The sequence below is a fragment of the Ranitomeya variabilis genome, chromosome 4 (genome assembly GCF_051348905.1).
Source record: "Ranitomeya variabilis isolate aRanVar5 chromosome 4, aRanVar5.hap1, whole genome shotgun sequence".
Taxonomy (NCBI): Eukaryota; Metazoa; Chordata; class Amphibia; order Anura; family Dendrobatidae; genus Ranitomeya; species Ranitomeya variabilis.
The window spans coordinates 409,583,330-409,871,687 of NC_135235.1; the positions used below are offsets into that span (position 1 = coordinate 409,583,330).

At 44.5% G+C, this 288,358-nt stretch overlaps 3 protein-coding genes across 5 annotated transcripts; 2 read left to right on the forward strand and 1 right to left on the reverse strand.

Moving 5' to 3' along the window:
- Window positions 1–15,389: 15,389 nt before the first annotated feature.
- Window positions 15,390–160,753, reverse strand: LOC143764990 (calcium-binding protein 2-like). 3 transcript variants are annotated; one of them, XM_077251167.1, is made up of 7 exons: window positions 97,428–97,635; window positions 88,653–88,811; window positions 23,227–23,257; window positions 22,226–22,360; window positions 20,981–21,090; window positions 18,203–18,350; window positions 15,390–15,511 (listed from the first exon to the last, which is right to left on the reverse strand). In XM_077251167.1, exons 1-7 carry the CDS (start codon window positions 97,467–97,469, stop codon window positions 15,486–15,488), a joined length of 651 nt encoding a protein of 216 aa, XP_077107282.1. In that variant the 5' UTR covers window positions 97,470–97,635; the 3' UTR covers window positions 15,390–15,485. The 3 variants fall into 3 exon arrangements, with proteins under 3 accessions (XP_077107282.1, XP_077107283.1, XP_077107281.1); XM_077251168.1 differs by lacking the exon at window positions 97,428–97,635 and adding an exon at window positions 89,510–89,702; XM_077251166.1 differs by lacking the exons at window positions 88,653–88,811; window positions 97,428–97,635 and adding an exon at window positions 160,323–160,753.
- LOC143767005 (uncharacterized) lies at window positions 67,597–71,325 on the forward strand. The gene is made up of 5 exons (XM_077255023.1): window positions 67,597–67,641; window positions 67,723–67,797; window positions 68,850–69,039; window positions 69,193–69,355; window positions 70,090–71,325. Exons 1-5 carry the CDS (start codon window positions 67,597–67,599, stop codon window positions 71,153–71,155), a joined length of 1,539 nt encoding a protein of 512 aa, XP_077111138.1. The 3' UTR covers window positions 71,156–71,325.
- Window positions 160,754–241,933: 81,180 nt separating the features above from the next.
- On the forward strand, window positions 241,934–251,704 carry LOC143764991 (glutathione S-transferase P 1-like). Its single transcript, XM_077251169.1, has 7 exons — window positions 241,934–242,044; window positions 243,009–243,044; window positions 248,041–248,153; window positions 248,801–248,888; window positions 249,001–249,104; window positions 249,545–249,652; window positions 251,412–251,704. Coding segments are annotated over exons 1-7 (636 nt in total). The 5' UTR covers window positions 241,934–242,043; the 3' UTR covers window positions 251,598–251,704.
- Window positions 251,705–288,358: the final 36,654 nt, after the last annotated feature.

Sequence of the window (288,358 nt, forward strand, 5' to 3'; positions counted from 1 at the left end):
TTGACCTTATGTGTCTTTTTTCAAGGAATGTTTTCACAATTTTTGCTCTGTGGCAGGATGCATTATCATCTTGAAAAATGATTTAATCATCCCCAAACATCCTTTCAATTGATGGGATAAGAAAAGTGTCCAAAATATCAATATAAACTTGTGCATTTATTGAAGACTAGCTGTTTCCAGCCAGCTAACGCTCGGCATGCTCATTGCTATTTAATTAACGCTGCTAGTGATTAAACTAAAGTAAATAATGACAACATTCAATAGCGCTTATGCAGGTGGTAAATTAACTTAAAATGAAGTTAATAACAATAATAATAATTAAAAATCAGAATAATACTAATACATTTTATTTATTTTATTCACAGTATAAAATCAAAAGCAAACTGGATTCGTGTAGTAATGTGTGGGGACAGAGCCTCGTGTGGTAATATGGGGACAGAGCCTCGTGTGGTAATGTGTGGGGATGGAGCCTCATGTGGTAATGTGTGAGGATGGAGCCTCATATGGTAATGTGTGGGTACAGAGCCTTGTGTGGTAATGTGGGGGGATGGAGCCTCGTGTGGTAATGTGTGGGGACGGAGCCTTGTGTGGTAATGTGGAGGGCAGGATTATGTGTGGTAATATGGTGGGGTGCGGGATTATGTGTGGTAATGTGGTGGGGGGAGGGATTGTGTGCGGTAATGTGGTGAGGGCGGGATTATGTGTGGTAATGTGGTGGGGGGGCAGGATTATTATAATAATTATGGGGGATAACTCGGGAGACTTTGCATGGAACAAGACAACTACAGGACACAGTTTTATAAGTGGTAAAGTCTATATTATCACACGGTGATTCAAACAGGTGCAGAGAGAAACTCAAGTCCACAACACTTGGTGTAAATATTATACGCAGCTTAACAGTCTATAGGAAACTTCAGAGGAAAATGTAATCACGCAGAAAGTCTATGAAGCACAATTATTCTTGAGGATACTTGACACGAATAAGTCCATGGTAGTCCAAACACAGATAGATATGCTTATAAGGCAGTTCAAATAATATCTTAGCACACCCAGGGAGGCCTGGGTAAAAGTCTCAGGCTTAAGCAGAGCAGCAACAGCTTACATGTCCAGCAAATGCAGATGGAAACAAACACAAGCAGCCAGATGGTGGATTACTGGAAACCGATGTATGCAGCAGAAACTCAGAGCTGAGTAGCAGGATCTCCACACAGGTTCACAGGAGCAGGTGCAGGTGCAAAGCCAGGGAGTCCTCAGGAGCTGGATGCAAGGCAGAATACTCTAGCACAGACTGAAGGCTGGGGTGGAGTTTTATAGCAGGAAGACACAGTGCACGAGACCAAAGACGCCATTTTGGAAAAGGGCAGTAATGCACAAAAGCGAAACAAAATGTTCAGAGTCCTGACATTACTCCCTCCTTAGAAGCAGCCTCAGGACGATCCTGGACCTGGTTTCTCAGGGAATCTTTGATGAAAATGAGAGATCTTCTGTTGGGCATTGATGTTTTCCACAGGTTCCCAAGAGTCTTCCTCAGGGTAAAATCCCTGCCATCTTATAAGATATTGGAGCCGATTCCTGCGAATCCTGGAATCAATAATTTCCTTCACCAAAAATTGTTCTTGCCCATCAATCACCACAGGCTGCGGAGGTTGCACAACACGTCCCTGGAAGGTATTAGGAGATACAGGCTTTAGTAAAGATACATGAAAGACTGGGTGTACCTTCATAGTCCTAGGCAGCTTCAGACGGCAGGCCACAGAGCTCACAATACCGTTGATCTTGAAAGGGCCAATGAATTTCTGTCCAAGTTTTTGTGAAGGAACGTTTAACTTCAGATTCTTGGTTGATAACCACACGGAATCTCCTACCTTGAACATGGGTGCAGTTTACGGAATCTATCAGCCGATCTCTTATAAAGTTCTTGAGCCGTGGTCAGGGATTCCTTCAGAACCTCCAGATTTTGCCTCATCTCAGTCAGCCTTTCCTCAACTGCTGGAACCGGAGAATTAATTGGAGACCTAGCTAAGATACATGGATGATAACCCAGATTGGCAAAGAAAGGAGTGAACTTAGTGGAGGCGCTCTGAGAATTATTGTATGAAAATTCGGCTAAAGGCAGTAATTCCAACCAATCATCTTGGAGATGGCTAACATAGCATCTTAGATATTGTTCCAACGTCTGGTTGGTACGCTCAGTCTGACCATTTCTCTGGGGATGGTAAGCGGAAGAGAGACAGACATTAATATTGAGTGCAGAGCAAAACCCCTTCCAGAATCTTGAAGTGAACTGTACGCCACGGTCAGAGATGATCTCATCCGGGACCCCATGCAGCCGGAAGACATTCTGAATAACCAAGTTCACTGTATCCTTAGCTGAGAGGAGGCCGGTGCATGGAACAAAATGAGCGGCTTTAGTCAGGCGATCGACTACTACCATGATTGTATTCATGCCCCCCGATGTAGGCAGCTCCACAATAAAGTCCATTGATATAGACCCCCAAGGTCGGGACGGAACAGGTAATGGTTGCAGGAGCCCCGCAGGTGCCACACGAGGAGTCTTGTAACGAGCACATACCTCGCAAGAGAGAACATAGTCCTTAGTATCCTTCAGTCAAGTTGGCCACCAGAAGAATCGGCTCAGGAACTCTTGTGTCTTCTGTACCTCCCTGTGACCAGCCAACATGGAGTCATGTACCAACTTGAGGATCTGCAGACGGACGGCCTCAGGGATGTACAGTAGATACGTCAATCTCTGAACCACATGCCACCCTTAAAGACAAGATTAATATCAACAGGTGGGTTGGCCAGAAATACATCACTGTCGTAAGCCTCCCTGCACTCCTTCCACAAGTCCTGATCGTGGATAACTCCGATGAAATTGGCATCAGATAGAATGGTCTTGGACGGGGCTCCAGGTACGGAATCCGCAGCATGGATTCGGGATAAAGCATCAGCCTTCCCATTACGAGAACCTGGACGGTACGAGATAACAAAATTAAATTGATTTAAAAATAAATTCCAACGAGCCTGACGAGGAGAAAGACATCTAGCGGATCTGAGGAACTCTAAATTGCGATGGTCAGTAAGCACTACGATCTGTTGTGCAGCTCCTTGCAGATGATGCCTCCATTCCTTGAAAGCCGCAATAATAGCCAGCAATTCCTTGTCTCCCACATCGTAATTCTTCTCTGCTGAGGTTAGTCTATGGGAAAAGAAAGCACAAGGATGTAGCAGACCCTTCTCTCCAGTTCTTTGAGAGAGAATAGCCCCAAGGCATTATCAGAAGCGTCCACCTCCACAATGAAAGAAAGTGTTGGATCTGGGTGTATCAACAGCGGTGCTAAGGTGAAACAGATCTTAAGCCGATCAAAAGCTTCTTGAGCCTGTGATGACCACTTAAAGGGCTTTTCCTTCTTTGTCAAAAAAGTAATGGGACAAACAATATCAGAAAAATTTCAAATAAAACGTCTGTAGAAATTTGTAAAACCAATAAAACGTTGCACCTCCTTAACGTTCTTGGGTACCGGCCAGTCAAGGATAGCCCGAATCTTACCAGATTCCATGTTCAGCCCCTAGGGAGAGATGATATAACCTAAGAACTGTATCTCAGAACGATGGAACTCGCATTTCTCTGGCTTGATATACAGATGGTTCTCTTTCAGACGTCTTAAAACAGCTTTGACATGTTCTTCATGTTCCTGTAGAGAGTCAGAAAAGATTAGAATATCGTCCAAATAGATCACCACAAACTGGTCCAACAAATCTCTGAAAATGTCATTAGCAAGGTGTTGAAACGTTGCAGGGGCATTACAAAGCCTGAAGGGCATCACGAGATATTCAAAGTGTCCATACCGGCATCGGAATGCTGTCTTCCACTCATCCCCTGGACGAATACGCACCAAATTATAAGCCCCACGAAGATCCAGTTTAGAGAACACCTTAGCATGGCGGACTCTTTCCAGTAATTCGGGAATCAGAGGCAAAGGGTAACGATTCCGTACGGTTACCTTATTGAGCTCTCGATAGTCCACACAGGGTCTCAGGGACCCATCCTTCTTTACAAAAAATATAGGTGCCCCTGCTGGTGAAGAAGAAGGACGTATGAAGCCTTTGGCCAGATTTTCATCAATATACTCCTTTAAGGCTTGAAGCTCAGGTGCCGCCAAAGGATATACGTTACCAAAAGGAATAGCTGCCCCAGGAAGCAGCTCAATGGGACAGTCATAATGCCTGTGTGGAGGAAGCTGAACTGCATTCTTCTTGTCACAGATGTCAGAGAACTCTTTATATGCTGAAGGTAAAGTAAATACCTGTACCGGTGGTTCCATAGCTGTGGACTCAGGAACAGCTTAAGTTAATGCTGAGTTGCTCCTTGTTGGAAAGATAATCTCCTTGGTCTCCCAGTTGATAGTTGGATTCTGAGAACGCAGCCAAGGGATGCCTAAAATCACTGGAAAATGAGGAGAAGATATTAACAAGAAAGAGAGTTGCTCTTGATGATTAGGCTCCAACAAAATCTCAAGGGGTGCAGTCTCCTGATCCACAGGCCCGGAGAGTAATGGTGACCCATCCACTGTTTCCATGGTAATTGGAGAGGCTCTTTGCTGAATTTCAATGCCATGTTCCTTGGCAAATGTGATATCCATAAAATTGCCACCTGCACCAGAGTCAATCATAGCTGCACTGGAAATCCACTGTCCTGTACACAGGATCCTAATTGGGAGAGAACAGTGAGAGTTCTTTTCATTTAGCTCCTTGGTTGGTGAAGTCATAGAAAGTGAATGGAATACAGCGTTTAAAGGCAGGCTACATTCAGAGATGTCAGATTCATCATCATAGTTGTCATACTCCCCTACTGCTGCTAGCACCTTGTTAGGCTGCTTGGGACGCTTGGGACAGTTGATTAGAAAGTGGTCAGACTGGCCGCAGTAAAAACATAGACTTTCTCGAAGGCGATGCTCCCAGCGCTCATTACTCTCGCGCCTCTGAACAGACTCAATTTGCATGGGCACCTCCTCTACCTCTCGAGATGTTTTACCTGCAGGCTCTTTGGAAGGAAGGGAAAAGTTAGAAATACGGTTATATGCAGCAAACTTCTGCCTACGCTCAGTAAGGCGAATGTCAATGCGCACACAATGCTGTATAAATGTCTCTAGCTCTTGTGGTGACTCAGAGCGAGCTAGTTCATCTTTTACAATGCTAGACAGACCCCTTTTAAAAATAGGTAATTGTGCATAACTGTCCCAATTAGTATCTACCGCTAATCTCCTGAATTCAGTAGCATACTCAATAACAGAACGTTTAGCCTGGCGTAAAGACAATAAAGCAGATTCAGCGGTTGCACGGCGATTAGGGTCATCAAACATTAATGCCATAGCGGCTAAAAAATTGTCCAAATTATTTAACCGTGGGTCACGAGACTCAATCATCGGATTCGCCCAGGCGAGCGCTCGTGCGGTCAGCAGCATTATTACACACAATACTTTGGCTCTATCATTAGGAAAACGGTCAACATGCACATCAAAATATAGCATACATTGATTCACAAAGCCACAAAATTTGTCGCGATCACCATTAAATCTGAATGGGGGCAACTTAGGTGGGCTAGCTGGTGGCGGTTGCCCAGATGGTACAGTTGCTTGTGCAGCCATTTGCGTGCTTATGTCCTGAAAAGCCCGTCCATACTGGGACTCTATGCCAGCAAGTTTGTTTTCCTGGGCTGCCATGCGGGTGCTTAAGTCCTGCAAAGTTTGTCCAAACACTTGTTGATTGTGTTCAAAGCTTCTAAACTTCTTTTGCAGACCTTCCACATCTTTCTGCAGTGATCTAATTATGGAAAACACCTGCTCTAATCTGCTCTCTGCAGTCATTGTTCCAGCAGTCTCCTCTTTTGAGGCTAGAGTATCCTGTAATAATTATAGGGGATAACTCAGGAGACTCTTTGCATGGAACAAGACAACTACAGGACACAGTTTTATAAGTGGTAAAGTCTATATTATCACACGGTGATTCAAACAGGTGCAGAGAGAAACTCAAGTCCCCCAACACTTGGTGTAAATATTATACGCAGCTTAACAGTCTGTAGGAAACTTCAGAGGAAAATGCAATCACGCAGAAAGTCTATGAAGCACAATTATTCTTGAGGATACTTGACACGAATAAGTCCATGGTAGTCCAAACACAGATAGATATGCTTATAAGGCAGTTCAAATAATATCTTAGCACAACCAGGGAGGCCTGGGTAAAAGTCTCAGGTTTAAGCAGAGCAGCAACAGCTTACATGTCCAGCAAATGCAGATGGAAACAAACACAAGCAGCCAGATGGAGGATTACTGGAAACCGATGTATGCAGCAGAAACTCAGAGCTGAGTAGCAGGATCTCCACACAGGTGCAGGTGCAAAGTCAGGGAGTCCTCAGGAGCTGGATGCAAGGCAGAATACTCTAGCACAGACTGAAGGCTGGGGTGGAGTTTTATAGCAGGAAGACACAGTGCACATGAGACCAAATACGCCATCTTGGAAAAGGGCAGTAATGCACAAAAGGTAAACAAAATGTTCAGAGTCCTGACAATTATGTGTGGTAATGTGGTGGGGGCGGGATTATGTGTGGTAATATGGTGGGGGGGCAGAATTATGTGTGGTAATGTGGTGGAGGGCGGGATTGTGTGTGGTAATGTGGTGGGGGGCGGGATTATGTGTGGTAATGTGGTGGGGGGCGGGATTATGTATGGTAATGTGGTGGGGGGCAGGATTATGTGTTGTAATGTGGTGTGGGGTGGGATTATGTGTGGTGGGGGGCGGGATTATGTGTGGTGATGTGGTGGGGGGGCGGGATTATGTGTGGTAATGTAGTGGGGGGCGGGATTGTGTGTGGTAATGTGGTGGGGGGGCGGGATTGTGTGTGGTAATGTGTTGGGGGGGCGGCATTATGTGTGGTAATGTGGGGGGGCAGGATTATGTGTGGTAATGTGGTGGGGGGCGGGATTATGTGTGGTAATGTGGTGGGGGCGGGATTGTGTGTGGTAATGTGGTGGGGGGCGGGATTGTGTGTGGTAATGTGGTGGGGGCGGGATTGTGTGTGGTAATGTGAGGGGCGGGATTGTGTGTGGTAATGTGGTGGGGGCGGGATTGTCTGTGGTAATGTGGTGGGGGGCGGGATTGTGTGTGGTAATGTGGTGGGGGCGGGATTGTGTGTGGTAATGTGGGGGCGGGATTGTGTGTGGTAATGTGGTGGGGGGCGGGATTGTGTGTGGTAATGTGGTGGTGGCGGGATTGTGTGTGGTAATGTGGGGGCGGGATTGTGTGTGGTAATGTGGGGGGGCGGGATTGTGTGTGGTAATGTGGTGGGGGGGCAGGATTGTGTGTGGTGATGTGTGGGTGCGGAGCTACTGTGCATGGGGCGGGATTAGCGAGTAATCACGATGCCTCATATATATAGATGTAATGACAGCCATCTCCCTAGTGCCTTTACCTGACATGCAGCCCCATATCATTAATGACTGTGGAAATTTGCATGTTCTCTCCAGGCAGTCATCTTTATAAATCTCATTGGAACGGCACCAAGCAAAAGTTCCAGCATCATCACCTTGCCCAATGTAGATTCGTGATTCATCACTGAATATGACTTTCATCCAGTCATCCACAGTCCATGACTGCTTTTCCTTAGCCCATTGTAACCTTGTTTATTTCTGTTTAGGTGTTAATGATGGCTTTCGTTTAGCTTTTCTGTATGTAAATCCCATTTCCTTTAGGTGGTTTCTTACAGTTCGGTCACAGACATTGACTCCAGTTTCTATCCATTCGTTCCTCATTTGTTTTGTTGTGCATTTCCTGTTTTGGAGACATATTGTTTGAAGTTTCCAGTCTTGACGCTTTGATGTCTTCCTTGGTCTACCAGTATGTTTGCCTTTAACAGATTTCCCATGTTGTTTGTATTTGGTCCAGATTTTAGACACAGCTGACAATGAACAACTAACATCTTTTGCAACATTGTGTGATGATTTACCCTCTTTTAAGAGTTTGATAATCCTCTCCTGTGTTACAATTGACATATCTTGTGTTGGAGCCAAGATTCATGTCAGTCCACTTGATGCAACAGCTCTCCAAGGTGTGATCACTCCTTTTTAGATGCAGACTAATGAGCAGATCTAATTTGATGCAGGTGTTATTTTTGGGTATGAAAATTTACAGGGTGATTCCATAATTTTTTCCTCAGAATTGAATGATTCCATAATTTTTCCCTATGCTTGGTTAAAAAAAAAGTAACCATTACTGACTACCACATTTTTTATTCTTGATTTCTTTTAGTGTTTCTTTAAAGCCAGAAAGTTGCCATTTGAAATTACTTTAGTTTTGTGCCATGTCTGTGATCTGCTTTTTTTCTACAAAATTAAACAGTTGAATAAACATCCTCCTAGGCCGCTGATTCCATAAATTTTGCCGTGGGGTTGTATAACAGGAGACAGAAAGGTTCAAGCTGTTACCAGAACAACATATACCTTCCAATCACCTAAGTGTCTCATAGAGTCTTTCAGTGAATAGCCATGTTTGTGAAGCACAAGTGTGGACACAACACAATGTTAGGATTGGGATACAGCCAAGATCTGTACGCTTTGCACATAATGCTAAACTTTGCCTGATTTAAGAAGCTCTCCCATCAAAGTTTCCATGAAATGAAGTATTTCTCCCATAAAATGTTTGCAATTACACATGTTTTGTTACACACTTTTATTTCCTTTGTGTGTATTGGATCAACACAAAAATATAGAAAAAAGTCAAATTGGACACAATTTCACATAAAACCCCCAAAATGGGCAGGGCAAAACTGTTGGCATTCTCAACTTAGTCCTTTCACCCCCCAAGCCTGTTTTTACCTTCATGACCAGGCCACTTTTTACAATTCTGACCACTGTCACTTTATGAGGTTATAGCTCTGGAACGCTTCAATAATTCTGAGATTATTTTTTCGTTACATATTGTGCTGATAGTGGTAACATTTGTTCAATACGGCTTGCGTTTATTTGTGAAAAATTAGAAATTTGGCAAAAAGTTGAAAATGTCACAATTTTCAAACTTTTAATTTTTGACCCGTAAATCAGAGTCATGTCACACAAATAAGTAAATAAATAACATTTCCCACATGTCTACTTTACATCAGCACAATTTAGGAAACATCATTTTTTTGTTAGGAAATTATAAGGGTTAAAAGTTGACCTACGATTTCTCATTTTTCCAACAAAATTTACAAAACCATATTTTAGCAACCACATTGCATTTGAAGTCACTTTGAGGGGTCTATATGATGGAAGATACCCCAAAGTGACACTATTCTAAAAACTGCACATCTCAAGCTACTCAAAACCACATTCAAGAAGTTTATAAACCCTTCACTTGCTTCGCAGGAATTTTTGGAATGTGGAAGGAAAAAATGAACATTTAAACCGAACCTGTCACCAGGTTTGACTGATATGAGATATGGCCACCACCTAATATACAGCTTTTTATTATGACCTGCAAGACAAGAAAAATACCTTTTATTATACTCCCCTGTAGGATGGTCTAGTCCGAGGGGTGTCACTAGTCCTGGTCCGATGCCTTCCTTCTTGTGATGTGGAGATACAGTTATGTCCATATATATTTGGACAGAGACAACATTTTTCTAATTTTGGTTATAGACACTACCACAATGAATTTTAAACAAAACAATTCAGATGCAGTTGAAGTTACATTGCAATAAAATGCAATAAAAGGAGATCAAAACATCGCATCTACACCAAAATTGTATCAATAAACATATCAGCTAGGCGCGCAAAAAATAAGCCCTCATCCGACCCCAGATCACCAAAAATGGCGCTTTTTTTCCCCAACCACCTAAATAAAAAAAAAAGAACCTAGACATGTTTGGTGTCTGAACTCGTAAAAACCTGGAGAATCATAATGGCAGGTCAGTTTTAGCATTTAGTAAACAAGTTTTTGTTTTATTTATTTTTTTTTTAGAAGAAAAAAAAAAAGCCCTCATATGGCCATATTGCCCGAAACCAGGGGTTAATACTTCAGCATAAAACCTGTGCACTGGGAGTTTTATAGCATGGGTTTCCTTCAACAAATAGCTGCATGCAAGCCTTACATCACCAAGCACAATGCCAGTTGTCAGATGGAGTAGTGGTGAAGTCGCCACCACTAAACTCTGGAACGATGGAAAAGTCTGCTGTGGAGTGAAGAACCATGCTTCTCTGTTACCTGCCTGACTGCATTGTGCTAATTGAAAAGTTTTGTGGCACATGGATAATGCTACGGGCATGTTTTACTGGCGTTAACCTAGGGCCTTAAGTGCCAGTAAAAGGAAATAGTAAGAGGGTTTTCCTGCTACTGGCCACACAAATATTAATGGCCTCAGGGTGTAGCATATGTTTGAAATCCAAACCTTCACTCTCCTCATGGGCAGGTGCAGCTAATCAGGGTTCACTTTCTAATTGGCTGCAATGGTCATATGACATTGCTTAGGAAACCAATGGGGCACAAAGGGCTGGAAGCGGTGAAGCAGCGCTTGTCCTGGAAACCCCTTTAATTGTTCAGCGTATCAAGACATTTTGAGCAATTCTTTGTTTTTAAAAGGGAATCTGTCACCACATTTGACCTATCTAAACTAATAACATGGGCATACAGACTACAGACAGCTGAGGAGATTCCTACCTGTATGTCTCATATCAGATGTGTTGTTGCTGAGAAATCATCTTTTATCACTTTCTATAGGTGACCTCTTCCAGGCTCCGAGGGCAGATGGTGCCTGGAGATACAGTTAGGTCCAAATATATTTGGACAGAGACAACATTTGTCTAATTTTGGTTATAGACATTACCACAATGAATTTTAAACAAAACAATTCAGATGCAGTTGAAGTTCAGACTTTCAGCTTTCATTTGAGGGTATCCACATTAAAATTGGATGAAGGGTTTAGGAGTTTCAGCTCCTTAACATGTGCCACCCTGTTTTTAAAGGGACCAAAAGTAATTGGACAATTGACTCTAAGGCTATTTCATGGACAGGTGTGGGCAATACCTTCGTTATGTCATTCTCAATTAAGCAGATAAAAGGCCTGGAGTTGATTTGAGATGTGGTGCTTGCATTTGGAAGGTTTTGCTGTGAAGTAAACATGCGGTGAAAGGAGCTCTCCATGCAGGTGAAACAAGCCATCCTTAAGCTGCGAAAACAGAAAAAACCCATCCGAGAAATTGCTACAATATTAGGAGTGGCAAAATCTACAGTTTGGTACATCCTGAGAAAGAAAGAAAGCACCGGTGAACTCATCAATGCAAAAAGACCTGGGCGCCCACGGAAGACAACAATGGTGGATGATCGCAGAATAATCTCCATGGTGAAGAGAAACCCCTTCACAACAGCCAACCAAGTGACCAACACTCTCCAGGAGGTAGGCGTATCAATATCCAAATCTACCATAAAGAGAAGACTGCATGAAAGTAAATACAGAGGGTTTACTGCTCGGTGCAAGCCACTGCATAAGCATCAAGAATAAAAAGGCTAGACTGGACTTTGCTAAAAAAACATCTAAAAAAGCCAGCACAGTTCTGGAAGAACATTCTTTGGACAGATGAAACCAAGATCAACCTCTACCAGAATGATGGAAAGAGAAAAGTATGGCGAAGGCTTGGTACAGCTCATGATCCAAAGCATACCACATCATCTGTAAAACACAGCGAAGGCAGTGTGATGGCTTGGGCATGCATGGCTGCCAGTGGCACTGGGTCACTAGTGTTTATTGATGATGTGACACAGGACAGAAGCAGCCGAATGAATTCTGAGTTCTTCAGAGCCATACTATGTGCTCAGAGCCAGCCAAATGCAGCCAAACTGATTGGTCTTCGTTTCATACTACAGATGGACAATGACCCAAAACATCAAGCCAAAGCAACCCAGGAGTTTATTAAAGCAAAGAAGTGGAATATTCTTGAATGGCCTAGTCAGTCACCTGATCGCAACCCAATTGAGCATGCATGTCACTTGTTAAAGACTAAACTTCAGAAAGAAAGGCCCACAAACAAACAGCAACTGAAAACCACCACAGTGAAGGCCTGGCGGAGCATCAAAAAGGAGGAAACACAGCGTCTGGTGATGTCCATGAGTTCAAGACTTCAGGCAGTCATTGCCAACAAAGGGTTTTCAACCAAGTACTAAAAATGAACATTTTATTTAAAATTATTTAATCTGTCAAATTTCTTTTGGTCCCTTTAAAAACAAGGTGGCACATGTTAAAAAGCTGAAACTCCTAAACCCTTCATCCAATTTTAATGTGGATACCCTCAAATGAAAGCTGAAAGTCTGAACTTCAACTGCATCTGAATTGTTTTGTTTAAAGTTCATTGTGGTAAAGTCTATAACCAAAATTAGAAAAATGTTGTCTCTGTCCAAATATATATAGACCAAACTGTAAACCTGGTTACAGGATCGCTTTAACATTTTTTCACAATTTTACTTTAGTCCCAAATTTTTTCTAGATGTGTGCTGAGCACTTTGAAACCCCAGGTGCTTCACATAAGTTTATAACATAGAGGTGTGAAAATTAAAAAAAATCACATTTTTCCCACAAAAATGTTCTTTTAGCCCCCAATGTTTTTATTTTCACAAGGGTAACAGGAGAAACTGGACCCCTAAACATGTTGTGCAAACTACTGTTTGGGCATCCAACTCGGAAGGGAAGGAGCGCCATTGGACTGCAAAATTGGCTGCATACCATGTTGCATTTGGAGAGCTCCTGATATGCCTAAACAGTGGAAGCCCCCTACAAGTGACCTCATTTAGGAAACTAGACCCCTTAAGGAATTTATATGACCTATAATTTTCCATGGAAGTAAACACCAAAAAGGTATGAAAAATCCATATAAATTTTATTTCAACCACAAATTACGTAACACATAAAATCAATGTACATAAAAGGAGTAAAGACACAAAAAATGCAAACACAATGCATGTTTCAAATGAAAACAATGGGCCAAAGAGGCGAAGGTAAAGTTACCAGTATGGGTACCTATACTCATAGGCGTCAATAGTTTAAACAATTTATAGTAATTACATCAAATTGCTAATTTAACATTCCAATAAATTTATGAGTATCTATAAATAAACAACCTTATATTAATTACTATGCCTCCTATATAAATTTCTCACTCAATATGTAGTATGATATACAGTATATCCGATTAGAATACATTTCAGCAGAAATATAATAAATTTATACACAATGTGCCAGCCTATGAGTATAGGTGCCCATACTGGTAACTTTACCTTCGCCTCTTTGGCCCATTGTTTTCATTTGATACATGCATTGTGTTTGCATTTTTTGTGTCTGTACTCCTTTTATATACATTGATTTTATGTGTTACGTAATTTGTGGTTGAAATAAAATTTATATAGATTTTTCATACCTTTTTGGCATTTACTTCCACGGAAAATTATAGGTCATATTGATATTTGGAAGTGCCAGTTATCTAGGCCTAGTAAATTTTTTGACCCTCAAGGAATTAATCTAGATGTGTGGTGAACACATTAAACCCACAGGTGATTAAAAGAATTTTGCAACGTTGATCTGTGAAACTGAAAAAAATATATTTTTCCCACAAAAATGCTTTAGCCTCAATTTTTTTTTATTTTCACAAGGGTAACGGGAAATCGCACAACAAATTTTGGGGTCCATTTTCTCCTTAGTACACCAATACTCCATATGTGATCGAAAACTATGGTGCTTTTGAGGCACAGTGCAAAGCTCAGTATGGGAAGATATTGGAGTTCAGATTTTACTGTTATGGTTTGCGGATGCCATGACCCACAGGGAGAACCCCTGGGGTGCCAGAACAGCAGAACCCCTCATAAGTGACCACATTTTACAAACTACACCTCTCAATGAATTCATCTAAGGGTGCAGTGATTATATTGACACCACAGGTGTCTCACAGAATTTTATACGATTGGGAGGTGAAGAAAAAATAACTACATTTTTACCATCCAAAATTTGTTTTAGCCCCAGATTTTACATTTTTACACAGGAAAAATGGCACCAAAATTTGTTCCACAAATTCTGCTGAATGTAGAAATACCCCATTTGTGGCTGTACACTGTGCAGATTGTCTGTAAATAGGTTGTGGACTCCATCTGTAGAATTTATCTACAGGTGTAGTGACGATTTTGACTCCATGGGTGTTTTCCAGAAGCAAGCAGCAGTGGAGGTTGCTGATTGAAAATTGCAAACTGCCGTTGTAGTACCCAATACGTTGTAGTCACCAGTACATTATGCCCAGCCTGTGCTTCTGGAGACACACACCTGTAAATTAGGCGGGCTCTCATCACTGCAGAAATGCAAAACATGTGGGCCCTAAATGTGGTTTAGGCACATTGGGGCTCAGAAGGGAGGGGGCATTTGGATTTGAGAGCGCTGAATTTCTTTTGGTGAGTGAGGAGCCATTTCACATTTCTAGAGCCTATGTACTACCAGTAATGTGGAAGCCCCCTATATTTCCGTTAACAAATGACAGACCTGAGTGGAGACTTGCTTTTTTGTGGATTGATTTGAACTTTTATTGGAAAGATTTTACATAACGTTTGGGGTCACATTTATCCTGTACTCTATGCTGGGCTCTTAGTTTTGGTTTCCATCTTTATCGCCGAATGACGCAATTCAGATGAAACCTCTGAGGGATCCATTCACTATAATGAGGCAGCAGAATTACTCTGGACTCCATCTGGCCTCTGTTCTGTGGTGTTCTTCTTTTCAGAAGTGCACAAGCTTTTCCAGAGCCTTTGTGCCACCAGTAATATGGAAGCTCCCTATATTTCTGTTAACAGATGGGAACATTTTACATAACATTTGAGATCACATTTATCCAGCGCTTTAAACTCAGCACTTACTTTGGGGTTTCCATCTAAATCTCTGATTGACTTGACAGATGGAACCCCCAAGGCATCCATTCACTATAATGAGGCGGCAGAGTTACTCTGAACTCTGGCCTCTGTTCAGCGTTGTCCTTCTTTTCAGAAGTGCACAAAACTGTGGCAGACTGTGTTTCTATGCAATCCTAAATAGACAGACACTGCCGGATCACATGTCAGACAGTCTACACAGTTCCTCTACCTGCCTCGTTATCGTGAATCTTCCGCCAGGGTTTGGTCTGAATCACATATTTCAGAGATTTATACAGAAACCCCAGTATAAGTGCAGAGCGTAGGATAAATGTGCGCCAAACCTTACAGAAGCATTGTTATCCAGAGGTATCTGGGAGGTTTGGGTGGCGCCTCATAGGTTTGCCAACTATTCCTTGAAGTCCCATTTTTCCAGGAGCATCCCAGCAATAGCGGGAATGTTGGTAAGAAAAGTAAGAAGGCATATACAGTTTATTACAATAATATACATTTATTTGGTATATTGAAGTTCAAACACACAATGGCTTCTACAGGACTACTCCAGATTTCACTTCAGGTCATCAGCGAGACATCATATGTACAAACTCTGTAAGAGAATCAAAAGAAGAAGATCGGATGAAAGACCTGGAAAATAATATTGGATTTAAAGCTAAAGACGAAGCATCACACTGGCAACATGATAGCTTTATTAAATAGGTTCTTAAAGGCACCCTGTCAGTAAATAATGATATTTACCTGCAGCCATTTTGGAAATCTGCTAGAGAACACCGATCTGAACATTAGAGGTGCTCTTCCCACAGCATCTCATTTGGAGTCATTGGGGCCGTGAACAGTCATCACTCAGTATACCGTGAGTGTGCGGTAATTACTTCCCCGTGCACTTTGAATGACAGGCTGCCACATATACCCGCTACAGAGTAGAATGTCAGTCAATGGGCAGGAGTAGTGACTATAGCCCACTCACTATACACTGAGCGCTGACTGTTCCTTGCCCCGACGACTAGGAGTGAGTGGCTGTTGGGAGAATATGATTTCATTTTCTCCCTGTAGCCTCACTTCCAAATAGGCTGCTACACATGTTTAAAATTGTATTTCCATGCAGATTACTATTATGGTGAATACTATTTTTGGGGGCTGGCAGTTTCCTTTTAAAGAAGCTTCAAAGATCTCCTTGACTTATATTCAGACTGCTCTCATTCTTGCCATGAAAAATATCAGATACCACTGAACATGTATTAGATCTTTATCCAGCTTTGTCTGTCCCCATGCCAAGAAAATTTTGGGAACCTGAAATCAATTTCCCATTCCCATGTATCATAGAAGCCAGCTACTGCATGACAACTTAAGAGAAGCAGCCACTCGGAGCTGTATGGGGCCGACGTATCAGTATTTATCCCAGTTGTCTGCGAGTTGAAGCAGTGTTGAGACTAAGCATTTACTTATGAAACAGTACCACTTTTTGTGACATAGAAATCAGGAAAAAAAAGAGGCAATTATTTAATTAAAAAAATCCAATTTCTAATTACAAAACAAAACTGTAAATAGACTGTAAATTATTAAAAGCTGTTGATGCAAAAAATGGATTGCAGAGCGATGACAAGTAAGAAACAAATCGTCTACGTTTTCTGGATGAAACATGTGAACCTGGCCGCAGGGTGATAATGGAGAGCAGATTTTTAGACATGCCCCCCAGAAAAAGGTCCACACCCATGGAGCCGTATGACAAAACTAGAAATAAATAGTGGAGCAGAAAATGGGCACTTTCGACCTGGTGACTGATCCGTTTAAAATAAAGAGATTACAAATTGTAGGGGAGTGTTGTCCTGTAGTGTTGCCTAGTCTTAAAAATAGTACGTATTTTCCGGCGTATAAGACGACTGGGCGTATAAGACGACCCCCCAACTTTACCAGTTAAAAAATAAAATCTTCTTAAAAGTTGGGGGTCTTCTTATACACCGTATGTCGTCTTATAGGGCCGGTGAATATGTGCCTTTTGGGGGGGGGGGAGTGATCCTGATGAGGACGAGGGGGCGTCTCACAGGAAAGTGAGTATCCCCCATTACCTTATCATAGCGCTGCAGCGTGGGGTCTCTGTGCTGGGAGCGGCGGCTGCTGTGCTGTGGCGGCTCCTCTTCTGCAGTGTGGGGCCTCTGGTGCTGTGGGGCAGTGGCGGCGGCGTATCTTCATGCAGTCGGGGCTCCTCCGGCATCTCAGCCTGGAAGCCCCGCCGGCAACTCCATCGGTACAATGCGGTCAGGTGGCCTCCGGGAAAATGGCCGCTGCTCAGATTCAGATCTCGTCCCGAGATCTCGGGAGACGAGATCTGAATCTGAGCAGCGGCCATTTTCCCGGAGGCAGCTCAATAGGTGCGATGCGGTGGCCCGGCCGCTGGGGGCTGTGCATGCTCAGATTCAGATCTCGTCCCGAAATCTCGGGACACGAGATCTGAATCTAAGCAGCGGCCATTTTCCCGGAGGCCAGCGCATTACACCGATGGAGTTGCCGGCGGGGCTTCTAGGCTTTGAGATGCCGGAGGAGCCCCGACTGCATGAAGATACGCCACCGCCGCCACCGCCCCACAGCACCAGAGGCCCCACACTGCAGAAGAGGAGCCGCCACAGCACAGCACAGCAGCCGCCGCTCCCAGCACAGAGACCCCACGCTGCAGCGCTATGATAAGGTAATGGGGGATACTCACTTTCCTGTGAGACGCCCCCTCGTCGTCATCAGGATCACTCCCCCCCCCACCCACCATATACACCCGGCGTACAAGGCGATTCCCGGCGTACAAGACGACCCCCGACTTTTAAGAAGATTTTCAGGGGTTAAAAAGTCGTCTTGTACGCCGGAAAATACGGTATATGTTATACGTAAATGTTATATGCCTCATTAGGAAAGTGGAAGGGGGGCAGGGTTCTTTTTAAGCATCCTAATATCTTAGCCTTAGTTGAGATATAGTGAATCTGATAGCACACACCTACAATACTAGTTATTATGGATGGTGTTGGATCACTTGACTTTGGCAGTTCTGGTCCCCCACTTGTGTTATGTGGATTGGGTGTATTCTCTGCTCAACAGCAATATGGAGACTATGAGAGGGCCTGGTGATGCCAGGTTGACTTTAAAACTTATTACAATTATCACTTCCTGTTAATATAATGACTACTCAAATTTGATGATCTTGAAATTCCAAAGATTGTACTACAAGTGTCAAAAATGACCGGAATATTAGAAACTATCTTCAGATTAAGTAGATAGATACCGTAGATTATCCTACCTTCAAAGTCTACAAGTCCATCCCCATTCACATCCACATCTCTCAGGATTTCATCAACTTCACGGGGGCCCAGTTGTTGACCGAGGAGTTTCTTCATAGCCTCGCGTAGTTCCCGAGTGCTGATTCTGCCATCACCATTTGAGTCAAACTAGTTTTAATAAAAATGTGCTATTAGCTGTGTCTTAAATGAAAATAGTACAAAAAAACATAATAATATGCCTGCCAAAGGATTGAAGAATCAAACAGAATACATACAGTTGTGTGAAGTGTTTGCCCCTTCCTGGTTTTCTGTTCTTTTGCATGTTTATCACACTTAAATGTTTCAGATCACCAAAAAATGTAAATATTAGACAAAGATAAAACAGGTAAACACAAAAGGCAGTTTTTAAATGAAGGTCTTTATTATTATTAAGGGAAAAAGAAATCCAAACCTACAAGGCCCTGTGTGAAAAAGTGTTTGCCCCTAAACCTAATAATTGGTTGGGCAATCCTTAGCAGCAACAACTGCAATCAAAAGTTTGCGATAACTGGCAGTGAGTCTTTTACAAAGGTCTGGAGGAATTTTGGCACAGTTATCTTTGCAGAATTGTTGTAATTCAGCTATATTGGAGGGTTTCTGAGCATGAACCACCTTTTCAAGATCATGCCACAGCATCTCAATTGGATTAAGGTGAGGACTTTAACTAGTCCACTCCAAGGTCTTAATTTTGTTTTTCTTAAAAAAAATTCAGTGGTGGACTTGCTTGTGTGTTTTGAATCACTGTCTTGCTGCATAACCCAAGTGTGCTTCAGCTTGAGGTCATGAACAAATGGCTGGACATTCTCCTTCAGGATTTTTGGGAAGACAGCAGAACTCATGGTTCCATTTACCACAGCAAGTCTTCCAGGTCCTGAAGCAGCAAAACAGCCCCAGACCATTACACTACCACCACTATATTTTACTATTGGTATGATGTTCCTTTTCAGAAATACTGTGTTACTTCTTTGCCAGATTTAATGGGACACATAATTTCCAAAAAGTTCAACTTTTGTCTCTTCAGTCCACAGAGTATTTTCCTAAAAGTCTTGGGGATCATGAAGGCATTTTCTGGCAAAGCTGAGATGAGACTATATGTTCTTATTGCTCAGCAATGGTTTTCATCTTGGAACTCTGCAATGCAGGCCATTTTTGACCAGCCTCTTTCTTATGGTGGAGTCATGAACACTGACTTTAACTGAGGCAAGTGAGGCCTGCACTGTTTTGGATGTTGTGGGGTCTTTTGTGACCTCTTGGATGAGTTGTCACTGCTCTCTTGATGTAATTTTGGTCAGCCGGCCACTCCTGGGAAGGTTCACCACTGTTCCATGTTTTTGCCATTTGTGTATAATGGCTCTCACTGTGGTTTGCTGGAGTCCCAAAGCTTGATAAATGGCTTTATAATCTATTCCAGACTGATAGATCTCAATTAATTTGTTTTTCATTTGTTCCAGAATTTCTTTGGATGGCGGCATGATGTCTAGCTTTTGAGGAGCTTTTCGTCTACTTCACTTTGTCAGGCAGGTCCTATTTAGTGATTTCTTGATTGAGAACAGGTGTGGCAGTAATCAGGCCTGTGTGTGGCTAGGGAATTTGAGATCAGCTTCCTAAACATGTGATAAACCACAGTTAATTTATGTTTTTATTACGCACCGAGAATTTGGTATTGGTACTATTATGAGCTAAATATGACTTTTTGACAAAATTTTATTTTCCTTTCGCAGGAGGCAAAATAACAGAAAACAAAAATTATTGTTTATTTCTTTGTTTTTCTTTTTAAATTTATTGTGTTGAAATAGCAGACATTTACAGACGCAACAATACCAAATATGTTTATTTTCTAATTTAATTTCTTAATTTATAGATTGGGAAAGGGTGGGTTTTTTGATTTTTTTTTTAAATATTTTTAAGAACTCTAGGAGACTTGAATCTGAAATAGTTTCATCACTTGTACAATATATTGCAATACTTTAGTACACTGCCATAGTAGCCCATTGACATCTCATGATTTAATCGCAGGTAGCGATGGGAAAGAAAATGCAGGTCTGCCGGGGTGCTTTTATGTCTACAACACATGACTACTGCACCCAATTAGTGGCCTCTGTTTCCAAGGTAGACATCATGAGACTAATGAGGCTGGCATGTAAAGGTTAATGCTTTTTTGTTACTTTTGAGCAATTCCTACCATTGCACCATTTTTTAATGGACAAAACCTTTAAGGAGATAGTGTATGACTACCTTACCTTTACCTATCCATCTTATCCTATGTAATGTGAATAATTTGATATAGTGCTTCTCATATAATACCTCTTTAGCAGGTACGGACTGGGACTGAAATTCAGCCCTGGCATTTGAAATCACACCGGCCCATGGTGTCCCCGCCCCCGAGCACCAGATGGAATATATTACTAATATTACCTTGGATGGTGGAAAGCAAGATTTACTACAACACCAATATTTCTAATGATACCAGAGGCCTGCTGGGTTAACGGACGGAGTCGGCAACTTTGTGCTCCATCACAACTCTTAACAGTGTGGTTATCTTGAGAACACAGATTCTGCTAACAACATAGCAGACAAGGCAGCCCACAACCAGACAGGCCCTTCTGGCATTTGCCAGATGGCAAGTCCGGCCCTGCTCTTTAGTGATTCTCATGACCAGTCTGGGAGCGCATATAGAAGGTGACACACTTTGTACACACCCACAAACTTTACCAAAACTATAGTCTTCATAGTGTGCAATAAAGTACATTATATCATACCTCTTTAAAAGCATCTCTCAGCTCCTTCACTCCAATCATGTCAGCTGTCTCTGCAAGAAGTTTAGGTCCCATCAGCTCTACAAAGTCTTCAAAGTCAACTTTACCTCCAGCTAAGGGCAAAAGAACAATTTAGTTTAAATAGAATTGTATGCTGACAGAGTAGTAGGTAATCTCATCTAAACTGCAACACTGATCTTACACGGAGCTACAAAATCCCTATTGCCATATATACAGAAGTGTAGCCCTAAAGACAGGACATTTAAACATAGAATAGTAAAAATGTAAAAGATCATAATGTTTCAATATATACAATAGTATGCAAAAGTTAGAAAGCTTTCATATAATAAAAGGGTTAATAGTTTATTTTGATCAATTAATAATTTGCAAAGTGAATGAACAAAAGATAAACCTGAATAAACTAAATGTTTGGAGTGACCATTCTTAGCCTTCAAAACAGCACCAATTCTTCTAGATACACTTGTACATAGTTTGTGGAGGAACTCAGCTGGGAGGTTGTTCCAACATCTTGGAAAACTAACTACACATCTTCTGTGTGTGTAGCGGCAAAACTCGCTGGTGGTTGACCCGGGTGAATGTGAACACAGCGCGTTTTTTTTTTATTTTTAGAGATTCACCTATTCAATCACATCAAGTGTCATCAAACCTCATGTAGATGGGGCAGAGCAGGAGGACAAAATATCAAGCCCAAAAAGAAGGAGAGCCTCGCACCTGTTTGTACACCCCTCAGTTAACAATGTTTTAATCAAAACAGTGTCAACTAAGTACCTGTTGTTTTTTTACATTTACTATTACTTTTTAGTTATTTACTTACTGCAGGGTATTTGCTCATTTAGTTTTTATCTTCGGTTTCGCCTCTAAGGTGATTATAGACTGGAGATGGCCGTTGACTCAGCCATCATTTAACTATGAGCTATTTCATCTGATTCCCATTTACATGAACACTCAATGGAGAGAAGCAGAGACTGGCAGCGTCTTTTCGCCAGAGAGAAGGAAAAGGTCCAAATATTTGAATTCACACAGCCCGATCCTGATTCACTTGTCGTGGGGAGAGAAAAGTCGGCCCTGCCTTTATGAATTTCCACCTTTATGCAGAGACTTCAGCTACATTTCTCTCCTCCCCTGGATTTAGCATTGCAATTTTTTTTTAAGAGTTAGGAGGTTTCTGGACTTTTATAGACGGTTGGCAGTCAGAGAAAGCGTAAAATAAAAAAAGGTACCACTAACTGATTTTCTGGGAGAGTTCAATGAGCTCCATTTCCGTAGGCATATATCCCATGGTTCTCATGCACTCGCCCAACTCCTTGTATCCAATGAAACCATCTTTATCACGATCAAATTCCTTAAATGCTTCTCTCAGCTCTGAGGAGAAAATATAAATTATAAAATTATAAAATGTAAGCATAAAAGGGAAGTACTGTACATTTTCTCAGAACTTCAATAATGGAATTGTACCTAAAGGAGATGTGTAAAGAAGACCATCCTGGAGTGCACCTACTGGAAATAATATGTAGTTGTGTGAAAGTATCTAATGTTTTCAATTCTGAACAGTCACTTTACCACGAATGAACGCTCTGAAAATACAGGTCCCAATATGTCACAGGTCTCTGCTGATTGAGCACGTCACACATCTAAAGAGTGTAAAGCTGTCCAGGCACATTAGATGGCTGTCATCCGAATGATAGTTCAGCTGACAGCCATCTTAGCGACTCTCCCATACACAGGAGCACTAATTCTTCGAAGCACTCATGTGTTCTCTATGAGAAGGCCAATGGATTACACCAGTGGCTTATCTCCAGAAGAACAATGCAATTGGCAGTCCAAAATCAGACATGAGAAATTGACATCTCTCCTCTCCGGCGCCCCTATAAACATTAGACCACAACATTTGCGGGTTCAGCCGATATTAGTCTAATATCTATGGGGGCCTTTAGGGAGTGTATGTATAAATTAGATTCCAGCAGTAGTGTCTAGAATCATCAGTATACCTATGTTAGCCTGTCTGGTAAATGCACAAGAAGAAGGACCTTAGCCCATAATTTTTATGTTCTTCAGAAGTTATATGTTTATAGTTGAAGATATTCATTGCAAAATTATGTATTACAATGTGAATGTAGATTGTAAGAATGGAGAGCAAGTCTTCCCAAAGAATTTATAATGTTAGTCTGGACACAAAGTATATATGGTAGTTAATACAGATATTTACAAAAAAGTATTAGACCTCCTACCTTCGATCTCCTCTGGTCTCAGCTCTCGGTCCTGAAATAAAAGGAAAGGTATACATCTGAAATACTGAAATGTTGTTGTTGTACAATTTATTTACTTTACAGTGAGCCACTGCCTGTGATCTGAGAGTGTAGACAGTCTGTAGATGCCAGGAGACACTTGTGGATCTCCTTGCCAACAAAATCAGTATTTTCAGGTTACTGCAGATCCAGAGGCTTAGCTATGGTCTTGGCTCGGGGAGGGGGGGGGGGGGGGTGGTAGGGGTGGTGAAGCTTCTGGGTGGGCCCCTAACCAGGCAACCTTGATTACACCTCGGTGATGTGCCCTAATAGTGGAGGAGGACCTCAGCAGATGACAGCGATGTTACTGAAGATGATCTCTATATAACGACCAACATGAATATTACCGCCATATGGTCAGTGGTAGATACCAGTCCTACAGAACATAGATCACAGCACAGTTACAGATAATGACTTACCGCTGATGTTCTTTATGATGGAATTGTTCACTTTTCCCGTCTTTTCCATGTGGCCCAGACCGACATGACAACTTCTTCCAGCAATGACTCGGCTGCAGAGAATACAACAAAGACACATTTCACTTCTCATATTCCAGCCCCATCACCATCTATTCCCAACCTGCACAAACCCCTTATCCTGCTGATACCCCAATACTGAGCCGCTGCTGCCATATGTCCTTATTACTGCACCTGATACCTCAATACTGAGCCGCTGCTGCCATATGTGTCCTTATTACTGCCCCTGCTGTGTGGTTCTCTGTGCCCTCTAAATTCTAAGGCACCCCTCTATAACATAGCAATGCCAGGTGCAAGTGCCCTAGAAAACAGTGCCCATATTTTGCCCCCTAGAAAGTAATATTGTCCTGTGTGCCCCTTTGATAGTCACAGTAACCAGAGTTCCCCTATAACAATAAGTGCCCACTTTACATTTAATACTGTCTCGAGTCTGCCTCCTGTACAGCTCCCCTATACACAGTATGATGCTCTCTTATACACAGTATACTGACCCCTTAGTAGCCTCCAAACTGTTTGATGGCTCCAACACTGTAATCCCCACACTGTATGATGCCCCTCTAGATACCCTCCATATAGTATAATGCAATAGATCGTCCTCAATATAGTATAATGCACCAGATAGTCCTCAATATAGTATAATGTACCAGATAGTACCAGATAGGCCTACTCTATATTGTATAATGTACCCCCCATAGGCAGACTCTGTAGTATAAGGCAGCACCCCATAGGCAGACCCTGTAGTATAAGTCAGCACCCCTATAGGCAGACCCTGTAGTGTAAGGTAGCACCCCCATAGGCAGACCCTGTACTATAAGGCAGCACCCTTATAGTCAGACCCTGTAGTATAAGACACCACACCCATAGGCAGACCCTGTACTATAAGGCAGCACCCCTATAGGCAGACCCTGTAGTATAAGGCAGCGCCTCCATAGGCAGACCCTGTAGTATAAGGCAGCACCCCCATAGGCAGACCCTGTACTATAAGGCAACACCCCCATAGGCAAACCCTGTACTATAAGGCAGCACCCCTATAGGCAGACCCTGTAGTATTAGGCAGACCCCCTATAGGCAGACCCTGTAGTATTAGGCAGACCCCCATAGGTAGACCCTCTAGTATAAGGCAGACCCCCCACAGGCAGACCCTGTAGTATTAGGCAGATCCCCCATAGGCAAACCCTGTAGTATTAGGCAGACCCCCCATAGGCAGACCCTGTAGTATTAGGCAGACCCCTCATAGGCAGACCCTGTAGTATTAGGCAGACCCTGTAGTATTAGGCAGACACCCATAGGCAGACCCTGTAGTATTAGGCAGACCCCCATAGGCAGACCCTGTAGTATTAGGCAGATCCCCAATAGGCAGACCCTGTAGTATAAGGCAGAACCCCCCAATAGGCAGACTCTGTAGTATAAGGCAGACAGACCCTGTAGTATTAGGCAGCCCCCCCATAGGCAAACCCTGTAGAATTAGGCAGACCTCCCCCATAAGCAGACCCTGTAGTATTAGGCAGACCCCCCATAGACAGACCCTGTAGTATTAGGCTGACCCCCCATAGGCAGACCCTGTAGTATTAGGCAGACCCTCTCATAGGCAGACCCTGTAGAATTAGGCAGACCCCTCATAGGCAGACCCTGTATTATTAGGCAGACCCTGTAGTATTAGCCAGACCCCCCTTAGGCAGACCCTGTAGTATTAGGCAGACCCCCATAGGCAGACCCTGTAGTATTAGGCAGACCTCCATAGGCAGACCCTGTAGTATTAGGCAGACCCCCCAATAGGCAGACCCTGTACTATTAGCCAGACCCCCATAGGCAGACCCTGTAGTATTAGGCAGACCCCCCATAGGCAGACCCTGTAGTATTAGCCAGACCCCCATAGGCAGACCCTGTAGTATTAGGCAGACCCCACATAGGCAGACCCTGTAGTATTAGGCAGACCCTGTAGTATTAGGCAGACCCCCCAATAGGCAGACCCTGTAGTATAAGACAGAACCCCCCAATAGGCAGACTCTGTAGTATAAGGCAGACCCTGTAGTATTAGGCAGACCCCCCATAGGCAAACCCTGTAGTATTAGGCAGACCTCCCCCATAAGCAGACCCTGTAGTATTAGGCAGACCCCCCATAGACAGACCCTGTAGTATTAGGCTGACCCCCCATAGGCAGACCCTGTAGAATTAGGCAGACCCTCTCATAGGCAGACCCTGTAGTATTAGGCAGACCCCTCATAGGCAGACCCTGTATTATTAGGCAGACCCTGTAGTATTAGCCAGACCCCCCTTAGGCAGACCCTGTAGTATTAGGCAGACCCCCATAGGCAGACCCTGTAGTATTAGGCAGACCCCCATAGGCAGACCCTGTAGTATTAGGCAGACCCGCCAATAGGCAGACCCTGTAGTATAAGACAGAACCCCCCAATAGGCAGACTCTGTAGTATAAGGCAGACCCTGTAGTATTAGGCAGACCCCCCATAGGCAAACCCTGTAGTATTAGGCAGACCTCCCCCATAAGCAGACCCTGTAGTATTAGGCAGACCCCCCATAGTCAGACCCTGTAGTGTTAGCCAGAACCCCATAGGCAGACCCTGTAGTATTAGGCAGACCCCCTCATAGGCAGACCCTGTACTATTAGCCAGACCCCCATAGGCAGACCCTGTAGTGTTAGGCAGACTGTTATGGTCTGGTGATGTAGGAGCGACATGCGACTAGCTCTGAGCAGGTGGTAACTATACAGAACGCAGTTACTGATCTTAACACAGACACTAGCAGTAGCCATGGGATGTTCCTGTCACTCCCTGGACACCTCGTCACAGCCGGAGAACTAGCTACCACTAAAGGTAGAAACAGGAAAGCTATCTTGCCTCCGAGAAAATCCCCAAAGGATAGGACAGCCCCCCACAAATAATGACTGTGAGAGGAGAAGGAAATGACATACGTAGTATGAAACAAGATTTAGCAAAGGAGGCCACTTCTAGCTAGATAGAATTAGTACAGGAAAGAACACTGTGCAGTCAGTAATAAAAACTAGAAAAAGTCCACCGCAGAGAAATGCAAAAATCTCCACACCTGACTAAAGGTGTGGAGGGCAAACTCTGCTGCTCAGAGCTTCCAGCTTAGCTGAATAGGTTCATACTGATAAGCTGGACAAATGAGCAAAACATAGAAAGTGCTGAACAACAAAGTCCACAACAAGTGAACTGCAAAAGGACAAGCAAGGACTTAGCTTTGCTGAACTGGTCAGAGTGTCAGGGAAATCCAAAGAGCCGTGACTCCAGGCTGGAACAATTGACAACTGGCATTGATTGAGGGCCAGGGCCAGACTAAAATAGCCGAGCCAGAAAGACGATCAGTGAAAACAGCTGCTGATGCAAAATCCCAGAAGCAGCCATACCACTCAAAACCACAGACCCTGTAGTATTAGGCAGACCCCCTAGGCAGACCCTGTAGTATTAGCCAGACCCCCATAGGCAGACCCTGTAGTATTAGGCAGACCCCCCATAGGCAGACCCTGTAGTATTAGGCAGACCCCCCAATAGGCAGACCCTGTAGTATTAGGCAGACCCCCCAATAGGCAGACCCTGTAGTATAAGACAGAACCCCCCAATAGGCAGACTCTGTAGTATAAGGCAGACCCTGTAGTATTAGGCAGACCCCCAATAGGCAAACCCTGTAGTATTAGGCAGACCCCCCATAGGCAGACCCTGTAGTATTAGGCAGACCCGCCAATAGGCAGACCCTGTAGTATAAGACAGAACCCCCCAATAGGCAGACTCTGTAGTATAAGGCAGACCCTGTAGTATTAGGCAGACCCCCCAAAGGCAAACCCTGTAGTATTAGGAAGACCTCCCCCATAAGCAGACCCTGTAGTATTAGGCAGACCCCCCATAGACAGACCCTGTAGTATTAGGCAGACCCTCTCATAGGCAGACCCTGTAGTATTAGGCAGACCCCTGATAGGCAGACCCTGTAGTATTAGGCAGACCCTGTAGTATTAGCCAGACCCCCCTTAGGCAGACCCAGTAGTATTAGGCAGACCCCCATAGGCAGACCCTGTAGTATTAGGCAGACCCCCATAGGCAGACCCTGTAGTATTAGGCAGACCCCCAATAGGCAGACCCTGTAGTATAAGGCAGAACCCCCAAATAGGCAGACTCTGTAGTATAAGGCAGATCCTGCAGTATTAGGCAGACCCCCCATAGGCAAACCCTGTAGTATTAGGCAGACCCCCATAGGCAGACCCTGTAGTATTAGGCAGACCCCCCAATAGGCAGACCCTGTAGTATAAGGCAGAACCCCCAAATAGGCAGACTCTGTAGTATATGGCAGACCATGTAGTATTAGCAGACCCCCCATAGGCAAACCCTGTAGTATTAGGCAGACCTCCCTCATAAGCAGACCCTGTAGTATTAGGCAGACCCCCCATAGGCAGACCCTGTAGTGTTAGCCAGACCCCCCATAGGCAGACCCTGTAGTATTAGGCAGACCCCCTAATAAGCAGACCCTGTACTATTAGCCAGACCCTCATAGGCAGACCCTGTAGTATTAGGCAGACCCCCTAGGCAGACCCTGTAGTATTAGCCAGACCCCCATAGGCAGACCCTGTAGTATTAGGCAGACCCCCCATAGGCAGACCCTGTAGTATTAGGCAGACCCCCCAATAGGCAGACCCTGTAGTATTAGGCAGACCCCCCAATAGGCAGACCCTGTAGTATAAGACAGAACCCCCAATAGGCAGACTCTGTAGTATAAGGCAGACCCTGTAGTATTAGGCAGACCCCCCATAGGCAAACCCTGTAGTATTAGGCAGACCTCCCCCATAAGCAGACCCTGTAGTATTAGGCAGACCCCCCCATAGACAGACCCTGTAGTATTAGGCAGACCCTCTCATAGGCAGACCCTGTAGTATTAGGCAGACCCCTCATAGGCAGACCCTGTAGTATTAGGCAGACCCCCCAATAGGCAAACCCTGTAGTATTAGGCAGACCCCCAATAGGCAAACCCTGTAGTATAAGACAGAACCCCCCAATAGGCAGACTCTGTAGCATAAGGCAGACCCTGTAGTATTAGGCAGACCCCCCATAGGCAAACCCTGTAGTATTAGGCAGACCCCCCATAGGCAGACCCTCTAGTATTAGGCAGACCCCCAATAGGCAGACCCTGTAGTATTAGGCATACCCCCCAATAGGCAGACCCTGTAGTATAAGACAGAACCCCAATAGGCAGACTCTGTAGTATAAGGCAGACCCTGTAGTATTAAGCAGACCCCCATAGGCAAACCCTGTAGTATTAGGCAGACCTCCCCCATAAGCAGACCCTGTAGTATTAGGCAGACCCCCCATAAACAGACCCTGTAGTATTAGGCAGACCTTCTCATAGGCAGACCCTGTAGTATTAGGCAGACCCCTCATAGGCAGACCCTGTAGTATTAGGCAGACCCTGTAGTATTAGCCAGACCCCCCTTAGGCAGACCCTGTAGTATTAGGCAGACCCCCATAGGCAGACCCTGTTGTATTAGGCAGACCCCCATAGGCAGACCCTGTAGTATTAGGCAGACCCCCAATAGGCAGACCCTGTAGTATAAGGCAGAACCCCCCAATAGGCAGACTCTGTAGTATAAGGCAGACCATGTAGTATTAGGCAAACCCTGTAGTATTAAGCAGACCTCCCCCATAAGCAGACCCTTTAGTATTACAGACGCCCCCATAGGCAGACCCTGTAGTGTTAGCCAGACCCCCTATAGGCAGACCCTGTAGTATTAGGCAGACCCCCTCATAAGCAGACCCTGTACTATTAGCCAGACCCCCATAGGCAGACCCTGTAGTATTAGGCAGACCCCCCATAGGCAGACCCTGTAGTATTAGCCAGACCCCCATAGGCAGACCCTGTAGTATTAGGCAGACCCCCATAGGCAGACCCTGTAGTATTAGGCAGACCCCCCAATAGGCAGACCCTGTAGTATTAGGCAGACCCCCCAACAGGCAGACCCTGTAGTATAAGACAGAACCCCCCAATAGGCAGACTCTGTAGTATAAAGCAGACTCTGTAGTATTGGGCAGACCCCCAATAGGCAAACCCTGTAGTATTAGGCAGACCTCCCCATAAGCAGACCCTGTAGTATTAGGCAGACCCCCATAGACAAACCCTGTAGTATTAGGCTGACCCCCCATAGGCAGATGCTGTAGTATTAGGCAGACCCCCTCATAGGCAGACCCTGTAGTATTAGGCAGACCCCCATAGGCAGACCCTGTAGTATAAGACAGAAACCCCCCCACAGGCAGACCCTGTAGTATTAGGCAGACCCCCATAGGCAGACCCTGTAGTATTAGGCAGACCCCCCCATAGGCAGACCCTGTAGTATTAGGCAGACCACCCCATAGGCAGACCCTGTAGTATTAGGTAGACCCCCCATAGGCAGACCCTGTAGTATTAGGCAGATCCCCCCATAGGCAGACCCTGTAGTATTAGGCAGACCCCACCATAGGCAGACCCTGTAGTAATAGGCAGACCCCCCCATAGGCAGACCCTGTAGTATTAGACAGACCCCCCCATAGGCAGACCCTGTAGTATAAGACAGAACCCCCAATAGGCAGACTCTGTAGTATAAGGCAGACCCTGTAGTATTAGGCAGACCCCCCATAGGCAAACCCTGTAGTATTAGGCAGACCTCCCCCATAAGCAGACCCTGTAGTATTAGGCAGACCCCCCCATAGACAGACCCTGTAGTATTAGGCAGACCCTCTCATAGGCAGACCCTGTAGTATTAGGCAGACCCCTCATAGGCAGACCCTGCAGTATTAGGCAGACCCCCCAATAGGCAAACCCTGTAGTATTAGGCAGACCCCCCAATAGGCAGACCCTGTAGTATAAGACAGAACCCCCAATAGGCAGACTCTGTAGTATAAGGCAGACCCTGTAGTATTAGGCAGACCCCCCATAGGCAAACCCTGTAGTATTAGGCAGACCCCCCATAGGCAGACCCTCTAGTATTAGGCAGACCCCCAATAGGCAGACCCTGTAGTATTAGGCATACCCCCCAATAGGCAGACCCTGTAGTATAAGACAGAACCCCCAATAGGCAGACTCTGTAGTATAAGGCAGACCCTGTAGTATTAGGCAGACCCCCCATAGGCAAACCCTGTAGTATTAGGCAGACCTCCCCCATAAGCAGACCCTGTAGTATTAGGCAGACCCCCCATAGACAGACCCTGTAGTATTAGGCAGACCTTCTCATAGGCAGACCCTGTAGTATTAGGCAGACCCCGCATAGGCAGACCCTGTAGTATTAGGCAGACCCTGTAGTATTAGCCAGACCCCCCTTAGGCAGACCCTGTAGTATTAGGCAGACCCCCATAGGCAGACCCTGTTGTATTAGGAAGACCCCCATAGGCAGACCCTGTAGTATTAGGCAGACCCCCCAATAGGCAGACCCTGTAGTATAAGGCAGAACCCCCCAATAGGCAGACTCTGTAGTATTAGGCAGACCCCCCATAGGCAAACCCTGTAGTATTAAGCAGACCTCCCCCATAAGCAGACCCTTTAGTATTACAGACGCCCCCATAGGCAGACCCTGTAGTGTTAGCCAGACCCCCTATAGGCAGACCCTGTAGCATTAGGCAGACCCCCTCATAAGCAGACCCTGTACTATTAGCCAGACCCCCATAGGCAGACCCTGTAGTATTAGGCAGACCCCCCATAGGCAGACCCTGTAGTATTAGCCAGACCCCCATAGGCAGACCCTGTAGTATTAGGCAGACCCCCATAGGCAGACCCTGTAATATTAGGCAGACCCCCCCAATAGGCAGACCCTGTAGTATTAGGCAAACCCCCCAACAGGCAGACCCTGTAGTATAAGACAGAACCCCCCAATAGGCAGACTCTGTAGTATAAGGCAGATTCTGTAGTATTGGGCAGACCCCCCATAGGCAAACCCTGTAGTATTAGGCAGACCTCCCCATAAGCAGACCCTGTAGTATTAGGCAGACCCCCATAGACAAACCCTGTAGTATTAGGCTGACCCCCCATAGGCAGATGCTGTAGTACTAGGCAGACCCCCTCATAGGCAGACCCTGTAGTATTAGGCAGACCCCCCATAGGCAGACCCTGTAGTATAAGACAGAAACCCCCCAATAGGCAGACCCTGTAGTATAAGGCAGACCCCCACAGGCAGACCCTGTAGTATTAGGCAGACCCCCATAGGCAGACCCTGTAGTATTAGGCAGACCCCCCCATAGGCAGACCCTGTAGTATTAGGCAGACCACCCCATAGGCAGACCCTGTAGTATTAGGTAGACCCCCCATAGGCAGACCCTGTAGTATTAGGCAGATCCCCCCATAGGCAGACCCTGTAGTATTAGGCAGACCCCACCATAGGCAGACCCTGTAGTAATAGGCAGACCCCCCCATAGGCAGACCCTGTAGTATTAGGCAGACCCCCCCATAGGCAGACCCTGTAGTATAAGACAGAACCCCCCATAGGCAGATTATGTACTTTAAGGCAGCATCCCTTAAAAAATAAATAAATACTCACCTCTTCTTCCTGGTTCCTGCGCAGCTCTGACCTCCCGCTCGTCTCCTGACAGCAGGCGCCGGGCAGTGACTCATCGCGCCCGCTGTCAGCGTCGCCGACGTCAGACGCTGACGGGGATGATGGGGGAAGGAGCGCAGCGCTCCTTCCCTCATCATTGCTGTCAGCTGTATCGGCTAAATGCCGGTACAGCTGACCCTACGATGACAGGCGGGGGGCCCACTGTTGGCACCAGGGCCCCCCCCGCCTGCTCATGGGCCCCATAGCGGCAGAGCAGGGAGATCGATTCTCCCTGCTCTGCCACAGAAGGTAACTGTATCCAGTTACAGTAGCGTAGCTCCGGGTGGGCCCCCTCTGAGCACTGGGGAGCCCGCACCCTCTGCCCCCCCGATAGCTACGCTACTGTGCAGATCCATTCTTATTTAAATGAATAGCAGGCGAATGAGCAGTACCTAGCCGTGGCCATTATACATTTAACAGAGCTGTGTAGTTCTGCTCTGCATCTGATCACATCTAGCTGCCACCGGAACCAAGAACAGCTGATTGTCGAGGGGTGCTGCGTGTTGTACCCCCAGCAATCTGATATTGAAGACCTATCCTTAGGATAGGCCATCAATATAAAATACCCGTAACCCTTTTAATATTTGTGAGATGAAACCTAGTTAGACCTTCATGATCTGCACTCTTAGCCTGAGTGCCAGTGACTCATATGGTGAGTGACCTTAAAGAAGCACTCCTCCCATCAGTTTTTATTCTCTTAATATATTGCCATCATCATATTACACAGCACATATACTTACATTTAGTCATTTGACCTTTCTACGTAGTATAGTTTTCTCTTTTCTCATCTCTATGTAGAAGCAGGAAGTCTTTTCATTGCTAAAATAATTCCAACCCTCCAACTCCTGACCCAAGCTGCTCCTCTCCCCTGCCAGTAAATTTTGCAGTGACTGATGAGTCATGCAGGGAAAACTGACCTCCTGTTTCTACATAGAGTTTAGAAGGATTCAGCTGGTCAGTTTTTAGGGTATGTGCACACGCTGCATATTTGCCTGTGGAATTTTCTGCGCAGATTCTGCATCTCTTGGCAGAAAACGCAGGTAAAAATCAGCCCGGATTTGATGTGTCTTTGATGCATTTTTGAATGTGTTTTTTTCATGCGGAATTGTATGCGTTTTTTTAAGCTAAATAAAGATTTATTATTTAACAAAAAAAAAAAGAATTGTGATGTAATTTCTTGTCCAACCTCTTCATTTACATACTCCATTGAAGAATACTGTTTAGATAGATAGATAGATAGATAGATAGATAGATAGATAGATAGATAGATAGATAGATTGATCTATAGATAAATCTATTAGTGATGAGCGAGTGTACTCGTTGCTCGGGTGGTCTCCGAGTATTTGTGACTGCTTGAAGATTTAGTTTTCCTTGCCGCAGCTGCATGATTTGTGGCTACTAGACAGCTTGATTACATGTGGGGATTCCCTAGCAACCAGGTAATCCCCACATGTACTCAGGCTGGCTAGTAGCTGTAAATCATGCAGCTGTGTCAACAAAAACTAAATCTCCGAGCAGTTACAAATACTCGGAGACCGAAACGTTGCTGAGATGGGCTAATAAAAGTAGCTCCTGCTTTTTCCACTACTAATGGTGTGCTGCCTCTGTTTTTTGGATTCCTATCGATATATATCTATAGATAGCTGAATAGATAGATAATACCAAGCCCGATGTTTAGTAATAAACATAACAAAATGGCACATAAAGAGTTAAATAAAGACACACACATACACACACACAAAATCTGCGTTAGGCCGGGGTCATACTTGCGAGAAACTCGCACGAGTCTCTCGCATCAATACCTGGCACTGCCGCCGGCACTTGGGACTGGAGCATTCAGCTACATAGAAATACATGCAGCTGCACACTCTGGTCCGAGTGCAGGTGGCAGTGCCGCAATATCTGTTTAATTTTTTTAAAAAATGGTGTGGGCTCCCGCGCAATTTTCTGCACCAGAGAGGGAAAGCCAGCGACTGGGGGCCGATGTTTATATCCTGGGAAGGGGTTAATACCCATGGATCTTCCCAGTCTATGAATATCAGCCCGCAGCTGTATATTTAGCCTTTACTGGCTATTAAAATAGGGGGACAAAAAAATCCGACCTAGGGTCCCCCTATAATTAATAGCCAAAAACGCCTATGCTGACAGCTGCGGGCTGATATTCATAGCCTAGCAAGGGACCATGGATATTGCCCCCCCCCCCCGGCTACAAACACCAGCACACAGCCGCCCCAGAAATGGCTCATCTGTAATCTGTAATTCCGGTACTTAGCCTCTCTCTTCCCACTATTCTGTAGTGGTGGCATGTGGGGTAATAGTTGGGTGTTGATGCCACCTTTGAATTGTAAGGTGACATCAAGTCGGCTTAGTAATGGAGAGGCGTCAATAAGACACCTATCCATTACTAATCCTGTAGTTGGGAAAGGGTTACATAAAGACACAGCCAGAATAAAGTATGTTAATGGAATAAAACACAACACAGTTTTGCCATCTTTATTGTTCTGCCAATCCATGCGACGCCCTCGATCTCCTGCAAAAAAATAAAAAATAAGAAAACAAGCACAAATACTCCCTGATCCGATGCAGTCCATTTAATAACGAGTGTCCCACGAGGATCTCCCGTGTAGAGCAGTCACATCAGTGACACACTGACAGGAGATAATGGCTGCTGCAGTGTTATCGCTGAGGGTTCAATGGCCTCTCACTTTAAGGCACTGCTGCGTGAGAATTTTCCAACACAGCGGTGCAGCAGGTGACAGTATGAACTCTGCACTCACAGTGGCGGAAGGATGCAGTGCGGAGGATTACCTCCTGTCACGGTATCACCGGAGCCCCTGGAGAGCGGTTGCATCTGCTGATGTGACAGCTTTCCACAGGAGATAGTCGTGGGACATTCGCTATTAAATGGATTACATCGGATCAGGGAGTATACTGTTAGTATTTTATTTTATTACAGGTGATCGAGGGCTTCAGGGACTAGGTGATTGGTGAGTATGTACTGTATGTTGTATGTACTGTATGTCTATATGTGTGTATGTTTTTTTCTGTTTTTTTACACTTGAACACAGTAGCCGGATGATGAGACTACTACTGTCCCATCACCCGGCTAGCTGTCACTGTAGCAGGCATAACCGGATGGGACTAGTAGTCCATCGGACAATGCCTGTCTACATACAGCCACGCACACACACAGCCCCGCACACACACACACTCCCGCAGACACACACAAACACCCACACACAGACACGCACATCTTCTCCGCACACACAGTCTCCGCCCACACACATAGTCTCCATCCACACTCCGCCCACACACTCTTGCCCCTCTCGATCTGCAGCATTTCTCGCAGGCACATCCACAGCAAATCCGCAGATCTTTTTTAAACCTGCAGTTTTGCTGCGGATTGGCCTGACACAATGGAAGTCAATGGGTACAGAAACGCGGCAGATCCGCAAAAAAATTGACATGCTGCAGAAAATAAAATGCTGCAAATCCGCACGTTTTTTTCCGCAGCATGTGCACAACAATTCTCAATTTCACATTGACTAACATTGCTTGTGCACTACACTGCGGATTTGATGCATTTCCGTGCGTCCAAAAATGCTGCGGATCCGCATCAAAATCTGCAACGTGTGCACATAGCCTTAATCATGTGATGCCATAGACCTAATGAAAAAGATAAGAACTAACTGGGTAGAAAGGTAAAATGAGCACTTGTAAGTACATGTGCTATATAATATGATGACTGCAATATATTAAGAAGATACAAATTTTGATGGGAGTTCTTCTTTAAATTGATTCAGACTTATGCTCCAAACAGCTTCTTTTGATACCAAAGTTACCTCACAGCTATTCCTCACTGTTATGCCAAGGAGAAAGTGTAGTTCAAATACTAGAGTCATCACAATAGTTTTATTGCATAAATTCTCACACAAATGTGCACTATACATGCCTCCCAACCGTCCCGGATCCCGCGGGACTGTCCTGATTTTGACAGTCAGCCCCGCGATCCCGGGCGGGACATTAGTTGTCCCGCACTACGTGCCTAGGGCGGGGACAATGCTGGGGGCGGCACCTGAGCAAGGTTTGTGGCTGTTTTTTGTTTTTTTTTATAAAATCAAACAGAATTGATCACAGACTACATTTCAAACAGTGCCCAAACAAAGTATGACAGTGTACCTATGATCCAAAACACTCAATTCCTACACCTCTCTCAAACGAACTACCAGGAATTTATTCTACATGCAATCAGTCACTTGTGTAGTTATATCTACCAGTGCCTATCTATTTTGATAGAAAAATATTAAAATTTGAGAGTCTTCAGTGGGTTATACCTTTTAATGACTAACTGAAAAGATGGTAACAAATAGCAAGCTTTCGAGACTACGCAGGTCTCATCAGGCATAGCCCTGAACAGTCTTGAAAGCTTTCTATTTGTTCCCATCTTTTCAGTTAGTCATTAAAAGTCAATAAACCACTGAAAACTCTCACATTTTAATATTTTTCTATCTACTGGCTAACACAGTACAAATATATATTTTTCCTGCATCCACATAGATAGAAGTGCTAAGGTGGGTATATGTATTGCATTCAGGAACAGTCCCAGCAATCCAAGATGTCTCACTAATCCTTGGCATTTATTTTTCAGAGTTGGGTAGTAAAGCTTTACCAAGGATAGAAACCGGTGTCTGGTAATATCAAGGGGTATCAGATGTGCTACAGTAATTAACTGTAAAGAACTTGGGACCAAATGACTTTGTGAAGTCAGTAGCTTGATATGCATTGTCAGGGAAGATGGTCCTGTGGTGAAGGTAACCACACCATACCTCAGTATGTCTATGTCAGGGGTGGGCAATTAAATTTCCAGAGGAACCACATGAGAGACCATGACTGTTATTGAGGGCTGACCCAATAGGCTGAAATTAATTCTGCTCAATATTCATACTAACATATTAATTATAATTATTTATATTAAGATTAATTGTATCACTTAATATTGAGCAGAATTAAGTATTTCAACATCCCCCTATAAACCCTATAGGTCCACACACAGCCCCCTATATACAGTATGACCCCTCACATAGCCTCCTATATACTATATGAGCCCTAACATAACCCCCTCTAACATAGCCCCCAAATACAGTATGAGACTCTATATAGATTACTATATACTATATGTATTAGGGGTTGAGTTCCCGCCTCTGCACAGGGGGAGTCTCGAACCATCTCCGCTGCGGTTTCCCATTCTTCTCCAGCCGCAGTGGAGCCTGCTCAGACGTCGGTCTCAGCGACTCAGCGGATGGTTACTGCTGCCTTTCCAGGCTCAGCTATTGTAGCCAGTACTGGTCAGAGGCGAGCAGACGTCTCTGGGACTAAGTCCTGCTTTTCCCATTCTGAGCATGCCCAAGGGACGACCTCTCATTGGAGGTCAGGGGTCACATGCTCAGGTACTGTAGCAGCTCCCATTGGTCCTCTAGGAAGGTCCTGAAGTTGCTGCAGCTATAAAAGGTTTGCATGGCTGCACGGCCATGCGCTAGGATCAGCTTATGTCATGAGCTTTTGCTATTCAGTGGTCTTGTCTGCTTGTGGTCAGGGTCTGGCTGAAATAAGCCACTAGAATACCGGCACCTCCGGTGAGGAGTTTTGTATGGTGAATTCAGGGCTGGCGTAAAGCCATTAGAATTCCGGCTCCACCGGAGAGGAGGTGTTTGTGTGCTTGCTACTCCCTGACCACTGATTGCTTTTGCTCTGTTAGGCAGCTGTGTTCCCCTGTGACGCTAACAGGGCACAGCATTTTCCCTTCTGTGCGACTCTGTGAAGTAACAGAGTTCGCTTATACCGTCATATTGTGCCGCCATTTGCTAGCAGCAGGTTCGTCTCCTGCACGGTGGACCCCGGGCTGCGAACGCACCAATAATTATATCTAAATATACTCGGTGCGTTCCACCAGCCCTAACAATATGAGCCCCCACATAGCCTCCTACATTCAAAAAAATTTGTAGAAAAAAATCATGCTCACCGTAATGGCCGTGCACGGGAAGAAGTTCGTGTTATCAGCAAACGAGCAGTATCAAAGAAGGAAAGGTATCCAGCAACAGGTTCATTGGTGAAAAAATATTTAAAAACAAAAATCTTTAATGCATAACATGGTGAAAATGATGGTATAAAACCATTGATTTAGAAAAAAGGCAAGTAACCCGGGAAACTCATGGCCTTACGCGTTTCAAACTGACTGGTTCTTAAACATAGTTCAGAGTGTTCCCATACTCAAATAGCCCTAAAATAAATAAGGGAGTTCAGCTCATTCAGTATGAGAGCCCATATAGCATCCTACAGTGGTGGCCGAAAGTATTGACACCTTTGAAATTGTTCTAGAAAACAAAGTATTTCACCCAGAAAATTATTACAATTACACGTTTATTTACTTTGTGTGTATTGGAACAACACAAAAAAACAGCGAAAAAGGAAATTGAACATAATTTCATACAAAACCTCCAAAATGGGCTGGACAAAATTGATGAGACCCTCAACTTAATATTTGGTTGCACGCCCTTTGCAATAAATGACTGCAATCAATCGCTTCCTATAACCATCAACAAGATTCTTTCTTACATCTCTCAACTGGTATTTTGAACCACTCTTCTTTTGCATACTGCCCCAGGTCTCTCTTGATTGAAGGGTGCCTTCTCCCAACAGCAATTTTAAGATCTCTCCACAAGGGTTCAATGGGATTTAGATCTGGACTCATTGCTGGCCGCTTCAGAACTATTTCAGCTCTTTATTTTCATCAATTTCTGGGTATGTCTTGAAGTATGTTTTGGGTCATTGTCCTGTGACCAAGAACGCAAACTCAGCTTTCTGATACTGGGCACTACATTGCAGCCCAAAATCCTTTGATAATCCTCAGATTTCTTGATGCCTTGCACACAGTCAAGGCACCCAGTGTCAGAGGCAGCAAAACAACCCCAAAACATATTTGAATCCCCACCATATTGGACTGTAGGTACTGTGTTCCTTTCTCATTCCATTTTCAGTAAACAATAGAATGATATGCTTTAACAAAAAGATCTATCTTGGTCTCATCTGTCCACAACATGCTTTCCGAGAAGGATTTTGGCTTATTTGCGTTCATTTTGGCAAATTGTAGTCTAGCTTTTTTATGTCTTTGTGTCATCAGTGGGGTCCTCCTGGGTCTCCTGTCATAACGTTTCATTTTATTCAAATGTCGATGGATAGTTTGTGCTGACACTGATGCACCCTGAGCTTCCAGGCCTGCTTGAATTTCTTTGGAACCTGATTGGGGTTGCTTATCCACCATCCGGACTATCCTGCACTTTCCACCTTTCATCAATTTTCATTTGTCGTCCACGTCCAGGGAGATTAGCTGCAGTGCCATGAGTTGTAAACTTCTTGATTATGTTGCGCATCATGGATAAAGGAACATCAAGATCTCTGGAGATAGACTTGTAACCTTGGGATTGTTGCTATTGTTCAGCAATTTTGTTTCTCAAGTCCTCACACAGTTCTCACCTCCTCTTTCTTTTCTTCATGTTTAGTGTGGCCCACAGAAACACATAATGCAAAGATTGAGTCAACTTCTTCCCTTTTTATCTGGTTTCAGGTGTGATTTTCATATTGTAAACACCTGTTACTTGCCACAGGTGAGTTTAACTAGCGTTATATGCCATATGCTTGAAATAAAGTTGTTCAGCCACAATTTTGGAAAGGTGCCGACCAGTTTGTCTTTCCCAGTTTGGGGGTTATTTGAAATGATGTTCAATTTGCCTTTATTTCTCATTTTTTATGTTGTTCCAATCAGGGCCGGTTTTAGACAAAATGGGGCCCTGGGAAAAATTCAAAGTGGGGCCCCCAATCCTGAAATATTCCACCAACAACACTGTTAGGCTCCCTTCACATGTCCCTATAAAACACGTACTTGTCACACCGATATCGGTGTCACCAGTATTTTCAATCAGTGTGTGGTCCATGTGCCATCCGTGTTTTTCCAGTATGGATACTGGAAATGAAATTACAAAGCTTCTCACATACTTTTCATGTTAAACACAGACGGCACACGTGCAGCACACGTACGGCACATGGATGGCATGCTTACATGGACCCATAGACTTGTATTGGCCCTTGTGCTGCTGGGAAAACACAGACATGAGTGTAGCACCATAGGTTAAATAGGGTACACGTGGCATCCATGTGTGAGAGAGTGCCAGGGCCATAGTCGTGGCTGAGAGTAGGTGCTTTATCACGCCCTGGTCTCCCATCGCATGAATATAATGTCCCCTCTGCGGCATACCTTTTGCACTATCAGGGTCCCATTGGGCCTGCTGAAGTTCGGCTGCTGGTGTTGTTGCACATAAAGAGACAGAGTCCATTTCAAACTTATAATGTAAAACTTTACTTTCCTCTATTCGCAGCACATCCTGTTCAGATACAGCATCAGCATAGATTTCGATACAGTCCACATTCTTGACTGCACTTCTTTCTACGTCCTTCAGTGCGTACCCGGGTCTTACCGCCTCTTGTGGTAACGCAGCATCCTCCCTGTCCAGGCTCACTATGCTTGGGGGTTCCCTGTACCATTTTGAAGCAGATCTGAGGGCATAAGCCCATGTGATGATCTGCCACATAATGAGCGACCTCCGTCCCTGTACTGCTTAGGACCTTTTCTCCAGTTTCTGCTCCACACTCCTGTCACAAGCTATACTTCTGACCACCCTGGGCTCTGGATGGCTGGGCTACTTGCTTACAACATTACGGAGCTACTGGGTAGCTCGGGCTCTATGGCCCATACAAGCTGTTCGGGCTCCCAAGCCCATCTGACTCTAACCAGGAGACTGTTCCTGCCTTATCCCAGTAAACTCCTATCATCCACTATTTATTATGTACCCATCTTGTGGTCCAACTAAGGTACTACACTGTCCCTATATAATTATGGAAAAACACTATACACAGTAGTACAACATGTTCATATAACAGCAAACATTTAGAATACACCACATTCATAACTAAATGAATTTATCCTTACACAGTGCAGCAACCGGGATGTACTTAAAGGGGTAAGGGCATATAACAGTCTTTGTGACCCCCTTACATTCCCCCTTCCTTTAACAATGGTCATCCCTGACCATTCACATATAACACTTTGTTATAAGCAACATATGCTCCACGCAGGGAGACAATGGAGATAAATAAACACTGCTCAACGCTAGCAAAGTCTTTTAAGGAGTCCCCTTTTTTTAAGAGGCATCTGGCACACAATACTCCAGGTAGCACCTACAGTTTTTTTTTAACTCCGGTCCTGTCCACCGGATTCAAACGTATATACAATAATGTGACCCATCCGTTGGGTCCACAGTCCTTGGGGGAGGCTTCCCCCTTCGTTTGAGCAGAGCACCCCCTTCTGCCAGCATGGGCGCTGCCTGTCCCGTAAACAGTCTGTTGCCGCAGCCACACACTTAGTCCGTGACATAGTTCAAGGGTCCATGTCTCTGCAAGGGCATAGTCCTTCCATCCAGCAGGAAGGGTGGAACAAAACAAAAACAACTCAACAGTCTCTTCTTGCCATAGCGGCCACATTCCTCCTGACTCTGGGAGTATATCAGGGCTCCTCTGTCCCCAGGTACACGAAACAGTCCCGCACATCTATTTATTTTACTCCAACACTTTATGGTGCAACGAGCACTAACATTCTGTTTATCAAAAAGTTTTCTATATTTAAACGGCACGCATCCCATGTCACTTCATCATAATGGTTCCATGCCCGCATTTGGACTGAAGAGTATTCTGCAGCTGCAGAGTTAAGAGGCTGCCAGGACGCAGTAGAGGCAGCGTGGGGCTGGGAGGTAGATGAGGCATGGGGAACAAACTGCACCTGGTTCGGGCCTGCATATTGTTCTGGGCCATCATCCTCGGAACACAGGGCCACTGCCACTGCAAAATAGCCCCTGGGGCAGTCCTATTTGAAGTACAAGACCCAGTCCCCTTCCACTAGGGGTCTCCTTGTCATTTGTGCCTTGCTCACTGATAAAGCCGTACCCATGTTCAATTTTGTTATGGACTAACTGCCCGCAAGTGCGACACCTGGCCATAGCGCCCTCTCCATGCCAGCGTACTTCTGCCCATATCTCATTTTCTCACTGCTTCTTTCCCTCTATGATGCCTGCAATCCAAACTGACTGTCGATTGGTTGGAAACGGGCCCTCCACCGCCTGATGAAAATATGAAGTGCCCAGCGCCGAGCCTGCACCAGACGTGAGCCTGGCTTCCCGATCCTGACAAACATGGGACAGATCAAGAGGCACAAGATCACTATTCAGAGGCCAGCTTCCCAAGCTAGGAAGTCGAGGAACAGTCCAGCCTGGCGGAGTAGAAGGCTGTGGCGGGGACCAGCCTTCAGGGGTCAAAGGCCAAGGTGCAATCACCGCCATTGGTTTCAGTGGTCCGGCCGAGCCCGTCCAGTGACCATTGGATCCTTCCGTGGACGCCGCTGCACACTCTGGCCCCTGTTGACTAAGACCCGTCTCGGCCTTCTTTTCAGGTTCAGGCTCCTCCAGGGCTGTCGCTAGTTCCGGCCCCCGTCGATGCTGTAGAACTGGCTCCGGATGAAGAGGTTCCGGTTCCCGCAAATGGCGTTCCGGCTTGGCCTTTTCTCCAGGCATGAGGTCATTCAGGGCGGTTGCTGTTTCCTGCTCCCATTGACGAGGCTCCATCTCCCTCTTGTGACACGGTTCCTGGCGTCCGCATTCCTGCTCTGGATAACGTCATAGCTCTGGCTTCGGCAGCCGGCAGTGACTTCTCTGCAAGTAACGGGGGGTTCATTTCAGCAAAATCGTCCTTCTGTCGTTCAGACTGAGTCCTCTCCTTCTCCTGCCGCCACTTCCACTCCACGCGGCCTATGCCTCCACAATGGCGGGTACAGGAGTGGTGCATCGCTGCCGTGTCTCGTAATGGCCCCACGCAGCTGCACATGGGATTTTCTTCTGGGCCCCACCCGTTCCAGGGTGGGGTCACTTCCGCTCGTTCCACCCATTCCTTGGCAGTCTGTTGTAGGGGGCGAGACCTTCGTCTCCTCCAGCACCCCCACTAGGGGTGGGCACCATGATAAGGCCACCGACTCTGCCAGACAGCTCCTCATGCTATTTCCCCATCAGGACTCTCACGAAGGATGGGATCAGAGCTGTCGTCCTCCATTTGCACACCATTTTCCACCATCTTTAAAGTCGCCATCTTTGCCATCACAGTGTCAGTCACATTAAAGGTTTTAGTCAAGTCCAGTATATCAGTCACATTCACATTTTCTTCATCCTTTCTTTTCACATAAACAATATCTTCCACGGCATTTCCACACTGCACGGTTGCGGGATTCTGCCGACTACGCCAAGTGTGAGAGAGCTCCAGGGCCGTAGTCGTGGCTGAGAGTATGTGCTTTAACACGACCTGGTCTCCCATCACATGAATATAATGTCCCCTCTGCGGCATACCTTCTGCACCATCAGGATCCCATCAGGCCACCTGAAGTTCGGCTGCTGGCATTGTTGCATATAAAGAGACAGAGTCCATTTGAAACTTATAACGTAATAATATTAATCTTTATTTTTATATAGCACTAACATATTCCGCAGCGCTTTACAATTTGCACACACTATCATCATTGACCCCGATGGGGCTCACAATCTAAATTTCCTATCAGTATGTTTTTGGAATGTGGGATGAAACCGGAGTACCCAAAGGAAATCCACGCAAACACGGGGAGAACATACAAACTCCTTGCAGATGTTGTCCTTGGTGGGATTTGAACCCAGGACTCCAGCGCTGCAAGGCTAAAAACTGAGCTACCGTGCCGCTCGTAAAACTTTACTTTCCTCTGTTCGCAGCACATCCTGTTCAGATACAGCATAAGCATAGATTTCCATAAAGTCCACATTCTCGACTGTCCCTGCACTTCTTTCTACATTCTTCAGTACGTGCCTGGGTCTTACCACCTCTTGCCGTAACGCAGCATCCATCCTGTCCAGACTCACTACGCTTGGGGGTTCCCTTGTCCATTTCACTCCGGATCTTAGGGCATCAGCCCATGCAATGATCTGCCACATGATGAGCGACCTGCATCCCTGTACTGCTTAGGACCTCCTGTCCAGCTTCTGCTCCACACTGCTGTCACACGCTGTACTTATGACCCCCCTGGGCCCTGGATGGCTGGGCTACTCGCTAACAACATTATGGAGCTACTGGGTAGCTCAGGCTCTAAAGCCCACCCAAGCTGTTCGGGCTCCCAAGCCCCTCTGACTCTAACTGTTCCTGCCTTATCCCAGTAACCTCCGCCTTTCATCCACTATTTATTATGTACCCATCTTGTGGCCCAACTAAGGTACTACACTGTCCCTATATAATTATAGAAAAACACTATGCACAGTAGTACAACACATTCATCTAATAGCAAATATTTAGAAGATACCACATACATAACTAAAAAAACTTATCCTTACACAGTGCAGCAACCGGGACGTACTTAAAGGTGTAAGGGCATATACCAGTCTTTGTGACCCCCTTAAACGTGAAAAGCATGATATACGGTTGTGTGAAGGGGCTGTACAGTCAAATAATAGAAAACATTAGCAGAATTTCCATCTTTTTCTACATACTACCTCACAAGCAGCAGAATAAAAAGCAATAAAAACATGTCACCCCAAACTACTCTGCTAAGTCCCCTCTGGCTCCAAGGCCAATGGTTTGGGGTCCCTGATGGTTATTATTCACTTTGCCGCTATAATATAAGGTGCAGCCACAAGACCACTGCAGCCCAGTGCTGAGACTGGCAGAGACTTCCGGAGCATCGATGCTGGAGACGCAGGGGATTTATCATTTCATGCTAATTATTTTTACATTCTCAGAAAACCCCTGTAGACACTGTTCACACTCACCATTTTTGCTGTGAATTGATCTACAGAGTTGGCAGGAAATATTCTGCTTTTTCGCAGCCTTTTCACTTGCATTTTTGTTTCCCATTCATTTGAATAGGGAAATAACTCTGCACAAATGCTGAAAGATGACGTGCAACAGATTTATTTAAAAAAAAGTATAGTAGACTGCACTATTCCATCCAATAGTATATTAAGCCCTGTTCACACTGTGCTTCTGCAGTGCGTCGGGGGGGCTCTGCCTGAATCCCCCTAAAATAGGATTCACATAAATCCCCGATGGGGCCACAGACTGCACTGACACAAGCAGAGGTCAAACTAAATTTTTTTTTTTAATTGATTTATTTTTTTCAGTTATTTGTACTCAGTCAGGAATTGGCAGTGCTTTGGATGCAGCACATGTCCGCTGCCGGCTATTGAATGCAGGTGACTCCTCTGTGATCACTGAACCGTGTGGATTCACTGTGTCCAATACAGTGTACGGGTGACCTCTATCGCGTCTCCGCAAGATAAATACATATGCTGCGATCTGGAAAGACTCTCCGCATGTCCGTCTCTGCAGGTGATCCGCAGGCGTATGTGGACTCATAGTGGGCATGGGGTTTCATGAAATCCCATCCACTATTCTGTTTCATCTGGACGATGCACAAGTACGCAGCTTCCAACCCGCAGCGATTACTGACCATGTGCACATACCCTCAGAGTCTGTGTTTTTTTTTTCTAAAAGTGTCCACTTTTCTGTGGCTGTTGGAACACACAGACACGTTCAGAAAAAAAACATCACCTGTCATTGCAATCTATGGTTCTATAGGGAATTCAGGCAGAACCCACTGGTCTCAGTAAAGACAGTCTGAACAGGCCCTAATGTAAAGCACAGGCATTAGACATAAACTGATGATCCCTATTATGGCGACACTAGAGTTACAGAACTATATATGCAGCACATATACACTATACATGTACACACATTATATATACTGTACTCTATACATATAGAAACATACACTGCATATTATATATACAGAATACAGACACATACAGTGTGTAAAAGGACAAATATAAGGTATATACACCCAGAAACATTCAGTTTATATACAGTATATACAGTATGCTCACCTACAGTACAGACCAAAAGTTTGGACACACCTTCTCATTTAAAGATTTTTCTGTATTTTCATGACTATGAAAATTGTACATTCACACTGAAGGCATCAAAACTATGAATTAACACGTGGAATTATATACTTAACAAAAAAGTGTGAAACAACTGAAATTATGTCTTATATTCTAGGTATTCAAAGTAGCCACCTTTTGCTTTGATGACTGCTTTGCACACTCTTGGCATTCTCTTGATGAGCTTCTAGAGGTAGTCACCGGGAATGATTTTTCACTTCACAGGTGTGCCCTGTCAGGTTTAGTAAGTGGGATTTCTTGCCTTATAAAGGGTGTTGGGACCATCAGTTGTGTTGTGCAGAAGTCTGGTGGATACACAGCTGATAGTCCTACTGACTAGACTGTTAGGGTATGTGTCCACGTTCAGGAAACGCTGCGTTTTTGACACAGCGCTGAGCCGCAGCGTCAAAAACGCAGCGTCCAGATGTTACAGCATAGTGGAGGGGATTTAATGAAATCCCGTCTCCACTGTGCATTAAAAAACGCATGCGTTTATCCCGCAAAAACGCACATGCGTTGCATTTTTTCAGAATGCAGCATGTTGCTACAATGAGCAAAACACCCAGGAACACCGCAGGTGACCTGCCAGTGACCTCAGGTGCATTTTTGGTCAGGATTTTACCTGCATAAAATCCTGACCAAAGCCTGAAGCAAACCTGAACGTGGACACACACCCTAAGGGTGGAGTCACACTCAGCGTATGTAAATACGGTCCGTATTTTACAGCCGTAATATGGAGAAATGTTCCCAAAATAGTGATCCGTAGTCAGGGTGTGTCAGCGTATTTTGCGCATGGCATCCTCCGTATGTAATCCGCATGGCATCCGTACTGCGATATTTTCTCGCAGGCTTGCAAAACCGACATCTAATGGATTTATGTGCTCAAATGTTCGTTAAAAAATATATACAGTATATATATATATATATATATATATATATATATATATATATATATATATATATATATATGTCATTGAGACACATATATATATATTCTGTATTTATATTTAATTCAGCGCGATATATGTGATAAGCCGGTAATTCAATTGCCGGCTTCTCATTTCTCCTTCCCAAACCCGACAGGATATGAGACATGGTTTACATACAGTAAACCATCTCATATCCCCCTTTTTTTTTGCATATTCCACACTACTAATGTTAGTAGTGTGTATGTGCAAAATTTGGGCGCTGTAGCTGCTAAAATAAAGGGTTAAATGGCGGAAAAAATTGGCGTGGGCTCCCGCGCAATTTTCTCCGCCAGAGTGGTAAAGCCAGTGAGTGACTGAGGGCAGATATTAATAGCCTAGAGAGGGTCCATGGTTATTGGCCCCCACTGGCTACAAACATCTGCCCCCAGCCACCCCAGAAAAGGCACATCTGGAAGATGCGCCTATTCTGGCACTTAGCCTCTCTTCCCACTCCCGTGTAGCGGTGCAATATGGGGTAATGAAGGGTTAATGCCACCTTGCTATTGTAAGGTGACATTATGCCAGATTAATATTGGAGAGGCGTCAATTATGACACCTATCCATTATTGATCCAATTGTTTGAAAGGGTTAAAAAACACACACACATGATTAAAAAGTATTTTAATTAAATAAACACACCGGTTGTTTTAATATTTTATTGCTCTCTCAATCCATCCGGAAGACCCTCGCTTGGCAAAATAATAAACCCACAATATACTTACCATCCGAGGCTCTGTCAGGTCCCACGATGTAAATCCTTCTGAAGGGGTTAAAATATTTTACAGGCAGGAGCCCTGCTAATGCAGCTGTGCTCGTGCCTGTAAGCCCCGGCGAATGAAGGAAATGTAGGTCAATGACCTGGTGGATGTCCTCATGAACTGCAGCCTGGGAATTTTTTCCCACGCTCCAGGTCATGTGAGGACATCCAGCAGGGCGCGCATCACCGCGACTGAAGGTAACTATAGGTCATTGACCTACATTTCCTTCATTCGCCGGGGCTTAGCTGCTTTTTTCTTGCCATAATACAAATTCTAAGGGTATGTGTCCACGTTCAGGATTGCATCAGGATTTGGTCAGTATTTTACATCAGTATTTGTAAGCCAAAACCAGGAGTGGAACAAATAGAGGAAAAGTATAACAGAAATATATACACCACTTCTGCATTTATCACCCACTCCTGGTTTTGGCTTACAAATACTGATGTAAAATACTGACCAAATACTGCTAGTGTGACGGCATCCTTAAGAGGAGACTTTGTGCAGCAGGCCTTCATGGTAAAATAGCTGCTAGGAAACCATTGCTAAGGACAGGCAACAAGCAGAAAAGACTTGTTTGGGCTAAAGAACACAAGGAATGGACATTAGACCAGTGGAAATCTGTGCTTTGGTCTGATGAGTCCAAATTTGAGATCTTTGGTTCCAACCATCGTGTCTTTGTGCGACGCAGAAAAGGTGAACGGATGGACTCTACATGCCTGGTTCCCACCGTGAAGCATGGAGGAGGAGGTGTGGGGGTGTGGCAGTGCTTTGCTGGTGACACTGTTTGGGATTTATAAAAAAATTGAAGGCATACTGAACCAGCATGTCTACCACAGCATCTTGCAGCGGCATGCTATTCCATCCGGTTTGCGTTTAGTTGGACCATCACTTATTTTTCAACAGGACAATTGACCCCAAACACACCTCCAGGCTGTGTAAGGGCTATTTGACCAAGAAGGAGAGTGATGGGGTGCTACGCCAGATGACCAGGCCTCCACAGTCACCAGACCTGAACCCAATCGAGATGGTTTGGGGTGAGCTGGACCGCAGAGTGAAGGCAAAAGGGCCAACAAGTGCTAAGCATCTCTGGGAACTCCTTCAAGATTGTTGGAAGACCATTCCCGGTGACTACCTCTTGAAGCTTATCAAGAGAATGCCAGGAGTGTGCAAAGCAGTCATCAAAGCAAAAGGTGCCAACTTTGAAGAACCTAGAATATAAGACATAATTTCAGTGGTTTCACACTTTTTTGTTAAGTATATACAGTAATTCCACATGTGTTAATTCATAGTTTTGCTACCTTCAGTGTGAATGTACAATTTTCATAGTCATGAAAATACGAAAAATCTTTAAATGAGGTGTGTCTAAACTTTTGGTCTGTACTGTACATATACACGTTATCCATATATTTCACAATATACTGCACACATGCAGTATACATATATAATAGACACACATACTATGTACATGCATGCATATATATATATATATATATATATATATATATATATATATATATATACGCACACAAATGGACCACAGATATACACAATCATGTATACTGTATATATGCACACAAATACTATATACACATATACAGACACATACTGTATACTAACCATGTACACACACAGATACACATATATTTGTACTTACCAGGTCCTGATGTCACTTGTGCAGATCTCAGGACAGTGATGTAAGTGCAGCCATGATGAGGATGAGGTGACACACACACAGGGCTGCAGACATCTTCCTGCCCCAGGTCTGACCTCTGCTGTGCCCCTCCCCCTCACTCTCAACTTCTAACCTGACACTGCAGGGGAGAGAGAGGGGGGATTGGAGGTGGTTTGGGAGAGACAATGAAGGACTACAGTGGATGCACAGCATTATTCACTGTAAGTCAGACTGTACACCCTCTGTGCACTTTATAATGGGGCTGCAGACACAAGGGGCCCCCTTTTTGTGTGGGGGCCCCAGGCAGCTGATTTTGTAAGTCTGCCCACTGACAAAGACATGAACAGTCTATAATTTTATGGGTAGGTTAATTTTAACATTGAGAGATAGAATATCAAAAATCCAGGAAATCACATTGAATAAATTATATAAATTTATTTGCATTTTGCAGTGAGAAATAAGTATTTGATCCCTCTGGCAAACAAGACTTAATGGTGGCAAAACCCTTGTTGGCAAGCACAGCAGTCGGTCATTTTGTATAAATGGTACAAACTGTCAGTTCTGCACTGACAGAGAAACATGTTGATCATGGACTGCGCATGATGAGCAAGTTTCCTAGCTCTGGTGTCTCGGATGTCGTCATGACGACATCAGGTCACTATTGCAACGACTGGGACCCCGCGTCATGCCGTGGGGTTTCCGATCCAAAGGCAGTGGGGCTGTCAGCCCTTTTCTGATTCCCAGAATGCTGCCTTCAATCGCAGCATTTCGGCGGTTAAAGTGCCAGGAGTGGTGCGACCGCTCCTGGCACTTAGTGCCGGGAGTATGTCAGAAAGGGGTTAATTATGTAAAAATCATGCTATGTGGTTTTTCTGGTTTTTATTTTTAGATTCTGTCTCTCACAGTTGAAGGGTACCTACAATAAAAATTACAGACGTCTCCATTCTTTGTAGGTGGGAAAACTTGTAAAATCAGTAGTGTATCAAATACTTATTTTCCTCACTGTATTCAAGATGCCAAGGGCCAAGCCCCAACATGTATTTTGCGTATTGTATTTAGTACTCAGGCAGTGTCTGTATTCAGTACGGAGGCAGTTTTTATGACAGGCCTTTGCACAGTCATGATAAAAACTAAGATTAGCACCCTCTTCAAATTCTATGATTTTTACGTCTCAGAATAAGAAAAAAATCCTACGTTCCTTAGAAGGTTTAGCATTTAGGTAAGTGTAGCCTTTGATGGCCAACAGCACATGACTAATTGCACCTTGTCCTTTATTTATTGAACAGAATTTAGGCCTAAATGCAGTGGTATGTAAAAAATAAGTACAATCAATGAATTGTAGAACTATCTTTATCAGCAAAAACTTGGAGTAATCATTTTCTGTATGACTTCATTTCTCACACTGTCCGGGAAAAATTTTTGCCCACTTATTTTATAATGTGTATGTTTATTGAGATTTGTGGACAATTTTTTATGCACAGCGCCATTACAGTTTCATCACAGCACTTAAGTTGAGTCTGGACTATGACTGGGTTTCAACACCCTTATTATCTTCTTTTTCAGCCATTCTGATGTACAGTAGATTTGCAGGTGCGCTTGGGATCAATGTCCTGTTGCATGACCTTGTTTCAGCCAAGCTTTAACTCTTGGATAGGTGACCTCACATATGACTCTAGAATATTTTGGCATACAGAGAAGTTCAAGATTAACTCAATGACTGCAAAGTGCTCAGGTCCTGTTTCTGCAAAACAAGCTAAAATCATCATCCCTCTACCACCGTGCTTGACAGTTGGTATGAGGTGTTGATGCTGATTATGCTGTGTATAGTTTTTGACAAAAGTGGTCAAACATCTATACTTTGGTCTAGTCTGTCCAATGGACAGTGTTTCAAAAGTCTTCTGGTTTGTTCAGATGCAGCTTTTCAATCTTTAGCTTTGCTGCCATGTTCTTTTTGTAAGGAAGATGGCTTCAACTAGCAAGCCATCCAAGCAAGCCATACTTGTTCAGTCTTTTTCTAATTGTACTTGTCGTGAATGTGAACATTTAACACGTTAGCTGATGACTGTAGAGTCTTAACTGTAGTTCTTAGACATGGGGCTGGGGCATAGATATCACAGGAGACATAGAGATGAGGCATAGATGTCATGGGAGACATGGGGCTGCTGCTGCTGTTTTCTTCTGTCGGACGAATCGCACGATAATTCCACCCACAGACAACATTCAGACTGGACATAATCTTTCAGTGGACGCGCACTCAGCATTCAGTAGTGAATTAAAGGGCCAGCAGCCATCAAGCACTGGGTTGTAAACTTCTTGATTATGCTGCGCACTGTGGACAAAGGAACATCAAGATCTCTGGAGATGGACTTGTAACCTTGAGATTGTTGATACTTTTCAGCAATTTTGGTTCTCAAGTCCTCAGACAGTTCTCTTCTCCTCTTTTTGTTCTCCATGCTAAGTATGGCCCACGCACACAATGCAAAGATTGAGCCAACTTCTCCCATTTTATATGGTTCCAGGTGTGATTTCATATTAGCCACACCTGTTATTTGCTACGTGCTTGAAACAAAGTGGTTTACCCACAATTTTAGAAAGGTGCCAACAATTTTGTCCAGACCATTTTTGTGGTTTTATGTGAAATTATGTCCAATACACACAAGGAAAATAATCATGTGTATAACAAAACATGTGTAATTGCAATAATTTTCTGGGAGAAATACTTCATTTTCTGGAACAATTTCAAGGGTGCCAACACTTTCAGCCATGGCTGTATATTATAGTTGACATCCTTCAGAGATGTCCTTGATCGGTACTAGAACTCATCGCAGCAGTTTAACCCTTCTGATGCTGCTGTCAATAGTGACAGTGACATCGATCGGCATAGCAGAGGGATGGAGATCCATCTCTGCTCCGATCGGCACAACACGATTGCAATCTTGTTGTGCCGATGGTCTCTATGATGACCTCGGGCCGAAGGATTGCCACAGGGTCACCCAGGTATGTAAGTTGCTGCTGAGAGCATGAGCTCATACGACTCTTGTCTGTATGCCAGAGGCTGATCTAATGCCCTGCATTGCAGAGTATTAGATTAGTGATCAATGCAGGAAAGTTGATGTCCAATCCTGGTACAAGGTTAACAAGTAAAACAAATTAATGTAAAACCAAGAATAAACAAACAAAGTATATATTTAATATTGCTGCTTTCGGAATGACCTGTTTCACGGATCCCACTCCATGGTGTCACTAATTTGTCACGTACCCGCTCTCAGCACGTGACTTGGGGGTTGTGCGTGCAAGGGTAAATCTGTCTCCCCTCTCTTCAATCCAGCATTCAACCTCTGTCCTATGCTGTAATGGGAGCATAAATCACACACCGACCCAGACCACACACACCCGTTCATACACGCTGCCACCACTCACCGAATACATGGGCGATGAGTCCCGGAAATTACTAATACTGTCTACCACTCATAAGGCTCACACAGTTTAAGGCTATGGATTCTTTAGAACATTCAAGGTTCAACTTGTTAAAGTTTTATGCTTTAATACAAAAAGGTTCAGTGCTTACAATAAGAAAAAGGTCTAAAAATATGATAATAAAAAGACATACAGGTATGCAAAACAGTAAAAAAAAACAGGAGAAAACTTACAGAAACGTCTAACTTTGTAGTCTGTATTCTGCTCCCTGAGGGGGGGTGAATATGGAGTTGGTGAAACATATCAGCTTCCCAGGCTGCCCTCACATGTGAACACAATTCTATGTATACAGGCCTAATTTATAGCTTTACTCTGGAGGTCATATTTCTAGACCAGCCCCTCAGGTTAATATCATAACTGCTTTTGTTTTTGATTGGACCGCGGCCGCTCCCCCAATGAATATATTATTTGCTCTGAGATTCCCTGTGTAAAAGTTCTCACAGATAGATGGTGTCAGGCTGTAATTGACATCTCTCGTCAAAGAGGTAGGAGGTGTCAAATGTTTCCCTTTTTCTTGGTTCCCAGCACGACCCCCTGGCGAGAGTGGAGATAGTAGTCTGCCTTCTCAAGATATGTATGCTGTGACCTTTGTGAGGCCTGCAGTTTCAGGACAGATGTTCAGCTACTGCTAGTTACACATATAACCCTAGACATATGTCACTACACACATATAGATATATACATATTTCACCACAACCTGAATTAAATAAAATTGTCACGCTAGTTAATCCCTTCAGTGATCAATGTTAAAAAAAAATTTTAAAAGTCCCAAAAAATGATGCTTTTTCATCATACTGCTGAACAAAAAGTGGAATAAAACTCAATCAAAAAGATGAATGTAAATAAAAATGGTATCTCTGAAAACGTCATTTTGGCCCGCAAGCTGGAACAAGCTGCCATACAGTTCCAACGGCTGAGAAATGAAAAAAAGCTGTAGATCTCAGAATTATTTCTTCTAAAAAATTGTTTTTATTGTGTAAAAGCAGTAACACATAACAAAGTACACATGTAGTATATCACAGAAGTGAGTACACCCCTCACATTTTTGGAAATATTTTATTATATATAATAATAATAATAATTTTTATTTATATAGCGCCAACATATTCCGCAGCGCTTTACAACTTATAGAGGGGACTTGTACAGACAATAGACATTACAGCATAACAGAAATCACAGTTCAAAACAGATACCAGGAGGAATGAGGGCCCTGCTCGCAAGCTTACAATCTATGAGGAAAAGGGGAGACACAAGAGGTGGATGGTAACAATTGCTTTAGTTATTTGGACCAGCCATATTGTAAGGCTCGGGTGTTCATGTAAAGCTGCATGAACCAGTTAACTGCCTAAGTATGTAGCAGTACAGACACAGAGGGCTATTAACTGCATAAAGTGTATGAGAACATGATGCGAGGAACCTGATTATGGTTTTTTTTTTAAAAAAACCCAGAAGAAATGACACTATGATACAATGTAAAGTAGTCAGTTTACAGCTTGCATAACAGTGTAAATTTGGTGTGCCCTCTAAAAAAACTTAACACACAGCCATTAGTGTCTAAACCGCTGGCAACAAAAGTGAGTACACCCCTAAGAGAAAATGGCCAAATTGTGCTCAATTAGCCATTTTCCCTCCCTGGTGTCGTGAAACATTAGTGTTACATGGTCTCAGGTGTGTATGTGAAGCAGGTGGATTACATTTGGTGCTTTCGCTTTCACCCTCTCTCATACTCAGGGCCGCCATCAGGGCATTACTGCCCTGACTGGCATATGGGACCTGATGACCAGAGGGGGCCCACATTGGGCACCGTCTCTACTGGTCACCGGGTCCCAGTAGCAGGATTCTGCCGATGCAGAAACTGAACCTGCATCCGAGACAAAGGTTCAGTTAAACTCTATTGCCATGCGGTCCCGGGCCCGCACGGCAATAGTTAAAAGCCGCCAGCCAATCGGAGGCTGGCAGCTGACATTAGCGCACACGTCGCTGGCGTATGGCATTGTCATTCGCTGGCGAGTGCGCGCTTGAACTGCGTGGAGGGAACTTCGCCGCAGGGGCACGGCAAGCTAAGAAGAAAGTTTTTATTTATTTTTATTGAAAGCAGCAGTGAGGCAGGATGGGAGACATGGGGACAGGATGAGAGACAGAGGGGGAAGAATGGAGACACAGAGGGAAGAATGGAGACACAGGGGGTAAGAATGGAGACACGGGGCAGGATGGGAGACACGGGGGCAGGATGGGAGACACAGGGGGCAAGAATGGAGACACGGACAAGAATGGAGACACGGGGCAAGAATGGAGATACAGGGGGAAGAATGGAGACACGGGGAAGAATGGAGACAGAGGGAAGAATGGAGACACAGGGGGCAAGAATGGAGACACAGGGGCAAGAATAGAGAGGCATAGCTAGGGTTTCGGTTCAGCAGGGGTGAAACTTCTCAGTGGGCCCCTAATCAGGTAACCTTGATTACAATCGGTGACGCACCCTAATAGTGGATGAGGACCTCAGCAGATGACTGCGCTGTTACTGAAAATAATCTCTATATAAAGACCAACATGGATATTACCATCATATGGTCAGTGGTAGATACCAGTCCTACAGAACATATAAGAGATCACAGCACAGTTACAGATATTGTCTTACCGCTGATGTTCTTTCTGATGGAATCGTTCCCTTTTCCCGTCTTTTCCATCTGGCCCAGATCGACATGACAACTTCTTCCAGCCATGACTTGGCTGCAGAGAATACAACAAAGACACGTTTCATTTCTCATATGCCAGCCCCATCACCATCTATTCCCAACCTGCACAAATTCCTCATCCTGCTGATATCCCAATACTGAGCCGCTGCTGCCGTATGTGTCCCTGTTACTGCACCTATGTGGTTCACTGTGCCTTCTAAATTCTAAAGCAACCCTCTAGAATATAGTAATACCAGTTGCAAGTGCCCTAGAAAACAGTGCCCATATTTTGCCCCCTAGAAAGGAATATTGTCCTCTGTGTGCCCCTTTGATAGTCACAGTAACCTGAGTTCCCCTATAATATTATAAGTGCCCACTTTACATTTAATAATGTCCCGAGTCTCCCCCTGTACTGCTCCCCTATACACAGTATGATGCTCTCTTATACACAGTATAATGCCCCATCACTGTATAGTACCACCCACACAGTATACTGACCCCTTAATAGCCCCCAAACTGTTTGATCGCTTCAACACTGTATGATGAGCCCCTCACTGTAATCTCCACACTGTATAATGGCCCCCTAGATAGCCTCCATATAGTATAATGCACCAGATAGTCCTCAATATATTATAATTCACTCCCCATAGGTCTCCATATAGTAAAATGCACTCCCGCCATAGGCCTACTCTATACTGTATAATGCACCCCCATAGGCAGACTCTATAGCATAAGGCAGCCCCCATAGGCAGACTCTATAGCATAAGTCAGCCCCCATAGGCAGACTCTATAGCATAAGGCAGCCCCCATAGGCAGACTCTATAGCATAAGGCAGCCCCCATAGGCAGACTCTACAGCATAAGGCAGCCCCCATAGGCAGACTCTGTAGCATAAGGCAGCCCCCAAAGGCAGACTCTGCAGTATAAGGCAGCCCCCATAGGCAGACTCTGTAGTATAAGGCAGCCCCCGCATAGGCAGACTCTGTAGTATAAGGAGTCCCCCATAGGCAGACTCTGTAGTATAAGGAAGCCCCCATAGGCAAATACTGTAGTATAAGGAAGCCCTCCATAGGCAGACTCTGTAGTATAAGGAATCCCCCCATAGGCAGACTCTGTAGTATCAGGCAGCCCTCATAAAAAATAAGTAGATACCTCTCTTCTTCCTGGTTCCTATGCTGCTCTGAGCGCCCGCACACCTCTGGACCGCAGGCGCTGGGTAGTGGCGTCATCACAACCCCTGTCAGTGACGTCTGTGACGTCAGACGCTGAGAGGGGGATGATGGGAGAGGGAGCGTAACACTCCCTCTCATCAATGCGGTCAGCGGTATCGGCATCTAGCCGATACAGCTGAACCTGCAATGATGGGCAGGGGGCCCGCTGCTGGCACCGGGTCCCCCCCGCCTGCTCAGGGGCCCCATAGTGGCCGGGCGGCATTGCAGGGAGATCGATTCTTCCTGCTCTGCTGCAGAATGTAACTGTATCGGCATGCTGCACACGCCGATACAGTTACAGTAGCGTAGCTCCGGGTGGGCCCCCTCAGAGCACGAGGCCTGAGGCGATGGCCCCCTTTGCCCTCCCAGTAGCTATGCTACTGATGGAGACACAGGGGGCAGGAATGGAGACACAGGGGGCAAGAATGGAGACACACGGGGAAGAATGGAAACACAGTGGGCAGGAATGGAGACACGGGAAAGAACGGACACAGGGGGCAGGAATGGAGACACATGGGGCAAGAATGGAGACACAGGGGGCAAGAATGGAGACACAGGGGGCAAGAATGGAGACACAGGGGGCAGGATGGAGACAGGGGGCAGGATGGAGACACAGGGGGTAGGATCATGGGGCAGGATGGAGACAGATGGGGCAGAATCATGGGGCAGGATGGAGACACAGGGGGCAGGATCATGGGGCAGGATGGAGACAGATAGGGCAGGATCATGGGGCAGGATGGAGACAGATAGAGCAAGATCATGGGGCAGTATGGAGACACATGGTGCAGGATCATGGGGCAGGATGGAGACCTGGGGCGGAATGGAGACACATGGTGCAGGATGGATACAATGGAAACAGATAGAGCAGGATCATGGGACAGATGGAGCAGATGTTTCTATAGTTACTGAAGTACATTTGTAAGAATTTCATATGTTTTTACACTTCTATATTGACATATACATCAAGCTTATACAAAGACTCAATATTAACAGCGCTGTCCCTGATTTTTAAAGACTTCTGCAATTTGGCCTGGCATTCTGGATATCATCTTTTGGGCCAAATCTTGAAGACAAGCAATTAGTGTTGAGCATTCCGATACTGCAAGTATCGGGTATCGGCCGATACTTGCTGTATCGGAATTCCGATACCGAGATCCGATATTTTTGTGATATCGGGTATCGGTATCGAAACAACATTAATGTAAAAATGTGTAAAAGAGAGAATTAAAATAAAAAATATTGCTATACTCACCTCTCCGACGCAGCCTGCACCTTACCGAGGGAAGCGGCAGCGTTCTTTGTTTAAAATTCGCGCTTTTCTTTCCTTTACGTGAGTCCCGGCTTGTGATTGGTTGCGTGCCGCCCATGTGACCGGGACGCAACCAATCACAGCAAGCCGTGACGTAATTTCAGGTCCTTCAGGATTTTAAAATTACGTTCCGGCGTTGTGATTGGTTGCGTCGCAGTCACATGGGAGACGCAACCAATCACAGCAAGCCGTGACGTAATTTCAGGTCCTTAAGGATTTTAAAATTACGTCCCGGCTTTGTGATTGGTCCGCGTCCCGGCAACATGGCCGCCATTAACCAATCACAAGCCGTGACGTCACGGGAGGCTGGACACGCGCGCTTTTTAAAATGGGCGCGTGTCCAGCCTCCCGTGACGTCCCGGCTTGTGATTGGTAGCGCCGCGGTCAACCAATCACAAGCCGCGAGGCTGGACACGCGCCCATTTTAAAATTTTAAAATGGGTGCGTGTCCAGCCTCCCGTGACGTCCCGGCTTGTGATTGGTAGCGCCGCGGTCAACCAATCACAAGCCGGGAGGCTGGACACGCGCCCATTTTAAAATTTTAAAATGCGCGCGTGTCCAGCCTCCCGTGACGTCCCGGCTTGTGATTGGTTGCGCCGCGGTCAACCAATCACAAGCCGGGAGGCTGGACACGCGCCCATTTTAAAATTTTAAAATGCGCGCGTGTCCAGCCTCCCGGCTTGTGATTGGTTGACCGCGGCGCAACCAATCACAAGCCGGGACGTCACGGGAGGCTGGACACGCGCCCATTTTAAAAAGCGCGCGTGTCCAGCCTCCCGTGACGTCACGGCTTGTGATTGGTTAATGGCGGCCATGTTGCCGGGACGCGGACCAATCACAGCAAGCCGTGACGTAATTTCGTCACGGCTTGCTGTGATTGGTCCGCGTCCCGGCAACATGGCGCCGTGACCAATCATAAGCCGGGACGTCACTGGAGGCTGGACACGCGCGCTTTTTAAAATGGGCGCGTGTCCAGCCTCCCGTGATGTCCCGGCTTGTGATTGGTTAATGGCGGCCATGTTGCCGGGACGCGGACCAATCACAGCAAGCCGTGACGTAATTTCGTCACGGCTTGCTGTGATTGGTCCGCGTCCCGGCAACATGGCCGCCCTGACCAATCACAAGCCGGGACTTCACGTAACCAAGTAAAAGCGCGAATTTTAAACAAACAACGCTGCCGGTTCCCTCGCTGAGGTCCAGGCTGCGTCGGTGGGTGAGTATAGCGATATTTTTTATTTTAATTCTTTCTTTTACACATTTATATGGATCCCAGGGCCTGAAGGAGAGTTTCCTCTCCTTCAGACCCTGGGAACCATCAGGAATACCGTCCGATACTTGAGTCCCATTGACTTGTATTGGTATCGGGTATCGGTATCGGATTGGATCCGATACTTTGCCGGTATCGGCCGATACTTTCCGATACCGATACTTTCAAGTATCGGACGGTATCGCTCAACACTACAAGCAATTGATCAGTCCTGTCGAACTAATCTTATATGCTTCTATGAGTAAATATTATTATTGCAGTCATGTATTTATTTTATTTTTTGAGAATACTGTTTTAAATGGGGGGCGGTCCTGTTACTGTGCCCTTTTTTTCTTCATCTGGTGTAGTGTAGAAGTTAGGAAAAAATTAAGTAATGTGTTCTGCAAAAGGAGCTCTAGATAACTGTGTAATTTCCTGCAGAGTAGAGTCCTGGCTAGAAGAAGTGATAGCGGTCTGTGCTTGATGAAGAAAAAAAGCAAAGATGAAGGACTTCACTTAGAGATGTCAATAGTGAGTCAGTGTGTTAGGCTACTTTCACACTAGCGTCGTGCACTGCACGTCGCTATGCGTCGTTTTGTTGAAAAAACATCCTGCAAAAGTGCTTGCAGGATGCGTTTTTTCTCCATTGACTTGCATTAGCGATGCAGTGCGACGCATTGCCACACGTCGCAACCGTCGTGCGACGGTTGCGTCGTGTTGCGTCGGACCGTCGCCACCAAAAAACGTTGCTTGTAACGTTTTTTGGTGCGTCGTTCCCGTCGTTTCCGACCGCGCATGCGCGGCCGGAACTCCCCCCCGCCTCCCCGCACCTCACAGTGGGGCATTAGATGTGTTGAAAAACAGCATCCGCTGCCCCCGTTGTGCGGTGCATTCACTGCTTACGTCGGTACGTCGCAACGACGCAATTCGTCGTGCATCGTCCGACGCTAGTGTGAAAGTAGCCTTACCTGTACACTGACACTATACACTGTATACTATATACAGCGGTCCTGTGTACAATGTCACCAGTGATCGCTGTATTACCTTTAAGCTGACACTATATACAGAGCTCCTGTGTATAATGTCATTGATCACTGTATAACCTGTACAATATATACAGAGCTCGTGGGTATAATGTCATTGGTGATCACTGTATTACCTGTACACTGTACACTATATACAGAGCTACTGTGTATATTGGCATCGGTGATCACTGTATTACCTGTACACAGACACTGCATACTAAGTACAGATCTCCTGTGTATAATGTCACTTATGGTGATATTAGTATTGTTTTTTTTTTTATTAATGATCAGTATTGTAGTATTCAGTCACTATGTGGTGGTAATATGTTGTCCGGCCATGGTGTGGTGGTATTTATTCCTTGTATGTGCGGTTATTTGGTCACTATGTGGTGGTAATGTGTGGTCTGGTCATGGTGTGGTGGTATTTGTTCCTTGTATGTGCTATTATTTTGTCACAATATGGTGGTAATATGGTGTCTGGTCATGGTGCGGTGATATTTGTCCCTTGTATGTGATATTACTGGTCATTTTAAAAATTGAAAAATAAATAAAAATATACCAAAATTGTATTGGATACTTTAACAAATGATTAATAGGATGGAGTAGAGTAATGCTCGGCCAAAAGAGCTTGTCGTGGTGGTGGCGGCTTAAAAAATCCATTGGCCAAAGCAAAAGCTGCAGGCTATATGTGTGATCTGGTGATAAGAACTGTTAATGTGTGAATGGTGAGAAGTGGAGTTTTTCTAAAAGAGAGCGGTGGGGCTGTGGACAGTTCGAGGGGTGGAGCCTGTGTGGAATCTCAAGGGGGCCCGAAAATTTTGCCAGTATGGGGCCCCGAAATTCCTAGTGGCAGCCCTGCTCATACTGGTCACTGGAAGTTCAACATGGCTCCTCATGGCCAATAATTCTCTGAGGATGTGAAAAAAATAATTGTTTCTCTAGATAAAGATGGCCTATTCTATAAGACGATTGCCAACACCCTAAAACTGAGCTGCAGCATAGTGGCGAAGACCCAAAACACACCTCCAAGGTGACTTCCTTGCCAAAAAAACAGAGGTTGAAGGTGCTGGACTGATCAAGCATGACTCCAGACCTAAATCCCATTGGGCATCTGTGTGGCATACTCAAATGGAAGATGGAAGAGCGCGAGGTCTTTAGAGACCACCAGCTCCATTATGTCTTCATGGAGGAGTGGAAGAGGATTCCATGTCCAAGAGAGTTAAGGCAGTGCTTGAAAATAATGGTGACCACACAAAATATTAATACTTTGGGCACAATTTAGCAATCTTCACTTAGGGGTGTAATCACTTTTATTGCCATCGGTTCAGACAATATTGACTGTGTGTTGAGTTATTTAGAGGGCACACCAAATTTACAGTGTTATAAAAGCTGTACACTGACGTCTTTACATTGTATCAAAGTGTCAGATCTTCATTTTTGTCCCATGAAAAAATGTTATAAAATATTTACAAAAATGTGAGGGGTGCACTCACTTTTGTGATATACTGTATTTGGCATCGCCGCATCCAGAACGCCATGATCTATAAAACTGTCACAATAGTTAACTCCTTCAGTGAACCCCATAAAAATAAAAACAATGCTTTTTCATCGAATTGCTGAACAAAAAGTGGAATAAAACGCAATAAAAAAAATGAAATGTAAATAAAAATGGTACAGCTGAAAATATTATCTTGTCCCGCAAAAAATAAACAGCTGCCAAAGAGCTCCATCATCAGATAAATAACAAAGCTATAGCTTTAGGAATATAGCTATGCAAAAACAATTATTTCTGATAAAATAGTTTTTATTGTGTAAAAGCAGAAAAAATTTAAAGCATGACAAAAATATGGTATTGCTGTAATCGCACCAACCCGAAGAAAAAAGTTGTCTAATCACTTATACCGCACGAGGAACGACTTAAAACGTAAATAAAACTGATTCTTGACCTCCTGTTGATTTGTTCATTCTGCCTCCCAAAGATCGCAGTAAGGCTCAGCTCACATATATCCTGCTCTCTATGCTGAGCACTTACACTGGGGTATCTGTGTAAATCTCTGCCATACTTGTTTCAGATGGAACCGCCAGCGGAAGATTCCCAGTAATGAGGCAGATGGTGGAAATGTGAACACTCTCAGTCACAGTTTTTTGCACCTCTGAAAAGAAGGACACCGCTTAACTGAGGCCAGATGAAGTCCAGACTAACGCTGCTGCCTCATTATAGTGATTGGATCCGTCGGGGCTTTCATCTGAATCACGTTATTCAGAAATTTAGATGGAAACCCTGAAGTAAGTGCTCAGTGCAGCACACAGGATAAATGTGATCCAAAATGTTAAGTACAATGTTCAAAATAAAAACTTCAACTCAAATCACAAAAAAAGCAAGTCCCCTCTCAGGTTCTTCATCTGTCAACCTAAATATAGGGGGCTTCCACGTTACTGATAGCACAAAGACTCTGGAAAAGTGAAATGGATCCTGTTATGACCCCAATGGCAGAGGGTCTCAGAAATAAATACCAAGTCTGCAAACACAAAAAACCAGCTCATAGGGCAGTGGTAACTGGGCTGACCGTATATCTAATCCTAGCACCACAAATAGCAGCAGCCGGGGAACGTGCCTACGTTGGTTCTAGACGTCTCGCGCCAGCCGGAGAACTAACTAACCCTAGAAGGGAAAAGATAGACCTTTCTTGCCTCCAGAGAAAAGACCCCAAAAGTTGGATACAAGCCCCCAACAAATAATAACGGTGAGGTAAGAAGAAAAGACAAACGTAAGAATGAACTGGGTATTTAGCAAAGAGAGGCCCACTGACTAATAGCAGAATATAGTAAGAGGACTTATACGGTCAGCAAAAACCCTATCAAAATTTCCACGCTGGATATTCAAGAACCCCCAAACCGTCTAACGGCCCGGGGGGAGAATACCAGCCCCCTAGAGCTTCCAGCAAAATCAGGAATCACATTTAGTACAAGCTGGACAAAAAATAAGAGCAATACAAATAACCAAAAAACAAGGAAGCAGGACTTAGCTTAATTTTGCAAGAACCAGGACCAGCAGACAGGAGCAAACAGAAAGGACTGATTACAACGATGCCAGGCACCAGACTGAGAATTCAGGAAGTTCATATAGCAACACCCCTGGACTAACGACCCAGGTGGGTGCCAAACTGAGGAAAGACAATCCCAGAGTCATATCACTAGTGACCACAAGAGGGAGCCAAAAAAGTATAATTCACAACAGTACCCCCCCTTTAAGGAGGGGTCACCGAACCCTCACCAAGACCACCAGGGCGATCAGGATGAGCAGCGTGAAAGGCACAAACTAAATCGGCCGCATGCACATCAGAGGCAACCACCCAGGAATTATCCTCCTGACCATAGCCCTTCCACTTGACCAGATACTGAAGCCTCCGCCTGGAGAGACGAGAATCCAAGATCTTCTCCACCACGTACTACAACTCGCCCTCAACCAACACCGGAGCAGGAGGCTCAACAGAAGGAACCACAGGTACAACGTACCGCCGCAACAAAGACCTATGGAACACGTTGTGAATGGCAAACGACACCGGAAGATCCAAGCGAAAGGACACAGGATTAAGGATTTCCAATATCTTGTAAGGACCGATGAAGCGAGGCTTAAATTTAGGAGAGGAGACCTTCATAGGAACAAATCGAGAAGACAGCCATACCAAATCCCCAACACGAAGTCGGGGACCCACACCGCGGCGGCGGTTGGCAAAACGCTGAGCCTTCTCCTGTGACAACTTTAAGTTGTCCACCACATGATTCCAAATCTGCTGCAACCTATCCACCACAGAATCTACCCCAGGATAGTCAGAAGGCTCCACATGTCCCGAGGAAAAACGAGGATGGAAACCAGAGTTGCAGAAAAATGGCGAAACCAAAGTAGCGGAACTAGCCCGATTATTAAGGGCAAACTCAGCCAACGGCAAGAAGGTCACCCAATCATCCTGATCTGCAGAAACAAAACACCTCAAATAAGCCTCCAGAGTCTGATTAGTTCGCTCCGTTTGTCCATTAGTCTGAGGATGAAAGGCAGACGAAAACGACAAATCAATGCCCATCTTAGCACAAAAGGATCGCCAGAACCTGGAAACAAACTGGGATCCTCTGTCAGACACGATATTCTCAGGAATGCCATGTAAACGAACCACATTCTGAAAGAACAAAGGAACCAGATCGGAAGAGGAAGGCAGCTTAGGCAAAGATACCAAATGAACCATCTTGGAAAAGCGATCACATACCACCCAGATGACAGACATGCCCTGAGACACCGGAAGATCTGAAATGAAATCCATGGAAATGTGTGTCCAAGGCCTCTTCGGGACAGGCAAGGGCAAGAGCAACCTGCTGGCACGAGAACAGCAAGGCTTAGCTCGAGCACAAGTCCCACAGGACTGCACAAATGACCGCACATCCCGTGACAAGGAAGGCCACCAAAAGGACCTAGCCACCAAATCTCTGGTGCCAAAAATTCCCGGATGCCCTGCCAACACCGAGGAATGAACCTCGGAAATGACTCTGCTGGTCCACTTATGAGGAACAAACAGTCTGTCAGGTGGACAAGAGTCAGGTCTACCAGCCTGAAATCTCTGCAACACACGTCGCAAATCCGGAGAAATGGCTGACAAGATTACTCCCTCTTTAAGAATACCAACTGGTTCTGCGACTCCAGGAGAGTCAGGCACAAAGCTCCTTGAAAGAGCATCAGCCTTCACATTCTTTGAACCTGGTAAATACGAGACCACAAAGTCAAAACGGGAGAAAAACAATGACCAACGGGCCTGTCTAGGATTCAGGCGTTTAGCAGACTCGAGATACATCAGATTTTTGTGATCAGTCAAGACCATCACACGATGCTTAGCACCCTCGAGCCAATGACGCCTCTCCTCAAATGCCCACTTCATGGCCAGCAACTCCCGATTGCCAACATCATAATTCCGCTCAGCAGGCGAAAACTTCCTAGAGAAAAAAGCACATGGTCTCATTACAGAGCAACCAGGGCCTCTCTGCGACAAAACGGCCCCTGCCCCAATCTCAGAAGCATCCACTTCAACCTGAAAGGGAAGTGAGACATCAGGCTGGCACAAAACAGGCGCTGAAGTAAACCGGCGCTTCAACTCTTGGAAAGTTTCCACGGCTGCAGGAGCCCAGTTAGCAACATCAGAACCTTTCTTGGTCATATCCGTCAAAGGTTTAAGGCTACGTTCACATTTGCGTTGTGCGCCGCAGCGGCGTCGCCGCAACAAAACGCATGCGTCGTGCGGCCCTATCTTTAACATTGGCGCCGCATGACGCCGCATGTACATGCGTTGTCATGCGTTTTGGTGCGTTGTACGCCGCATGCGGCGTTAGGGCGCACCTGCCAGGGCGCGGCAAACGCAACATGTTGCATTTTTTGGGCGGCGCAGACTTTTTAAAAAACGCATGCGTCGTGTTTGCGTCGTGTTTGCGTCGTCGATGCGTCTTTTTTCCCATTAACTTGTATTGACAACGCAGACGACGCAAGTACTTGCGTCGTGATGCGTTGTACGACGCATGCGTTTTCCAATAAGAAATGCAAAACATTGTCTAGACTTTGTCTAGACACTTAAAAAAAAGCACTATATAAAGAAAAAAAAAGGGGGGGGGTTTTGCCATTGTCTTTCACAAGGCTATTTTGAGCAGACAGAGAGAGGAGCAACCTGCTTTCCAAACCTGTAAGTATATATTTCTCTTTGCATAATTTTTTTTCTGTGTTTTATTTCTTGATTTTGATGTAATTTGTGCAATGTTTGGTCTGTGATATTGTACGGTTATGGCACTGTGGGTTGTTATTGAATAATATTTTTTTTTTCTGGTTCTGATGTACTTTTGGCGTTATATGCTGGCGTTTCTTGTGTGCGGCCTTGCTGGTTTTGGATTGGTTTTGGATTGATTTTTGGTTGTTCTGGTGTCATGCGGTTGTTCAATGCCTTTTTTTTGCAAGATTTTTTATTGTAAAATTTCTGGTGCATGTCTTTTTCTGGTTTCTATTGTTGGGGGTGACCGTATGGCGTTTTCTTGGCTCATGTCTTGCTGTGTTTTATTATGCTGTTGGCATTTTTTTTTCTTTCCATGAGTGTCTTTTCTTGCTGGTAGGGGGGCTACATTTATGATGTTTCATTTGTATTGTATTGTTCCGTGCGGCTATATGCCATTCTATGTTCAATTGTATTTTGGTTACGTCGATTTCCGTATGGCTTCCATATATATCTCCTGTCTTGAATGTTTCCATAGCCAAGTCTGTAGTATAATGTTTTTTTTTATTTAATTTTTTGGTGGGGCCCTTTTTTAAAAATTTCTTGTGTTCTCTTTTCTATTTGACTATGGTTTCTCTTTTGGGTTGCTGTATTTTGAACAGCGGTTGTCCCGTAATGTTTATTGCTTATTATCTAGAATGTTATTTTTCGCCTTTTTATGATGTATTTCTGTGGATGTCACCAGATGGTGTTGTTTAGGATCATCATGTCTTGTTGTAATTGTAAAGTATGGCGTTCATTAGTTTGCTATTTCATTGTGCCTTTTTTTTTTCCTACTTATTTTTTAAGTTTTTATTTTTTAAAATTTGGACATAGGTGTATATTTTTGCTTACTTTTTTTTTGGGTCTATTCTTGTATTGTTACTTCTATTGCCTTCTCTTGCAATGTATGGCGTTTGCATTGTCCTATCAGTCAACAGTCAATTGTGGTTGTTTTAATGTTTCATTGTATGTGGCATTTTAGCTTTGGATGTGATGTTTTGCTCATTTTTTCATTGCAGAGCAAACTTCCAATAATGCCAAGTTCATCAGCATCTGGCCAATCGGCGAGGGGGAGTGCGGTGAGTAATTATGTCCAGTTGCTTACTATTCGCTGCCATTTGTAGCATTGACAATAATTTTTTTATACATTTTTTTTACAGGCTTCTTCAAGTGAGGGGGAAGGCACACAGCGGGAGCAGGGAGATCGGTGCCAAGATGTGTTGTCAGGCCGGCAAGTGAGTTTTTTTTTTTTTTAATCTTTTTTTTTTGAGTAGCATCCTGCTGGAAGGAACATTAGGGTACCGTCACACATTGAAATTTCCATCGCTACGACGTTACGATTCGTGACGTTCTAGCGATATCGTTACGATATCGCTGTGTCTGACACGCTACTGCGATCAGACACCCTGCTGAGAATCGTACGTCGTAGCAGATCGTTTGGAACTTTCTTTCGTCGCTTGATCACCCGCTGACATCGCTGGATCGTTGTGTGTGACAGCGATCCAGCGATGTCTTCGCTTGTAACCAGGGTAAACATCGGGTAACTAAGCGCAGGGCCGCGCTTAGTAACCCGATGTTTACCCTGGTTACAAGCGTAAACGTAAAAAAACAAACCGTACATACTCACCCGTCGGTGTCCTTCAGGTCCCTTGCCGTCTGCTTCCTGCTCTGAGTGCCGGCCGGAAAGTGAGAGCAGAGCGCAGCGGTGCTGCGCTCTGCTCTCACTGTACGGCTGCACTCAGAGCAGGAAGCAGACGGCAAGGGACATGAAGGACACTGACGGGTGAGTATGTACGGTTTGTTTTTTTACGTTTACGCTTGTAACCAGGGTAAACATCGGGTTACTAAGCGCGGCCCTGCGCTTAGTTACCCGATGTTTACCCTGGTTACCCGGGGACTTCGGCATCGCTCCAGCGCCGTGATTGCAACGTGTGACCGCAGTCTACGACGCTGGAGCGATGATAATGCGACGCTGCGACGTCACGAATCGTGCCGTCGCAGCGATGAAAATTTCAATGTGTGACGGTACCCTTAGGAGCATCCTGGTTTCACTAGGGATGTTTACTAAGCTTAATTACATTATAGCTTTTCAGGGCAGCAAGTATTTGGGGGAAGGTAACATACAGTTGAACTCCCTGCACAAAAACATTAAAAAATACAGGTGTAGAAACCATCAATATACATACATCAAATGTAAAAGGATAGGGCAAAGGTACAAATCATGACAGGTGCTGGTGGTTGTTTATATTTGCCTATTTGTAACCTTTTTGTTTTCTAATTTTTCAAGGTTTCACAACGGAACCAAGGAATAGATGTGGACCTCATGATATCCTGCATCCAGGAGCGTGGCCCGTTGTGGGACAGCCGTGACCCTCGGCACATGGACCAGGTGGTGTCGAGGCGTTTGTGGTTAGAGGTGGCAAAGTCGCTGTGGGATGGCTTTGACAGTGCCTCAGCGAAGGACAAAGGCACCTTTGGTTAGTATTGCTGATACGCTGCTATGACCCATCTTGCCAGGATAAACACAACCGTGTGTGATGCGATCAATGCCTAAACTTTGCATCGCACACGGTTGTTTTATCCTTTTTAAATGCTAAATATGTAACCTTTTTTTTTCTTTGCATTCACAGTTAAAAAGTTGAGGACCAGATGGCGATCCATTAAGGACCGTTTCAATAAGGGGCTCCGTCTAGAGGAGGAGCAATCGCGGAGTGGTGCTGCGGCGAGCAAGTCGGTGCCCTATAAATACCGTGGGGCACTACAGTTCCTAAGACCAATCCTTGGCCGCCGACAGTAAGTATTTTGTCCACATACCATATTGCACAGCCACATAGTACATTGCCCAGCCACGTACATTGTGCATCCACACACATAGTATATTTGCAGGCCACTATATCGCAGCCACATAGTACACGTTGTAGCCACGTATCCACATAGTACATTTCCCAGGCACATAGTGTATTGGCCATCCACGTAACTTTTTCCCTACTGGAATGGTATATAGGCCATAATTTTTTTGGTTAAGCAAGAGTCCTTGTAGTCCATGACAGGTTACGTTCTGAGTCAGTGTAGTTCTGATCGCAGGAATAATGATGACGTCTGAATCACATGATCCTAACGTCATGGCCATTCCTGCGATCAGATCAGCCAAATCAGGGGTTTTTTTTGTTTGTTTTTTTTTTTTAAATTTTTTTCTAGACCTTAAATTTTATATTTTTTTTGCAACATAGACGGCATCTTGAAATTATTTTTTGACCCAAAAATTTTTAAAAATATGAGAGGGGTATGCATTGCCTTTGGAAGCGGGAAGGAACAGTCATTTTCTGCCGTCGGTATGTCCATGATTGTTATCGTGAGCCCTAATGGTCAGCTGGCGATAACAATCAGCAATTTATTATAGGCCACACAGACTGAGAGACAGGGGATTGTAATGTTTTGATGTGTCATGTAATGTAAATTTTTTTACAGGAGTTGGCGTATGTGATAGGTTACAATTGAAGACTAATTTTTTCCTTTTCTTTTCACAGGACACACAGCAGCACCCTCCAGCGAGCTCCCCCCTGTGAAGCGGAACTTCATGAATCGCCATCTGGACCGTCACAGCCCTCCCACAGCGACAGCAGGCTTGCACCACCATCATCTGGAGAACCGGCAGCCGGGACATCAGGTTTTCCCCTGCCCGAGGCCTCTGGCGCACCTTCGTTCGGGAATTCCCGACAGCGCCAGCGGGCCTCGGACAGGCCAGCCATGCCCGAATTTTTGCACTTGAGCACGGTGTTTCAAAATGGTTTCAAGGCGATGACCGATAAAATGTCCAGTATGGAACGTCGCCTTGATACCATTGAAGCCGAGCTCTCAAATCCGGCAAAACATTTTTTAAGCACAATTGCTAAAGGCATGGTGGAAAACCTTACGCCGGAACTCCAGATTTCGGTGATGCAGGACTGCCACAATTCTTACGTGAGGGCTCTGCAGCAGTCTCGGGTCGCGCAGTCAGCGACACTGCCCGTAGTGCCGTCGCTGGCTAGCGTGACTCCGACTACTGCTGCAGAGCCACTCCAGCCACGCCACACAGGTCCATGTGCCGAGGGACGCCACCACAGGACCCGACACCACAGGCACCATACCACTGTGCCGCCCACTCCTGCTCCTGCCAGGCCCTCATCCTCCCGTAGGGGTGATTCTGGGGGAGATGACGCAGGGGGAGGGAAAAAAAAAAAAAAAAAGAGGCGAGACACAGAGTCACCAAGTGAGGTTCTGGCTGCTCCAGTACGGACATCATCTCGTCGTGGCTCTAGCCACAGCAGGAGCAGCCAGGGCCAAGCAAGCAAAAAATCTCGAAGGCTTGTGTTGCCTCCTCCCTCCCCTACAGAGGATCCGGGCTCCCCAGTATACCCTGAGGGGGGTTTGGACCTGCCTTCAAGCCTCCTAGAATATGGCGGCTCATCCTCCTCCTCCTCCTCCTCCTCTTTCTTTCGCCCTCCTCCCCGTTCCAAAACCCCAACATACCGCTCACCAATAGTAGCGGATGTTGATCCCCCCCTAATTTTCTTTTCACTATTTTTTTTCCTGTTACCCCCCAATAAAAATTAATTTGTATGAGTAAAATATGTGTTCTTATTTTCAAGTATACTTCTCGGCAATTCACTCCGTGCGCCGTTTGTTTGTGCTTCAAACACCTCATATATGCAATGTCAGACAGTATTTTTTGATTTTTTAATTTTAGCTTTTCTTTGGGTGTCTCTCATTGCTGTATGAGGTGTTTCAAAACACTAAAGCTGTTTTCAAACACAAAGGGTATGTGTCCACGCTCAGGATTGCATCCGGATTTTGTCAGTATTTAAAATAAATATTTGTATCCAAAACCAGAAGTGGGTGATAAATGCAGAAGTGGAGCATATGTTTCTATTCTAATTTTCCTCTATTTGTTCCTTTCCTGGTTTTTGCTTAAAAATACTGATGAAATAACCTGAGCAAATATTGGATGCAATCCTGAACGTGGACACATACCGTATAGTTACCTTCACACGAACAATGCTGCAGCAAAACAGACAACGATGTACTTCACTGCAGCGTCGCTATTTGGTTGATGGAGAGCTGTCTGTGTGACCGCTCTCCAGCGACCAACGATGCCGAGGTCCCCGGGTAACCATGGTAAACATCGGGTTGCGAAGCGCAGGGCGCACTTCCGATGTTTACCCTGGTTACCAGTATTAAAGTAAAAAAAAAAAAAAAATACTCACAATTGCATCGCCCGGCGTCCGCTTCCCTGCACTGACTGAGTGACGTCCCTCACAGCAAAGCGGTCACATCAACGCTGTGCTGTTCATTCACTTTACGGCCGTCGCTCAGTCAGTGAAGGAAGCGGACGCCGGGGGACGTGAAGATGAGTATTTTTAATTTTACATTTAACACTGGTAACCACGGTAAACATCGGGTTACTAAGCGGAGCTGAGTATCCTGCCTGCTAATGGCTCCTTCCACCCGACGCAGAAGATACCGGAAGCTCTCCTGAGACATCCTGGTGTACTCGAAGTATTTCTCCAGGTTCTCATTCAGTTCGCCAAACAAGCTATGGTATGCTCCACGGCTCTCCCGGACTTCCAAGATAGGGTGTATCCAAAATCGGCGACGAATCCATCTCCGTTTTTCTCTTTCTCTTTGATGAGCACAGGCGACAGCATAGGCATGAGCCAAGGCAAATTCCATCTCCATATCCATGACGATACTGTCCATGGGACGCTCCATCATGAATACCAGCAAAATGGGAGGAATTCATGTCTGCCATGGTATATATACACAATTACATAAACACCAACCCTCTTCTAGCCATTGGTGGTCCTTATCTATTGTGTAGACACTTTTTTTGGTGGGTGGGATGAAGAATGACTCACTGCCCAAAAAACGCATGCGGCGCAAAACGCTGCGTATTTTGTTGAAAACGCAACTGCGTTTGCAAAAAAACGCAGCGTTTTGCGCCGCATGCGTTGAACGCATGCGGTGCAAAACGCAGCGTTGTGCATGCGTTTTGCTGCGTTTTTGTTTGCGTTGTGCGTTGCGGCGCCGACGCTGCGGCGCACAACGCAAATGTGAACGTAGCCTAACAACGCTAGAAAAATTAGCGATAAAACGACGGTAGAAGTTAGCAAAACCCAAGAACTTCTGAAGACTCTTAACTGACGTGGGTTGAGTCCAATCATGAATAGCTCGGACCTTGACTGGGTCCATCTCCACCGCAGAAGGGGAAAAAATAAAACCCAAAAAGGGAACCTTCTGTACTCCAAAGAGACATTTTGAGCCCTTAACAAACAAAGCATTCTCACGCAAGACCTGAAACACCATCCTGACCTGCTCTACATGCGAGTCCCAATCATCAGAAAAAAACAGAATATCATCCAGATAAACAATCATAAATTTATCCAGATACTTCCGAAAAATATCATGCATAAAGGAATGAAACACTGAAGGAGCATTAGAGAGCCCAAAAGGCATCACCAAGTACTCAAAATGACCTTCGGGCGTATTAAATGCAGTTTTCCATTCATCTCCTTGCTTAATGCGCACAAGGTTGTACGCACCACGAAGATCTATCTTGGTGAACCACTTGGCACCTTTAATCCGGGCAAACAAGTCCGACAACAGAGGCAAAGGATACTGAAATTTAACAGTGATTTTATTCAGAAGCCGATAGTCAATACAAGGTCTCAAAGACCCGTCCTTCTTGGCCACAAAAAAGAATCCCGCACCAAGAGGGGAAGAGGATGGACGGATATGCCCCTTCTCCAGAGATTCCTTGATATACGAACGCATTGCGGTATGCTCAGGTACAGACAGATTAAATAATCTTCCCTTAGGAAATTTACTACCTGGAATCAAATCTATAGCGCAGTCACAGTCCCTATGAGGAGGCAGAGCACTGGACCTGGACTCGCTGAATACATCCTGAAAATCAGACAAATACTCAGGAACTTCCGAAGGAGTAGAGGAAGCAATAGACACCGGCGGGGAATCACCATGAATTCCCTGACAGCCCCAACTTGACACAGACATTGCCTTCCAATCCAAGACTGGATTATGGGTCTGTAACCATGGCAGACCCAAAACGACCAAATCATGCATTTTATGCAGAACAAGAAAACGAATCACCTCCCGATGTTCAGGAGTCATGCACATGGTTACCTGTGTCCAAAACTGCGGTTTATTTTCCGCCAATGGCGTAGCATCAATACCTCTAAGAGGGATAGGATTTACCAACGGCTCAAGAACAAAACCACAGCGCTTGGCAAATGACAGATCCATAAGACTCAGGGCAGCACCTGAATCCACAAACGCCATAACAGGGTAGGAAGACAATGAGCAAATTAAAGTCACAGACAAAATAAATTTAGGTTGCAAATTACCAATGGCGACAGGACTAACAACCCTTGTTAGGCGTTTAGAGCATGCTGATATAACATGTGTAGAATCACCACAGTAAAAACACAACCCATTCTGACGTCTATGATTTTTCCGTTCATTTCTAGTCTGAATTCTACAACATTGCATTAAATCAGGTGTTTGTTCAGACAACACCACAAGAGGATTAGCGGCTTTGCGCTCCCGCAAACGCCGGTCAATTTGAATAGCCAGCGCCATGGAATCATTCAGACTTGTAGGAATGGAGAAACCCACCATCACATTCTTAATGGCTTCAGAAAGGCCATTTCTGAAATTTGCGGCCAGAGCACACTCATTCCACTGAGTAAGCACGGACCATTTCCGAAATTTTTGGCAATACACTTCAGCTTCATCCTGGCCCTGAGAAATAGCCAGCAAGGCTTTTTCTGCCTGAATTTCAAGATTGGGTTCCTCGTAAAGCAATCCGAGCGCCAGAAAAAACGCATCAATATTTGCCAATGCCGGATCTCCTGGCGCTAGCGAGAAGGCCCAATCCTGAGGGTCGCCCCGTAAGAAAGAGATAACAATTTTTACTTGCTGAGCTGAGTCTCCAGATGAACGGGGTCTCAGAGATAGAAACAATTTACAATTATTCCTGAAATTCCTAAACTTAAATCGGTCTCCAGAGAACAGTTCAGGAATAGGTATTTTAGGTTCAGACATAGGACTACTGGTAACAAAATCTTGTATGCCCTGCACACGAGCAGCAAGCTGGTCCACACTTGTAATCAAGGTCTGGACATTCATGTCTGCAGCAAACTCAAGCCACTCAGAGGTAAAGGGGAGGAAGAAAGAGAGGAAAAAAAAAAAAAACCCTCAGAATTTCCTTTCTTATTATCCCACTTCTGCAATGCATTAAACATTCAACTTTGGCCTGGCATACTGTTATGACCCCAATGGCAGAGGGTCTCAGAAATAAATACCAAGTCTGCAAACACAAAAAACCAGCTCATAGGGCAGTGGTAACTGGGCTGACCGTATATCTAATCCTCGCACCACAAATAGCAGCAGCCGGGGAACGTGCCTACGTTGGTTCTAGACGTCTCGCGCCAGCCGGAGAACTAACTAACCCTAGAAGGGAAAAGATAGACCTTTCTTGCCTCCAGAGAAATGACCCCAAAAGTTGGATACAAGCCCCCAACAAATAATAACGGTGAGGTAAGAAGAAAAGACAAACGTAAGAATGAACTAGGTATTTAGCAAAGAGAGGCCCACTGACTAATAGCAGAATATAGAAAGAGGACTTATACGGTCAGCAAAAACCCTATCAAAATTTCCATGCTGGATATTCAAGAACCCCCGAACCGTCTAACGGCCCGGGGGGAGAATACCAGCCCCCTAGAGCTTCCAGCAAAATCAGGAATCACATTTAGTACAAGCTGGACAAAAAATAAGAGCAATACAAATAACCAAAAAACAAGGAAGCAGGACTTAGCTTAATTTTGCAAGAACCAGGACCAGCAGACAGGAGCAAACAGAAAGGACTGATTACAACGATGCCAGGCACCAGACTGAGAATTCAGGAAGTTCATATAGCAACACCCCTGGACTAACGACTCAGGTGGGTGCCAAACTGAGGAAAGACAATCCCAGAGTCATATCACTAGTGACCACAAGAGGGAGCCAAAAAAGTCTAATTCACAACAGGATCCTCCCCCTCCCAAAAGAAATGCAGTAAATTCTGTACTCCTAAATCCAAATGTCCCCTCCCCTCTGACTCCTCAGTGTGCCTAGGCAACATTTAGTATCAATGTTTGTCAGTACTGCAGTGATGAGAGCCTGCCTAATTCACGGGGTGCACATCTCCAGAAGCAAGAGTTTGGCACAATCAGGGGCGGATTATAATAGGGTCAATCTGGGCGGTAGCCCAGGGCCCAGTGGTGTGGGGGGGCCCTCGGCTACCGCTCAGATTGCCCACCGCCAGTCAGGGCATTACTGCCCTGACTGGCGTATGGGCCCGGTGGGCAGAGAGGGGGCCCGCATGGGGCCCCGTCTCATCTGCTCACCGGGCCCCTACCGGCGCTGCAGCAGTTTCACCTATTGACATGCGGGCGCGCGCCCACACGTCAATAGTTAACAACAGCCGCCAGCCAATTAGAGGCTGGCAGCTGAAGTCGGCAGCAGGCGCAGCGCACACGTCGCCGGCATCTGACGTCATTGTCAGTCGCCTGTGAGTGCACGCTGCTGGAGGGAGCTCGCCGATGGAGCACACAGGTCAGGTGAGGAGAACTCGTTTTTTTTTTTTTTTTTGCTAACGGCAATCTGGGGGGCCCGGATGGGCCAGAATTCTGGACACACTGGGGGCAATGCTGGAGACACTGGGGCAGATTGCTGGAGACACTGGGACAGATTGCTGGAGTCGGACACACTGGGGGTAATGCAGGATACACTGGGGCAGATTGCTGGACACACTGGGGGCAATGCTGGACACACTGGGGCAGATTGCTGGACACACTGGGGGCAATGCTGGACACACTGGGGCAGATTGCTGGACACACTGTCTGGGGCAATGCTGGACACACTGGGGCAGATTGCTGGACACACTGTCTGGGGGCAATGCTGGACACACTGGGGCAGATTGCTGGACACACTGGGGGCAATGCTGGACACACTGGGGCAGATTGCTGGACACACTGTCTGGGGCAATGCTGGACACACTCGGGCAGATTGCTGGACACACTGGGGCAATATGCTGGACATGCTGGGGCAGATTGCTGGACACACTGGGGGTAATATGCTGGACACACTGGGGCAGATTGCTGGACACTCTGTCTGGGGGCAATGCTGGACACACTGGGGCAGATTGCTGGACACACTGGGGCAATATGCTGGACATACTTGGGCAGATTGCTGGACACACTGTCTGGGGGCAGGATGCTGGACACACTGGGGCAGATTGCTGGACACACTGGGGCAATATGCTGGACATACTGGGGCAGATTGCTGGACACACTGTCTGGGGGCAGGATGCTGGACACACTGGGGCAGATTGCTGGACACACTGGGGGCAATATGCTGGAGTCAGACACTGGGGCAGATTGCAGGACACACTGGGGCAATATGCTGGACATACTGGGGCAGATTGCTGGACACACTGGGGGTAATATGCTGGACACAATGGGGCAGATTGCTGGACACACTGGGGCAATATGCTGGACATACTGGGGCAGATTGCTGGACACACTGGGGGTAATATGCTGGACACACTGGGGCAGATTGCTGGACACACTGGGGGTAATATGCTGGACACACTGGGGCAGATTGCTGGACACACTGGGGGTAATATGCTGGACACACTAGGGCAGATTGCTGGACACACTGGGGGTAATATGCTGGACACACTGGGGGCAGATTGCTGGACACACTGGGGCAATATGCTGGACATACTGGGGCAGATTGCTGGACACACTGGGGGTAATATGCTGGACACACTGAGGCAGATTGCTGGGCACAGTGGGGGCAGGACTGGAGGCATGGGCAGAATGTAGATACGGGGCATGGTTGGAGACACGGGGCAGAATGAAAGACATGGGGGCAAGATTGGATCATCGGGCAGGATGGATACGATGGAGACAGATGGGGCAGGATGGAGAGATCATATGGGGTAGAATGGATACTCATGAGGGCAGGATGCGAGAACATATGGCTGGAGCCAGGAATGAGATGAATGGGGCCAGGATGGGGAATATTATTACCATAGGGGCTTATTAAGGGATATTATTACTGCAGTGATGTATTTATTTTATTTCTTGAGTATACTGTTTTAAATGGGGGGGGGGTCCTGTTACTGTGCAGAGTGGCACTATATCGCCTTTTTTTCTTCATGTGGTGTAATGTAGAAGTTGTGAAAAATTAAGTAATGTGTTCTGCAAGCTCGAGATAACTGTGTTATTTCCTGCAGAAACGAGTCCTGGCTGGAAGAAATGATGGCGGTCTGTGCTGGATGAAAGATGAAGGACTTCACCTAGAGACGTCACTGGTGAGTCAGTGTTACCTATACACTGACACTATACACTGTATACTATATACAGAGGTCCTGTGTATAATGTCACCAGTGATCGCTGTATAACCTCTACACAGACACTGCATACTAAGTACAGATCTCCTGTGAATACTGGCACTTATGGTGATAGTATTGTGGGTTTTTTTTTATTACTGATCAGTATTGTAGTATTCAGTCACTATGTGGTGGTAATATGTGGTCTGGAAATGGTGTTACGGTATTTGTCCCTTGTATGTGCTATTTGGTCACCAAGTGGTGGTAATATGTGGTCTTGACATGGTGTAGCGGTATTTGTTCCTTGTATGTGATATTATTCGATCACTGTGAATGTAATATCTGGTCTGGTCATGGTGCGGTGGTATTTGTTCCTTGTATGTGATATTGGTCATTTTAAAAATTGAAAAATAAATCATAATATACCTGCAGCGCCCCAGAGTCCTGGTCGTTGCAGTACTGAAGCTCTGCCGCTAAGGGGAGCTATGGTACGTCTGATGGCACTGAAGGAGTTCATCTGACCAGGTATCACATACACCAATACATTTCACAGTCGGGCCTCCAGGGGGAGCTAAGGGTGCTATTTATTAGGCCACTCCTCACCGTGTGGGTAAACTGGGGGTCAGGCAGGAAGTTAGTTCAGAAAGCTGACTGGGTTGGAACCAGGCAACACCTTGTGGCAGAGGGTGCTGTGGGGGAAGATTCGGTAGGGTCCCTGTCAGGTTTGGGACCCTGACAGAGGCCTGGCAATGAGAGAGAACGTCACGGGACCGTGCCTGCTCAGCATTGCGGCGGTGCCCTAAGAGAGGATCAGAAGCGAGATATATTGTGCTGAGTGAGAAACGGGATCAAAGCAAGAAGGAGAATACCAGTAGGAGTCGTGCTGTAAGACCGAGGCAACATCCTACTGAGGCGCACAGCCGGAACGCCGAGGAAGTATTTATATATATCTAGCTCCAAGCAATACTTCAAACCAACGGCAGGACAGTCAGTCACAGGCGGGCTGTCTCACCTAAATCACCTAAGAAGACATAGGGGGCAACCTGTGGAGAGGGGCGACTCTAGGGTCCCGGAAGAGCTCCGAGCCTACCCGTCATACGGGTGCGTCCCAACCATAACACCGGGAGGGACGGATTAGCAGAACATCATCTAATCGAGTTGTGAGGGAACACGAGAAACAGACACAGCAGTTGTGGGGACTTTCCGTAAGCACAGCAGGGGAGGACCACAACACATAGCGCTAGCAGCAAGGCACAGATTTCCACCTGCAAAGAGAACTCTGGAGGTGCCATTGGACCGGCCGGACTTGCGCAGCCTGGTTAACTGTATTGCGGACTGAGGACCCAGAGATCTTCAGTAAAGAGGTAAAGAGACTGCAACCTGGTGTCCTCGTTATTTACTGCACCGCACCACAACAACACCGTCACCATCCACACATATTATTGGGCGCCCCTCAGCAGGGTCACGGACCGGGCCTAGCCACCGTGACAACCCCAGAGCAGAGACTCAGAGGCCCGGTACCGGGTACCCCTCGGCCCTGCGGCGGTGGGGGCGCTGCATACCTAAATTGTATTGCATATTTTAACAAATATTTAATAGGTAACAGTAGAGTAGGGCCCGGCCAAAAGTGTCTACCGTGTTATGGTGGCGGCTTACAAAATCTTTGTAACATGACCCCGTCGCATGACCCTGTCGCATGACCGGGGGGGCCCTCAGTGTCTGAACAGCTCGGGGCCCTGGCTACCCTAAGGGTACCGTTACACTAAACGACTTACCAACGATCACGACCAGCGATACGACCTGGCCGTGATCGTTGGTAAGTCGTTGTGTGGTCGCTGGGGAGCTGTCACACAGACAGCTCTCTCCAGCGACCAACGATCAGGGGAACGACTTCGGCATCGTTGAAACTGTCTTCAACGATGCCGAAGTCCCCCTGCAGCACCCGGGTAACCAGGGTAAACATCGGGTTACTAAGTGCAGGGCCGCGCTTAGTAACCCGATATTTACCCTGCTTACAAGTGAACACATCGCTGGATCGGCGTCACACACGCCGATCCAGCGATGACAGCGGGTGATCAGCGACCAAATAAAGGTCCTGATCATTACCTACGACCAACGATCTCCCAGCAGGGGCCTGATCGTTGGTCGCTGTCACACTATAACGAGATCGTTAGCGGGATCGTTGCTACGTCACAAAAAGCGTGATGTTGCAACGATATCGTTAATGATATCGTTATGTGTGAAGGTACCTTTAATCCACCCCTGGGCCCAATGTACGTGCACTACAATGGCAAATTTGCAATTTTCACTCAGCAACATTGCTGAAAAACAGCCATGGAGTTAAATTATCACTACACCTGTAGTTAGATTCCCAGAAGTGTGTAATTTCCAAAATGAGGGGCCTTTAGAGGTGATTCTACTGTTCTGGCTCTTAGGGACTCTTAATATGGAATCCACAAACTATTCTAGGAAAATCTGCGCTCCAGATGGAAAATAGCGCTCTGTTCCTCCCGAGTCTTGCAGTATGGCTAAGCAGTACTGTACAGCCATATATGGGGTATTTCAGCAGAAATTGCGTGTCAAATTTTGGTATAATTTTTACCGATTTCCTAGTGTAAAAATGTAAAATTTGAAGCTAAAGCAAAATTTATGTGGAGATAATAGAATTATTTTTTCTTCAGCACCCTACGGTATAAGGTTCTGTGACACACCTGTGGTGTCAATATCATCACTGCACGCTAGGATAAATTCATTTATGAGTGTAGTTTTCAAAATGAGGTCACTTTTGGGAGGGTTCTGCTGTTCTGGCACCACAGGGGCTCTGCCAATGTGACATGGCACCCACACACCATAACAGCAAAATCTGCAGTATAATATGGTGCTCCTTCCCTTCTGAGCCTTGTACTGTGCTTCAAAAGTAGTTTTTGACCTCATATGGGGTATCGGCGTACACAGAAGAAATTGTGCGACAAAGTGTACCATTCATTTTCTCATATTTCCCTTTGTAAAAATGAAAAATTTGGAGCTAAAGCAACATTTTGTGGAAAAAATGTCTATTTTTATTTACACAGCTCAACATTATAACATTTTGTGATGCACCTGTGGGTTTAAGGTGCTCCCCAAACCTCTCAATAAATTCCTTGAGGGGTGTAGTTTCTCAAAATGGGGTCACTTGTTGGAGGTTTCCACTATTTAAGCTTCCAAGCCCTTTTGTGCGCCCAAACAGTAGTTTTCCACTACATATGGGGTATCGGTGTACTTAGGAGAAATTGTTCAACAAATTGTACTGTCCATTGTCTGTTATCCTTGTGAAAATGAAAAATGTGGGGCTAAAGCAACATTTTTTCATGGCTAAATGTTATCATATTCTGTGAAGCACCTGTGGGAACAAGATGCTAACCACACCTCTAGACAAATTCCTTGATGCGTTTAGTTTCCACAATGGGGTCATTTGTTTGTTGGGGTTTTAACTGTTTAGACACATCAGGGGGCTCTGCAAACGTTACATGTCTGTCTGTTCCAGCCAATTATACTCTTCAAAAGTCAATTGGTGCTCTTTCCCTTATGAGCCCTGCTGTGTGCCCAAACAGTAGTTTTTCACCTTAACTGGGGTATCAATGTACTCAGGAGAAATTCCATAACACATTTTGGTGTCCATTTTATCCTCCTTCCCTTGTGAAAATAAAAAATATAAAGCAACATTTTTGTGGCAAAATGTAATATTTTCATTTTTCCTTCCACATTGCTTTAATTACTGTGAAGCACCAATAGGGTTAATAAACTTGAATGTATTTTTGAGCACTTTCAGAGGTGCAGTTTTTTAAATGGTGTCATTTATGGGTATTAACTGTCAGATAGGCAACTCAAAGTTTCTTCAAAATGGATGTGGTCCCTAAAAAAATGGTGTTGGAAAAATTTGAAATGCCTGATAAACTTTTAACCTTTCTAACTTTCTAACTAAAAAAAATATGTTAAAGAAATGATAATGATGTAAAATAGACATTCGGAAAATGTTTTTTATTAACTATTTTGTGCAATATAACTCTTATGCTTAAGGGCATAAAAATGAAAAGTTTGAAAATTGCACAATTTTCAAAATTGTTGCCAAATTTGTAATATTTTCTCAAATAAATGCAAAAAAATATTGACCTAAATTTACCACTACTATAAAGTACAATGTGCCAAGAAAAAACTTTCTCAGAATCACTGGGACACATTGAAGCATTCCAGCGTTCATACCTCATAACGTTATACTGGTCAGAAATAGAACATTTGGCCTGGTCAAGAAGGAGAAGTCAAATGTTTCTATAGTTACTGAAGTACATTTGTAAGAATTTCATATGTTTTTACACTTCTATTGACATATACATCAAGCTTATACAAAGACTCAATATTAACCCCTTTCTGACCTCGGACGGGATAGTACGTCCGAGGCCAGATACCGCGCTTTGATGCAGGGCTCCGGCAGTGAGCCCGCATCAAAGCTGGGACATGTCAGCTGTTTTGAACAGCTGACATGTGCCCGCAATAGCGGCGGGTGAAATCGCGATTCACCCGCCGCTATTAACTAGTTAAATGCCGCTGTCAAACGCAGCGGCATTTAACCGGCGCTTCCGGCCGGGCGGCCGGAAATGAGCGCATCGCTGACCCCCGTCACATGGTCTGGGGTCAACGATGCTTCTGCATTGTAACCATAGAGGTCCTTGAGACCTCTATGGTTACTGATCTCCGGTAGCTGTGAGCGCCACCCTGTGGTCGGTGCTCATAGCACACCTGCATTTCTGCTGCATAGCAGCAATCTAATGATCGCTGCTATGTAGCAGATCCGATCGCATTGTGACAGCTTCTAGCCTCCCATGGAGGCTACTGAAGCATGGCAAAAGTAAAAAAAAAGTTAAAAAATGTGAAAAAAATAAAAAAAATATAAAAGTTTAACCCCTTTCTGTTATTGGATGTACTATTCCGTCCATGTGGGGTGGGCCCTACTTCCCAAGGACGGAATAGTACGTCCAGCGCGATCGGCCGTGCTCACGGGGGGAGCGCGGCCGATCGCGGCTGGGTGTCAGCTGCTTATCGCAGCTGACATCCGGCGCTGTGTGCCAGGAGCGGTCACGGACCGCCCCCGGCCCATTAACCCCCGGCGGTATAGGGAAGCATCGCGCAGGGAGGGGGCTCCCTGCGGGCTTCCCTGAGACCCCCGCAGCAACGCGATGTGATCGCGTTGCTCCGAGGGTCTCCTACCTCCTTCCTCGCTGCAGGTCCCGGATCCAAGATGGCCACGGCATCCGGGTCCTGCAGGGAGGGAGGTGGCTTACCGAGTGCCTGCTCAGAGCAGTCACTTGGTAAGCCTGCAGTGCTGTGAGATCGGTGATCTGAGAGAGTGCTGTGCAAACTGTCAGATCACCGATCTGTGATGTCCCCCCCTGGGACAAAGTAAAAAAGTAAAAAAAAAAATGTCCACATGTGTAAAAAATTTTTAAAAAAAATAAATTCCTAAATAAAGAAAAAAAACAAATATTATTCCCATAAATACATTTCTTTATCTAAATAAAAGAAAACAAATAATAAAAGTACACATATTTAGTATCGCCGCGTCCGTAACGACCCAACCTATAAAACTGTCCCACAAGTTAACCCCTTCAGTAAACACCGTAAGGGAAAAAAAAAAAACGAGGCAAAAAACAACGCTTTATTATCATACCGCCGAATAAAAAGTGGAATAAAATGCAATCAAAAAGATGGATATAAATAACCATGGTACCGCTGAAAGCGTCATTTTGTCCAGCAAAAAAAGAGCCACCATACAGCATCATCAACAAAAAAATAAAAAAGTTATAGTCCTCAGAATAAAGCGATGCCAAAATAATTATAATAGTTTTTATCGTATAAAATATGCGGAACGGTATACACGCCTCCCCCAAAAGAAATTCATGAATAGCTGGTTTTTGGTCATTCTGCCTCACAAAAATCAGAATAAAAAGCGATCAAAAACTGTCACGTGCCCGAAAATGATACCAATAAAAACATCAACTCGTCCCGCAAAAAACAAGACCTCACATGACTCTGTGGACCAAAATATGGAAAAATTATAGCTCTCAAAATGTGGTAACGCAAAAAATATTTTTTGCAATAAAAAGCGTCTTTCAGTGTGTGACGGCTGCCAATCATAAAAATCCACTAAAAAACCCACTATAAAAGTAAATTAAACCCCCCCTTCATCACCCCCTTCGTTAGGGAAAAATTAAAAAATTAAAAAAACGTATTTATTTCCATTTTCCCATTAGGGCTAGGGTTAGGGTTAGGGCTAGGGTTAGGGTTAGGGCTAGGGTTAAGAATACAGTTAGGGTTGTTGCTAAAGTTAGGGTTGGGGCTTAAGTTAGGGTTAGGGTTTGGATTACATTTACGGTTGGGAATAGGGTTGGGATTAGGGTTAGGGGTGTGTCTGGGTTAGAGGTGTGGTTAGGGTTACCGTTGGGATTAGGGTTAGGGGTGTGTTTGCATTAAGGTTTCAGTTATAATTGGGGGGTTTCCACTGTTTAGGCACATCAGGGGCTCTCCAAACGCGACATGGCGTCCGATCTCAATTCCAGCCAATTCTGCGTTGAAAAAGTACAGTGCTCCTTCCCTTCCGAGCTCTCCCGTGTGCACACACAGGGGTTTACCCCAACATATGGGGTATCAGCGTACTCAGGACAAATTGGACAACAACTTTTGGGGTCCAAGTTCTCCTGTTACCTTTGGAAAAATACAAAACTGGGGGCTAAAAAATAATTTTTGTGAGAAAAAAAAGGATTTTTTATTTTCATGGCTCTGCGTTATAAACTGTAGTGAAATACTTGGGGGTTCAAAGTTCTCACAACACATCTAGATAAGTTCCTTGGGGGGTCTAGTTTCCAATATGGGGTCACTTGTGGGGGGTTTCTACTGTTTAGGTACATTAGGGGCTCTGCAAACGCAATGTGACGCCTGCAGACCAATCCATCTAAGTCTGCATTCCAAATGATGCTCCTTCCCTTCCGAGCTCTGCCATGCGCTCAAACGGTGGTTCCCCCCCACATATCAGGTATCAGCATACTCAGGAAAAATTGGATAACAAAATTTCGGGTCCAATTTCTCCTGTTACCCTTGGAAAAATACAAAACTGGGGGCTAAAAAATAATTTTTGTGGAAATTTTTTTTTTTTATTTGCACGGCTCTGCGTTATAAACTGTAGTGAAACACTTGGGGGTTCAAAGCTCTCACAACACATCTAGATGAGTTCCTTAGGGGGTCTACTTTCCAAAATGGTGTCACTTGAGGGGGGTTTCTACTGTTTAGGTACATTAGGGGCTCTGCAAACGCAATGTGACGCCTGCAGACCATTCCATCTAAGTCTGCATTCCAAATGGCGCTCCTTCACTTCCGAGCCCTCCCATGCGCCCAAACGGTGGTTCCCCACCACATATGGGGTATCAGCGCACTCAGGACAAATTGGACAACAACTTTGTGGGACCAATTTATCCTGTTACCCTCGGAAAAATACAAAACTGGGGGCTAAAAAATAATTTTTGTGGGAAAAAATTTTTGTTTTATTTTTACGGCTCTGCATTATAAACTTCTGTGAAGCCCTTGGTGGGTCAAAGTGCTCACCACACATCTAGATAAGTTCCTTAGGGGGTCTACTTTCCAAAATGGTGTCACTTGTGGGGGGTTTCAATGTTTAGGCACATCAGTGGCTCTCCAAACGCAACATGGCGTCCCATCTCAATTCCTGTCAATTTTGCATTGAAAAGTCAAACGGCGCTCCTTCCCTTCCGAGCTCTCCCATGCGCCCAAACAGTGGTTTACCCCCACATTTTGGGTATCGGCGTACTCAGGACAAATTGTACAACAACTTTTGGGGTCCAATTTCTTCTCTTACCCTTGGGAAAATAAAAAATTGGGGGCGAAAAGATAATTTTTGTGAAAAAAAATGATTTTTTATTTTTACGGTTCTGCATTATAAACTTCTGTGAAGCACTTGGTGGGTCAAAGTGCTCACCACACCTCTAGATAAGTTCCTTAGGGGGTCTACTTTCCAAAATGGTGTCATTTGTGGGGGGTTTCAATGTTTAGGCACATCAGTGGCTCTCCAAACGCAACATGGCGTCCCATCTCAATTCCTGTCAATTTTGCATTGAAAAGTCAAACGGCGCTCCTTCCCTTCCGAGCTCTGCCATGCGCCCAAACAGTGGTTTACCCCCACATATTGGGTATCGGCGTACTCAGGACAAATTGTTCAACAACGTTTGGGGTCCATTTTCTCCAGTTACCCTTGGTAAAATAAAACAAATTGGAGCTGAAGTAAATTTTTTGTGAAAAAAAGTTAAATGTTCATTTTTATTTAAACATTCCAAAAATTCCTGTGAAACACCTGAAGGGTTAATAAACTTCTTGAATGTGGTTTTGAGCACTTTGAGGAGTGCAGTTTTTAGAATGGTGTCACACTTGGGTATTTTCTATCATATAGACCCCTCAAAATGACTTCAAATGAGATGTGGTCCCTAAAAAAAAATGGTGTTGTAAAAATGAGAAATTGCTGGTCAACTTTTAACCCTTATAACTCCCTGACAAAAAAAATTTTTGGTTCCTAAATTGTGCTGATGTAAAGTAGACATGTGGGAAATGTTACTTATTAAGTATTTTGTGCGACATATCTCTGTGATTTAATTGCATAAAAATTAAAAGTTGGAAAATTGCGAAATTTTCAAAATTTTCGCCAAATTTCCGTTTTTTTCACAAATAAACGCAGGTAATATCAAAGAAATTGTACCACTAACATGAAGTACAATATGTCACGAGAAAACAGTGTCGGAATCACTGGGATCCGTTGAAGCGTTCCAGAGTTATAACCTCATAAAGGGATAGTGGTCAGAATTGTAAAAATTGGCCCGGTCCATAACGTGCAAACCACCCTTGGGGGTAAAGGGGTTAAATCACCCCCCTTTCTCCCCATTCAAAATAAATCAATAAAAAAAAAAATCAAACCTACACATATTTGGTATCGCCGCATTCAGAATCGCCCGATCTATCAATAATAAAAAGCATTAAGCTGATCGCTAAACAGCGTAGCGAGAAAAAAATTCGAAACGCCAGAATTACTTTTTTTGGTCGCTGCGACACTGCATTAAAATGCAATAACGAGCGATCAAAAGAACGTATCTGCACCGAAATGGTATCATTAAAAATGCCAGTTCAGCACGCAATAAATAAGCCCTCACCCGACCCCAGATCATGAAAAATGGAGACGCTATGGGTATCGGAAAATGGCGCAATTTGTTTTTTTATTTTTTTTTAGCAAAGTTTGGAATTTTTTTTCACCACTTAGATAAAAAAATAACCTAGTCATGTTAGGTGTCTATGAACTCGCAATGACCTGGAGAATCATAATGGCAGGTCACTTTTAGCATTTAGTGATCCTTGCAAAAAAGCCAAACAAAAAACAAGTGTGGGACTGCACTTTTTTTGCAATTTCACCGCACTTGGAATTTTTTTCCCGTTTTCTAGTACACGACATGCTAAAACCAATGATGTCGTTCAAAAGTACAACTTGTTTCGCAAAAAAAACATGGCCATATTGACGGAAAAATAAAAAAGTTATGGCTTTGGGAAGGAGGGGAGCGAAAAACGAACACAGAAAAACGGATAATCCCAAGGTCATGAAGGGGTTAACAGTGCTGTCCCTGATTTTTCAAGACTTCTGCAATTTGGCCTGGCATTCCGGATATCATCTTTTGGGCCAAATCCTGACTGAAGACAAACAATTGATCGGTCCTGTCGAACTAATCTGATATGCTTCTATGAATAAATATCTTCTAGCCTGAACCATGGAAAGTCAATGTATGTTATAAATCCTGATTTTACTAAATCATTTGATACTGTCGCACTTAGGAAGTTGGTTCATAAAATAATGGTTAAATCGGGGAAAACTGTATGGAATTGGGTATGTGTTATAGAAAACAGGGTGGGTAGATTTGGAACATATTCAGATTTGGTCACCGGTACTCATTGGGGAACCCCATGTACCAGAACCCCTTCTTTGTATTATATTTCTTCATGACTTTGCACACGTCTTATGGAGACAAATGTGAAGATACTGATTCCTTATTTGCTAAATTTAAAGATTTACCAATGTTTTAGTCCATGAAGACAATTTAGGCCTTTATTTTGTAAAGTGTTGAGTAGCGCACCTACCATACAGGCAGAGTAGGTGATCGGTGGGGGTTCCTTGTGTCGGCTCCCCACAATCTGATAGTTAATAGGATAGGTCATCTACAGTTGTGCTAAGAAATTCTGCCAGGGTATGTAAACCTTTGAGCACAACTGTATATAACAGTCAAACACCCCTTCACACCTGTTTATGCCTGACTGCTACCTAAACCTTATCCAACGATTGTGCTTTATGGAGTGCCCTTTATTTTTCCATCTTCTGTAGACACTTCTCTCATTACGCAGTTACAGTGGTGGTCACTGCATACATATTATTACAGCTTGAGTCCAATACTAGCTGCATAAATACACATTCACTGAGGCCCCCTAGGAAGACATCATTGTATCATTAAACCCTATGTCGGAAGGATGGGAATTTCTATCCCGATTTGCAAAAGAAACACAACTCTACCCCTTATTCATACATACGATCTGGGTGATGGCGATGCTGTGCCGCAGAAAGATGCAGGCTGTTCCAGCGAGGCTCTGCAGTGCCGCAAAGCTCTGCAGGGGCCGTTGCCAGCTGTCGACAATCCCTGAACCCATCTCACAGGGAGAAGGAAGCTGCAAGTGGGAATGTTTCCCATCCTGATGGGAGAGAAAGCAAATGACATTCACTAAATCACCTACTTGAAGCACCTTAAAGAGAACCTGCCAGCTGACACATGCTGCCCAATCCTCCCCGCCCGCTGCCCATGGCTGACAAGTCTCGACTGTTAATCCAGGGCAGTGGGCGGGGAGAAGCCATTGGTGACCCTCTTGTCCAAATAATTTACAGCGCAGCTATTAATGCCGCAGCGTTTCAGAGTTAAACATACCTGGCTGATATCATACAGCAGGTGCCTCATACATACTGCCCACGGATCGGGCAGCATGTATCAGCTGTCAGATTCCCTTTAATCTATTCTATACAACTCTAAAGCTATAAACACAATGTATGGTTTTACATTAATTATTGGTACTGGGTATTTCCAAAATGTGAAAATCTGACCTCGAGGGTTCACACCACGTAATTGCTTCAGGACATGACAGATATGATTAATTAGTTGCAAATTAATTTTAATAAATCGGGACAGACCCTACTGACTTAGGGTCTGTTTACATATAGTGAATTTTCTGCAGTAAAATGTTACAAATGCAAATTTGATGATTGTTCCTATGTCTATATTCTGGCTCCTCCCCTTAACTTTTCTCGTTCCATGTTTTGTGTACAAATCCCTTTTATATAGTGAGTGGGTTGCCATCGGTTATAACACAATACATATATATTTTGCCTGCACTAGGACCTGGATGGGTTGGTCCGGACACCTCGGTGGTCATGCCTCTTCTGTGATCACATGATCGCAGCTCTGGTAACACCCTACGATGTGTTCTGGCTGTGCCATCGGGAGTGGAGTCACGTGACTTAGTCATGGGACGGCACTCGTGTGGCGCTGAGTGACTGTGGGTGTGTGCTGGGTGGACGCGTGGGCCTGAGGAGACGGGATTTAGCGATGAGAGGGTTAGTGTTTCCCTGACAACGTGATGCCTGTACACTATTGGCTGATTGGATACATGCCTGGTGGAAGTTTTGGTTCCCTTTTGATGGCAAACTACTATTGGCTCCCCCATGCTGCCTGACAAATATTCATGATCCACCTACAGGGGATTGGATCTGGGTAACGATGACTACCGGTTGCTGATTATGGATTGGCGGATTTACTTAATACTCCTTTGTAAACACTGGATAAAACACTGGATATGGGGATTATTTTCCATGTATAATGTTGATGTGTATTGCTGTGAGGGGCTATATGCCCTGCATTGATGTTTTTTGTATATATTTTATTTTAAATGAGTGGGTTTGGTTTTAGTGGTGATTGGTGCATGTGTGCCAGCCACACTATGTAAGCCTGCTCCGCATGTTTCTGTGTATCCTTGATAAAGACCTATAACAGGTTGAAACATTGTTACATTATGGCGGAATAAACTTCAACACTTGAAATATATCACCCTGCACCCTGTTGCACTTTGAACTCAGCTGGCTCTCACAAATGCAACATAACATTATTAGTGCCCGTCCATGTTCTTACATTTGGCTTAGTTTGTAGGATGGACCTGGTATGGAGTCGAAATGCTTGTCAATAAGTAAGATATGGGTTACTATAGCAGGAGTGTTAGCAGTGTTTTGGGGTAACAAACCACAAATTTGAAGGCTTATGTAAAAGCTACAGCTGGCATTGACTAAAACACCAGCCAAACAGCAAATGTTGCATCTGTGCAGTGAGACAGAAAAGGGGGGAGAAAGTATTAGAAATCGATCGATGTGGAGTAGGGTTGAGTTGCTTCAAAGAAGGCATTGATTGTGTTCATCTTTAAAATCGAAAAGGCATCAGTCTCGTCAGGGACTACATAATGCTTTGCCCAATTCCACTGACTCTCGGTGAGAGTTAGTAAGGAGGCTGGATTGAGAAACAACCTTCTGGATAGTCAAAAGATTCATTATGTTATGGATGTAGGGTCTTGTGTATGATGGTTTGATGCCATCATAAAATCTGCAAAGGTAGCTAAGTCAGGAAACTGGGAAGAGTTTTGAGGGACAAACCAACCTTTTAGACTGTAGGACACCTCATCAGCACATGTGATGGAGCGGTGCCGGTGGTGTTTTCCTAGCCTTGAGACGTGGAGGCTGCAGCAAAATCAGCCATGTCTTCACTAGCAGGATTAAGGATGCTAATGGTGTAGAAGAAAGAAGCAAAAATGTAACCTTGAAGTGATCGAAAAAACTTAGTACTCTGCTAACTCTATTAGTGGAGGGATGATTATATATCTAGCATCCAACAGCAACTCCAAGGAATGACCATATGCTACAAACCTATCATCAGCATAATTTGAAGATGCGGCTTTCTAGCTCTTCAAGGAATGCACACCCCATGTTCCAAATGTTACCACAGAAAAACATTTGTGCATAGTGTGATGCTGGCAGTACTTTTCTTTAAGAAATTGTAATGTGATTCTGCTGCTGTTGATTGTTTTATGTTTTTAATCATTTTTATTATAATGGTGATCTAGTTTCAGTGTTGGCATGCCTAGGATGGCATTCAAAAACCTCGAGAAAAGTTGCAAGGAGTGGAAGACTTTTGAGCATGCATTTGTAATTGGGCCACCTAAATTGTTCTGGTGACCACTAAACAGGGTGTCCCTAAAGTCTGGACACATAAGCAAAAATAGTAATTTTCAAGAAATGAAATTTATTAACAAATTTGTATTCAATTGGAATATTAAATACATTTTTCAATATTATTTCCATAATTTGTGATGCAAAAGTTGATGCTCTTTGCAAAATTCTATTATAGTTAATTACCGTATATACTCGAGTATAAGCCGAACCGAGTATAAGCCGAGACCCCAAATTTGCAACAAAAAATGGGAAAACTTATTGACTCGCGTATAAGCCTAGGGTGGAAAATGCAGCAGCTACCGGTAAATGTCAAAAATAAAAATAGATACCAATAAAAGTAATATTAATTGAGACATCAGTAGGTTAAGTGTTTTTGAATATCCATATTGAATCAGGAGCCCCATATAATGCTCCATACAGTTCATGATGGGCCCCATAAGATGCATCATATTAAAATATGCCCCATATAATGCTGCATAACAGGTTAATGATGGCCCCATAAGATGCCCCATAGAATATTATGCCCCATATAATGCTGCACAAAGGTTCATGGCCCCATAAGATGCTCCATAGAATAATATGCCCCATATGCTGCTGCTGCGATTAAAAAAAAAAAAAAAGACATACTCACCTCTCGTCGCTGGGGGTCTGGTGCTGGTGTCCTGAGCAGGCGGGGACACCGGCGCGCTATGGGGGCCAGGTGCAGGAGTCGCCGCTGGCTCAGGACACCGGCATTTGCGATATTCACCTGTCCCCGTTCCACTGCCATGCGCCGTTGTGTCTTCCTGGTCTCTGCAGTGACTGTTCAGGCAGGGGGCGCACACTAAACACGTCATCGCGCCCTCTGATCTGAACGTCACAGCCAGAGGACACAGAAGACAGAGCCCGGCAGTGGAACGGAGACAGATGAATATCGCATGGCTCACCCTCCCCTGTCACACTCACCCCCTCTTGGCATGGTCACTGCTTCTCCGATGGTCTCTGGCGCCGGCAGCTTTTTCCTGTGTTCAGTGGTCACATGGTACAGCTCATTAAAGTAATGAATATGCTCTCCATGCCTATGGGAGTGGAGTCGCCCTCCTTATTCATTACTTTAATGAACGGTACCACGTGACCGCTGAACACAGGAAGAGCTGTGGGCACCGGAGACCATCTGAGAAGCAGGGAAGTGCAGAGACCGCTCTGGGAGCAGGTGAGTATGATGTGACAGCCGCCACTCCTGCCGCTCCCCCTCCCCCACAGACCCCCCCTGAGACAATGACTGGAGTATAAGCTGAGAGGGGCACTTTTAGCCTAAAAAAATGGGCTGAAAATCTCGGCTTATACTCGAGTATATACGGTAAATTAAATTAATTAAAAATTATAGTAACTGAGAATTCCTATGTGTCCAGACTTTAAGGACTCCCTGTATTATGAATAGAAATGTTTTACAAGTTTCCATAGTAAATACAATTATGTTACATATATATTGTTATAAAACATGTATTATGCTGAATTTAGCCACATGACCCCAATATTAAAGGTCACCTTTTAATATACACTGCTCAAAAAAATAAAGGGAACACTTAAACAACAGAATATAACTCCAAGTAAATCAAACTTCCGTGAAATCAAGCTGCCCACTTAGGAAGCAACACTGTTTGACAATCAATTTCACGTGCAGTTGTGCAAATGAAATAGACAGCAGATGGAAATTATTGGCAATCATCAAGACACACTCAATAAAGGAGTGATTCTGCAGGTGGGGACCACAGACCACATCTCAGTACCAGTGCTTTCTGGCTGATGTTTTGGTCACTTTTGAATGTTGGTTGTGCTTTCACACTCGTGGTAGCATGAGACGGACTCTACAAGCCACACAAGTGGCTCAGGTAGTGCAGCTCATCCTGTATGGCACATCAATGTGAGCTGTGGCAAGAAGGTTTGCTGTGTCTGTCAGCGTAGTGTCCAGAGGCTGGAGGCGCTACTAGGAGACAGGCCAGTACACCAGGAGACATGGAGGGGGCTGTAGGAAGGCAACAACCCAGCAGCAGGAAAGCTACATCAGCCTTTGTGCAAGGAGGAACAGGAGGAGCACTGCCAGAATCCTGCAAAATGACCTCCAGCAGGCAACAAATGTGCATGTGTCTGCACAAACGGTTAGAAACCAACTCCATGAGGATGTCTTTGTGCCCGACGTCCACAGAGGGGGGTTGTGTGCACAGCCCAACACCGTGCAGGACGCTTGGCATTTGCCACAGAACACCAGGATTGGCAGATTCGCCTCTGGCGCCCTGTGCTCTTCACAGATGAAAGCAGGCTCACACTGAGCACATGTGACAGACGTGACAGAGTCTGAAGACACAGTGGAGAGCAACTCTCTTGCCTGCAACATCCTTCAGCATGACTGGTTTGGCAGTGGGCCAGTAATGGTGTGGGGTGGCATTTCTTTGGAGGGCCACACAGCCCTCCATGTGCTCCCAGAGGTAGCCTGACTGCCATTAGGTACCGAGATGAGATCCTCAGACCCCTTGTGAGACCATATGCTGGTGCGGTTGGCCCTGGGTTCCTCCTAATGCAGGACAATGCCAGACCTCATGTGGCTGGAGTGTGTCAGCAGTTCCTGCAAGATGAAGGCATTGAAGCTATGGACTGGCCCGCCTGTTCCCCAGACCTGAATCCGATTGAACACATCTGGGACATCATGTCTCGCACCACCCACATACGTCATGTTGCACCACAGACTATCCAGGAGTTGGTGGATGCTTTAGTCCAGGTCTGGGAGGAGATCCCTCAGGAGACTATCCTGAGCATGCCCAGGCATTGTATGGAGATCATACAGGCACGTGGAGGCCACACACACTACTGAGCATAATTTCCTTGTTTTGAGGCATTTCCGCTGAAGTTGGATCAGCCTGTAATTTGATTTTCCACTTTGATTTTGAGTATCGTTCCAAATCTAGGCCTCCATTGGTTAATAAATTTGATTTCCATTGATGATTTTTGTGTAATTTTGTTGTCAGAACATTCAACTTTGTACAGAACAAGGTATTCAATGAGAATATTTCATTCATTCAGATCTAAGATGTGTTATTTGAGTGTTCCTTTTTTTTTTTTGAGCAGTGTATATTTGGAGAAATGGCCGGATAGCACAAGGATAGTTTCTACTGTACCATGATGGGGAGGAATGTCTGCATATCATGTGTCCCCTTATATTCCTGTGAAGCATGTACTACAGTGGCTTATGAAAGTATTCACCCCCTTGGCTTTTTATCTATTTTGTTACATTACAACCTGTGTTTAAATATTTTTGAAATCCAATTTATGTTTGATGCATCAGCACTAAATAGTCTAAGTTAATGAAGTTAGAAAAATATAGGCATAAGTTAAATGTATGGGATCAAATAACTAAAAATTGGCATGTGCATATGTATTCACCCCATTTGCGATGAAGCCCTAAAAATTTCTGGGGCAAGCAATTACCTTCATAAGTCACATGGTTAGTGAAAGGATGTCCACTGCGTGCAATCTAAGTGTCACATGGTCTGTTAGCATATATTGTACACATCTTTTCTGAAAGGCCACAGAGGCTGCAACACCATTAAGCATGAGACACCACTAACCGAACAACACCATGAAGTCCAAGGAGGTCTCTAAACAAGTCAGGGACAAAGTTGTTGAGAAGTACAAGTCAGGGTTGTGTTATAAAATTAATCCCAATCTCTGATGATCCCCCGGAGCACCATCAAATCCATTATCATCAACTGCAAAGAACATGGTACTGCAACAAACCTGCCAAGAGAGGGCCGCCCACCATAACTCTCAGACAGGGCAAGTAGGGCATTAATCAGAGAGGCAGCATAGAGACCGAAGGTAACCCTGAAGGAGCTGCAGAGTTTGCAAGCAGAAACTGGAGTATACACTCTATAGACGTGACCATTTTGGAAGAGAGTAGAAAAAAAGCCTTTACTTACACACAAAAATTGTAAAGCTCGTTTTGAGTTTGCCAAAAGACATGTTGGAGACTCCCCAAATGTATGGAGGAAGGTGCTGTGGTCAGATGAGATCAAAATTGAGCTTTTTAACCACCAATGTAAACGCTATGTCTGGCGCCTAACCAATCCAGCTCATCACCTCAAGAACACCATCCCTACTGTGAAAAATGGTGATGGCAGTATCATGCTGTGGGGATATTTTTGGCAGCAGGGACAGGGAAAAAGGTCAGAGTCGAGGGAAAACGGATGGTGCGAAATACAGGAATATTCTTGAGCAAAACCTGTTTCAGTCTGTCAGTGATTTGAGACTGGGACGGAGGTTCACCTTCCAACAAAACAATGACCCAAAGCATTCTGCTAAAGCAACAATCGAAGGGTTTAAGGGGAAGCGAGTAAATGTTTTGGAGTGTCCTAGTCAAAGTCTAGACTTTAATACAATCGAGAATCAGCAGTCAGACTTGAAGATGGCTGTTGACAAGAGGAAACCATCTAACTTAATGGAGCTGGAGCAGTTTTGCTTTGAGGAATAGGCAAAAATACTATTGGCAAGATGTGGAAAGCTCATAGAGACTTATCCAAAGCGACTTGCAGCTTGCCGCAAAAGGAAGCTCTTCAACATACTGACTTTAGGGGATGTGAATAGTTTTCCACACTGAAGTTTTGAGTTATTTTGTCCTATTTGCGGTTTGCTTCACAAAAAAAGAAAACCAAATGTTCACAGTTGTAGGCATGTTCTTTACTTGAACTGATGCAAACCCTAGAAAACAACAGTGAAATTCCATGTTGTAAGGTAGCAAAACCTCAAAAATGACAAGGGGGTGAATAATTTTGCAAACTACTGTATAAAAGTGTGTTACAGGACACAAGTGTAGAGGAGAATATGGGAGAAGCCAGAGTCAGATGTGCGTGATGTCTCTCACCCACATGTGAGGAGAGTGATTCTCCCTTTTTATTTTGTGATTGGTATTGGTTGGTGGAAATCGCCTGTTCCCAGGAGAAGATTTTTCCATATGACCTCCAAATAATGACTTCTGCACAGATTTTCTGTCATCTAGCCACTGCTTTATTCCTAATTAACAAACCGTTACAGAAGCCACTGGCTCTGTAAAGAGACTTCCGATTCACCATGACTCTGGCCTGCCCCATTGTTTCGAAATCAGCTGCGCCTAGAAGGTCCAAGTCCCACCATATTGATGGTCCATGTTCTGACATAAAATCCCCACTTTATCTTGGCCTCTAGCAATGATATCTTGCTGCAGCCTGTAATTAGCTGCAGATGACATACAACATCACCGCTAGAAACCAGGTGTACAGAGACCAGCGAAAGATCACACTAGTGTTATCATGGGAGTGCCAGGGGAGGGAAGTATACAGATTCTCTTTTAGTTTTATCTACGTTTTATTTCTTTTGGACTTGTGTATTTTGCTGGAGATCTGCAGATAATCTGCCACAAAAACTGCAATTTACATCTGCAGAATTTCCAGTTGTCCTCATGTTGACCCCAAACATGGTGTGAACTGAGCCTCAGCAGTACCAAACAGAATTATTCACAAATCTTACATTCTAAAAGGAGTTTCTTTGTTGTATTCTTACTATATCATGTAAATTACTAAAGCAGCAACAACCTAGTTTTAGTTTTAAAGGTATTATTCCAGCACTAACATGTACGCCTTTCTCACGGGCTTTGTCGTAAATATCCGATAAATGGGGCCCTTCTCTGATACCCAACCTCTTGGCAGAGGTGAGGTTACTTGGCTATTACCAGGTGAGGTAGCCACCACTTCCAGATGGAGATTGAATGATGAGGTAGCCTTGTATCTACATGACATCCTTTATTAATATCCATGGTGAAAACCTTTCAGGAGTGAGATTTCACTATTGCTTCTCTGTCACCTTACAATGGTGCAGACAATTCTATCTGTAGTACCTGTGCATAACACATGCGCTATCCAAATATACAGTCCTACATTTACAGTAAAGTCCCTCACCAACTACATTAACCTCATGGTCTACACTTGGTCTCCCTCAAATCCCTTTCTCCATTCTTCTCCTCGCCCGTCCTCTCATACCTTGCTTGTTTTCTTCCGCTGACTTTTAGTGCAGTTTCCCATCTCTCGTCCGTGATTTCGTTGGTTTCATTCTCCGCTTTTGTTGTTTTCACTGTGCCTCAAGCCATGGATACATATATGTAATCAATAGCAAAGTGAAAACGTCCCAGAGAATAATAATATATGTATGTGGATATATCAGGCTGTGTTTCTGTCTCTGATGAGTTATGAGGAGGATAAACCTGCTGCCAGGGGATTAAAGATTTCAATGAGAGAGAAATCCATGTGAGAGGAGGGTAGGATAGAAAAGGAGAGAGCAAAATATTTAGGCGGAATTTGAGAAATGGCAAAAAAAAAAGTTTGAGCCGAACAGTAGAAGAATTATGGTAGGACTAAAGGCTCTTTTGGTCAGTCAGAAGTAATGGCTCTGAGTTCCTACTATCCATCTATACAGAATATATCACAGATAGTTGCAAATGGAATTGTCTTCTACAGGATTGTTGGGGCTCTGTTGAATTAGGGGCCATTATTATGTTAATGTCTAGGCCCACCTGTTGACCATCAGCCATTCTGGCAAGGCCAATCAAATCCTTAAAGGAATATCTGCTTGAAAAAGAACAGGTTATATAGAAATGCACTGGAAAAGATGGCAAAAGTGGTAAACTAGATGACCATGTCTAAGAGAATGACTACGATAGAGAACAGCTGGCATATTTCAGTGCAGATATTGATAGTTTTATCTCAAACTGTCAATAAAATATTAATTGTCACTGGTGCACCCAATGTTACTTTATAAGTCCAAACATGTACAAAGAAGACCCAAATATTCATGGGCAAATCCACATTCAATTTAATATGATGGTTCCATTGTTTCTTCCAGCATGTTTCTCCAGTAGAAAAGCATCTGCAAATGTTAAAGGAGATAGCTATCTGATGTGTATGGCCAGTTTGACAGAAAATAAAAGATTAAAAAGACAAAGAAGAAGCAACATGTTGGTTTTAATACATTCTAGTCAGGCAAAAGGGCGAAATATATACAGTAAAAAGAGAAAAGTAAAAAACTGGTTAGATAGTAAAAGATATATGAAAACAGATAGAAAATAGATATGAAATAAATAGGACAGATAATATATCCAAAAAGGAAGGCAGCAGTGATGCTAGCCACTACTCACGGACAGACCGTAAGGTAGAGAAGTCAGATGTTTCCGGGTTCAGTACTAAGAGAGCACATAGAAAACCAAGGTGAAAGACAAAGGCATAAGTCAGGTCATATTCTGGGGTCAAAATACCAGGAGATAGTGGATGAAAGCAAACGAACAAGATGAAGGGATAGTCAGAATACGGTCCAAAGGGTCAGGCAGCAAACGATCAGAACTCAGCACAACAGAATCAAGCAAACACTCACCAGGAAGTTCTAACTACGTCTGGCATGGACCAAAGGAAGATAGCTCAGTTAAGTAGCTGGACAATTCCCAGAACAAGAACACCTGGAGAAAACCCAGCACCTCCCAGTCACAGATTGAACAGCCGATCTGTCAAAGCACCGACAGCTCAACATGCCCATCACAAGATTGGATGGCCAAGCTGTCAATCAAAATACTGACAACTCAACCTGACCCAGATTCCATAGGGCAGCAAAGCAGTCACTTAGTGAGCAAAGCAATCGTGACAGTAACCCTTCTTCTAGGGGGACCACCTGACCCCCAGGTTTCCCTGAAAACCTGAGATGGGAGGCCCTGACTAGACGACCGTGTTTATGGATCAAGCAGGGACCCAGGATCTCTCCTCCTGAACCTCCCTCTAGATATCCCAAAGTTTCTGTATGGTGACCTCTTCTCCAGGACAACCAGAAATCATCCTATAGAATTCACCAAAATGAGGATGAAAACCATAATTACAAAAAAGTGACAAAAAAAAAGGCGAGGCTCCAGTAGACTGGTTAACCCAACTGTTAAAGGCGAACTCAGCAAGAGGTAAGAATGAGGACCAGTGCTCTTGTGAAGTCACAACAAAACACCTTAAAATTTGTTCCAACAACTGATTTGTTCACTCGGTCTGGCCGTTGGTTTCAGGGTGATAAGCAGAGGAAAATGACAAGTCAATCCCCGATTTCCCACAAAATGCTCTCCAAAATTTGGAAACCAACTGTACCCCCTCACATACAATGCTCAAAGGGCTGTGCAGTCTCATCACATGATTAATAAATAACACGGAAAGCGTCTCCACATTAGGTAACCCCAATAATGGAACAAATTGAAATTGTTTACTTAAAAAGTTTTCCCACTAGACAAAGGCAAATCTGTAATGAAATCCGTGGCAAATGAGTGAACGGACTTTCTGTAATAGGCAATGGAGCCAATTGCCCGGCTTGCTAGTTATGACAAACTTTAGTGTGTGCGCAAACTTCACAATCGGATACAAACCCTGAGTATCATTAAGCATTCTAGATATAGCTTTTTGCATAGCAGTGACCCCAGCAAGACGGAGTCATGAAATTCTTGCAATAGATGTAATCTTAGACACACGGGCACAAATAATTTAGACCCACAAGTAGCAGAAGGAGCTCACAACTGGACTTCAAGAGTCTCAGCCTCCACTTCCGAGGATACCATAGAAATTACTAGACCCTGAGGAAGAATGGAAGATGGATGTTCTGGAGGAGAAATTGAATTAAGGCTGCATGACGGTTGGTCAGCCCTAGCATTATTAAACCTGGCCTGAACGCGATATAAAAATTAAATCTAGAAAAAAGTAAGGACCACCTGGCTTGTCTCAGGGTTTAACGTTTTGCAAATTCAATATGAGCTACATTTTTATGATCCGTCACAACAGTAACCTGATGAATAGCTCCCTCCAAAAAATGCCTCCATTCTTCTAAAGCTAACTTGACAGCTCGCAGCTCACGATTTGCAACATCATATTTTCTCTCAGCTGATTAAAAATTTCCTAGAAAAAAATGCACATGGTTGTAAATTAGCCAGAAGTTTATGACCTTGAGACAAAACAGCCCCCACCCCAACCTGTGAGGCATCCACCTCCACAATGAACTGTTTCTGAAGATCGGGTTGAATCAAAACTGGAGCAGACATGAAGGACTCTTTAAAAACACTGTCTTCCACTCATCACTTGTCTGGATGTGTATCAGATTATAAGTCCCTCTAAAATCGGGAATAAGTAGAAGTCGGTAAGTATTCATAACCATAATTTTGTTTATTTCAGGGAAATTGAGGCAAGGGCAGAGACCCCCAGTCTTTCTTTTTCACAAAGAAGAAAAGAGCAGATACAGGCGAGGAGAATGGACGGATATAACCTTTGCATAAACTTTTGTGTACTTATTCTATCCTAGTGGTCTGTTCATGTCCTGACAAATTGTGCAGTTGAGCTTTAAGCAATTTGGCGTTAGAAACAAAATCAATAGCATAATCATAAGGACTATGGGGAGGTATGCCTCTTTTTCCAAGAATAAGTACTTCATTTACGCCAGCAAACCCTCCAGACTAGCAGAACTAGCAGGGCAAATTTGTACAGAATGAAAACATTTCTTATGGTAGTTGGGGCTCCACTTTATATACTTCTGACACCAATCAATAATAATCAGACGTAACATCACTCCCCCTGGTGGCAGAGTGACATTACTGCAATGACCAGGACTCTGGGGCGCTGCACTCCCCCCGGTTAAATCCAGTACTCCCGAACTGGGAAAACAAGAACAACAATACATGTTAACAGAAAACACACAAAATTTTGAAATGTCATAAACAATTAAACATAAGAGTGCTTCCCTTTATGGTAGGTAAGGACTCTTGAACGTTGCGAAAGTTAGGTCATGCACAGTTTATGACTCTCAGTTCAGTGGTTGAAACAGCGGGGACCCCGGGTAAACAAAGGGGTCCCCTTCTAGAAGTTTTTGGAGCAATCACTGTCCATTACTCCGTTGTCCATTTTAAAACCTGTAACAAAAGATAGGCACACAAACATTTTCAATTAAATAACAGCCCTCATTAATACCTCCAAGTTTTGTAGCGGAGGGGAGTTTGATTCTGAGTGCTGCGTATGGACCTTCGCAGCGCAGGGGTCGCTATAGACCTAACAGAGCCCGCTATGCTTGCTACTGCTTCTAGCTACGCTTCTAGTGAGTCTGGATAGCACTGGCAGGCTGGAGCTCTCAGCTGCTGTTACCAACAGTGGGTACGGCAGGTTCACCAATAGCAGAGAGAGGACTTCCCGGTTCAACGATTGGCATGGCTTCTTCGGGCGGGATCTGCTGAAGTTGCGGGTCCGGACGATCTGGCACCACCGTTAGTTCTAGTGGATCCGGTTGATGGAACGTTAGGACAGGTACCACGATGGCCTGATTTATCTGAGTCCAGGACTGAGGAAAATCGCCAAGAACAGTGTGTATCATCTTCTCTTCTACAGGTGGGGAGGTTCTTGGATCTGTTTCCCTCTCCCTCAAATGATCAGGGCATACTTTAAGGTGGTCTCTGGATATGACCATTGAGGTTTCTCCCCCATCTTTGCTGATGAGACAGACCTTAGTATTGTCAAAATCGGACGGCAGGATGGTATACAGTTCCGCTTTCCATTGGTCGTCAAGCTTGTGTAGCCTTCTCTTCCGCTTGAGTACTTGCTCACCAGGTGGCAAGGGAATCGCAGGAGCATGCTGGTTGTAGTCCCTTTCCTGTTTTTGCCTGGCCTGAGCGAGGCTTCTTTCCACGCACTCCTGTACCTTGCGGTACCTTTGCTGCCTCTCTGTATCCCAATCAGCATCCGGCGAGGTATCTTCGGGGGTTAGGACCCCCATGTCCAGATCAACGGGTAACTTGCTAGACCTTCCTCACATCAGGTACGCTGGAGTGCAGTTGGTGGAATTTACTGGGATGTGATTGTATATGTCCACCAAGTCAGGCAACTTTGTTGGCCACAGGTTCCGTTCCTCTACAGGCAAGGTCTTTAGTAAGTCGATCACCACTTGGTTCATCTTTTCGCACATCCCATTGGTTTGAGGATGGTACGGTGTGGTTCTGATCTTCTTACACCCGTACAGTTGGCAGAACTCTTGGAACACTTCTGCTTCGAATGCTGGTCCCTGATCGGTCAGTACCTTTTCCGGGTAGCCATGGGGCCTACAAAAGTACTGCTGGAAGGCCTTGGCGGCCGTCCTGGCCATTAAATCCTTGACAGGTACAACCACCAAAAATCTGGAGTAGTGATCTACGATGGTAAGAGCGTAGATATAGCCTGACCGGCTAGGTGTCAGCTTCACATGATCCAGCGCGACCAGTTCGAGCGGCCGTTTGGTGATGATAGGCCGCAGGGGAGCCCGTTGGCTGCCACGGTCCTTCCTGCGTAGGCTACATGGACCGCACTCCCGACACCACTTCTCAATGGCTCTCTTCATGCCAATCCAATAGAACCTCCCTCGGAGTAGCCTCTCTAGCTTCCTCCATCCAAAGTGTCCGGCTCCATCGTGGTAGGCTCCCAGAACCATGGGCGCATCTCCCCTTGGCACCACTATCTGCCATACCAATTCATGAGTACGTGGGTCGATGCTCCTCCGGCACAGCTTGCCATCATGGATAAACAGTTTGCTTCTCCCCTTCCACAGCTGTCGTGTCTCCTGCGGGTCATCGGAGCCGGGATGCAACCCTGCCTGCCTCAGGAGCTCTTTCACCCGTCGGACCGCGGGGTCACCATCCTGGGTCTCCGCCCATCCGTGATGGGGCAGGGGATTCAGCGTGGCATCCTGTTGGTTCTTGTGCCTATTCTTCACATGATGGGAGTGCTGAGCGGCTTTGGGGCGATGGAATGCAGGCAGCTCTACCTCTTCAAGTGCCTCCGGGTCCTCCCCCATTTCTGGCAAATTGGGCATTCGAGACAAGGCATTGGCATTCGCATTCTTGCGTCCTGCCCGGTACTTGATGGTGAAGTCGTAGTTGGACAGCCGGGCCATCCACCGCTGTTCCAAGGCCCCGAGTTTGGCGGTATCCAAGTGCGTCAGCGGATTGTTATCCGTGAAGACGGTGAATTTCGCCGAGGCCAGGTAGTGTTTGAACCTCTCTGTCACTGCCCAGACGATGGCAAGGAATTCCAGCTTAAAGGAACTGTAGTTGTCAGGGTTCCTTTCCGTGGGACGAAGCTTCCTGCTGGCGTAAGCGATTACCCTCTCCTTGGCATCCGTATACAGCACAAACGGTTGGTCGTATTCAGGGTAGGCAAGTACCTCTTCTCCCGTCAGTGCCGACTTCAAGCAAGTGAAGGATCATTCCAGCCCCTCGTTCCAATCAAATGGGGTGTTTTTCCCCTTGGTCTTTTTTGATTGGCCCACCAACAGGTCTTGCAAGGGCGCGGCCTTCTTGGTGAAGTCCTTAATGAACCTCCGGTAATAGCCTACCAGCCCGAGGAACTGCCGGACTTCGTGGAGGTTGCTGGGCTTCGGCCAGTCCTGGATCACCGTGACCTTGTCGGGGTCCGGGGCCACTCCTTCAGTGCTCACCACATGGCCCAGGTACTGCACTTTGGGTTTCAGCAGATGACATTTGGACGGTTTCACCTTTAAGCCAAAGTTGGACAGGGCTTCAAACACCTCAGCCAGGTGTTTCAGATGGTCTTTGTAGGTCTTAGAGAAGACAATGACATCATCCAAATACAGCAGTACGGTTTCAAAGTTCTTGTGCCCCAGACAGCACTCCATCATCCTCTGGAACGTCCCCGGGGCATTGCACAATCCGAAGGGCATGTAGTTGAATTCGCAGAGACCCATCGGTGTCATGAAGGCCGTCTTCTCTTTGTCCGCCTCCGCCACGGGAACCTGCCAGTACCCACTGGTGAGATCTAAGGTAGAGAAGTAGTTAGCAGATTTTAAGGCAGCCAGAGACTCCTCTATCCTGGGCAGTGGGTATGCATCCTTATGTGTAATGCGATTCAACTGCCTGTAATCAACGCACATCCTCATTGTGCCATCTTTCTTTTTAACAAGGACTAATGGAGCTGCCCAGGGGCTACAACTGTCTCTCACCATCCCAGCCTCCTTCATTTCTTGCAACATGTCCTTGGCACACTGGTAATGAGCTGGGGGTACAGGGCGGTATCTCTCTTTTATGGGCCGGTGATCTCCCGTGGGGATATGATGTTGGATCCCCTTTACCTGCCCAAAATCTAAGGGGTGTTTGCTAAATACCCGCTCGTACTCGTGAACCACCCTGTAGGCCCCCTGTTTCTGATGGGATGGGGTGGAGTCAGTGCCCACATGCAATTCCCGACACCAATCTTTCGAGTGCCCCGCAGAACCGTTGTCCTCCGCCAGGTTAGACGGGGCCAAGGGTCCAGGTGTCTGTATCACACTATTATTGAGAGCGAACAGTTTGGCAAGCGTGGCATACTTGGTGAGGTGGACCTCTTCCTCCCCACAATTAAGGACACGTACGGGCACCCTCCCCTGGCGGACGTCGACCACCCCCCGGGCTGTCAGGAGAGTAGGCCTATTGTCTGAATACACGGGTTCTACCAGGGCCTGGTAGTCCTTTCCCCGGAGGCCTATGGCTGCCCGACACCATATTAACATCTCACTCCTGGGGGGTATCGCAATAGGGTTTGAATCACTCACAGTGACACGACCAATTTCACCACCAGTCAGCTCTACCTGCTGTCTCTGCATCAGAGCTCTGATTTCTTTTTGCAGGGTGCGTTGTTCACTGTAGCCAGCGGTTTCTGCTACCTGTTGTAACAAGACAATAACTTCTGCAAGACAATTTTCTATAACATTGGTACCGATGGTCATCATGGGATTACATTCACGGCGGTCAATATCAACAATTACAATCCCTTGGGCCTTCAATTCCACCCGCCCCACCTTGATGGTGACCTCTTTATATCTCACTTGTGGCAACGGCTGACCATTACTGGCTATGATGGTGAAATCGTCATCAGGGCCACGAGTAATATCGGTGTCCTCCCAATACCGTTTATAAAGCACGTAAGGCATAGTCGTCACCTGAGAACCGGTGTCCAGCAGAGCGTCATGGGGATACCGTCGATCACAACAGGAAGAACTGGTCGCCCTCCAACGTATTTGGCTCTCCAATGCTGCGGGCCTGATCGTCCTACTCCTGGGGGTTGGCCCTTTGCCCCAGGGGTTGCTCGTTTAAAGGACAGTACCTTGCAAGGTGGCCCACCTGGTGACAGCGGCGGCAGATGGGTCGTCCTTCCTGATGGAAGCGATCATCGTCCCGGCCTCTGGTCGGCGGAGTCCTCCTCTGTCGCATCCTGGGGACATATTCTGGTCTGGAGGCCAGCTGGATCTTCTCCTTGGGGGCCTCCTGTAGCGACTGCACTGTCCGGGCTAGGGCAGCAACGCTCTTGGTCAGCTCCTGCATCTGGAGGCGGAGTCCTGCAGGGGAGTCATCCTCTAGGCTCTGGGCGTCGGCCTCGGCGGCGACTGGGGCATCCGACGCCACCTCCTGGTGGTATGTGAGAGCGGGACGCCTGGGTGGTATTGCGCGGCTGGGTTGTCGCTCCTGCAGTGCCTGGATAGCTTTATCCTTGAATTGCGCAAAAGTCAAGTCTGGATTCTGCATTGCCAGGAAGTATAATTGGTCCCTTTGGTGACTGCACAGGAGCCCCTCAATGAACCGCTCTTTCAGGAGTTTATCCTCATCTTGCATTCTGCCGGGGTCACTCTGCTTAATGGCCCGCAGCGCCTCCTGGAGATTAGGGGCATAGTCCCGTAAGCTATCCTGCGGTCTCTGTTTGCATCCATAGAAAGTCAATTTAATTTCTGTAGCAGTGCGGGTATCGAAGGTGGCTTTAAGCTTTGCAAAAACCTGCTGTGCCGTTCCCTTATCCGCGGCGGGCCAGGACTTCACTTCTCTCAGAGCCGCCCCAAAGAGTTGGCCGATTATCATATGAACCTTCTGAGGCTCTGTCAGGGGATAGCACTTGAGCAGGCTGCAGATCCCTTCTTTAAAGTCAGTGAATGTATGCGACTCCCCGGAGTATCGTGGGAGCCAGGCCGCTCCGGGCAGGTACGGCATAGAGAAGGGCATTATGGCCTTTGTGGTAGCGGCAGCGTCCGACTGGTTGAGGGGGGCAGCGGGTTCTGCGGCAAACGGTGGTGGTATTAGGGCCGCGGCTACGTCCGCTGCGGGGACCAGAGCTGCCCCTGCGTCCACGGCTGTGACCGCCGCCTCCGCTCCTCCCGACTCAGACATGGCTGTCCCTTCCTCCCACTAACCTGCTGGAGGTTGGAGTTCCTCTTCCGGAGTTGGCACTTTACCGCGCTTTCTTGTCCCGCGCTTCTTTTGACCGATTCCGCCCACGAAGCTAAGGCTCCTCCCTCCGTGCGCGGCAATGGCGAATTGTGGCGGGAGCTCTTGGCGGCAATCAGCAATTCACAGTCTTTGCAATAAGTCACAGTCCAAGTACAATAAATCACAGTTCCAAGGCACACATGACCTGATTCTTCAGGCTTAAGTAGATCCTGTTCGTGACGCCAAGTTGGAGCGCCCCCACTGCCGCAGGGCCGAGGGGTACCCGGTACCGGGCCTCTCTGTCTCAGTTCTGGGGTTGTCACGGTGGCTAGACCCGGCCTGTGACCCTGCTAAGGGGCGTCCAATGAAGATGGAGAGTGATGCTGTTGTGGTGTGGTGCTGGTCGCAGTAAATAACAAGGACACCAGGTTGCAGTCTCTTTACCTTTTTACTGAAGGTTTGGAGGTACTCAATCCGGAGCACTGTTAACAGGGCTGTCTGAGACCGGCCGGTCCAACGGCACATCCGGAGTTCCCTTTGCAGGTGGGAATCAGTGTCTACCTTCTAGCGCCTGTGTGTTGTAGTCCTTCCCTGCTGAGCACCCCTGGATAGTCCTCACAACTGTTGTGTCTGTCTCTGAAGTTCGTTCTCTCTGTCCCCCAGATGATATGGTTAGGACGCACCCGTATGACGGGGTAGCCCTGGAGTTCTTCCGGGACTCTAGAGTCGCCCCTCTTCCACAGCTGCCTACGTTGTCTGCTTAAGTGTTAAAGTGAGACAGCCAACCTATAATTGGCTGTCCTGCCGTGGTTTGAAGTAATGCTTAAAGTCTCTTACTTTCTCGGCGTTCCGGCCACCGACTGTTTGTGCCTCAGAAGGATGTTGCCTAGATCTTACAGCACGACTCCTTCTGGTCCTATCGCCTCTTTGCTGTATTCCCGTTTTCTCACTTTTTGTCCTTTCTTAGGAATCTGTCAGGATCCCATCCCTGACAGGTCCTCTCTCTAGCTCTTCCCATTTACTTCTCTCTGTCTTCCTGTCCAACCCCCAGTTTTACCAGAGTGTGAGGAGTGGCCAACTAGATAGAACCACTCCCCCTGGTGGCCGGAGTGTGAAGTGTAGTGTGAGTGTTACCTGGTCAGGTGAACTCCTTTAGTGCAATCAGACATAACATCACTCCCCCTGGTGGAAGAGCGACATTACTGCAACGACCAGGACTCTGGGGCGCTGCATTACCACAGGTACTGAAAACCTCCTCGATAATCACCCAGACTTAGGGATTTCCCGGCAGCTTGTTTGCTTGAGGGCGTATTGAGGAGTCCTTGAGATAATGCCCAGTGTGACAGTAGAGGCATAGTCCAAGATTGCACCAACGATTCCTCTCCATGGTCCAAGAGCTGGCTGCTCCAACCTCCATTAGTTCTGTCTCAGGTAAGAAACAGACTTAGGAAAAATGACTGAAACCACCTGTCACCCATCAAATCTTTCCCAAACTCTACGATCCATACGAATGGGCTGAGTCATGGCCTCCCCCCCAAAACAGGGTAGAGTATGAAAAGACAGAGCGTCCTTAAGCGTATCCATAAGGCCATGGCGAAACTGACACCTGAGATCAGCATCATTCCACAGAACCTCAGAAGACAATTGCCGTAACTCTGAACTATATTTCTCAGCAGTGTGGCCCTCCTGTGTCAGGTTCATGATCTTAGCCTCCATGACCTGGAGCATGTCAGGTTCATCATAAATCATACATAAGGCATAAAAAAAAGTGTCAATAGAAGATCGTTCTGGGGCTAGTGGGGACGAAGAGAATGCCCAAGTCTCAGGACTCCCACACAATAGGGACATGATTATTCCCACCTGCTGGGACCCATCCCCAGAGGATTGGGGTCGTAAAGTAAAAAATAGTTTTCATCTCTCCCTGGATACTCTAAACTAATCCCTCTCCGCTGAAAATCTCTCAGGATGTGCCACAACTGGCTCGGGGGTGTTCACCTGCATGTCAGAGGGTCTAGAAGTCATAATTACTGTTGATAGCAGAGAGCTTTGGGAAGTAGCCAGAGTACTAAACTGACCCTGCAGCTGGGACTGTGATGATTCTAGCCTCTGGTGATCCCTGGCTAGATCCTTAACCATCTGGGCAGATTTGTCACTTGATCACAAAGTGTACAAACTGGAAAACTGGATCCATTGGTGAGAAAAAAGTATAGGGCTAGACGTAATTTGATGCTAGTCAGTACTTACGGATGAGACTAAGAAGTCAGTTGTTTCCAGGGTCAGTACCAAGAAAACTAAGAGGCACGACAAAGGTGTAAGTCAGGTCATGGTCTGGGGTCAAAATACGTGGAGATAGTGGATCAAAGCAAAAGGATAAGATGAAGAGATAGTCAGAACATGGTCCAAAGGGTCAGGCAGCAGAAGATCATAACTCAGCACAACAGATTCAGGCAAACACTCACCAGGAAGCACAAACTACATCTGGCAGAGATCAGTGGCAGACAGCTCAGTTAAGTAGCTGGGCAATATCCAGGACAGAGAATACCTGGAAAAACCCAGCACCTCCCAGTCACAGATTGGATGGCCAAGCTGTCAATCAAAGTACAGACAGCTCAACACGCCCATCACAAGACTGGAAGGAAAGTTGTCAATCAAAACACCAACAACTCAGCCTGACCCAGATTCCATAGGGCAGCAAAACAGGCACTCCCTGAGCAGAGGAATCGTGACAGAAGCACTCAAAAATTGTGCGAAGCAAAAAAACAGACTATTTATTTTGCTATTTGCAGTGATGTTTCAATACATACTGAACATTCACATGCTTCAGAAAGGCTCTTTGTGTGTAGTTGAAACGTTACTACACATAGCCCGCTTTTTGCTTCTCATAACATTGGAGTGCTGTCTTCTTTTGTGTAATATATGTATGCACATATTAGATAGCTATGAGACTGTAGGAGAGCCATGAAATCAGTTGGTAGATATAAAACAGATGTGGAAAAGATGGAATAGGTATTTACTAGATAGATGTAAAATAGATCACGACGAGATAGATAGATAGATAGATAGATAGATAGATAGATAGATAGATAGATAGATAGATAGATAGATAGACAATGGATAGACAGACACTATACATACAGGTGTTCTCACAAAATTAGAATATCATCATTTATTTCAGTTCTTCAATATAAATAGTGAAAGTTTATTTCTGTTAATGTTGATGATTATGGCTTACAGCCAATGAGTCGTTATCTCAGTAAATTATAATACTTTATAGCATCAGCTTGAAAATTGATCTTAAAATCCAAAATGTTGGCCTACTAAAATGTATGTTCTGTAAATGCACTCAATACTTGGTTGGGGCTCCTTTTGCATCAATTACTGCATCAATGCGGTGTGGCATGGAGGCGATCAGCCTGTGGCACTGCTGTGATGTTATGGAAGCCCAGGTTGCTTTGATAGCAGCCTTCAGCTTGTCTGCATTGTTGGGTCTGGTGTCTCTCATCTTCCTCTTGACAATACTGTCTATGAGGTTAAGGTCAGGCGAGTTTGCTGGCCAATCAAGCACATTGATACTGTTGTTTTTAACCCCTTCATGACCCAGCCTATTTTGGCCTTAATGACCTTGCCATTTTTTGCAATTCTGACCAGTGTCCCTTTATGAGGTAATAACTCAGGAACGCTTCAACGGATCCTTGCGGTTCTGAGATTGTTTTTTTCGTGACATATCGGGCTTCATGTTAGTGGTAAACTTAGGTCAATAATTTCTGAGTTTATTTGTGAAAAAACAGAAATTTGGCGAAAAACTTGAAAATTTTGCAATTTTCACATTTTGAATTTTTATTCTGTTAAACCAGAGAGTTATGTGACACAAAATAGTTAATAAATAACATTTCCCACATGTCTACTTTACATCAGCACAATTTTGGAAACAAATTTTTTTTTTGCTAGGAAGTTATAAGGGTTAAAATTTGACCAGTGATTTCTCATTTTTACAACAAAATTTACAAAACCATTTTTTTTAGGGACCACCTCACATTTGAAGTCAGTTTGAGGGTTCTATATGGCTGAAAATACCCAAAAGTGACACCATTCTAAAAACTGCACCACTGTGCTCAAAACCACATTCAAGAAGTTTATTAACCCTTCAGGTGTTTCACAGCAGCAGAAGCAACATGGAGGGGAAAAATTAACATTTAACTTTTTAGTCACAAAAATGATCTTTTCGCAACTATTTTTTTATTTTCCCAAGGGTAAAAGGAGAAACTGGACCACGAATGTTGTTGTCCAATTTGTCCTGAGTACGCTGATACCTCATATGTGGGGGTAAACCACTGTTTGGGCACACGGCAGGGCTCGGAAGGGAAGGAGCGCCATTTGACTTTTTGAATGAAAAATTGGCTCCAATCTTTAGCGGACACCATGTCGCGTTTGGAAAGCCCCCGTGTGCCTAAACATTGGAGCTCCCCCACAAGTGACCCCATTTTGGAAACTAGACCCCCCAAGGAACTTATCTAGAAGCATAGTGAGCACTTTAAACCCCCAGATGCTTCACAAATTAATCCGTAAAAAAGAAAAAGTACTTTTTTTTCACACAAAATTTTTTTTAGCCTCAATTTTTTCATTTTCACATGGGCAACAGGATAAAATGGATCCTAAAATTTGTTGGGCAATTTCTCCTGAGTACGCCAATACCTCATATGTGGGGGTAAACTACTGTTTGGGCACATGGTAAGGCTCGGAAGGGAAGGAGCGCCATTTGTCGCGTTTGGAGAGCCCCTGCGTGCCTAAACATTGGAGCTCCCGCACAAGTGACCCCATTTTGGAAACTAGACCTCCCAAGGAACTAATCTAGATGTGTGGTGAGCACTTTGAACCCCCAAGTGCTTCACAGAAGTTTATAACGCAGAGCCATGAAAATAAAAAATTATTTTTCTTTCCTCAAAAATGATTTTTTAACACACAATTTTTTACCAAGGGTAACAGGAGAAATTGGACCCCAAAAGTTGTTGTGCAGTTTCTCCTGAGTACGCTGATACCCCATATGTGGGGGTAAACCACTGTTTTGGCACACGTTGGGGATCGGAAGGGAAGTAGTGACGTTTTGAAATGCAGACTTTAATGGAATGCTCTGCGGGCGTCACGTTGCGTTTGCAGAGCCCCTGATGTGCCTAAACAGTAGGAACTCCCCACAAGTGACCCCACTTTGGAAACTAGACCCCCAAGGGAACTTATCTAGATGTGGGGTGAGCACTTTGAACCCCCAAGTGCTTCACAGAAGTTTATAACGCAGAGCCGTGAAAATAATAAATGTGTTTTCTTTCCTCAAAAATATTTTTTTAGCCCAGAATTTTTTAATTTTCCCAAGGGTAACAGGAAAAATTTGACCCCAAAAGTTGTTGACCAGTTTCTCCTGAGTACGCTGATACCCCATTTGTGGGGGTAAACCACTGTTTGGGCACATGCCGGGGCTCGGAAGGGAAGTAGTGACGATTTGGAATGCAGACTTTGATGGAATGGTCTGCGGGAATCATGTTACGTTTGCAGAGCCCCTGATGTGCCTAAACAGTAGAAACCCCCCACAAGTGACCCCATTTTGGAAACTAGACCCCCCAAGGAACTTATCTAGATGTGTGGTGAGCATGTTCAACCCCCAAGTGCTTCACAGAAGTTTACAACGCAGAGCCATGAAAATAAAAAATCATTTTTCTTTCCTCAAAAAAGATGTTTTAGCAAGCAATTGTTTATTTTCACAAGGGTAACAGGAGAAATTGGACCCCAATATTTGTTGCCCAGTTTGTTGTGAGTACGCTGATACCTCATATGTGGGGGTAAACCACTGTTTGGGCGCACGTCAGGGCTCGGAAGGGAAGTAGTGACATTTGAAATGCAGACTTTGATGGAATGGTCTTCGGGCGTCACATTGCATTTGCAGAGCCCCTGATGTACCTAAACAGTAGAAACACCCCATAAGTGACCCCATTTTGGAAACTAGACCCCCAAAGAACTTATCTAGATGTGTGGTGAGCACGTTCAACCCCCAAGTGCTTCACAGAAGTTTACAACGCAGAGCCGTGAAAATTAAAAATCATTTTTCTGTCCTCAAAAAAGATGTTTTAGCAAGCAATTTTTTTTCACAAGGGTAGCAGGAGAAATTGGACCCCAATATTTGTTGCCCAGTTTGTTGTGAGTATGCTGGTACCCCATATGTGGGGGTAAACCACTGTTTGGGCGCACGTCAGGGCTTGGAAGGGAAGTAGTGACATTTGAAATGCAGACTTTGATGGAATGGTCTGCGGGCATCACGTTGCATTTGCAGAGCCCCTGATGTGCCTAAACAGTGGAAACACCCCACAAGTGACCCCATTTTGGAAACTAGACCCCAAAAGGATCTTATCTAGATGTGTGGTGAGCACTTTCAACCCCCATGTGCTTCACATAAGTTTATAACGTAGAGCCGTGAAAATAAAAAATAATTGTTCTTTCCTCAAAAATTATGTTTTAGCAAGTAATTTTTTATTTTTGCAAGGGTAACAGGAGAAATTGGACCCCAATAGTTGTTGCCCAGTTTGTCCTGAGTACGCTGGTATCCCATATGTGGGGGTAAACCACTGTTTGGGCGCACGTCGGGGCTTGGAAGGGAGGGCCCACCATTTGACTTTTTGAACGCAAGATTGGCTGGAATCAATGGTGGCGCCATGTTGCGTTTGGAGACCCCTGATGTGCCTAAACAGTGGAAACCCCTCAATTCTAACTTCAACACTAACCCCAACACACCCCTAACCCTAATCCCAACTGTAACCATAACCCTAATCACAACCCTAACCCCAACACACCCCTAACCACAACCCTAATCCCAACACACCCGTAACCCTAAATCCAACCCTAACCCTAATCCTAACCCTAATCCCAACCCTACCCACAACTGTAACCCCAACACAACCCTAACCCTATCCTTAACCCTAACCACAAGCCTAATCTTAACCCTATTTCCAACCCTAGCCCTAATTCCAACCCTAAGGGTACCGTCTCACATAACGAGTTACCAACGATCACGACCAGCGATACGACCTGGCCGTGATCGTTGGAAAGTCGTTGTGTGGTCGCTGGGGAGCTGTCACACAGACCGCTCTCCAGCGACCAACGATGCCAAGGTCCCGGGTAACCAGGGTAAACATCGGGTTACTAAGCGCAGGGCCGCGCTTAGTAACCCGATGTTTACCGTGGTTACCAGCGTAAAAGTAAAAAAAAACAAAAACGTACATACTCACATTTCGGTGTCCTTCAGGTCCCTTGCCGTCTGCTTCCCGCTCTGAGTGAGTGCCGCCGTACAGTGAGAGCAGAGCGCAGCGGTGACGTCACTGCTGTGCTGTGCTCTCACTTTCCGGCCGGCAGACAGTCAGAGCGGGAAGCAGACGGCAAGGGACCTGAAGGACACCGAAATGTGAGTATGTACGTTTTTTTTTTTTTTTTACTTTTACGCTGGTAACCACGGTAAACATCGGGTTATTAAGCGCGGCCCTGCGCTTAGTAACCCGATGTTTACCCTGGTTACAAGCGAACGCATCGCTGGATCGCTGTCACAACGATCCAGCGATGACAGCGGGAGATCCAGCGACGAAAGAAAGTTCCAAACGATCTGCTACGACGTACGATTCTCAGCAGGGTCCCTGATCGCTGCTGCGTGTCAGACACAGCGATATCGTATGGATATCGCTGGAACGTCACGGATCGTACCGTCGTAGTGATCAAAGTGCCACTGTGAGACGGTACCCTAACTCTAATTCCAACCCTAACCCTAAGGCTATGTGCCCACTTTGCGGATTCGTGTGAGATTTTTCCGCACCATTTTTGAAAAATCCGCAGGTAAAAGGCACTGCGTTTTACCTACAGATTTACAGCGGATTTCCAGTGTTTTTTTGTGCAGATTTCACCTGCGGATTCCTATTGAGGAACAGGTGTAAAACGCTGCGGAATCTGCACAAAATTGACATGCTGCGGAAAATACAACACAGCGTTTCCGCACTGTATTTTCCGCACCATGGGCACAGCGGATTTGGTTTTCCATAGGTGTACATGGTACTGTAAACCTGATGGAAAACTGCTACGAATTCGCAGCGGCCAATCCGCTGCGGATCCGCGGCCAATCCGCTGCGGATCCGCGGCCAATCCGCTGCGGATCCGCGGCAATCCGCTGCGGATTCGCAGCCAAATCCGCACTGTGTGCACATGCCCTAACCCTACCCCTAACCCTACCCCTAATTCTAACCCTAATTCTAACCCTAGTTCTAACCCTAGTTCTAACCCTAACCCTAGTAGAAAAAAAATATATATATATTTTATTTATTTTTATTATTGTCCCTATGGGGGTGATAAAGGGGGGTCATTTACAATTTTTTTTATTTTGATCACTGTGATAGGTTATATCGCAGTGATCAAAATACATCTGAAACGAATCTGCCAGCCGGCAGATTCGGCGGGCCCAGTGCGCATGCGCCCGCCATTTTGTAAGATGGCGGCGCCCATGGAGAAGCCGGACGGACACCGGGAGGCCCGGTAAGTATGAAAGGGGGTGATCGGATCACGGGGGGGGGGGACCGGAGCACAGGGAGGGGGGACCGGAGCACGGGGGGAGCGGACAGGAGGACGGAGGAGCGGACAGGACGACTTAGGGGGGCGGACCACGTAACGGAGCACTGGGGAGGAGATCGGTGGGTGTGGGGGGGGACAGATTAGGTTTTCCAGCCATGGCCGATGATATTGCAGCATCGGCCATGGCTGGATTGTAATATTTCACCGTTTTTTTGGGTGAAATATTACAATTCGCTCTGATTGGCAGTTTCACTTTCAACAGCCAATCAGAGCGATCGTAGCCACGAGGGGGTGAAGCCACCCCCCCTGGGCTGAAGCACCACTCCCCCTGTTCCTGGAGATCGGGTGAAATTGGAGTTAACCCTTTCACCCGATCTGCAGGAGCGCGATCCCTCCATGACGCATACGCTGCGTCACATGTCATGGTTCCCAATGGCAAGGGAACGTCAGAGAACATAAATAACAGAACAGCTCTTGGGTGATGGAATCTCGAGCTGACCGTGAGCTAAACCTACCACACAACTAACAGTGGCCGGGTGGCGTACCTACGTTTTATCCCTAGACGCCTAGCGCCAGCCGGAGGACTAACTAACCCTAATAGAGGAAAAGACAGACCTGGCTTACCTCTAGGGAAATTCCCCCAAAAAGGAGACAGAAGCCCCCCACATATATTGACGGTGAGTTCAGAGGAAAAGACATACGCAGTATGAAGGTAGGTTCAGCAAAGCGAGGTCCGCTTACTAGATAGCAAGAAGATACAATAGGGAACTTCACGGTCAGCTGAAAACCCTATTAAAGTACCATCCCGAAATTACTTTAAGACTCATGTGTCAACTCATGACACCGGAGTGGCAATTTCGGCCCACAAGAGCTTCCAGCTACAGAAAAATAACATAACTGTGAACTGGAACAAAAATGCAAAACAAACTTAGGACTAAGAGTCCAACTTAGCTGATAGTAGTCTAGAAGCAGGAACATGCAACAGAAAGGCTCTGGTTACATTGATGGCCGGCACTAGAATAACTGAGCAGCAAGGCTAAATAGGATACACCCATATCCTGATGGAAACAGGTGAACAGAGAAAGTGAAGCACACAAGTCCAGTACCACCAGTGACCACCAGGGGAGCCCAAAAACCAAACTCACAACAGTCACAGGTCGGATTGGCACCGACTTTCATGACGCAGCGTATGCGTCAAAGGTCGGGAAGGGGTTAAACCAGGTATTGGTACATTTGGCAGTGTGGACAGGTGCTAAGTCCTGCTGGAGAATTAAATTTCCATCTCCAAAAAGCTTGTTGGCAGAAGGAAGCATGAAGTGCTCTAAAATCTCCTGGTAGACAGCTGTGCTGACTTTGGTCTTGATAAAACACAGTGGACCTACACCAGCAGATGACATGGTTCCCCAAACCATCACTGATTATAGAATCCTCAAACTAGACATCAAGCAACTTGGATTGTGTGCCTCTCCACTCTTCTTCCAGACTCTGAGACCTTGATTTCCAAATGAAATGCAAAATTTACTTTCCTCATGGAGTGTGTCAATGACTGCCTTCTGGACATCTGTCAAGTCAGCAGTCTTCCCCATGATTGTAGAGCCTACTTTTTAAACACTAACGAAGCCTTTGCAGGTGTTTTTTGTTAATTAATCTAATTTCCTGAGATAATGACTTTTGGGTTTTCATTGGCTGTAAGCCATAATCATCAACATTAACAGAAATAAACACTTGAAATAGATCACTCTGTTTGTAATGGCTCTATATATGAGTTTCATTTTTTGTATTGAAGAACTGAAATAAATTTACTTTTTGATGATATTCTAATTTTCTGAGAAGCTCTTGTACATAGATACACAGACAATGGATAGATAGATAGATAGATAGATAGATAGATAGATAGATAGATAGATAGATAGATAGATAGATAGATAGATAGATAGATAGACAGGATAGATAAATAGATAGATAAATGGATATGTAGATAGATAGATAGATAGATATTTGATAAAACAGACATGACAGATACTTATGCTCAATATGCTGTAGATACTGTAGATATGAGCTGAGCTGGGGTGCTATTGACGTTTGTTACCTAGAGTGCCAACCTCGGTGGTCAGGCAGCAACTGAGATAAGGGACATGCAAGATGTATATCTAACAATTCTGAAACTCAATTTCTAAGGGTATGTGCACACGTCCGGATTTCTTGCAGAAATTTCCTGAAGAAAACCGGAAATTTTCTGCAAGAAATCCGCATTTTTTTCTTTGCGTTTTTTTTCCGTTTTTTTCGCGTTTTTTTTTAGCATTCTGCAAGCGTAAGTAGCTTGCAGAATGCTAAAGTTTTCCAAGCGATCTGTAGCATCGCTTGGAAAACTGACTGACAGGTTGGTCACACTTGTCAAACATACTGTTTGACAAGTGTGACCAACTTTTTACTATAGATGCAGCCTATGCAGCATCAATAGTAAAAGATAGAATGTTTAAAAATAATAAAAAAAATTAAAAAAATGGTTATACTCACCCTCTGCAGCCTCCGTTCCTATAGATGCCGGTGTGGTTCAGGACCTTCAGTGACGTCACGGCTTGTGATTGGTCGCGAGCGGTCACATGAGCGGTCACGCGACCAATCACAAGACAGTGACGTCATCGCAGGTCCTGAACCACACCATCTATAGAAACAGAAGCGGCAGCATGCAGCGGTGAGAGGCGGGAACACTCCGGGGACATCGAAGGTGAGTATATGACTATTTTTTATTTTAATTCTTTTTTTTTTGACCAATTATATGGTGCCCAGTCCGTGGAGGAGAGTCTCCTCTCCTCCACCCTGGGTACCAACCGCACATAATCTGCTTACTTCCCGCATGGTGTGCACAGCCCCGTGCGGAAAGTATACAGATCAATGCATTCCTAGGTGTGCGGAATCCCCGCAATTCCGCATTTTTAATGAACATGTTGCTTTTTTTTCCGCGATGCGATTTTTTCGCGGAAAAAATCGCAACATTTGCACAAAAAATGCGGAATACACTGTAAATAATAGGAGGCATAGGTTAGCGTTTTTTTCACGTTTTTTTCACGTTTTTATAGCGAAAAAACGCAAAAAAAAACGCGAAAAATCCTGAACGTGTGCACATGGCCTAAATGAGGTTGCACACCGGCTGTTTGGGAATGGGCCTTTTTGTACATTGCACATAGTTAATAATTTGTTGGGTCGGGCTTATGTTCTATTTTCGTTAGTTGATTTAGATAGAAAGACAGATAGATAGAAGTGTAAATCACTGTAATGCATGAGAAGATGGTATCCCAAGAATGACAACATGCAGTTGGAAAGACAGCAAAAAAACAGTGATTTCTGAGGGAATTAAAGAAATATTTCTATTTTCTAATCTACTAATCCTTTGCAATCTAATCCGATCTAAAGCACTGTGTGTGAGGGGACAGGGGAGGGGAGAGCGCGGCAGAGATCACTGACTGGGGGAGAGTACAGTATGTGGAAATAGTCTGTTTTCTGGCTCCAACCTTAACAGATTTTCGTTCCAGCAAATATTTATTTTTTAGTGGAAAAGGGCAATTCTCAGATGAGCCATGTAATATATTCAATGGTCCACACCACTGCTATAAGACGGGAATACAATTAATAGGTTTTATCCTGGAGATGACATTGGGTAGAAAGTGCTAATGTGCTCAGTCAGTGGTCTCTTCAGCATTTTAGGCCAGTGAACCCCCACCAACTAGAGACCCTTCTGCAGAACCAGGGCTGGACTGGGACGAAAAAGCAGCCCTGCCCCCAACCAGCCCACATACTGTAACACTCCCCACCCCGATCAGTGGATTTTGCTATACTTTGTCGTGCCCCTCAACACTCCTCTTAAAGGCGTTATTTGAAAAGCCATGTGTGAATGCCGCCGCAGTGCACATGATCGATCACAGGTCCATTTACATGGTCTTTTATAAAGGTGACTATGTAAGACAGCTGTCTTTAATGCAGGTAATGAGTGGATTAGGAGCTGTAGGAGCCAGAACTCTTAATGGCTAGCAGGGGATCAAATACTTATTTCTCACTGCAAAATGAAATAAATTTATATAATTTATACAATGTGATTTTCTGGATTTTATTTCTGATATTCTATCTCTCAATGCTAAAATTAACCTACCTTTAAAATGATAGACTGTTCATGTCTTTGTCATTGGGCAAACTTACAAAATCAGCAAGGGATCAAATATTTATTTCCTTCACTGTGTGTGTGTGTGTGTATACTGTATATATATATACAGTACAGACCAAAAGTTTGGACACACCTCATTTAAAGATTTTTCTGTATTTTCATGACTATGAAAATTGTACATTCACACTGAAGGCATCAAACTATGAATTAACACACGTGGAATTATATACTTAACAAAAAAGTGTGCAACAACTGAAATTTTGTCTTATATTCTAGCTTCTTCAAAGTAGCCACCTTTTGCTTTGATGACTGCTTTGCACACTCTTGGCATTCTCTTGATGAGCTTCAAGAGGTAGTCACCGGAAATGGTCTTCCAACAATCTTGAAGGAGTTCCCAGAGATGCTTAGCACTTGTTGGCCCTTTTGCCTTCACTCTGCGGTCCAGCTCACCCCAAACCATCTCGATTGGGTTCAGGTCCGGTGACTGTGGAGGCCAGGTCATCTGTCGTAGCACCCCATCACTCTCCTTCTTGGTCAAATAACCCTTACACAGCCTGGAGGTGTGTTTGGGGTCATTGTCCTGTTGAAAAATAAATGATGGTCCTACTAAACGCAAAGCGGATGAATAGCATGCCGCTGCAAGATGCTGTGGTAGCCATGCTGGTCCAGTATGCCTTCAATTTTGAATAAATCCCCAACAGTGTCACCAGCAAAGCACCCCCACACCATCACACCTCCTCCTCCATGCTTCACGGTGGGAACCAGGCATGTAGAGTCCATCCGTTCACCTTTTCTGCGTCACAGGAAGACACGGTGGTTGGAACCAAAGATCTCAAATTTGGACTCATCAGACCAAAGCACAGATTTCCAGTGGTCTAATGTCCATTCCTTGTGTTCTTTAGCCCAAACAAGTCTCTTCTGCTTGTTGCCTGTCCTTAGCGGTGGTTTCTTAGCAGCTATTTTACCTTGAAGGCCTACTGCACAAAGTCTCCTCTTAACAGTTGTTGTAGAGATGTGTCTGCTGCTAGAACTCTGTGTGGCATTGACCTGGTCTCTAATCTGAGCTGCTGTTAACCTGCGATTTCTGAGGCTGGTGACTCGGATAAACTTATCCTCAGAAGCAGAGGTGACTCTTGGTCTTCATTTCCTGGGGCGGTCCTCATGTGAGCCCGTAGTTTCTTTGTAGCGCTTGATGGTTTTTGCAACTGCACTTGGGGACACTTTCAAAGTTTTCCCAATTTTTCGGACTGACTGACTTTCATTTCTTAAAGTAATGATGGCCACTTGTTTTTCTTTACTTAGCTGCTTTTTTCTTGCCATAATACAAATTCTAACAGTCTATTCAGTAGGACTATCAGCTGTGTATCCACCAGACTTCTGCTCAACACAACTGATGGTCCCAACCCCATTTATAAGGCAAGAAATCCCACTTATTAAACCTGACAGGGCACACCTGTGAAGTGAAAACCATTCCCGGTGACTACCTCTTGAAGCTCATCAAGAGAATGCCAAGAGTGTGCAAAGCAGTCATCAAAGCAAAAGGTGGTTACTTTGAAGAACCTAGAATATAAGACATATTTTCAGTTGTTTCACACTTTTTTGTTAAGTATATAATTCCACATGTGTTAATTCATAGTTTTGATGCCTTCAGTGTGAATTTACAATTTTCATAGTCATGAAAATACAGAAAAATCTTTAAATGAGAAGGTGTGTCCAAACTTTTGGTCTGTACTGTACAGTGGGGCAAAAAAGTATTTAGTCAGTCAGCAATAGTGCAAGTTCCACCACTTAAAAAGATGAGAGGCGTCTGTAATTTACATCATAGGTAGACCTCAACTATGGGAGACAAACTGAGAAAAAAAAATCCAGAAAATCACATTGTCTGTTTTTTTAACATTTTATTTGCATATTATGGTGGAAAATAAGTATTTGGTCAGAAACAAACAATCAAGATTTCTGGCTCTCACAGACCTGTAACTTCTTCTTTAAGAGTCTCCTCTTTCCTCCACTCATTACCTGTAGTAATGGCACCTGTTTAAACTTGTTATCAGTATAAAAAGACACCTGTGCACACCCTCAAACAGTCTGACTCCAAACTCCACTATGATGAAGACCAAAGAGCTGTCAAAGGACACCAGAAACAAAATTGTAGCCCTGCACCAGGCTGGGAAGACTGAATCTGCAATAGCCAACCAGCTTGGAGTGAAGAAATCAACAGTGGGAGCAATAATTAGAAAATGGAAGACATTCAAGACCACTGATAATCTCCCTCGATCTGGGGCTCCACGCAAAATCCCACCCCGTGGGGTCAGAATGATCACAAGAACGGTGAGCAAAAATCCCAGAACCACGCGGGGGGACCTAGTGAATGAACTGCAGAGAGCTGGGACCAATGTAACAAGGCCTACCATAAGTAACACACTACGCCACCATGGACTCAGATCCTGCAGTGCCAGACGTGTCCCACTGCTTAAGCCAGTACATGTCCGGGCCCGTCTGAAGTTTGCTAGAGAGCATTTGGATGATCCAGAGGAGTTTTGGGAGAATGTCCTATGGTCTGATGAAACCAAACTGGAACTGTTTGGTAGAAACACAACTTGTCGTGTTTGGAGGAAAAAGAATACTGAGTTGCATCCATCAAACACCATACCTACTGTAAAGCATGGTGGTGGAAACATCATGCTTTGGGGCTGTTTCTCTGCAAAGGGGCCAGGATGACTGATCCGGGTACATGAAAGAATGAATGGGGCCATGTATCGTGAGATTTTGAGTGCAAACCTCCTTCCATCAGCAAGGGCATTGAAGATGAAACGTGGCTGGGTCTTTCAACATGACAATGATCCAAAGCACACCGCCAGGGCAACGAAGGAGTGGCTTCGTAAGAAGCATTTCAAGGTCCTGGAGTGGCCTAGCCAGTCTCCAGATCTCAACCCTATAGAAAACCTTTGGAGGGAGTTGAAAGTCCGTGTTGCCAAGCGAAAAGCCAAAAACATCACTGCTCTAGAGGAGATCTGCATGGAGGAATGGGCCAACATACCAACAACAGTGTGTGGCAACCTTGTGAAGACTTACAGAAAACGTTTGACCTCTGTCATTGCCAACAAAGGATATATTACAAAGTATTGAGATGAAATTTTGTTTCTGACCAAATACTTATTTTCCACCATAATATGCAAATAAAATGTTAAAAAAACAGACAATGTGATTTTCTGGATTTTTTTTTCTCAGTTTGTCTCCCATAGTTGAGGTCTACCTATGATGTAAATTACAGACGCCTCTCATCTTTTTAAGTGGTGGAACTTGCACTATTGCTGACTGACTAAATACTTTTTTGCCCCACTGTATATATATTTATATATACACTCTGCGGCTAGGCTGTACACAGTGTTCGCAGTATATATACAGACAGTGGTATAACCTATATAACAAACATACCGCAGTCACAGTTTTACCTATATAATGTATATAGACTGCTGTGCATACATTAAATAGGTGATACTGCTACTGCTGTATATAATCGCAGTATCACTCATATATTGTATATACAGCAGTCAATATACATTAGACAGGTCAAACTGCAAATGTTGTATATACAATATATATGTGATACTGTGATTGCAGTGTATAGTCGCAGTATATACAGGTCCTTCTCAAAAAATTAGCATATAGTGTTAAATTTCATTATTTACCATAATGTAATGATTACAATTAAACTTTCATATATTATAGATTCATTATCCACCAACTGAAATTTGTCAGGTCTTTTATTGTTTTAATACTGATGATTTTGGCCTACAACTCCTGATAACCCAAAAAACCTGTCTCAATAAATTAGCATATCAAGAAAAGGTTCTCTAAACGACCTATTACCTTAATCTTCTGAATCAACTAATTAACTCTAAACACATGCAAAAGATACCTGAGGCTTTTAAAAACTCCCTGCCTGGTTCATTACTCAAAACCCCCATCATGGGTAAGACTAGCGACCTGACAGATGTCAAGAAGGCCATCATTGACACCCTCAAGCAAGAGGGTAAGACCCAGAAAGAAATTTCTCAACAAATAGGCTGTTCCCAGAGTGCTGTATCAAGGCACCTCAATGGTAAGTCTGTTGGAAGGAAACAATGTGGCAGAAAACGCTGTACAACGAGAAGAGGTGACCGGACCCTGAGGAAGATTGTGGAGAAGGACCGATTCCAGACCTTGGGGAACCTGAGGAAGCAGTGGACTGAGTCTGGTGTGGAAACATCCAGAGCCACCGTGCACAGGCGTGTGCAGGAAATGGGCTACAGGTGCCGCATTCCCCAGGTAAAGCCACTTTTGAACCATAAACAGCGGCAGAAGCGCCTGACCTGGGCTACAGAGAAGCAGCACTGGACTGTTGCTAAGTGGTCCCAAGTACTTTTTTCTGATGAAAGCAAATTTTGCATGTCATTCGGAAATCAAGGTGCCAGAGTCTGGAGGAAGACTGGGGAGAAGGAAATGCCAAAATGCCTGAAGTCCAGTGTCAAGTACCCACAGTCAGTGGTGTGGGGTGCCATGTCAGCTGCTGGTGTTGGTCCACTGTGTTTCATCAAGGGCAGGGTCAATGCAGCTAGCTATCAGGAGATTTTGGAGCACTTCATGCTTCCTGGCACCTGCTCACAGTGCCAAAACCACTGGTAAATGGTTTACTGACCATGGTATTACTGTGCTCAATTGGCCTGCCAACTCTCCTGACCTGAACCCCATAGAGAATCTGTGGGCTATTGTGAAGAGAAAGTTGAGAGACGCAAGACCCAACACTCTGGATGAGCTTAAGGCCGTTACTGAAGCATCCTGGGCCTCCATAACATCTCAGCAGTGTCACAGGCTGATTGCCTCCATGCCACGCCGCATTGAAGCAGTCATTTCTGCCAAAGGATTCCCGACCAAGTATTGAGTGCATAACTGAACATTATTATTTGATGGTTTTTTTGTTTGTTATTAAAAAACACTTTTATTTGATTGGACGGGTGAAATATGCTAATTTATTGAGACAGGTTTTTTGGGTTATCAGGAGTTGTATGCCAAAATCATCAGTATTAAAACAATAAAAGACCTGACAAATTTCAGTTGGTGGATAATGAATCTATAATATATGAAAGTTTAATTGTAATCATTACATTATGGTAAATAATGAAATTTAACACTATATGCTAATTTTTTGAGAAGGACCTGTATATACAGCAGTATCACCTGTATAACGTATATACACAGTAGTCGCAGTATCGCCTATATAATGTATATAGACTGCTGTACATACATTATATAGGTGATACTGCAATTATATACAGCAGTAGCGGTATCAATTATATATTGTATATACAGCAGTCTATATACATTATACAGGTGATACTGTGATTGCAGTGTATAGGCGCAGAATATATACAGCAGTATCACCTATATAGCATATATACACCGAAATTGCAGTATCACCTATATAATATATATAGACTGCTGTACATATATTATATAGGTGATACAGTGATTATATACAGCCGTATCACTTATGCATTGTATATACAGCAGTCTATACACATTATATAGGTCAAACTGCAAATGCTGTATATACCGTACATACAAATGCTTCCATCTTGGTACTCACCTGAGATGGGGGGAGGATGAGGTGGGTCCACTGTCCAGCTAGCGTCGGTAGTGCTGAGGACTCGGAGTGAATGTCGCCCGGGGATTGGTGAGGAAAGCACTGTTCTCTGATGCTGGTACTGGCCAGCGTCAGACAGAGAGAGGCTCAGGCAGGCTTTTTCAAACTTCTGCATAGGCCCACACGAATGAGAGCCATGCTCATGCGGGCTGCCATGGCCCTTGTTAGCACATGCACCGAAAGAGCACATGCACCAGGGCCTGTGCAGAATTTTTAAAGGGCCGGCGGACCATTTTGTAGCTCAGAGCCGCCGGCCCAGCGGGCATCTGCCCGCCTTGGCAGATTGCCAATCCAGGCCTGTGCAGAACCCTAAGGGTACCGTTACACTAAAAGACTTACCAACGATCACGACCAGCAATACGACCTAGCCGTGATCGTTGGTAAGTCGTTGTGTGGTCGCTGGGGAGCTGTCACACAGAGAGCTCTCTCCAGTGACCAACGATCAGGGGAACAACTTCGGCATCGTTGAAACTGTCTTCAACGATGCCGAAGTCCCCCTGCAGCACCCGGGTAACCAGGGTAAACATCGGGTTACTAAGTGCAGGGCCGCGCTTAGTAACCCGATATTTACCCTGGTTACCATTATAAAAGTAAAAAAAAAAAACACTACATACTCACCTTCTGATGTCTGTCACGTCCCCCGGCGTCCACAGGGTTACGCGCTGCTGCCGAGAGCTTCCTGCACTGAATGTGTCAGCGCCGGCAATAAAGCAGAGCACAGGGGTGACGTCACCGCTGTGCTCTGCTTTATGGCCGGTGCTGACACAGTCAGTGCAGGAAGTTCTCGGCAGCAGCGCGTAACCCTGTGGACGCCGGGGGACGTGACAGACATCAGAAGGTGAGTATGTAGTGGTTTTTTTTTTAACTTTTACAATGGTAACCAGGGTAAATATCGGGTTACTAAGCACGGCCCTGCGCTTAGTAACCCGATATTTACCCTGGTTACAAGTGAACACATCGCTGGATCGGCGTCACACACGACGATCCAGCGATGACAGCGGGTGATCTGACGACGAAAGAAAGTTTCAAATGATCTGCTACGACGTACGATTCTCAGCGGGGTCCCTGATCGCAGTAGCGTGTCAGACACAGCGAGATCGTAAGTATATCGCTGGAACGTCACGGATCATGCCGTCGTAGCGACCAAAGTGCCACTGTGAGACGGTACCCTTAGCCGTTCTCCATATCTCTCTCAGCAGGTCATCAGACTGTGACATTCAGCTATTGAGACGTCACTTCTACTGGTCACAATGTTGTCAGCTCAGATGTATTAAGAGTGAGACAAATACTTTTTACTGACATCTACACAGGGCCAATTTTAGACAAAGTGGAGCCCTGGGCAAAAGCTTAAAATGGGGCCCAAAATGCTATCATATTGCACCATCACACAGAAACATTTTGGTTGTATTTGATTTCAGGCCACTAAACGAGTGTGATCGACAATATTGAAGTTGTTTGACGCTTGTTTCCCGGCCTCTTCACACCAGCTGAGGAACAATGATTGGGACAAAACGATCACTAGTAGATGAATCTGTCCCCATACAGTATCATGTCCCCATCACTTTATCAGCAGCACATCTGCAGTTTTCACCTGGCGATGTGCTGCTGAGAAAATTGATTTTTGTTCTGGCATAACCAATCCAGTCACTCAATGAATTGGCAGCATTTTGCTTGTTTGCTATATACCCCATAGTCCTCCACATAGTATAATGCACCCCATAGTCCTCCACATAGTTTTTCATATAGTAAAATGCATTCCCCATAGTCATCAATACAGTATAATGCAGATCCCATACTGTAGTATAGTATAATGCAGATCCCATATAGTATAGTATAGTATAATGCACAGCCCGTAGTCTGATAGAGTAGAATTCAGCCCTTCATATAGTATAATGCACCCCATAGTCCTCCATATAGTTTTTCATATAGTAAAATGCATTCCCCATAGTCATCGATACAGTATAATGCAGATCCCATACTGTAGTATAGTATAATGCAGATCCCATATAGTATAGTATAGTATAGTATAATGCTCTGCCCGTAGTCCGATAGAGTAGAATTCAGCCCTTCATATAGTATAATGCACCCCATAGTCCTAGATAGAGTGTAACATAGTCCCCCTCAGAGTATAATGCAGCCCTCTTATAGAATATAATGCTGCCACTCCACAGAATATAATGCAACCCCCTCATAGAATATAATGTAGCCCCCTCATAGAATATAATGCTGCATCCAATAGAATATAATGTAGCCCCCATGAAATATAAAGCAGCCTCCATATAGTATACTGCAGCCCCCCATAGAATATAATACAGCTCCTCTCATAGAATATAATGTAGCCTCCCCCTATGGAATATAATGTACCTCGCCATAGAAAATAATGCAGCCCTGCAGTATTATGGCCACCATGTAGTCACTCACTCACTGAGCGTCTCAACAGCTTGTCTGCCCGGTATACAGCATGGTACACGATGAAGTGATGGCATGAGGCAGGGGGGAAAGATGGAGGAGGGAGGGTCATCTGATGCTCTCTCTTCCATTATTGCTTTCAAACATTTGAATGCGGTGCGCAGAGGAGGCGACGCTGACTTTGGGCCCCCCTGGCCCCATAGTGACCGTGTGGTGTGCCGCTATTAGCAGCACACCACTGGCTGGGAGCCCCTAGGGGAGCATGGGCCCTAGGAAGCTGCCTAGTCTGCCTGCCCCTAAAGCCGGCCCTGCATGTACACCTCCCCATTGTGTAGTTTACTGACCAAAACACCCACTAACCTGATGCCCTACACCTTCATAAGCCCTTCACACTCCAAAATTAATTTAGACCCCAATAATTTAGGAAGAGAGAACAGTCTCTACCCTCTAAACAACATTTACCTCATTGTGCTAATATTTCAATGTGCCTGGAGTATTGCATGGACTTTACCCATTTAGTAAAAAGAGAATAAACTTGATATCAACATAATCGGGTTAAACTGCAGAATAAACTTGACATGTTAAGTATTCTGCCCAATGAATGCAAAATTGCTGTTTTTTCCCACGCCCACCCTCTACTTCCAAAATGATGGACGCCCAATGGATCCCATTATAGTCAATGGAGTCTGCTGGGCTCTGTTGGTTTCTGTCTTGTTCTCATAATGGAGCAGAAACAAGGAAATAACTTGCACAGATGTGAACGAAGCCTAATACCAAGCGTTCATCACATTTCATCACCTTTTATTACCCATTCACCATATCACAACAGAGCCTGCAAAAAACTGATCATCATCAGTCTGATGACGTCAAAAGCATATTGAGGAAATGTACAATCGGTCACATATAAAATCATCGGATCTATTGCCAAAGTTGTCATTACACATTATTTTTTTTTTAAAGCTGTCATGAATTGGTGTATATGCCAATGTAAAGAGATGTAAGGCTGGAAGGTAAGACATGGATCGACCACTAGAGGTCACCGGATCCTGACAAACTAATATCTGCGGACATGATAGCTACAGTGCGCGGAGCAGAATCTGCATATTCATTACAATTCACTTTTACAGCTAAATGGGACAAGCCAAAAACGTCATGGTTTGCCTGGAGTTTCCCTTTAAGTTCACACTTTCATTTAAATATAATTTTATTCTTGGATAAAAAAGTGTACGAATGTGGTCAGATTCATCTGTCTTATTAATCTGAACAGGGTAGTAGGAAACCATGTGCTTGCAACTAAACAACTCCATTAAAAGGGTTTTCTGGGCTAAGCATTCATTTTGTGCAGCGTCTCTATCTCACAGCAATATGCACACTGTCATGACGTAAGGGGTACACGTGACTCATGACCGCCTTTACTGACTTAAATGCCTAACCTTAATTACTTACTGCATCGGATCTCTCGTAAACTGCCTTATCTTAACCCCTTTCTGACATTGGACGTACTATCCCGTCGAGGTGGGGTGGGGTGGGCCCGTATGACCACCGACGGGATAGTACGTCCAGCGCGATCGGCGGCGCTCACGGGGGGAGCGCGGCCGATCGCTGCCGGGTGTCAGCTGACTATCGCAGCTGACATCCGGCACTATGTGCCAGGAGCGGTCACGGACCGCCCCCGGCACATTAACCCCCGGCACACCGCGATCAAACAGGATCGCGTTGTGCCGGCGGTACAGGGAAGCATTGTGCATGGAGGGGGCTCCTTGCGTGCTTCCCTGAGACCCCCGGAGCAACGCGATGTGATCGCGTTGCTGCGAGGGTCTCTTACCTCCTCCTCGCTGCAGGTGCCCGGATCCAAGATGGCCGCGGCATCCGGGTCCTGCAGGGAGGGAGGTGGCTTACCAAGTGCCTGCTCAGAGCAGGCGCTTGGTAAGCCTGCAGCGCTGTCAGTCAGATCACTGATCTGACAGAGTGCTGTGCAAACTATCAGATTAGCGATCTGTGATGTCCCCCCCTGGGACAAAGTAAAAAAGTAAAAAAAAATTTTTCCACATGTGTAAAAAAAATAAAAATAAATAAATATATTCCTAAATAAAGAAAAAATATATATATTATTCCCATAAATACATTTCTTTATCTAAATAAAAAAAAAAACAATAAAAGTACACATATTTAGTATCGCCGCGTCCGTAACGACCCCACCTATAAAACTATATCACTAGTTAACCCCTTCAGTGAACACCGTAGGAAAAAAAAAAAAAATGAGGCAAAAAACAACGCTTTATTATCATACCGCCGAACAAAAAGTGGAATAACACGCGATCAAAAAGACGGATATAAATAACCATGGTACCGTTGAAAACGTCATCTTGTCCATCAAAAAAGGAGCTGCCATACAGTGTCATCAAAGAAAAAATAAAAAAGTTATAGTCCTCAGAATAAAGCGATGCCAAAATAATTATTTATTCTATAAAATAGTTTTTATCATATAAAAGCGCCAAAGCATAAAAAATGATATAAATGAGGCATCGCTGTAATCGTACTGACCCAAAGAATAAAACTGCTCTATAAATTTTACCAAACGTGGAATGGTATAAACGCCTCCCCCAAAAGAAATTCATGAATAGCTGTTTTTTTGTCATTCTGCCTCACAAAAATCGGAATAAAAAGCGTGCAAAAACTGTCACGTGTCTGAAAATGTTACCAATAAAAACGTCAACTCGTCCCACAAAAAAAAAGACCTCACATGACTCTGTGTGTGGACCAAAATATGGAAAAATTATAGGTCTCAAAATGTGGAGACACAAAAACTTTTTTGCTATAAAAAGCGTCTTTTAGTGTGTGACGGCTGTCAATCATAAAAATCCGCTATAAAAAATGCTATAAAAGTAAATCAAACCCCCCTTCATCACCCCCTTAGTTAGGGAAAAATAATAAAATTAAAAAAAGTATTTATTTCCATTTTCCCATTAGGGTTAGGGTTAGGGCTTGGGTTAGGGTTAGGGTTAGGGCTAGGGTTAGGGTTGGGGCTAGGGTTGGAGCTAGGGCTAGGGTTAGGGTTAGGGCTAGGGTTAGGGTTGGGGCTAGGGTTGGAGCTAAAGTTAGGGTTAGGGTTGGGGCTAAAGTTAGCGTTAGGGCTAAAGTTAGGGTTAGGGTTTGGATTACATTTATGGTTGGGATTAGGGTTGGGATTAGAGTTAGGGGTGTGTCAGGGTTAGGGGTGTGGTTAGGGTTACCGTTGGGATTAGGGTTAGGGGTGTGTTTGGATGAGGGTTTCAGTTAGAATTGGGGAGTTTCCACTGTTTAGGCACATCAGGGGCTCTCCAAACGCGACATGGCGTCCGATCTCAATTCCAGCCAATTCTGCATTGAAAAAGTAAAACAGTGCTCCTTCCCTTCCGAGCTTTCCCGTGCGCCCAAACAGGGGTTTACCCCAACATATGGGGCATCAGCGTACTCGGGACAAATTGGACAACAAATTTTGGGGTCCAAGTTCTCTTGTTACCCTTGGGAAAATATAAATTTGGGGGGCTAAAAATCATTTTTGTGGGAAAAAAAGGATTTTTTATTTTCACGGCTCTGCGTTGTAAACTGTAGTGAAACACTTGGGGGTTCAAAGTTCTCACAACACATCTAGATAAGTTCCTTGGGAGGTCTAGTTTCCAAAATGGGGTCACTTGTGGGGGGTTTCTACTGTTTGGGTACATCAGGGGCTCTGCAAATGCAACGTGACGCCTGCAAACCAATCCATCTAAGTCTGCATTCCAAATGGCGCTCCTTCCCTTCCGAGCTCTGCCATGCGCCCAAACAGTGGTTTCCCCCCACATGTGGGGTATCGGCATACTCAGGACAAATTGGACAACAACTTTTGGGGTCCAATTTCTCCTGTTACCCTTGGGAAAATACAAAACTGGGGGCTAAAAAATAATTTTTGTGGAAAAAAAAAAGAATTTTTATTTTCACGGCTCTGCGTTATAAACTGTAGTGAAACACTTGGGGGATCAAAGCTCTCAAAACACATCTAAATAAGTTCCTTAATGGGTCTACTTTCCAAAATGGTGTCACTTGTGGGGGTGTGTGTGGGGGGGTTTAATGTTTAGGCACATCAGGGGCTCTCCAAACGCGACATGGCGTCCCATCTTAATTCCAGTCAATTTTGCATTGAAAAGTCAAATGGCGCTCCTTCCCTTCTGAGCTCTGCCATGCGTCCAAACAGTCATTTACCCCCACATATGGGGTATCGGCGTACTCAGGACAAATTGCACAACAACTTTTGTGGTATAATTTCTTCTCTTACCCTTGGGAAAATAAAAAATTGGGGGCAAAAAGATAATTTTTGTGAAAAAATATGATTTTTTATTTTTACGGCTCTGCATTATAAACTTCTGTGAAGCACTTGTTGGGTCAAAGTGCTCACCACACATCTAGATAAGTTCCTTATGGGGTCTACTTTCCAAAATGGTGTCACTTGTGGGGGGTTTCAATGTTTAGGCACATCAGGGGCTCTCCAAACGCAACATGGCATCCCATCTTAATTCCAGTCAATTTTGCATTGAAAAGTCAAATGGCGCTCCTTTCCTTCCGAGCTCTGCTATGCGCCCAAACAGTGGTTTACCCCCACATATGGGGTATCGGCGTACTCAGGACAAATTGCACAACAACTTTTGGAGTCCAATTTCTTCTCTTACCCTTGGGAAAATAAAAAATTGGAGCGAAAAGATAATTTTTGTGAAAAAATATGATTTTTTATTTTTACGGCTCTGCATTATAAACTTCTGTGAAGCACTTGGTGGGTCAAAGTGCTCACCACACATCTAGATAAGGTTCTTAGGGGGTCTACTTTCCAAAATGGTGTTACTTGTGGGGGGTTTCAATGTTTAGGCACATCAGGGGCTCTCCAAACGCAATATGGCGTTCCATCTCAATTCCAGTCAATTTTGCATTGAAAAGTCAAATGGGACTCCTTCCCTTATGAGCTCTGCGGTGCGCCCAAACAGTGGTTTACCCCCACATATGGGGTATCAGCGTACTCAGCACAAATTGTACAACAACTTTTGGGGTCCATTTTCTCCTGTTACCCTTGGTAAAATAAAACAAATTGGAGCTGAAATAAATTTTGTGTAAAAAAAATGTAAATGTTAATTTTTATTTAAACATTCCAAAAATTCCTGTGAAACACCTGAAGGGTTAATAAATTTCTTGAATGTGGTTTTGAGCACCTTGAGGGGTGCAGTTTTTAGAATGGTGTCACACTTGGGTATTTTCTATCATATAGACCCCTCAAAATGACTTCAAATGAGATGTGGTCCCTAAAAAAAATGGTGTTGTAAAAATGAGAAATTGCTGGTCAACTTTTAACCCTTATAAGTCCTGTCATGATCTCAATGGCAAGAGATCATAGCATAAGCATATATAGGAACTAGCTCTTGGAAGATGGGAACTGAGCTGACCATGAACTAAACCTAACGCACAACTAGCAGTGGCCGGGTAGCATGCCTACGTTGATTCTAGATGCCCAGCACCAGCCGGAGGACTAAATAAAGCTAGCAGAGGAAAATATCAGTCCTAGCTCACCTCTAGAGAAATACCCCGAAAGGAGACAGAGGCCCCCCACATGTATTGGCGGTGAATTAAGATGAAATAACAAACGTAGTATGAAAATAGGTTTAGCAAATTTGAGGTCCACTTACTACATAGCAGAAGACAGAAAGGACACTTTCATGGTCAGCTGAAAACCCTATCAAAACACCATCCAGAAATTACTTTAAAACTCTGGCATTAACTCATAACACCAGAGTGGCAATTCCTGTTCACAAGAGCTTTCCAGACACAGTAACGAAACTACAGCTGTGAACTGGAACAAAAATGCAAAAACAAACATGGACAAGAGTCCAACTTATCTAGTAGTTGTCTAGGAGCAGGAACAAGCACAGAGAGGCTTCTGATAACATTGTTGACCGGCAAGCAACTAACAGAGCAGCAAGGTTATATAGCGACTCCCACATCTTGATGGGAACAGGTGAACAGAGAAGATGAAAACACCAGTTCAATTCCACCAGTGGCCACCGGGGGAGCCCAGAATCCAAATTCACAACAGTACCCCCCCCTCAAGGAGGGGGCACCGAACCCTCACCAGAACCACCAGGGCGATCAGGATGGGCCCTATGAAAGGCACGAACCAGATCAGAGGCATGAACATCAGATGCATTCACCCAAGAATTATCCTCCTGGCCGTATCCCTTCCACTTGACCAGATACTGGAGTCTCCGTCTGGAAACACGAGAGTCTAAGATTTTCTCCACAACGTACTCCAACTCACCCTCAACCAACACCGGAGCAGGAGGCTCAACGGAAGGCACAACCGGTACCTCATACCTGCGCAATAATGACCGATGAAAAACGTTATGAATAGAAAAGGATGCAGGGAGGTCCAAACGGAAGGAAACAGGGTTAAGAATCTCCAATATCTTATACGGGCCGATGAACCGAGGCTTAAACTTAGGAGAAGAGACCCTCATAGGGACAAAACGAGAAGACAACCACACCAAATCCCCAACACAAAGCCGAGGACCAACACGACGGTGGCGGTTGGCAAAAAGCTGAGTCTTCTCCTGGGACAACCTCAAATTGTCCACCACCTGCCCCCAGATCTGATGCAATCTCTCCACCACAGCATCCACTCCAGGACAATCCGAAGATTCCACCTGACCAGAGGAAAATCGAGGATGAAACCCCGAATTACAGAAAAACGGGGACACCAAAGTGGCAGAGCTGGCCCGATTATTGAGAGCGAACTCTGCCAATGGCAAAAAAGCAACCCAATCATCCTGGTCAGCAGACACAAAACACCTCAGATATGTCTCCAGGGTCTGATTAGTCCGCTCGGTCTGGCCATTCGTCTGAGGATGTAAAGCGGACGAAAAAGATAAATCTATGCCCATCCTAGCACAGAATGCCCGCCAAAATCTAGACACGAATTGGGTCCCTCTGTCAGAAATGATATTCTCAGGAATACCATGCAAACGAACAACATTTTGAAAAAACAGAGGAACCAACTCGGAAGAAGAAGGCAACTTGGGCAGAGGAACCAAATGGACCATCTTAGAGAAACGGTCACACACCACCCAGATGACAGACATCTTCTGAGAAACAGGCAGATCTGAAATAAAATCCATCGAGATGTGCGTCCAAGGCCTCTTAGGAATAGGCAAGGGCAACAATAATCCACTAGCCCGAGAGCAACAAGGCTTGGCCCGAGCACAAACGTCACAAGACTGCACAAAGCCTCGCACATCTCGTGACAGGGAAGGCCACCAGAAGGACCTTGCCACCAAATCCCTGGTACCAAAAATGCCAGGATGACCTGCCAACGCAGAAGAATGAACCTCAGAGATGACTCTACTGGTCCAATCATCAGGAACAAACAGTTTATCAGGTGGGCAACGATCAGGTCTATCTGCCTGAAACTCCTGCAAGGCCCGCCGCAGGTCTGGAGAAACGGCTGACAAAACCACTCCATCCTTAAGGATACCTGTGGGCTCAGAGTTACCAGGCGAGTCAGGCTCAAAACTCCTAGAAAGGGCATCCGCCTTAACATTCTTAGAACCCGGTAGGTATGACACCACAAAATTAAACCGAGAGAAAAATAATGACCAGCGCGCCTGTCTAGGATTCAGGCGCCTGGCGGTCTCAAGATAAATCAAGTTTTTGTGGTCAGTCAATACCACCACCTGATGTCTGGCCCCCTCAAGCCAATGGCGCCACTCCTCAAAAGCCCACTTCATGGCCAAAAGCTCCCGATTCCCAACATCATAATTCCGCTCAGCGGGCGAAAATTTACGGGAAAAGAAGGCACAAGGCCTCATCACGGAGCAGTCAGAACTTTTCTGCGACAACACTGCCCCAGCTCCGATCTCAGAAGCGTCGACCTCAACCTGAAAAGGTAGAGCAACATCAGGCTGACACAACACAGGGGCAGAGGAAAAACGGCGCTTAAGCTCCCGAAAGGCCTCCACAGCGTCAGGGGACCAATCAGCAACATCAGCACCCTTCTTAGTCAAATCGGTCAATGGCTTAGCAATATCCGAAAAACCAGCAATAAATCGCCGATAAAAGTTAGCAAAGCCCAAAAATTTCTGAAGACTCTTAAGAGAAGAGGGCTGCGTCCAATCACAAATAGCTTGAACCTTGACAGGATCCATTTCAATGGAAGAGGGAGAAAAAATATATCCCAAAAAGGAAATCCTCTGTACCCCAAAAACACACTTAGAACCCTTCACACACAAAGAATTAGACCGCAAAACCTGGAAAACCCTCCTGACTTGCTGGACATGAGAGTCCCAGTCATCCGAAAAAATCAGAATATCATCCAGATACACAATCATAAATTTATCCAAATAATCGCGAAAAATATCATGCATAAAGGACTGGAAAACTGACGGAGCATTTGAAAGACCAAAAGGCATCACTAAATACTCAAAGTGGCCCTCGGGCGTATTAAATGCGGTTTTCCACTCATCCCCCTGCCTGATTCGCACCAAATTATACGCCCCACGAAGGTCAATCTTAGAGAACCACTTGGCCCCCTTTATGCGAGCAAACAAATCAGTCAGCAACGGCAATGGGTATTGATATTTTACAGTGATTTTATTCAAAAGCCGATAATCGATACATGGTCTCAAAGAGCCGTCTTTTTTTGACACAAAGAAAAATCCGGCTCCTAAGGGAGATGACGATGGACGAATATGTCCCTTTTCCAAGGACTCCTTTATATATTCTCGCATAGCAGCATGTTCAGGCACAGACAGATTAAATAAACGACCCTTTGGGTATTTACTACCCGGGATTAAATCTATGGCACAATCGCACTCTCGGTGCGGAGGTAATGAACCAAGCTTGGATTCTTCAAAGAGGTCACGATAGTCAGACAGGAACTCAGGAATTTCAGAGGGAATAGATGATGAAATGGAAACCACAGGTACATCCCCATGAGCCCCCTTACATCCCCAGCTCAACACAGACATAGCTCTCCAGTCGAGGACTGGGTTGTGAGATTGCAGCCAAGGCAATCCTAGCACCAAATCATCATGTAGATTATACAGCACCAGAAAGCGAATAATCTCCTGGTGATCCGGATTAATACGCATAGTTACTTGTGTCCAGTATTGTGGTTTATTATTAGCCAATGGGGTGGAGTCAATCCCCTTCAGAGGAATAAGAGTCTCCAAAGGCTCTAAATCATACCCACAGCGTTTGGCAAAGGACCAATCCATAAGACTCAAAGCGGCGCCAGAGTCGACATAGGCGTCCGTGGTAATAGATGACAAAGAGGAAATCAGGGTCACAGATAGAATAAACTTAGATGGTAAGGTGCAAATGGAAACAGATTTATCAAGCTTTTTAGTGCGCTTAGAGCATGCTGATATAACATGAGTAGAATCACCACAATAGAAACACAACCCATTTTTCCGTCTAAAATTCTGCCGCTCGCTTCGGGACAGAATTCTATCACACTGCATACTCTCTGGCGACTTCTCCGTGGACACCGCCAGATGGTGCACTGGTTTGCGCTCCCGCAAACGCCTATCGATCTGAATAGCCATTGTCATGGACTCATTCAGACCCGCAGGCACAGGGAACCCCAACATAACATCCTTAATGGCATCAGAGAGACCCTCTCTGAAAGTCGCCGCCAGGGCGCACTCATTCCACTGAGTAAGCACAGACCATTTACGGAATCTTTGGCAGTAAATTTCCGCTTCATCTTGCCCCTGAGATAGGGACATCAAAGTTTTTTCTGCCTGAAGCTCCAAATGAGGTTCGTCATAAAGCAACCCCAAGGCCAGAAAAAACGCATCCACATTGAGCAACGCAGGATCCCCTGGTGTCAATGAAAAAGCCCAGTCTTGAGGGTCGCCCCGAAGCAAGGAAATCACAATCCTGACCCGCTGTGCAGGGTCTCCGGCAGAGCGAGATTTCAGGGACAAAAATAATTTGCAATTATTTCGAAAATTCTGAAACCCAGATCTATTCCCCGAGAAAAATTCCGGCAAAGGAATTCTCGGCTCAGATACAGGTGCATGACAAACAAAATCTTGCAAATTTTGTACCTTCGTGGCGAGATTATTTAAACCTGCAGTTACACTCTGAAGATCCATTACAACAGGTGGACACAGAGCCATTCAAAGATTAGAAGGAGAGAAAAAAAAAAAAAAAAAAAAAAAAAATTTCAGCAGACTACTTATTTCTCTCCTTTCTCAGCCAAGGATTTTAACCCTTTAGTGGGCCGGTCAAACTGTCATGATCTCAATGGCAAGAGATCATAGCATAAGCATATATAGGAACTAGCTCTTGGAAGATGGGAACTGAGCTGACCATGAACTAAACCTAACGCACAACTAGCAGTGGCCGGGTAGCATGCCTACGTTGATTCTAGATGCCCAGCACCAGCCGGAGGACTAAATAAAGCTAGCAGAGGAAAATATCAGTCCTAGCTCACCTCTAGAGAAATACCCCGAAAGGAGACAGAGGCCCCCCACATGTATTGGCGGTGAATTAAGATGAAATAACAAACGTAGTATGAAAATAGGTTTAGCAAATTTGAGGTCCACTTACTACATAGCAGAAGACAGAAAGGACACTTTCATGGTCAGCTGAAAACCCTATCAAAACACCATCCAGAAATTACTTTAAAACTCTGGCATTAACTCATAACACCAGAGTGGCAATTCCTGTTCACAAGAGCTTTCCAGACACAGTAACGAAACTACAGCTGTGAACTGGAACAAAAATGCAAAAACAAACATGGACAAGAGTCCAACTTATCTAGTAGTTGTCTAGGAGCAGGAACAAGCACAGAGAGGCTTCTGATAACATTGTTGACCGGCAAGCAACTAACAGAGCAGCAAGGTTATATAGCGACTCCCACATCTTGATGGGAACAGGTGAACAGAGAAGATGAAAACACCAGTTCAATTCCACCAGTGGCCACCGGGGGAGCCCAGAATCCAAATTCACAACAAAGTCCCTAACAAAAAAAATTTTGGTTCCTAAATTGTGCTGATGTAAAGTAGACATGTGGGAAATGCTACCTATTAAGTATTTTGTGTGACATATCTCTGTGATTTAAGGGCATAAAAATTCAAAGTTGGAAAATTGCGAAATTTTCAAAATTTTTGCCAAATTTCCGTTTTTTTCACAAATAAACGCAAGTTATATCGAAGAAATTTTACCACTATCATGAAGTACAATATGTCACGAGAAAACAGTGTCAGAATCGCCAAGATCCGTTGAAGCGTTCCAGAGTTATAACCTCATAAAGGGACAGTGGTCAGAATTGTAAAAATTGGCCCGGTCATTAACGTGCAAACCACCCTTGGGGGTAAAGGGGATAAGGTCCCCTCCTGAATAATGACATTACACCAGATTTGGATTAAATGGCCACAGCAGCCTTTTATTAAACATACAATACAACATGTAAACCAGGGGTGTCAAACTGCATTCCTCGAGGGCCTCAAACCATGCGTGTTTTCAAGATTTCCTTCTCATTGCACAAGGTGCTGGAATCATTCTGTGCAGGTGATTAAATGATCACCTGTGCAATACAAGGAAATCCTGAAAACATGACCTGTTTGCAGCCCTTGAGGAATGCAGTTTGACACCCCTGATGTAAACAATATCCCCCCAGGGAGTGGTGGTCCTCGAAGCCTCAAAAATAACCTTGCATAAATTCAAATTGTGTACCTTGGCCTCCAGGCTTAGTCTTGCCTCCAGCCGCTAAGCACCAGCTCGGAGGCAGATAATGACCAACCCGGCCAAACCAACCGATTACCAAATCCTTTAATCAGCCCCTCCACGGGCTGATCTACCACATCCACTCGCAATCCACTCCGGGGGAGTCCAGGACCACTAGAGGTCCCCCCCCCCTACAATCCGCCATTCCCCTCTTTCCACCAACTTCGAGGACCTCCCTCCCCCGCCTAACTGCTATGACAAAAATTACTCCTTCCTCTTAAACAAAAGCATAACCTTAAAAATAAACGCGATTAAACAAAATCGAAAAAGAGAAGAGAGGGTGGGTGGGGATTTCAGCAACCGCCGGACCAGTAGGTGAGCGTGGCAGTTGCTGAGGTGAAATTGGCAGTTTTTTCTCCAGATCACCCCCTCAGAAAGCTCCCCTTGCTTGCTCCTCCCTGCCTCACCCAAACCCCGCCCCCCCCGTGTCCAATTGAAAAATACACAGTCCAAGGAAACTATTTAACCCCCTTACTTGCCCTTGCCTACCCTAAGGCTCTGCCATTCCCCGTGACCCTGTCATGCTGGTCTCCCTTGAGGGCCAGGGGCCCAGTACGGCTTTTCCTGGACTCCACACTGTTGCTCGTGTGAATTTTTATACTTGCAGTCATGTACTGACTCCTTTAAAGGAGTGTTCTCTTCTTTCTTCAGTAGGGCACCATTCACTATGCCCCCCCAGCTTTCCAGGGTCAGTGCAGTCCTGAAGATTGATCGTTTGGACCAACGACATGTTCCCGCCACTAGTCCGAACTGTGTGTTCTCCCATGCTTCTAGTAGAGGCAGTCTTGACTCTGCAGTATGGAAGGAACGTAGGGACAACAAAGCTTTATCTGATAGATGGAAAAGTGGCCGGTAACCTAAGCAAAGAGCAGTGAATTATACAATTAAAAATCCCTCTGTTCTTCCGAATGGGGAGGATTTCTGATAAGATGTATAGTGATGAGTGAACGTGCATGCATAATATCTTATCTGAGCACGCTTGGGTGTTATCTGAGTATCTTGGCCGTGCTTGTATATTATGTTCGAGTCCCTGCGGCTGCATCATTTTCAGCTGTTAGACAGCTTTAACATGTTGGGGATTGTCTGTTTGTTAGGGATTCCCCACATGTGTTGAGGCTGTCTAACAGCCACAAATCATGCAGCTGCGGGGACTCGAACATAATATACATGCACATCCAGATGTTCTGATAACACCCGAGCATGCTCAGATAAGACGTTATCCAAGCACGTTCGCTCATCACTAAAGATGGAAACTGCAAAGTTATTTGTAATTTAAAATTAGACAACTCTAAGATGAATGGAACTGATTGTAGCTACCCATAAAAGGGTTGTCCTCTACTTAGACAATCCCTTTTTAATCCCTATGTTTCTTCCTCGTAAAATAACAACACCTATACTCACCTCCGGTGCTGGCACCGTTCCAGTGGTGTCCACATTGTCTCTCAATGGCCAATTAGTGCTGACTTCACTTTCTCCACCTTCAGACAATTCACTCACTGCTGCTCCCTGACTTCCTCCAGATGCATGTGATTCTTTGACGATGGGGAGAGTCAATCCAGTGCTGATTGGCCGCAGGGATCACGTGACAGAACAATGGGTTCCAGTGTATAGGTGTTATTTTACAAGGTGGAAACATATAATTCTCACAGCCGCCACCTAGTAGGCTTCTGCTACCTCACTAGGCTCAAGTGGTGTGTAACTCCAGAAAGCTTCATTTATAATAGAGGAAATCTATGCCTATGATTTTGCTGTATTGAAATATTTAATATCATAAATATGATGTATGATCCTTTATTATGTAACTTGTTAAACTAATAAAAACAATGTGAAAAGAAAATGGGAAATCTGTTTGTCAAGGGTGGCACAAACCCTAGGTGAATTCCATGTCCTGCAGACTGTGAGGCCTCGCGGGCAGGGTCCTCCCTCCTTATGTACCTGTGTGCCTTGTTTTTTGCTCATGTTTAGTTTTATTTGTCTATATTTGCCCCCTTTTCACATGTAAAGAGCCATGGAATAAATGGCGCTATAAAAATGTACAATAATAATGTAGGTGAAGAAGGTGGCTGCCGCGACCAATCAGCGACGCGCACAGTCCGGAAGAAAATGGCCGCTCCTTACTCCCCGCACTCACTGCCCGGCGCCCGCATACACCCGTCCGCTCACCGCTCACACAGGGTTAATGCCGGCGGTAACGGACCGCGTTATGCCGCGGGTAACGCACTCCGTTACCGCTGCTTTTAACCCTGTGTGACCAAGTTTTTTACTATTGACGCAGCCTATGCAGCGCCAATAGTAAAAACATCTAATGTTAAAAATAATTAAAAAAAATAAAAAATGATTATATACTCACCTACGACGCCTTTCCCGCTCCTCGCGATGCAACCGGCACGTTCCGTTGGCACGGATGGACTGGCAGAAGGACCGCGACGTTATCACAAGTCCTGCGCGCCTGCGCGGAAAGGACCTGCCGTGATGTCACGGTCATGTGACCGCTACACGGTCACGTGACCGCGACGTCATCACACCCTGGGACCGGAAGCTGCCGCCTGCACCGCACACAGGCGACACAGCTACAACGGAAGGTGAGTATATGTTTATTTTTTATTTTTTTTACCTTTGTCATACGTGGCTGGCCAATATACTACATAGCTGGGTAATATACTACATAGCTGGGCAATATACTACGTGGCTCTGTGCTGTATACTACGTCACTGGGCAATATACTACGTCACTGGGCAATATACTATGTGGCTCTGTGCTGTACACTACGTCACTGGGCAATATACTACGTGGCTGGGCAATATACTACGTGGCTGGGCAATATACTACGTGGCTGGGCAATATACAACGTGGCTGGGCAATATACTACGTGGCTGGGCAATATACTACGTGGCTGGGCATACTACTACTACGTGGACATACATATTCTAGAATACCCGATGCGTTAGAATCGGGCAACCATCTAGTCACATATAAAAAGCCAAATGCCTGCTGAAGAGACGGTGAGATCTGCTCTTTGCAGTGAGTCATCGCTAGGCTTAGCTTAGGGCTCAATCACATGTCAGGTTTTCAGGTACGAGTGCCATGTGTTTGTGTCACAGATAGCCCTCGTACTTATGACAGTTTATGGTGCTGTTCACATGTCTGCGAGTGGTCCTTTCAAATTTGTGGAGACTTGTCCGACACTGATCCAAATGTCAGATCAAACTAGGCAATGAAAGTCTATGGGTCCGTGATAAAATTGGACAGCACTCTGATGCCATCTGTGTGCTATCCGTTTTTCAATGACTTAAAGATAGAAGGTGGAGAAACTTTTTTTTTCTTATCAGTGAAAAAACTAACAAAACTCTGACCATACTCTGACAAAAATCCCTGAAACTCTGACCATACTCCGACACTATGAAGAAAATCATTGATGAAACTTGGTCCCCTTTTTGTAAAAAAACAAGATTCAGCTTGTTGATTTATCTGCATATCTCTATGTATTTATCTTTGTATCTATCTATCTACTGTATGAATTTATCTTTGTATCTATCTATACAAAAAACCTGACCAGCACCTCCCAAGTGTGAATAGGTGCAAGCTATAGTGACTGCATAATATGTATAAAAAAGCACAGCAGCACTCTGTGAATGCCAAGACATATATTGTCAATGGAAATATTAACTTCTAACTGCATTGTCCCTCCACAAGATGTACTTGCTGAGGGACAATGCAAAGGTTCTTAGTGAATGAATTGGCCAATTCATGTGTGCCCATCAACCACGGCAAGGTGACGCTTGTCTGATGGGTCCTGTCATAACCCTACCCTACTGTGCCCAGGAGAGACATGTTTGTCCATTATTGTAGGCATTTAGCCCAAAAGTGGCATGTATAGTAGGATAGGGAAGGGTTATGATTGGACTCTTCAGAGAAGCATCACCTTGCCGTGGTTGATAGGCACACATGAAATGGCAAATTTATGCGCTAAGAACTTTGCTTTTTTTGTAAGTACATCTTGCTGAGGGACGATGCAGTTGGAAGATGATATTTCCATTGACACTATATGTCTTGGCATTCACAGAGTGCTGCTGTGCATTTTTATGCATATCTATGTTGTCATTTTATATTATGGATGTGAATAAATGCTTGTTTGATGTTTTGCACAAGAGCTGAATTTATTACATTTTCGTGCAAATCTGATATACTGGCCTCCAGCAAGTGTATGTGACTAAGGGCTCATTCAGATGTCAGTGATTTTTCTAGTACACAAAAAATTGTCTGAGTTTTCAGTGTTTTTGATCAGACTGTCATCAAAGTTCGGTGAGTGTCAGTTTTTACCAGTGTAGTTGGAATTTCATCAGTTTTTATCGGATGATAAAAAAAAACAACTGATGGAGGTTTCTCAAGCGTCTCCTATAAAACAGTCCATGAAATACAGACAGCATAAGGATGGCATCTGAATGCGATTTGTGTTTTTTTACAGATCCATAGACTTGCACTTACGACTTTAATCAAGATCAGACTTCTCCCATATTGTGTGTGGACCTTGGGCTGCAAAAATACACCGACATGAGCAACCTCATAGACTAAAATAGGTATGAGTTCTATGTGTGAAAAACACAGATAAAAATCATCCAAGAAAAACTGCTGCCTGAATGACCCCTAGGAGTGCCTTAATGGAAAATAGAATTCAGCAGGTTAAGGTCTGAGAATGGACACACAGTGCGACTAGGATAAGTTGAAGGCCCTAGAGAACCTTGAATACCATGAGTCAAGTGACCCCGGGTGAGAGCTGAAATGCAGGAGGAAGACCCAGGCCTTGGTGTGGCTACCATGTGACAAACAATACTGCAGAAAAAGCAGAGAGGAACATCAGGAACCCTTTCAACCATCCTGAAGAAGTACTGGCTAGAGCAGAGCTGCTGACTGGAGCTATGGTCTAGTTTCACAGTGTTACTTATATGTCCCAGCTTGGGCTCCAGCCTCTGCTTCCTTCTCCTATGGCAGTCTTCCCTTCCTGAGGTCCACTCTGGGGTTTACAGGCTGCATGTCAAGCTCTAGTGACTAGTGATATCATCACTCAAGGCCCTTTAAGGCTGACATTTTTACTCGTGTGTCGAAGAATTGAGTAAGTTAGTATTCGATTACGGTGTGCTTCTGAAGTTACCTCATCAGTCAGCACTCAGTTCTCCCAGCTGGTTTGTGTGTTCAGACTAAGCTGCAGCTTAGTGAATCCACCTCACTAGGTGTGCCCTGACCAGAGACGAACTGACCATCTGGCAATTCTGGCAAATGCCAGAAGGGCCTGTCTAGTCGTGGGCTGCCTTGTCTGCTAAGTTGTTAGCAGAATACGTGTTCTCAAGATACCCACACTGTTAAGAGTTGTGACGGAGCACAGAAAGTCGCTGACTCCGTCACTTACCCCAGCAGGCCACGGGTATCATTAGAAATATTGGTGTTGTAGTAAGTCTTGGTTTCCACCATCCAGGGTAATATTAGTAATATATGCACATCTAGTGCTCGGGGGCGGGGACACCATGGGCCTGTGTGACTTCAAATGCCAGGACTGAATTTCAGTCCCAGTCCGTACCTGGCCCTAACGCACAGTACCCAAAGCTGCAGGTTGGCACAGGTTGAAAAAAACAGGAGACGGGTGTTCAGATGTGCATCACATAAAAGTGGCAGCCTTCCCTGCCTCAAAGTCCACCAAAAAAGAAAGAATTGAGAGTGGTAGCAGTTTCTAGACCTTAAGAAGTGGCACTGGCATATGGAGGACTACACAGTCCTCCATATGTATGAGCTCTGACTAACCTGTCTCTGCACCACTGATTGACATCTTCCTGCCTAAACTGTGAATAGACAGAAAACAGCCAGTCAATTCATCATGGGCGCTGGTTAGCCAGAGCGCATGATTATCAACAACTACATAGCAGTAGTGTATCACTAAAAGGACTGACAAAGTTACAGCAATTAAAAAACAAACAAAAAAGCCCTTTATTTGCTGCAGCTCTTCTAGTCCTCTCATGCATAAACTCCTGCAATGTAGTCATCGATAATTACAATGGCAGATTTCTGTCTATACGGGAAGATGTCAATCAATGGTGCAGTAGGGCTAGGCAGAGCTCATATATCTGGATGACTATATACCAGAATATACAAATAATATAGCAAGTACCCCAGTAAGTGACCCAGCAATGCAATCAGGGTCTCTGCCCCTAGATGATGCTGCTCTCAGATGAAGACTTTGTGAAGATTCTCTTTAATGCTGCATGTCCCCTGCAAAGTGTATCTGTGTATAAGAAATACCATTGCTCGCAGTCGCAAACCCATTATTTCGGCGTACTCAGTGTAATGCATATTTTTAGCTTGAAAGAGTGAACGGATTAACTTTTAAAAGTAGCAGCTGGCAGCTAGGATTATGGTACCCATCAGTGAATTCACCATTTGAATGCTGAAAGTGACTACAGTTCCCTCGTTCAGAGGTCTCTATTGCTTTTTAGTTACATTTACAAATTAATACAAATAAAATAACCAAACACAAAATGTCCGTGTAAAAATGAGTAGCGGAGCTGTGCTTGTCTAACGTCCAGTCCAGTAATACATGCTATACTGCTCTGTTACCCTAACCATAGAGCCTAATACATGCTATACTGCCCCGTGACCCTAACCATAGAGCCTAATACATGCTATACTGCCCCGTGATCCTAACCATAGAGCCTGATACATGCTGTACTGCCCCGTGACCCTAACCATAGAGCCTAATACATGCTGTACTGCCCTGTGACCCTAACCATAGAGCTTGATACATGCTGTACTGCCCCGTGACCCTAACCATAGAGCCTGATACATGCTGTACTGCCCCGGGACCTTAACCATAAAGACTAATACATGCTATACTGCCCCATGACCCTAACCATAGAGCCTAATACATGCTGTACTGCCCTGTGACCCTAACCATAGAGCCTGATACATGCTGTACTGCCCTGTGACCCTAACCATAGAGCCTGATACATGCTGTACTTCCCCGTGACCCTAACCATAGAGCCTAATACATGCTATACTGCCCCGTGACCCTAACCATAGGGCCTAGTACATGCTATACTGCCCTGTGACCCTAACCATAGAGCCTGATACATGCTGTACTGCCCAGTGACCCTAACCATAGAGCCTAATACATGCTGTACTGCCCCGTGACCCTAACCATACGGCCTAGTATATGCTGTACTGCCCTGTGACCCTAACCATAGAGCCTAATACATGCTGTACTGCCCTGTGACCCTAACCATAGAGCCTGATACATGCTGTACTTCCCCGTGACCCTAACCAAAGAGCCTAATACATGCTATACTGCCCCGGGACCTTAACCATAGAGACTAATACATGCTATACTGCCCCGTGACCCTAACAATAGGGCCTAGTACATGCTATACTGCCCTGTGACCCTAACCATAGAGCCTGATACATGCTGTACTGCCCAGTGACCCTAACCATAGAGCCTAATACATGCTGTACTTCCCTGTGACCCTAACCATAGAGCCTGATACATGCTGTACTGCCCCGTGACCCTAACCATAGAGCCTAATACATGCTGTACTGCCCCGTGACCCTAACCAAAGAGCCTAATACATGCTATACTGCCCCGGGACCTTAACCATAGAGACTAATACATGCTATACTGCCCCGTTACCCTAACTATAGGGCCTAGTACATGCTGTACTGCCCAGTGACCCTAACCATAGAGCCTAATACATGCTGTACTGCCCTGTGACCCTAACCATAGAGCCTGATACATGCTGTACTGCCCCGTGACCCTAACCATAGAGCCTAATACATGCTGTACTGCCCCGAGACCCTAACCAAAGAGCCTAATTCATGCTATACTGCCCCGTGACCCTAACCATAGAGCCTAATACATGCTATACTGCCCCGTGACCCTAACCATAGAGCCTGATACATGCTATACTGCCATGTGACCCTAACCATAGAGCCTAATACATGCTATACTGCCCCGTGACCCTAACCAAAGAGCCTAATACATGCTATACTGCCCCGTGACCCTAACCATAGAGCCTAGTACATGCTGTACTGCCCCGTGACCCTAACCATAGAGCCTAATACATGCTATACTGCCCTGTAACCCTAACCATAGAGCCTAGTACATGCTATACTGCCCCATGACCTGAACCATAGAGCCTAATACATGCTGTACTGCCCCGTGACCCTAACCAAAGAGCCTAATACATGCTATACTGCCCCGTGACCCTAACCATAGAGCCTAGTACATGCTATACTGCCCTGTGACCCTAACCATAGAGCCTAATACATGCTGTTCTGACCCGTGACCCTAACCATAGAGCCTAATACATGCTATACTGCCCCGTGACCCTAACCAAAGAGCCTAATACATGCTATACTGCCCCGTGACCCTAACCATAGAGCCTAGTACATGCTATACTGCCCCGTGACCTTAACCATAGAGCCTAATACATACTATACTGCCCTGTGACCCTAACCATAGAGCCTAATACATGCTATACTACCCCGTGACCCTAACCATAGCGCCTAATACATGCTATACTGCCCTGTGACCCTAACCATAGAGCCTAATACATGTTATACTACCCTGTGACCCTAACCATAGAGCCTAATACATGCTATACTGCCCTCTGACCCTAACCATAGAGCCTAATACATGTTATACTACCCTGTGACCCTAACCATAGAGCCTAATACATGCTGTACTGCCCTGTGACCCTAACTAAAGAGCCTAGTACATGCTATACTGCCCTGTGACCCTAACCATAGAGCCAAATACATGCTGTACTGCCCTGTGACCCTAACCATAGAGTAGAGCCTAATACATGTTCTACTACCCTGTGAACCTAACCATAGAGCCTAATACATGCTGTACTTCCCTGTGACCCTAACTAAAGAGCCTAATACATGTTATACTGCCCCGTGACCCTAACCATAGAGCCTGATACATGCTATACTGCCATGTGACCCTAACCATAGAGCCTAATACATGCTATACTGCCCCGTGACCCTAACCAAAGAGCCTAATACATGCTATACTGCCCCGTGACCCTAACCATAGAGCCTAGTACATGCTGTACTGCCCCGTGACCCTAACCATAGAGCCTAATACATGCTATACTGCCCTGTAACCCTAACCATAGAGCCTAGTACATGCTATACTGCCCCATGACCTGAACCATAGAGCCTAATACATGCTGTACTGCCCCGTGACCCTAACCAAAGAGCCTAATACATGCTATACTGCCCCGTGACCCTAACCATAGAGCCTAGTACATGCTATACTGCCCTGTGACCCTAACCATAGAGCCTAATACATGCTGTACTGACCCGTGACCCTAACCATAGAGCCTAATACATGCTATACTGCCCCGTGACCCTAAGCAAAGAGCCTAATACATGCTATACTGCCCCGTGACCCTAACCATAGAGCCTAGTACATGCTATACTGCCCCGTGACCTTAACCATAGAGCCTAATACATACTATACTGCCCTGTGACCCTAACCATAGAGCCTAATACATGCTATACTACCCCGTGACCCTAACCATAGCGCCTAATACATGCTATACTGCCCTGTGACCCTAACCATAGAGCCTAATACATGTTATACTACCCTGTGACCCTAACCATAGAGCCTAATACATGCTATACTGCCCTCTGACCCTAACCATAGAGCCTAATACATGTTATACTACCCTGTGACCCTAACCATAGAGCCTAATACATGCTGTACTGCCCTGTGACCCTAACTAAAGAGCCTAGTACATGCTATACTGCCCTGTGACCCTAACCATAGAGCCAAATACATGCTGTACTGCCCTGTGACCCTAACCATAGAGTAGAGCCTAATACATGTTCTACTACCCTGTGAACCTAACCATAGAGCCTAATACATGCTGTACTTCCCTGTGACCCTAACTAAAGAGCCTAATACATGCTGTACTGCCCTGTGACCCTAACCATAGAGCCTAATACATGCTATACTGCCCTGTGACCCTAACCAAAGAGCCTAATACATGTTATACTACCCTGTGACCCTAACCATAGAGCCTAATACATGCTGTACTGCCCTGTGACCCTAACTAAAGAGCCAAATACATACTGTACTGCCCTGTGACCCTAACCATAGAGCCTAATACATGCTATACTGCCCTGTGACCCTAACCAAAGAGCCTAATACATGCTATACTGCCCTGTGACCCTAACCAATGAGCCATATACATGTTGTACTGCCCTGTTACCCTAACCATAGAGCCTAATACATGCTGCACTGCCCTGTGACTCTAACCAAAGAGACTAATACATGCTGTACTGCCCTGTGACCCTAACTGTTGTGAATTCTGCTCTTGGGCTCCCTCCGGTGGTTATAAGTGGTAGCGCTGCGGTCTTTGGATCGCTGCATTCATCAGGTGTGTCCACTTATGGCAATTCTGACTGGGCTATTTAGTCTTGCTTGACCCTTTAGTCAGTGCCAGTTGTCCATTGTTCCTGGAGGATTCACATCCCTGCCTGGTCTCTCCTGCTTTGCTGTTCATTTCAACAAAGATAAGTTCTGGCCTTGATTTTTGCAGTCCACATGCTGTGGGCCTTATTGTTCAGTTCTTTTCCATGTTTTGTCTTGTCCAGCTTGGTCTGTATAAGGATTTGTTTAGCCAAGCTGGTATCTCTGGAGATGCAGATATACCCTCCATATCTTTAGTTAGATGTGGAGATTTTGTATTTTCTGTGGTGGATATTTTCTAGTGTTTTAATACTGACCGCATAGTACTCTGTCCTATCCTTTCTATTTAGCTAGAGTGGCCTCCTTTGCTAAATCCTGATTTCAGTCTGCGTATGTTATTTCCCTCTCCTCTCACAGTCAATATTTGTGGGGGGCTGTCTATCCTTTGGTGATTTTCTCTGAGGCAAGATAGTTTTCCCTTTTCTATCTCTAGGGGTATTTAGTCCTCCAGCTGTGTCGAGATGTCTAGGGAGTGTTAGGTACATTCCACGGCTACTTCTAGTTGCGGTGTTAAGTTCAGGGTCTGCGGTCAGTACAGGTACCACCTTCTCCAGAGTATGTCTCATGCTGCTCCTAGGCCACCAGCCCATAACACCTAACCATAGAACCTAATACATGCTATACTGCCCTGTGACCCTAACCAAAGAGTCTAATATATGCTATGCTGCCCTGTGACCCTAACCATAGAGCCTAATACATGCTATACTGCCCTATGACGCTAACCATAGAGCCTGATACATGCTGCACTGCCCTGTGACTCTAACCAAAGAGCCTAATACATGCTATACTGCCCTGTGACTCTAACCAAAGAGCCTAATACATGCCATACTGCCCTGTGACCCTAACCTAAGAGCCTAATACATGCTGACCTGTGACCCTAACCATAGAGCCTAATATATGCTATACTGCCCTGTGACTCTAACCATAGAGCCTAACACATGCTTTACTGACCTGTGACCCTAACCATAGAGCCTAATACATGCTATACTGCCCTGTGACCCTAACCATAGAGCCTAATAAATGCTATACTGCCCTGTGACCCTAACCAAAGAGCCTAATACATGCTGTACTGCCCTGTGACCCTAACCAAAGAGCCTAATACATGCTATACTGCCCTGTGACCCTAACCAAAGAGCCTAATACATGCTATACTGCTTTGTGACCCTAACCATAGAGCTTAATATATGCTGTACTGCCCCGTGACCCTAACCAAAGAGCCTAATACATGCTATACTGCCCCATGACCTTAACCATAGAGCCTAATACATGCTATACTGCCCCATGACCTTAACCATAGAGCCTAATACATGCTATACTGCCCTGTGACCCTAACCATAGAGCCTAATACATGCTATACTACCCCGTGACCCTAACCATAGCGCCTAATACATGCTATAATGCCCTGTGACCCTAACCATAGAGCCTAATACATGTTATACTACCCTGTGACCCTAACCATAGAGCCTAATACATGCTATACTGCCCTGTGACCCTAACCATAGAGCCTAATACATGCTGTACTGCCCTGTGACCCTAACTAAAGAGCCTAATACATGCTGTACTGCCCTGTGACCCTAACCATAGAGCCTAGTACATGCTATACTGCCCTGTGACCCTAACCAAAGAGCCTAATACATGCTATACTGCTTTGTGACCCTAACCATAGAGCCTAATACATGCTATACTGCCCTGTGACCCTAACTAAAGAGCCTAATACATGCTATACTGCTTTGTGACCCTAATCAAAGAGCCTAATACATGCTGTACTGCCCTGTGACCCTAACCATTGAGCCTAATACATGCTATACTGCTCTGTGACCCTAACCAAAGAGCCTAATACATGCTGTACTGCCCTGTGACCCTAACCAAAGAGCCTAATACATGCTATACTGCTCTGTGACCCTAACCATAGAGCCTAATACATGCTGCACTGCCCTGTGACCCTAACCAAAGAGCCTAATACATGCTATACTGCCCCGTGATCCTAACCATAGAGCCTGATACATGCTATACTGCCCCTTGACCCTAACCATAGAGCCAAATGCATGCTATACTGCCCTGTGACCCTAACCAAAGAGCCTAATACATGCTATACTGCCATGTGTCTCTAACCATAGAGCCAAATAAATGCTATACTGCCCTGTGACCCTAACTAAAGAGCCTAATACATGCTATACTGCTTTGTGACCCTAACCAAAGAGCCTAATACATGCTATACTGCCCTGTGACCCTAACCAAAGAGCCTAATACATGCTGCACTGCCCTGTGACCCTAACCATAGAGCCTAATACATGCTATACTGCTCTGTGACACTAACCAAAGAGCCTAATACATGCTGTACTGCCCTGTGACCCTAACCAAAGAGCCTAATACATGCTATACTGCCCCGTGATCCTAACCATAGAGCCTGATACATGCTATACTGCCCCTTGACCCTAACCATAGAGCCAAATGCATGCTATACTGCCCTGTGACCCTAACCAAAGAGCCTAATACATGCTATACTGCCATGTGTCTCTAACCATAGAGCCAAATAAATGCTATACTGCCCTGTGACCCTAACTAAAGAGCCTAATACATGCTATACTGCTTTGTGACCCTAACCAAAGAGCCTAATACATGCTATACTGCCCTGTGACCCTAACCAAAGAGCCTAATACATGCTGCACTGCCCTGTGACCCTAACCATAGAGCCTAATACATGCTATACTGCTCTGTGACACTAACCAAAGAGCCTAATACATGCTGTACTGCCCTGTGACCCTAACCATAGAGCCTAATACATGCTGCACTGCCCTGTAACCCTAACCATAGAGCCTAATACATGCTATACTGCCCCGTGACCCTAACCATAGAGCCTGATACATGCTATACTGCCCCTTGACCCTAACCATAGAGCCAAATGCATGCTATACTGCCCTGTGACCCTAACCAAAGAGCCTAATTTATGCCATACTGCTCTATGATCCTAACCAAAGAGCCTAATACATGCTATACTGCTCTGTGACCCTAACCATAGAGCCTAATACATGCTGCACTGCCCTGTAACCCTAACCATAGAGCCTAATACATGCTATACTGCCCCGTGACCCTAACCATAGAGCCTGATACATGCTATACTGCCCCTTGACCCTAACCATAGAGCCAAATGCATGCTATACTGCCCTGTGACCCTAACCAAAGAGCCTAATTTATGCCATACTGCTCTATGATCCTAACCAAAGAACTCACCAGTTGGAAAAAATGACTCTAAAGATAAGCTGTGTAGATGGAAAAACAGTTCTTGCTGCTCTAGTAGTACTATACAAGTTATTTATTTAACTGTGTGTTTCAATGCCAAACTGGCGTCTTTTACATTTAAAAGAAAACTGACATTAGGAGCAGGTGCAGACGATAGTTTTCTCTCCATCCGAGAAAATCGCTCCGATTATGTTAATCAGACTGTAATCAGAGTGGTAAAACCAAAAAAGTTCCTAATTAGGTCTGGGTAAGGTAGTAAATTTTTTTTATATAAAAAGAAATAAATATGCATATAAATATATAACTACCCAGAAGTACCAATAAGGAAAAAAGACAGGGTATAAATATGAATTTATAATTTTATTGCATAAATATCAATGAAAATTAACAGACAAACAGGTAATACGATGCAAGAAACTTGCATCGTATTACCTGTTTGTCTGTTAATTTTCATTGATATTTATGCAATAAAATTATAAATTCTTATTTATACCCTGTCTTTTTTCCTTATTGGTACTTCTGGGTAGTTATATATTTATATGCATATTTATTTCTTTTTATATAAAAAAATTTACTACCTTACCCAGACCTAATTAGGAACTTTTTTGGTTTTATGTATGTAGCTTCAGGGATATGGTCCCAAGTAGCTATGGTGACCACTTTGTAGGTTTTTATTTTTATTGTAATCAGAGTGGTATCCGATTTTCTTAGAGGTAGAAAGAGAAAAAAGTTTATCCACATTCTTCATACGCATTAAAAAAATGGAAAGAGGAGTGAGGAGCGGAGATGTGTGGAAATCACATTGCTGTGATAAGGCTAAGATGAAGGCTAGAGCCAAACGCGCATCGGGGTGGGCGCCATCCAGACAGGGTAACCCCGCTACCAGTATGTATGCCACATATTTTGTGCAATATGCCTCATAGGTTCACTTTTGTCCACTTCACATTAGGATCTATAATTCACCATATGGGTACACAGCTACCTTTGAATATATTGTGACATGTAAATTGTTTTAACCCTCGTATGGTCTATCCCTATGGCATATATTTAATATGACATGATTCTTTTGTGAATGCAATGATACATCTACAGTATATACCGTCACAAGATTGTAACACCATCGCTATATATCTTGCTACTTATGTGTATGAAATTGTGGTGTATTTTTCTCCCCCATTGGGTTTTGTGCCCCATTTTCACTTCATTCCTGTGATATGATGCATTTTGATACATAATGAAGTTTATTCATATTTTACTTACTTGATTTATAGACTTTGGAGTCAGCTTTCTTCTTTTGTACTGTGTCACCCCTAGACCTTTAGAAGAAAAATTTGTCTGTGTGTGCCGTTAATACTTGGATTACTCCACAATTGCTGAGCCTGCAAAATCAGGTCAGTTTACACAATCGGGAACAAAGCCTGGCTAATTATAAATGATTATAACATTACAGCTTTGGCGGCACAGAGCATCATTAGAATCCTTTTCAAAAGGGAAGCCTGTCTACACCTTCATGTCCGATATGAAAGCAGCATTCAGAAGTGTAATATTTATGAATATGGGGTTAACGCTTGCAGTGAATGGCCAGCGCTGTCGCCAATGAGTCCCAAGTGATCATGATATGCAGGCTCCCTTGTCCCACTGCTGCTACTTCACAGTAATAGGAAGAATGTTGTCAATCAATGACTGGCCTGTTGGAGCACGGGAGAATCATCCGGTAGGCCCCTGTGAAGTAGTACTTATGAGTAGTGCTAATACATTTGAGTTCAGTTTGCAGAAAAATGTATAATCTAATTATTCATTAAACAAGCTAGCCAAGTCAATATTACATAGATACCTAAAATACTGCGTTGTTTGCGCTATGCATATAATCTCCACCCCATGAAAACAGCATTAACCATATTTAATAGAACTACCCTAAAAAATTCACCCTCACACAGCTCAATTAGCACATTAGTACAGTATGTATACATATAAAAAGTCCATCAAATTCTGAGAATACTGAGAATATACGCCAAATAGTCCAAGTACCGCAAAGCTTTTAACAGTCTGATTAAGCTTTCAACAGTCTATTTAAATAAAGTGCATAGTGCCGGCGGTTACCTTATAAATAGGCGATAACATCAGTCCCAGAATAAGAAATACAGTTCCGAATGATGTCCAGATGAAATCCTGAAGTAGAGAAGGAAGGAATTATCTTCAGGAGTGTAGTCCCGGCCGGTGACATATCGTTCTCACCAGTGGTGCGCAGTAAGAGCCGGTGCACGATCAAGACCTGTGTTGCTGCAGATGCTGAACAGGACCTTGCGTGACGTAGGCTTTCACGTGATCATCTAGAGTAAGCAGCGCTGTAAGGACCAGTTCCTACACGTTTCGAAGATCATGGTCTTCTTCGTCAGGGATGGTCCACTACAGACAAGAGCTGTCTTATATACAGTTAATTCATCCACTCTAATTAAACAACCAGGCGAACAAGGTCAATTATGTGAATGCAAACCGTTCAACCTCACTGTTTAGGCCAGTGGGCCTCAGTGTGTCCAGATTGAAAATCCACCTGCTCTCAGCTCTGGACATTTTTTTAATAAAATCACCTTTCCGCCAGTCTTGTCTAATAATTTCCAGACCAGTAATTATTGTACCTTTGACTCGTCCATCATGACAATCCATATAATGTTGAGATAATGGATGTCCACAAAATTTATTTTTTATATTTCTAAGGTGTTCGTTCACTCTTACGTTTAGTGGGCGTTTCGTACGCCCCACATATAATTTGCCGCAAGGGCATTTGAGAGAGTAGAAGTAGAATTTTGCAGCTGGAGCAAATTTTAATCCTTTATTTAGTAGATTTATTTCATTTTGATCTAGAGTATAATTGCTCAAATTAAAAATTGTCTGTTCATCATTAGTTAGGCCTTTTTGTTTTTTTCCTGATACGCTAACCGCAAAATTCCTAAAAAAGGGATATGATGAGTCCCACCTTTCAAAGATGAGAGAAATAGTAAGGTGCAAACCACGAACTGAGTGGCTTCAGGGCAACAAAAGGAGGAAAGAAAATAATGACATCGCAAATGATATTCCCATTATTAGGGCTCATTTCCACATGCGAGTCACACGTCCGTATCTCGCATGTGGACACCAAGCTGTGGAGCCGGCACTCCAGAGCGGAGCGTGCGGCCGCATAGGAACACATGGAGCTGCACAGCTCCGCTCCAAAGTGCCGGCGCCAGAGCTTGGCCTACATGCGAGATACGGACGTGTACCTCGCATGTGGAAATGAGCCCTCACCCAGTATAACACCAATATACAAATTTTCAAAAAAATTGTCGGGAAACACTGGGATATACTTAAAGGGGATTAAGTAATTGGGGACCAGATACCATCTAATCCCAGATTTATTTTCACTAAAAGCCAAAATCTGGGAAATGCTATAGCCCCCTCAATACCTATTTACAACCAACGAATAGGTTCCATGCCTTCCATTGGAGGCAAGAGATCTGGCTTTGTCCCATGTTACTATTGTGGAATGTGTAAAGGTACCTTCACACTAAGCGACTTTGCAGCGAGAACGACGACGATCCGTGACGTTGCAGCGTCCTGGATAGCGATCTCGTTGTGTTTGACACGCAGCAGCGATCTGGATCCTGCTGTGATATCGCTGGTCGGAGCTAGAAGTCCAGAACTTTATTTCGTCGCTGATCACCCGCTGTCATCGCTGGATCGGTGTGTGTGACGTCACCGCTGTGCTCTACTTTACTGCCGGGCTGACACATTCAGTGCAGGAAGCTCTGAGCAGCAGCGCATAATCCTGTGGACGCCGGGGGACGTGACAGACATCAGAATGTGAGTATGTAGTGTTTTTTTTTTACTTTTACAATGGTAACCAGGGTAAATATGGGGTTACTAAGCGCGGCCCTGCACTTAGTAACCCGATGTTTACCCTGGTTACCCGGGTGCTGCAGGGGGACTTCGTCATCGTTGAAGACAGTTTCAACGATGCCGAAGTCGTTCCCTTGATCGTTGGTCGCTGGAGAGAGCTGTCTGTGTGACAGCTCCCCAGCGACCTAAACAGCGACGCTGCAGCGATCGGCTCGTTGTCTATATTGCTGCAGCGTCGCTGAGTGTGATGGTACCTTAAGTCTCTCAAGCTAACAAAGCAATGTGTTATCTCAAATGGGACGGTTGAATTTAAAATTCGTGATTTTATCACCTGTACCACTATGGGGGTGATCTACTCTCTCAAATGCCCTTGCGGCAAATTATATGTGGGGCGTACGAAACGCCCACTAAACGTAAGAGTGAACGAACACCTTAGAAATATAAAAAATAAATTTTGTGGACATCCATTATCTCAACATTATATGGATTGTCATGATGGACGAGTCAAAGGTACAATAATTACTGGTCTGGAAATTATTAGACAAGACTGGCGGAAAGGTGATTTTATTTAAAAAAATGTCCAGAGCTGAGAGCAGGTGGATTTTCAATCTGGACACACTGAGGCCCACTGGCCTAAACAGTGAAGTTGAACGGTTTGCATTCACATAATTGACCTTGTTCGCCTGGTTGTTTAATTAGAGTGGATGAATGAACTGTATATAAGACAGCTCTTGTCTGTAGTGGACCATCCCTGACGAAGAAGACCATGATCTTCGAAACGCGTAGGAACTGGTCCTTACAGCGCTCCTTACTCTGGATGGTCACGTGAAAGCCTACGTCATGCAAGGTCCTGTTCAGCGTCTGCAGCAACACAGGTCTTGATCGTGCACCGGCTCTAAGGCTACTTTCACACTAGGGTTGTTTGGCCTCCGTCGCAATGCGTCGTTTTGGAGAAAAAACGCATCCTGCAAAAGTGCTTGCAGGATGCGTTTTTTCTCCATTGACTTGCATTAGCGACGCATTGCGACGGATTGCCACACGTCGCATCCGTCGTGCGACGGATGCGTCGTGTTTTGGCGGACCGTCGGCACAAAAAAACGCTTCATGTAACATTTTTTTGCGACGTGTCCGCCATTTCCTCCCCGGACCTTACAATGGGGCAGCGGATGCGTTGAAAAACTGCATCCGCTGCCCAGCGCTTTCAACGCTAGCATCGTTGCGTCAGTGTGAAAGTAGCCTTACTGCGCACCACTGGTGAGGACGCCTGGGGAGTATATGTCACCGGCCAGGACTACACTCCTGAAGATAATTCCTTCCTTCTCTACTTCAGGATTTCATCTGGACATCATTCGGAACTGTATTTCTTATTCTGGGACTGATGTTATCGCCTATTTATAAGGCCGGTTTCACACGTCAGTGGCTCCGGTACGTGAGGTGACAGTTTCCTCACGTACCGGAGACACTGACACACATAGACCCATAAAAATCAATGCATCTGTTCAGATGTCATTGATTTTTTGCGGACCGTGTCTCCGTGTGCCAAACACGGAGACATGTCAGTGTTCGTGGGAGCGCACGTATTACACGGACCCAATAGAGTCAATGGGTCCGTGTAAAACACGGACCTCACACGGACATTCTCCGTCTGGGGTCCGTGTGCATGCAGGAGACAGCGCTACAGTAAGCGCTGTCCCCCCCACATGGTGCTGAAGCCGCCATTCATATGTTCCCTGCAGCAGCGTTTGCTGCAGAGAAAATATGAATAATAGTGTTTAAAATAAAGATCTATGTGTCCGCCGCCCTCCCACCCCCTGTGCGCCCCCCCCGCTGGTCAGAAAATACTTACCCGGGTCCCCCGTCGGCTGTCGCTCCTTCCTGGTCTGGCCGCGGCTTACTGTATGCGGTCACGTGGGGCCGCTCATTTACAATCATGAATAGTCGGCTCCGCCCCTATTGGAGGTGGAGCCACATATTCATGAGTGTAATCGACCGCATACAGTAGAGAAGCCGCGGCCAGACCAGGAAGGAGCTACAGCCGACGGGGGACCCGGGTAAGTATTTTCTGACCAGCGGGGGGGCGCACAGGGGGTGGGAGGGCGGCGGACACATAGATCTTTATTTTAAACACTATTATTCATATTTTCTCTGCAGCAAACGCTGCTGCAGGGAACATATGAATCGCGGCTTCAGCACGATGCAGAGTGGGTACCACACGCTCCGTGTGGTACCCACTCGCCATACGGGCGGCACACGTGTGCCGCACGTATGGCCTACGTGAGTTCCCAGGCACACGGACACGGATAACTCCGGTACCGATTTATTCCGGTACCGGAATTATCTGGACGTGTGGGACAGCCCTAAGGTAACCGCCGGCACTATGCACTTTATTTAAATAGACTGTTGAAAGCTTAATCAGACTGTTAAAAGCTTTGCGGTACTTGGACTATTTGGCCTATATTCTCAGTATTCTCAGAATTTGATGGACTTTTTATATGTATACATACTGTACTAATGTGCTAATTGAGCTGTGTGAGGGTGATTTTTTTTTAGGGTAGTTCTATTAAATATGGATAACGCTGTTTTCATGGGTTGGAGATTATATGCATAGCGCAAACATCGCAGTATTTTAGGTATGTATCTCTTGACAAATTTGTGGTTTTTGTCCTGTTTTGCAGCTGCACCTCCTTTTAAAATAGCCATCTTTTGCGCCCGCTGCTATATATTTTAATCAATATTACATAGAATCAAAAGTAAATTTGTGTACTAGGGTCAGGTAATAACTGCACGTAACTGAACAGTGGGCTCCAAGAATCAATGTTACTAATGGGCCTTTGCCAACCCAGTCCGACATTGAGTGGCCAGCTAAGACTATATATCATTAATACAGCAGACCCTTCCTGCACAGTGCTGGCGATATTGATATGTTTTTCTTTAACCCCTGATTTTTCCTCCCCTTCTTCCAAGAGTGATAACTTTTTTATTTTTCCGACCACATACTGTAGGCGTACAGTATGTTGATCTTTGCGGTACAATTTGTAGCAGTGTTTGACTGACAGCTAGCGTATCAGGTTTTGACCCTGACAGGATCTAGTTGGGTTAGTGATATGACCGTTGTCAGGCCTCCCGATGCAAGAGCAAGTAGTCGGCACCCTGTGATCATGCTGTGGGGGTGTCAGTGGGTTTATAAAGGGAATGATTTTCCTTTGTCAAACTCCTCACTTCCTGCTTCAGATATACTAATAGTTATTTGGCCTAATTTGCATATTAATAAAAAAAATGTTGACTTCTCAGTAATGGAAGAACGGACTGGCCATGTAAAAGACTTGAGGACTTGTCATTGAAGGAGCTATATGCATGGACTTATAAATAGATTGGAGATGAAAGTACATTGTGATTCTCCTACCTGTAATCCATTGCCGCGCTTCAGTCGCTCTCGTAGGGACCGTAGCACAGGGGTTTCAGCAATAGGAATCCTCTGTTCTCTTGCTGGGAACGTGTCTTCTTTTTCTGTTGGGGTCTCTGATACATCTTCTCCAGATTTGCTTTTGGCCCTAGACTTCATGAATTTCTTTCGTGAAACTGTTGAGTTTGATCTTCCAGCTCCGCTCTCGTTGTTCTCATTTAGAGAACGCTGGGTTTCTCTTAGGAAGAAGAACATTACTTTGCTGTCTCGCTCCTTGTACTAGTTGTCCTTGTCCTACACATTCACTGGAAGACCTGTCCACACTTCCTATTACCTTCCCATAGTATTACATTTCAGAAGATGAAACCTCCACATCTATTATGTATATGACATAGTAATTACTAAGTCACCAACCACCAGTTGTCCCAATATTAGACCCTACATCAGTTTAGTGGCCTGCTCTCAATCAGTGGAACACACCAAAATCAACTATTGACATGAAATTGAAATTGTTAATCCTAATCTGTAACCAAGGCTGTGTGGTAAAAACCCTCTAGCCACGTTTTCCTTAATTATAGAGTAACCATTGTAGTTAAAGGATCAGGTGTCTCTTTAATTATGAACAAGTCACAAGCCTCAGCTTCTGACAAGCCAGAGATAAGATGTGTAGATGAGAAATCATTACCGGGCTTCGTCAAAGAGTGGGCTGACATCTGATCCTCAAAATGTTTCTGTGGGGCACAATACACTCACAGTGTTCTACAGTAAAGAGCTAGTTATTGTAATAAAATATTCATCAACCAATTATTATTCCAAACATCCACTGTTCATGCATACACAAAGAAGCGAAATACACTATTGAGGTCAACTCGGTGGAACTGGTTCGGTATGTAGACAGATCAGCCATAACATTAAAACCGTAACGTGAATAACACTGATTACAATGGTCAAATTCTGCAATATATTAGGCAGCAAGTGAACAATCAGTGAATGAAGTTGATGTATTGTAAGTAAGAAAATATAGCAAAAGCAAGTCTGTGTACAACTTTAACTCCTTCATCCCTGGGCCATTTTCCGTTTTTTCCTCCCTTTCTTCCAAGAGCCATAACTCTTTTTTTTCTGCATCAGTATAGCCATATGGGGCTTGTTTTTTTGTGGGATGAGTTGTACTTTTGAATGACCCCATTGATTTTACCATATAATGTACTGGAAAACAGAAAAAAAATTCCAAGTGCTTTGAAGTTGCAAAAAAGTGTAATTCCACAATTGTTTTTTGAGTTTTTTTTGCTGACCATGTTCACTACATGGTAACACTGACCTGACAATATGATTCTCCAGGTAAGTACAAGTACGCAGATACCAAACATGTATAGTTTTTTTCACTTAAGTGGTGATTTGGAAATTTGTAAATAAAATAAATGATACATTTGCTTTTGTCGCCGTTTTCTGAGACCCGTAAGGTTCTCATTTATCATGATCTGGGTGAGGGTGTATTTTTTGCTCACTGAGCTGACATTTTAATTGACACTATTTTGGGGGTGGATACGATGTTTTGATCGCCTCTTATTGCATTTTAATGCAATGTTGCAGTGGCCAAAAAAATGTAATTCTAGTGTTTCAAATTTTTTCCCGTTATTTACCAATCAAATTATTTCATGTTTTGATAGATCCGACATTTCTGAAAGCAGCAATACCAAATATGTGTATTTGTTTTTGTTTTTTTTCAAAAGGGGATGATTTGATCTTGGATTATTTTTTTTTCCCCATATTTTTAAAAACTTTTTTTTCTACTTTTTTACTGTATTTCTTAGTCCCCTTAGGGTACGTGTCCACCTTCAGGATGGCCGGCGGTTTGGACGGAGCGGCAAACCCGCTCCTCCCCCTTCTGTGACGCGATGATGCCGGATGTGTTCATTGCACACATCCGGCATCATCGCACCCCACACATAGGGCCCTGTGTTTTACGGACATGCTGCGATCTTAAAAGACACGCCGCATGTCCGGAATCGCAGGGCCGCCGGGTGCGTGTTTAAATATTTGTACCATTTGTATGTCTTCTGTTTCATAATAAAGTTGTGATTTATTTGATATATAGGTGTGCACACATTTATGCAGTGTCTCTCCTTCTCTTGTCTAGTATTGTAATTTCCATGCATTGTGTAGCACCCTAGTTGATATACCTATACTATTGTTGTGCTCCCGACGCATCTTTTCATATTGTTGGGTGCGTGTTACCACGCATAGGGGATTTCATAAAATCCCCTCCACTATGCTGTAACATCTGGACGCTGCGTGTTTGACGCTGCAGCTCTACGCAGCGTCAAACACGCAGCGTTTCCTGAAAGTGGAAACATACCCTTAGGGAGTTTAAGGGTATGTTTCCACGTTCAGGAAACGCTGCGTGTTTGACGCTGAGCAGAGCTGCAGCGTCAAACACTCAGCGTCCAGATGTTACAGCATAGTGGAGGGGATTTTATGAAATCCCGTCTCCCCTATGTGTTGTAACACGCACCCGGCGGCCCTGCGATTCCGGACATGCGGCGCGTCTTTTAAGATCGCAGCATGTCCGTTTACCTTGCGGCGACGCTGCGCCGCCGCAAGGTAAAACACAGGGCGCTATGTGTGGGGTGCGATGATCCCGGATGTGTGCAATGAACACATCCGGCATCATCGCGTCACAGAAGGGGGCGGAACTTAGGGCGGAGCGGGTTTGCCGCTCCGTCCAAACCGCCGGCCATCCTGAAGGTGGACACGTACCCTAAAGTTGTAATCGTCTGATCGCTTGTGTTAGGCCGGGGTCACACATGCGTGTTTTACGGACGTAAGAGCGCAGAAACTACGTCCGTAAAACTCGCATTACATACGGCACAATTATTCTCAATGGGGCTGCTCCTATCAGCCGTATATTACGTATCCGTAATATACGGCTTTCTACGGCCGTACAAAATCGCAGCATGCGGCTGGGGTCACACCTGGCGTAAGACAATACGCCACGTATTATACGTCCGTACTACGGCCGTAATACGGAGAAATGTTCCCAAAATAGTGATCCGTAGTCAGGGTGTGTCAGCGTATTTTGCGCATGGCATCCTCCGTATGTAATCCGTATGGCATCCGTACTGCGAGATTTTCGCGCAGGCTTGCAAAACCGACATCTAATGGATTTATGTGCTCAAATGTTCATTAAAACATATATACGTCCGTAGTATGGACGTATAATACATGGCATATTGTCTTACGCCAAGTGTGACCCCAGCCTTATACATAGCCGGGCTTGAGCATTGCTATGTATAGCAGAAATCACAATCTCCTATGAATGCCCCCCATGAGCCAGCATTCACAGGAGGATCGTAATGACCACTGGGGATCTGCTGATCCCATTGGCGGCCTGCAATCACGTCAAGCGTGTGCTTATGGGAGCATGGAATGTCGGCACATATTAAATTAAGCTGTCAGAGACTGACAGCGGGATTTAAAATGTTAATGTTATAAGCACATGATGGCTGATTAAATCAGCCATCATGTGTCAATAAAGATGCGAGCTCAGCGTATGAGCCCACATCAAAATCAGGGATACAACACATGATGTAAATACAGTGAAGGCAATAATTATTTGATCCCTTGCTGATTTTGTAAGTTTGCCCACTGACAAAGGCATGAACAGTCTATAATTTTAAGGGTAGGTTAATTTTAACATTGAGAGATAGAATATCAAAAATAAAATCCAGAAAATCACATTGTATAAATTATATAAATTTATTTGGATTTTGCCGTGAGAAATAAGTATTTGATCCCCTACCAACCACTAAGAGTTCTGGCTCCTACAGACCAGTTAAACCCTCCTAATCAACTCGTTACCTGCATTAAAGACTGCTGTCTTACATAGTCACCTTTATAAAAGACTCCTGTCCACAGACTCAATTATTCAGTCAGACTCTAACCTCTACAACATGGGCAAGACCAAAGAGCTTTATAAGGATGTCAGAGACAAGATCATAGAACTACACAAAGCTGGAATGGGCTCACCCAGTGTATTACTTATGGTTTTGTAGAAGGAGACAACTGTTGGTGCAATAGTAAGAAAATGGAAGAAATACAAAATGACTGTCAATCGACATCGATCTGGGGCACCATGCAAAATCTCATCTCGTACAGCAGTGCTAGCACAGTACAGCAGAGCTAAAACAACAAAGCAGAAGTGAACTTTGTCTAATTACAAACATTTGCAGCAGCACTTGTCCTCTCATAAACAGTATGATTTCCCTATAGGGACCTTCAACACAATGTAATGCCTCCCACAACCCCCCAACAAAGAATAATAACGCCCATGCAGTATGATGTCCTCATAGTTTCCATAGTTTCGCCAGTAATAGGCCTTTATCAAACCAGAAATACAAATTATAAAAATTCAGGCCACCTCAAAAAGTAGAATGCCTTGAAGGGAATCTGTCACCAGGTTTTTGCCACCTAATCTGAGGGGAGTATATGTAGAGACAGAGACCCTGATTCCAGTGACGTGTCACTTACTAGGCTGTTTAGTGTAGTTTTGATCAAATCAAAGTTTTATCAGCAGGAGATAATCACTTAAGGACTAGTAACTAGTGATGAGCGAGTGTACTCGTTGCTCGGGTTTTCCTGAGCACGCTCGGGTGATCTCCGAGTATTTGTTAGTGTTCGGAGATTAAGTTTTCATCGGCGCAGCTGAATGATTTACATCTGTTAGCCAGGCTGAGTACATGTGGGGGTTTCCTGGTTGCTAGGGAATCCCCACATGTAAACAAGCTGGCTAATAGCTGTAAATCATTCAGCTGCGCCGATGAAAACTTAATCTCCGAACACTAACAAATACTTGGAGATTACCCGAGCAATGAGTACACTCGCTCATCACTACTAGTAACCAGGTAGTCAAACATTCATGAACTCTGTATAACCCCACCCCCACCACTGATTGGCAGCTTTCTGTGTACACTATACAAGGGCAGATAGCTGCCAATCAGTGATGTGGGCAGGGTTATACAAATCTCAGTATTCAGAGAACTGGAAGATCTACAGCAGAGAAAACAGTGATTCTATTAAAATAACAGCAAGTGACACATCACTCGGGTCAGGGTCTCTGCCCTTTAAATATTCTATCAGAAGGGGTAGCGAAAACCTGGTGAGAGATTCCCTTTCACAGCCCCCACCCTCCCACACACAGCATGATAGCCCCCACCACACTGTTTGATACCACACAACCCCTTCCATCACGCAGTACGATGTCTCCAACAGTGTGATGTCCCTACACAGTACAAAGCGATCAAAGCACTATCCCATAGCATCATGTGTAATAGAGTGCAGGGTTAAGTATGTCACCATGGAAGAGTCAGACCAACTGTGGAGGGGAATTTATTAACAGGAGTAAGGGTACCGTCTCACAGTGGCACTTTGGTCGCTACGACGGCACGATACGTGACGTTCCAGCGATATCCATACGATATCGCTGTGTCTGACACGCTACTGCGATCAGGGACCCCGCTGAGAATCGTACGTCGTAGCAGATCGTTTGAAACTTTCTTTCGTCGTCAAGTGTCCCGCTGTGGCGGCATGATTGCATCGTGTGACAAAGGTGTGCACGATATTGTATACGATGTGTACACAGTAACCAACGGCTTCTACATCGCAAATACGTCATGAAATTATCGCTCCAGCACCATGCATTGCAAAGTGTGACCGCAGTATACGACGCTGGAGCGTCACGGATCGTGCCGTCGTAGCGACCAAAGTGCCACTGTGAGACGGTACCCTAAGATTCTCCTCACAGTGAGTAAACAGGGGGTTAATAGAGACAAAGCAAACAGTAAACAGTTAAGCGGAATCGCAACGGTTAACAAATGTTCTTGTAACTTATCAATCCAGGGAGGTCCTCTTATTCCAATGTGGGTACAGTCACCAGCAGCGCTTGAAGATCCTGAAGTCTCTCCTCTGTCTCCTGGGAACTGGAGACTCCAGGGTTAAGTCTCTGCAGCCTATTCTCAAAATGAAACTGAAAGCAGGAAGTCACACAGCCTCTCTGCTGCCAGTCTCTGTACATTGGGCTGACAGTCTCTCTCTCTGCAGCAAGAATACACACACACTGAGCAGTTTACTTTGTCACACTCAGGGGTCCTGGCTTCTCAGTGCGGTCACCGGGGCTGCGCGCTCAGGTCACTGTAAGGGAGTATGTCTTCTCTGATTATGGAGGCTTCCAAGTCCACACTCTCACACCCAGCCTTCACTACGGCTGATATCTCAGCCTCAGTGCCCTCACAGGGAGCACTGTCTCATGGGGAGCGCGGTGCTGCAGCCTGCTTTCTCTCTGGCGCGCTGTCCCCTTTGTCTGGCGCGCTCTGCTCTCCCCCTCTTTTCTGACCACACCTCCCCCTCTTCCTCTCTGCCCCCCAGCAGTCACCTGGTCCCTTCTGTTCAGGGCAGAAAGTCTTCCCCCCGACAACCCAGCTGTCTGACTAAGTGGTTCCAGGTAAGGAGCAGGGAAAGCAACCTCCTTACACATGTCCTCCACAAGTACATATGTAACAAGGTGGCATGGGTGGTAGTCGTGGGCAAGTCTACTAAGTCACAGTCAGTGAGCACCCCAGCTCCTTGCACATGAATTAACAGGTGAAGTCCCAGTCCTGCAGTACAGTCAGTTACCTTCAGCTCACAGTCACTCAGGATGCAGGGGACGAAATCTCAGGAAAATCCCACAATCCAAAATTATGTTCCAATGGTAAAACTTTGCTCAACACGGTGAAAACAAGACAATGCTTCCTGTTCTTTCCCTGCGGTTTCAATAAACTGTATAACAGCAGCACCTGTCCTGGTCCCGAACCCCGTATTTCTCCTGGGGTCGATCCCGCTGAGCCAGTGTCCATCTACACTGCCCCTCAAGCTGGGGCAGCTTTCATCCCCCCGACCAGGGAATCCTCCTCTGTCCTCTCTAAGGTGCATGTCCTGCCCTGGGCAAAGTGCCCGGGCATCTGTCTTAAGAGCAGGAAGTGCCTTCCATAAGTTCAGAGGCTTTGCACCATTCCTCTTTTAACTCCTCCAAACAGTTTAACCCTTAACTCTCTATCCCTAAGCTAAACATGTACACATTCACAGTACAGTGTAACATATTAAGAGAACATATACAGTACATTACACATTGCAAGAACATTACAAAACCGCACATTATATTCTTAAAACATTAGGAAGCCGCATGTGACACAGGTACTCAACATTCAGGAGAGGGAAGGCAAATGAGGGTCCCCGCCACCTCCTTACACTCCTCCCTCCTAAAATATGGTCGTCCCAACCATTGTGGCACCCGTAAACTTAAAGACAGTAGTCAACAGTAATACAACTTTAAGAAAGTTAATACATTTTTTTTGTTTTACAACATTTTTTGTGTGTCAACTGTGACCTTGGCTCCACCTGGCTGGAGCCCTGACACCAAAGAGTCCAAGTTCCTTTAATGTGGGTCCGACTGACCCTGGTCCCTTTGCTCCTAGGACCCTTAGGCTAGTCCTTTCCTGCTTTGGGTATCCAAACGGAGGAAATTCATGACAACAAACATACTGGCCCATGGCCAACTTTTTGACAGTTCATATAGTTCTGACCCGGCTCGCTCCTCAGGTCCTCCTGTACAGATCTCTCCCCTCCCTCCTTTTACTAGATTACGGACCCATTTAAACACCGGTGGGCTGCTTTTAACAGGGGACAGTCAATGGTTAAAAAAAGGTAAAGTTCAAGGTTAAAAACAGTTCAGTTCTTAAAGCAGTCACACACATAGTCCTTAGTGATTAACCCTTGTAGGGTTCCATCCCCATAATATAGCAGGGGGTGCGTAACATGCACAACTAAAACTAGGAGGAGGGGAAAGAAAGCAAACAAAAAGTACCTTGCTCGTGACCGCACTGGCCACCTCTGACACTCAGACCTTGGTGCTATATAGGGCCCACGGCCCTCTTCAGAGACGCAGAACAGTCCCTTTTATCCAGCATGTGCAACCGGCACAACACTAAACAAGGCCGCATCAGTCTATGCACAGCAGCTGATGAGAGTAATGGGCCGCATTTGAGTTCTGTACCACATTGTATGTGTGAGCTGAGGACCCGCTGGAGGAGGAGTCTCCGCTATTTCTCCTACTCCATGTCCCATCTAGCAGCGGTCCCATGGCTCCCAAAACTTCCAGCTCTGCTAATATATCTGCGGCCGCCACATTCGGTCCAGGCGCTGCTCCCTCCTGCCTAGCTGCAGGAGCTGTGACCATTGCAGTCATCCACTCACAACATTGGGCCTCTCGTGGTCGTCCTTCCTCAAGACTGGAGGCCATCCTTACAGCCACCGCATATGGCCCTCGGGGCCCTTGCTCCTTCACAAAGGTGACTCGATCCCACAATTGAAGAGGGCCCTTAAAAGCAATGGATCCGGCGTTAGCGTACACCTTATCTCTGTTGCTGGTTTCCAGAATAAATCCATAACCCCTCGTGGAGTTAAAGTACCTAATGACATTGCTGGTCACTGAGTCAGAAATGGCTCCCTGCCGGGGCACTGCAACTCCTTCACAATATGGCGTTCTCGACGCTTCTTTTCGTTGATTACTCCCCAGATCCACCGGTCCTCCTCAGGAAAGCGTGCCCTGGGCTCCTCCAGGTATGCGTGGGGAGAGGCAGCGAGTCGATGATGATGGCAGGGCCGAGGGAGGTGAGGGAGTAGGAGTAGGCACGGCCGTCTGGTCAGACGCGGGTTCCTTACTCACTGCCGCTGCACCTGGTGATGATCTTTGCCTGCGGCCATGGGAGGCGGTAACCACAGTCGTGACAACCCCTCTCAGGACAGCCTCCAAGGCCTTCTGGGCCTTATCCGGTTTCGAATCTGGTTCTGCCTGTCCCGGGACATACTTATCCTCGACAGCCTGCTTTTCCATCTGTCGGAAAGGGCACCATTCCTCCCACTTGCTCATCCACCAGGTTCCGAAGGACAGACCCGTCTCCGCCCGGGCCACAGTTCGTTTCCAATCCTGGCATCCAATGCCACCATGGAAGGAAATGCTTAGCCTCTGTATGTTGTCCTGTAATGGTGTCTCCTCTCCCGACATGTTGCGCCGTATTTTGGGCTCTTCCCGTTCGTGGGCGGGATCTCTTCTAGCTGCTCCACCCGTTCTCTCGCAATCTGCTGTACAGGCTGAAGCTTCTTCTTCGCCCACACCCATTTTGTAGGGGCATTAGTCACAGGGGTGTGTGGCCTCCTTCCTTTGGCGCCAATTTCTTTCCATGACGCCCATGAAAGGCGGCACCGCCCTCCATCTTCACGCCACTGTCCACTGTCTCCTCGTCAACGTTCTGTGCCATTTTAAAGTCACTATCAGCCACCATCTTTAACTATTTCACGGCTGTCACCTTCAAAGTTCCAGAAATTTTTTCCTCAAGTTCTATAGCGCAGCGTGTTGATAAAGTTCTGGTCAGCAGATGCGATCTAGTGATGTCATCTTCCCTGCCTCTCGGAGTCTCAGATCCACAAGAATGGCACAGCAGGAAGCCAATGCAGATACTGTTGAAAATGTAATGATGTGTGGGGTCCGGTGCCATGATGGACAGTACGCCCCTGAGCAAGGATCATTTTCACAACGCTGATTTTGACAAGTTGTGGCTATGATAATGGTCAGACTACTACTGCAGAAATCATAATCAATTATAGTTGTCTGGAAATGTCCGTCTATCTTCACGAGCCGAGAACTGTGACCCAGCAGTCTTGTAGTAGACAGATGTGAATCAGTTTAGCTTAGATTATGAAACAAGACGTTAATGTTGCCTCATTGCTTAGTTTCCTGATCTTTTAGTAGACTGCAATCATTAACAATCAGAATAAGTACTCTTAAGGCCTCATTAAACACTATTGTTAACATGTAACCAATGTCTAAAGTGAACATATATTAAATAATCACATAAATAATATATATATGTTAAAAAATGATTTTATTACCAAAATTTATTACAGAAAAGAAGAAAAGACAACAAATAATACTACATTATATTACAAAAAATATATAATTAATGAGGAGACCAGATCCATATAATAAAAAAGATACTAGAAAAAAATAAATATAATTCATATGTGACCTTCCAGAGTGCAAAAAACAAAGAACCAATAGATGGCGCTACAATAGGCCTTCTATCCCAATAAAGTGCATATGCATCAATAATAATAATCTAACCCAGATAATAAAGTGCATAAATCTCTGGAAAAATACTAGTACCAGTGTGAAGATGATCTGTGGCCCTCCAGGACTCCGACCCCAACGTACGTTTCACCTGAGTGGCTTTTTCAAGGAGTCAGACTATTGTTAACATGTTGTATGCCTTGGCATGCCTGGGTACCTCTTTTTATAATGTCTTATTTGATGTATCAAATTTACCCCCTCTCTTCTTGCCCTATCATCTGCAGTTGGGCCTGTCTGCTTTGAGGTCCACCTCCATTAGCCAGGTGGGCCCAATGACAGAAACCTGTGCTGGAAGACCACTCCTCATTCCTGTCCATCCAACGGGAAACTGTAGTAGTAATAACTTTTTGTTGTCTCTGACAATTACGTGATGAAGTCAAGTGTGATGAGTCCGACATTAGAACTAACAGGCAACCCAATATTACCTCGTTGACAATTATCTTATCACTATCCTGCTATGTAAATCCATGGGAGGGTCTGTTGTGCCCCATTGGTGTGCATTGTGTAACTGATGCCACAAGATGTGAACTTTGCCTATGGCCACGTTCACATTGTAAACTGGTCAGAGACACAGTATAAAGGTAGATTTGCGCCTCTTCTGTATTTTGGAACTCGCTGGCTTACAAATATTGATATAATACACTAGTCTCAACACTTTCATGTTACAGCAGTTATATAGTGGTTTGTTAGAAAGAATTCAGTATAAAAAAAAAAATCACAGAGAAAAAAGCAGAGATGATTACCTGCTGAAGCCTCCAAACAAATGCACTAGCAGGGTGCAGCGGACCCGATAAATGATGGCAAAAAACACAGGTGCAAAAAATACAGATGAATCCAGTGTTGGCTATTTGGCATTAGTGCACAAAAAGATAAGCGATAATATTCTGTATGTGGCATTGTTCACACAGGCAATGCAGAGCATCTGGTTTACAGCCTATTACTAACGCACATACAGGCGGGCCACCCAGTGCTACAAAATGCATGCTGTGTGAATAGAGGCCTACAGTTTACAGAGCCATCTTGGTCCTACTGCACCCTACTAGATAAAGTGCAAAAATAAACCACATATCAATGTATGTAAGGTATTAGTTTATATTGGGGCCTCAATACGTAAGCTGGCAACCCGCGTCAAGGGTCCTTACATTTTGCCAGTCCTAACGCTAAACATTGAATAAAAGCTCACAGACACAAAAAGAGGACTTATAAATCCTGCAAAAAATTGAACAAAGTCACAGAGAAAAATGCAGAGATGTTTACCTGCTGAAGCCTCCAAACAAATGCACTATCAGGCCAATCTCACACATCCAGATAATTCCGGTACTGGAAAAATCGGTACCGGAGTTATCCGTGTCCGTGTGCTCACGTGGGACATCAGTGTGGCACACGTGCAGCAGCCGTGTGCCGCCCGTGTGCCGACTGGGTACCACACAGACCGTGCAGGAGACAGCGCTACAGTAAGCGCTGTCCCCTGCTTTGGGTGCTGAAGCCGCCATTAATTTCTTCTCTCTAGCAGCGTTCGCTGGAGAGAAGGAATGAAAAATCATTGTTTTTTTCTTTTTTTTGCGGTTGAAATAAAGTTCCCGGTAACCAACCCCCTCCCACCCCCTGTGCGCCCACCCGCTGGAAATAAAATACTCACCCAGCTCCCTTGATGCTTCCTCTCAGTGTCGCAGCTTGTCCTGTATGAGCGGTCACGTGGTGCCGCTCATTACAGTGATGAATATGTGGCTCCACCCCTATGGGAGGTGGAGCCGCATATTCATCACTGTAATGAGCTGCACCACATGACCGCTCCTACAGGACAAGCTGCGACGCTGAGAGGAAACATCGAGGGAGCTGGGTAAGTATTTTATTTCCAGCGGGCGGGCGCACAGGGGGTGGAAGGGGGTTTGAGGGGGTGGGAGGGGTTTGGTTACTTGGAACTTTATTTCAACCGCAAAAAAAACTAAAAAACAATGATTTTTCATTCCTTCTCTCCAGCAAACGCTGCTGGAGAGAAGAAATGAATGGCGGCTTCAGCACCACAAGCTGGGGGGACAGCGCTTACTGTAGTGCTGTCTCCTGCACGGCACACGGACTGCACACGGACAGCATCCGTGTGCGGTACGTGTTTTACACGGACCCATTGACTTTAATGGGTCCGTGTGATCCGTGCGCTCCCACGAACACTGACATGTCTCCGTGTTTTTCAAACGGACACACGGTCCGTGAAAACACGCTGACATGTGCAGAGACACATTTATTTTAATGTGTCTACGTGAGTCAGTGTCTCCAGAACGTGAGGAAACTGTCACCACACGTACCGGAGCCACTGACGTGTGAAACCGGCCTCAGGGTGCAGCGGACCTGATTAATGATGGCAAAAACACAGGTGCAAAAAATACCGATGAAACAACCACTTTCAATCCAGTGTTGGCTGTTTGGTATTAGTGCACAAAAAGATAAGCTATAATTGTCTGTATGTGGCATTGTTCACACAGGCAATGCAAAGCATCTGGTTTACAGCCTATTACTAACGCACATACAGGCGGGCCGCCCAGTGCTACAAAATGCATGCTGTGTGAATAGAAAGAATTCAGTATAACTTTATTAATTTATTATACTCATTTATAGCGCCATTAGTTCCACAGGGCTTTACATACATTATCATCACTGTTCCCATTGGGGCTCACAATCTATTCCTGATCAGTATGTCTTTGGAGTGTGGGAGGAAACACAGAAAACACGAGGAGAACATACAAACTCCATGCAGATGTTGTCCTTTGTGGCATTTGACTTGTATTTTATTAATTGAAATCCCTGCTTTTTTATATGTATATGAGTCAAGTGGGCGGTCCTACTAGTGACTGACAGTTATAACTAAACACACAGTTACACAGGAAAGACTGTCAATCACTGAATAGGACCGCCCACTGGACTCATATGCATACAGTCACCAGAGATTTTACTGAATAAAATACAATAAAATACCATACAAAAATGTCTATCAGCCTGATCAGCTCCTCCTGCTGTATAACATCCATCCTGGAGATCAGATGCCACTTTTTAAATTGACTGGTTTGTTCCTTTTAATAACATTGTCTTGCACAGATTTGGATCCAATTCATGGGACACTCCTGTGAAAAATGGGATTCCTGTCATTCATACATTCACTGGTACGTATCATCAGAAATAACCGTGGCACAACCGTTAAAAGTGGTGCACGAGAAGGTACCCAACCAGTACAGTAATAGAAATAAACTTGGCACTCAACTTTGGATAAAGGCAGAAAAGGAAACGACTTTAATGTACATCCATAGGCAGTACAACAAACGTTTCGGTCAATCGCTGGCCTTCTTCAGTGTACTAAATAAATAAAATAGCAATGATAACAAAAAAAAGTAATATATGTATCAAGATAATTAAATCTGTCAAAAATAAAATAACAGAGAAAAACAAGAAAAAAAACCTCAACTGAGTTGGTAAAGAGAAGAAAAAAGAAGAAAAAAAAGGGGGGAAGGAAAGAGAAGGCCCCACAAACACACTGAGGAAAAAATAAAAAAATCACCTTGAAGTAAAAAGAAAAAAGAGGCGGTAGAGAAGGGAATGCATACCTGGCTGCATGAATGCAAGGAACATTGAATATGCATGCTGCTGTATGAACCCCAAAAAATAAAAAAATAAAAAATATATAAAAGTAAAACTATATAAAAATTGTAAATATATGTATATTAGTGTAACCTACCTAATAGTTAACGATATAGTACTGATTGATAGGAAAATGTCGAATGTGATGGCCACTAGAAAAATGTCAATGACCTGAAAAGGGATAGAGGAAAGCATTGTTCGCAATGTGGGGTATATTGAATGTAAAATATAGGAAAGAACCCACCTTGGCGGTCTATCCAGAGTGTCCCATGTGGTATTATCCGGTCTCAGCCGGTAATGTGCTGAAATATACAGCATAAAGATATATTATCCATAGAGACACTAATATATAAGAACTAGATGGTGGCTCGATTCTAGAATATGTATAGTAGTATATAGCACAGCCCACGCAGTATATAGCAGAGGCCACATAGTATATAGCAGAGGCCATATAGTATATAGCAGAGGCCACGTAGTATATAACAGAGGCCATGTAGTATATAGCACAGCCCACGTAGTATATAGCAGAGCCCAAGTAGTATATAGCACAGCTCACATAGTATATAGCAGAGGCCACGTAGTATATAGCACAGCCCACGTAGTATATAGCAGAGCCCACGTAGTATATAACACAGCCCGCGTAGTATATAGCAGAGCCCACGTAGTATATAGCAGAGCCCACATAGTATATAGCACAGCCCACATAGTATATAGCACAGCCCACATAGTATATAGCACAGCCCACATAGTATATAGCAGAGTCCATGTAGTATATAGCAGAGGCCCCGTAGTATATAGCAGAGGCCACGTAGTATATAGCACAGCTCACATAGTATATAGCAGAGCTCACGTAGTATATAGCACAGCCCACGTAGAATATAGCAGAGCCCACATAGTATATAGCAGAGGCCACGTAGTATATAGCACAGCCCACATAGTATATAGCACAGCCCACATAGTATATAGCACAGCCCACGTAGTATATAGCAGAGCCCACATAGTATATAGCACAGACCACGTAGTATATAGCAGAGCCCACGTAGTATATAGTAGAGCCCACGTAGTATATAACACAGCCCAAGTAGTATGGCAGCTTTCTGGAGACCGTCCCCGGCCCATCCATCCATGAGAGGAGCAGATGTACGGCCGGTGGTGAGAGCGGCGGAGGCGCCATCTCCGGCAGTGCAGGAGCAGCACACGGGCTGCACGTAACAATAACAGGACACGTGTGTAGATGACGGAGAGGCCGAGGGCCCGGCCGTGAGTGTGGCTCACACGGGGCGCCCTGCAGGACTCCACAGTGCCGGCACATGGGCTGGCTCCGAAGAGCTGTTCACGTGCGGGGTGATAGTCCGCCCTTCCTGTAGTCCGGCACAGAGGCCGTTGCTGGCGGAGGACATCGTGGCTGCTCCCGGGAGTGTGCGGAGCCCCGGGCACAGGTCAGATGATGGCGGCCACTGTGATCTCCCCGTTGTATTTCCATGTCCCGCATTGTGAGTGCTCGCAGCTTCCTCCCCATTATAACCTCGTGCACCATGTGCGGGTCATGTGTCAGCAGTGAAGCACGCAGGGGGCACTGATGGGGGGGAGTAGGGAGGGGCCAATTCACGCCACTTGTTAGCGGTGACTGGAGGGGAGTATGCGGGCGCCGGGCACTGACTGCAGGGGAGTAGGGAGGGACTAATCGGACTGTGCCCTTCGCTGATTGGTCGCGGCAGCCATGACAGGCAGCTGGCGAGACCAATCAGCGACGCAGGATTTCCGTGACGGATGTTGCTGACAGAAAGACAGACAGACCGAAGTACCCCTTAGACAATTATATAGTAGATCTCCATGAATTGTATATAAGAATATCTGTGGTGTAGGCTCACCGGTGGTGGTAGTGGGATCCGGTAGATCTGTTTGCGGGCCACGGCTAGGGGATACATGCTGTTCTATATATACTATAGCGGTATTGATAGGTTCTCGCATACCGGAAGTGACAACACCGGAAGTGATGTATTGCGTTCCACTAGCAGGAAATGTCGATTAGAATGTGTTCCAACAACCGGGGAGCATCGCTGTGTAGTCAAGGAAATGCTGATAGTAACATAGGCAGGTAAAAATGTCCCCATGGTATATAGTCAGTAAAAGGGGGCGTGATGTTTAGAATCAGGTAGGAATGGAGCACTTAATGGTGGTTATAGATTATGAGATCGGCAAAACTGAAAAGCAATGATGAAAAATAATAAATAAATTAAATGAGATGGCGAAAAATGAAAAATACAAAATGAAAAATCATCGTAAAAAAAAAGGGAAAAGGAAAACAAATATGAAATAAAAGGATGAGTATCAGCAGTCAAGTAGAGGGAGATCTGGGGAGGAGACCAAGACGGGTAGTGTTTCACAAGCAGTTCAATATAATCGACTCTGTAAAAAGAATAACTATATTAGTAGGATGGCATGACAGAGTTAAATACTTATTATATACAGGAGCATGAATAATTTAAACAATGTTGCAACAATGTATTTTTACTTTTTGAGGTGCAGTTGGGCCCTGATGGCTTTGCACGTTGTGGCCTCTCTTCACACGGGACACATTATAGTTAGCACTGGGCAGCCCACCACAGGGCGTTACTTATAGGCTATGATCCAGATGCTGTGCATACTCTGTGTGAACATTGCCGCAGATTATTTATTTGCACTGGTGTGCCCAGCGGCCAATCCCTGATTGTAGGCTGGCTGTCTCATTTGGTATTACCGCACCTGTGTAGTCGCCATCTTTACTTGGGCCCGCTGCACCACAATAGTGCATTTGATTCAAGGCCTAGACAGGTAAGCTCCTTTGCCTGTTTTTCTTTTGGTGTTTTTCTATAATAGTGGAGGTTTTTTCCTCTTTTTCCTCCTTTTGTGTTTTTTGCTGTTCTGTGTAACCCGCTCTATCAGTTACTGGCAGCCTTATATTTCAGTGTAAACAGACTGCCAATCTCCTAATGAATGAGAAAATCGGTCCTTCATCTGTTGAAATGATCTTTTGTGTAGCACAAAAGAACATTGTTCTTGACAACACATCATCCTGTGTAAACAGGACTCGCACTTCTGAGAACAGTGGCAGCCTATTCACACTGAACTATCTATTAAAGATTGCTCAGTGTACATCGCTTCCTGCGGTCTGACTGACGATCAGTAAATCTTTACCGATCGGTGGCCTCTTTGTACTGCCGGTAGGTCTGCATAAAATGGACCCTTAAGCCTAAAAGTGATAGGACTACTTGCATGGCTTCAACTGCTAGGCATATGTATCTGATGGCAGTATTAGTAATTCTGGTGCATCAATGATGATGGATGTACGTGCTGACAGATGACACGATTCTGAAACTCCTGAATAGGCTATAAAAAAAGGAGCTACTGAGGGAGTCTACGAGGAATGCAAACATTCCACAGGGAATGGAATTTGTCAACTATTATTCTAGCCATGGCATGGCGTCCTTGACAATCACTTTGAACCCCATCCCTGTTGTACATGTACCATTAGCTGGTGTAGCTAACAACTTTCTTCAAACGCCAGAATCAGAGACTCCTTCCTGTAGAGTTGCTATTGATCGTAGTAGTATCTGAGAGATTGAAGGCCCTCCAGGTTTACCATCTTTGTACACTGTTAAATTTAATGTACAGTAATACAGTGCATTTCCCATCAGGTATATCAGGATGTCTCACGATAAAAGTCACAAATCACAATAAAAATAAGTTCTTTATTGAAATGTGTTCATGAAGTAATTATTGCAGGAGAAAACAGAATTTGTGAAGTAGTTATAAGAAAATAGTCACCATCGTTGTCAATCCCTTTTTGTTTTACTCATCTTGCCATAGGACTCTGAACGGTCTTTCATGCATCTGTTATGACTGCAAAGAGAAAGAGAGAAAAAAATGAAAGCCAGATGACTTGTGTCATACAGTATATATATATATACATATATATATATATATGTGTATATATATATATATATATATATATATATACGTATATCTGTGTCTGCAAATAAATAAGGGAAGAAACAATAAAAAAGAAGGATGTTCCATATTATTAAGCAGGCCACAAAGAAAAAGGATCTCTCTGCTCCTGAAAAGCGTCAAATAGTGCAATGACTTGGATGCCTTGGACAATGTATGAAAACATTATAGATATTTTACGAAGACATAAGCCTGATCATCGTACTGTGAAGAGATTTGTGGCCGATACAGAGCACAGACGTGTTCGTGCAGATAAAGGCATAATGAAGAAGGTTTCTGCCAGACAAATTCATAGGATTAAGAGAGCAGCTACTTAAATGCCATTACAAAGCAGCAAGCAGGTATTTGAATCTACTGGTGTCTCTGGAGTCCCGCAAACATCAAGGTGTAGGATAGTACTGGATACATACTAAACAATGTTTCTGTCTGTTTCCACTCTCACTCCCATAGTCCTTCATCTCTCCCTCTTTCCTCTCCATCCATCTCACCTACACCTCAGAACTGTTCCTCAGCATAAAATCCTGTGTTTCCAAACAGACAGCCCCCTCATGCTTGCTCCTGCTCCCACCCACTAACACGCTCTCTGCTCCTCACTGCCAGTAATATCTCTCCAAATCCTTGTCCTCCTCACTACATTCTCACAGTCACTTTTACCCCCCCACCCACAATCTATCACAAATTTCCGTAACCTTTCTAACCTTATACCCAGTCACCCAGCCTGCTTCACCAGTCCTTATAACAGGAGCTCTATGGAACGCTTGCTCTGTCTGCAACAAACTTTTATACATCCATGATCTTTTCATTACTAACAAACTTTCCATCCTCTGCATCACTGAAACCTGTCTCACACCCTCAGGCACAGCTTCTCCAGCTGCACTTTCTAATGATGGGTTCCACCTTTCTCACACCTCCCGCCCCAGCAGCAAGCATGGTGGAGGAGTTGGTTTTATCCTTCACCCAAATTGCACTGCCAACCTCCTTTACGCTCTCTTCTTTTGAGGTGTGCATCGATTCCCCCTCGATCCTATTTGCTGTCATTTACCGCCCCCTAGGGCCAGCTACCACCTTTTTTACCACTTCAAAACTGGGCTACTTCATTTCCTTTCCTCTGACATCCCCACTATCATCATGGGTGACTTCAACATCCCCATTGACACATTGACACTTCCCGCTCAGCTGTCTCTAAGCTTCCATCTCTCACTTCCTCCTTTGGCCTTGCTCAATGGTTTTCCGCAGCTACTCACAACAATGGCCTCACACTGGACCTCATCCTTACCCACCTCTGTTCCCTATTTTACCTCGATAACTCACCTCTCCCTCTGTCTGAGCACAATCTACTTACATTCTCTTCCCTCTCCTCTCTGGGTGTACAATCCACACTACACAAACTTGCACACCATCACCGAATTCTCAAACACCTTGATGTACACTCACTTTCTGAAGCCCTTATCGCTCTTGCAGACATAGGTTCCTTACATGATGCAAATGCTGCAGTCGCTTTATATTACACCACAACAGCTACAGATCTCAAATCTGTCTACACACTCACACATGCCAAAGCTTGCACAATCAATAGGCAACCCTGGCATACCAGACTGACTAAAGAATTGAGGCGGACTTCCAGGGTTGCTCATTGGAGATGGTAAAGATCCCAATCCAATGAGCACTTTATCACATTAAAACAGTTCCTCACAACTTTCAAGTTCACACTAACTGCAGCAAACAAAACCTACTTTTTCATCTATCATATACATCCTGTCACATAAACCTAAACAGCTATTCAACACTTTCAATTCTCTCCTCCATCCCCCAGCACCACCGTCCTCTCATCTCAGCTGAAACCTTTGCCTCATTCCTCAAGCAGAACATTGTGTCAGGACTCTGAACATTTTTTACTTTTTGTGCATTACTGCTCTTTTCCAAGATGGCGTCTTTGGTCTCATGTACACTGTGACTTCCTGCTATAAAACTCCACCCCAGCCTTCAGTCTGTGCTAGAGTATTCTGCCTTGCATCCAGCTCCTGACCTCTGATTACTCCCTGGCTATATACCTGCTCCTGTGAACCTGTGTGGTAATCCTGCTACTCTGCTCTGAGTTCCTGCTGCATATACCAGTTCCAGTAATCCTCCTTCATCTGCTGCTCGTGTTTATTTCCATCCCATTTTCTGGACATGTAAGCTGTTTCTGCTCTGCAAAAACCTGAGACTATTAACCAGGCCTCCCTGGTTGAGCTAAGATATTATTTGAACTGCCTTATAAGCTTATCTACCTGTGTTTGGACTAAGACAAGTATTTATTCATGTCAAGTATCCTCAAGAATAACTGTGCTTCATAGACTTTCTGCTTGATTGCATTTTCCTCTGAAGCTTCCTTTAGACTGCTAAGCTGCATTTAATATTTACACCAAGTGTTGTGGACTTGAGTTTCTCTCTGCACCTGTTTGAATCACCGTGTGATAATATAGACTTTACCACTTATAAAACTGTGTCCTGTAGTTGTCTTGTTCCACGCAAGGAGTCTCCTGAGTTATCCCCTATAATTATTACAGGATACTCTAGCCATAAAAAAAATGAGACTGCTGGAGCAATGACTGCAGAGAGCAGATTAGTGCAGGTGTTTTCCATAATTAGATCATTGCAGAAAGAAGTGGAAGATCTGCAAAAGAAGTTTGGAAGCTTTGAACACAATCAACAAGTGTTTGGACAGACTTTGCAGGACTTAAGCACCCGCATGGCAGCCCAGGAAAACAAACTTGCTGGCATAGAGTCTCAGTATGGACGGGCTTTTCAGGACATAAGCACGCAAATAGCTGCACAAGTGACTTTACCCTCTGGGCAACCGCCACCAGCTAGCCCACCTAAGTTGCCCAAATTCAGATTTAATGGTGATTGCGACAAATTTCGTGGCTTTGTGAATTAATGTATGCTATATTTTGATGTGCATGCTGACCGTTTTCCTACTGATAGATCCAAAGTATTGTGTGTAATAATGCTACTGACCTCATGAGCGCTCACCTGGGCGAATCCGATGATTGAGTCTCGTGACCCACGGTTAAATAACTTGGATGATTTCTTGGCCGCTATGGCATTAATGTTTGATGACCCTAATTGCCGTGCAACCGCTGAATCTGCTTTGTTGTCTTTACGCCAGGCTAAACGTTCTGTTATTAAGTATGCCACTGAATTCAGGAGATTAGCGGTAGATACCAATTGGGACAGTTATGCACAATTGACTATTTTTAAAAGGGGTCTGTCTAGTATTATAAAAGATGAACTAGCTTGCTCTGAGTCACCACAAGAGCTAGAGACATTTATACAGCATTCTGTGCACATAGACATTCGCCTTACTGAGCATAGGCCGGAGAAATTTGCTGCATATAACCGTATTTCTAACTTTTCCCTTCCTTCCAAAGAGCCTGCAGGTAAAACCTCTCGGGAGGTGGAGGAGGTGCCCATGCACATTGATTCCGTTCAGAGGCGCGAGATCAATGAGCGCCGGGAGCATCGCCTTCATGAAAGTCTATGTTTCTACTGCGGCCAGTCTGACCACTTCCTGATCAATTGTCCTAAGTGTCCTAGACGGCCTAACAAGGTGCTAGCAGCAGTAGGGGAGTATGACAACTGTGATGATGAATCTGACATCTCTGAATGTAGCCTGCCTTTAAACGCTGTAGTCCATTCACTTTCTATGACTTCACCCCCCAAGGAGCTGAAGGAGAAGAACTCTCACTGTTCTCTCCCTATTAAGATCCTGTGTTCAGGACAGTGGATTTCCAGTGCAGCTATGATTGACTCAGGTGCAGGTGGCAATTTCATGGGTATCGCATTTGCCAAGGAACATGGTATTGAAATTCAGCAAAGAGCCTCTCTAATTACCATGGAAACAGTGGATGGGTCATCTTTAATCTCTGGGCCTGTGGATCAGGAGACCGTACCCCTTGAAATTTTGTTGGAGCCTAATCATCAGGAGCAACTTTCTTTCTTGCTAATTTCTTCTCCTCATTAGGCATTCCATGGTTGCATTCTCAGAACCCAATTATCAACTGGGAGACCAAGGAGATTACACAGGTCAACAAAAAAATTTTTTTTTTCTGGTGTCCAAAATATTTTAATGAATTTGGGGTATTTTTGGGGTGCTGATTCTGAATATGCTATCAGTTTTGCCAGATTGGCTCAAGTTTTTGAGATTTTTGGTATCTTATTTATAGCACTTGTTGGTAAATGCGACGCATCATCTCATTAATTTCTTTGGATTAGTACTTGAACTGAGCAGTTCTCAATATAGTTTTGTGTTAATTAGTGTTCTAAAAGTTTGTTCATAGCTTAATTTTTGCACTAACTTTATGTTGTTGTCTGTTTTCCAGTGAAAAGCATGAACTCATCAAGAAGAAGTTGTCTTAACGATCCAGACTCATTCTGTTACATTTGTGGTGAATACACACTGCCAAAACATAGAAGAAACATAACAGACTTCGTAAAAAAAGTGTATTTTGCCTATTTTGGGGTTATGCTTGGGGACCAAGACAAGTTTTGGGCACCACACATAGTGTGCAAAGCATGTATCGAATTATTACGAAAATGGAGCAAAGGACAAAGAAAAAGCTTCAAATTTGGTGTTCCAATGGTGTGGAGAGAGCCAAAAAATCATCATGATGACTGTTATTTCTGTGCAGTGCAAGTGCAAGGATTCAATAAGCATAAGAAACGAAAATGGGAGTAACATGGAATCTGCAAGAAGGCCTGTCCCTCATTGTGAAGATGTGCCTGTACCTGTGTTTACCATAAATAACAGTCATCATGATGATTTTTTGGCTCTCTCCACACCATTGGAACACCAAATTTGAAGCTTTTTCTTTGTCCTTTGCTCCATTTTCGTAATAATTCGATACATGCTTTGCACACTATGTGTGGTGCCCAAAACTTGTCTTGGTCCCCAAGCATAACCCCAAAATAGGCAAAATACACTTTTTTTTACGGTCTGTTATGTTTCTTCTATGTTTTGGCAGTGTGTATTCACCACAAATGTAACAGAATGAGTCTGGATCGTTAAGACAACTTCTTCTTGATGAGTTCATGCTTTTCACTGGAAAACAGACAACAACATAAAGTTAGTGCAAAAATCAAGCTATGAACAAACTTTTAGAACACTAATTAACACAAAACTATATTGAGAACTGCTCAGTTCAAGTACTAATCCAAAGAAATTAATGAGATGATGCGTCGCATTTACCAACAAGTGCTATAAATAAGATACCAAAAATCTCAAAAACTTGAGCCAATCTGGCAAAACTGATGACATATTCAGAATCAGCACCCCAAAAATACCCTAAATTCGATGAAATATCTTTGGCACCAAAAATGCTGTTGACCAGTGTTATCTTTCCAACAAGGAGCAACTCAGCGTTAACAGAAGCTGTCCCTGAGTCCACGGCTACGGAACCACATGTACAGGTATTTTCTTTACCTCCAGCATATAAAGAGTTCTCTGACATCTGTGACAAGAAGAATGCAGATCAGCTTCCTCCACACAGGCATTATGACTGTCCCATTGAGCTGCTTCCTGGGGCAGCTATTCCTTTTGGTAACGTATACCCTTGTCAGCACCTGAGCTTCAAGCCTTAAAGGAGTATATTGATGAAAATCTGGCCAAAGGCTTCATACGTCCTTCTTCCTCACCAGCAGGGGCACCTATATTTTTTGAAAAAAAGAAGGATGGGACCCTGAGACCCTGTGTTGACTATCGGGAACTCAATAAGGTAACCATACAAAACCGTTACCCTTTGCCTCTGACTCCCGAATTACTGGAAAGAGTCCGCCATGCTAAGGTGTTCTCTAAACTGGATCTTCGTGGGGCTTATAATTTGGTGCGTATTCGTAAAGGGGATGAGTGGAAGACAGCATTCTGATGCCGGTATGGACACTTTGAATATCTTGTGATGCCCTTTGGGCTTTGTAATGCCCCTGCAACGTTTCAAAACCTTGCTAATGACATTTTCAGAGATTTGTTGGACCAGTTTGTGGTGATCTATTTGGACGATATTCTAATCTTTTCTGACTCTCTACAGGAACATGAAGAACATGTCAAAGCTGTTTTAAGACGTCTGAAAGAGAACCATCTGTATATCAAGCCAGAGAAATGCGAGTTCCATCGTTCTGAGATACAGTTCTTAGGTTATATCATCTCTCCCCGGGGGCTGAACATGGAATCTGGTAAGATTCAGGCTATCCTTGACTGGCCGGTACCCAAGAACGTTGAGGAGGTCCAACGTTTTATTGGTTTTGCAAATTTCTACAGACGCTTCATTTGAAATTTTTCTGATATTGTTCGTCCCATTACTTCCCTGACAAAGAAGGAAAAGCCCTTTAAGTGGTCATCACAGGCTCAAGAAGCTTTTGATTGGCTTAAGATCTGTTTCACATCAGCACCGCTGTTGATACACCCAGATCCAACACTTTCATTCATTGTGGAGGTGGACGCTTCTGATAATGCTTTGGGGGCTATTCTCTCCCAAAGAACTGGAGAGAAGGGTCTGCTACATCCTTGTGCTTTCTTTTCCCGTAGACTAACCTCAGCAGAGAAGAATTACGACGTGGGAGACAAGGAATTGCTGGCTATTATTGCGGCTTTCAAAGAATGGAGGCATCATCTGCAAGGAGCTGCACAACAGATCATAGTGCTAACTGACCATCGCAATTTACAGTTCCTTAGATCCGCTAAATGTCTTTCTCCTCGTCAGGTTTGTTGGCACTTATTTTTAAATCAATTTAACTTTGTTATCTTGTACCGTCCAGGTTCTCATAATGGGAAGGCTGATGCTTTATCCCGAATCCATGCTGCGGATTCCGTACCTGGAGCCCCGTCCAAGACCATTCTATCTGATGCCAATTTCATCAGAGTTATCCACGATCAGGACTTGTGGAAGGAGTGCAGGGAGGCCTATGACGGTGATGTATTTCTGGCCAACCCACCTGTGGATATTAATCTTGTCTTTAAGGGTGGCATGTGGTTCAGAGATCGACGTATCTACGTCCCTGAGGGCGTCCGTCTGCAGATCCTCAAGTTGATACATGACTCCAAGTTGGCTGGTCACAGGGGGTACAGAAGACACAAGAGTTCCTGAGCCGATTCTTCTGGTGGCCAACTTGCCTGAAGGATACCAAGGACTATGTTCTCTCTTGCAAGGTATGTGCTCGTTACAAGACTCCTCATGTGGCACCTACGGGTCTTCTACAACCATTACCTGTTCCGTCCCACCCTTGGGGGTCTATATCAATGGACTTTATTGTGGAGATGCCTACATCTGGGGGCATGAATACAATCATGGTGGTCGTTGATCGCCTGACTAAAGCTGCTCATTTTGTTCCATGCAACGGCCTCCCCTCAGCTAAAGATACAGTGAACTTGGTTATACAGAATGTCTTTCGTTTGCATGGGGTTCCGGATGAGATCATCTCTGACCGTGGAGTACAGTTCACTTCAAGATTCTGGAAGGGGTTTTGCTCTGCACTCAATATTAATGTCTGTCTCTCTTCCGCTTACCATCCCCAGACAAATGGTCAGACTGAGCGTACCAACCAGATGCTGGAACAATATCTAAGATGCTATGTCAGCCATCTCCAGGATGATTGGTTGGAGTTGCTGCCATTTGCCGAATTTTCATATAATAATTCTCAGAGCACCTCCACTAAATTTACACCTTTCTTTGCCAATCTGGGTTATCATCCGTGTATTTTACCTAGGTCTCTAATTAATTCTCCGGTTCCGGCAGTGGAGGAAAGGCTGACTGCGATGAGACAAAATCTGGAGTTTCTGAAGGAATCCCTGACCACAGCTCAAGAACGTTATAAGAGATCCGCTGATAGATTCCGTAAATCTGCACCCATGTTCAAGGTAGGGGATTCCGTGTGGTTAGCAACTAAGAATCTGAAGTTAAACGTTCCTTCACAAAAACTTGGACATAAATTCATTGGCCCTTTCAAGATCAACGGTATTGAGAGCTCTGTGGCCTGCCGTCTGAAGCTGCCTAGGACAATGAAGGTACACCCAGTTTTTCATGTATCTTTACTAAAGCCTGTATCTCCTAATACCTTCCAGGGACGTGTTGTGTCACCTCCGCAGCCTGTGGTGATTGATGGGCAAGAACAATTTGAGGTGGAGGAAATTATTGATTCCAGGATTCGCAGGAATCGGCTCCAATATCTGATAAGATGGCAGGGATATTCCCCTGAGGAAGACTCTTGGGAACCTGTGGAAAACATCAATGCCCAACAGAAGATTTCTCGTTTTCATCAGAGATTCCCTGAGAAACCAGGTCCAGGATCATCCTGAGGCTGCTTCTAAGGAGGGAGTAATGTCAGGACTCTGAACATTTTTTATTACCTTTTTGTGCATTACTGCCCTTTTCCAAGATGGCATCTTTGGTCTCATGTACACTGTGTCTTCCTGCTATAAAACTCCACCCCAGCCTTCAGTCTGTGCTAGAGTATTCTGCCTTGCATCCAGCTCCTGACCTCTGATTACTCCCTGGCTATATACCTGCTCCTGTGAACCTGTGTGGTGATCCTGCTACTCTGCTCTGAGTTCCTGCTGCATATACCAGTTCCAGTAATCCTCCTTCTTCTGCTGCTCGTGTTTACTTCCATCTCATTTGCTGGACATGTAAGCTGTTTCTGCTCTGCAAAAACCTGAGACTATTAACCAGGCCTCCCTGGTTGAGCTAAGATAATATTTGAACTGACTTATAAGCTTAACTATCTGTGTTTGGACTAAGACAAGTATTTATTCGTGTCAAGTATCCTCAAGAATAACTGTGCTTCATAGACTTTCTGCTTGATTGCATTTTCCTCTGAAGTTTCCTATAGACTGCTAAGCTGCGTTTAATATTTACACCAAGTGTTGTGGACTTGAGTTTCTCTCTGCACATGTTTGAATCACCGTGTGATAATATAGACTTTACCACTTATAAAACTGTGTCCTGTAGTTGTCTTGTTCCACGCAAAGAGTCTCCTGAGTTATCCCCTATAATTATTACACATTGATTTTATCCGAGAAAGCTTTGGCCTTCAGTGTCTGCAGCCCCTCCTCATAATTACTTAGCCTTCCTCCTCCAAAACCAGCTTCTCCACTGTGGAGACATAGGGGGGTCAGTGGGTGCTCTTGTCCACTGGCCCGAGACCGCATGGACCAGGTCTTTGTCACGGGGAGACTAGGTGGGTGAGAGCTAATAACCCGGGCCCCTGCAATTTCCCTCAGACTAGGGAAATGCTGACTGACCCTCTACCTGAAGTTTACACTGATGGTGTGCATGTCCAGGCCTCGAACCTCACCCTGCCTCCTGTTACAACCCTAAGCTGAAAACCTCTGCACTCCACCCAGTGAATGTAATACACCAATACCCACAGTTAGCACAGAGAAGGATAAAGGAAAATATACACCACGCCGCAGTCACTCAGGAATACACTATAAATGTGCAGGGCAAAATAAACACAAATATAGGAAGGAGTAAATAAGACAAAGGAAAATACACCACCAGCAACGATTCTCCAACAACCAGCTCTCCACTCCAGACCGAGATAACAACGCAAGACAGAAGCTATAATCGGCGACGCCCAATGATCCGGAGAACTATTTAAAGGCTATGGGCATGGCCCAGCTTCCAATCTGAGGATCAGGTAAATTAACCCTGGAACAGCTGGACAAAACCTAGCCGACGCCAATGAGCAAATAGTGGTCAAAAGCGGAATTACCGCTGTCGGTCGAACGACCTGGTCTGAACAGCGTCCGACATGACAGTACCCCGCCTTCTACTAGGGACCCCAGGGCCCTCACGGCTTATAGGACCCGGCTTGTCTGGATGGCGACGATGAAAAATCCTGACCAGCCGATCCGCATGAATATCCGAGGCTGGTACCCAGGACCTCTCCTCAGGCCCATAACCACGCCAGTGTACCAAGTACCGTAAAGTACGACGCACTACACGAGAGTCAACCACCTTGGAGACTTCAAACTCCAAATTACCATCCACCAAGACTGGAGGTGGCATAGGCGCCACGTCCACAGAACCCACCACCTTCTTTAGAAGAGACCTGTGGAACATGTTGTGTATCTTATACACTGTAGGGAGCTCCAATCGGTACGCTACTGGGTTAATGACGGCGGTGACCCTAAATGGACCAATAAACCGTGGACCCAATTTAAAGGGAACCTGTCACCCCGTTTTTTCCGTATGAGATAGCTGTGCATTACAATAGTGTATTTTGTGGACCCCGATTCCCCACCTATGCTGCCGAAATACGTTACCAAAGTAGCCGTTTTCGCCTGTCAATCAGGCTGGTCTGGTCAGATGGGCGTGGTGTCTTCCCCAGATCTTGCTTAGTTTTCCGTTGGTGGCGTAGTGGTTTGCGCATGCCCAAGTCCAGAATCCACTGCACAGGGGAGGGAAATGAGCGCGATCTGCGCTATTCCCCTGGTGATCGGTGGAGGCGGCCATCTTCCTGTGGCCGCGCGTGCACAGATGGAGCGCTCTGCTGCCCGGGGCTTCAGGAAAATGGCCGCGGGATGCCGCGCGTGCGCAGATGGAGATCGCAGCGGCCATTTTCCTGAAGCAGAGTTCACATCTCTGCTTCAGGAAAATGGTCGCCGCGATCTCCATCTGCGCACGCGCGGCATCCCGCGGCCATTTTCCTGAAGCCCCGGGCAGCAGAGCGCTCCATCTGCGCACGCGCGGCCACAGGAAGATGGCCGCCCCCCACGATCACCAGGGGAATAGCGCAGATAGCGCTCTTTTCCCTCCCCTGTGCAGTGGATTCTGGACTTGGGCATGCGCAAACCACTACGCCACCAACGGAAAACTAAGCATGATCTGGGGGAAGACACCATGCCCATCTGACCAGACCAGCCTGATTGACAGGCGAAAACGGCTACTTTGGTAACGTATTTCGGCAGCATAGGTGGGGAATCGGGGTCCACAAAACTCGCTATTGTAATGCACAGCTCAGGCCCTATTTAACAGTATTTTTATCTCATACGGAAAAAACGGGGTGACAGGTTCCCTTTAAGGGATGGTATTTTGAGTCTTATGTTTTTTGTGGATAACCACACCCAGTCATCCACACTCAGGTCCGGATCTGGCACACGCCTACTGTCAGCCACACGTGTGTACCTAGCACCCACACTCAACAGGCGCTGTTTAACTCTCCTCCAGACTGATGATAATTGTGCTCCTAACTGATCCTCCTCCGGAACGCCGGAAGAGCCCCTCTGACTCAAGGTACAAAACTGAGGATGTAGCCCATAAACACAAAAAAACGGAGACTCCCCAGACGACTCTTGGCGGTGATTATTGATGGCAAACTTAGCCAAAGGAAGAAAAGTAGACCACTCCTCCTGGTTATCAGAGACAAAGCAGCGTAAGTACTGTTCCAAATTTTGGTTCATACGCTCAGTCTGACCATTTGACTGAGGATGGAACGCCGAAGAATGAGACAACTTAATCCCCAGCCGTGAGCAAAATGCTCTCCAAAATTTTGCCACAAACTGAGACCCCCTATCAGACACGATGTTAGACGGAACCCCATGAAGTCTGACCACCTCCTGCACAAGTACCTGAGCCAAAGTCTTAGCATTAGGCCACAAAGGCAAAGGCACAAAGTGCGACATTTTTTAAAACCGATCAACAATCACTAAGATGACCGTGTTCCCAGCTGATGAGGGCAAATCAGTGATGAAATCCATGGAGATTTCCGTCCATGGCTTACTAGGTACTTCAAGAGGAAGTAGTGTGCCAACAGGACGGGAGCGGGGCGTCTTAGCCCTAGCGCACGTGGTACAAGCTGATACGTATGAGACCACATCCTGTCGGATCTTGGGCCACCAAAACCGACGTTACACCAATTCCAAGGTACCTCTAACCCCTGGGTGGCCAGCCAGGACAGCATCATGATGCTCCGCCAAAACCTTTAGGCGGAGATGAAGCGGTACAAAAGATTTGTTGATGGGAAGCTCAGATGGTACCTCCTCCTGAGCCTCGGCAATCTCAGCCTCAACCTCGGTAGTGAGAGCCGAAACCACAACACCCTTTTGGAGGATGGGTACTGGATCCTCCCGAGGTTCACCCCCCGGAAAACACCTGGACAGAGCATCCGCCTTAGTGTTTTTAGACCCCGGTCTGTAAGTGACAACAAAATTGAACCACGTGAAAAACAATGCCCAGCGAGCCTGCCTGGGGGACAGACGCTTGGCTGACTCCAAATACAGCAGATTCTTATGATCGGTAATAACAGTAACCTGATGTACCGACCCCTCCAAGAAGTGTCGCCATTCCTCAAATGCCAACTTGATTGCCAACAACTCCCTGTTGCCGATATTGTAGTTACTTTCGGCGGACGACAGTTTCTTGGAGAAATAGGCGCACGGACGCAAACCACTCAAAGATGAGCCTTGAGATAGTACTGCCCCCACACCAACCTCAGATGCATCGACTTCCAAAACAAAGGGTTTTGATACGTCTGGCTGCACAAGAATGGGGGCTGAAACTGTTATGATCCGGTGACCTTGGAGCCGCATGAAACTTTCTCTGGAGTAGGTGGAAACTATACTGACCGCAGATCCTGAACTAACACCGCAACTAGAAGTAGCCGTGGGATGTGCCTAACAAACCCTAGACACCTCGACACAGCCGGAGGACTAAATACCCCTATAGATGGAAACAGGAATACTACCTTGCCTCAGAGCAGAACCCCAAAGGATAGGCAGCCCCCACAAATATTGACTGTGAGTAGGAGAAGAAAAGACACACGCAGGCAGAAAACAAGATTTAGCCAAAGAGGCCACTCTAGCTAAATAGGAAAGGATAGGACAGAATACTAGGCGGTCAGTATTAAAACCCTTCAAAAAATATCCACAGCAGATAATACAAAAAATTCCACAATCTAACTAAAGACGTGGAATGAATATCTGCAACCCCAGAGAATCCAACAAGACTGAGAAAATACTGACACAATCTAAGCTGGACAAGAAAACACAAAAGAATAGCACTGAATCATGAAGCACACAGCATGTGTGCCACAGAAAAAACCCCAGACACTTATCTTTGCTGATTTGGCAGAAAGGCAGGAGTAACCAGGCAGAGGTCCAACACCTCCCAACAACATATAACAAAAAATGGACACCGCGCTCAAAGATCCCGGAACAAATGATACTGAGATGGAAACACTAATGAATGTTAAATCACCAGGACCTCCACTCCAATTTTATAATGGAAAATATCCTAATATACTCACACCACCAATGACACGTTCTTACTCTGATCCCATAACCCACCACTATCCACTATAAGTCACCTAATGCAACTAGCTAATTAGATGTGAATACACCTAATGCTCTGCGCTCACCTCTTATGTGGTTGCGGCATCTGGGTGTAAGTCTTTGCTTGATGTGTACCTTAATCCACCCGATAGGTGCAGTTGGGGGCTTGAAGGTAGTGCGTACCAAATAACCAAGTGCGGCAACTATCCAGGGAAGCTTCGGCCGGTAGCGTTCCCCGGGTGCCGCATGCAAAAAAAGATGGCCGTTAAGCTCCTCCTACTTCGTGACGTCACCTGGAGTACGGAGCGCTGGAAGACTCAAAAAAGGGAGGGGAAGGATCAACCTCCCAACAACAATTGACAACTGTCAAGGACTAATGGATCCTGCACACCTAAATACCCCAGTCAGAACTGCAATCAGCAGAAACACCTGACCAGGACAGCAACTCAGGGACAACTGCATTACCACCTGCCACCACCGGAGGGAACCCAAAATCAGAATTCACAACAGTACCCCCCCTTGAGGAGTGGTCACCGAACCCTCACCAGCGCCCCCAGGCCGATCAGGACAAGCCAGATGAAAGGCACGGACCAAATCAGCAGCATGGACATCAGAAGCAAAAACCCAAGAATTATCCTCCTGGCCATAACCCTTACATTTGACAAGGTAATGAAACCTCCGCCTCGAAAAACGAGAATCCAAAATCTTCTCAACCACATACTCCAACTCCCCATCAACCAACACAGGGGCCGGAGGATCAACAGAGGGAACAACGGGCACCACATATTTCCGCAATAAAGATCTATGGAAGACATTATGGATAGCAAAAGAGGCCGGAAGCGCCAATCGAAAAGACACCGGATTAATAATCCCAGAAATCCTATAAGGACCAATAAACCGAGGCTTAAACTTAGGGGAAGAAACCTTCATAGGAACATGACGGGAAGACAACCAAACCAGATCCCCAACCCGAAGCCGGGAACCAACACACCGACGACGGTTAGCAAAACGTTGAGCCTCCTCCTGAGACAACACCAAATTGTCCACCACATGAGCCCAAATCTGCTGCAACCTGTCAACCACAGAATCCACACCAGGACAGTCAGAAGGCTCAACCTGCCCAGAAGAAAAAAGAGGATGAAAACCAAAATTACAAAAGAAAGGCGAAACCAAAGTAGCTGAACTAGCCCGATTATTAAGGGCAAACTCGGCCAATGGCAAAAAGGCCACCCAATCATCCTGATCAGCAGACACAAAGCATCTCAAATAGGTCTCCAAGGTCTGATTAGTTCGCTCGGTCTGGCCATTTGTCTGAGGATGAAATGCAGAAGAAAAAGACAAATCAATGCCCAGCCTAGCACAAAAGGTCCGCCAAAACCTAGAAACAAACTGGGAACCTCTGTCGGACACAATAGTCTCCGGAATACCATGCAAACGAACCTCATGCTGAAAAAACAACGGAACCAAATCTGAAGAGGAAGGCAATTTAGGCAAAGGCACCAAATGAACCATCTTAGAAAACCGGTCACAAACAACCCAGATAACCGACATCCTCTGGGAAACCGGAAGATCAGAAATAAAATCCATAGAAATATGCGTCCAGGGCCTCTCAGAGACCGGCAATGGCAAAAGTAACCCACTAGCACGGAAACAACAAGGCTTGGCCCGCGCACAAGTCCCACAAGACTGCACAAAAGAACGCACATCACGCGACAAGGAAGGCCACCAAAAGGACCTACCAACCAAATATCTGGTACCAAAAATACCAGGATGACCAGCCAACACGGAACAGTGAACCTCAGAAATCACTCTACTAGTCCATCTGTCAGGAACAAACAATTTCCCCACAGGACAGCGGTCAGGTCTGTCAGCCTGAAATTCCTGAAGAACCCGCCGTAAATCAGGGAAAATGGCAGAAAGGACCACCGCTTCTTTCAGAATGCCGACCGGTTCAAGGACCTCAGGAGAATCAGGCAAAAATCTCCTAGAAAGGGCATCAGCCTTAATATTCTTAGAACCCGGCAGATACGAAACCACGAAATGAAAACGGGAAAAAAACAAGGACCATCGAGCCTGTCTAGGACTCAGCCGTTTGGCAGACTCGAGGTAAATCAGATTCTTATGATCAGTCAGGACCACAATACGATGCTTAGCTCCCTCAAGCCAATGTCGCCACTCCTCAAACGCCCACTTCATAGCCAACAACTCCCGATTGCCGACATCATAATTGCGTTCAGCAGGCGAAAACTTGCGGGAGAAGAAGGCACACGGTTTCATCAAGGAACCCACAGAATCCTTCTGAGACAAAACGGCCCCTGCCCCAATCTCAGAGGCGTCAATCTCAACCTGAAACGGAAGGGAAACATCCGGTTGGCGCAACACCGGAGCAGAAGTAAATCGGCGTTTAAGCTCCTGAAAGGCAGAGACAGCCGCAGAGGACCAATTCGCCACATCAGCGCCTTTCTTCGCCAAATCGGTCAAGGGTTTAACCACGCTGGAGAAATTAGCAATGAAACGGCGATAAAAATTTGCAAAACCCAAAAATTTCTGAAGACTCTTCACAGATGTGGGTTGAATCCAATCATGAATGGCCTGAACCTTAACCGGATCCATCTCTATAGATGAGGGAGAAAAAATGAAGCCCAAAAAAGAAACCTTCTGCACTCCAAAGAGACACTTAGACCCCTTCACAAACAAAGCATTATCACGAAGGATCTGAAATACCATCCTGACCTGTTTCACATGAGACTCCCAATCATCGGAAAAAATCAAAATATCGTCCAAATATACAATCAAGAATTTATCAATATAAGTCTGGAAGATATCATGCATGAAGGATTGAAAAACCGATGGAGCATTAGTGAGCCCGAATGGCATCACAAGGTATTCAAAATGGCCTTCGGGCGTATTAAACGCAGTTTTCCATTCATCACCCTGTTTAATACGAACAAGATTATATGCCCCCCGAAGGTCAATCTTAGTAAACCAACTAGCCCCCTTAATCCTAGGAAACAAATCAGAAAGCAAAGGTAAAGGGTATTGAAACTTGACCGTGATCTTATTCAAGAGGCGATAATCAATACAAGGTCTCAAGGAGCCATCCTTCTTAGCAACAAAAAAAAATCCTGCTCCCAATGGTGAAAAAGATGGCCGAATATGCCCTTTCTCCAAAGACTCCTTAACATAACTCCGCATGGCGGTATGTTCAGGCACAGACAGGTTGAAAAGTCGGCCCTTAGGAAACTTACTGCCTGTAATCAAGTCAATAGCACAATCACAGTCCCAGTGCGGTGGAAGGGAACTGGACTTGGGCTCATCGAATACATCCTGAAAATAGACAAAAACTCTGGAATTTCAGAAGAGGAAGAAGAGGAGATTGACATCAAAGGAACATCATTATGAACCCCCTGACACCCCCAACTAGTCACAGACATAGACTTCGAATCCAACACAGGATTATGTACCTGCAACCATGGAAAACCCAGCACGATAACATCATGCAAATTATGCAACACCAGAAATCGACAATCTTCCTGATGGGCTGGCGCCATGTGCATGGTCACCTGTGTCCAAAACTGAGGCTTATTTTTAGCCAAAGGTGTAGCATCAATCCCCCTTAAAGGAATAGGGTTCTGCAAAGGCTGCAAGGGAAAACCAGAACGCCTGGCAAACTCAAAATCCATTAAGTTCAAGGCGGCGCCTGAATCCACAAACGCCATGACAGAAAATGATGACAATGAGCAGATCAAGGACACCGATAACAGAAATTTAGGTTGTACAGTACTGATGGTAAATGAACTAGCTATCCTTTTTGTCTGCTTGGGGCAGACTGAAATGACATGAGAAGCGTCGCCACAATAATAACACAACCTATTCTGACGTCTGAGTCCTTGTCGTTCTGTCCTAGACAGAATCCTATCACACTGCATTGGCTCAGGAATTGGCTCTGAGGACGACGCCACAGCGTGCACAGTTCTACGCTCCCGCAAACGCCGATCAATCTGAATGGCCAGAGACATAGAATCACTCAGACCGGAAGGCGTGGGAAACCCCACCATAACATCTTTAACGGATTCAGAAAGACCCTTTCTGAAAATTGCCGCCAAAGCATCACCATTCCATTTAGTCAACACAGACCATTTTCTGAATTTCTGACAATACAATTCTGCCGCTTCTTGACCCTGAGACAGAGCCAACAAGGTCTTCTCCGCTTGATCCACAGAATTCGGTTCATCATATAATAATCCTAAAGCCTGAAAAAAGGAGTCTACATTAAGCAAAGCAGGATTCCCAGATTCCAGGGAAAATGCCCAATCCTGTGGATCACCACGCAGCAGGGAGATGACGATTTTAACCTGCTGAATGGAATCACCGGAGGATCGAGGTCTCAAAGCAAAAAACAGTTTACAATTGTTTTTAAAACTCAAAAATTTGGACCTGTCACCAAAAAACAAATCAGGAGTAGGAATCTTCGGTTCTAAAACAGGAGTCTGAACAATATATTCAGAAATACCCTGTACCCTAGCAGCAAGCTGGTCTACATGAGAAGCTAATTCCTGAACATCCATGCTAGCACAAGACTCCTCATCCACCCAAAAATAAAGAGGGAAATAAAGACAAAACAGACTGCAGAAAAAAAATGGCTCAACACCTTTCTTCCCTTCTTCTGAGATGCATTTAGCTCATTATTGGCCAGTTGTACTGTTATGATCCGGTGACCTTGTAGCCGCATGAAACTTACTCTGGAGTAGGTGGAAACTATACTGACCGCAGATCCTGAACTAACACCGCAACTAGAAGTAGCCGTGGGGTGTGCCTAACAAACCCTAGACACCTAGACACAGCCGGAGGACTAAATACCCCTATAGATGGAAATAGGAATACTACCTTGCCTCAGAGCAGAACCCCAAAGGATAGGCAGCCCCCACGAATATTGACTGTGAGTAGGAGAAGAAAAGACACACGCAGGCAGAAAACAAGATTTAGCAAAAGAGGCCACTCTAGCTAAATAGGAAAGGATAGGACAGAATACTAGGCGGTCAGTATTAAAACCCTTCAAAAAATATCCACAGCAGATAATACAAAAAATTCCACAATCTAACTAAAGACGTGGAATGAATATCTGCAACCCCAGAGAATCCAACAAGACTGAGAAAATACTGACACAATCTAAGCTGGACAAGAAAACACAAAAGAATAGCACTGAATCATGAAGCACACAGCATGTGTGCCACAGAAAAAAAACCAGACACTTATCTTTGCTGATTTGGCAGAAAGGCAGGAGGAACCAGGCAGAGGTCCAACACCTCCCAACAACAATTGACAACTGGCAAGGACTAATGGATCCTGCACACCTAAATACCCCAGTCAGAACTGCAATCAGCAGAAACACCTGACCAGGACTGCAACTCAGGGACAACTGCATTACCACCTGCCACCACCGGAGGGAACCCAAAAGCAGAATTCACAACATGAAACAAAACTGTTCTTAAGAAATTCAAATGCGCGCACAGCAGCCTCAGGCCAAACGGAGAAATTGGTACCCTTTTTAGTCATGTCAGTTAGCGGTTTAGCAATGATGAAAAAATCCTTGATAAATTTCCTGTAGTAGTTAGAAAACCCAAGGAACCGCTGAAGTGCTTTCAGGTTATCAGGACGTTCCCAATGCAGCACTGCTTGCACCTTAGCGGCGTCCATTTTAAAACCAGAAGCAGACACAATATAACCCAAGAAAGGCAACTCTTGAACAGAAAATACACATTTCTCAACTTTAGCATACAGCTTATTCTCTCTGAGAAGCTGTAACACCTGCCTGACATGATCTAAATGAGCATCACGGTCGCAAGAATATATGAGGATGTCATCTGGCTACACGATAACGAATTTCCCCAAAACATGCGAGAACACATCATTGATGAAATGTTGGAACACTGCAGGTGCGTTAGTCAACCCAAAAGGCATCACCAAATTTTCAAAATGACCCTCAGGGGTATTAAAAGCCGTCTTCCACTCATCACCTTGACGGACTCTTATGAGGTTGTACGCCCCCCTGAGGTCAAGCTTGGTAAACTACTTAGCACCCGCCACCTGGTTGAACAAATCTGGTATCAGTGGCATTGGGTATGGATCACGAACTGTAATCTGGTTCAACTTCCTGAAATCCAAACACGGGCGTAGTCCGCCATCTTTCTTCTTCATGAAGAAGAACCCTGCTGCCACCGGCGAGGATGACGGCCTGATGTGCCCTTTGCTCAAGCTTTCAGCAATATAATCTTTTAACGCTTGTCTCTCCGGACCGGAGATGTTAAACATCGTTGCTTTAGGCAACTTGGCCCCTGGTTTAAACCTGATAGAACAGTCATAGGGATGATGTGGCGGCAACTCTGAGCAAACCTTTTCAGAGAACACATCCACAAAATCCAGAAGTGACTCCGGAACGCTTGAAGTCACCACAGCCACACATGTAGCCAGGCAATTCTCCTGGCAGAACTCGCTCCACTGAATTATGTCCTGAGTTTTCCAGTCAATTACCGGGTTGTGCATGGACAACCAAGGAAAACCCAAAACCACCTGAGCAGGAAGATTCCTGAGCACCTTACATGTATCCCGCTCAGAATGTAGAACCCCAATGTGGAGTTTCATCTCAGCCACAAATTCAGTAATCTCCCCCTGAGAGAGAGGAGCAGCATTGATGGTGACCACACGGATAGGATGAGACAGTTTTTCAATCCTAAAACCTGCTGTGCGGGCAAACTCCTCATCAATGAGATTTGTGGCTGAACCACTATCCACAAAAACAGTAATTGGCAGCTCACTGCCAGCGATAAAAACCTTAGCAGGGAGCATGCATTGAGAAACCACCATGGAGAATATACATAAGCTCAGATTGGTCTCCTCCACACCATCTGAGCTTAGAAGTTTTCCACCGTTGCGTTTTTCTTAGACAGCAGAGGACAGATGTTAATTAAATGACCAATCTTACCACAGTAAAAACAGGCTCCCTGCTTCCTGATCTCTGGGGCTCGACGCTTTACATGTGACACCCCTTCGATTTGCATAGGTGACATGGGCTCACCTGCAGCAACCTCACGTGAACCTAAACCTTCACCCACAGGTGATGTCTCATGCTCCCCTTGACGCAAACGGCGATCAATGCGGACAACCAGACTCAGCGGAATCTAAAGAAGCAGGAGTCTCGTACATTAGAAGGGCTTTTTTAACCCTTCCAGAAACCCCATGAATAAACTGACTCCGCAATGCTGGATCATTCCATTGGGTATCGATCGCCCAGCAGTGGAATTCAGAACAGTAATCCTCTGCTACTCGCTCCCCCTGGTGAATGGAGCGTATCTTAGATTCTGCCAGAGCCATTCTGTCAGGCTCATCATAGATTTTCCCAAGAGAAGAAAAAAAACTCTCCACAGAGTCAAATGCAGCAGAATCAGATGGCAAAGAAAACGCCCATGCTTGCGGATCCCCGCTTAACAATGACAACACCAGGCCCACACGCTGAGCCTCATTACCCGAGGAGATCGGGCGCATACGGAAATATAGTTTGCAAGCTTCACGAAAAGAAACAAATTTACTGCGTTCCCCAGCAAATTTTTCAGGCAAAGGAAATTTAGGCTCAGCAACTCTTTCTGTCGCTCTAGCTTGCACATTAGATACTGCTAGTCCCTGTTGCTGTACTGCCCCCCTCAACTCTGTGACCTGTAGGGACAGCGCCTCCAACTGGTGGGTTATGGAAGTCATGGGATCCATGACAAAACACAAAAAAAAAAAAGAAACCCCTTTTCAAAGACCAGGTCTTTGTCACGGGGAGACTAGGTGGGTGAGAGCTAATAACCCGGGCCCTTGCAATTTCCCTCAGACTAGGGAAATGCTGACTGACCCTCTACCTGAAGTTTACACTGATGGTGTGCATGTCCAGGCCTCGAACCTCACCCTGCCTCCTGTTACAACCCTAAGCTGAAAACCTCTGCACTCCACCCAGTGAATGTAATACACCAATACCCACAGTTAGCACAGAGAAGGATAAAGGAAAATATACACCACGCCGCAGTCACTCAGGAATACACTATAAATGTGCAGGGCAAAATAAACACAAATATAGGAAGGAGTAAATAAGACAAAGGAAAATACACCACCAGCAACGATTCTCCAACAACCAGCTCTCCACTCCAGACCGAGATAACAACGCAAGACAGAAGCTATAATCGGCGACGCCAAATGATCCGGAGAACTATTTAAAGGCCATGGGCATGGCCCAGCTTCCAATCCGAGGATCAGGTAAATTAACCCTGGAACAGCTGGACAAAACCTAGCCGACGCCAATGAGCAAATAGTGGTCAAAAGCGGAATTACCGCTGTCTGTCGAACGACCTGGTCTGAACAGCGTCCAACATGACAGTCTTATCCTACTGAACGCCTGCTCTGCTTTCCCATGGGCATAATACTACTCAGACAACACAGGGTGAGGGTAAAACAGCATGGCAATACTTTATTGAACCACAAACAGACATTAACATATAGAACAATTCCAGCAAAATACCCAAGATGGTCAAATGTATCCATGGGGCTCAGGTCATCGGTGGGTCTAAATCCTGGCTTTTCCTAAGCTGACATCTTGTTGAATGTCAAATCTGTGTCCCTCTTGATGGAGTCATGATGTCCTGGCTGCTGTCGTATAGAGTGTTTCTGGCTATGGTTTTGTAAAAAGTCTCTGATTTTCCTTTCTACAGTTTACAACTGTTGTCCTTCAAGCCAACATCCAACGGTCAAGAGTAGGTGTGATGAAATTAACTCGCATTGTTTGAGTATTTAATCAATCTGCGTATGTCGTTCTTCGCTGTTTTGCAGGTCAATAAACTAGCTTGACTTTTACAATGGGTAATCAATATATTGGGAAACATCTATTGTTCAATTACCCTATGTCTCTATCCTTTTCAGATAGCAATGAGCTTGTAGCAAACAGCAACTCCAGAGTCACATTCAGTCTAGCATGAACAATACCGCCACTTAATACAGTAGAAAAAATCTGCGAATTGAGATACTGATTTGGCTTTTATCCTAAGTCATATAGCACGACTCATTAAAGGGTTGATTGTGACTTGTAGGATCGCTACTTCCAACAGGTGGCGCTATAGAGTTTAAGTCCTCTTTTTCTCTGAAGAGGCAATTTGCATAGTATAATTTAGCAATTTAAACAATAATCTTTATTACATAAATCACACAGTGAAAGATAACAGTACAAAAAATAGCTACTAAAAAACCCCCCTTAAAATCATTTAGGGCAGCGTGGTTCATATACATGTGAAAAAACAGGCATGTATAACATATATATTGTAAGACAGAAACCGGACTACAGAAGCACATTAATGTTTTTCTAAACATATGCCATTGTTTCTCATTATGTCTAACATGGTCATGTGTATATATAATCTATATGAGGCATTGCTGTTTTACAGTATATAATATATGTTATACATGTAACTGTTTTTAGGTTTTTTTATAAAGATTTTTTATAATAAAGATTATTATACTCACCCTCTGACGCGCCCTGGACTTTACCGCCGTAACCGGGAGCCGTTGTACCTAAGAATGCGCGCTTGAAGGGCCTTAGATGACGTCACGGCGCTCTGATTGGTCGCGTAGCGGTCGCGTGACCGCTACGCGACCAATCACAAAGCCGTGACGTCACCTAAGGTCTTTCAAGCGCTTGAAAGACCTTAGGTGATGTCACGGCTTTGTGATTGGTCGCGTAGCGGTCACGCGACCGCTACGGACCAATCAGAGCGCCGTGACGTCATCTAAGGCCCTTCAAGCGCGCATTCTTAGGTACAACAGCTCCCGGTTACGGCGGTAAAGTCCAGGGGCCGCCGGAGAGGTGAGTATATCCCTATTTTTTATTTTAATTCTTTCTTTTACACATTGATATTAATCCCGATACTGATTCCCGATACCACAAAAGTATCGGATCTCGGTATCGGAATTCCGATACCGCAAGTATTGGCCGATACCCGATACTTGCGGTATCGGAATGCTCAACACTACTGACTACACACAGATCTACCTCTCTGGACCCACAGTGAGAGGGATCATCCTTATTCTCATTTGCACATGGAAACACGAGAAGCGATGGAACAAAACTGAAAATAGAAGATACAGATTAGATAATAGAAAAAACTTTTTGGGTGATTAATGAGTGCAACAGGATGTCACGAGAGGTGGTGAGTTTTCATTCAATGGAAGTTTTCAAACAGAGGCTGGACATATATCTGTCTAAGATGGTTTAGTGAATCCTGCATTGAGCAAGGGGTTGGACACGATGACCCTTGAGGTCCCTTCCAACTTGAACATTCTCTGATTTTATGACCCAATATCACATCCTTACTAACTAAAATCCCACTGTCACAGGGATACCGCGAGGGGCCAGAAGATTGCGGCATCCAGTTTCGTGACCTCCTGCACTGGTTGGAAGTAATTCACTATCTTATTAAACTGTACCATTTTATTCCTGCCTGCAGTGCAAGGATTAATCAGCTCAGTTGAAGCTCCTAGAGCCTTCCTACCTGGATTGTTTCATCTTATCAGTGTTTGCCACTCCCCTCTGCTATATATACTCGCCTCTGGCACTTAGGAATTGCCAGTGTTAGTTCTTACTGTCTGGTTTAGACTTGGAGATGTAGTTTGTGGTTGGAGTTGGCATTTGGAGATTTGTTCAGGAGATTGTTGCTTGGAATTTTGTTTGTGTGTACATCCTAATCCTCTCCTATTTGGTTTATCCTTCCTTTTACTCCAGTGTTCTACTCTGCTGTTTGGTGAGTATATTTTGTACTATTGTTATTTTCATTTGTCCCTGTCCATCTTCCCTTGTTTGTCTGGTTAGTGTTATCCTATACACTGTGGCTTCCCACCTGACTGGGTGGGGAGTAGACAGATAAGTGTTGATATACAAGCATAGCAAGGTACGTGAAACTGGCGTCTCCACCTTCAGGAGTAACCTGGAGGACATCAATTGACTAGGGCACCCTTAGTTCTAGGGACCTGGTTAGTGCTCACAGTCCCAAGGAATTGCATGACACCAACAATGTCTGTCTGTTATTTCATCCTTTTTTTCTGCTAGAGTGCTAAAACTTTACATGGACAAATCAGAAATGCTTATCTTTTCCCCATCTCAGTCAACCCCCAACAGACCTATCCATCAAGGTCAATGGCTGCTCACTCTACCCAGTCCTGCAAACTTGCTGCCTCGGGGTAACGCTTGAGTCTGATCTCTCCTTCAAACCACATATCCAAGCCCTTTTCACTTCCTGTTGTCTCCAACTCAAAAATATTTCCAGTATCCGTACATTCCTTAATCTGCAAAAGCACTAGTGCATACCCTCATCATCTCCCACCTCGACTACTGCAACCTCCTGCTCTGTGGCCTCCCTTCTAACAGTATAGCACCACGCCAATCTATCCTAAATCCTGCTGCCTCACTAATCTACCTGTCCCACTGCAATTCCCCGGCCTCTCCTGTTGTGAACTCTATTTTTGGGCTCCCTCTAGTGGTCACAAGCGGTACTGTGTAGTGTTGTCTTTCTGCAGGTTGGCAGCATCAGCTGGTTCGTTATCCTTGGTTGGTTTCCTATTTAGCTCACCTGGATACTCAGTTCCTTGCCTGCTATCAATGTATTCAGTGCTCTTCAGATTCCTTGTGACTACCTTGCTCCCAGTCTCTCCAAGACAAGCTAAGTTTTTGTTTGATCATTTTTTGATTATCAGCATTCATTATGTTTGTAGTCCAGCTCACTAAAATGTGATTTCCTCGCTTGCTGGTTGCTCTAGGGGACTGAGTTTCTCCCCCCACACCATTAGTTGGTGTGGGGGTTCTTGAAATCTCAGTGTGGATATTTTGTAAGGGTTTTTTACTGCCCGCACAGACCCCTTTACTATTTTCTGCTATCTAGTATTAGTGGGCCTCATTTGCTGAATCTGCTTTCACCCGTGTGTATGTGCCTTCCTCTTACCTCACCGTTATTATTTGTTGGGGGCTTCTATATCTTTGGGGATTATTTCTCTGGAGGCAAGAGAGGTCTTTCTTTCTCTCTAGGGGTAGTTAGTTCCTCAGGCTGGCTCGAGACGTCTAGGATTTTTAGGCACGTTCACCGGCTACTTCTAGTGTGTTTGGATAGGTTCAGATTTGCGGTCAGTCCAGTTTGCCACCTCCCTAGAGCTTGTCCTATGTTTGTTACTTAGCTGGAGTAATTTGTGATCCTCAACCACTAAGGATCATAACAGTATAGCAGGCCAAAAAGTGTTTAATGCATCGCAGAAGTGGGATAAAAAGAAGACCTGAGTACATTTTTTTTTTTTTCCTCCCGCTTTTCCTTTGCTGCAGTCTGTTTAGCTTCTTTCATCCCCTTGAACTCTGGGTGGTTTTGAGCTCAGCTGCAGACATGAATGTTCAGACTCTGGCTTCTAGTGTGGATCATCTTGCTGCACGGGTGCAAAGTATTCAGGATTTTGTTATTCATAGCACTATGTATGAACCAAAAATACCCATCCCTGAGTTGTTTTCTGGAGATAGATCTAGGTTTCTAAATTTTAAGAATAATTGTAAGTTATTTCTATCTCTGAGACCTCGTTCCTCTGGTGATTCCGCTCAGCAAGTTAAAATTGTTATCTCCTTGTTGTGTGGCGACCTTCAAGATTGGGCTTTCTCTCTGGCGCCAGGAGATCCTGCATTGCTTAATGTAGATGCATTTTTTCTGGCTCTTGGACTGCTTTATGAGGAGCCTAATCTTGAGAATCAGGCAGAAAAAGCGTTGCTGGCTATCTCTCAAGGTCAGGACGAAGCAGAGGTGTATTGTCAAAAATTTCGGAAATGGTCGGTGCTTACTCAATGGAATGAGTGTGCCCTGGCTGCAAATTTCAGAGAAGGTCTTTCTGAGGCCGTTAAGAATGTTATGGTGGGGTTTCCCACCCCTACAAGTCTGAGTGATTCTATGGCTTTAGCCATTCAGGTTGATCGGCGTTTGCGGGAGCGCAAATCTGCTCATCCTTTGGCGGTATTTTCTGAACAGAGACCTGAGTCTATGCAATGTGACCGAACTCTAACCAGAATTGAGCGACAAAGTCATAGACGTCAAAATGGGTTGTGTTTTTACTGTGGTGATTCTACTCATGTTATCTCAGCATGCTCTAAACGCTTAAAAAAAATCGCTAAACCTGTCACCATTGGTACTATACAGCCTAAATTTATTTTGTCTGTTACTGTGATTTGTTCTTTGTCGTCCTACCCGGTTATGGCTTTTGTGGATTCGGGTGCTGCCCTGAATCTGATGGATTTGTCGTTTGCCAGGCGCTGTGGTTTTGTCCTGGAGCCTTTGGAATTTCCTATTCCTCTGAGTGGAATTGATGCTACGCCATTGGCTGAGAATAAGCCTCAGTATTGGACGCAAATGACCATGTGCATGACTCCCGTACATCAGGAGGTGATTCGCTTTCTTGTTCTGCATAATTTACATGATGTTGTCGTTTTGGGTCTGCCATGGCTGCAGGCTCATAATCCAGTTTTAGATTGGAAAGCTATGTCTGTGTCAAGTTGGGGTTGTCAGGGAATTCATGGCGATACTCCGTTGGTGTCTATTGCTTCTTCCACTCCTTCTGAGGTCCCTGAGTTTTTGTCTGACTACCAGGATGTATTTGATGAGCCCAGGTCCAGTGCCCTGCCCCCTCATAGGGATTGTGACTGTGCTATAAATTTAATTCCTGGTAGTAAATTCCCTAAGGGACGACTTTTTAATTTGTCTATACCAGAGCATGCCGCGATGCGGAGTTATATAAAGGAGTCTTTGGAGAAGGGACATATTCGCCCATCCTCTTCCCCTCTTGGTGCAGGATTTTTTTTTGTGGCCAAGAAGGACGGTTCTTTGAGACCTTGTATAGATTATCGTCTTCTGAATAAAATCACAGTCAAATTTCAGTATCCTTTGCCACTATTGTCTGATTTGTTTGCTCGGATTAAGGGTGCCAGTTGGTTCACCAAGATAGATCTCCGTGGTGCGTATAACCTTGTGCGCATTAAGCAGGGAGATGAATGGAAAACAGCATTTAATACGCCCGAAGGCCATTTTGAGTACTTAGTGATGCCTTTTGGACTCTCTAATGCTCCTTCTGTGTTTCAGTCCTTCATGCATGACATCTTCCGAGAATATCTGGATAAATTTATGATTGTTTATCTGGATGACATTTTGGTCTTTTCTGATGATTGGGAGTCCCATGTGAAGCAGGTCAGGATGGTGTTTCAGGTCCTGCGTGCTAATGCTTTATTTGTGAAGGGCTCAAAATGCCTCTTCGGAGTACAGAAGGTCTCCTTTTTTGGGTTTTATTTTTTCTCCTTCTACTGTGGAGATGGACCCAGTCAAGGTCCAGGCTATTCATGACTGGACTCAGCCCACGTCTGTTAAGAGTCTTCAGAAGTTCTTGGTTTTTGCTAATTTTTACCATCGTTTCATCGCTAATTTTTCTAGCATGGTTAAACCTTTGACGGATTTGACCAAGAAGGGTTCTGATGTGACTAATTGGTCTCCTGCGGCCGTGGAGGCTTTTCTGGAGCTGAAGCACCGGTTTTCTTCAGCTCCAGTCTTATGTCAGCCAGATGTCTCTCTCCCCTTCCAGGTCGAGGTTGATGCTTCTGAGATTGGAGCAGGGGCTGTTTTGTCGCAGAGAAGCTCTGATGGCTCTGTGATGAATCCATGTGCTTTCTTTTCAAGAAAATTTTCGCCTGCCGAGCGGAATTATGATGTTGGTAATCGGGAGTTGTTAGCTATGAAGTGGGTATTTGAGGAGTGGCGACATTGGCTCGAAGGAGCTAAACATCGTGTGGTGGTCTTGACTGATCACAAAAATCTGATTTACCTTGAATCTGCCAAGCGCCTGAATCCTAGACAGGCTCGTTGGTCGTTGTTTTTCTCCCGTTTCAACTTCGTGGTCTCATACCTGCCTGGTTCGAAGAACGTGAAAGCTGATGCACTTTCTAGGAGTTTTGTGCCTGACTCTCCGGGAGTTTCTGAGCCGGCTGGTATTCTCAGAGAGGGAGTGATTTTGTCATAGTTACATAGTTACATAGTTATTAAGGTTGAAGGAAGACTGTAAGTCCATCTAGTTCAACCCATAGCCTAACCTAACATGCAGGGGTGGGGAACCTCGGCTCTCCAGCTGTTATACAACTACAACTCCCAGCATGCCCTAGCAACTTGCAGCAGTTGAGGCATGCTGGGAATTGTAGTTCTCCCACAGCTGGAGGGCCAAGGTTCCTGACCCCTGCGCGGCCTAACATGTTGATCCAGGGGAAGGCAAAAAAACCCCATGTGGCAAAGAGTAACTCCACCATGGGGAAAAAAATTCCTTCCCGACTCCACATACGGCAATCAGACTAGTTCCCTGGATCAACGCCTTATCAAGGAATCTAGTGTATATACCCTGTAACATTATACTTTTCCAGAAAGGTATCCAGTCCCCTCTTAAATTTAATTAATGAATCACTCATTACAACATCATACGGCAGAGAGTTCCATAGTCTCACTGCTCTTACAGTAAAGAATCCGCGTCTGTTATTATGCTTAAACCTTCTTTCCTCCAGACGTAGAGGATGCCCCCTTGTCCCTGTCTCAGGTCTATGATTAAAAAGATCACCAGAAAGGTCTTTGTACTGTCCCCTCATATATTTATACATTAAAATAAGATCACCCCTTAGTCTTCGTTTTTCCAAACTAAATAGCCCCAAGTGTAATAACCTATCTTGGTATTGCAGACCCCCCAGTCCTCTAATAACCTTGGTCGCTCTTCTCTGCACCCGCTCCAGTTCAGCTATGTCTTTCTTATACACCGGAGACCAGAACTGTGCACAGTATTCTAAGTGTGGTCGAACTAGTGACTTGTATAGAGGTAAAATTATGTTCTCCTCATGAGCATCTATGCCTCTTTTAATACATCCCATTATTTTATTTGCCTTTGTAGCAGCTGCCTGACACTGGCCACTGAATATGAGTTTGTCATCCACCCATACACCCAGGTCTTTTTCATTGACGGTTTTGCCCAGAGTTTTAGAATTAAGCACATAGTTATACATCTTATTACTTCTACCCAAGTGCATGACCTTACATTTATCCCCATTAAAGCTCATTTGCCATTTATCAGCCCAAGCTTCTAGTTTACATAAATCATCCTGTAATATAAAATTGTCCTCCCCTGTATTGATTACCCTGCAGAGTTTAGTGTCATCTGCAAATATTGAAATTCTACTCTGAATGCCCCCTACAAGGTCATTAATAAATATGTTAAAAAGAAGAGGGCCCAATACTGACCCCTGTGGTACCCCACTGCTAACCGTGACCCAGTCCGAGTGTGCTCCATTAATAACCACCCTTTGTTTCCTATCCCTGAGCCAGCTCTCAACCCACTTACACATATTTTCCCCTATCCCCATTACTCTCATTTTATGTAACAACCTTTTGTGTGGCACCGTATCAAAAGCTTTGGAAAAGTCCATATATACTACGTCCACTGGGTTCCCTTGGTCCAGTCCGGAACTTGCCTCTTCATAGAAGCTGATCAAATTAGTCTGACATGAACGGTCCCTAGTAAACCCGTGCTGATACTGGGTCATGAGGTTATTCCTCTTCAGATACTCCAGCATAGCATCCCTTAGAATGCCCTCCAGGATTTTACCCACAGTAGAGGTTAAGCTTACTGGCCTATAATTACCGAGTTCAGTTTTTGCCCCTTTTTTGAATATTGGCACCACATTTGCTATACGCCAGTCCTGTGGTACAGACCCTGTTATTATGGAGTCTTTAAAGATTAAAAATAATGGTCTATCAATGACTGTACTTAGTTCCTGCAGTACTCGGGGGTGTATCCCATCCGGGCCCGGAGATTTATCAATTTTAGTTATTTTTAGACGCCGCTGTACTTCCTGCTGGGTTAAGCAGGTGACATTTAATGGGGAATTTTTATCACTAGTCATTTTGTCTGCCATGGGATTTTCTTTTGTAAATACTGATGAAAAAAAGTCATTTAGCATATTGGCTTTTTCCTCATCCTCATCCACCATTTCACCCAGACTATTTTTAAGGGGGCCAACACTGTCATTTTTTAGTTTCTTACTATTTATATAGTTAAAGAATATTTTGGGATTATTTTTACTCTCTCTGGCAATTTTTACTCTCTCTGCCATTTCCCCAGATTTGCGATGAGTGCTGCAGAAATTTCAGGCGGATAGACCTGACCGTTGTCCACCAGAGAGACTGTTTGTCCCGGATAGATGGACCAGCAGAGTTATTTCCGAGGTTCATTTTTCGGTGTTGGCGGGTCATCCTGGGATTTTTGGTACCAGAGATTTGGTGGCTAGGTCCTTCTGGTGGCCTTCCTTGTCGCGGGATGTGCGTTCCTTTGTGCAGTCTTGTGGGATTTGTGCTTGGGCTAAGCCTTGCTGTTCTCATGCCAGCGATTTGCTTTTGCCTTTGCCTGTTCTGAAAAGGCCTTGGACGCACATTTCCATGGATTTTATTTCGGATCTTCCAGTATCTCAGAAAATGTCTGTCATCTGGGTGGTGTGTGATCGTTTTTCCAAGATGGTCCATTTGGTGCCCTTGCCTAAGTGGCCTTCTTCCTCCGATTTGGTTCCTCTATTTTTTCAGAATGTGGTTCGCTTGCACGGCATTCCTGAAAATATTGTGTCTGATAGAGGATCCCAGTTTGTGTCCAGGTTTTGGCGGACTTTTTGTGCTAAGATGGGCATTGATTTGTCTTTTTCGTCGGCCTTCCATCCTCAGACTAATGGCCAAACCGAGTGAACTAATCAGACGTTGGAAACTTATTTGAGATGTTTTGTTTCTGCTGATCAGGATGATTGGGTGACTTTTTTGCCATTGGCCGAGTTTGCCTTTAATAATTGGGCTAGTTCTGCTACTTTGGTTTCGCCTTTTTTCTGCAATTCTGGTTTCCATCCTCGTTTTTCCTCGGGTCAGGTTGAGCCTTCTGACTGTTCTGGGGTGGATTCTGTGGTGGATAGGTTGCAGCAGATTTGGAACCATGTGGTGGACAATTTGAGGTTGTCACAGAAGAAGGCTCAGCGCTTTGCCAACCGCCGCCGCGGTGTGGGTCCCCGACTTCGTGTTGGGGATTTGGTGTGGCTGTCTTCTCGGTATGTTCCTATGAAGGTCTCCTCTCCTAAATTCAAGCCTCGCTTCATCGGTCCTTATAAGATCTTGGAAATCCTTAACCCGGTGTCTTTTCGTTTGGATCTCCCAGCATCGTTTGCCATTCATAATGTGTTCCATAGGTCTTTGTTGCGGAGGTATGTGGTGCCTGTGGTTCCTTCTGTTGAGCCTCCTGCTCCGGTGCTGGTCGAGGGCGAATTGGAGTACGTGGTGGAGAAGATTTTGGATTCTCGTATCTCTAGACGGAGGCTTCAGTATTTGGTTAAGTGGAAGGGCTATGGTCAGGAGGATAATTCCTGGGTTGTCGCCTCTGATGTTCATGCGGCCGATTTGGTTCGTGCCTTCCACGCGGCTCATCCTGATCGCCCTGGGGGTCTTGATGAGAATTCGGTGACCCCTCCTCAAGGGGGGGTACTGTTGTGAACTCTATTTTTGGGCTCCCTCTAGTGGTCACAAGCGGTACTGTGTAGTCTTGTCTTTCTGCAGGTTGGCAGCATCAGCTGGTTCGTTATCCTTGGTTGGTTTCCTATTTAGCTCACCTGGATACTCAGTTCCTTGCCTGCTATCAATGTATTCAGTGCTCTTCAGATTCCTTGTGACTACCTTGCTCCCAGTCTCTCCAAGACAAGCTAAGTTTTTGTTTGATCATTTTTTGATTATCAGCATTCATTATGTTTGTAGTCCAGCTCGCTAAAATGTGATTTCCTCGCTTGCTGGTTGCTCTAGGGGACTGAGTTTCTCCCCCCACACCGTTAGTTGGTGTGGGGGTTCTTGAAATCTCAGTGTGGATATTTTGTAAGGGTTTTTTACTGACCGCACAGACCCCTTTACTATTTTCTGCTATCTAATATTAGTGGGCCTCATTTGCTGAATCTGCTTTCACCCGTGTGTATGTGCCTTCCTCTTACCTCACCGTTATTATTTGTTGGGGGCTTCTATATCTTTGGGGATTATTTCTCTGGAGGCAAGAGAGGTCTTTCTTTCTCTCTAGGGGTAGTTAGTTCCTCAGGCTGGCTCGAGACGTCTAGGATTTTTAGGCACGTTCACCGGCTACTTCTAGTGTGTTTGGATAGGTTCAGATTTGCGGTCAGTCCAGTTTGCCACCTCCCTAGAGCTTGTCCTATGTTTGTTACTTAGCTGGAGTAATTTGTGATCCTCAACCACTAAGGATCATAACACTCTCCTCTCTATCAATCCCTTCACTGGCTCCCCATTGCCCTGAAACTCCAGTTCAAAACCCTAACCATGACATACAAAGCCATCTACAACCTGTCTCCTCCATACATCTGTGACCTAGTGTCCCGGTATTTACCTGCATGCAACCTCCGATCCTCACAAGATCTACTTCTCTGCACCCCCCTTATCTCCTCTTCCCACAATCGCATACAAGATTTTTCCTGTGCATCCCCCATACTCTGGAACTCTCTACCCCAACATATGAGACACTTGCCTACCGTGGAAACCTTCAAAAGGAACCTGAAGATCTAACTCTTCTGACAAGCATACAACCTGCAGTAACCGTCATTCCACCATACCGCTGAACGTCTACCTCTACCCTCCCCTACTGTATCTTCACCCATCCCTTGTAGACTGTGATCTCTCGCAGCAGGGTTCTTTCTCCTCCTGTACCAGTCGGTGACTTGTTTTCTTCAAGATTATTGTACTTGTTTTTATTATGTGGAGCGCCCCCAGATGCAGGGCCACGGGGTACTCGGTACCGGGCCTCTCAGTCTCGGTCCTGGGGTTGTCACGGTGGCTAGACCCAGTCCGTGACCCTGCTAAGGGGCGTCCAATGAAAGGTGTGATGATGGTGCGTGGTGCAAGGTTCGATGAATAACGAGGACACAGGGTTGCAGTCTCTTTACCTCTTTACAGAAGGCTTCAGGGTCCGCAATCCAGAGTACTGCTAACAGGGCTGGCTGAGACCGGCCAGTCCGAAGGCACATCCAGAGTTCCCTTTGCAGGTGGAAATCAGTGCCTACCTTCTAGCGCCTGTGTGTTGTAGTACCTCCCTGCTGAGCACCACGGGATAGTCTTCACAACTGTTGTGTCTGTTTCTGATGTTCTTTCTCACAACTTGTATCTGTTCTGATGTTTTTCTCCGTCCCCCAGATGATATGGCTAGGACGCACCCGTATGACGGGTAGGCCTGGAGTTCTTCCGGGACCCTAGCGTCGCCCCTCTCCCACAATTGCCCCCTATGTCTGCTTAGGTGATTTAGGTGAGACCGCCAACCTAAAGTCAACTGTCCTGCCGCTGTTTGAAGTACTGCTTGGAGCCGAATACTTCCTCGGCGTTCCGGCCACCGGCTACGCGCCTCAGTAGGATGTTGCCACGATCTTAAGGCACGACTCCTACTGGCTTATCTCCTTTTTGCTGTGATCTCGTTTCTCACTTCTCCACAGTAAACCTCGCTTCGTTTCCTTTCTTGGGATGCCACCGCATTCAAGTGCAGGCGCGGCTCCGTAATGTTCTGTTCTTTTCGCTAGGCCACTGTCAGGATCCCACCCCTGACAGAGACCCCCCTGAATCTTCCCCTGCAACACCCTCTGCCACAGGATGTTGCCTGGATCCAACCCAGTCAGCTTCTGACTAACTTCCTATCCAGCCCCCAGTTTTACCAGATTGTGAGGAGTGGCCTAATACATAGAACCCTTTGCTCCCCCTGGTGGCCAGAGTGTGAAGTGTAATGTGTGACTGTGATACCTGGTCAGGTGAACTCCTTTAGTGCCATCAGACGTACCATCACTCCCCTTAGTGGCGGAGCGTCAGTACTGCAACGACCAGGTCTCTGGGGCGCAGCATATGTATAATCCTTTTCATATGTAAAAAGCCATTGAATAAATGGCACTATAATAATAATAATAGTACAAAGTCTTGCATTTATGCATAAACCTACTATTCGGCCACCCTTAAACAGTGGTCACAAGCAGAAATGGTTGCAGGTAGCCCAGATATACATGAAGACTAATTTTAAAACAGTTTTGTTTACTGATGAGTGCCGTGCAACCCTGGATAGTCCAGATGGATGGAGCAGTAGAGGGTCACCATATCCCAACAAGGCTGTAACATCAGCAAGGAAGTGGCGGAGTCATGTTTTGGGCCGGATTTATGAGGAGAGAGCTGGCCTTTAAATGTGTGAAAATGACCTCAGCAAAATATGTAGAGTTTCCGATTGACCACTTTCTTCCATGGTACAAAGAGAAGAAAGTGCCATCCGTAGCAAAATCATCTTCATGCATGACATTGCACCTTCTTATAATGCAAAGAATATGTCTGAGTCATTGGCTGCTATAGGCATAAAAGGAGAGAAACTCATGGAGTGGCCACCATCCCCCTCTGTCCTCAACTCTACTGCGAACCCTTGGAGTATCCTCAAGCAAAAGGGTGGGAGACAGTTCACATCAAAACAGCAGCTCTGGGAGAGATATCAGGAGAGATTTTAAAGAAGGGCTCCTATGTTAATATGTAAATTGGCCTGAAAAGATGTTTTTTGATTGAAAGAGCTTTTGTTTTCGGTAATTATGACTTCTTAACTCCTTAACGACCGCTGATATGCCTTTTAACGGCTGCAGTTAGGGATATTTATTCCTCAGCGCATTTTTAACAAAGCTGAGAAATAATGCTATAGCGCACCCCAGCGTCAGAAAATCTTGAGGGTCTCGGCTACCGGGGGCCGAGATCCCGGAGAACATGATTCAGTGTTGAGATCCCCGTTATTCACGGAATAACGACGACCGCAAAAAAAAATCAGATTTAACATTTATTTCTCTCTCCTCTGATATGATCTAGCACATCAGAGGAGAGAGAAATGTGGTCCCCAAGCCCCCAGTACCTGCGATGTCCCCCGGTCCTCGGATGCACATTCATTTGAAATATATTGCATCGTTGTAATAGGCCACCGTCCAAGCAGAGGCCGGCGGATAACTTGTGTGCACCGCATCTGTTGCAGTCGGCGCATAACAGTGACATCGCCAGTGTATGACGTTACTGTCATGCGAGGAGCGCACTCATATTAGCCATTTTAACATGAGTGCGCCGGATCTAAGAAGAGGACACCTTGCGGCACCAGGAGCGCAGGCAGGTAAAAGAGGTTTTTTTTAACTTCTGTCACTGTGGATACGGCATGATGCTGGCGCCTGTCCGAGGGACTTAAGGGGTACAGCCAGGGCTTAGGAATATAGGACACCTAGGTCCCTTGGCTCTGGCTTTGCCCCCTAGGCCCCTGGCTGTGCTCCAAAGGCCCCTGGCTGTGTCCCCTCGGTCTCTTGCTGTGCCCCTCAGGTCAATGGCCGTGCCCCCTTGACCCTGGCTGTGACCCTCAGGTCCATGGCTGTGCCCCCTAGTCCCCTGGCTGTGCCCCTGAAGTCCATGGCTGTGTCACCTTGATCCCTGGCTGCGCCCCTCAGGTTGCTGGCTGTGCCCCTTGATCCTTGGCTGTGCCCCCTAAGTCCCTGGCTGTGCCCTTTAGGCCCCTGGCTGTGCTCCCTAGGCTCCAAGGGAGCACAACCAGCATGAAGGGATCTTGGTGGCAAAGCCAGGGTCATAGGACCTAGGGGGCCTGGATGGGGCACATTATTAAATAAAGGGGGCCAGGATGAAGGACTTAAAGGGAACCTGCCCTCCAACTCTGCATCATTCACTTATGTGTGAGTAAATTCCCTACCTAACCAGCCCTGTATAATGTTTTTCTGTAAAAATGAGATATGAAAAAAACATTTATATTGTCCTCGTTTCCTATGCTAATGAGGACTTTGACTAGCCGATGGGGCATTAGTTGCACCTGACTAGTGAGCCCTCTTTCCATGTTATCACGAGATTCAGTTGTGCACCGTGTATTATTGGAAGCTCAGAAGATGGCTTCCGGTCATGCGCAGTGCACCACTGAAACCAAGAAGCGTACACCTGGCTGCAGAGGTGCGGTGCTGAAATGTGCAGCGGGCGTGTGCAAGATTTGCAAGGGCTGGCAATCACAACAGCTCCTGCAAATTATGTTATCATGTCCACAGGTACGTGATAATATGGAAAGAGGGCTGACTAGTCTGGGCATCTAAGGCCCCATCGACTAGTCAAAACCCTCATTAGCATACAAAACGGCAACAATGTAAATGCCTTTTTTATAGCTCGTTTTTACAGAAAAACATTATACAGTGCTGGTTAGGCAGGTAATTTACTCATATATATGCGAATGATGCTGGGTTGGAGGGCATGATGGACCTGACAGGTTCCTTATAATTACTGTATGGGGGCCAGAATGAGTAACATACTGTACATTATCAGTTTATGATGGCAAATGGAGAACGTTATTACTGCTGTAAGATAATTTACTTTTTAGGAGCCTTGTCACGCTTAGTCCGGCGAGTGACACAGCATATAAATACAATGGGATGGAAAAAGAAGAGGAAGGACCTAATGGTCAGGAGCAGGGGATGGGACACCAACCTGTGACAGTCCCTAAACTTCCCTAATGCTCTATGGGCTCCTTCCCCCCTCACTGCCATCACAAGCCTGATCCCTGACTATCACCTATATGAACTCTGGCTAGTGCACTGGTCGATAAGGATGCTAGTCTCACGACTGCAGATTATATTACGCAGGGGAGGAGACAAACAAGGGACAGACAAAAAGGATAATAGTCAACTCGGGCTCTGCTGCCAAGCTCCACAGCAGCAGAGAAAATGGCACCAGGATAACAGAACTCCAACAGCAGCAACATCACCTTCACAAGCGAGCTCCACACACCTAGCTGGTCTGCTGATAAGAAAAACTCTATAACTGACGATCAGCTGATGGGTCATGTGACTGTTTAAAGGGAGGTGGGATTGGTTACCAACCAATATCAGCTGACAAGCCAAAAAGAAAATGCCAGCAAGAAACTGACATCAACTCTTGCAGGACCAAAGGAAATAAACAACATTTAAATTTCAGTAGACCCAGAGCTGACACGAATCTCTTAATGATTCGTGACAGGACTGTTTTCCATGAGGTGGCACTATTTCGCTTTTTTATTTCATCTGGCATAGTGTAGAAGGCATGGAAAAAGTAGGGAATGTGCTGTATAAGAGATCAGCTATAAATGACTGTTATTTTTGGGAGAGACGAGTCCCGGCAGGAAGAAGTGATGGCGGTCTGTGCCAGATGAAGAAAAAAAGTGAAGACGAAGGATGTCACCAAGAGACATCACTGGTGAGTCAGCGTATTACAAGTACACACGCACACTTTACATTATATACAGAGCTCCTGTGTATAATGTCACTGGTGATCCCTATATTACCTGTACACTGTATACCATCTAAAGAACTCTTGTATATAATGTCACTGGTAATTCCTGTGTTACCTGTACACTGACACTATATACAGAGCTACTGTGTATAATATCACCATTGATCCCTGAACTACCTGTACCCTGACACTATATATAAATGTTCTGTATATATTTTATATAATGTAACCGTTGATCACTGTATTACTTGTACACTGACACTATATACAGAGCTCCTGTATATAATGTCACTGGTGATCTCTATATTGCCTGTACACTAACACTATATACAGGGCTCCTGTGTATAATGGCACTTATGATAATATTAGTAATGTGGTTTTTTATTCATGATCATTATTGTAGTATTCTGTTACTATGTGGTGGTAATATGTGGTATGGTCATGGTGTGGTGGTATTTCTCCCTTGTATGTAGTATTATTCGGTCACTGTGTGGTTGTAACATGTGGTCTCATCACTGTGGCAGTATTGTCCTCTCTATGTTGGCATACTATGGCAGTATTTGTCCTCTCTATGTTGGATTATTTGGTCGCTAAGTGGTGGTAATATGTGGTCTGCTCATAGTGTATCGGTATTTGTCCCTTGTATGTGGCATTATTTGCTCACCATGTGATGGTAATATGTGGTCTGGTCACGGTGTGGTGGTATTTGTCCATTGTGTGTGGTATTATTTGGTCACTTTGTGGTGAAATATGTAGTCCAATCATAGTGTGGCAGCATTTCTCCCTTTTATGTGGTATTACTATAACTTATTTTAACCAAAGAAGCCCTTTAATGCAAACTACCATAATTGTACATCACAGTTATGGTGTGCGCACAGTGGATGTGCAGGAGCCTCCTTTGTTTTACAGCTGATGCTCCACTATAACGAGGATAACAGCTGACAGGTATTTACATATGGGTGTAGGGTGTACCTCTAAGGTCAATTCCTCCTGTGAGCCCTACACACCCCAGTCTGACCCTGAATGAAACTGAAAGGGAGAAGATACAAATTAGACATAAGAAAAACTTTTTTGACATTGAGGGTGATCAATGAGTGGAACAGGCTGCCATGAGAGGTGGTGAGTTCTCCTTCAATGGACATCTTTAAACAGGGGCTGGACAGAGATGGTTTAGTGAATCCTGCATTGAGCAAGAGGTTGAACACAATGACCCTTGAGGTCCCTCCCAACTGTAACGTTCTATGATTCTAGGTATGTGGTCATTTCCTGAAAAAGAAGTACTTGACATTTTAAACGAGTTGAATTAAAACCACATGTTTGAATAAATCCCTGAGAGTCCACATCTTCCATGCACAGCAGCGTGGGAGGTATCCACAAATTATTTCTATCTTCATGCTTTTGCAACCCGTGGATCTGATGCACAGCAGCTGTACAATGATTTAAAAACTCCTTCCAAGTCATAAATCGGGTTAGTACAATCTGATAAATAACTACAATTGTATGTCAGATAAGACCCTATTTGTGCTACTTTCTCTAGGGTTATATCACTTAATCATTTAACACACACAGACAAGAAGCACATTATTAATCCCGCTCATTGGCGCGCCAGTCACGAGACTGCGGGGCGCCGATAGATTGACATGACAGCGGTCTACTGAAGGGGACTATTAAATACATTAAAAAGTAAAACAAAGTTTTCAAAAGTATAAAAAAATTAAAAAAAAGAAAAGCTCAAATCACCCCTTTTTCCCCAATCAAAATAAGACAATCTATCATCTCAAAATATAAAGTAAATTAATCATCTCAGTAAACAACATAACGAAAATATAAATCAAAACGCCAGAATTACTTTTTTCTGGTTGCTGCAACTTTGCAACAAGGGGCAATCAAAACATCATATCTTTCCCAAAATGGTATCAGTAAAAAGTCAGCTCAGGGTGCAAAAAAAAATCTCTCACACAGCCCCAAATCCTGAAAAATGAGAATGTTATGGGTCTTGAAAAATTGTGAGACAAGCTTAATTTGGACAAAATTCTGAATTTTTTTTCACTACTTAAAAAAAAATAAATAAAAAATTACACGTTTGGTATCTGCGTACTGGTGCTGACCTGGAGAATCATATTGCCAGGTCAGTTTTACCATATGTTGAACATGGTTAAGAAAAAAAAACCATTGTGTACTTGCACTTATTTTGCAGTTTAATCACACTTGGAATTTCCAGTACACTAGATGGTGTCCTTCAAAAGTACAACTCATCCCACAAAAAAGAAGCCCTCATATGACTATATGGCTGGAAAAATAAAAAAGTTATGGCTCTTTGTTGTGCTGAAAATATATAAATGCTTAGCCTCTTTTGGTAATAGCTATCACATGCTTTCCATGCAGGACAGCACATGCTTGTCTTTAATTTTACAATGAGTCTTTTATTTGTCATATGCTTTATGAATTATAGTCTTCTTTCTACAACCTCAACAACAGACAAGTTCTGTTGCTGTGCAAAATGTAAGGAAAACAAGAATGTAACGATCTGGAAATCTCATCTAGCCATATTTTATTCACAATAGAACACAGGTCAGATCATACTGGTATATTTTTCCCCTTCCTGATATAATATTCCCCATTCTATAACAATTTCACAGCCCCCTTTCTTGGTATAATGTCTATCATCCTTGTCGCCTTCCTGGTATAATGTCCCCAATACAGATTTAATGACCCTCTTTCTAAACCTGTTCCTGGTATAATGATTCCCTATCATGGTTTCCTTCCTGGTATAATGTCCATCATTCTATAACAATGTCCTTCATCCAGGCCCCCTTCCTGTTATTATGTCCCCATCCTGGTCCACTTCCTGATATAATGACACCAATCCTAATATGATGCCTTACATCCTGATATAATATTCCCCATCATGGTCCCCTTCCTGGTATAATGTCCCCCATCCTGGGATCCTTCCTGATATAATGTCCCCATCCTGGATTATTGACCCCCTTCCTGATATAATAATCCACATCATAGATTAATATTCCCCATCATGGGCCCCTTCCTTGTATAATGTCCCCCATTCTATAACAATGTCCTCCATCCTTGCTCTTTCCTGGTACAATGTCCTCAGTACTGGTCCCATTCTTGGCATAATGTCCCCCATCCTGGTAAAATGTCTCATATCATGGGCCACTTCCTGGTATAATGTCCCCATTCTATAACAATGTCCTCAAATTCTGTCCCCCTTCCTGGCATAATGTCAGAAACCTAGTCCCTTTCCTGATATAATGACCTTAACCCCTTAAGCCCCGAGGGTGGTTTGCACGTTAATGACCGGGCCAATTTTTACAATTCTGACCACTGTCCCTTTATGAGGTTATAACTCTGGAACGCTTCAACGGATCTTGGCGATTCTGACACTTTTTTCTCGTGAGATATTGTACTTCATGATAGTGGTAAAATTTCTTTGATATAACTTGCGTTTATTTGTCAAAAAAAATGGAAATTTGGCGAAAATTTTGAAAATTTTGCAATTTTCCAACTTTAAATTTTTATTCCATTAAATCACAAGAGATATGTCACACAAAATACTTAATAAGTAACATTTCCCACATGTCTACTTTACATCAGCACAATTTTGGGACCAAAATTTTTTTTTGTTAGGGAGTTATAAGGGTTAAAAGTTGACCAGCAATTTCTCATTTTTACAACACTATTTTTTTTTAGGGACCACATCTCATTTGAAGTCATTTTGAGGGGTCTATATGATAGAAAATACCCAAGTGTGACACCATTCTAAAAACTGCACCCCTCAAGGTGCTCAAAACCACATTCAAGAAGTTTATTAACCCTTCAGGTGTTTCACAGGAATTTTTGGAATGTTTACATAAAAATGAACATTTAACTTTTTTTCACACAAAATTTATTTCAGCTCCAATTTGTCTTATTTTACCAAGGGTAACAGGAGAAAATGAACCCCAAAAGTTGTTGTACAATTTGTCCTGAGTACGCTGATACCCCATATGTGGGGGTAAACCACTGTTTGGGCGCATGGCAGAGCTCGGAAGGAAAGGAGCGCCATTTTACTTTTCAAAATTGACTGGAATTGAGATGGGACGCCATGTTGCGCTTGGAGAGCCCCTAATGTGTCGAAACCCCCCACAAGTGACACCATTTTGGAAAGTAGACCCCCTAAGGAACTTATCTAGATGTGTGGTGAGCACTTTGACCCACCAAGTGCTTCACAGAAGTTTATAATGCAGAGCCGTAAAAATAAAAAATCATATTTTTTCACAAAAATGATCTTTTCGCCCCCAATTTTTTATTTTCCCAAGGGTAAGAGAAGAAATTAGACCACAAAAGTTGTTTTGCAATTTGTTCTGAGTACGACGATACCCCATATGTGGGAGTAAACCACTGTTTGGGTGCTTAACAGAGCTCGGAAGGGAAGGAGCGCCATTTTACTTATCAATGCAAAATTGACAGGAATTGAGATGGGACGCCATGTTGCGTTTGGAGAACCCCTGATGTGCCTAAACATTAAACCCCCCCCACAAGTGACACCATTTTGGAAAGTAGACCCCTTAAGGAACTTATCTAGATGTGTGGTGAGCACTTTGACCCAACAAGTGCTTCACAGAAGTTTATAATGCAGAGCCGTAAAAATAATTTTTCCCACAAAAATGATTTTTAGCCCCCCAAATTTTTATTTTCCCAAGGATAACAAGAAAACTTGGACCCCAAAAGTTGTTGTCCAATTTGTCCTGAGTACGCTGATATGTTGGGGTAAACCCCTGTTTGGGCGCACGGGAGAGCTCGGAAGGGAAGGAGAACTGTTTTACTTTTTCAACGCAGAATTGGCTGGAATTGAGATCGGACGCCATGTCACGTTTGGAGAGCCCCTGATGTGCCTCAACAGTGGAAACTCCCCAATTCTACCTGAAACCCTAATCCAAACACACCTCTAACCCTAATCCCAACGGTAACCCTAACCACACCCCTAACACTGACACACCCCTAACCCTAATCCTAACTGTAAATGTAATCCAAACCCTAACTTTAGCACCAACCTTAACCCTAACCCTAACTTTAGCCCCAACCCTAACTTTAGCTCCAACCCTAGCCCTAACCCTAATCCTAGCCCTAATCCTAACCCTAACCATAGCCCTAATCCTAATGGGAAAATGGAAATAACTACATTTTTTTAATTTTATTATTTTTCCCTAACTAAGGGGGTGATGAAGGGGGGTTTGATTTACTTTTATAGCTTTTTTTATATCGGATTTTTATGATTGGCAGCTGTCACACACTAAAAGACGCTTTTTATAGCAAAAAAGTTTTTGCGTCTCCACATTTTGAGAGCTATAATTTTTCCATATTTTGGTCCACAGATTCATGTGAGATCTTGTTTTTTGCAGGACGAGTTGTCGTTTTTATTGGTAACATTTTCGGGCACGTGACATTTTTTGATCGCTTTTTATTCCGATTTTTGTGAGGCAGAATGACCAAAAACCAGCTATTCATGAATTTCTTTTGGGGGAGGCGTTTATACCGTTCCACGTTTGGTAAAATTGATAAACAGTTTTATTCGTCTGGTCAGTACGATTACAGCAATATCTCATTTATATCATTTTTTTATGTTTTGGCGCTTTTATACGATAAAAGCTATTTTATAGAAAAAATAATTATTTTGGCATTGCTTTATTCTGAGGACTATAACTTTCGTATCTTTTCGTTGATGATGCTGTGTGGCAGCTTGTTTTTTGCGGGACAAGATGACGTTTTCAGTGGTACCATGGTTATTTATATCCATCTTTTTGATCGCGTGTTATTTCACTTTTTGTTCAGCAGTATGATAATAAAGCTTTGTTTTTTGGCTCGTTTTTTTTTTTCTTACGGTGTTCACTGAAGGGGTTAACTAGTGGGACAGTTTTATAGGTTGGGTCGTTACAGACGCGGCGATACTAAATATGTGTACTTTTATTGTTTTTTTTTTATTTAGATAAAGAAATGTATTTATGGGAATAATATATATTTTTTTCTATATTTAGGATTTTTTTTTTTTTTTTACACATGTGGATTTTTTTTTTTTTACTCTTTTACTTTGTCCCAGGGGGGGACATCACAGATCGCCAATTTGACAGTTTGCACAGCACTCTGTCAGATCGGCGATCTGAGTTAGAGCGCTGCAGGCTTACTAGCGCCTGCTGTTGACCCGGAAGTACTCCCTGCAGTACCCGGATGCAGCCCCGCGGCCATTTTGGATCCGGGGACTGCAGGGAGGAGACGCTCGGTACAAGGTGAGTACATCACCTTGTACCGATCGTCTCAGGGAAGCACGCAGGGAGCCCCCTCCCTGCGCGATGCTTCCCTGTACCGCCGGTACACTGCGATCATGTTTGATCGCAGTGTGCTGGGGGTTAATGTGCCGGGGGCGGTCCGTGACCGCTCCTGGCACATAGTGCCGGATGTCAGCTGCGATAGTCAGCTGACACCCGGCCGCGATCGGCCGCGCTCCCCCCGTGAGCGTGGCCGATCGCATATGACGTACTATCCCATCACTGGGAATTAAGTCCCAGGTCACCTTGACGGGATAGTACGTCATATGGGATTAAGGGGTTAAAGGGAACCTGTCACCAGAATTGTGCACAGTAACCTACAGACAGTGCCAGGTTGACGCCATTATACTGATTAAAATGATACCCGTGTTGATGAAATCTTGCTGTTTAATCCTTATTTTCAGTTAATGATATGCTTGCTCTTCGGGACGGCCTGTGGGAGGGTCTTCATGTGGTGCTCTGCTTACATATTCATACTGATGGCTTATGACAGGTCACTGATCCCTCAGTGACCTACCCCCTATTTTACATACTGAATATTATATGTATTGAAAAAAGGCAGGCAGGCAGGCGGCGGTGTCTGCGCTGCAGCATGATCGCATGAATAATATGCATTAAATTGTTTTATTTGCTGATATAAATTTATTAAAAAAAAATTCTGTCTCAAAATGGCGCCAGCCGTGCCTGCGCAGTAGCATCTATCAGCAATCCGATAGATGCTAATGCACAGGTGCCGTTAGTGCCATCTTGCTAGAAAAAAATTGTCTCCACTAAGATGGTGTCTGCGCAGTAGCATCTATCGGCAATCCAATAGATGTTACTGCGCAGGTGTGGGACCCCTGAGGGTCCAGTCACCACAGAGTACTGCACCTCATCCTCAGGTAAGGAGGGGGCTCTGCACAGAACCCTATACCTGCATCCAACACTAGACAATTCAGTCAGGGCGCCTGGACGTACCCTAAGGGAGGAAGGTCTCATCTCAGGCTGGATAGGAAAGGGTGTTGGAGGAGTGGGTGGGGTAGGTTGAGTAGGGGAGGAGCTTAGTAATAAAGAGTCAGGAAACACCTAGAAAGTGAGGAGTTGGTGAGAGGAGTGGAGATGAGCAGACATGATGGTCTGCAGCTCCTCTCAGACAGAAAGACTAAACAGACAGAAAGGAGTTCCCAGAGAGCGGGAGCCGAAGGAAAGTGAAGCTAAAGAAAGAAGAGAAGGAAGGGGTCCTAGGGGCACGGATAGTGAGAGATCCATCCATGGGGCCAGTATCCACCGGCATGGTCGGTGGAGGGACCAGGTCGCAGTTAGGGGACCGGCCCCATTCTGGTGGAGAAACTAAGGACTCAGCTAGCTAACCGGAGGCTGTGGTATCTGTATGTACCACAGCCACATCTGCACACATTCGCTGAAAAGGCAGCCATATAGGATCCAGGGGGATTCAGTGCACACCGCCCGACAAGATCTGCGGCTGCTGGCTTGGGACACTGTGTGGCAGGCGTAGGGCAGGAGAGGTGAAGCCAGAGCCGATAGACGGCCAGGAAAGGACATATGAAAGAGGGTTCTGGAAAGTGTACCCAAATTTCTTGAGAGCTGGCTGGACCACAAACCTGGAGGACACAGCCCCCCGGCTGGGGCAACTAAGAACTGTGAGTAAAGCATTGGAAACTGCACCACGCTGTGTCCTCACATTTATTAACTGCGCCATCCACCCTGCACCACATCTGCTATCAGCATCACCATCATTTACAACCTAAGTGCCCTGGGACTAAAGCTCTGCCTGTGGAGAGCTGTACCAACTCTGCTGCATCACCATCAGCCCCTGCGGTCTCTTCAAGCGGCGTCGGCTAACATCTCACATTTGCTGAATACCACAGGTGGCATCACAAACATTTAATACCATAAACTTTATTCCCCTTTTATTGGACGCCCAGGGCCATGGACCGGGTCACTGCTGCCGTGACACGTCCCCTTTAAGAACCGGCCCGGTACCGAGCACCCCACGGTCCTAACGGGCGCTCCACAGCCTTGCCAAAAGCCATGAGTATGAATAGCTAAGCAGAGCACCACATAAATACCCCCCCAAAGGCCCACCCTGGAGCACGAGCATATCATTAACAAAATAAGCATATACTCCTGCAACAAGGAGATCCCTAAGAAGGTCTACAATATCCCATAGTCCCCATTTGCTCCCACCCTGATAAGGGCAGTCCACAACTAACCCTATTAAGGAGGCCCTACACTCTTCCTGTGTGTCCCGAGGCGTTTCTTCCCTTTACGGAGTTTTCAGGGTTCTTGTAGCATATATAGGGTATATAGAACTTCTGGTGCAGAGTAATAGAGTCACTGTTGTCTCTGTCTGTTTCAGCAGAGAGACTAGAAGCTATGGGGCAGGGAATAAATCCTGTGATTAATCAATCTTTAGCAGTAATAGGTGTCAACATTTAAGAAAAAAAAGTTAATGCCCAGCTAGTTAATGACAGCCCCATATTTAGAAATTGTCCCATAGACAATCGTGACCTCAGTAATTTATCGGCACTCATAATGACACCACTTCTGGTAGTTGGAACGCATGCCTGTCGTCACTTCTGGTTACCGTGCCATGCAAGAGTGTTCCGCTATTTGGAACACATAAAGGTCATCATTTCGAATTGCACACCACATAATTTTGTCTCTACCAGAAAAGAAGCCAATAAAAACATGGATGTGAGGTAGTCAAAGATGGGATTGTGGGGTGCGATGCACCATTTGTGATGGAAACGCCGACATCAGCTGATGGCCTCTGATTGGCCGCCAGCATGTATCGCAGTGCAGGGAACCATCAGGTCTCTGTACCGCAATACACCTCAGCTGAATGTGTGTCCTCAAACGCACAACCGCTGGAAAAGGTGCATCAATTATTCTAGATACATGGGGAAAAGTTGGAGCTTGACACGCTGAGACATATATAATAAGCCGTTGCAATTGAATATAGCTGGTGGGTGCCGTACCTGCTGGTGATTTCAGCCGAAGTGAGGAAGAAGGAAGGGAGTTTCCAGCATGTCCATCCAGTTTGAATAAAATTTCAATTTTATTTGAACATTTTAAAAAAAAAATGAGATCCTATGACTAAGGGCGCCGTGGTTTTAAAATGTTCAAATAAAATTGAAATTTAATTCAAACTGGATGGACGTGCTGGAAACTCTCTTCCTTCTTCCCCCTATTCTAGGTAAACTTGAACACAGTTTTTGAAGGAACTTGGCAGAGACTATGGGAGAAGTAACCACAGAACTGTGGACATAGGCTTGTGCAAATCCTTCTGTCTCTTCATATAATCCCAGACACTCAATTATGTTGAGCTCAGGGTTTTGTGGGGCCATTTCATCTCTTCCAGGAGCACTTGTTTTTCCTTACGTTGAAGATAATCACACTAGCTGTAAGTTTGAGCTCATTGTCATGCTAAAGAACAAATTTGGAACCAACCAGATGCTTCTTTAATGGTATTTCATGATGTATACGTATCTACCTGTATTTCTCAGCAGTGAAGAGACCAAGAGATGGTCAGCACAGAGGTCGGCCAATGAAACGTAGTGAAGCAGATGAAAGAGTGCCAGCAATGCCATCACTCCGAAATGGCAAGAATGACATACACTCACCGGCCACTTTATTAGGTACACCATGCTAGTAACGGGTTGGACCCCCTTTTGCCTTCAGAACTGCCTCAATTCTTCGTGGCATAGATTCAACAAGGTGCTGGAAGCATTCCTCAGAGATTTTGGTCCATATTGACATGATGGCATCACACAGTTGCCGCAGATTTGTCGGCTGCACATCCCAAAGATGCTCCATACAAGGCAGGATGGATCCATGCTTTCATGTTGTTTACGCCAAATTCTGACCCTACCATCCGAATGTCGCAGCAGAAATCGAGACTCATCAGACCAAGCAACGTTTTTCCAATCTTCTACTGTCCAATTTCGATGAGCTTGTACAAATTGTAGCCTCAGTTTCCTGTTCTTAGCTGAAAGGAGTGGTACCCGGTGTGGTCTTCTGCTGCTGTAGCCCATCTGCCTCAAAGTTCGACGCACTGTGCGTTCAGAGATGCTCTTAGGCCTACCTTGGTTGTAACGGGTGGCGATTTGAGTCACTGTTGCCTTTCTATCAGCTCGAACCAGTCTGCCCATTCTCCTCTGACCTCTGGCATCAACAAGGCATTTCCGCCCACAGAACTGCCGCTCACTGGATTTTTTTTCTTTTTCGGACCATTCTCTGTAAACCCTAGAGATGGTTGTGCGTGAAAATCCCAGTAGATCAGCAGTTTCTGAAATACTCAGACCAGCCCTTCTGGCACCAACAACCATGCCACGTTCAAAGGCACTCAAATCACCTTTCTTCCCCATACTGATGCTCGGTTTGAACTGCAGGAGATTGTCTTGACCATGTCTACATGCCTAAATGCACTGAGCTGCCGCCATGTGATTGGCTGATTAGAAATTAAGTGTTAACAAGAAGTTGGACAGGTGTACCTAATAAAGTGGCCGGTGAGTGTATTTGCACATATGAAATGCCACTCCCTTCATTGTCTACAGAACTGCTGGAATAAAATACAGAAATGTATCTAACCTGGAACCTGTAGCTTTATAGGGGCCTCAAAACCAGCTTTAATTGTGCAAATATTCTTAAATATGATTTGGCCTATTAACTAGAGTTTCTCATAGTCTTTAATAATATACTGCTGATGGCTTCTGACACCACAATAACCTGAACTGGTTACACTGGATATTAACGCTCTGTCATTCCTCCTCATACCTTTGCTCTGTGGATCAGTGTCTGTTGAACTCATGATGAGTTAGCTAAATTCAGAAGAATGAGCTAAACGGCAGTTTCCTGTTGTCCCAGAAGGAAATATAATACGAGGGGTGCAAAATCCTTTTTATAGAAATACAGATTTAGCAACTGTCAATAGCCATGGTCAGAAGCCTGATCTACAAAACCAAATCATTTCTTTATGAAATGACTAGTAATAAACATTATACACCTCATAATGTTATCCATAATGGACTATACAAGCACATTACATTACTTTTCTCAATGGACACATTATTGCTTCATGTGTTAGCATAAGAACATTGAACACTGGCTATCAAAGTAATTACAAATTAAATACCAACGGAAATTGAACACTGGCTACCAAATGACTTGAGATAAATATGAGAAATAAAATATATATACAGTACTGTGCTAACGTTTTTAGGAGAAAAAAAAATCATGCAAAGTAAGAATTCTTTCAAAAACAGAAGTGTTAATTGTGTTAAGTGTGAGATCACACTTTGTACATAGAAGAATTGATGCTTTGATTCTGTTTTGAAGTCACTTGTACACAGTTTTTGAAAGGACCATGCAGGGAGGTTATCCCAAACATCTTGGAGACCCAAACACAGAACTGTGGATGTTGTTTGTGCAAATCCTTCGGTCTCTTCATGGAATCCCAAACAGAATGGATGATGTTGAGATCAGGGCTCTGTGGGGCAGTATCATCACATCCAAGATTCCTTTTCTTTTTTACATTGAAGATAGTTCTTAATTACATTGGATGTGTATGTTTGAGGTTGTTGTCCTGTTGCAGAATACTTCCTGATGGTATTGCATGGTGGGTAAATTTATACCTGGGTTTCTCAGCATTGAGGACACAGTAACAATAATATTTTAACTACCCAGATATACAGTGGGTACTGAAAGTATTCAGTCCCCTTTACATTTTTCACTCTTTGTTTCATTGCAGCCATTTGGAAAATTCTAAAAAGTTCATTTTTTTTCTCATTAATGTACACTCTGCACCCCATCTTGACTGAAAAAAACAGAAATGTAGTAATTTTTGCAAATTTACTAAAAAATAAAAACTAAATTACCACATGGTCATAAGTATTCAGACCCTTTGCTCAACATTGAATAGAAGCACGCTTTTGAGCTAGTACAGCCATGAATCTTCTTGGAAATGATGCAACAAGTTTTTCACACCTGGATTTGGGGATCCTGTACCATTCTTCCTTGCAGATCCTCTCCAGTTCCCTCAGGTTGGATGGTGAACGTTTGTGGACAGCCATTTTCAGGTCTCTCCAGAGATGCTCAATTGGGTTTAGGTCAGGGTTCTGGCTGAGCCAATCAAGAATGGTCACAGAGTTGTTCTGAAGCCACTCCTTTGTTATTTTAGCTGTCTGCTTAGGGTCCTTGTCTTGTTGGAAGGTGAACCTTCGGCCAAGTCTGAGGTCCAGAGCACTCTGGAAGAGGTTTTCATCCAGAATATCTCTGTATTTGGTCGCATTCATGTTTCCTTCAATGGCAACCTGTCGTCCCGTCCCTGCAGTTGAAGAACACCCCCATAGCATGATGCTGCCACCACCATGTTTCACTGTTGGGATTGTATTGGGCAGGTGATGAGCAGTGCCTGGTTTTCTCCACACATACCACTTAGAATTATCACCAAAAAGGTCTATCTTCGTCTCATCAGACCAGAGAATCTTATTTCTTATAGTCTGGGAGTCCTTCATGTATTTTTTAGAAAACTCTATGTGGGCATTCATATGTCTTGCACTGAGGAGAGGCTTCCATCAGGCTACTCTGCCATAAAGGCCTGACTGGTGTCGGGCTGCAGTGATAGTTGACTTTGTGGAACTTTCTCCCATCTTCCTACTGCATCTCTGGAGCTCAGCCTCAGTGATCTTGGGGTTCTTCATTACCTCTCTCACCAAGGCTCTTATCCCACCATTGCTCAGTTTGGCTGGATGGCCAGGTCTAGGAAGACTTCTGGAGGTCCCAAACTTCTTCCATTTAAGGATTATGGAGGCCACTGTGCTCTTAGGAACCTTGAGTACTGCAGAAATTCTGTTGTAACATTGGCCAGATCTGTGCCTTGCCACAATTCTGTCTCTGAGCTCCTTGGCCAGTTCCTTTGACCTCATGATTCTTATTTGGTCTGACATGCACTTTGAGCTGTGAGGTCTTATATAGACAGGTGTGTGTTTTTCCAAATCAAGTCTTATCAGTTTAATTAAACACAGCTGGACTCCAATGAAGGCGTAGAACCATCTCAAGGAGGATCACAAGGAAATGGACAGCATGTGAATTAAATAGGAGTGTCTGAGCAAAGGGTCTGAATACATTTAACTATGTGACGTGACATTTCAGTTTTTCTTTTTTATTAAATTTGCAAAAATTTCTACATTTCTGTTTTATTTTCATTCAAGATGGGGTGCAGAGTGCACATTAATGTGAAAAAATGAACTTTTTTGAATTTACCAAATGGCTGCAATGAAACGGAGTGAAATATCTAAAGGGGTCTAAATACTTTCCGCACCCACTGTATTATAAGATGACGGTTCTGCTTCAGCTGCAAAAGGGAAAACGTTTTTCAGTTGCAAAATAATTTTATAGGATGGTTTGTGAAAGACCTAAAAAGACTTGGTGCTCTGTTGCATCTGTATATTCAAATTGCCTCTTCTGAGAAAAAGAGGACTTAAACTCTATAGCGCCACCTGTTGGAAGTAGCGATCCTACAAGTCACAATCAACCCTTTAACGAGTCGTGCAATATGACTTAGGATAAAAGCCAAATCAGTATCTCAATTCGCAGACACGGTGTTTCGGGCTGTTGGCCCTCGTCAGTGCGAAGCGTGAGAACTGATTTGGCTAGGTGAGAGGCTCTGGACTGGGGTCTAAGGGGTAGCATTTCTCCTTATGGAGAGTGACATACCAGCTGGCTTGTCAAGGTAAGGAGGCTTATTCACCTCCTGTTGCATCTGGTCATTTGTAGCCAGGGCTGCCACTAGGAATTTCAGGGCCCCATACTGGCAAAATCTGGCTCTACGTCAGCTCCGCCTCCACCATTCGAACTTTCCACAGTATCACCACCCACTCTTGGAAAAACTCCACTTCTGCACCACGTCCTCACCAATTACACACATTAACAGTTCCCATCGAACACCACATCACATATGTAGCCATCAGCTTTGGTTTTGGTCAAAAGATTTTTTAAGCCACCACCACGACAAGGTAGACTCTTTTGAGGAAACCAGTGTGTCATGCAAAATTATGTAAGCCCTCTCTGTGATGCCTCAGCAGTATGGCAAATGGTGCCAGGCAATTTGTTTTTGTTGACTGTGAATCAAATTCTAAAATGTTTCAATTTGTGTGAAAGTTCAACTCAAAATTGATCCTTCACGAATGGATTAGCGCATCATTATTATCATGTAATAAAAGGCATCAACCGAAAACAAAAATATTGCTAGTGGGGCTGCATTAGTGAAACCCATCTGGAATATCAAGTTCAATTGTGCGCACCAGTTTATAAAAACAATGTTCTGTTCTTAGTTATGTAGACATTTATTGTCACAACTCTGTTGTAGGGTGTCCCAGGACCAGGGGTTCACTGTTCCTAACACTAAGGGTGCCCTAGCTCACCCTGTTCCCTGGATTACTTCTGATGGTGAAGATGCTGGGACCACATACCATGCCATAGCTCCTGAATCTGCCCTCAGTCTGTACCCTTCCCCCAACAGGGGAATAGGGAAGTAGTAGCATACTGTATTACACCAACCAGACTAACTAGGTAATGCGAACAGGGATAAAGGAAAATACAAACATACACACATAGACAGCAGAGGTAAACACTGCGGAGTGGAGGATGGGGTTAAACCAAAGTAGGAGAAGAAAGGGAGTTATCACACACTCAAAACCTAGTAACAGTCACTGATAAATCCACTGATAAATACACCAAATGCCTTCTCCAACAACTACCCACAACCTCCAGCCATGCAGCGTCAACTCTCTGACAAAGAGTGCTATAGAGGACTCAGATTATGTAGGAGATGGGAGTTGCTAACAGTGCACAGCTGAGAGCCTTAAGGCAGGAAAGCTTCCAGGAACTATCAACTGAGCAGATTAACCCCTGCACTGCACTACACTGCTAAAATACATTTACACCGTTTATTATAAAGGTGAAGTGCTTCTAATTAGTGCAGGAGTAGGAGAAATCAAATGCTGTAGTCTTGTGGCTCCTCTCTGTCGTGGTAAACCCGTGACATTTATTTAGCCTTTAGGAGAGACTTCGAAGTGGGGACATGATTAACTTATACAAGTACATAAATGGCCCCTACAAAAACATTGTCAAAAACGGCTTCATGTAAACCCCCCTCAAAAGATCAAAAGACATTCTCTCTGTTGGGAGAAAAAAAAGTTCAATAACCTCAGGAGCTGGTTATAGCTGGAACAGTCAATGGTTTAAAAAACGCATTTGATTTTTTTTAGAAGAAAGTAACAAATAGTTATGTACATGTGTAAAATTCTTGTTTTAAACATCGATTCAGTTGAAAAAACGTGGTCTTGGTCTGACTCGTGCTTTGCAGATATATCAAGGCACTCTTCCCTTTAAGCTTTCTCAACTTTTTGTTGAATTTGATGGACGTGTCTTTCTTCAACCATGCTCGGCATTTGAAAGGTGTTTTCCTTGCAGCACATGCAGCTAACAACGACAGAAGAGAGCTCCTATTGCTGTTTTCTAACAATCTAAATGACACAGACAAGTTATATGGACTGATTGTATGGTGCAATCATTAAAACTGTCACTAAACTCACTTAGTCTGCTTTTTATAAAAATACAGCATAGACTGATTTACAGAATGCAGAACAGGATAGCAGCGTGATCTAAACAAAGACCTAACTCACCAGTTGATCTAAAGGTACCGTCACATTAAGCGACGCTGCAGCGATATCGACAACGATGCCGATCGCTGCAGCGTCGCTGTGTGGTCACTGGAGAGCTGTCACACAGACAGCTCTCCAGCGTCCAACGATGCCGAAGTCCCCGGGTAACCAGGGTAAACATCGGCTTACTAAGCGCAGGGCTGCGCTTAGTAACCCGATGTTTACCCTGGTTACCAGTGTAAATGTAAAAACAAACACTACATACTTACATTGCCGTGTCTGTCGCGTCCCTCGCCTTCAGCTTCCCTGCACTGTGTAAGCGCCGGCCCTAAACACAGCGGTGACGTCACCGCTGTGCTTTGCTTTACGGCCGGCACTGACACAGTCAGCGCAGAAAGCTCTGAGCAGCAGCGCGGACGCCGGGGGACGTGACAGACATCAGAGGGTGAGTATGTAGTGTTTTTTTTTACTTTTACAATGGTAACCAGGGTAAATATCGGGTTACTAAGCGCGGCCCTGCGCTTAGTAACCCGATATTTACCCTGGTTACCATTGTAAAACATTGCTGGCATCGTTGCTTTTGCTGTCAAACACGACGATACACGCCGATCTGACGACCAAATAAAGTTCTGGACTTTCAGCAACGACCAGCGATATCACAGCGGGATCCAGATCGCTGCTGCGTGTCAAACACAACGATATTGCTATCCAGGACGCTGCAACGTCACGGATCGCTATCGTTATCGTTGTTAAGTCGCTCAGTGTGAAGGTACCTTTATGTAGACATAGACAGTTCCTAGTTGCATCATCACGGAAGTCTGATGTTATAGTAGCAACAGAAGAAGTTGGATATTGAGTCCAGACACACAGCAGCTGAACATTGTTAAAGAGTATTTGCCATTAGGATCAACCCTCTTAAGCTGTCTATTTTGGCATGAAGGTCATAGGAAGCTGAATAAAATGATACATTGAAATCTGCAACCTGTTGTCTTTCTTATTCTAGAGAAATCCACATTTTTCTTACATGTAAATGAGCTGTTCAGGGCTGTGGGCCAAACACTGATCTGCATGATAATCTGTCTTAGAGCTGATTTTTAATAAAAGGAGGAGTTACCAGTAGTGTTGAGAATTCCGATACTGCAAATATCGGGTATTGGCCAATATTCGCTGTATCGGAATTCCGATACCGAGTTCCGATATTTTTGTGATATCGGAAATCGGAATCGGAAGTTCCTATAAGTTCCCAGGCGTGTGCGGTGCGTATGGTTCCCAGGGTCTGGAGGAGAGGAGACTCTCCTTCAGGCCCTGGGAGCCATATTCATGTAAAAAATAAAGAATAAAAATAAAAAATATGGATATACTCACTCTCGGACGGCCCCTGGACCTTAGCGGTGCAACTGGCAGCCTCCGTTCCTAAGAATGCAGTGATTGTAGGACCTGCGATGACGTCGCGGCTTGTGATTGGTCGCGTGAGCGGTCACATGAGCGGTCACGCGACCAATCACAAGCCGCGACGTCATCGAAGGTCCTTCACTCTGCATTCTTAGGAACGGAGGCAGACGCTTGCAGCGGTGACAGCCAGGGGCCGTCCGAGGGTGAGTATATCCATATTTTTTATTTTTATTCTTTATTTTTTACATGAATATGGATCCCAGGGCCTGAAGGAGAGTTTCCTCTCCTTCAGACCCTGGGAACCATCCAAGATCACTTCCGATATTTGTGTCCCATTGACTTGTATTGGTATCGGGTATCGGTATCGGCGAAATCCGATATTTTTTGGATATCGGCCGATCCAATCCGATACCGATACTTTCAAATATCGGAAGGTATCGCTCAACACTAGTTACCAGTGTGAGACAAGTAACTAACTTAGGACAGTAGAACTGAACTCAGTCTCCTTACAAACACAGCTTCTGCAGCTTGTAACCCGATCTGCCTCTGAGATGGAAGCTGAAGCATTGAGAGGAACCTGCAGATGTGTCATAGTCACACACAGCTCTGCAGTGAGATCAGGAGAGCAACCATTACATGTCTCACACTGGTAACTCCCCCTTTATATAAAATAATCTCTGGAGGCAGATTGTCAGACAGATCAGTGCCCAGACCATAGCCTCATTTACATATAAGAAAAATGTGGATTTCTCTGGAATAGGACATCAGATATCAAGGTATAATTTTATTCAGCTTCCCATGATCTGCTTGCCCATGTAGACAGCCTACGAGGGTTGATGTTACTGACATATTTATTCCCTTTAGCATGCAAAGATAGGAGTGTTTTCAACTGAGCCTTAAAAGGCCTAGTGAAATGATGTCATTGAGACATGCTAACTAAGGCTACTTTCACACTAGCGTTAACTGCAATCCGCCACAATGCGTCGTTTTGCCGAAAAAACGCATCCTGCAAAAGTGCTTGCAGGATGCGTTTTTTCCCCATAGACTAACATTAACCCCTTCCCGACATGTGACGGTATAGTATGTCACATGTCGGGACCCCCGCTTTGATGTGCGCTCCGGCGGTGAGCGCACATCAAAGTCGCGACATGTCAGCTGTTTTTTACAGCTGACATGTGCGCGCAATAGCGGCGGGTGAAATCGCGATCACCCGCCGCTATTACATAGTTAAATGCCGCTGTCAAACGCAGACAGCGGCATTTAACTACCGCATCCGGCCGTGCGGCCGGATATGAGCGCATCGCCGACCCCCGTCACATGATCGGGGGTCGGCGATGCTTGTACATTGTAACCATAGAGGTCCTGGAGACCTCTATGGTTACTGATCGCCGGTGGCTGTGAGCGCCACCCTGTGGTCGGCGCTCACAGCACACCTGCATTTTAGCTACATAACAGCGATCTGATGATCGCTGTTATGTAGCAGAGCCGATCGGGCTGTGCCTGCTTCTAGCCTCCCATGGAGGCTATAGAAGCATGGTAAAAGTTAAAAAAAAAAGTAAAAAAAAATGTGAAAAAAATAAAAAAAATATAAAAGTTTAAATCACCCCCCTTTCGCCCCAATCAAAATAAATCAATAAAAAAACCCCCCAACCTACACATATTTGGTATCGCCGCTTTCAGAATCGCCCGATCTATCAATAAAAAAAAAGCATTAACCTGATCGCTAAACGGCGTAATGAGAAAAAAATCGAAACGCCAGATTTACGTTTTTTTGGTCGCCACGACATTGCATTAAAATGCAATAACGGGCGATCAAAAGAACGTATCTGCACCAAAATGCTATCATTAAAAATGCCAGCTCGGCACGCAAAAAATAAGCCCTCACCTGACCCCAGATCACGAAAAATGGAGACGCTACGAGTATCGGAAAATGGCGCAATTTTGTTTTGTTTTGTTTTTTGCAAAGTTTGGAATTTTTTTTCACCACTTAGGTGAAAAATAACCTAGTCATGTTAGGTGTCTATGAACTCGTACTGACCTGGAGAATCATAATGGCAGGTCAGTTTTAGCATTTAGTGAACCTAGCAAAATAGGCAAGCAAAAAACAAGTGTGGGATTGCACTTTTTTTGCAATTTCACTGCACTTGGAATTTTTTTCCCGTTTTCTAGTACACGACATAGTAAAACCAATGATGTTGTTCAAAAGTACAACTCGTCCCGCAAAAAATAAGCCCTCACATGGCCAAATTGACAGAAAAATAAAAAAGTTATGGCTCTGGGAAGGAGGGGAGCGAAAAACGAAAACGGAAAAACGGAAAAAGCTCCGGGGGTGAAGGGGTTAAGAGACGTATTGCGACGGATTGACACACGTCGCAACCGTTGTGCGACGGTTGCGCCATGTTGTGGCGGACCGTCGGGACCAAAAATTGCTACATGTAACGTTTTTTGCTCACGACGGTCCGCTTTTTCCGACCGCGCATGCGTGGCCGGAACTCCGCCCCCACCTCCCCGCACTTCCCCGCACCTCACAATGGGGCAGCGGATGCGCTGGAAAAATGCATCCGTTGCACCCGTTGTGCAGCGGAGACAACGCTAGCATCGGGAACCTCGGCCAGACGCACCACGACGGGCCGAGCCTGACGCTAGTGTGAAAGTAGCCTTACTTGTGATAAACGAGGAGCACAGCAAAAGGCGGTGGCAAAAGGAGAAAAGAGCAGAACGCTGCCAAGCTGAGACAGGAGCATAACTTTAGAGAATCTGGTAGAGAAAAGGCACAATACAGGTATTACAGAACTTGGTTGTTCAGGTAGTGTGTTTCTGTTTACTGATATTGCATAAGGTTAAGGTTGCAGCTGCAGATGAAATAACTGGTCCATCATGTTCAAAAACTATATTGGCTGCAGCAGTTTTGGCTTCTTGTGTTCACGATGGCCCTGGCAGTGTTCATAGCGCATCAGTTGAAAGCCAGGATGTCCAGCAGAGGTCTGTTTGTTGAAAGCTACATTAAGTTGGATAAAGAGATTTTCCTGGCTATAAGCCAATTTCCATCAAACACTGTGGAAAGCTCAATACAGAGTTAATTCCAGTAATAAGAGTATTTCTCCTTCTTTTCGGAAGCCACAAAAATTCGCCCATACAGGTCTAAAAGCATAAGGACAACTATGCTACTAAGGGCTCGTGCACACGACCATATAAGTTGGATGAGTGCAATCCGTGGTTTTGACGGAGAGCACTCGTACCCATGTTATTCTATGGTGCTTTGCATCAGTCCGATTTTTTTGCTTGGGCCAAGAGATCCAAGGAAGAAAAAAAATTGCAGCATGCAAAATTTGCCTCCGAGAACTGGATGCACTTGTCCATTCAAGTGTTTGAATTTGTGAAAAAAAATTGGAATACACTCGGATGAAAACCGAGTGCAGTTCGATGTTCACAAACTGATTGCATGGAAAAGGTAGGAAGACATTTTTTTCTCTCTACACCTCCGAGAAAATCGGATCCCACTCTGATCACCCTATGATGAAACTCTGGTCAGAGGCTGAGCAGCATAATCGGATCATTTTTCTTGGATGGAGAGAAAATGGTTGTGTAACTCTAGCCTGAGCAAGATGAGGGCAGCTAAAATTTGTGCCAGAATGTCCCCTGCTAAGTCTCCCCCTGCTGAGCCTCACGGGTATTGTCTTTCAGCAATGTAGAGAAGAATCTTCATGCATGAGATGACTGCAATGGGTCACCCCCAGCAACACTTGTAACATTTCTGCCACCATCACCACAGCTTTTCATTTGGTCTGACAGTTCTTGCCATTACAACAACTGCAGCATCACCTGCTCTCAAGCTGACTACAGTAATAGGAGAGCTGCTCCTTTAAGATTTTGATCTTCTCTGGTTATTGCATTCTTGCTGCATTTTTCTATGCCTTTTCCCTTTACTTGATGCCTCTTTGCTGCAGGTGTGAAGTCATGTCTTTAATGTGTTATGGTTGTTGTGATTATAGGGTTGCCAAATAAGTCCATGGTATTTGCTGATTTGTTATATGTATTTATTATTTTAAAGTCCATTAAAATTACACTTTTATATTTGTTTTTCATTGTTTTTAGTGATTTTAAATAAAGAAAAAAAAATCTGAGTTTCATTTTCTCTAGAATACAGGAACATAGAAATGCACTGCTATATACAATGTATCTCTATGTACTTGTACAATTTGCTTGTGATCTTAGAGCCTATAATGCACAGTCAATAATAGAAAATCCTCCTATTCTTGACAATGCATGCTGTGGCTCATATTTTTCGTTATTGCCTCCAATGGTGCAGGTTGTGGCTTATGACAAGTTAAAAAGAAAACGTGTTATTTAATCCAGTGTCAGTGTGGGCAGAGCAGAGATATGCTAGTCCTGACTCTCGAGAAGGAGGAGCCGGAGAGATGACATTAGATGGAATGAGTAGAAAGCGGGTCAAGCTCTGATCTTCCGGGACTGCCTCCTCAAATCGGAACATAAAGTGTCAATAAGAATAGGCACAAATTGCAACCAATAATTGCTCCCAAAATACCAGTCTGGTGGCATTGTATAAGGACTGAACCTCACATCCATGGATTGCTTGAAACATGATGGCGGTGTTACCAGGCCACAGTATGGTGGTGCTTAGCAGTCATGTTATAGTGATATTATTCCGTTATGGTATAGTGGTATGATCCAGTCTTAGTAATTATGGTGCTTGAACCTCCTAGGTTCAAGCAACATATTGTAATCCGATTTCTTATATTTTATTCTTCTTCTTCTCCGCGTTTTCCGCAATTAATGCGGCCCGAACCGCTCGGCGCAGAGACCCCGTTCAGGCGGCGTTTCGAAGGCCTCGGTGGGGACAGGTGTGCTATGACTTTTATAGTCGATCCGATATGTAGATTTCATTTAAATCGCATTTAAAAAAAAAAATTTCCCATTGGAAATAATGGAGAACTTTCCATTACCCCCAACTTGACCTTCCAAAGATGGCAGCTATGCAAATGTACGGTGTCCATTTTAGGACATGATCATTTATCAAAGTCAAACATCAGAATAAAGTGACTATGACACCCTCTCGTCCCGTGTGTGAAAAGTAAGTGCCCCCCGGCCCCATGTGTGAAAAGTAAGTGCCCCCCCGGCCCCGTGTGTGAAAAGTAAGTGCCCCCGGCCCCGTATGTGAAAAGTAAGTGCCCCCCGGCCCCGTGTGTGAAAAGTAAGTGCCCCCCGGGCCCCGTGTGTGAAAAGTAAGTGCCCCCCCGGCCCCGTGTGTGAAAAGTAAGTGCCCCCCGGCCCCGTGTGTGAAAAGTAAGTGCCCCCCCCGGCCCCGTGTGTGAAAAGTAAGTGCCCCCCCGGCCCCGTGTGTGAAAAGTAAGTGCCCCCCGGCCCCGTGTGTGAAAAGTAAGTGCCCCCCGGCCCCGTGTGTGAAAAGTAAGTGCCCCCCGGCCCCGTGTGCAAAAGTAAGTGCGCCCCCGGCCCCGTGTGCAAAAGTAAGTGCGCCCCCGGCCCCGTGTGCAAAAGTAAGTGCGCCCCCGGCCCCGTGTGCAAAAGTAAGTGCGCCCCCGGCCCCGTGTGCAAAAGTAAGTGCGCCCCCGGCCCCGTGTGCAAAAGTAAGTGCGCCCCGCCCCCATGTGCAAAAGTAAGTGCGCCCCGGCCCCGTGTGCAAAAGTAAGTGCGCCCCGGTCCCTGTTGTGGAAAAGTAAGTGCGCCCCGGTCCCGGGTGTGGAAAAGTAAGTGCCCCCCTGGTCCCGGGTGTGGAAAAGTAAGTGGCCCCCCGGTCCCGTGTGTGAAAAGTGCTGCTGTAAAGCTGGCAGCGCTGTTCAAGCACCATGTATTTCCTTCAGGAAATGCCCATCTAGTTAGTATTATTCATTCTCGGTATTGTGGTATTATCCAGTCATGTTATGGTGGCATTTTTTAGTTATGATAGTATTATTCAGGCACAGAATATGGTATTTATAGTACTTATAGTATGGTGATATTATTCAGTTGCAGCGTTTTTCAGTTATTGTATGATGGTGTTTTCCAGTAATTTTATGGGGGTGTTACTTACCATCTGTATGATGCTATTTTGTAGGTAGCATATTTATTACTTGAGGGTATGCTTAACCTACTGTATGTATGCAGATCCTGATACTGTATAGTGTGCCTTTTATTTTCCATTAGAGCACGAGTCTGAGGGAGCAGGGTGCATACCGCTGAACTCCAAAATCAGACACTGAGTTAGACAGCAACGTCTTAAGGCTCCATACACATTACATTCACCAGATTCCGGACCACCCATGGACTATAAATATCTGGGCAGTCCGCAGTTTATTTTGCACTGATGTTTTAAAGTGTAAGAGTAAGCTGCTTGCACAAGATTGCGCACCTACCATAGGATGGAGCCAGCTGTCAGATTTCCCATAGACAAAGGAAGAGATGGTTTATTACCATCTCTGCCTTCCTGGTTGCTGTATACACATTACTGAACAAGAACTGTGTAAACATGAAATGAAACGCTATCAGCACTTTCTCCTCTGGACCATGTGATCATGTGATAGCTTGGTGTAAGTAGAGCGCAGGAACCGCTAGGTGCTAGGAGAACCAGTCAGCTCCGCTATACAGTCAGGAGGCTGAAATTCCCCTGTAACTGGGGTTAACATATCAGCTCCAGTTACAGGAGAGAAATTAGCAACAAAAAAGAAGGTATTAATATATAAAAATGCCCCCTTCCCCACCAGGGTCTTTTAAGACCTTATGAGAGCACAGTGTGTGAAAAAAATGAAAAAATAAATAAAGCAAGGATCAAAAAAATAAAAAAAACAATAAGACACAGCCAAGCTAAATGGTAGTTTCTAAACTTTCTATCAATGCGCTCATCAAAAAAAAATGTCCAAAATGTAAAAATAATTTCTACAGAAAGACAAATGCAATTTGAAATTATTTTTAGCGGTCCTTTGTGGTCGTAAAAAAAAAAAAAAACAAACACAAAAACGTGAAAAAATAAACATATATAACTTTTTTTTTAACATTTTCCCCTGATATCAGCAAGAAAAAGGAATATAAAAATGACATAAAAATTAAGCACCAAGAATCGCGAATAAAGGAGGCAAAGATTTATTTGAATATCTGAACAAGGAAATATTTTAGAGCCGTGAAATGCGCATGTATGATAAAACCCCTAAAATGTGCCTGGCCAGTAATGAGGAAAAATGGCTGGTCCTGAACTGGTTGAAGCTTATGAAAATTAATGATTAACTAAGATGATTGTTTGTTCGGGGAAAGAATATTCCCATAAACACTGTTTGTTCGTCGCCTGGTGTCACTGAATGTGTGTGGCCTGGATGAATTATTATGGCTACGTTCCCACGATGAGTATTTGATGAGGTTTTGATGTTGAGATTTTCTACATCTATTAAGCAACAAGCCGTTTTTTATGTTGTTATTATTTTTTTAACACTACGGTGTTGTCTCTTGTTGGTCTGTCATGTTTGAGCTAAAGATGATACATGTATTGCTACAAATAGAGTGATTTATTAAGAATATACATAGTTTTGAAAGATGAAGTATCCATACAAACCGCCAGTGTGTGGTCCATAGAAGGGAGAGAGCCACAGGCCCATAGTGTGACCTACACACTGGTGGTTTGTATGGATACTTCATCTTTCAAAACGTAATATGTGCGGTCATAACCAGTTTTTCTAACATAAAAATCTCTGTTAAATGGCCACAGTGTGAATGTGCACCTACATTGCACTTATACCAACAGGCATGTTGGCTCATTTCTTTGGTTTTGCTAATGTAAAAAGTATAAATTTCACCGAGTGGTATTACTTTTACCAATTTGTGCCACAGATGGGAATCACAAATTACAGAAGAAAATCCTAGCTTTATTGACAATCTTCTGCTTTGTTAACACTGACCAATTATCATTACAATGGCTCAGAAATTAGAGAACGATAATTAGTGAGTGTAAATGGATCTCTAACGGGGGGGCATATTCAGACCATGTGTCTAGGGCAGTGTGAGATGAAATATGGTCCTCTTGGTTACAAGGTCACTGTTCCCCAGGAGTGCGTAAACTTCCAGATATACTTGTTGAAGAGGTAATGATAGCAATATTACAAACTCTTTTACTGAAAATATATCTAGACTCAATATGTTTTCCTCTAGAAATGGATAACCTAGAAGCATCGCTAAACAATGAAGAAATGGTAAGACATAGAGCTTTTTTGCAATTTTTCACAAAGGATCAAATCGTTTCCCCTTGGGTAACCTCCCTTTATAAGTATACCTCACTTGGGAACTGGAAGTGATAAGGTTCTTTTTCTCTGCAGTTGTTCTTCTGGAATGGTGCCATCAGGGTGATGGGCCGAAAGGCTGATGTCTATCTTTGATGCCTCCGCTCAGACACATGCCATGTGGATGAAGAAGGGAGAAATACCGTAGACGACATGTTTTATGGTATGACAGAAAGCTTAACGTACAGTCAATGGTCGCTTATTGTTCTCCTGCCCTTTTCCCTATGGTGATATCGTATAACCTCATTTTCTTTCTAGGTACATGAGCTTGGTGGACTATAACAGATGATTACCTAGGACAATAGGACCTGTTACCTGTCTCTCAGACCTACAGCTGGAATGCCCCCTCCCCTATATGCTGTGTTGCTATCATGGTGACTCAGCAGAAGTCTCATCCTATATAAACCAGCAGCTGGAAGGCACAGAGCAGACAAGCTCAAGTGATTCGAGAAGGCTCTGTGAGAAGAAGATTCACTCAGCATAACAAGTAAGAAAAGAAGTGTTGTCAATGACTTTTTGTTTTCTAGCATTTCTGTGTACAGGTCCATTAGAAACACAGAACAGTCAAGTGCACATTGACATGCAATTTTCTATAGTTGCAGATGGGAATCCAGGATCTGAATGTTCCCTGGAACAGTGCCACTTACCTTTAAAGGCTGTGTCTGGTATTGCAGATCAGTCCTATTCACTGCAACTGCAATGCAATTTTCAGAGCATGGACTGTCTTTGGAAAAACTAATTTCTAGAGCTTCTTTTACAGTGCATGTTTCCATTGCAGACCAGTTTTTAATATCTTTCTCCATGCCCAGTTTGCAGCTGGCATCTTAGTCAATGAATTGGTACTAATATCAATTAAATGGTGCTAGGAAGTTGAAACTGTATAGTTCCCACTGATAACTAGAAGCTCTTCGGTTTCTGTATGTATTTTTTTCCATTTGTATATTTTTTTTGTATTGGTATTTTATATTTGTTACTTTTTCGCATTTATTTGATGTAAGTAGAAATGGCTGAACCCGAACAGAAATGTTCGACGCTCATAGCGGACAGTCACTGGGACTGAACACCGAACACTGACTTTGTGCTGTAGTCCGATGCAGTGTTCGGGGTAAGTCCAGTGTGAGAGAGAAGAGGGAGAGAGAAGAGAGACAGAGAGAGAGATTTATTTCCTTAGCAGTTTGGGTATACATTATTTTCAATGGGGTTCGGGTTCTGGTGGAAGTTCAGGTACTGTTTTGGTCTGGTACCAGAATCCGACCTTTCCACCTGTCCGACCATTCCTAGATGTAACATTAATCTTTATAAAATCTGATAATCTAAGATATAAAGGAATCTTCGTTTGGGCAGTGTTTGGTATTGCGGCTCATAGTTTTTCACAAATCCTGCACAATAACTCTCATGCTTTGATAACAATTAACAATATAACTTCATTTCTTATTTTTGTTTTTGTGTAGTGTCTGGATACACGCTGACCTATTTCCCTGTTAGAGGTGAGCATCACTTTGTTATGAAAAAAACCAAAAACAATTTAACAAATTTCTAATAAGAAATCTTCAATCATTATACTAAACTAGATGGTGGCCCGATTCTAACGCATCGGGTATTCTAGAATATGTATGTAGTTTATTTATGAAGTTTTCAGAATAATGCAATTTATACACAGGATTCGGACGGCCGGGCGCGACCAATTAGCGATACATGGTTCAAATTCCGTGCCAATTCGCGGCCGGACTGCGCCTGTCGCTGATTGTTTGCGGCCGGCCGGGCGTGACCAATCAGTGAAGCCAGGGTTGGCTCCAGGTTTTTGAGGGCCCTGGGCGAAAGAGTCTCAGTAGGCCCCCCTCTTTAACACATACCACTATTCATGATGCACAGATACAGCAGATAAATACACCACAGCCAAATAGCATATTACACAGCCCACATAGCATATAGCACAGCCACGTAGCATATAGCACAGGCCACGTAGTATATAGCACAGGCCATGTAGTATATAGCACAGGCCACGTAGTATATAACACAGCCCACGTAGCATATAGCACAGCCCATGTAGCATATAGTACAGCCACGTAGCATATAGCACAGCCAAGTAGCATATAGCACAGCCATGTAGTATATAGCACAGCCACGTAGTATATAGCACAGCCCACACAGTATATAACACAGCCCACATAGTATATAGCACAGCCCACACAGTGTATAACACAGCCCATGCAGTGTATAACACAGCCCACGTAGTATATAGCACAGCCCACGTAGTATATAACACAGCCCACGCAGTGTATAACAGCCCACGAAGTATATAGCCCCGCCCACGCAGTGTATAACACAGCCCATGCAGTATATAGCACAGCCCACTTTGTATATAACACAGGCCACGTAGTATATAACACAGCCCACGTAGTATATAACACAGCCACGTAGTATATAGCACAGCCACGTAGTATATTGCCCAGCCATGTATATTGCACAGCTATGTAGTATATAGCACAGCTCACATAATTTTTAACACAGCCACGTAATATATAGCAAAGCTCATGCAGTATATAACACAGCCACATAGTATATAACAGCCACGTAATATATAGCACAGCCCACGCAGTGTATAACACAGTCCACGTAGTATATAGCACAGCCCACACAGTGTATAACACAGCCAACGTAGTATATAACAGCCCACACAGTGTATAACACAGCCCATGTAGTATATAGCACAGCCCATGTAGTATATAACACAGCCCACGTAGTATATAACACAGGCCACGTAGTATATAGCACAGCCACATAGTATTTTGCCCAGCCATGTATATTGCACAGCTACGTAGTATATAGCACAGCCCACGCAGTGTATAACAAAGCCCACGTAGCATATAGCACAGCCTATGTAGTATATAACACAGCCCACGTAGTGTATAACACAGCCATGTAGTATATAACACAGCCACGTAGTATATAGCACAACCCATGTAGTATATAGCACAGCTCACGCAGTATATAACACAGCGCACGCAGTATATAACACAGCCACGTAGCATATTGCCCAACCACGTACTATATTGAACAGCTACGTAGTATATAGCTCAGAGGCGCAGTATACAACACAGCTCACGCAGTATATAACACAACCCATGTAGTATATAGCACAGCAATGTAGTATATAGCACAGCCCACGTAGTATATAGCACAGAGACGTAGTATGTAACACAGCCCACGCAGTATGTAATATCAGCCCACGCAGTATATAACACAGCCCACGTAGTATATAGCAATGTGGGCACCATATCCCTGTTAAAAAAAGAATTAAAATAAAAATTAGTTATATACTCACCTTCCGTCGGCCCCCGGATTCATGCGAGGCATTTAGCGATGCTCCTCGTGACACTCCGGTCCCAAGAATGCATTGCGGTCTCGCTACGTCATCATCTCGCGAGACCGCAATGCATGGCCCGGATTGTCGCGAGGAGCGGGAAAGGCGCCGGACGGTGAGTATATAATGATTTTTTTATTATTTTTTTTATTTTTAACATTAGATCTTTTTACTATTGATGCTACATAGGCAGCATCAACAGTAAAAAGTTGGTCACACAGGGTTAATAGCAGCGTTAACGGACTGCGTTACACCGCGGCATAACGCGGTGTAACACAGCCATTAACCCTGTGTGAGTGCTGACTGGAGGGGGCTCTGACAGAAAGTAGGAAGGGGCGAATTCGCGGCCAGATTGTGACCAATCAGCGACTCAGGATTTCCGTGACAGACAGACAGAGAAACAGACGGAAGTGCCCCTTAGACGATTATATACAGGTCCTTCTCAAAAAATTAGCATATAGTGTTAAATTTCATTATTTACCATAATGTAATGATTACAATTAAACTTTCATATATTATAGATTCATTATCCACCAACTGAAATTTGTCAGGTCTTTTATTGTTTTAATACTGATGATTTTGGCCTACAACTCCTGATAACCCAAAAAACCTGTCTCAATAAATTAGCATATCAAGAAAAGGTTCTCTAAACGACCTATTACCCTAATCTTCTGAATCAACTAATTAACTCTAAACACATGCAAAAGATACCTGAGGCTTTTAAAAACTCCCTGCCTGGTTCATTACTCAAAACCCCCATCATGGGTAAGACTAGCGACCTGACAGATGTCAAGAAGGCCATCATTGACACCCTCAAGCAAGAGGGTAAGACCCAGAAAGAAATTTCTCAACAAATAGGCTGTTCCCAGAGTGCTGTATCAAGGCACCTCAATGGTAAGTCTGTTGGAAGGAAACAATGTGGCAGAAAACGCTGTACAACGAGAAGAGGTGACCGGACCCTGAGGAAGATTGTGGACTGAGTCTGGTGTGGAAACATCCAGAGCCACCGTGCACAGGCGTGTGCAGGAAATGGGCTACAGGTGCCGCATTCCCCAGGTAAAGCCACTTTTGAACCATAAACAGCGGCAGAAGCGCCTGACCTGGTACTTTTTTTCTGATGAAAGCAAATGTTGCATGTCATTCGGAAATCAAGGTGCCAGAGTCTGGAGGAAGACTGGGGAGAAGGAAATGCCAAAATGCCTGAAGTCCAGTGTCAAGTACCCACAGTTAGTGATGGTGTGGGGTGCCATGTCAGCTGCTGGTGTTGGTCCACTGTGTTTCATCAAGGGCAGGGTCAATGCAGCTAGCTATCAGGAGATTTTGGAGCACTTCATGCTTCCATCGGCTGAAATGCTTTATGGAGATGAAGATTTCATTTTTCAGCACGACCTGGCACCTGCTCACAGTGCCAAAACCACTGGTAAATGGTTTACTGACCATGGTATTACTGTGCTCAATTGGCCTGCCAACTCTCCTGACTTGAACCCCATAGAGAATCTGTGGGATATTGTGAAGAGAAAGTTGAGAGACGCAAGACCCAACACTCTGGATGAGCTTAAGGCCGCTATTGAAGCATCCTGGGCCTCCATAACATCTCAGCAGTGTCACAGGCTGATTGCCTCCATGCCGCATTGAAGCAGTCATTTCTGCCAAAGGATTCCCGACCAAGTATTGAGTGCATAACTGAACATTATTATTTGATGGTTTTTTTGTTTGTTATTAAAAAACACTTTTATTTGATTGGACGGGTGAAATATGCTAATTTATTGAGACAGGTTTTTTGGGTTATCAGGAGTTGTAGGCCAAAATCATCAGTATTAAAACAATAAAAGACCTGACAAATTTCAGTTGGTGGATAATGAATCTATAATATATGAAAGTTTAATTGTAATCATTACATTATGGTAAATAATGAAATTTAACACTATATGCTAATTTTTTGAGAAGGACCTGTATATAGATCCTTTTCATCTTGCCAACGGGGGCTTTATCTGCCATAGAAAGTTATAAGGATTGTAGGAAATCAAAGTATTGCTGCTCTATATCCATGGCCTGTGCATAATATTGCAGATCAGCCTTATTTAAATTAAAACTAACTTACTAGTACCAGACCATGGGCAAGAGGGATTCCATAGTAGTTCTACATAACGTGCTAGTCTTCCCAGGGTTGGGCTCTGACTATCTCTGACTGCACCATGGATTGACAGATTTTTTTTTCTAAATTATAAATAGACAGAAAGTGGCCAACTCATGGTGGGGGCTGGAATGGACCGGGGTCATAGAAATCAAGAACTATATAGCAGGAACTCATAACTGAGAGAAATAGTAGAGCTGCAGAAGAAAAAACTAAAGCAAAAAGCCTAATCAGACCAGGCCCTGTAATCAGATGTCCTATCTTTACGTTGCGCTCAGATGAGGCAGCAAAAACCTGGTAACATAGTCTCTTAGTGATAGTGATCTGAATAGACCACAAGTGTTTGATCATAAAGAGTTAGACTCCTAGTATCCCATATGATGAACTAAAGGAACAAGGCAGTAGTTTTTCATTTATTATTAACTCAGGCAGAGGCGGTTGTGACCGTCACTGGTCAAATTGACATACATCAGCAAAGTATCTTCATAAAGTCCCATTATTTGTGGAGAGTTAGGGAAGTCAAGCCAGTATCTAAGGCATGAACATTAAATGCTATCATATTGTGTCATGGTTTGTATGGCTTTGTATTATGGAGGAAATGGTTCTAAGGAAGAATACTGTCAAAACTCTGCAGTTTGTTTTTATTTATGTCCCGTATCTCGATATGAAATTAGCAGCATATGAAAAAATAGGATGGACTCTGCGTTGATGTCATTATGGTTCAGTGGAGGACTTGACTTTAGATGGCCAGCCTGTTGGGTTTCAATTAGCTCTATGTAATAATTAATTTGCCCTCTGGCACTGTAGGACCTTGCACTTATTCAGACATTACAGCTGATCTCCTGAGAAACCAGCAACAAGACCCCTGTTTAGTTGGTCACTTTTAATAACATGGAATTATAAAGAGTGGAGAACATGTCTTTGCTCAGATAATATTTCACTAATGACTGAAAAGTTATCATTTTATGCTTTCCTTATTCTCCAGGAAGGGCTGAATCTATCAGACTCTTGCTAGCTGATCAGGGGGCTACATGGACTGAAAATGAAATGCAGATGGCAGACTGGTTCTCTGGAAAAAGTGACATAAAGAAGAAAGCGGTGAGATATTTCCTATCATGTGTCCCGAACTGCTTCTTTCATATGTTGTAAATTAATTCATGTGACTGAGTCAACATTTCTAATTGGTTATAAGACTATTCTAATTGGGTTTAAAATGCCTATACAGATTAGCACATCTTGTTCTGTCCAGATGGTGTATAGAACTGAGTTTCAATCGCATTTAAAGGGGACTTTTACTGGATTTTTATTTTCAAGAGTACTACCTTCTCCGATTGGTGCTGCTCCACTGATTCTGGAACAGTTTCTCTTTTTCTTCTGTGCCCCTCCATTCCAAAGTTATACATCTCAGAAATTAAGATGTACATTTCCATTCGACCAACTGGGAGTATACAACAAAACGTCTCTGTGGGGGTTTGTTTTTTAATCTGTGATGCTAACCAATCAAAACACAGACCCGCCCACAAAGTACGGTGGCATACGCCTAACTGGTTTGAAGGAAACATTTTTCCCTTAATTATATTAGGGCATAACCTTGGAACAGAACAGAACAGAGGAAAAAGACAAGCTGTTTCAGAATCAGTAGAATGCCCACTTTAAGTTGTTGTACTAGTAGGTTGTTATTTCTATTGTAGCTGTGGTTACTTACCCTGTATAGTTTATTTATAAATGCTTATTGTGCCCTTCAGGTTTTTGGACAACTACCTCAATTTCAACATGGAGACTTTGTTCTGTATCAGAGCAATGCCATCCTGAGATACCTGGGCCGCATATATGGTGAGACTTCAGTGCCTTACTTGAGGTTCTTTACACATTGTATTTCAGAGCATTATATCTGTTATATGTTGCTGCATGTACATTTTCTAACATCCTCTTGTTATTCACAAAGAGATCAGCGGCAGCAGCAATCAGGAGAGTGCACTTATCGACATGGTGAATGATGGCGTGGAGGACTTGAGACTGAAATATGGCCGTCTGTTATTCTTTGAATATGTACGTGCAAGATAGGATTTCTGTAAAAAAATGTCTGTCCTAGCACTACTGCCACTTCTAGTAATCGGGAGGGTTTCCAGCAGCCAAGCCTTCTCCCTTATTACCCTAGCAATTTCCCATCAATGTTTATCCAAAGACAACATCTGAAATAAGTAAAAAACGAAAATATTATCTCACTGGTTTGTTGAGTCTCCATAACAGGCTGATAACTATTTAGTTGCACTTTATACTCAGGATTGCCACATTGTCAAAAATCACAAGGGAGATTACATACACTCTCAATGCTGCATACCGCTACCGTTGTCATGTTCTGGTACTTCTCTTGGGGCTGGATACGGCTATGGGACTCCCAAGAGTGCATGGACAGCTGCTATAAAGTACGCATATCCTGCTGAATATGTGTTTCATAGATACAAAAACCAGTGATCTTTACCTTACAGGAGACGGGTAAGGAGAAATACATAAAAGATCTGCCCAACCACCTGTCAGCATTCGAAAGGATACTTTCTAACAATTCCAATGGAACCAAATTTGTGGTTGGAGATAAGGTAAATATGTTAAAAGGAGGTGATGAACTGAGCTAGTTCCAATAAGCCGATGTATCTACTGGGGGATCAAGGATTTATGGAAGGGAAAATTAAGTAGATAAGGAGTAAAATGGTGACAATCATAAGGATAGCAACGCTGGACAGTCAGAGGGGGATTAGTTGAGGAGCAATAGTAGGGCACTGATGGCATAATTAGGCTCAGTGATTGGAGGGTCTCAGTAGAGCTAATGTTATTGTCAGTGTGAAACAAGATTCTTACCTACCGACTGTTTTGCTTTTTGTGCATGTAAAGTGATCCTGCCTAAGGCTACTTTCACACTAGCGTCGGACGAGGCACGACGAATTGCGTCATTGCGACGTACCGACGCTAGCAGTGAATGCGCCGCACAACGGGGGCAGCGGATGCTGTTTTTTAACGCATCCGCTGCCCCATTGTGAGGTGCGGGGAGGTGGGAGCGGAGTTCCGGCCGCGCATGTGCGGTCGGAAAAGACGGGAACGACGCACCAAAAAACGTTACAAGCAACGTTTTTTGGTGGCGACGGTCCGACGCAACACGACGCAACCGTCGCACGACGGTTGCAGCGTGTGGCAATGCGTCGCACTGCGTCGCTAATGCAAGTCAATGGAGAAAAAACGCATCCTGCAAGCACTTTTGCAGGATGCGTTTTTTCTCCAAAACGACGCTTAGCGACGTGCAGTGCACGACGCTAGTGTGAAAGTAGCCTAATAAGCATAGCAAAGACAAGAAGGGCAGCTGGGTATGTTTACTAAGCTTATCTTATAGCATAGCAGTCAAGGTGTGAAGACTAAGATGAGTAAAGGCTGAGTCACACATAACGATGTCGTTAACGATATCGTTGCAACGTCACGCTTTTGGTGACGTAAGCAACGATCCCGCTAACGATCTCGTTATGTGTGACAGCGACCAATGATCAGGCCCCTGCTGGGAGATCGTTGGTCGATGGGAATGATCAGGACCTTTTTTTGGTCGCTGATCACCCGCTGTCATCGCTGGATCGGCGTGTGTGACGCCGATCCAGCGATGTGTTCACTTGTAACCAGGGTAAATATCGGGTTACTAAGTGCAGGGCCGCGCTTAGTAACCCGATATTTACCCTGGTTACCATTGTAAAAGTAAAAAAAAAAAAACAGTACATACTCACATTCTGATGTCTGTCACGTCCCCCGACGTCCACAGGGTTGTCTGTGTCAGCGCCGGCCGTAAAGCAGAGCACAGCGGTGACGTCACCGCTGTGCTCTGCTTTACGGCCGGCGCTGACACATTCAGTGCAGGGAAGCTCTCGGCAGCAGCGCGTGCATTACCAGCGCTCCTGCCGAAAGCAGTTTTAACCCTGTGGACGCCGGGGGACGTGACAGACGTCAGAATGGGATTATGTAGTGTTTTTTTTTTTTAACTTATACAATGGTAACCAGGGTAAATATCGGGTTACTAAGCGCGGCCCTGCACTTAGTAACCCGATGTTTACCCTGGTTACCCGGGTGCTGCAGGGGGACTTCGGCATCGTTGAAGACAGTTTCAACGATGCCGAAGTTGTTCCCCTGATCGTTGGTCGCTGGACAGAGCTGTCGGTGTGACAGCTCCCCAGCGACCACACAACAACTTACCAACGATCACGGCCAGGTCGTATCGCTGGTCGTGATCGTTGGTAAGTCGTTTAGTGTAGCGGTACCTTTTAGAAGCTGAAGGTCTCAGCTTGTAATGACCAGAATTAATGTTACCCCTCATTTTTATTACAGATCTCGTATGCTGACTTCAACCTCCTGGATTTACTTCAATGTCATCTTGACCTTGACCCAAAATGTTTAGCCTCATTCCCTCTTCTCTCTGCCTATGTAGAACGAGTTGCTTCCCGGCCAAAACTCAGCCAATACTTAAAATCTGAGCAGCGCAATAATCGCCCCATCACCCCGAAACACAAATAGACCTCACTTCTTAGAACTGTAGAATACACATTCCTGTGAAAGTAGCTGTAATGTTTTTGTATTAATAAAACTCAATTAAAATGTTTTATGTTTTCACGTTGAAAAAAGTGTTGCCTGTTCTTTCTAACGAGAAGTCAACCAATCATCCGGCATTAAGTAAACATATGCAGCCAGGTAACTATTATGTAAAACTTAGAAGAGATGCAAGACGAAACATATTGATAATAAACTGCATCAAGATTTATTGTATATAAATAAGTTAAAAAACAGATACGATTGTAGAAAAGTGGTAAAAATGAGGAACCAGGAAAAAGGGAGGTTACTTGGGCAATGATTGAAGTACAATATAATAAATAGTAAAAGCTATGTATAATATATAGCGAAAGTCAGAAGGTAGTGATATACATTAAATACAAAGAGGTAGCTCAGATAAAGAATGCCTGTGTGCATTTAAAACGCATTGCTCTGATCATGTTTTGATCCATTGTTTTTATGATCTTGGAATAAACTTTGGAATTTGGTCAAACGTTTCCTTACTCCTGAACGCTTATGAGTCGAAGAGGTGAACTGGTTCCACCCAATCTTCTATGCACAGAGATGTATATACCTAAAAATGTAAATAACACAATGGTGGATATTACAGAATAGCAATATGAGTCCAAGACACCACCAAAAACCGACCTTTGTCTCGTGACCCCTTTGGGGGTCAAACAACCCTTTCACAGAGGTCGCCTAAGACCATTGGAAAACACATATTTCCGATGGTCTTAGGAAACAAGACACCGCTCCTTTATCCGTCTCCAGGCAGGTCCACCCACATGCAGATACGCCCACATACAAGTACCCGGCGGGATGACATCATCACGCCAACCTCATCACATACACCCCATACAAATACAGGTCTATGTGATAGGATTTGCGTCATAATGTACTTATGCGGACCAGTCACACATGTGTAGAGAACAGCAGCTGTGTTGAAAGCAGCAGTATTGGAGGTAAAATGACACTTCGTAACTTATAATTACTGAGTAAATGTTATATCATGTACTGTAAAATCATCAACTAAGGCAAAAAAATATATCTGTACCGTGGGAAACTAATCTGGATGTTGATCGGTCTTTTTATATTCAGCTGTGGCTAATGTGAATAATGCCTCCTTGTGATAGTAACAGGTATGTAAAAAAACAACAACGAAGAATGGTAAATTATTGGAAACTTTAATGAATTGTATTGACTGAACTATGCCATGTATCAACTTTTGTATTATTAAAGCTATTGTTATATATTATTTTTATTAGCATACCTTCGCATGACAATGGATAGTGTACAGAAGAACGTTAAGAAAAGAAAATATAGTGAGGATTTTTACAGCATAGCTTTACCTCAATAATTACAGCAGGAATTGAGAAACCTCAATGTGTTATTTGTTGTGAAGTTCTATCAGCCAAATCTATGAGGCCGAACAAATTAAAAGGCCATTTTGATAGCAAGAATCTGAGCTTTGCCGGCAAGGATACCAACTATTTTAGAAGCAAAGCTGATGGACTCAAGAAAACCAGATTTGACACTGGTGGCAAGTACCACAAACAAAACATAGCAGCCATTGAAGCTTCATATTTGGTGGCACTCAGAATCCCCAGAGCTATGAAACATCACACCATTGCTAAGGATTTACTGTTGCCAGCGGCCAAATACATTGTTCGAATTATGATCGGAGACTAATTTGTTACGAAATTGACTGCAATTTCCTTATCTAATGACACTGTCTGCCGAAGAATAGATTACATGTCTGCTGATATTCTAGATCACGTAATCCAGGAAACTAAGGGTACTGTCACACAGTACCATTTTGATCGCTACGACGGTACGATTCGTGACGTTCTAGCGATATCGTTACGATATCGCAGTGTCTGACACGCAGCAGCGATCAGGGATCCTGCTGAGAATCGTACGTCGTAGCAGATCGTGTGGAACTTTCTTTCGTCGCTTGATCACCCGCTGACATCGCTGGATCGTTGTGTGTGACAGCGATCCAGCGATGTGTTCGCTTGTAACCAGGGTAAACATCGGGTAACTAAGCGCAGGGCCGCGCTTAGTAACCCGATGTTTACCGTGGTTACCAGCGTAAACGTAAAAAAACAAACAGTACATACTTACATTCCGGTGTCTGTCCTCCAGCGTCTCAGCTTCTCTCCACTGTGTGAGCGTCTGCCGGCCGGAAAGCGAGCACAGCAGTGACGTCTGACGTCACCGCTGTGCTTGCCGGCTATGGCGCTTACACAGTGGAGAGAAGCAGAACGCCGGGGACAGACACCGGAATGTAAGTATGTACTGTTTGTTTTTTTATTACTTTTACGCTGGTAACCACGGTAAACATCGGGTTACTAAGCGCGGCCCTGCGCTTAGTTACCCGATGTTTACCCTGGTTACCGGGGACTTCGGCATCGCTCCAGCGCCGTGATTGCAACGTGTGACCGCAGTCTACGACGCTGGAGCGATATTCATACGATCGCTGCGACGTCACGGATCGTGCCGTCGTAGCGATCAAAATGGTACTGTGTGACAGTACCCTAAATCTTTTGCCTCTTCCAATAATTAGTACCAGCTTGATGAATCTGCAGATGTTTCAAACTGTTCACAGTTACTGGTTTAAGTTAGGTATATTAATGATAGTGACCTCTTATAATGACAGACCTCTTGAAACAACAACTACTGCACGTGATGTATTTGACACAGTTGGTTCTTTTCTGAAAGAGCATAAGATCTCTTGGGAAAAGGTTTGTGGTGTTTGCAGAGATGGTGCTCCAGCTATGCTAGGATGTCCATCTGGATTTCAACATTGGTACTGAACGAGTCATCGGAACTCACTATATGATGCATCAGCAAATATTAGCAACGAAGACGCTGCCAAAAGAGTTACAAGAAGTAATGAAAAGCATCATAAGTTCAGTCAATTTTGTAAAGGTGGGCACTTTAAACAGTTGACTGTTTGCAACTGTGCAACAATTTGGATGCCCCGGACAATGCTCTGCTATTTCACACTGAGTTAAGATTGTTGTCGAGAGGAACAGTTTTAAAACGTGTCTTTGAGCTTCGTGATGAACTCAAAACATTTTTTAATCAGAAAGCAAGACCTCAGTTCGAGGAACTTTTCAGCCATAAAAGTGAACTACAGAAAATAGCTGACTTGGTTGACACCTTTGCCATCTTGAATGAGTTAAATTCATCAATGTGTGGACAAAATGCAACATGCGTCAATTTGTCTGAAAAGATCCAATCATTCCATATTAAACCAACTTTGGCAAAAAAAAAATTAGATGAAAATAAAATGTACATGTGGTCTACCTTATCTGCTTTCTTTGAGGAACATGACATTGAACCAGACAAAAGTATTACAATGATAATTTCTGTGAAAGAACACTTGCACATGCTTGCAGACGAAATTTCATCATACTTTCCAAATCTACCTGACCCCCCCATTTGCACTTGCCAGAAGCCCATTCACAGACACAGTTGAAGATGTTCCTGGGACAGCACAAGAGGAGTTCATTGAATGTATCAACAGTGATGCAGCGAGAACTTATTTCTCTATGCCAGTTACAAAATTCTGGATCAAGTGTTTGCATTCATATCCTGTTGCGCCTTCTTCCATTTCCAACAACATACAGGTGCTTCTCACAAAATTAGAATATCATCAAAAAGTTAATTTATTTCAGTTCTTCAATACAATGAGTGAAACTCATTTTATATAGAGTCATTACAGAGTGATCTATTTCAAGTGTTTATTTCTGTTAATGTTGATGATTATGTCTTACAGCCAATTAAAACCCAAAAGTCATTATCTCAGTAAATCAGAAAAATTAACAAAAACACCTGCAAAGGCTTCCTAAGCATTTAAAAAGGTCCGTTAGTCTGTTTCAGTAGGCTCTACGATCATGGGGAAGACTGCTGACTTGACAAAAGGCAGTCACTGACACACTCCACAAGGAGGGTAAGCCACAAAAGGTCATTGCTAAAGAAGCCGGCTGTTCACAGAGTGCTGTATCCAAGCATACTAATGGAGAGTTAAGTGGAAGGAAAAAGTGTGGAAGAAAAAGGTGCACAAGCATTCTGCTTGATATAACAGCTTGACCAGCAGGAATGCGCATGCGCATGGTACAATCTAAAATCCACAGAAACTCACAATGAATATACACATGCGTATATTACACCTATTCATTCAAATGAAGTGATAAAAAATTGTGATAAAATGAATGAAAACGGTTCATGAGAAATACAGATACTAATAAAATGTTACTGAATGGAGGAAAAATATACAGTATACAATACATATAGTATATGTTTATTGTTTTATTTATTTTACTTGCTTATATAGCTGAATCATATTCTGGCATTGTTTACAGACTTAATTTTTTATCACTGTCCCCATTGGATCTCACAAACTAAATTCCCTATAATTATGTCTTTGGAGTGTAAGAGAAAACTGGGGCGGACAGGTCATCAGGCAAATGCCAGAAGGGTCAGTCCTGTTGTGGGATGCAATGATTGATACATCGAGGACAGGATAGAAGAGGAGACAGAGGCTGCAGTGGCTGAGGAACCAAGATTAGGTGAGTATAAGGTGTTTTTTTTTTTAATTCTTATATCATTGGGACCGGTAGTAAGTAGATATCATGTATAGAGGTCATAGTATTTGGGAGGCATCTTACTGTATATGGGACTGTGATGACCATAATGTGTGGTGGATATCATACTGTGTGGGGGTGCTGTGGTAAAGATACCCAAGTAGCCGGGTTTTTGCTTTTTTCTGTTGACAGGTTCAGCCCAAACTAAATTATATGTATTACAATGTGCAGAATCGAGAAAACTTAGAAAACTTTGTTGGCTACCACATTTGGCCAACATGCGTAGGTAACCAATCCCACTTTGGGTCAGGGGATCTAATTACTCCTGGTTTTCTTCCTCTATAACTGTGAACCAGCATGTTCCATAAATTCTTTGATCTGCTATATGTAATTGATGGATTTTGGCCAACATATTGATATAAAATTGCATCATGGATTAAAATTGGCCAATCTTCAGTAACCATTGGTTTTGATTGGGGCCATGAAGAGGGATGCCCGGTGTTAGGGCTAGCGGTACGCACCAAATGAATATATAGATTTTATTATGATAGATGTGTTCGCAGCCCGGGGTCCACCGTGCAGGAGAACCTGCTGCTAGCAAATAGGGAAACTAAATGGCGGTGTTAGCTAACTCTGTTACTTCACAGAGCAGCCGTGAACTCAAAGCACTGCGCCCTGTTAGACTCCACAGAGGCACAGGCTAACTGACTAAACAAGAGCAGTCAGTGGTCATGCATGCATACGAAACTCATCGCCAGAGGTGCCAGCATTCTAGGGGCTTATTTCGGCCAGGTCCCTGAATACCCAAGCATACAAACTCCTCGCCGGAGGTGCCAGCATTCTAGGGGCTTATTTCAGCCGGGTCCCTGAACACACTCATACAAGACCACACTGGCGCAAAGTACATAAATAAAGAGCAATACTATCGCCGTGCGGCCATGCGAGCCTTAAATAGTTGCAGCACGTAGAGGACCTTCCAGGAAGGACCAATGAGAGGCTGCCACAGAGCGTGAGCACCTACAGGACCTTAGCTGCTGTGTCTGATCATGTGACCCTCGATCTCCACTGAGAGATCTTACTCTGGGCATGCTCAGAACGAGAAAAGCAGGACAGTCCCAGAAGCATCTGCTCGCCGCTGCCCAGCACTGACTTCAATGGCAGAAGCAGGAAAAGCAGCAGTAACTCTCTGTACAGAGTCAGACTGAGCGAGACGCTGGGACCGACGTCTCCACTGAGCAGACTCCACTGCGGCAGGAGAAGAATGGGAGACCGCAGCGGAGATGGCCTGAGATTCCCTCTGTGCAGAGAAGGGAACCCTAACACCCGGGAACTTATTTCTCACAAATTTATAAACCTTTTGCTGTACCCTTGCTCACAAAATTTGAGCTCCTACATATTGAGCAGTCGGTATTAGATGAATAGGAAGTGCGGTAAGGCATTAGCAGATGTGCTCTTTCTGAAAAGATCTTGTAATTAGCCAAAGTTGTCAATGTAGACTTGTACATTAAGAAAGTCAATGCTAAATCTACTTGATTTATGGGTTAATTTGATGTTCAGTGTGTAAGAGTTGAACCCTTTGTATGAACAGATTCAGTTCCTCAGTAATGCCCTACCATATGAAGAAAGGATCAGCTATCTAACTGGATCGCCCCCAGGGTAGGGCAATGGGGTACTCGGCACCAAGTCCTTCGGTTCGGGGGATGTCACGGTGGCTGACCCGGTCCGTGGCCCTCAGGGGTGTCCAGTAAAAGAGATTATATATGGGAAAGGTGCAGTAAAGAACAAGGAGACGGGTTTGCAGTCTTTTACCTTGTTTACTGAAGACTTCAGATGGTATCCTCAGCCCGGAGCACCAGATGACAGGGCAGGCAGAGTCCGGTCGGTCTGAAGGCAATTCCAGAGTCCCCTTGTCCAGGTGGGAATTCAGTAGCCTTCCTATGTGCAGTAGGTCCTTAGTGCATTAGCCAGTAAGGTCCTCACTGATGTTATCTCTCTCTCTCTCTGTTCCCCGTGGTCAGATAGAACAGACCCGTATGGCTGGTGACTTGAGACTTTGGTTAGGGACTCTAGTACGCCCCGGCCTCTGAGCGGTGTCACCGTGCCTCCTGGGTATAAAAGGGCGGACAGGCAACTTGGAATCACCTGCCCTGCCAGTCTCTGAAGCAAGGCGTAGAGCACTTACTTCCACGGTGTGCTGGCCACCGGAGTCTCTGAGCTTCCGGAGGAGGCAGCCTGTTCCTATAGCTGGTCTCCTCTCTGATACTCTCTCCTTTGCTATGCTTCCCTGTACATGTGCTGCAGTATGTTCGGCTTTCTGGGTCTCTTCCCAGGAACTGTAGCAGGCCTGCCGCTCAGCTCCTCTGCTTCTTACTCTTCTCTCCGTCTGACAGGAACTGAACCCTGACTTCCTCCAGCCAGGATGTTAAATAGGGGAGTTCACCCTAAACAGACTTAGAGCTCCCCCTTCTGGTCTGGAGTGTGAACATGTTGCATGTGTGTGATACCTGAATGTGGTTGTCTTTCATTGCCTTCAGACATGACATTACTTCTTCCTCTGAAAGGATAATGACATCACTGCGACGACCAGGACACTGGGGTGCCGCATAACCACCCCAATACCGAACCTATCGAATTAAATTGACAGGGTTAGTCAGAAAGATGGGTCCGTTACACAGCCAAAGAAAAAAAAAAGCTTTGCAAACAAGGACCCACAAGACACCCCCATATCAGTTATCTTAAGCTCTATGTAGAATTCATCTTTCAAAAACAATCAAAATAAACTTTCCAATGGCGTCTTCTTTCTGCAGAATAATGCGCCTGCCCACAAGTCTTGTATTGTCCAGCAAAAACTCAAATGAAATTGCCTTTGAAATTGTCGATCATCCGCCATATTCTCCTAACTTGGCCCCATCTGATTATTATCTTTTTCTGACACTGAAACAAATAATTGAAAAGATTGGACTTGATATGGAATTACGTTTCTATCATCGTATTAGATTACTAACGCACTTTGCTAGAATGGATGAAACACGAGGATCCACCCCTTCTACTAGTCAACCTCTGATCTCCATAGGCCAATTAGGCCTTCAGAATAAGAGTTCTTATCGTCCACCACCAGGTTCACTTGCGGTGGAAACTTTCATAGAGTTCACCGATAAAGCATTTATCCAACTCCGCCGTGATACAGATAGTGGTAAATTACACTTTTCACCAAACTTAACAAATCTTGACTTTCAGGCGTTACAATCTTTACATAATGACAAGAACATTATAATTAAACCCGCCGACAAAGGCGGGGCCATAGTAGTCATGGAGAAGGCCGACTACATTAAAGAGGCACACCACCAATTAAATGATGGTACAGTGTACATTAAATTAAATAGAGACCCATCAGGAGAAATAGGCACCACTATAACTACTATACTAAACACCTATCTCAATTCAGGGGTCATTGACTCCAAAACCAAAGAATTTCTAATTAAGACGAACCCGGTTACACCAGTTTTTTACTTACTCCCGAAAGTACACAAAAGTTTAGTGAATCCACCTTCCCGACCCATTATCGCTGCCACAGACTCAATATTATCACCTATATCCATTTTTTTGGAAAAAATCCTCACTCTCTTGACAGAAAAATCTGAATCTTACCTACTAGATACAGGGACTTTTCTCAAGATGATATAAACCTTGGGTACCGTTCCCAAGAACTCCCTTTTAGTTTCCTTTGACATTAAGGACCTCTACACGTCCATCCCACACGACCGGGGAATTGATTGTGTTAAACGCTTACTTACCGCATCAGATCTAGACCCTAATATCATCCAATTGTGCTTGGAATTACTTACAGTAGTCCTTACCCGTAATTACTTTCTGTTCGAAGATACTCATTACCTACAGGCACAAGGGACCGCTATGGGGTCGAACGTAGCGCCCCATATGCAAATACGTATATGGCCACCTTTGAGGAAGAGGTAGTGCATCCAAACAACCTTTTCAGAACTGATTGCGTCATATGGAAAAGATTCATTGATGATATTTTTTGCATATGGACGGGCCCCCCTGACACATTGGATGATTTCTTCAACATATTCAATCAGACTTGGCCAGGTTTCCATTTTACAGTCACTATAGATACACATCAAGTTAGCTTCTTGGATACACTTGTATTGAAAGATGAGAATGGCACCCTGAGCACAGATCTGTATAGAAAATCCACAGATCGTTACAGCTTGCTCCATTACAAAAGTCTCCACCCTATCTCTACAAAAAATGCCATCCCTCGTTCCCAATTTCAAAGGGTAGAACGCATAGTCACAGATCCCATCAAGAAACAAGAGAGGGTGGATGAAATGTATCATAAATTCAGAGAACGGGGTTATACTCCAGAGGTTTTACATAATGCTTTACAACCATCTACAACCCCTAGACAACCTGCTACAGGACGAGTGCCATTCGTCCACACTTATCATCCTTATGTCCATATTCTTCACCACACCATCAGGAAACATTGGAATCTCCTTAAAGAGGCACACCCGGAGGTACTGGAATTTCAAAGCCATTTTTTGCCTTGCTATAAACGTCCTCGAAATATTTGTGATACACTCATTAAAGCAGATATTGGCTCAGGCTCACGTATTTCTACACAAAGATTTTTATCTCAACGGGCACGCACCCGTGTTTGCATTGCAACCAGTATGGGAATGTACAGAAGGGTGATCATTTTTACCACCCACACTCAGGCAAACAATATAAGATTAAGGATTATAGCACCTGCGACACTTCACATGTGGTTTATTCCATTAAATGTCCCTGCGGTCTCCTCTACATTGGGGAAACATCATAACCCATTAGAGATCGCATCAGTAAACACAAATCCACCATCAGGTGCAGGAACACATTACTTCCGTTACCTGACCATTTCATTAGCGCAGGACATTCCATACCACAGTTAAAATTCCAGGTGATTGAGCATATTCCACTACCCAGACGAGGGGGCAATCGCATCCAGACCCTCAAGAGAAGGGAAGCTTCCTGGATACATGAATTGGAGACTATATCCCCCAGGGGTCTTAATAGAGAGTATGACCTATTTTCCTTTATGTAATAGATTCCCTTTCATTTATTTTGAGATATAGCATGAATAAATCTGAAATGTGGTATGACTCTGTATGTTTATGAATATAATTGTATTGACACAGTGCTTTATTTTACAGAGTCATCTATATTGAATTGACGTCACGCAATTTCACTTCCTGATCCTTCCTCCTCCTGGATCCCCATCCCTATCTTAGTCCCATTTCTTTATTTTCATTATTCCTTCATCCTTATTTTTATTTTTTTTTCAAACAAAAGACCGGCCTAGCCATGACGTCACTTCCTGTGACTCACTTCCGGTTTTCAGCAGGCAGACTTATCCCGCCCCTTACACATAAAAATGGGTGCACATCAGGCTATGGTATCTGTGAACAAGCGGCGCACACCGCGTTCCTGACAGATGCCATCACAGCCCACCCTAGGTAAGATACATTTGCGGAACCTTTTCACTAAGAAAATAGGTATTAAGCCACATGGCTAATTATATTACTATATGCTCAGACAGGGACAAGCACCATCTCGGTCCACAATACGGATCTGAACACCACATAAAACTATATGGGGTATGTATATTAGTCCCTCCCCCTTTTTTATCCCTATATTCTATTATTATGTAATATCTCAAACTTATATATAGATCTGATTCTCTGAGGACATCACTCCGCAAGTAACTATCCGGAGACTTCTATCCGATTGTCTGCACATTAGCATCATTTACATTACCTCATAGGTCAGTTTTCCCTTTTATTTCCCTTTTTCTCTCTTACACACCTCATAGAAATTATTTACAACTATAATGTTATATTATTACCTTCACTAGGATCCGAGTAGGACCCCTTTTGATTCGAGCCACAAATATACGTTATTTCATAATAGCAAGGTATGACCCTTTTTTTTTTTTTCTTCTTCTCTTCCATTTCTTCTGTTTCATCCATCCCTCACCAAAAATGCACAATATGTTTTGTATTAGTTTCAATATATTATGTAAGTTTGTATTCAAGACATTGATTGTATATTGTACATTGTGAATATTGCAGTATACTGAAGAAGGTCAACCTTATTGACCAAAACGTTTGTACAAGTGGCTGCGAATAAAATTCTTTCAGTTGACAAAGTTGAGTGCCAAAATTTATTATATTTACATGGTACTGTAAACTCATGGAAAACTGCTGCGAATCTGGTGCGGATCCACAGCAAAATCCGCAACGTGTGCACATACCCTTAGAGTTAATGATTGGGAGTAGCCCTTAGAGGGAGGGGATAAATTGAAGGGAAAGTCACAGTTTCCTGTTCGGAAGTCAGATAGGGCCTGAATTGCATAGAAAGGGAACCTGAAGACTATTATGAGCAGTGCCGCATTTTGGGGTAACCTTAAAGTGAGAGGAGACTGAAGGAAAGAAAGATTGAGATCTGGATCACAAGCAACTAAGAAACAGAGTGATCTGCTGGACAATGGTCCTGGAAGAGGATGCCAAGCAGAAAGGGTCAGAGTTTATAACTCTTGAAAGTAACAGGCCTAAACAGGACTGTATACATGAGATTTGTAGAAAGTCCTGAGCAGGAGCATCAGAAAGCTTAACAGTAAGTCCGACCATTCTGGCACCCAAAGGTGACAGAAGACATGGAAGTGCGGGACGAGTAAATGACTCTTGCTAAACAGGAATGTAGGGTCAAGATGGGTTGTGATGAAGAAGTGAGAAACAGTGGAGACAGAGGACAACTACATAAAGCTAAGAGGAAAAGTAAAGATGGAGGAAAAGAGAGTAAAGAGGAAGGAATATGTGTGTGGAAAATGCTTTGCATTTTAAAGGAAACCTTCATAAGACTGTATACCCGCTATCTGTTGTACATATTCTCTACCAAGTTTCTTTCCAGTAAAAAGTTTATATTCTCCCTTACTGAACTGTCCAACACCTTGTCCTGGTAAACCAGCAACATCGGTTACATGTGTCCTGCAAGGTTGTAGTGTCCCCACAGAGCAAGTCCACACACCCAGCCAGGACCTCCACTTTCAAGTAACGTGCCGAGGCGTAACAGACGATGAATACCTGGCCCACGGCCAAAGCCCTGCGCCATGTTACACTTGTTTAATATGGCTTTTAATATGTTACTTTATCAGTCATAGAATGTATGGACAGCATGGTTTTTCAGTGGGTAGCACTAATGTGCTGGGGTCAATTTTCATCAAGAAAAATATCTGCAAGGAGTTTATATGTTCTCCCCATGTTTGGGTGGTTTTCTCCCACAATCCAAAGACATACTGATTGGGAACTCAGTTTTTGAGCTCCAGTGAGGACAGTAGTAACAATAATGTCTGTAAAGCATAATGGAATATGATGGTGCTATTTAAGAAATCAAAATGATAAATGTATGTTGCAATCAATATGGCCCACTGCTGGAGCAGACCATCTAGCATTTGGCTGATGGCCAGTCCAGCCCTTGTTTTCTCCCACACTCTAACTACATTCTGATAGGTGTAGGGTTTCTGTTCACTCAGCTGCAATGGCGGTAGGCAAAGGAAGCGGTTTCAGAGAAAAAAGTCCAGGCTGGTTTATTAAAACTTCATAAGCCGCTCAGCATAACCAAACACAAAAACAGCCTTTTCCTGTACAGCGTGAAAGCAAAAAGTAAAAAGGCCATACAATAGTGCAGGTTCGCCCACTTAGGTTATTGTCCAGCTCGAGTCTTTTAGAAAACACAATGCTGGAGGTCTACACACCTCCACACACAGGCACTGAAAGAGACAACTGGTCACCTTTTTATCTGGTTGGGGATATGTAAGCAGCCAGTCCCACCCATCATTCTGACTGCTTGTAAATCCGACCCTGATTATGCCCTGTTAACTCTCACAGCATTATATAGAAGCGGGAGCCTACTTTCCAGGGCTTACATCACCGAGGTTACCAACATCGATGATGCATAGCTTCCCTCAATTACCTTTCTGGCGGCCATCTTACATACTCCTCTTTGCCACAAGCCGGGGGGTTTGGCACCTTCTGCCATCAAACAGTGGACCCTCGACAGAGTGTCATCTTTGCCATGTAGTTTCCAGGGCCTATGCTCTACATGGAAAGTAAAATTTTGAAATACTATTAACCACTAGGTCACTCGGGAATTGTACACCTTCTTCTCCGGCATCCACCTTAGCGGGGCATAGTCTGATAGTAGTCTAAACTTCCTGCCTGAGAGGTAGTACCTTAGTGTGTCGAAAGCCCACTTGATGGCCAAACATTCCTTCTCCACTATGGAGTAGTTCTTCTCACAGGATCACAGCTTCTGACTTAGATACATTATGGGGTACTCTTCCATGTTCACCTCCTGTGACAAGACAGCCCCTAGGCTGAAATCTGTTGTGTCAGTCTGAACCACAAGCTCCTTAGAGAAATCCTTTGCCACCAATACTGGCTGTTTACACAGGGATAACTTCAGTTCCTGGAAGGCTATCTCAGCTTCTGGATACCACTTAGCTGTTTTCATCCCCTTAAAGAGGTCCGTCATAGGGGTGGCTATTATGGCGATATTAGAGATGAACTGTTGATAGTAGACCATGATGCCCAGGACCTGCTTCTTTGAGAGAGGTTGTGGCCAACTCTGGATCGCATCAACTTTATTTATTTAGGACTTTATTTCATTCCTTCCTATGACATAGCGCAAATATTTAGCTTCCTCCATGCCCATGGCACATATATTCAGGTTTATGGAATACCTCACCTTCCGTAGAGGATCAAGTATCGCCTGGATTTTGCTTAGATGGCTTCCCCAATCTGGGCTGAAAATCATGGTGTCATCCAGGTAGGCCACTTCGTACTTCTTGTGGAGAGCTAGGATCCGGTTCATGGCTCTCTAGAATATGGCTGGAGATCCTTGCAACCCAAATGACATCCTTGTGTACTAGAAATGATCATTTGTCATTGAGAAGGCAGTCTTCTTTTTGGCATCTTAGGACATGGATGCTCCATACATAGCATACTATAGCCTTTACTATTGATCACATTGCACTTGAGTCTGAGTCCAGGTAGCCACTCTTTTTCCCGGATTCTTATTGCATGTTTATATATTTTTTACACCTGTCCTACAATCATGCCTATTTTTTATTTATGTATATATAATAAAACTTGATGCATTTTTTTATCAATTCTCTTGGTCCTACACTAGTTCTTTATAGTATAGTGATTTTCTGTTCTTATAATGTAGTAACCAATTTGCACTAAAGAGGTCTGTATAAGTCAGTGGAGATAAAACTTTCAAATCACTTCCACATTAACCTGAGTCGAATGACAAAAAAATCTTGGGTAGTATCCATTTTATGTAGCGATAACAGTGTCATTGGATTGTACTGTGCTGGCACAAGGTCATTCGATGGTGAACTAAAACGCCAAATTCCTCAAGTCAAGAGTAGGGATGAGAGGACCTGTAGATGTTCAGGTTCGGCAGGTTCAGCTGAACCAGAAGTAAAAGTTCGGTCCTGGATCGAATTTTACCTCAAACGTGACCCCGGACCCAAACCCAATAGAAGTGAATGGCTGTAAAATGGTCATAGAAAGGGTGAGGAGGCTGCAAAAGGAAGATAAATGGGGGTAAGAGCTGGACAATTTCCCTGCAAAGAAATGTGGATAGGGAAATTACTTAAAGGGGTGTCTGTCACCATAGCAATCATGGTAATATAGGAAGTAAATGAAAAACATAAACATTTTAACAGTGCTCTACAGAGAAATTGAGGCTTGCTATTGCCAGTCTAGTTAAAAATTTTACCCACAGAGCATGGGGAAGAGTACATATAAATGTCACCCACCTACAGAGCATGTTTTCACATTTCCCCCATAGCTCCAAAATTTCAGCTTCAGTAATGTACATTACAACTTCCATCATTGAAAAGCTGGTAGTATGATCTTGGATAGTCCGCCGCGAGGCCTGATACCGGCAGTCCCAGCCCTTTTGCCTTGGGATGCCTCCCCCAATGCTGTTGACTAAAGGGCCAGAGGGCCCAAATTGTGATCGTGTTGAAAAGAATATTGATCAAAGCAGGCAACTAAGCCTGAGTACTGAAACTAGGGATAATGGAATTGTTTTCTGTTTCTGTTTTTCTTTTTTGTCTGAACTAGGGCAATGATTGGGAGGGGACTCGGTGGAACACAAAGCAAAGGAACTGGAGGCACTCTCAGCCATTCAATGTCAAACTGCCTCTACTTGTTCTGCCCCTCACCATTAGTAGAGTGGTACTTGGTGTAAAGAAACCAGATTGTATCTTAATTTCCCAGACAACGATGTTTTGCAAAAACAAAAGAACTGGCTTTTTATCTGTATATTGGCTTGTGAATTTAATTGTTTATGTCTGGTGGGTCAAGAAGGCAAACTTGCCCACTGATATACTATCTAACATACTATGTAAAGGTACCGTCACACTCAGCGACGCTGAAGCGATATAGACAACGATCCGACCTAAACTAGATCGCTGGAGCGTCGCTGTTTAGGTCGCTGTAGAGACGTCAAACACAGCAACTCCAGAACGATGCAGGAGCGATCCAATGATGTAACGGCGACTCACTTCTCGTTCTCGCTGGTTGTTAGCTCCATTACATCCATTGTTAGCGTCGTTGCTTTTGATGTCAAACATGACGATACACGCTGACCTGACGACGAAATAAAGTTCTGGACTTCTAGCTTCGACCAGCGATGGCACAGCGGGATCCAGATCGCTGCTGCGTGTCAAACACAACGAGATCACTATGCAGGACGCTGCAACGTCACGGATCGTTGTCGTTCTCGTTGCAAAGTTGCTGAGTGTGACGGTACCTTAAGGCTGTAACAGTGACTGTACATTGAGTGGGTTAAGCTTTGTTTATTGATGTGTGTTTATATGCTAATAGTGCTACTTAATCCCATCACCATTGCTTACCTTATTTTGATGTTGGACTGAAAGACCCTGGGTAATTCTAAAAATAGCTTACATGCCTTGGGTATAAATTGACTCAGAGTTCACATCCTGGGAGTCTGAAGTTATACAGAGCTACGAGCCAGATATTCTGCAAACCACACTACAGACAGGAGAAAGGACTTCAGCCAATTCATCATGGCACCATCACGAGGGACACTGATCTATGATTCTATAGGAAACAACCCAGGGGTTTTCGGCTCCGGTTGGAAGGACACAGATCTGATCCAGTGACCATCTCTGAACCATGGATATGTTTGGAGAAAGCCAGGGTTGGGACCCGCTGGTCGCCTGGTTCCATGGAGATGGTCAGATAAGCCAGGTGGTGACTCTCGTGTCAACTGGTTTTGGACCTTGTATGGACTCTATGGACAGTTCTTGGTCATCTCCCTATGCTTTAGTGATGGGCAGTCCGGCTCTTTTTGGTGATCCGGCTCTCATGGCTCTGCTCACCAAAAAGAGCCGGCTCGTTCGGCTCACAAAACGGCTCTTTTTGGATCCTAAATCGATCCCTATTGAATATCTGTTCAGGCGTCCGAAACTCCGCCCACCTACCGCAGAAACTCCGCCCACTTTTTTTTTTTTTTTTTTTTTTTTTTTTTTTTTTCTTTTTTTGAGCCAATTAAATTGAAGAGTGGGTGGGGATTTGCTCAGGTGGGCGGAGTTACACATGCCGAAGCCCGGGATTTTACGCCCAGTGAGAGCCATTCAGGAATTTTAGTGGCTCTCACTGGTGTGCCGGCTCCCATCGTTCACAGCAGGGAGCCGGCTCTTTGTGTCGGCTCGTTCGCGAACGACACATCACTACTATGCTTGTCGTTACCCCTTCTCTGTGCGTTCATCCACAGATGGAGTAGTGACCCTGGGAGCTCTGATATCATGTCAACTGGGTTTGGACCTTGTACGGACTCTATGGACAGTTCTTGGTCATCTCCCTATGCTTGTCGTTACCCCTTCTCTGTGCGTTCATCCACAGATGGAGTGGCGACCCTGGGAGCTCTGACATCATGTCATACTGGAAACACGTGGAGACGCAGTGATATTTTATATTTGCCCATGTAACCAAACAATTCCAGCCATGGTGAGATTGTATCTGTTTGCTATTGTGTGTTGTGGTTCAATAAAGTATTGCCACACTGTTTTACCTTAACCCTGTGTTGTCTGTGTAGTGTATTGCCCACGGGGAGATAGAGCGGGCGTCCAGTTGTATGAGCCGTGGTCCATGCAGTCTTGCTAAAGACAGCCGGGCCAGCGGACGAGAGCACCCACTGACCCCGTTTCTCCACACTTGGGCCTACTAAATTATGCAGGACACAAGCATTGCACAGTTCACACATGATTTTGTCCACAACATCACCATTTGTCACAGAAACCCCACAGAAGCTGATTAAAAATATCACCTACATAGCTTGGAGCACATTAGCCTCACAGAAGCTAATTAAAATTTCACCCCCAGATTATAGAGAACAGTACCCCCACATGTGGAGATGCAGAGTACGTACACTGGCTTTGGTATTGTTATCTCACAAACAGGGTTGCAGAGTACACACAGTGGCTTAAAGGCACAGCATCATCACAGACATAGGTGCAAAAAAATTAAAAACATTTGCATGCATAGTACTATCAAAGGTGCAGCGCCCCAGAGTCCTGGTCGTTGCAGTAATGTCCTTCTTCCAACAGGGGAGAGTGATATTACGTCTGAAGGCAATAAAGGAGATCTCTTTACCAGGTATCACAAACCACACAACACACTTCACACTCCAGGCCGCCAGTGGGAGCTACGCTCCTATCTATTAGGGAACTCCTCACAATTAGGTAAAACTGGTGGTCTGGACAGAAAGAGGGAGAAGCTGGCTGGAGCGAGTTCCAGTCAGATCCAGACTGCGGTCTGAGGAGGACGAGGGTCCACGGAGCTGCGCCTGCCCCACATGCGGCAGCATCCTAAGAAAGAGACATTAGAAGAGAAGTGTATTGCAGAGGGTGAGAAACGAAGTCATAGCAAAAAGGAGAGGAAACCAGAAGGAGTTCTGCCCTGTAAAAGGCTGCCTCCTACTAAGGCGCAGGAATCCGGTAGCCAGAACACCGAGGGAGTAAGGATCTCTACGCTTTACTTCAGAGACTGGCAGGACAGCTAATTCCACGTTGGCTGCCCGACCTTATACCCAGGAGGCACGGTGGCAACTTGTGGGAGCCGGGGCATGATAGAGTCCCTGTAAAAAGCCTCAGGCCATCAGTCATACGGGTTTGTCCTATCCTATCCATCAGGGGGACAGAGAGAAAGAGACAAACATCTGCCATAGTTGTGAGGACCTTACCGAGAAGCTCAGCAGGGAGGTACTACAACACCCAGGCACTAGAGGAAGGCTATTGAATTCCACCTGGATAAGGGAACTCTGGATTTGCCTTCAGACCGGCCAGACTCTGCCTACCCTGTGGTCCGTACCCTGGACTGTGGACGCTGAAGCCTTCAGTAAAGGTAAAGAGACTGCAACCTTGTGTCCTCATTCTTCACTGCGCCTCACACCATTCACCATCTACACTCTGGGAAGCCCTGGGGATACACTTCACCTGTGGGAAGGTATACCATCTAGCTGCCATTACATCACCCCAGCGGACCCCAAAGCAGCGTCGGTCACCCTGACCGAATACCACAGGTGGCGTCACGAACATTATCCCTTTAAAGACCTTTCCCCCATTTAGTAACGGACGCCCCTAGGGCCACGGACCGGGTCAGCAACCGTGACATCCCCGCAGAGAACCGAAGGACCCGGTACCGAGTACCCCACTGCCCTACTGGGGGCGCTCCAAAGATATAGGTGCAAAATAGTAGAAAAATTTGTTTTGACTCACAGTACTATCAGAGACATAGGTGCATTAGAGCAGAACTTTAGCTTAGATGCACATATTATAGGGATGGGCAAACCCGAATGGTAAAGTTTGGGGTCCGTACCGAATACCTAGTGTCCATGCACGGACCCCAAACTTCTCCATGAAGTCTGTGTTACTGTTCTGGTTTGCCATCCAGAACATCCGTTGTTTCTCATGCTGTCATCTGCGTGACAGCGCGAGAAACACTGATTCTGATAGGTGGTAAGTTTGTTACTGCCGGTCAGAGCATTGTGGTTCCCATACTGTCACACAGATGACAGCGCGTGAGCCAAGCAGCTCTCACCGGCAGTAAAAATGTTGCCGCCGGCCACAGTACTACTCTCATCATCCTTCACCTAGTCTTGCTCATAGCAGCGAGAGCTGGCGAAGCTGATGAGAGTATTCACCAACTGGCGCCTGTGCAATAAATAAATTGGGGTGGGGTATCTTCTATGCTTGGTAACCAGCACAGGCAAAACTGGCAGCTGTGGACTACAGCCCCCAGCTGTCAGCTTTGTCATGGCAGGTTATCAAGAATAGAGGGGTCCCACTCTTTTTATAATCATTTAAATAGATAATTTTTAAAAAAGTGTAGGATCCCCTCTTTTTTGACAAACAGCCAAGCTAAAGCAGACAACTTGGGGCTGGTATTGTCAGACTGGGAAGGGGTCATGTATATTGAACCTCCCCCACCTAAAAATAGCAGCCTGCAGCCGCTGCAGAAAGGGTGCATCCATTGGATGCGTCTATTCTGGCGCTTTGCCCGCCTCTTCCCACTTGCCCTGGTGCAGTGACAAGTGGGGTAATACTTGTAATTGTATTACCCCACTGCGGCTGCAGGCTGCTATTTTTAGGTGGGGGAGGGTCAATATACATGACCCCTTCCCAGTCTGAGAATACCAGCCCCAAGTTGTCTGCTTTATGGGCACGTATTGGCATGGCTGTCATGGCTCCGGATGTGCCCACAGTATAAAAGCTTGTTGATTGGTTGAGCTTCAGTGTTTCCACAAGCTTTATTAGTCTGGGCAACTCGAACAGGAAACCCAGACATATATTAAAAAGTCCATGTTTGGGGTTAGGTGCCGGACACTAGGTGTTCGGGTTCGCTCATCACTAGCCAAGCATCTTTATGTGACCTTTGAGTCCAGATACAGTCTCTAAAGGAGGAACTATGCTTTATCTTATGCTTTATCTGTTATTGTGTCACTGCGCTTGTTTTTTTTAAAGCAAATCTCTCACCTGGTTTTGCAAGTCCATCTGAAAGCAGCATGATGTATTGGCAAAGACCCTGATTACAGCAATGTACCACTAAGATCCCTGTTTTCTCTGCTGCAGATCTACCAGTTCTCTAGATGCTGAGCTCTGTGTAACCCAGCCATCACCACTGATAGGCAGCTTTTTGTGTACACAGTGCATAGGCAGAAAGATGCCAATAAAAGGAGCGTGCAGGGTTATACAGAACTCATGAATATCAATCAATATTGCCTAAATATACTAGAAAGTAAGACATGTCATATGTCCGTATCCACAATGCCTCATACTGGGAGTAGTAGGAGTCCATGTATTTCTGAAAGTCACTGGTTACTCTTCCCTCAGGCCTCGGCTGTGTGTGATTTATAGACTTTTCTCTATGTGCAGCTCTTTGGGAAGCATAAGTGAATGCTCTTTTGGAGAATTCATAAGAATAACAGGTAAATAGTTTCTCCTATTACATTATATACACCAGTGAGTTGACAATGTGGCAAAACAAGTCCAATCCTGTCAGATCTGATCACAAGGTTCCACTTTGCCATTCAGCTGTTGTATAGAACCTTCCCCTCCCCCTGACAGTTTTCTACCTCCCATAGAAGAGAAAATTACATCTATACAGTATTTGCTTACTTATAGCGCCATCACATTCCACCGCACTTTACCGACACTATCATTGTACCCAATTGGTTCCCAATGTGAATTTCATGTCTTTGGAAAACCAAAGTATCCAGCTATAACAACCCACACAAACCACGGGAAGAGCAGGGGCAAACACAGACAGCTTGGTGCCCCTGTGCAAGAAATGTGTCTGGGCCCCCCTCCTTTTACAGCGATAAAGCTACATATATATATAGAGAGAGAGAGAGAGAGACACACACACACATATATATACACTGCTCAAAAAAATAAAGGGAACACTAAAATGCCACATCCTAGATATCTCTGAATGACATATTCCAGTTGAAAATTTTTATTCATTGCGTAGTGGAATGTGTTCAGAACAATAAAACATAACAATTATCAATGTAAATCAAAATGAATATCCCATGGAGGTCTGGATTTTGAATGATACTCAAAATCAAAGTGGAAATTAAAATTACAGGCTGATCCAACTTCAGTGGAAATGCCTCATGACAAGGAAAAGATGTGGTATCATTGTATACCTCTATTAATCATAAATTGAGCCTTAACTCAGTACGTTTGAGACTTTTGAATACGGATTATACAATTGATACAGTTGAATTTATATTTAGTCTTTTGGAAACGGTACTAATGTATATAGCAATTTGGACTAAAATATAACTTTTAATGTATAAAGCTTAAAAAAGACTGACTGTGAAATCTTCACCACGTGATAATGACATACAAGGGACTTAAAAAGGGGGAATTGACGTGCCCCCTCAAGACACAAAAGGTACGTAGGAAAAGAAAAACAAATATGAATGTGCTGATCCGTCCACGCAGAGATCCAGCAACATACACTGGTTATATACGGTAAAAATAGCAATGCTAGCGAGTCGGACAAGCACGGGTATCTGTGCAACGTGGAGAAATATATAATGTCTATAATAGATCACCACAGGGTTTCAAACCCCAATTGTCTTTGTGCATGCACAGTACCTGCAAAATAAAATGCTCATTCAGTCCTTGAAACCATCCATCTAGCTGTATGCCATAAACCAGATGTAATCATATCTTAAGCAGCAGAAAAAATACACATTCCTGACTGTAGTAATCAACAAAATATATGCATTGTGTGGAATAATTGTATACCCATCTCATGGGTTTCCACCTATACCGCAGCAATATTTTAGTCAGTCAACATGTGCATTTAACCATAGCGCCTGTGTCACAGGCGACTTGGAATAATCTCACCCATCTGATGCATTATGGAGAGAGAGTTTGTAGGTGGCAGATAGCGTCTCCCGACGCGTTTCGTCCTATCCAGGACTCATCAGGGGAATAACAGGGAACCTGCAAAGCTGGAAACAGTACTAACCAATAATTATTTTCTGTTTGGTGATGAGTTCGTTATGCAAATGAGAGGAGCGGCAATGGGTGCCAATATGGTGCCGGCCTATGCAAATCTTGTTATAGCTACCATGAAGGAGGATCTTGTCTATGTGTTCCACCACTACAAACATGTACTTGAGTGGTGGAGATACATAGATGATGTCCTCCTCCTTTGGACAGGTTCAATCTTGGAGTTAAAAGCTTTTCATAATTTTTTTAATGTTTTGAGTGATGACATTAAATTTACTCAGTATATTCGGTGTATTCAGAAACAGAAATACAGTTTTTAGATGTATTGATTGAAAATGGTACTAATGGTTTTTCAACTGAAATCTATGTTAAACCAACAGATAGAAACAATTTATGTTATGATAGCCATCATCCAAGAAGGATGGTTGAATCTTTACCTTATAGTCAACTTCTACGTATTAGACGGATTGTGAGTGATCCTAATAATGTTGATATATCATTGGATAATATGATTATGAAGTTTGAACGAGAAAATACCCAACCAAATTAAAGAAAAAATGGAAGACTAAAGTGCAAGGAATAGAACGTACAGATCTTCTTAACTGTAAAAGTTTGCATAAAACATCGATACAAAGGATACCATTTGTGACTTCCTTTTGTGAAGAGAGTAATTTGATCACTGGCATAATTAAGAAACATTGGTCAATGCTTGGCAGATGTCTTCCAGAGATAAAGAAATTTGGGGTTCCTCCTTTGATATCTTATAAACGTGCCATAAATATAAATTACAAAATAGTACATTCTGATGTAGGTACACAAAAAAAGAACATACAAACCACCTTGACAGGTTCATCTAGGGTTGGTTGTTTTCCATGTTTAAAGAGTGTCAATTGCTCTCATATGCTCAAATTCTTTTGAAAATCCACATACTCAAAAAGTCTTTAAAATTAACCAATTTTTAACTTGTTATTCTGAATTTGTAATATATCTTTGGCAGTGCCCATGTGATCTTTATTATGTAGGGGAAACTACATGTGCCCTCAAAACGAGACTGAATCAACATAGTACATGATAAGAAAAAGGAGACAAGATTTACCAGTACCGAAGCATTTTGTACATTTTAAACATCAAGATAGGGATTTAAAATTCAGAATTATCAATCATATACCCCCTTTGAAGAGAGGTGGGGATCGAGCTAAATTACTTAAGATTAGAGAATTAGAATGGATTAGGAAGCTCAATACGTTGAAATCGTTTGGATTGAATGTCGATTATAATCTCAATATTACATACAGTATATATTATATTATAATATGTTGTGGTTTGCCCTGTAGTTGTTATAATTTTCTCTTATCTGATTCTATTTGGTGTAATTATGAGGTATAATTATATAATTTTTTCTTTTTTTTTTCTTTATAGATCATATGACGGCTGTTGATCAAAATTGAGACGTATGACTCCCCCAGTCATTGATGTTACTTCTGTTTTTTGTTTCTTTAATTACATTTGTTTGAATACTATGGGATGATTATATTGTTTCTAAATAAATAATATCATGCGCATTTCAATATTTGCATTATTGTATTTAATAATTCTTTATTGTTGGATCAATGTGCTTTTATTTGACTACTATTTGGTTATTACTGTCGGCATAATTTGGATATGGGTCTTTGTGTAGTAGGGGTTGAGTGTTGTGCCCTTAGCGGGGTTCATTAGTCCCCTTGCTCCTATAGTTGTGGGCTACTTGGGGGTGTTCCCACAACAATGAGACCATTACCATAGCCATGTATTTCCCATAAAAAGCTATAAGCTTATATATCATAAAGCACTAAATCTGTTGTAACCAACCTAATATGGAATATTGAATTTTGTGGGCATTTAGATCGATTATGCCCAACTTCAAGATGGCGATCTTTGCCTCTATTGGGCAGGCGCATGATGATTATGAGAAATCATCATCTTTCCGATGCTGGCACAGGAAGATGACATCACTCCGGCGCGTGTGCAGGAAAATGTCCTTTTCCAAGATGGCGCCGATGACTTTAATATACAAACATGCGTGCGCAGTAATATCCACAATGTTTACTTATAATTCTTCCTGTCTTGCACATTTAGTTAATTAGAACGTTGCCTGGTGCAAAAACAACAGTATCACTGTGCTTAATTGGCCAGAAAAATCGCCTGACCTTAATCGCATAGAGAATCTATGGGGTATTGTCATGAGGAGGATGAGAGACACCAGACCCAACAATGCAGATGAGCTGAAGGCTGCTATCAAAGCAACCTGGGCTTCCATAACACCTCAGCAGTGCCACAGGCTGATCACCTCCATGCCACGCCAAATTGATGCAGTAATTGATGCAAAAGGTGCCCCGACCATGTATTGAGTGCATTTACTGAACATACATTTCAGTAGGCCAACATTTTGTATTTTAAAATCATTTTTCAAGCTGATGTTATAAAGTATTCTAATTTACTGAAATAATGACTTTTTGGTTTTCATTGGCTGTAAGCCATAATCATCAACATTAACAGAAATAAACACTTGAAATAGATCACTCTGTTCGTAATGACTCTATAAAATATATGAGTTTCACTTTTTGTATTGGAGAACTGAAATAAATTAACTTTTTGATTATACTGAATTCTAATTTAGTGAGAACTTGTATGTAGCTAAGGAGAGCACTATACATAATTAGAGAGGACACTATATACTATGAGACTGTGCTATACATAGTAAGGCTCCATTCCTGTATCCATGTTCAGTGTCAGTTTGCTGCCTGCTTTAACCCCTTCCCGACATTTGACGTACTATCCCGTCGAGGTGGGGTGGGCCCGTATGACCGCCGACGGGATAGTACGTCATAGCCGATCGGCCGCGCTCACGGGGGGAGCGCGGCCGATCGCGGCCGGGTGTCGGCTGCATATCGCAGCTGACATCCGGCACTATGTGCCAGGAGCGGTCACGGACCGCCCCCGGCACATTAACCCCCGGCACACCGCGATCAAACATGATCGCGATGTGCCGGCGATGCAGGGAAGCATCGCGCAGGGAGGGGGCTCTGTCATGATCTCAATGGCAAGAGATCATAGCATCAGCATATATAGGAACTAGCTCTTGGAAGATGGAAACTGAGCTGACCATGAACTAAACCTAACGCACAACTAGCAGTGGCCGGGTAGCATGCCTACGTTGATTCTAGATGCCCAGCACCAGCCGGAGGACTAAATAAAGCTAGCAGAGGAAAATATTAGTCCTAGCTCACCTCTAGAGAAATACCCCGAAAGGAGACAGAGGCCCCCCACATGTATTGGCGGTGAATCAAGATGAAATAACAAACGTAGTATGAAAATAGGTTTAGCAAATTTGAGGTCCACTTACTACATAGCAGAAGACAGAAAGGACACTTTCATGGTCAGCTAAAAACCCTATCAAAACACCATCCAGAAATTACTCTAAAACTCTGGCATTAACTCATAACACCAGAGTGGCAATTCCTGTTCACAAGAGCTTTCCAGACACAGTAACGAAACTACAGCTGTGAACTGGAACAAAAATGCAAAAACAAACATGGACAAGAGTCCAACTTATCTAGTAGTTGTCTAGGAGCAGGAACAAGCACAGAGAGGCTTCTGATAACATTGTTGACCGGCAAGCAACTAACAGAGCAGCAAGGTTATATAGCGACTCCCACATCTTGATGGGAACAGGTGAACAGAGAAGATGAAGACACCAGTTCAATTCCACCAGTAGCCACCGGGGGAGCCCAGAATCCAAATTCACAACAGTACCCCCCCCTCAAGGAGGGGGCACCGAACCCTCACCCGAACCACCAGGGCGATCAGGATGGGCCCTATGAAAGGCACGAACCAGATCAGAGGCATGAACATCAGATGCATTCACCCAAGAATTATCCTCCTGGCCGTATCCCTTCCACTTGACCAGATACTGGAGTCTCCGTCTGGAAACACGAGAGTCTAAGATTTTCTCCACAACGTACTCCAACTCACCCTCAACCAACACCGGAGCAGGAGGCTCAACGGAAGGCACAACCGGTACCTCATACCTGCGCAATAATGACCGATGAAAAACGTTATGAATAGAAAAGGATGCAGGGAGGTCCAAACGGAAGGAAACAGGGTTAAGAATCTCCAATATCTTATACGGGCCGATGAACCGAGGCTTAAACTTAGGAGAAGAGACCCTCATAGGGACAAAACGAGAAGACAACCACACCAAGTCCCCAACACGAAGACGAGGACCAACACGACGACGGCGGTTAGCAAAAAGCTGAGTCTTCTCCTGGGACAACCTCAAATTGTCCACCACCTGCCCCCAGATCTGATGCAATCTCTCCACCACAGCATCCACTCCAGGACAATCCGAAGATTCCACCTGACCAGAGGAAAATCGAGGATGAAACCCCGAATTACAGAAAAACGGGGACACCAAAGTGGCAGAGCTGGCCCGATTATTGAGAGCGAACTCCGCCAATGGCAAAAAAGCAACCCAATCATCCTGGTCAGCAGACACAAAACACCTCAGATATGTCTCCAGGGTCTGATTAATCCGCTCAGTCTGGCCATTCGTCTGAGGATGGAAAGCGGACGAAAAAGATAAATCTATGCCCATCCTAGCACAGAATGCCCGCCAAAATCTAGACACGAATTGGGTCCCTCTGTCAGAAACGATATTCTCAGGAATACCATGCAAACGAACAACATTTTGAAAAAACAGAGGAACCAACTCGGAAGAAGAAGGCAACTTGGGCAGAGGAACCAAATGGACCATCTTAGAGAAACGGTCACACACCACCCAGATGACAGACATCTTCTGAGAAACAGGCAGATCTGAAATAAAATCCATCGAGATGTGCGTCCAAGGCCTCTTAGGAATAGGCAAGGGCAACAACAATCCACTAGCCCGAGAACAACAAGGCTTGGCCCGAGCACAAACGTCACAAGACTGCACAAAGCCTCGCACATCTCGTGACAGGGAAGGCCACCAGAAGGACCTTGCCACCAAATCCCTGGTACCAAAAATGCCAGGATGACCTGCCAACGCAGAAGAATGAACCTCAGAGATGACTCTACTGGTCCAATCATCAGGAACAAACAGTTTATCAGGTGGGCAACGATCAGGTCTATCCGCCTGAAACTCCTGCAAGGCCCGCCGCAGGTCTGGAGAAACGGCTGACAATACTACTCCATCCTTAAGGATACCTGTGGGCTCAGAGTTACCAGGCGAGTCAGGCTCAAAACTCCTAGAAAGGGCATCCGCCTTAACATTCTTAGAACCCGGTAGGTATGACACCACAAAATTAAACCGAGAGAAAAATAATGACCAGCGCGCCTGTCTAGGATTCAGGCGCCTGGCAGTCTCAAGATAAACCAAATTTTTGTGGTCAGTCAATACCACCACCTGATGTCTGGCCCCCTCAAGCCAATGGCGCCACTCCTCAAAAGCCCACTTCATGGCCAAAAGCTCCCGATTCCCAACATCATAATTCCGCTCAGCGGGCGAAAATTTACGGGAAAAGAAGGCACAAGGCCTCATCACGGAGCAGTCAGAACTTTTCTGCGACAACACTGCCCCAGCTCCGATCTCAGAAGCGTCGACCTCAACCTGAAAAGGTAGAGCAACATCAGGCTGACGCAACACAGGGGCAGAGGAAAAACGGCGCTTAAGCTCCCGAAAGGCCTCCACAGCATCAGGGGACCAATCAGCAACATCAGCACCCTTCTTAGTCAAATCAGTCAATGGTTTAACAACATCAGAAAAACCAGCAATAAATCGACGATAAAAGTTAGCAAAGCCCAAAAATTTCTGAAGACTCTTAAGAGAAGAGGGCTGCGTCCAACCACAAATAGCTTGAACCTTGACAGGATCCATTTCAATGGAAGAGGGGGAAAAAATATATCCCAAAAAGGAAATCCTCTGTACCCCAAAAACACACTTAGAACCCTTCACACACAAAGAATTAGACCGCAAAACCTGAAAAACCCTCCTGACTTGCTGGACATGAGAGTCCCAGTCATCCGAAAAAATCAGAATATCATCCAGATACACAATCATAAATTTATCCAAATAATCGCGAAAAATATCATGCATAAAGGACTGGAAAACTGACGGAGCATTTGAAAGACCAAAAGGCATCACTAAATACTCAAAGTGGCCCTCGGGCGTATTAAATGCGGTTTTCCACTCATCCCCCTGCCTGATTCGCACCAAATTATACGCCCCACGAAGGTCAATCTTAGAGAACCACTTGGCCCCCTTTATGCGAGCAAACAAATCAGTCAGCAACGGCAATGGGTATTGATATTTAACAGTGATCTTATTCAAAAGCCGATAATCAATACATGGTCTCAAAGAGCCGTCTTTTTTTGACACAAAGAAAAAACCGGCTCCTAAGGGAGATGACGATGGACGAATATGTCCCTTTTCCAAGGACTCCTTTATATATTCTCGCATAGCAGCATGTTCAGGCACAGACAGATTAAATAAACGACCCTTTGGGTATTTACTACCCGGGATTAAATCTATGGCACAATCGCACTCTCGGTGCGGAGGTAACGAACCATGCTTGGATTCTTCAAAGACGTCACGATAGTCAGACAGGAACTCAGGAATTTCAGAGGGAATAGATGATGAAATGGAAACCACAGGTACATCCCCATGAGCCCCCTTACATCCCCAGCTCAACACAGACATAGCTTTCCAGTCGAGGACTGGGTTGTGAGATTGCAGCCAAGGCAATCCTAGCACCAAATCATCATGTAGATTATACAGCACCAGAAAGCGAATAATCTCCTGGTGATCCGGATTAATACGCATAGTTACTTGTGTCCAGTATTGTGGTTTATTATTAGCCAATGGGGTGGAGTCAATCCCCTTCAGAGGAATAGGAGTCTCCAAAGGCTCTAAATCATACCCACAGCGTTTGGCAAAGGACCAATCCATAAGACTCAAAGCGGCGCCAGAGTCGACATAGGCGTCCGTGGTAATAGATGACAAAGAGCAAATCAGGGTCACAGATAGAATAAACTTAGACGGTAAGGTGCAAATGGAAACAGATTTACCAAGCTTTTTAGTGCGCTTAGAGCATGCTGATATAACATGAGTAGAATCACCACAATAGAAACACAACCCATTTTTCCGTCTAAAATTCTGCCGCTCGCTTCGGGACAGAATTCTATCACACTGCATACTCTCTGGCGATTTCTCAGTGGACACCGCCAGATGGTGCACTGGTTTGCGCTCCCGCAAACGCCTATCGATCTGAATAGCCATTGTCATGGACTCATTCAGACCCGCAGGCACAGGGAACCCCACCATAACATCCTTAATGGCATCAGAGAGACCCTCTCTGAAAGTCGCCGCCAGGGCGCACTCATTCCACTGAGTAAGCACAGACCATTTACGGAATCTTTGGCAGTAAATTTCCGCTTCATCTTGCCCCTGAGATAGGGACATCAAAGTTTTTTCTGCCTGAAGCTCCAAATGAGGTTCGTCATAAAGCAACCCCAAGGCCAGAAAAAACGCATCCACATTGAGCAACGCAGGATCCCCTGGTGTCAATGAAAAAGCCCAGTCTTGAGGGTCGCCCCGGAGCAAGGAAATCACAATCCTGACCTGCTGTGCAGGATCTCCGGCAGAGCGAGATTTCAGGGACAAAAATAATTTGCAATTATTTCGAAAATTCTGAAACCCAGATCTATTCCCCGAGAAAAATTCCGGCAAAGGAATTCTCGGCTCAGATACAGGTGCATGACAAACAAAATCTTGCAAATTTTGTACCTTCGTGGCGAGTTTATTCAAACCTGCAGTTACACTCTGAAGATCCATTGCAAACAGGTGAACACAGAGCCATTCAAAGGAGAGAAAAAAAAAAAAAAATTTCAGCAGACTACTTATTTCTCTCCTTTCTCAGCCAAGGATTTTAACCCTTTAGTGGGCCGGTCAAACTGTCATGATCTCAATGGCAAGAGATCATAGCATCAGCATATATAGGAACTAGCTCTTGGAAGATGGAAACTGAGCTGACCATGAACTAAACCTAACGCACAACTAGCAGTGGCCGGGTAGCATGCCTACGTTGATTCTAGATGCCCAGCACCAGCCGGAGGACTAAATAAAGCTAGCAGAGGAAAATATTAGTCCTAGCTCACCTCTAGAGAAATACCCCGAAAGGAGACAGAGGCCCCCCACATGTATTGGCGGTGAATCAAGATGAAATAACAAACGTAGTATGAAAATAGGTTTAGCAAATTTGAGGTCCACTTACTACATAGCAGAAGACAGAAAGGACACTTTCATGGTCAGCTAAAAACCCTATCAAAACACCATCCAGAAATTACTCTAAAACTCTGGCATTAACTCATAACACCAGAGTGGCAATTCCTGTTCACAAGAGCTTTCCAGACACAGTAACGAAACTACAGCTGTGAACTGGAACAAAAATGCAAAAACAAACATGGACAAGAGTCCAACTTATCTAGTAGTTGTCTAGGAGCAGGAACAAGCACAGAGAGGCTTCTGATAACATTGTTGACCGGCAAGCAACTAACAGAGCAGCAAGGTTATATAGCGACTCCCACATCTTGATGGGAACAGGTGAACAGAGAAGATGAAGACACCAGTTCAATTCCACCAGTAGCCACCGGGGGAGCCCAGAATCCAAATTCACAACAGGGCTCCCTGCGGGCTTCCCTGAGCCCCCCGCAGCAACGCGATGTGATCGCGTTGCTGCGAGGGTCTTACCTCCCTCCCTGCCTGCTCCAGACCCGGATCCAAGATGGCCGCAGATCCGGGTCCTGCAGGGAGGGAGGTGGCTTCACAGACGCCTGCTCAGAGCAGGCACTGTGAAGCAGCCTGTACTTCTCGCAGATCGGTGATCTGTCAGAGTGCTATGCAAACTGGCAGATCACCGATCTGTATTGTCCCCCCCTGGGGCAAAGTAAAAAAGTAAAAAAAAAAATTTCCAAATGTGTAAAAAAAAATAAAAAAAAATATTCCAAAATAATGAAAAAAAAAAAAAATATTATTCCCATAAATACATTTCTTTATCTAAATTAAAAAAAAAAACAATAAAAGTACACATATTTAGTATCGCCACGTCCGTAACGACCCAACCTATAAAACTGCCACACTAGTTAACCCCTTCAGTAAACACCGTAAGAAAAAAAAAAAAAACGAGGCAAAAAACAACGCTTTATTACCATACCGCCGAACAAAAAGTAGAATAACACGCGATCAAAAAGACTGATATAAATATCCATGGTACCGCTGAAAACGTCATCTTGTCCCGCAAAAAACAAGCCGCCATACAGCATCATCAGCAAAAAAATAAAAAAGTTATAGTCCTGAGAATAAAGCGATACCAAAATAATTATTTTTTCTATAAAATAGTTTTTATCGTATAAAAGCGCCAAAACATAAAAAAAATGATATAAATGAGATATCGCTGTAATCGTACTGACCCAACGAATAAAACTGCTTTATCAATTTTACCAAACCCGGAACGGTATAAACGCCTCTCCCAAAAGAAATTCATGAATAGCAGGTTTTTGGTCATTCTGCCTCACAAAAATCGGAATAAAAAGCGATCAAAAACGGTCACGTGTCCGAAAATGTTACCAATAAAAACGTCAACTCGTCCCGCAAAAAACAAGACCTCACATGACTCTGTGGAGCAAATGTGGAAAAATTATAGGTCTCAAAATGTGGAGACGCAAAAACTTTTTTGCTATAAAAAGCGTCGCTGGTTTCACACTTCCGTTTTTGTCTGCAGCGTTTTTTGCACAAAAAAACGCATGCGTTTTTTCCCTATATTTAACATTGAAAACGCATGCGGTTTTTTTGTACGCGTTTGGTCGCGTTTTCAAACGCATGCGGTTTTTTTCTGCATGCGTTCATTTTCAGAAATACAACCTGCAGTATTTTCTTGCGTTTTTAAGCACATGCGTTTGTTTGCGTTAAAAACGCATGCATTTTTATCGAAAAAAAACAGAAAACACACTGAAAAGCCACCCACCACCATCAAGGTGATAAAGGGATCCAAACCCTAACCCTAACTCTACCCCTAACCTCACCCCTAACCGTTTAATGAACATTTTCTGACAGTCATAGTGCCACGTATTTCAGTGCCACGTATTTCAGTGCCACGTATTTCAGTGCCATGTATTTCAGTGCCACGTATCACGTATTTCAGTGCCACGTGTTTCAGTGCCACGTATTTCAGTGCCACGTATCACGTATTTCAGTGCCACATATTTTAGTACCACGTATTTCAGTTGCACGTATTTCAGTACCACGTATTTCAGTGCCACGTATTTCAGTGCCACGTATCACGTATTTCAGTGCCACGTGTTTCAGTGCCACGTATTTAAGTGCCACGTATCACATATTTCAGTGCCACGTATTTAAGTGCCACGTATTTAAGTGCCACGTATTTCAGTGCCACGTATTTCAGTGCCACGTATTTCAGTGCCATGTATTTCAGTGCCACGTATCACGTATTTCAGTGCCACGTGTTTCAGTGCCACGTATTTCAGTGCCACGTATCACGTATTTCAGTGCCACATATTTTAGTACCACGTATTTCAGTTGCACGTATTTCAGTACCACGTATTTCAGTGCCACGTATTTCAGTGCCACGTATCACGTATTTCAGTGCCACATATTTTAGTACCACGTATTTCAGTTGCACGTATTTCAGTACCACGTATTTCAGTGCCACGTATTTCAGTGCCACGTATCACGTATTTCAGTGCCACGTGTTTCAGTGCCACGTATTTAAGTGCCACGTATCACATATTTCAGTGCCACGTATTTAAGTGCCACGTATTTAAGTGCCACGTATTTAAGTGCCACGTATTTCAGTGCCACGTATTTAAGTGCCACGTATCACATATTTCAGTGCCACGTATTTAAGTGCCACGTATTTCAGTGCCACGTATTTCAGTGCCACGTATTTAAGTGCCACATATCACATATTTCAGTGCCACTTATTTAAGTGCCACGTATTTCAGTGCCACGTATTTCAGTGCCACGTATTTCAGTGCCACGTATTTCAGTGCCACGTGTTTCAGTGCCACGTATTTAAGTGCCACGTATCACGTATTTCAGTGCCACGTATTTCAGTGCCACGTATTTCAGTGCCACGTATTTCAGTGCCACGTATTTCAGTGCCACGTATTTCAGTCACGTTTAGGGTTAGGGTTAGGGGTAGGGTTAGGGCTAGGGTTGGAGGTAAAGTTAGGGTTGGGGCTAAAGTTAGGGTTGGGGCTAAAGTTAGGGTTAGGGTTTGGATTACATTTACGTTTGGATTAGGGTTGGGATTAGAATTATGGGTGTGTCAGGGCTAGGGGTGTGGTTAGGGTTACCGTTGGGATTAGGGTTAGGGGTGTGTTTGGGTTAGGGTTTCAGGTAGAATTGGGGGGTTTCCACTGTCCAGGCACATCAGGGGCTCTCCAAGCGCGACATGGCGTCCAATCTCAATTCCAGCCAATTCTGCGTTGAAAAAGTAAAACAGTGCTCCTTCCCTTCCGAGCTCTCCCGTGCGCCCAAAAAGGGGTTTACCCCAACATATGTGTTATCAGCGTACTCGGGACAAATTGAACAACAACTTCTGGGGTCCAAGTTCTCTTGTTATCCTTAGGAAAATAAAAATTTGGGGGGCTAAAAATCATTTTTGTGGGAAAAAAAAGATGTTTTATTTTCACGGCTCTGCATTATAAACTGTAGTGAAACACTTGGGGGTTCAAAGTTCTCACAACACATCTAGATAAGTTCCTTGGGAGGTCTAGTTTCCAATATGGGGTCACTTGTGGGGGGTTTGTACTGTTTGGGTACATCAGGGGCTCTGCAAATGCAACGTGACGCCTGCAGACCAATCCATTTAAGGCTGCATTCCAAATGGCGCTCCTTCCCTTCCGAGCTCTGTCATGCGCCCAAACAGTGGTTCCCCCCCACATATGGGGTATCAGCGTACTCAGGACAAATTGGAAAACAAATTTTGGGGTCCAATTTATTCTGTTACCCTTGTAAAAATACAAAGCTGGGGGCTAAAAAAATCAATTTTGAGAAAAAAAAAAAAATTATTTTCACGGCTCTGCGTTATAATCTGTAGTGAAACACTTGGGGGTTCAAAGCTCTCAAAACACATCTAGATAAGTTCCTTAGGGGGTCTACTTTCCAAAATGGTGTCACTTGTAGGGAGTTTCAATGTTTAGGCACATCAGGGGCTCTCCAAACGCAACATGGCGTCCCATCTCAATTCCAGTCAATTTTGCATTGAAAAGTCAAATGGCGCTCCTTCCCTTCCAAGCTCTGCCATGCGCCCAAACAATGGTTTACACCCACATATGGGGTATCAGCGTACTCAGGACAAATTGCACAACATTTTTTGGGGTCCAATTTCTTCTCTTACCCTTGGGAAAATAAAAAATTGGGGGCAAAAAGATCATTTTTGTGAAAAAATATGATTTTTTATTTTTACGGCTCTGCATTATAAACTTCTGTGAAGCACTTGGTGGGTCAAAGTGCTCACCACACATCTAGATAAGTTCCTTAGGGGGTCTACTTTCCAAAATGGTGTCACTTGTAGGGAGTTTCAATGTTTAGGCACATCAGGGGCTCTCCAAACGCAACATGGCGTCCCATCTCAATTCCAGTCAATTTTGCATTGAAAAGTCAAATGGCGCTCCTTCCCTTCCAAGCTCTGCCATGCGCCCAAACAATGGTTTACACCCACATATGGGGTATCAGCGTACTCAGGACAAATTGCACAACATTTTTTGGGGTCCAATTTCTTCTCTTACCCTTGGGAAAATAAAAAATTGGGGGCGAAAAGATCATTTTTGTGAAAAAATATGATTTTTTATTTTTACGGCTCTGCATTATAAACTTCTGTGAAGCACTTGGTGGGTCAAAGTGCTCACCACACATCTAGATAAGTTCCTTAGGGGGTCTACTTTCCAAAATGGTGTCACTTGTAGGGAGTTTCAATGTTTAGGCACATCAGGGGCTCTCCAAACGCAACATGGCGTCCCATCTCAATTCCAGTCAATTTTGCATTGAAAAGTCAAATGGTGCTCCTTCCCTTCCAAGCTCTGCCATGCGCCCAAACAATGGTTTACACCCACATATGGGGTATCAGCGTACTCAGGACAAATTGCACAACATTTTTTGGGGTCCAATTTCTTCTCTTACCCTTGGGAAAATAAAAAATTGGGGGCAAAAAGATCATTTTTGTGAAAAAATATGATTTTTTATTTTTACGGCTCTGCATTATAAACTTCTGTGAAGCACTTGGTGGGTCAAAGTGCTCACCACACATCTAGATAAGTTCCTTAGGGGGTCTACTTTCCAAAATGGTGTCACTTGTAGGGAGTTTCAATGTTTAGGCACATCAGGGGCTCTCCAAACGCAACATGGCGTCCCATCTCAATTCCAGTCAATTTTGCATTGAAAAGTCAAATGGCGCTCCTTCCCTTCCAAGCTCTGCCATGCGCCTAAACAATGGTTTACACCCACATATGGGGTATCATCGTACTCAGGACAAATTGTACAACAACTTTGGGGGTCCATTTTCTCCTGTTACCCTTGGTAAAATAAAACAAATTGGAGCTGAAATAAATTTTGTGTGAAAAAAAGTTAAATGTTCATTTTTATTTAAACATTCCAAAAATTCCTGTGAAACACCTGAAGGGTTAATAAACTTCTTGAATGTGGTTTTGAGCACCTTGAGGGGTGCAGTTTTTAGAATGGTGTCACACTTGAGTATTTTCTATCATATAGACCCCTCAAAATGACTTCAAATGAGATGTGGTCCCTAAAAAAAAATGGTGTTGTAAAAATGAGAAATTGCTGGTCAACTTTTAACCCTTATAACTCCGTCACAAAAAAAAATTTTGTTTCCAAAATTGTACTGATGTAAAGTAGACATGTGGGAAATGTTACTTATTAAGTATTTTGCATGACATATGTCTGTGATTTAAGGGCACAAAAATTCAAAGTTGGAAAATTGCAAAATTTTCAAAATTTTCGCCAAATTTCCATTTTTTTCACAAATAAACGCAAGTTATATCGAATAAATTTTACCTTTAACATGAAGTACAATATGTCACGAGAAAACAATGTCAGAATCGCCAAGATCCGTCAAAGCGTTCCAGAGTTATAGCCTCATAAAGGGACAGTGGTCAGAATTGTAAAAATTGGCCCGGTCATTAACGTGCAAACCACCCTTGGGGGTGAAGGGGTTAATAGACACATTGAGCATGGCCTATTGAGCAGGTCCCCATCATTGTCCCCCAAAACCTCCATCATTGTTGTATCTGACTTCCATCATTGTTCTCCCCCACCCCATCATTGTCCTCTCCCCAGCCCATCATTGTCTTCTCTGTTGTGAATTTGGTTTCTGGGCTCCCCCGGTGGTTACTGGTGGTACTGAACTTGTGTGCTTCATCTCCTCTGTTCACCTGTTTCCATCAGGATGTGGGAGTTTCTATTTAGCCTTGCTCCTCAGTCATTTCTATGCCGGCCTTCAATGTTACCAGAAGCCTTTCTGTTGCATGTTCCTGCTCCTAGACAACTATCAGCTAAGTTGGACTTGTTGTCCTAAGTTTGTTTTGCATTTTTGTTCCAGGTCTCTGTGTTTGAATATTTCTGAGGCTGGAAGCTCTTGTGAGCTGAAATTGCCACTCTGGTGTCATGAGTTGATATTAGAGTCTTAAAGTAATTTCAGGATGGTGTTTTGAAAGGGTTTTCAGCTGACTGTGAAGTTCCCTTTTCTGTCTTCCTACTATCTAGTAAGCGGACCTCAATTTGCTAAACCTATCTTCATACTTCGTATGTCAATTTCCTCTAAAATCACCGACAATATATGTGGGGGCTACTGTCTGCCTTTTGGGGAAAATTTCTCTAGAGGTAAGCCAGGTCTGTATTTTCCTCTGCTAGGGTCAGTCAGTCCTCCGGCTGGCGCTGGGCGTCTAGGGATAAAACG

Coding starts and splice junctions, on each gene's coding strand:
- LOC143767005 (XM_077255023.1), top strand. CDS start 67,597: ATGCCAAGTTCATCAGCATCTGGCCAATCGGCGAGGGGGAGTGCG. Junction 67,798..68,849: donor ATGTGTTGTCAGGCCGGCAA/GTGAGTTTTTTT, acceptor TAATTTTTCAAG/GTTTCACAACGGAACCAAGG. Junction 69,356..70,089: donor CCAATCCTTGGCCGCCGACA/GTAAGTATTTTG, acceptor TTCTTTTCACAG/GACACACAGCAGCACCCTCC.
- LOC143764990 (XM_077251166.1), bottom strand. CDS start 160,577: ATGTTCTTCTTCCTAAGAGAAACCCAGCGTTCTCTAAATGAGAACAAC. Junction 23,258..160,322: donor AGCGCGGCAATGGATTACAG/GTAGGAGAATCA, acceptor CTTTTATTTCAG/GACCGAGAGCTGAGACCAGA. Junction 21,091..22,225: donor TGAACTCTCCCAGAAAATCA/GTTAGTGGTACC, acceptor TTTTGCCCTTAG/CTGGAGGTAAAGTTGACTTT.
- LOC143764991 (XM_077251169.1), top strand. Junction 248,154..248,800: donor GTGACATAAAGAAGAAAGCG/GTGAGATATTTC, acceptor TGTGCCCTTCAG/GTTTTTGGACAACTACCTCA. Junction 248,889..249,000: donor ATACCTGGGCCGCATATATG/GTGAGACTTCAG, acceptor TTATTCACAAAG/AGATCAGCGGCAGCAGCAAT.